The sequence below is a fragment of the Dermochelys coriacea genome, chromosome 22, assembly GCF_009764565.3.
Source record: "Dermochelys coriacea isolate rDerCor1 chromosome 22, rDerCor1.pri.v4, whole genome shotgun sequence".
NCBI classification, from domain to species: Eukaryota; Metazoa; Chordata; order Testudines; family Dermochelyidae; genus Dermochelys; species Dermochelys coriacea.
Genome location: NC_050089.1, coordinates 8,710,251 through 8,954,043, shown reverse-complemented (window position 1 = coordinate 8,954,043; position 243,793 = coordinate 8,710,251). Strand labels below are relative to the sequence as shown.

The 243,793-nt window shown below is 49.9% G+C and overlaps 2 protein-coding genes and 1 long non-coding RNA gene across 4 annotated transcripts; all 3 read left to right on the top strand.

The window, feature by feature from the left end:
- Positions 1-611: 611 nt before the first annotated feature.
- LOC119846700 lies at positions 612-82,019 on the top strand. Its single transcript, XR_005289951.2, has 4 exons — positions 612-627; positions 19,602-19,611; positions 25,215-25,723; positions 80,458-82,019. It is a non-coding gene; the product is annotated as an uncharacterized LOC119846700 (long non-coding RNA).
- Positions 82,020-87,689: 5,670 nt separating this feature from the next.
- On the top strand, positions 87,690-183,738 carry IGSF9B (immunoglobulin superfamily member 9B). 2 transcript variants are annotated; one of them, XM_038380656.2, is made up of 20 exons: positions 87,690-87,992; positions 113,883-114,080; positions 117,471-117,617; positions 126,618-126,769; positions 130,185-130,302; positions 134,281-134,422; positions 134,775-134,920; positions 140,041-140,183; positions 144,410-144,550; positions 145,918-146,034; positions 148,934-149,084; positions 150,586-150,697; positions 161,446-161,621; positions 162,597-162,823; positions 163,159-163,243; positions 164,954-165,115; positions 166,442-166,487; positions 168,653-170,278; positions 180,572-180,693; positions 181,523-183,738. In XM_038380656.2, exons 1-20 carry the CDS (start codon positions 87,914-87,916, stop codon positions 181,744-181,746), a joined length of 4,314 nt encoding a protein of 1,437 aa, XP_038236584.1. In that variant the 5' UTR covers positions 87,690-87,913; the 3' UTR covers positions 181,747-183,738. The 2 variants fall into 2 exon arrangements, with proteins under 2 accessions (XP_038236584.1, XP_043356904.1); XM_043500969.1 differs by having other exon boundaries at positions 150,586-150,709; positions 181,523-182,004.
- Positions 183,739-203,343: 19,605 nt separating this feature from the next.
- SPATA19 (spermatogenesis associated 19) lies at positions 203,344-210,822 on the top strand. The gene is given in 9 exon segments (XM_038380408.2): positions 203,344-203,358; positions 203,360-203,447; positions 203,450-203,535; positions 203,655-203,711; positions 204,690-204,794; positions 206,094-206,185; positions 206,740-206,817; positions 208,478-208,562; positions 210,695-210,822. Coding segments are annotated over 8 exon segments (597 nt in total). The 3' UTR covers positions 208,554-208,562; positions 210,695-210,822.
- Positions 210,823-243,793: the final 32,971 nt, after the last annotated feature.

Sequence of the window (243,793 nt, the reverse complement as noted above, 5' to 3'; positions counted from 1 at the left end):
AGAAAATGCTACAGTGGGTCTACGCTGCAAATGGAGATGTGATTGTAGCATGGGCAGACATGCCTGTGCTGGCTTTCATCTAGCTAGCACTGGTAACAACAGTAGCAAAGATGTGGAAGCACCGACTTCGCCAGGGTTAGGTGCCCAGTACAAACCTGACCAGGATCCTGGGTACATACGTGGGGTTGCCAGCCCTGCCAGTGTCCAGGCTGACCTGTCTTTGCTAGCATTAAAGCTATGCCTACTTTGTTACAGTCCCACTTTCATTTGCTGTGTAGACGTACAGTAAATGACAACCTGCACCCTCCATAACCTTCTTTTTACCGTGGCCTCCAAATGCTGCATCAGCTCTGTGCTGCCAACACCGTGACAGAAAGCTGGATGGCACCAATGCCTCGTCCGTGACCCTCCCTTGTCCCAGCGTCACTTTTAAGGTGGTGGGGGTGGGGGGAGAGAGTCAGCCTGTATTCTCTGTGGGGCTGTGAACAGGAAGATGAAGCGCTGCTGGCTCTGATTGCTAGTGATCACACAGCTCTGCCAGTGCTTTTCATTCCTGACCCACACTACCTGTGCAGGGACCACACACATCACTGGCTCGACCAATGCACCTTAGTTCAGACTTGTGCTGTGCCCTGTCACCCTGCTCTTTGCCAGAGCCTCTTGCAAATATGCCATGTCTGTTTCTGGTGGGAGGCGACTAGCCTGAGTGTATTTCTGGCTGTGCTGTAGCAGCCTTGCTTCCCTAGCCTTTATTAATCTCCAAGGTGCACTCACACTCTCCTGGACAAGCTGCACAGCATGGAAAATGGGCTCTTTACATGCAGAAACAAATCACTCTCTGCAGACAGCTGTTCCCTGAGGAACAGAGCCTGGCTGGTTTAGGAAGTCTTTTCTGGAGCTCTCAAAGTCTGTGACAACTTCAGGCTCTGGGTGGCTTTGGCATAGGAGAAGCAGTTCTCTGGGGGCAGCTGGACCACCTTGATTCAGGTGGAGCTGGAAGGAGTACTCCTCTGAAAGTCAATCCCAGGCAAAAGCAACTGAGAGCAATACCCCCTCCGTCCTGATATTAGCATGTTTTTTCTTGGGGATTCCCTTTCGTCTGTGATCTGAGGATCTCCAAGCATTTTAGAAACATGAGGCTTCACAACCTGCTCGGCAGGTAGGCGAGTATTCGCTCCATCTTACGGCTGGGGAAAAGGGATAAGAGGTTCAGTTGTTGTATTATTTATATATATTGTCATAGCACTTAGGAGCCCCAGCCATGGACTGGGACCCCACTGTGTGCGGTGCTGAACAAACAGAACAAAAAGATGGTCTCTGCCCCGAAGAGCTTATAATATAGGTTGACAGACGACAGATAGCTTCAGGCAGCTGAGGCAGCATAAGGAAACAAGTGGGTGACTGGTTAAGGAGAGATAGGGACCCAGAAGACTTGGTTTCTCTCACTGACTCACTATGTGGCCTCCTGTGCCTCAGTTTCCCCATCTGTATAATGATATATACCTGCATGTGGAGCTCTGTGTTTGACTTAATGTCACATGGTGAGTCAGTGGCAGAGCTGGCGATAGAACCTGGCACTCCTGATCCTTGGCATTGCCTCTTGTTGGGCCAAACTTTGCTCGCAGCTGTGGCTCTCTTCCTGTCGGCGGGGCTGCGATCAGGTGAGTGAAAGCCTAATGTTATTCTGCCCCTTTCAGAAGGGAAAAAGGAAGGGTTGGCAGATTTGATGGGCATTAGTAACACCTATAGCTAGCTGGCAGACTGAGGCAAGTGATCAGAGGCCATGTATCCATGTTTTAGCTGATCAGCTGCTATAGGCATCAGGAAGGACTCTTGCACCCCATATCCTACCTCCCGCCACTCCTGGAAAAGCCTTGCCCTATGGGTTTGGTGCATTACTGGCTATTTCCTTTAAAACATCGGGTATTGATGGCTCTGGAAAGTAGGATACAGGGCTTGATGGACCAACAGTCTGATCCGATCTGACAAATCCTGCATTCCTCCATCCGTGGCCGCATCTCAGGGTAATGGAAGTGGCGGGGGGTGGGATGGGACACAAACAACCCAACCTCTAGCCCTAATCCGTCTATCAGCTTCCTGAGGAACCAAGAGAGAGACAACAACCTGCTGGCAGAGAGAGGGGCAGCTGTCAAAGTGGAGAGGCTGCCAGGGTGGGGATCCATTAAACAGTGAGCTGCTCTCTCCCTAAGAATAACTTGTTGCCCTGGCTGCCTCTTGCTCACTGGAGCTTCCCCTTGGCTGTGCTATCGCCCTGTAACCAAGCCATTAAGTGTCATGTTTCTGGCCTGCCTCAGCCACCATGGCAACCCAACAAGCCACGCTGGGGCTTTGGGGCAAACCTGTCCCATTTCTGTGCCTGGGGTAGCTGAGCAGGAGCCAGTGCACCAGGGATAAAGCACTGGGGAGGAAGAGCCCTAAATAAACATAGGCTCCCAAGCCATATGCCAGGGGCCACATGCCTCCTCTGGGGCACCATGCCAAGGGGGATCTGCTGGGCTCTGAGCCCATGGGAGTTCTCCTAGAGGTGTGCCAGGGGGATTGATCTGAGGAGAATCTCTTAGTCTCTGTGTGAAGGGGGATCACCTGGGCCAGGTGCCAAGAGGAATCTCCTGGGCTGTTTGCCTAGCTGAGTCCCTTGGAATGTGTGCTCAGCGGGGTCTCAAGGTAATGGGGGCCAGTCTCAGCCATATCACCATAGCCCCATGCTCGGGAGGGGATCTCTCTCAGGCTATTTGCCTACCCGCATTCGCCTGGGTTGTGTGCCAGGAGGAATCTCATGAGCAGTGTGCAAAGGGGTGGGAGCAGAGGTTGGGTCGCTCAGGCCAGAAGCTAAGGCTGCCCTGGTTTGGGGGGGAGAGGGGTGCATTTTTTAACATGGTGCTGCCACCTCGCTCTGCCTGTCTGTCCCAACCTCTGTGCTCCTCACTCGTGTCAGTCATTGGCCATCCACAGTCCACGCACTCTACCCTCATGGACACAGGATCCACCCCACGGTCCTCTCCAGCCTTCCCAGCCAGAACATGCTTCCTCCTGCCTGCCTTCGCCCTGGGTAAGTGCTGCTCCAAACCTCGGACAGGCCTTGGAATTAGAGACCACCTGACCTGCTTGGAGCCGACAGAAGCTCCAGCCCCACCAGAACTGTGAGTGAACCCTTGCCCTGAGCCCCATGCCTCCCACTGGGGCTGGAAAACGCCTTGAGGAAATCTGGCTGCTAGTTTTGGTGCTTAAATGGGGGCTGATCCCTTTTGAAAACTTGGCCCATTATACTTCGCTTCCAGACTGGGATGCGGGGGAGGGGGGAGTTGTGATGCTAAATTCATTCATGGCTTTAAAGAGCTGTGAGAGCATCTGATGGAAGGTTCAAGAGACATACAAAGTGTTTTGTGTGCGCTGTGCCAGACTCTCATGCAGTAGAAGGCAATAAATGAATACACTGGCTTTTATGAATAATAATCGCCAGAAGAAGTGTGGCGGGGAGGAAAGTAGGGCATGAAATGCAGGGGAGTGAGACCAGTGCCTGCAGTGACACCATTGAGGATATACACTATAGTGGCTTTCAGCCCTCAGGCTTCAGGGCATGAACTGAATCCCAGCTGGGGTCAGGAAAAAACTCTCCCGTCGCCTGAATTGATCTGCACAGTGAGTTGCATTATTAGGGGGTTAATGCCTTCTTTAGATGCATCCTGCACTGGCTGCTCTGAGATGGGGTCTGGGTCTAGACACACCAGGGGATTCCTACGTCCTTAGGCACTTGGGCCAAGCAGAGTTCTGTATACAATAATACCCCTTGCAGGGGGAAAGGAAGCAAGGCTGGTGCTTGGATGTAGAGGAGAGAGACGCTCTCTGCTGTCCTAGCTGGGGTCCCGTTAAGAATTATTTGGGTTAATTTAGCTTGCTAGCAGAGCATTGGATGGCCTTGGCCCTAGAGAAGGGGAGCTCTCTCAGGTCTGCACAGAACTGGGCCAGGGAGCTGATGGAAGTGCTAGGTGCTTGGCCTTTTCTCCAGCCCGGGGGCTTCCTGACAGCCTTTCCCCAGATTTACCACCCTTTGGGATGAGTTAATCTGAAGTCGTCGTCATTCGTTACATATGTTGTAGCTGCATAAACCGGGCTGGCCTCTGTGGATGCCCGCATGGCTCCCTGGTGGGCGAAGCTCTGGAGCGCTAATTGCAGGGACTAAATGGGGAGCTCTGGGTACGTGCATGCTGTGTGTGCATTCAGGTTGGTGTATGTACACTTCCATAGGCAGGTTTGACACTCTACTCCCAAGACCGACTCTTCTTCCTGACCCCGTCACCTCCCAGGATGGGCTCTTGTCCTGAGTCCTTCAAGGTCCTCCCTGCCCTCTCTTCCTCCTTGCTTGTTGCTTTGTGTCGTTGCTAAGGATCCAGCCGCCGTTCACGCTTTACATGTGTGGTGTCTGACGTGTAGGCGTGATCAGGCCGGGAGGTGTCACTCATTGAGCCTGGGAGTGGTGAGTCTCTGGGGACCACGTGCCAGGATCACTGGCCCGCACGCGTGTAGCTGGATAGGGAATAACAACATGGGTGTGTCTGAGGACAGGGTTCTGGTGGTGCCTTTACACCCCACTCCGATTCTTCGCAATCTGCTCCACTTTTTTCATCCTCTTTCTCCCCAGCGCTGCCAGTTCCCAGGATGTTAATGTTGTTCGCTGTAATTGATCATCTCGTATGCTACAGCTATATGTGTACTGGCAATGCTGTGGTCCCACTCTGCCAGCTGCAGAACGGGGCGCAAAGGGCAGTGTGAGACCTGGCTTTTCAGATGGTTGTTTCTGTGCCTGTGCTGACAGGTAGCGTCCTTGCATCGATGTTCCTGGAAAGGCTAGCACAGTCTCTCCTTCAAGGGGCAGCTGGTATTTGAGGCAGGGGGCAGCTACCATGCTAAGTTACTCCTTGATTAAAGATCGCAATCTCCAGGTCTCCCAACATAGAGGCAACCCGGCCCTGCCCAACCCTAGGTCACTACCAGCTTTTTCCTTTCCTTTCCTTGGGTTCTATGTGCCACTAGCTCACAGACCCATGACGATGGAATAAGCAGCGGGTTAATGAGCTGCCACTGCTGCTTCTTGAGAATTAGGTTGAAACCCTGATAGGACACAAATGACATGAGTCTAGCCCAGTCTCAGCCTTGCTCGTGTTTTTGCACATCTCAAAAAGCACCCATGATTGGCAGTTTCTGTTCAGGAGGGGCCCAGGAATGGAGGCAGGAGGGGAGGCTGCAGGGCAGGAGCATGATGCAGTCATCGAGCTGGGGGGTGCAGATCGGAACTGGGCTATGCCGACAGGGCTGCATGTGGGAGCCCAGAACTGCAATCTCTGGGGGCGCTGCAGGCTAGCATTGAAATGCACTGGTAGAGCTGTGTGCGGGTGCCCTGGAAGGGGATAGCAGGAGGCGCTGTGGGTCAGGAGGATTAAGCAGCCTTGGCACAGCCATGTACACCAAGTGGCTATAAGCCTCTGCAATGCTCTGTTGAGGAGCTGGTAGCATCTCAATAGGTGTCAATAGACACACACCAGCTCTATTTATAACTCTGACAACAGGCCAGAGCTACTTGGCTGGGGGAGCTAATCCCTTACACTGCTCGTCTTTGTCTCCTTCTCCCCGGCTGCTTCCTCCTGGCGGATGCACACGCTTCCCATTCTAGTGCAGCAACTGGAGGCAGTACCCCAGCACAGAGGGCACTTGCGGGGCAATAGCTGGGTTTGTCAGCCAAATGGTTACTACTGGGCCATGCACAGGGCAAGCTCTCCCCTTTCCCTAGTGTCCTACCCCGGACATAGTGACCTGTGAGGCTGCCTAGACAGTAAAACCGTATGGCACTAAAGGTGCAGGAGAAGGATGGCTTGGTGGTTGGAGTGCATGCTGGGGATGTGGGAGACCAGAGTTCTACCACAGCCGCCTTGTGTGACTTTGGGCAAATTACTTAACCTCTCTCTGCCTCCGTTCCTTATCTGTACGATGGGGATAATAGCACTACCCTGCTTCTTAGGGGTGTTGTGAGGCTACAGACATTAGACTGGAAGGGGCTCAGATACTGCAATGATGGAGACTAGATAAGTACCATAGATGGATGTGTTGCACATACATACAAGGGGGTAAGTGGACAGGCATTTGCACGGCTAGTCTAGGGTTCAAGAGCCAGCATGCCCCCCTCCCCTCAGTGGGTCTGAGAGCCAATCGCTCCCCTCTGCTTCAGTGCTTAATTTGTAATGAAAGAGGTGCCGGGGCTCAAGCAAGATTTTTACATTCATAACTGATACAGCAAGCCCAGAGAGACTGGGGCTGTGAACTGCCAAGCCAAGAACTGCCAGGGCTCAGCCCTGGCACAAAGTGAGCACTGCTGTGCTCCCTGGAGGCTGTGGATAAATCTGAACCCTGACACGAGGCTGGTGATTTGGAAGGAGGGAACGGAAGCCCATAGGAAGTGTCCATGCTCTGCTCCTCGGGACAGGATTGGGCCCTGCGTCTGTCTGTCTCCCCCCGGGAGCCATCCCGCCTGTGCAGAAACACAGGTTGATCCTGGCAACCGTTAGGAATGTGTTCGCTTCTGGCCGGGGAGAGATGCTGCCATTGAAGAGGCATTGATTTGTGAAATGGAGCAGCTGCCTTCCCTGCCCAGAGCTGGGGAACAAGGAGACGGGTGTGAGGCCCCCGCTGCCTCTGGAAGGCAGCCAGGGGTCAGGAATACATGCTTCTGGGGCAGGGTGGGTCTTCCAGGGGTGCGCTAGGTGACTTTGCTGATTTAACAGCCTCCGGGCAATTAATCTGGGTCATGACATTCGGCGAGCGAATGGGAGAGCCGGGGTCTCGTTAGAACCAGGGCTAACGCCGCCAGGGAAATGCACAGTGCAGTTCCCTGCTTCCCGCCTGCTTATTATTCCGGGCAAGTAGAGCACAGAGCACAAGTTATGAACACTGCGGCACTGGAAAGTTCCCCTTTGAACGCAGCCCCCTCAACAGCCCCGCGCCCAGCAGCTCTGCCGGCTTGGGGCACATTCGTGGGCGGGGGGGGGGACTGGGAGGGTGTGTGTGGGGAGACAACAGAAAGTTTGCGGGATGGATACACGGGTGGCCAGGCAACCTAAGGTTAGGTACACAGGTGGGAGTGCAGTTGAACTATGGTGGGCTCGCAGCCTAGCTGGTTGGGATTGGGGGTGTAGGTGGGGGGAGACCCTGTGGGCTCCATGCCCAGCTGGTGGGGAGCTTAGGGCTGGTGTGTGTGTGGGGCGGGGAAGGAGAGGACCTGGAGTTAGGGGAGGGGACCTGGTGGCCTCAGAGCCCTTGGCTAGGGTTCAAGGTAGCTGGTGGCCGAGTGCCCAGCTGGCAGAGCACTGAGTGGCTGCTCGTGTCCCACCCCACCGGAGCAGAATAGCTCTGATTTAAACACCATATTCAAAAGACCCCCCCCACACACACACACAACGCACACCCTGGCGTGATTTGGAAACAGTACCCAGTTCCTGTGCTCTTATTTGGTTCCAAGCCCACGTCAGAGGCACCAGCTGGGCTGGGGAACAGGACTGGAGAGGCAAGGCAGGTGTGAAATCAAGAAAGGATGGTGTCAGCGCTTGCATCCCATCCACCAGCTAATCTCTCTCTCTCCCCCCGCTTCAGCCAGTCTTAGGGATGACATCACAGCTACAAGGGGCTCGGAACTGGATTTTTCTAATTAGCCGGGAAGCGCTGCATTGCATGATTCAAGGACTTTTGAGGGTCTCAGCCACTCTTGATTTTTTTTTCCTCTTCCCTTTTGCATCAGCTTCCTGAGTCCTCGGTGATGACCTATATCTGTAGCCAGCCCTGTCACACAAGGCACCTGGATAATAACTTTTCTTTTCTATTCAAGGATCTACAAACACTCTTAACACATGCTAATTACTAAGTCTTGAATCTCCACAGCAGGCAAAAACTAACTGAGGCACAGGGAGTGAAGTGACTTGCCCACGGTAGCACAGTGAGCCTAGGACTCCTGATTCCCGTTTCCCTGCTCTAACTACTAAAGAATGCTCCCTCCTTGAGCTGAGAATCCATCCCAGCAGTCCTGGCTCTCCTCTCTGTTCTAACCACTAGAAGTCACTCACTCCAAGAGCCACAGACTCTGGTTTCCTAACACCCAGGCCCCTACTCTAACCACAATCAAGTCCTCCCCTCTTGGAGACGAGAACAGAGCCTTGGTCTGGATTTCCAGTCCCTGGCGCTCTCTGCTTCACCGCACTTCACTTCCTCCCTCCCTGCATGCCGCTGAGGAACATGGAGGATAGAACTGGGTGGCTTTGTGCTGCAGGGTTTCCAAGCCACCCTCTAGATCCAAGCTGGGTTAATTTTGCACCCCCAGAGTTTTGGACTGGAACAAGGTTCATTTAAACCCCAGTGGGATCCACATGGTTTCACAGTGAAGCTCCAAGCTGGGTCAGCTTTGCCCAAGGAGCCAAGGCCATGACTCAGCCATGGGGTGAGGGTGGAGTCTGGGACAAAACCCTCAACCAGGCAAATAGCTGATGCTTTATACCCCACTTTCTTTGGGATGCCACCCCCCTGCCCCGAGTGAAGTTGATGCTGCCAAAGTGGGCTCTGCAGGCCAGGCTTGGCCCAGGTTCCAGGAACCATGGGAGGGACCCAGTGGCTCCTGCCCATTTTAAAAGCAGACTATGGGCTTCCTCCCAACTCAGTGGGTCAGGGTTCCCCTCTGCAGTGGAGGTAGACATGGTGATGGAGCAGCCAGCAGCGGGGAACCTCCTTGTGCTTGGCTTTATGTACAGGAGCATATGTGCGCCTATCTGCTCCATGCCTGCTGTTTACCCACTTCCTTCCAGTTAACGTATGTTTCCATTGCTGTCCATCTGTCTCGCGTACTCTCTCCGTCTCTTACTTTCTCTTTGCTTTGCTCTCTTCCATGCACTGGCAGGAATTTCTGGGCCTGATTCCACAGCTGCCGCTGCAGCCAATGGCAGTCACTAGCGCCCCGAGGCAGCAGAATTGGGCTCCCCTGGCTTGCTGTAATTGGATCAAGCTGCTCAGCCGGTGATGGCCTTCAATCGCTCTGGGAAGGATACTGCTGGCCTTCCCCACGCAGACTCTGGCAAAGGGCAGGTGCTGAGAGCCCACAGCCCAGAGAGGAAGAGAACTCGGATGAATGGGGATGTCAGACATGTGGGTTTGGGCGGGGAGAGCGGGGGAGCTTAAAAGCTATTTTTTCTTCTGCTGAATGTTGATGGGTTTCTCATGTTACTCTGAGGTGCCCTGGTCCCCTGTCCCCGGTGCGGCTCGTGCCCCACCACTGCCTTCTTGTTTTTGTGGTGTCTGTCCCCCTTGGCCTGCAGTGTCCCACCCACAATTTTGGAGCATAGATTCCGAGCTCACAAGCAAAGATCCCAAGTCTCTGGCTGAGATTGGGGTGAAGACCTGGGAGCAGAGATCCAAGTTTGGGATGTGGGGTCTGCCTCTGGGGTGAGTGGTTTGGATTAGAGCTGAAAGGCTTGATTTTGGGGGTCTGGGATTGACTTCATTTTTGGGGAGTGGAGTGGGGAAAGGTTTGATTTTTGGCCTTCAGCTTTGAGGCAAGGGTCTTGGATGCAGGGTTTGCTTTTGGGCCCAGGTGAAAGGATGAGGGCCTGAGTTTTTGGGGTGGGGCTTTGGTTCTGAATTTGGGGTGACTGTTTGGGTTGCCTTTATCTAAACCAGCTCAACCCTCCTTAAGAACTAACTCCAAAGCGCCGTTCCCTCTCTGCTTGCTCTGGGCACAGCTGCTGTCTGCCCTCTCCTGGCCAGGCTGCAGTGAGGAGGCATCTCCGGGCCCTTCCCCACTCCAGACCTGTGGGCTTGGCTTTCCTTTCACCAATCAGACTTCTAGGCTTCATGGAGGGTTTTGCCATCCCCTCTCAAATGCAGATGCTGCCTTAGTGGTGTTCTCTGCTGCTAGCAGCTTTAGACTGGCGAGAGTTATAGCCTGAACCAGGAGAAGCAACACATCCGTGAGGAAGCTGCTGACACAGAGGCAGATGGGGTAATGCTTTCCCAACCAGGATCCTGCTTTTTTTCTTTTTTTCTCTTCACCCTTGACAGAGACTCATCAACTCGGGCTAATAATGAGAAAATATTGTTGCATTTGTACTGCCTGGGAACAGGGAACGTCTGGGAGGGAGCCGGCTGGAGTGGGGAAGCGAATGATTTAAGAAGCCAGGCGTGAGAAGCACAAATTACAGTGGCAGAGACCCAGAGCCATGGGCTGTGAGGGAAAAGCCAACCCTGAATTGTTCTATTCTGGTTCTCGTGCCACACCCATCACCGTGGAATCTGGACACCCGTTACAGAAAAGCAGCACGGGCTACTTAAATGAGCACTCAGCACTGGTGGGGTCTATTCTCAGCTCTGCCCTGATGTGCAGCATGGCTTCGCTTCTCCGTGCCCTAGCCTTGCCCTCTGTAAAACGGGGATCATTGAAACCTCTCTACCAAGGAGGGGACTTGCGGGGAGCAGTTAGTTAACGTTTGTGTGAGGCTAAGCTGAGCTGTTGTTGCTTTGCATATTGCAGGTGGTGGGAGCGGAGAGAAGCCAGGCAGACCTTGGCTGCGCGTTCCTCCTGGGTCCATTCACGTCCCAAGGTTCTTCAGGACGATCGTAACATGGTGTGCACTGATGTCATGCCTTCTGTCCCATGGGATTCCAAAGATAGGCTGCAATAGGTTATAAGTCACAATGGCATTTAGCTTTCTCTGTGTACATCAATATATAGGTATAAATAATCTGCCAGATATATCAGCTTCTTGCCCATTATTGAAATGCAACTACTTCTGGGCTGGAAGGGAGCAGCCATTTCCCAGCGCACAGCAATGCCGCACAGGAGTTTAGGACAGCAAAGTCAAGACAAATTCTGTACTCATTTGAAACTTCCAAGTTTTTAGCTTATCCGAATGCTGTTACTCAGGCAGGAATTTGCCTCCTGTTAAAAGTGCCATGGGGCCATTAATGATCTCAGATGGTCAAGACATCATTTTTATGTCTCTTCTGCAAGGCCTGATCGAGCAGTGCCTCCTAGCCGGGGGGAAGATGGGAAGTGGGCAGCTGCCAGTCACTCCTGTGTTCAGATAGGTGGCTCACAGGGCCTCAGCAAGAATGACTGATGGGGGTGGGGAAGAGTGCTGGTTCCCACTAACACAGGTGGGCAAACTTTTTGGCCTGAGGGCCACATCTGGGCATGGAAATTGTATGGCGGGCCATGAATGCTCATGAAATTGGGGGTTGGGGTGCGGGAGGGGGTGAGGGCTCCAGCTGGGGATGCGGGCTCTGGGGTGGGGCTGAGGACGATGGGTTTGGGGTGCAGGCGGGTGCTACGGGCTGGGACCGAGGGGTTCAGAGGGTGGGAGGGGGCTCAGGGCTGGGGCAGGGGTTGAGGTGCGAGAGAAGGTCAGGGATGCAGGCTCCGGGTGACGCTTACCTCAAATAGTTCCCAGAAGCAGTGGCAGCATGTGGAACCCCCTGGCTGCCCCTATGCGTAGGAGCCGGATGGGGGACATGCTGCTACTTCCGGGAGCCGCAGTGCGTGTGGAGCAGGGCAAGTCCAGGACCTCACTCCCTGGCAGGAGCTTGAGGGCCAGATTAAAAGGTCTCCTGCAAGATGCATCAGGATGGAAAACACCCAGCTGACGGGTGGGTTATTCCCTGTTTGGATCTCTAGAGTCTGGTGTTCGGCTCCTCAACAAACAGGGCTCTGTGCTCCTGCTTCCATCAGCTGAGAATCCTGTGCAGACATCTGCTCCACAAACATAAGTTCCCCGCACCCACATAGCTAGCACCACCCCAATGTGTGAGTGACTCTTTGCACGCCTGTCCCTTCATCTGTCCATCTCCTGGCCTTTCTCTGCTCTTCCTCCATTGCTCTATTTTCTCCATTCTCGTTCACCCTCCCCCCATCCATGCGGAGCTCTCTTTCTCATCCATATTCAGAAACACGGTGAGACCTGCCTTGATTTTATCTGCTGTAGGAATACATTGATTCGAGGGCTATAAACCATGGTGTGCAGCCAGCAAACACAAGTGCCTGTAGTACAGCATGCAGCAAAAGGGCTTCCAGGGGGATGTCCCTTCTCCATCCCTGCCAGCAACTTTGGAGCACAACCGACGCCCAGCTTGGAGCTCCTGAGAGCTAAGGCCTCAATGGCCCACGCTTTGGGAGTAAGTTTTCCCCCCTCCCCCATGTACTGCGCTCTTCCCTTGAGCTGCAGTGCATGGTGGGAATGATGGAGATCATGTGGGTGAAATTCTGGCCTGGTTCATGTCAATGGGCCCAGGATTCCACCACATGAATCCTTGCATGGATGGGGGTTGGCTCCCTTCCAGGTCCCCGCCCCAGCTCTGTCACCCTCCTACCTGTCTCACCCAGGGGAGGGGGCATGGGGAGACCCCACCTCTTCCAAAACTGGAAAAAAGGGAGAGTGGAAGGATTCAGCCCACCAGCTCCATCGAGCAGGATGTGATCCCTGGGTGCAGCATACGCTGGCTCTCCCCTGGCTAACATGGGGATGGGATGAGTTCCGATGGTGGAAAGAGATGGTTAGAATCCCACGTGCCCTAGACTTCTGTGCAAATCCCTGCTTGACTCTAAAATGCTTCTTGCTCATCGAACCCTCCGGGCTGCCGTGAGCCCAACCACAGGCCCACCCTACCTCTGTGTGGAGAGCGTGCCTTGCCGCCTTCCTCATCCTGTAGGGCTCAGATACTCCACCGCTGTCACTGGGGTGCCTTAGAGAAGATGCCCTGCATCTATCCACGGAAACAGCATGGGGAATAGCAGGGCACGTCTCCCCTCACCACAGTCCCTCCAGCGGGCATCAGCTCAGAGCAGGATGGTCCGCCTGGAGTGACAGCGATGGAGGTCAGGCTCCAGGATCCACTCTGTCCATGGCATCTCTGCTGAGCCTGTCCACAGGGTGGCTAATCGTTGCCAGCCGAGCTGGTGTGGTTTTTGTGATGCGAATGCCTGTCCACCGGGAATGCAACCGGGACCCTGTGAATAATTGCACATAAGCGTCTGGAGAGGCAGTGGGCATGGGGGCGGGGGGGTTAGATGATGGCGTGAGCGAGATATAAGGAGGAGCTAGGAGCATGGTTTGAGAGGAACGATCCACAGGATGGGGAGCAGTAGGTGTGAGTCAGTGCAGCAGAAGAGAGGGAGGTGTGATTGGAGGAGCCGGGAGAGGGGTAGGCCTGGGGCAGCTGGTATGTAGCTCGAAAGATGGTTGCATCGGTTAACATGGTCATGGGGGAGGAGAGGCGGGTATGGGGCATATATGACATGATCGAGGCTAGCCACAGGCTTGCAGAGCATGAGATGTGGTCAGGATGCTGACAATGGGGCACCTCATCTCCAGCCCCCTTGCAAAGCAAATACCACCTCTGTGAGCTCTGGCTGTGGCACAATAGCCCAATCCCTGAGCACTGAAGCAGGACCTAGGGAAGGAAGAAGATGCCTTTGGCAGGCCATGGAGAGACAGCAGCCAGGCTATGGGCCCATTCTGCGCTGGTGGGCCTGCGATACGGGTGGCGGGGAGAGGTGGATTCAAATGCAAGGCTGTTTCTGGGTGGCTGGTGGTTGGGTACCGGATTGGGCCAGTGTGGGTAATGCTAGGTTGATGGTTCCACTAGCCCAGGAGCTAGGTTGCCTCTGGGCGACAGAGACTGTTGTAAGTCTCTTGGCATGTGTAAGAACAGCTTTCCCCGCATCCCCATCAATTACACGGCAGCACCTCAGCAAGTGGCTTCATTGCCAGGGGAGAGGAGTTCCCCAGCAGCCTCACTTAAGCGGAGCGATTACTGCCTCTCCACGCTGTCCCTTCCTCCATCTGTGACTTCTTTTGTTCCCCCTCTCTCTGCCTCTCCTCCATCCCTCCATCTAATTTGTCGTCTTCTGCTTCCCTTTGTGTCTCCTCCACTTTCTCCTCTCCAAAAAGAAAAGGAGTACTTGTGGCACCTTAGAGACTAACAAATTTATTAGAGCATAAGCTTTCGTGAGCTACAGCTCACTTCATCGGATGCATTCGCTCCTCCATTCTGTCCCTTTCCTTGCTGAGATAGGAGGCTGCAGCCCACTCTTGGATCAGCCCAAGGTTGCTGGTCTAATTCCCTCCCGGTGTGGGGCTGGCTGCTTGTTTCAGAGGCAAGTGCACAATTCCTCTGACTCTCTGTTCTAATTGTGCTGACTGGAAAGGGCTGTGTCTGTCAGTGCTGCAGGGACGGGGTCACCCGGCTCTTGGCTACAGGGCAGAGCTGGCCCCTTGCTGTAGATAGCACTGACAACGTCCCATTCCTTAGACCCAGCTCCTCACTCAGCCTGGCCCTTGAGTCTGCTCCCTGAACTTTAATCCAGCCATTTAACTCATTTGCTTCTGGTCTTCAGTGCATCTGCTGTGCTGCCAGCACCCATTAGCCAAGCAGCAAGGACCTGGGGAAATCAGAACACGCTCAGCTGCGCAGCGGGGTCGTTCTCCTGGCTGATTCCAGTACTTAGAGTGCAAGCTCCTTCGGGCAGGGACCATGTTTTTTTTCTGTTTGTACAGCACCTGGCACACTGGAGTTCTAGATGCTTTTGTAATACTACTCATGATAATGCAGCCAGCCGCACAGTATGGGCCTTTCCCCTGCCGCACCTTGGATGATCAGCAGCAGCCCAGAGGAGAAGGAAAACCTGCCACAGGGAAGAGGACCTCACATCTATCCCCTGCTCTCCTGTCAGATGTCTGGGGCTTTGTCCATCTGCTTGGCTAGCAAAAAACCCAGAAAAGCCTCCTTGAGAGAGTGATGCCAGTGTCTAGCTCTGTTGGAACCCACCAGGGTGACTGACTGGACCAAACACCCCCATCTGGGTTGGCTGGAATGTCCCACGTTATACACCGAGGTGCTGAATTCACTCACTGAGCCCTCCGGATTCTCTTTGGCTCCCTGTCCCCACGTCCTGCTGCTGCACCGAGTTAATATTGATATTTTCCAGTCCTTACGTTTGCTCCAGCCTGATGGGTTTGTTAAATATCTCAGGAGCCCCTGAGCCCTCTCTCTCCCTCCTCCTTTTGTTCTCTTGATGTTGTCACTCTCCTGTCTCTTCCACCCAGTATTTGCTTTCAGGATTTATTTGATCTGTAACAATCAAAGTGGGGAAAAAATACCCAGTCCCCCCGCAGGTCCTCCACCACTCCACCCTGAGCGCAGCACTGAGGGATGCCCTGACTTCTCTGTGAGATACAAAGGCTCCAAATGCCTTATCCAAAAGGCACCTGCTTTTCTTGCAGGCTCACAATGCCCTTTGTGGCTGCCGCCTCCTACTTGTCAAGGTTTTATTTATAGTCTGTCTTGCTCTTGCTTTCTCTCCGGCACAGCTGAGCTGCTGAACTCTTAATATCTTGGAAATGCTTCTTTGTCAGTTCAGCTATGCTCAGGCATTGGAAAGGTAGCAGCTAAAAGGGGAAAAAAAATCACCTCAGGAACTGCCAAGGGTCCTCACTAGCACCGCTGATTGTTTCAGCTGTCTGCCCAATGCTCGTGGGAGCTGGCACGGGGGAGTCTCAGCCCTGCTACTTTCTCATCGCTGGTCACCTCCCTGATCCAGGGCAAGTCTGAGCTGATTCCACTAGAGCTGCATGCATCTAGGCTGAGCTCAGGAGTGGCGTCATTGGTGTCACAGGGATGGGAACTGATTCTCCTCAGGAGACTGGCTCAGATCCTCCACACTAACTAGGTGCCTAATTCCCATTGATGTCAGTGGGAGGTAGGTGCCTCGGTACCTTTGAGGATTGGGCCAGTGTGGGTGATGCTAGGTTGATGGTTCCACTGGCCCCGAGTTGGATGATGCAGAAGAGCAAGTCCACTTCTCACGTGGGAGAAGTTGAGCCCTTATGGGTTGAGGGGGGGGGAGGGAAATTGGAGCCTGAATCTCCTTCTCAGCCATTACTGTGAGTTTTCCAGGCAAAGGACAGGAGCTGGGCTGCATTGCAGAAGAGGATCCATCTCTCCCTCAGCACTGGGTGCTTCTGCCTCCTTATTACCCTCCTGTAGGTTTATACGGTGCCCCTAAAGCCCCCTGTGCAGTCAGCAGTCTCAGCGGTGAGGGCAGAGGGCAGAATCCAGCCCAAGCCTCCCACAGTGGAGATGCGAGGCAGTACAGGCTGTACTGTTTGGCTGGCCAGTCAGAGAGAACCTCTGGGTCTGGCTGTGTCCAGCAGCCTCATTAAAAAATGTATTAGCTGATCCCCCTCTTCTCTAGCCCAAGCGTGAGTGCAGGGTCTGGATGGCCTACCCTGAGGCTGGTATGTAACTCCCCATGCTTCCTCCCATGAAATTGATTCCTCAGAGGTGCTACTCATTCCTCCTGCCTGGAGAGGACTGAATGTTCCTTCCCCAATAAATCTGGGCTAGTCCATCCCTTGCTGGTGGAAGGGAGGAGCCACTGGAGGGAAACAGCAATAGGTGCGCAAGGCTTGCCCTTGCCAAACCAGAAGGAGGTGAGGCTGGGGCAGGGGAGAAAGGGAAAGCGGGGGGCAGGGAATCTGACAGGGACTTTGTGGAAGGAGCAAATCAGAGCTATAGCAGCAGAAGGGGTGAAATATGCAAGCGGGGGAATGGGATGAACTGAATGGCAGAAGGGAATGGGATACAATTGCACCTGGAGAAATGACCCCCTCTAGGCAGTGTGGTGAGTAAATCGGTTAGAATTGAATAACATCACCTAGTTCTTATCCATAGATCTCAAAGCACTTCACAAAGGAGGCCAGTATAATTATCCCCATGTTACAGATGGGAAAGCTGAGACACAGGCAAGTGAAAGACTTTCCCAAGGTCACCTAGCGAACCAGTGGCAGAGCCAGGAATTGAATCCAACGCTCCAGGGTCCCAGTTCAGTGATCTATCCAGTAGGCCACACTGCCTCCCTTTGGTACAAATGCTTTGTGGTCCTGAGCACTAATGGCTCATGGGAATATGTGTGTTGAGCATTAATTCCCCCTTTTCCGGAAGACGTGATAGCTAGCAGCTGCAGGAGCACCACTTTGGGATCGACATAGACACTCAGCCACTGTGTCTCAGAAAACATGGAAGGCTTGGACACTGCAGCTCAACTGACTTTCCTTGGCTTCCTTTCAAGCATATTAATGACTTCTTTAGGCTCTGTCATAGAAATTCCTGTGTGCCTATTGCCCACCTAGTATTTAAGAAGCCTCAGTATTCACTGTTGCCTAGGTCCCTTGGTATTTCTCACCTTGCTGGTCGGTTTCCTTGTGCTGCAGTGAAGTCAAAGCTGAACAAAACTATATCTGGGCTGGCCCTAATCTTCACACACAGCCGGCGGCCACAGGCTGAAGCTGGGATCTCAGTTTGTTTGTAATCTTTAAAGGTGTAAGTCAGCCCTGTGGAAAGAGCCAGCACAAAAGCCAGGCCCTACTCAAGTCCTATTTCAACCCGATTGTCAGGATTGAAGTGAGTATAGGCCATGTTCTGGTCCCACTGCAGGGGGGCATTTCACCCCATAAGGGAATGGCACAGTGCGAGAGGATGAGGGCTTGACAGCCCTGCAGGCTGAAGCCCTCTGTTTTCCCACAGAAGAGGGACAGTAGGAGCAGTGGCCATACAAGCACCCCACTGTCCCCTTTGCCCCATCTACTCTACTAGTGCACCCCACCCTTGACCTAGAAAGACCACCTTTAAGGTGGAGAGGGGCGATCAGACTGTGCTTCAATGTTATGATGACTGGTGCTACAATACAGAAATACAGTTATACCTTAGAGAGAAGGATGGATAGCTAGGTGGACAGCTGTCATGCATGCTGGTTGGCAGGTAGATAGAGTGATGGCATGCATGGTGAAAGGTAGGTAGATAGACAGCTGGCATGCATGGAGATTGGTTGGTTGATAGGCAGATAGCTGGCATGCAGGGTGAAAGGTCATCAGTCATTCCTTGGTCTCCAACTGGCACTAACCCCGGTGAAGCCAATCAATACCGGTTGGTTGTGTGATGTCATCTGTCCATGGGGAATTTGACTGAGCCTCCCCCACCCCCCCGCCCCGCAAGCTCATGGGCCTAAACAGCCCTCAGGCGGTGCTGGATTTCAGTCACTCTCCTCCTGGGTTCTGAGCTGTGTCACAGGACGGCTGGGAGTGACACTCCACGGTGAGGTAGTTTGTGAGAAATAAATGGCCTAGATTGTTTTACCCTTTGGAGCCCCATTAACCAATGTGGTAGGTTAAGCACATGGAGGTGCTGCAGCTCCTTTGTGACTTTTTCCCCCCATCTAGTGCACCCAGAGCAGGAAAACAACCTGAACTTACAGCTGCTTGGCTTGCTTGCCCCAGGGCTCCAGTGCTGAGAGAGGTCACTGGAGGAGGCATTGAACTGTCCCCCCTCTTGTCGTCTCCAGCCTGCCAGCAGATCTGCCTGTGAATTTAGACTGGAGACAGGAGACCTGAGCCAAGGAAACGAATGTCCCAGGATTGAGTAGCAGAGTATAGGGCTATTGGTGGAGCAATGTGTGGGGAGCCCAGGGATCAGCGTGGGGACTATGGTGTCTTTCAGCTCACAGTCCAGGGACTGCAGTCCTCTTGGAGCAGGTGTCCCTTCATGGCAGGGTTGGTGGAGTGTGCATGCAGAGCAAACAACAAGGCATGGCCAGTATTTCCCAAAGGGGACCACTGATGGTGGGGTGTGTGTGTGGGGGGGGGAGTGCAGTTTTGAGAGCCCAAATTGAAGCACCTCAAAGGATTTTCAGAAACAGCTGAGCTCCTGTTGGCTTTCATTAGTGTTGTGGGCAATCAGGCCCTGTGGAGGTGTCCCAAGTTGCCCCCCCTCCCCAAACGAAGATGCCCAAATCAATGAAAAATCGAGGATAAGGACTAAGAGGGGAGCACCCTCCCTGTTCCTTTGTTGCAGCGGGAGTCGAGAGGACACAGCATCTCACGGCCCCATTTTGACGTAGGTGGGGGTGGCTGCTGTGGTACAGGTTTGGGGCTGAGGGGGAGAGAGATGACCGGCCATTGTCTCCTCCCCTTTCTGTGCTGCCAGGCTGAATTCCCGCCCCAGCTGGTCCAATCACAACAATGTCCTCCTCTCGCCGGAGCCTAGGGGAGGGAAATTAATAAAAATAACCACCAAAAAATAAACACGATCACCCGGCGAGAGGCTGCCATCTGCTGTGTGGGCGTGGGAGCACGAGACGCGCTGCTGGCGCCCGGCGAGGCAGCTTGGCTAGTGGCGATGCCAAGTGACTTAGTGTAAGGGCAGGGATACACCACGTTCCCCTGGGATTCCTCAGCTCCCTTCAGTTCCCGTTCCTTCACTGTCCCACTGCAGCGTGATGGGGCCGAAATATGGCGCTGCACCCTTCCCTCCTCTCTCCCCATAGGACTCTGGGGGTGGTGGTTGCTGGGCAGCAGGGGGCCGTGTTGCAGACTGCTGAGGGGTCAACAGGTAGGACGGTAGGTATGGACAGGCAGCCCAGATGGGGTGAGCTCTGACTGTGCTGAGGGAGAAATGAAGAAGTGAGCACATGCAGCTCCAAGTGGAGTCAAGAGGAGCTTCAGGAGTTTCAGATCTGTGCCTGTCTCAGTACCCTGCCCATGGCTCCCTGTCCCTTGCCGTCCCCTGCCATGTATTTCATTTACTCTCCCCCTCTCTCTGTCACTTGCGCACACTTTGATCCAGCAAAGATCTTCCTTTTCCTCCTCAAAACACAAAGCAAACCCCAGGATGTCCCTGTCCAGGCAGCTCTGGTGCCCATCGCAAATACCCAGCCTCCCCTGCTTCTCCGCCAGCTGGCTCACAGGGAATACATTCTGGCTGGTGTCAACCCCTTCACTCCTCAATTAGTTGCTTTAAAAAAAAAGTGTTTTGAATATTTTCGAAGGAATGGTGTTTCCATGGTACCCAGTCAGGAGGTGTGTTTCTGTAGGTTTGCTGCTTCACAGGGATCAGTGAGCACCAGAGATTGGCCTGAATTGACTCTCTCCCTGCTCTACCACTCACTGACACACACACGAATGCACACAGGTGTTCACATGCACACCTGCAGAGACACACGCAAGCAATCACACACACGTGTGCATGCATGCTCATATACACATATGTACTAATACACAAACGTGTACATACTTGCACACTCATGGCCACTCATGCTCTGTCCCCCACCTCTTGACAAAAAAAGTTCCCTTTAATAATTCAATGGTGGTGGTGGTGGTGTAATTGATCCTCATTTAATTAAGAACCTAGGAGAAGGGGAATTTGACAGTCTTGCTCTTGTCCAAGGAGGAATAAAGCAATGGGTACAGGAGCAGCAAATGAGTGCATCCCAGCGATTATGGCACAGAGCCACAGGATGCTGGTGAAAGGTGCCCACCCAGCACTCAGGAAGGACCAGGAGTTTGCCAGCCCGGTGGCTCAGTGGCAATCGTGCTGGACACCCAGTCTGAGAAGCAGCCAAGGTCTGTTATAACTGGACACTTCTCCATGAGAGTCAAGGAAGTTGCACCTGCTTTTGCCCCTAGTGACTTTGGCCTATAATGATTGCAATTTGAGAACCTCTAGCCTAGTGATTAGAGCTGGGTGGCAGGACTCCTGGGCTCTGTTCCTGACTCTGCCACTGGCTCACTGTGTGCCCTTGAGTAAGTCACTTCACCTAGTGCTTACAGCACTGGATTAGGACTCAGGAGATCTGGATTCAGTTCCTGAGATCTACTGCAGGGTGAACACGGTCAAGTCCCTTCCCTGCCCAGTGCCTCAGTTTCCCCATCTGTAAAATGGAGGTGATTCTTTCCTCCTTTGCAAAATGCGGTGAGATCTATGAATGAAAATTTGTTATGTATGAGCTAAGGGTTATTACAAGGGGCTGGGAATATTAGGCTGACCTATGCTTGGGGTCCTATTGTGCTCTGGTCCCCTCTCCCACCTTAATGCTTCCACTGCTCAGGGCAGGATTTTGTCCTCAACCTCGAAAGATGCTGCTGCTTCTTGGCCCCTCCCAGTGGAAATTCCCTGTTCGTTCTGTGAGCAGAGTGGAGGGGCTTCTACTGGAGTTCAAAAACCAGATTTGCAGGGAACAGGACCCTCCTTTCATGCACACACTATCCGCCCCAGCAGCAGTGTTCTCCAAAGGGAAGAAAATCTGTGGCCTACTCAGCTGGGCCGTAGAGTTGGCAGCACCATGCAAAGCTCCAAGGAGGGGACAGGTAAAGGAGTTTATTCCCCTTGGCCAGGAGCAGAAGGGGCAGCTACTCCAGGGACACCTTGCTTGCTGTGCAGAAGTGCTGGCACAGAGCGAGCGATGCATCATCTGGAATCTCGCCCTCCATGACCGTTGTCCTTCTTAACCCCGAGAGTCAGAGCCAGCGTGAGCCTGACCTCAAAGGCATCGCGTTCTCCTGCAGAAGGCAGTGCCAGCAACCCCTCTCCACTGAGGGAAACAAAAGCTCTGCTACTCACTGCTGGAGGGGAACAGAACAGCATGTCACTCAATGGCCTCAGCAAGAGGTGTCTGTTCTTCTCTGTGCATCAACATGAGGAAATGAGATTTTTTGATTGCTGACAGCCCACTTACCCCATCCTTCTTCTCCCCTCCCCTCCCTGAGCCCCGGTACATGTGACAAAGAGCTCTGCTGCTCTGAGCAGATGGGGAGAAAGGAGGCTGAGCTGAGTGATGAGTGTTCCCGAGCCCACGGGCAAGGTAAGGTGGCCCTGAGTCACAGCGCTGGGATGGTGCAAACACCTGGCTCACGGGAAGAGGGCAGGGCTGTGGGAAGGGGGGGGGACGAGTGCGTCAGAAAGAGAACTGCAGATGGGGGTGGGAGGAGCGAGGGATGGACAATAGGAGAGAGGATTTGTACACACTCACTAGAGGCGCTAATTGGAGGTGATTAAGCTGAGGAGGAGATTCTGTAGTCAGCACTGACACACATGTAAGGCAGTGCCATGTCCTTGCAATGTGGCTCTGGCTCATTCTCACGTCACCCTGATCTGCTCCTCTGCAAAACTTTCTCTGCTGTGGGCTGAGTTCTAGGGAGAAATGATGCATATGGGTGGGGAGGTGGCGGGGGGGAGAAGAAGGCAGGACACAGCACTGGGCACTGCGATGCATGGCACAGGCCTCCTGCACTTCAGCATGTGTTAAACTTTAAGCCCTATTGACTTCAATGGGATGGGAGAACCTGCTTAACTTTCAGCCTGCACAGAAGTGCTTTGCTGGGTAGGGATGGACTCAAACACATTTCAGTGGTTTGCTGAATTAGGGCCCCTGAGGAAAGGGAGAGGGCGGGTAGGGTGACCAGATGTCCTGATTTTATAGGGACAGTCCCAATTTTGGGGTCTTTTTCTTATTTAGGCTCCTATTACCCCCCACCCCCATCCTGATTTTTCACATTTCCTGTCTGGTCACCCTAAGGGTGGGGTCCACAGGGCCTGCCTGGGACATGAATTTGTCTCAGAGCCTCACATAGTAAGCTGACTGGGGATCCTGGTTTACTGACCCCAGGAGGATGCAGGGCTCTGGGGCTGGAATTTGGCAGTGCAGGGAGGGAAGAGAGCTACTTGTGGCCTGATGCTTAGGCCACCAAGCCATCCCCTCTTGGGAATGAGCCGTCCCCTGAAGCTCTGCAGGTTTGGATGCACTTCTCTGCCTCTCTCCTCTTCTGTGGGCTTCCTCTCTTCCTCACTTGGTTTCCCAGCTGAATTTGGCTGCACTGTGGCTGCAGTCTTGATTGTTCCAAGCGCCTCTCTCTCCAGTCCCTGCACCTGCCTCCCGGGGCCCCTCGGAGGCCAGAGACATGTTGTGTTGGAGGTGACTCTACGGCAGCAGCAGCACCAGGAGCCTCTGAATCTGCCTGGCTCTGCTCAGTCGTCAGCTCGGCAAGCTCCAGGTGCTGGGAGCTGTCAGGTGGAACTAATGCGGGGGCTCCGAGGCCAAGGCCAGGGACGCGGGGAGGAGATCCCCATCAAAGCCAACATGGAACGTGCCTGCCAGCCAGCGGGAGCCCAGAGAGCCGGAATGTGGGCCCGACGGCTGACTCTGCAGCCTGGGAGGCTGTCCCAGAGCACGCATGATTGGAGAGAGGACTCCTGAGCACAGGAGGAGGTGGTGTGAACAATAACACTGCACCAGCCTGAGCCCCTGGGGTTAAAGCCACAGTGACACTGGGGTTAAGTATTCAGATTAAGCGCTAAGCAGTGAACTGAAACCAATGTAGTTAATCTGGTGCAACCCCTGCCCCCCATGTGGACGCTCTGGTTTCAGTATAAGAGGGGTTTATCTCAGTTAAGCTTGAATCAGTTGGGAACCAGAATCAGAGTGTCCTCACCGGGCTTTGCATTGGATTAACCTCACTGTTTGCGGAGTGGATTCAAGTTAAGCCAGTGCAAGGTTCCCACATTGACAAGGCCCATCGTTCTCCTGCTTCCCGAGGGCACTGTGCCGGGACTCAGCCGCGGCTCCCTTCTGCTGACCACTGGGCCCAACCCGAGCACCGGGTGGGGACCTAGACACCTCCCTGTCAAGACTCCATCCTCTGATCAGAAGAAGCATTAGGCTGCATGGTACTTATCAGAGAGTAAATGGCAGTTTTCCTTTTATAATCACCTGGGGCAGGGAGACCACTGGACTCCTGCGGCCATTAAAATGCAGTAAAACAGAAGCACTTAGGTGACACCATACTACCTAAGGATTATTTTAAGGAGGAAGAATGTAGGACACCTCCATAGTCCCTCAGATTTTTAAAGCCCAACTTTGCTGGCCTGCTGGGATTCTCTGAGTCAACAGTTCCCCTCCCCTGCTCTGGGTTTAAAGGTTTCTTCAACAAACTCCTTGTGAGCCTAATACATGGAGGTGAATCAACATATAGATTGAAGAGCTAATAGAACAGAGCTAGAGATGATGGGAACAGCTTCCAGAGTGAAACCTGCTTATGAATGGAGTGAAACGATGAGCAGACAGTCAAACTGGGGAAGGGAAGCTGGCCCTTGAAAGGGGAAGTCTCTCCTTTGTTACTAAGGAGGACCTACAGGGAGATGGTGCTCAGTGTGTAGAGTATGAATGGCGAAGGCATTTCCAGGGTTGCCACTGTCCTGGCTGGAGGGAGCTGTGGTAGGAGGGGGAACATGGCAGAGGGATCCAGGAGGGGCCAAAACTCATTTATTCTTCTAAGCGTTTGCTCTTCTACCAGTTTGTCACACTATGTCTTTTATCAGCTGGGGAGTGTTGGTGAAAAATGAGGTGGACCCATGTGTGGCTGTTTATCCACAGAGCAGGAGTAAACTCTCCCCGCTACCCCACAACTAACACACTCCACCCCCTGACCCAAAGGGCCATTGTTCCTCATGGTGGCTGGCCAGGCCTTGGCCTCAGCTGAGTCTGAAACCAAGGAGGCTGTTTGGGATGGTGGTTTCCATGCTGGGGATACTCATCCACCAGGAACAGGACAGAGACCCCACAGCTCATTTCACATAAGCCACTGGCCAGCTGTCAAGTGGCTGGAGCTGGTTTAGACTCAAACTGGTGGCCTAGAGGCCAGGCTCTGTCCCTTATCCCCAGTTATTTTTCTAAGGAGGCCTCCCTGAACAAAGAGCTGCTGCTCAAAGGGGATGCAGAGATTACTGTCAGGGATGTATTCTGATGACGTAGGGGCTGCCTGTGAGTCAAGTCTGTTGCTCAGACTTGCCATCCATGTGAACCTTGTTACTAAGTAACAAGGTAATGGGACATCACACTATGAAGTTGCAACACCATCTCATTGTAACACTGTAAGGTTATGCTCCAAATAAACACAGACTTCCTCCATTGTTCCAGGGCCCATGGGGCACAAGAGATACTTCAACACAGAGGGACCTGTAAGGTGGTGGCACCAAAGAAGTGCCAGGAGTAATTGATATCATCCCAACAACACAGGGCCAAACTCCCTGCTGCAGTGACTCCATGAGCTTCAGGGGTGTTGTCCCGCAAGAGGATATAGCCCCAGATTTTTATTGTGGAAACAAGACATCAAAGGGGACAATGTGATGGGGTGTTTGGAGGGTTTAATGGAGGCCAGCTGGCCCAATTATTCTAGTAGGCTGAAGGCTGAGAGGAAAGCCCTAATTAGGGGAAGCTCCCCTGTGTGGGAACAGGCAGGGCTTCTATAAAGCCAGGAAGTGGCGCACAGCCAAGGGGCTGTAGGGAGGTAAACTGCAGCCATTTCTTGGGGAAAGGGAGGGGTGTTTGGGGGCTGTAGTGCTAAGTAGCCCCAGTTACTCATGGGGAGGAGGAAATAGAGTGGTTGGCAAACCCTAGAGAGGAGGAAGTGCTGGGGAGTAGGCAACAAGTTTGGGGACTGAGTAGACAACTGCATGTTATAGGGTCCCTGGGTTAGAACCTGGCATAGAAAGCAGGTCTGGGTTTCTCTCCTTGCCACTGGGGAAGTGATACTGGTGGGGCAGTGAACTGGAAGCCTGTCTGGGTTGTTGTGGGAGTAACAGAGACTGTGAAGGACTATACCTGGGCTGGGAGGGGGCACCCTGAGTGACCTGGCCAGAGGACTGAGATCTTAGGAGGCTGCTGTGGTTCCTGGAGTGAGAGAAAGGCAGACGACCAGTGACAGAAGGATGGCGTGACAGCGTGCCCACTGCGGAACAGGGCGTTGACCTCGAAAGCTAATCACCAGAGCGATCATGAGACCGCATCAGACAAGCGGTAAGTGGATCACTGTGTCACAGAAACAGAGAGGCAGACTTGCCTCATAAAGCAAGCCCTATACCAGTGGTGTTCAACCAGAGTACCCTGGGGATACACAGAGGCCTTCCAGGGGGTGTGTTAACTCCTCTAGATATTTGCCTAGTTTTACAACAGGCTACATAGAAAGCAGTAACCAAGTTGTAGCAAACTTAACAAGTCATACAGACCATGACTTGTTTATATGGCTCTATCCTTTACACAGAAATGCAAGAATTTATATTCCAATTGATTTATTTTCTTTTTATATGGTAAAAATGAGAAAATCGGCAATTTTTCAGTAATAGTGTGCTGTGACACTTCTGTATTATGTCTGATTTTTGTAAGCAAGCAGTTTTTAAGTGAGGTCAAATCTAGGGGTATGCAAGACAAATCAGACTCCTGAAAGGGGTACAGTTGTCTGGGAAGGTTGAGAGCCACTGCTGGGGGACACTTCCTATGCAGAGCACTGGCCTTCACACATGTAGGAACTCAATCCCCTAGCTGTTTCCTCTTTGCCTGCCTCCCCTATCCTCAGCTCTGACTTCACTTTCTTGTAGGAACCCCTCCCAATATGCTCTTGTGCTGGTTGGCCCTTTAAATGGGAGAAGGATAGCAACAGCCACCCTAAGTGAGTGTCTTGCATCTGATTGCTGTGGGTTGCATCTTTCCTGCCCATTTAGCTTGTGAGTATTTTTTTACTCCATATAGTTCTCTCTGTCTAGGGTTTACATGCCTGGGCTGTGATCCTGCTGAATCTCATGTGCTAAGTAAGGTTGTATCTAGCCAGCCCTTGCCGTGGAGACAGGCAATAAATGTGCAGGAGGTGGTTTAGGCAGGCTCTCTCAGAACTGACTCTGTCTGTATGGTGCTCTCTAAATGTATTCGCAAAAAGAAAAGGAGTACTTGTGGCACCTTAGAGACTAACAAATTTATTAGAGCATAAGCTTTCGTGAGCTACAGTTCACTTCATCGGATGCATTTGGTGGAAAAAACAGAGGGGAGATTTATATACACACGCACAGAGAACATGAAACAATGGGTTTATCATACACACTGTAAGGAGAGTGATCACTTAAGATAAGCCATCACCAGCAGCGGGGAGGGGGGAGGAGGAAAACCTTTCATGGTGACAAGCAAGGTAGGCTAATTCCAGCAGTTAACAAGAATATCAGAGGAACAGTGGGGGGGGGGGAGAAATACCATGGGGAAATAGTTTTACTTTGTGTAATGACTCATCCATTCCCAGACAAAGTAAAACTATTTCCCTATGATGACAGGTTTCAGAGTAGCAGCCGTGTTAGTCTGTATTTGCAAAAAGAAAAGGAGTACTTGTTGCACCTTAGAGACTAACAAATTTAAGCTTATGCTCTAATAAATTTGTTAGTCTCTAAGGTGCCACAAGTACTCCTTTTCTATTTCCCCATGGTTTTTCCCCCCCCCCCCCCGTTCCTCTGATATTCTTGTTAACTGCTGGAATTAGCCTACCTTGCTTGTCACCATGAAAGGTTTTCCTCCTTTCCCCCCCCTGCTGCTGGTGATGGCTTATCTTAAGTGATCACTCTCCTTACAGTGTGTATGATAAACCCATTGTTTCATGTTCTCTGTGTGTGTGTGTGTGTGTGTGTGTGTGTGTGTGTGTGTGTGTATAAATCTCTCCTCTGTTTTTTCCACCAAATGCATCCGATGAAGTGAGCTGCAGCTCACGAAAGCTTATGCTCCAATAAATTTGTTAGTCTCTAAGGTGCCACAAGTCCTGGTAAAGGCTCCCTCAGCTCTCGTTTACTTCAGAGCTGCTTTCTGATCCAGCCATATAACCTGGGTCTGGATTGGGGTAGCTAGCACCCCAAAGCTTGGCAGCATTTGGCTTTATCTCTAACTCTGGCTCCAAAGTAAAATTACTAAGGGGACATTTACCATGCTGCTATAGTGAACAGCTGGTTCTCCATGGGCTTCGCATTGGCTCTTCACGGGGGTTATGGCCAATGGACTCTGCCTCAGCCTTTCAGGGTGTCGGAGATGGTTCCTATGCAATGGTGCTGAGTCACGCTATGGTATTCAGATGTGGCTCTAGATTGGAGCTTTCCCAAAGGCTGAGGAATTCTGGGCTGGCATGTCAGTTCTGGCTAATCTTTGACATTTATATATTCATGCCCCATGATCTGTAGCTCTCTAATGATTTACAAACATTAATGAAAAGCCATAGCAGCCTCTTCCGAGAAGATAGGGAAGTCTGATCTTCCCCCCCCCCCCCATTTTACAGGCAGGACAACTGAGGCAATGGACAGGAAAAGTGAATGGCCTAAAGCCGATGTGACTTGTGGGGGTTCCTCCAGACCTGTGGGGCTCACTGCCTGCCCTGTAAGCCTGGGTGCCTCTGTGATGTGCAGCTTTGGCTCAGAGGCCTGACCCAGCAGTCTGCTCCCAGCACAGTGGTCTCACCCTGGCTTCCATCAATCCAGTTACTTCTTGCAAGGTGTCCCCAGCAACGCTTCCAGTCCAGAATCTCTCCAAAACTCTCTCCCCTGCACTGTGCAGTCCATCTTACTGCACATTCAGTTTGCTGCCTCCGAAGAGCCAGTGAACCCAACATCTTATTAGCTCAGCTGGAGTGAAACACCTCACCTTAATACACAGCACTGAGACGGTTGGTAGGAAAAATAGGAAGGTTATTAACCAAGACCTGTAGATTAAAGTAGTTTCAAGCAAGAGTGAAGGATAGGAAAGGGTTACCAGCAAAACACAAAGAACAGGGTTTAGTGTCTAAAAGCAAATTCTAGCAAGATGCACCTTTCCTACCATAGTTTTACACTGTCAGCATTCTCCAGCCTGTTTAGCAAGATGACTTATCTTTCACTGATCTAAAGGGCTGATAAATCCCCCAACATTTACCTTTGTCTTCAAATTCAGCAAGCCCTCCTGGAGGACGGGGTGTGGGTGTGTGTGTGGGGGGGGAGTCAGCCAATGCCATGTTAACTTTGCAGTCTTCTGTGATTCACAATGCGCATGATTTTCCTGCAACTTTGGATGCAAATGAATAGCTCACTGTCCCTGTTCTTGGTTGCAATTGAGCCTGAGGTGTTGGCCTCTATCTGGAAGGAAAAAACCTGTTTTGCCTCCTTTGTTTACAGGCTCCAAAACCTAACACCAGAGCAGTCCATAATTTCGCATACAGCATCCTGATGCATTTCAGTGATATTAATGGCTTGTAATAGATCATTTGGAAACCACTACCACACTAGTCTCCATTCCACAGCATATATTACAAGACACCTTTCAAATGAATATCATGACAACAGTGCATGAGGGGTATTGAGCTGGCCAGCTGAGCTTTACTGTTACGTAGCAGGGAGCCTTTTGCCACCTGGCACTGGGGAGCTGGCAGGATCACAGCCAAACAGTGAGCTATTGGCAGGGACAGGAATAAAACCCAGAAGTCCTGACTATAGTTCTCGTGGTGACCACTAGGCAGTCTTCCCTCCTAGCATTAGGAGTGAATTCAGGAGGCCTGACTCCTCACCTATTATCACTAGACTATACTCGCTCCTGCAACCAGCTGTAGAACCCAGGAATTCTGACTCCGAATTCCTTGTTTGCCTGTAACACTTAACAGTCCCCTCCCACACAATCCCCTCCCCTGCCACCAGAGCAATTAAAAAACAAATTATCCATAAAAATACAATGGACCATGTAATGCTGAACTTTTACCAATAAGCATGTTGCGGACTGGCACAAGCAGACGAACCTCATCCATTCTCTAAGCCAATCGGAGTGGAGGGTGAGGTATCCTTTTAAATGGTTGCCTAAGCAACTGTCACTCTTGAGGCAGCATCCATCACGCTGAGCATCTCTGAGCCATAGTGCGTATATGAGCCATTATCATTCCTTCAGTATAGCGAAGCTGCAGTAGGCAGCATTCATTTAGGTGCCTTTAGGGATAAATGTGACTTGCATCACCTTGCAATTTATCTAGCAGTGGGCATAAATACCCCATGGCATAAGTATAATCGCACTGACATAATCTCCTCACCTAGCAGAGCTAGCAGTGAAACAAATGACCCATTCAGAGACCCATGTCCAAGGAAGATTTCAGTGGAAAACAAATTAGTTTTAGAAACCAATGAGTTCTGCTAATTGAGTTTATCCTTCTAAATGAATAAAGTGTGATCTTGTTTTACTGTGAATGCATGTGTGAATTTAGTTCGGGTCTATTTAAATTCTGGGGTGATAGGCAGACCAAAGCAATGGAAGACCCCAGCCCCTCAAATGAGGGAGGGACCCCAGAAGGTAGAGCTTAGCTGATTATAGGGGTTGAAGAATGTAAAAAAGCAGATTGCAGGTGACACCAAGCACAGAACCCCAGACAGCGTCCACCCTCCTAGGAAGGAGTTCAGGGAGTCAGTGAAAGCCCCCCAGATGAATTCTGTCAGGATGAAAAGAACTGCCCAAAGGAAAAAAACTGCCCAGTTGAACTTGCTGCTTCCATCCCCCTGTCCAGCTTCTTCCTCCTGGACTTATGGTCTATTTGAACTCCTGGAAGGGTGGGCAGAGGCCCACCAGGTTAAAAAGTCCACCTCAAATAGGGGAGGGGCCACAGAGCCAGGAATCCTCTATGCCTAGAGGATAACAAGTGCTAAGACAAGTGGGAGTGTGGTTGAAGGTGTAAAACAAGGGAGCTGAATGCGGGCACCAAGCAGAGAATCCAGACAATGCCCATAACTCTGTGAAGGCATCCCAGGAGTCAATGGATGTTGCTCAGAGATAGGGGCAATGTCCAGAGAATGGAAATAGGTCCCCCAGTCATACAGCTCGTCCCTGCTAAGTTTTGTCTTCCTGGGCTGATGGATGGACTGCTATGGAGACTGAAATCCTCTGTCTATCCACAGAGCATAGCTGCAATGCAGGCATCAGCTGGATGAGCTTCCCTCCCCACAGCTGTCCCCTGCCAATGTGCTTCCTTTTTTCCTGGAGGGACTGTTCCCAAGTATCCTGCACCACCACTTGTTCAGACCATGGCTTCTGAGTGTGCCACAAGGTCACCAGTGAGTGCATAGTATAGTGACGCCTGACCATGGCACATGCCAGGAAGAGCTGGGCTTTGAGCACTGAACTCATTCCCACAGTTCACTGAAAAAAAGAGTTGTGCCAATTTTTGGTTACTAAGCACGTGCTCAGCAGCTTGGTAGTGAAAGGTTCTACTGCCTGCTACGTCATCCTTTGGGCTAAGCAACCCCACTGGGTTATTCTCTCAAGTGCTACTTCCAAGTGCCCATGAGGCTGTACCCTTCTGGAACAAAACATGGGACTTGTCTACACGGGGATGCTCGGGAAAGCTAATCCAGATTAACCAAAACTGTGAATTTAAAGCAAGTTAGTTAAGCTTCATTAAACCCCTGCATGGGCACTCATTCAGAATTCATGTGGCTTTAATTTAGTTTATCTTGATTCTCTTCCAAAGTGACTAAAGCCAATGAGACTGTGGCAGTTTACACTAGCAGAAAGTTCAATCCCCCATGTGACCTTCAGAGCTAACAGTCCAGTGGGAGTTGGCCTGTGAGGATAAATTCATAACACCTAGATAGTCCTGATTCTTTGGTCTCCTGCACTTTCTACACCAGTGCAAAACATTCTCCAATCCAACTGGGGTGCATTGCCTCCATTTGGCACTCTGCTCTCAATGCCCAGGCAAGGTGCAGGGGTGTGGAATGAGACACTATTTTAGTAGCATGGATAGGGTGCTCAGCACTGTACCGACTGACATGGCGAACAATAGTTCTGTCATTAATACAACAGCAAGGGAATAACACCTAATACAATATCCTTGTCAAATACCCACATCTCGTGTGTGTGTGTGTAAAAATACACACAGTGCAACAGAGGGGCTGGCAGGGAAGGTGATAAATAGAGGGACAGCTTGTGCTGTTCCAAAAGCAGGCTGGAGAGAGGGGTGTGAGGTGGTGGTGGTGGTGGTTTTAAGGGGGAGGGACGGATTGGAGGAGGGGGAGTTCCATGCTGCAGGGCCCACCATAATAAAAGGGCATTTTCTGGTTGACATCAGAGGCGGTGGGTAGAGTGAGTGCATGGGCTAGTGCAGGATAAGACTAAAGGAGTGGAACTTGGCCTGCCTCAAGCAGCTTGCAGACTAGATATGGGCTCAAACCAAGAATACAGAACCACATCCCTTCTCTGAAATTTGGGAAGACTCCAGGCTATATTCATGGCTGGGCAGCATCTCTGGAATCCAGTAAACCCAAACTTCCATGTATTTATTATTTATATTATGGTAGCACCCAGAGGTCCCAAATTCAATGGGAGGCCCCACTGTACTAGATGCTGTACAAACAAAAGTACCCTGCCCCAAAACGTGGGAGGGGAATTGAGGCACAGAGGTGAAGTGACCTTCCCAGGGTCCGTGGTAGAACCAGGAAAAGATGCCAGGTCTCCTTACCCGAGGCTAGTCCCTGAACCACTCTGCTGTGTTGCTCCCTGACCACATGGGCAGGTTGGCTCTGGGCTTGTCTTGCCCTTCTCTTATCTCAATGTAAGCAGGGGAATAGTCCCGCTATTGTGGGGAACTTTCCTGGCTTCTGCACTACCCCGGTGAAGGGGCTAGCGAAAGGATCAAAGTCCTTGCTCCCACTTCCTTTACCCAGTGGCCTCCCTGCCCTTGAGGACTCCCCTTCCACTCCTGTCTGGCAGAGTCCTCGTAACCCCAACAAGCCTGGGCCCAAGATTCCTGGGGGGCTCAACCCCCAACCCTGCTGTGGTCACCTAGGACAGGGGCTAGGGTGTCCCCACTCCAGGGTACTCTCTCTGCACTGGACACTTCTCTGACCCACTGACCATTACATACAAGTTAAAGCAAATGCAAGTTATTTAATCAACAATCAATTTTAAAAAGAAGGAAAAATGGGAAAGGTTAAAGGAAACACATCACCCCGCTCTGTGGCAGGGAACATCACAAACAGTGTCTCTGGAATGTCCAGGCAGTTCAGTCTGTTCCTTGCAAGTCCCTGGCCGCCTTCTCTGGCCCTGGCTGTGCTGCAGGGATGCTGTGGGTTGGACACTCGCTCTGGGGGCGGCCACATGCTCTCAGGCTCTAAGTGGTAGGACCCTTCTTCCCAGTGTCGCCCCCGCCCTGTCAGGGTTATGATCCAAGCCTGGCCTGCAAAGCCTCTTGGCTGAGGCATCTTCCTGTGTTGGGCCAACTGCCCAGGGTCCCCAGCTGCTCCCCGCACCCAGCTCCGAACTGCTCCAGCCCCAGCTCCACCACTCTATCTGCACTGCTGCTGATGCTCTGCCTCCAGCTCCCTGGGCTGCTTCTCTGGCCCCTCTGGCTCTGGTTGCTGCAGCTCTGCTCCCAGGGCAAGTCTGCTCTCTCCGGGCTGTGCCTCTAGCTTTGGGGCTGCAGCTCTGCTCCCAGGACAGGGTCTGCTCTCTAGGTTGCTTTTCTGGCCCTTCTGGCTCTGGCACAGCTCTGCTCCCCAGCTTAGCTTGGGCCCCTGTTTTCTCCTTAGCTCAGCCCCACTCTGTCTGACCCAGGCAAATCCAGCTCACATGGAGGACAGGGCCTCCTTGGCCTCCTGACTCCCTGATTAGCCTGCTCACCCTGTCATTTAGGCTGAACTGGACCATTGGCCTCTTCCCATTGTGCCTGGGGACTATCAGTCTCAGGGTCCTGGTTTCCCATAGACCCTTCCCCTTTTAGTACTGGGAACTAGCCAACCAAAACACCCCCACTGAATGTTAGTAAGGGGGCAACAATCCCCTTACATCAAGTTGCTTTGAGCACCTACTGTTGTCCTCTGCTGTAAGTTGGTCTTGCATTCATCACCCCCCAAGGAACTGTTGTAAGGAGGATCTGACTCTGACAGGTCCAAGTCGAATGAGCAGCTCCCTTCTCTGTGACCACTTACAGGGAGTCAGTCCAAGGCCCTACCCCTACATCTGGCTCCCAGGCCAGGCCATGCACTGCAGTTGTGCTGCTTTCTCCTAATGGCTCAAACCCTCAGGTCCAAAGCTGCAAGTGTCGCAGCTTCACTGGTTCGTCTGGCCCCGTCTCACAATGTTGCGTCTTGCACTGGCAATTAACCTGCATCTTCTGTTGCTGCTGAGCACTGTGGGAGAGATGCTGTGGGGTCCCAGAATGCCCTGGGGCAGCTGTGGCTACAAGGCACCTAAGAATCAAGGGCCCTGCGATAGCTTCCTCCTGGTTCTCTACCTGATGTGTTGAGTGTCTACAGCTTCCAGTGGAGCCAATGGCAGCTGCAGGAGCTCAGCCCCTTTTAGGATCAGACCCTTACTGTAGACAACGGGGCAGATCCTGGTCTCCTTGAAGTCCATGGGAATCTTGCTATCTCATGCAAGAGAGATGCTCTCAGGGATTGGATTCCTCCATCCCACCCCTTCCTCCTCTACTGCTGGGTTCTCTGAATATTTCATTTCAAAGACAGCCAGGGAGGTCTCTGCAGATAGCTGGCAGGAGCATGGTGAGAGACTCATTGTCACCGGTTGGCTGGCCCTTTAAAGGGAGCTGGGCCCCACCTGACCTGTGACTGATCAGCAAGAGGACACTGTTGGGATGGGGAGCTATAGGAAGTAGGTTGGCTCCAGTGGCAGGCCTGGCACTCATGTGAGTGGCTGGTAGAGAGGACCCTGCAGGGAACAGGTAGGCCCAAGCAGAAGGCCCAGGCTTGGGCAATGAATGGGTTTATAACTGGAACGGATGCTGAATTGTTATATTGTGAAGTCATAAAGGTGAAGCCCTGAGAAAGAGAAGGAGCTGGAGCAGACTCTGGGCGTGGTGTCAGTCCTTTCTGGGCTGGGAAGCCAGGCCAGTAGCTTATGCTCACTCAGTGCATCTAGCAGGAAGTGGGGTCACACTGGGCAAGAATAGGGTGTATTGTGCCAATGGGATCAATGCACAAAGCAATAGCTCCTGCATTGCCCGGAGCACCAGCAGGTTCTTCTCCAGTGTCTATAAGGTAGTGATACCATATCTCCCTTTGGTTGCCACAAGAACAAGGGCATTTCATAAGGGGGCAGAGATATGAATTGCCAACCCAATGTGGTGTAATTCTCATAGTGCAGCTGGAAAAGGCTCGTCCCTGCTGGTGTTCAGGAGCTAACTGTAGTGCAGCCACTGCTGCTTGGAGCGGAGAGACTGCAGGCCAGTTGGGGGCAGAGGGAGAGAGGAAGATGAAATGTCAGCAGTGTGTGGGGCTCGTGGGGTCAGCTCTGGAAGTACCATGGTGAATGTTTAAAAAGCACTTAAGAGGAGCCTCCGTAACCCTCTAAATGTTCTGGTGAGTAGCACAATGCTGCGGAGCCAATAGCTTAACTCCCCAGCCTCAGATGAGTGAGAGGCAGCATGAGGAGGCAGGAGCAGGGGCTGATTGGGGTTTTTTATATTATCTTAAGTTGGTTGGTTTGAATTTTTTTTCATGGCTTTAAAAATAACTGGGTGTCTCCCTGAAGTCTGCTAATGCACTAATTGCACAGCTGTATTGTAGGTGCCTGTTGCACCTTAGGGTGCCTGGCTGTCTGGTCCTGATGACAGGATAGTCCTGGGCTAGCTGGGATTCTTTCGCTGTCTTGGCTTAGGAAAGGACCATCTTCCTGGCTTGCGGTGCCCTAGATTAGAATGCTCTCCTTTGCTGTATAACAACCATGCAGGCTGGAACCTTGATTTGACACTTCAGCCCAAAGACATTGTCATGCTGAGATGCTGGTTCGGTACTAATGCAGAGAAAAGGTGACGCCTCCAGCATCTTCTTTGCAAGGTCTCCCATCAGACTACCTTGCTTCCCTTATGAACTGTAGCAAGGTCGTATCTTACCAAGGTTGACAACATAATGATACTGGGTCAACTCTTTATTCCAGCAGATCTCCCATGGGCTTCAGTGGGAGGTTTGGCTGAGTAAGAACTGCAGGATGGTTCCCCTGTTTTTAGAAATCATTGGCCAAGCCCATACTGCTGCTCTAAAGGATGCGAGTGAGGTCCCATGTGTCTTTTGCCAAATGATTTTTGCTTTGTATGCTGTTATCTTCTGCATTCATTGGATGGATGGATGCAGCAGTGTGTGGGCAGCTGGGCTGTTTGAATAATAGGTGTTTTGCAGTAACCATTTAATTTCTTAAAAAAAAAAATCTTGCACATTGTGGCTGGTTGGAATATAACTAGAATCTACTGTGAACAACTCCTAGTCAAGCCGGAGTCAAAGGTTGCACTGTCTGACCTCTGAAAGGTGATATTCTCCCCCAGATTTGCAGTAAGATCTTGGATCTCACCTATCGCCTAGCAAGCTGCTAAGATACTGTGGAGATGAGTGAGGACTAATGTCAGGATGGTGGATGCATGGAAGGAAAGGGAGATAGTTGTGGGGCATTGATTGTTTCCATACTGTTGATTTCCATACACTTTTTTTTAGTTTCCATGGATGTGCCCAATTCATTGTTACTCTGCAGCCTGTTTGTGCAAAGGAAGGAGCCTTAAATCTGCCTTAAATCCCCTATAAGGAACACCTTTGGCAGGGGGAGCCCTGCACTACTGCCCTGGGAATCATTCCAGGGCTGAGGTAGGGCGCTGGCAGACTGGAGGAGAGATGGGTGGGAGGGGGCAGGGTCAAGGCAGATCTATGCCCTGGTGATTCTGCATCCCTGCAAAGTCCTATAGGGATCGCTGAAGCCGGGGCACGAATTGGGGCAGCTCTGGCCTAAACCAACAGTGAACTGAGTCCCGCAGTCTGTGCAGTGCAGGGATGACTGTCTCATAGCCATTACAATGGGCCAGCTCCGAAGCTGTTACCCTGTGCGTACTGAAGTAAGTCTCATGGAAATGGGTGGGAGTTGGGATTGAAGTGCATGTGAGGACCTGCAGATTGGGCCCAGTGCTATTCTTTTACCAGAATGGACTTGGCAGAAGTCACTAATTCCTAGTCTCTCTCTTTTTCGGCCACAGGTGTGAGATAGAGGCAAGGGCCATCAATGCTGTGCATTTCCAGCTGAGGGTACCTCTGATGTAAAGATCCTGGGAAGCCCCGAAACAAGAGGGCGAGAGTAAGGAGTTCAACTCAGCTGTTTGAGGGTTTCATCCACCTGGTTTGGCATTAGGCAGAGTTGCCAGGGGACTGTTTGACCCCTGCCTGTTGTGCACTGTGAGGCTGCAGCAATAGCAATAGGTCACATGACCCTTGCTGAGCAGAGGGAACCCTCTAACACAGCTGAAGCAGACAGGCTATGCCCAGAGGGCTGGGGAGAGAAAGCAGCTGGTGCTGGGGCAGTGCTTGGGCTGGGAGAAGACAGGCCAGCTGGCATCATGGCCTTGTAAGATTGAAGGCCAGGTCTCAAGGCTGGATTGAGGGTGTATAGAGACCTTGAAATGAGCAGCAAAGCATGGCTGTACTGGGACACTAATGTCCCAGAGCCATGAGCCCAAAGCCCAGTGACACAACAGTGTACCCTTGCACCGTGGTATGACACGGCTGTGGAAAGGCATTGCACGTTAGTGGCACTGGCACGGGCTTGCAGTGCTGTGTAACCATTTAGCCTGATATTTATTGGGGACATTATGACTCGATATTAAGTCCTGCTATCAGAAGGCTGCTGTCCCCAAGCTCTCACCTCCATCTACCTTGCATTTACCTCAGCCTGGCTTCGTTGTAAATATGGCTGTTTCTCTTAATATCCGATCGAACGGTGCTGCTCAGCTATGGCAGTTCAACCTGCCCTGGTGATCCTGTATGACTGGGTTTGTTTTTGCAGCAGCAACCTCTCAAGCCTTTTCTTAAATCATGCTTGTACTTGAATAAGGTAGTGAGGGACCTGCTTTCAGGAGCATAAATCTGGGCCTGTTTTGTTTTATTTATTTTATTTTGCACAGCATTAATGGGCATTGTTTACAAGGTGCTCTACAAGTTTTCCTCCTTCTCATGAAATATTTGCATATTCAAATACCCTTTTCTGCCAGGGCTCAAAGGCATGGCTTGGCTTGTTTCAATTTAAACCATTTCCTATGAGCTTCATGGTAATGAGGGGTGGAGCGGAGTCCATCTGGCAAAAGCGAATGGAAATGTGTTAGAACAGGCAGGGCTGACAGCCCTGGAGACAGAAACCCAGCAGGGTCACTGCTGTGTCTCAACCCTTCCTTGGAAAATGGACCCTTCTATTGGTAAGAAAGGAGCCCACTAGCCTGTTCAGTCCTTGGCCTGTCTACTGAAGTGGCCAGCAACGGGGGCCAATGAGTCTCAGTTGTGGTCGTGTTGAGTTTGTGATGCTGGCACCTATGTCAGCGGGGAGCTGGAGATGCTGCTATTAGGACAGCTGCTACGGTCTTCAGCTCAGGTCTGGGCCCCATTGTGCTCGGTGCTGTACATCATGTAGTAAAAGACAAGCCTTGCCCTGATGAGCTTGCTGCCTGACAAGACCAAGAGTTGGAGCAAAGAAAGCCATTGTCCCAATTTTAAATATGAACTGAGGCCTGGAGATGTGACTTGCCTGTGGTCACACAAGGAGTCTATGGCAGAGCTGGGAATGAACCCAGATTACCAGAATCCCAGTGCCGTATGCACCAAAACATCCTTCCTTCAATTCCTTCCCTATCCTGGCCATGATCACTGAACTGTCCTGCACCGGCATCCTAGAGCTGAGGCCTTTGCTAAAACTCCCTGCTATCCAGTGCTTTTTCAGGCTGTCCTGGAACCTGTTCCCAGAGCCTGGGCCTTTGCTGTAGTCCTTCAGCGTTGAGCAATGCACCTTCTGTAAGTGTTGGGCAGGAAGAGAGATGGTAGAGAGGGGATCATGGCTCAAGTCTGATGGAAGCTACAGCAGCAATAAAACAATATTTGTTTTTGCTTCAACAGCTTTCTAACAGATTCTTTTGGCGAGCTGACTGCAAACTGCAATCTTAAACTGTAGGACAGCTCCTGTTTCCAGCCTTTGGAATGTGAGAGACAAATTGTGTGGGTTGCAAAAATAAAATGTGTTGCTTTTCATGTTTTTGTAATATACATAGCTCTTCATGCCAATTTTTTTAGGGATGAATTTCTAATCCACTTTGCAGATGCTTTTTAATAACTCCTTGTGTAGCTAATTGCTAGGGTGCATTTCAAAGTGCTGAGTATGGGGCTCCTGCTTACATGACCCCCCCCACTGACTTTCACATGTCTCTCCGATACAATCAAACACAATAAGAAATCTAGGGTGGATATGTCCCAATATAGGAACAGAGGGGTTGCAACATTGATCCAACCAGTCCAGTATTCTGTCTCTGATAGTAGCTAATACCAGTTACTTCAGAGGAAGATGCAAGGAACCCCATAATCAGAATTATGGAATAACCTGCAGGCTTTTCTTCCTAGCCAGTTAGTCTTGTGCCCTGGATGCACAAGGTTTTTATACCCTTTATATATTTATCTAATGTAACCGTTTTCATTATTCATATAATTCATACTTTAGGGTTTAACCCAGGCCAGTAAGGGATTGTTACTGCCTGCCCTGCAACCCTGGATGTCTCTGCACTATGCAGCCTTGCTTCAGAGCTCACAGCATATTGGCCTCACCCTGGCTTCCACGGGCCTAGTTACTCTTTGCAGAGTGACCAACACTCTCCCAGTCCCAAATTTCCCCAGTACCCACTGCCCTGTAGTGTCCAGCCCTCTTACTGAACACATGCAGAGTTAAGTTTGCTGTTCCCTTAAAGGGACAGTACCCAGCAGCTTTTTCCTTTAACTGGGATTAAAACACTCTTTTAATCAAAGCACTGACTAAACTGGTTTAAATAAAAGTAAAACCAGGTTGATTAAATAAAAATACATAGGCTTAAGTATTACCAAGTATAAGGAATAAAGGTAGAAAGGGTTACAAGCAAACAAAAGTAACAATACACTTCTAAGGCCAACACCTGATTTAACGAACTAGTTGGTTCAAAGGAGTGTTCTCACCAAGTCTCTTTCCCAGCAAGGCTGACCAGACTCTCTGGCCAGGATCCTTCAGAGAGCTCAAAGTATATGGTTCTTTTATCTCTTCAGTTCAAGGATAACTTAAGGTTTCTCTCCCCTTCTAGTCATAGTCCATGAAGTCCTTGAAATGTATTCTTCTGAAGGGTGTCCACAGAGAGAATCCCTTCCCCTGCTGGCTGTAGACACCAGACTGGTTCCTTCACCACTGGTGACTTTTACAATGTGAATGATCTTTTCCTGCAACCTGGGATACAAATGAATAGTCCTGAATTTGGCCACACCTGGTTTAAGGTGTTGGCCTCTTTCCTTCGTCTGGAGAAAACCCGTTGATCTACCCCTCACATGCCTGGTGAACACCTATTTTAGTCACATATTTCCAGCACTTCTGCACAGTTCTCTGGGGATTAACATGTCAAAGTGTATCATCCTCAGGGCAGACTGTGAAGCAGCAGGGCACAAACTCCAAACTGGTTGTGAGCTCCAGACTTAGATTTCATCAACTGAGTGTAAACTCCAAGCACTGAGACAGCCTTGGCATGGAGTCACAGTTGCCTTGGGTTCTCTGATCTATCTTGCCACCCAAAGCTTGCCTTCATGATGGATGGTCCTGTACACCAAAAGTTGCAACAATATTCAGGTTAGTCCCAGTCCTGAAAGATCAGTCACTTACCCCAAGTCCATTGCGCCTGCAATCCTATATCGGGGACAATGCTTGTAGCCAATCCTATAATAAATTAACACAAGACTTATCAACTTCAAAAAAAGTTATTTATAAGGTTAAAGCAAGTAAACGCGCGTGCGCACACACATGAGGTTTCAAAAGGTGATGGAAGCTGCTGCAATACAAAAGCTCCATGTCCTTAGGGGCTAACCCAGGTTAAGCAGCTGGAGATCCATTGTTTACGCTTAGAAATCTTTGCCCTTGAGCATGCAAAGGTTATGGAACAAGTTCACCTGCATGTCTACTCTTCATGGGTGTGGGGTTGTGCTTCTTAGAAGCATAACCTAAAAAAGATCCCAGGTGCTTCTTATAAGCATAGCTGGGAGAGCAATTAAGTCTTTTGTCTTCTGATTTCCACAATGGTTTGTCTAGTGTCTATGGGCTTACTTTTGCTGGGCAGGAGAGGACACCTCTTGTGAGGAAACTAGTATTTTACACTTGGTAATACTACTTCTCTCCTGACTTTGGGGGTGTGGGGGGGCACATGGGGAGGAAGGTTTAACTGTTTCAGAGCAAACGCATAAATACTACCTTATAACATGGGGTACAGATATTGCAGTTGAGATTAACGCATGCAGCGACTCACAAGAATTTCATAAAGGTAAACACTTATAAATTTAATACCTTTTATACAATACTAACACATAGGTGAGCCAGACTGGTTTCTAGTTATGCATTTGTCAGTGTTCAGTGAGGCTAAAAACCCTGGCATGAGCTGGCACCTGGTATGCCAGCATCACAATTCATATATAGGTAATGCAAGAATATCAATGATCAGTGAAAAGGAGTACTTGTGGCACCTTAGAGACTAACAAATTTATTAGAGCATAAGCTTTCGTGAGCTACAGCTCACTTCATCGGATGCATTTGGTGGAAAAAACAGAGGAGAGATTTATATACACACACACACACACACAGAGAACATGAAACAATGGGTTTATCATACACACTGTAAGGAGAGTGATCACTTAAGATAAGCCATCACCAACAGCAGGGGGGGGAAGGAGGAAAACCTTTCATGGTGACAAGCAGGTAGGCTAATTCCAGCAGTTAACAAGAATATCAGAGGAACAGTGGGGGGTGGGGTGGGAGGGAGAAATACCATGGGGAAATAGAAAAGGAGTACTTGTGGCACCTTAGAGACTAACAAATTTATTAGAGCATAAGCTTTCGTGAGCTACAGCTCACTTCATCGGATGCCTTGCTTGTCACCATGAAAGGTTTTCCTCCTTTCCCCCCCCTGCTGCTGGTGATGGCTTATCTTAAGTGATCACTCTCCTTACAGTGTGTATGATAAACCCATTGTTTCATGTTCTCTGTGTGTGTGTATATAAATCTCTCCTCTGTTTTTTCCACCAAATGCATCCGATGAAGTGAGCTGTAGCTCACGAAAGCTTATGCTCTAATAAATTTGTTAGTCTCTAAGGTGCCACAAGTACTCCTTTTCTTTTTGCGAATACAGACTAACACGGCTGCTACTCTGAAACCCATGGGGAAATAGTTTTACTTTGTGTAATGACTCATCCATTCCCAGTCTCTATTCAAGCCTAAGTTAATTGTATCCAGTTTGCAAATTAATTCCAATTCAGCAGTCTCTCGTTGGAGTCTGGTTTTTGAAGCTTTTTTGTTGAAGTATAGCCACTCTTAGGTCTGTGATCGAGTGACCAGAGAGATTGAAGTGTTCTCCAACTGGTTTTTGAATGTTATAATTCTTGACGTCTGATTTGTGTCCATTCATTCTTTTACGTAGAGACTGTCCAGTTTGGCCAATGTACATGGCAGAGGGGCATTGCTGGCACATGATGGCATATATCACATTGGTAGATGCGCAGGTGAAGGAGCCTCTGATAGTGTGGCTGATGTGATTAGGCCCTATGATGGTATCCCCTGAATAGATATGTGGACAGAGTTGGCAACGGGCTTTGTTGCAAGGATAGGTTCCTGGGTTAGTGGTTCTGTTGTGTGGTGTGTGGTTGCTGGTGAGTATTTGCTTCAGATTGGGGGGCTGTCTGTAAGCAAGGACTGGTCTGTCTCCCAAGATCTGAGAGAGCGATGGCTCGTCCTTCAGGATAGGTTGTAGATCCTTGATGATGCGTTGGAGGGGTTTTAGTTGGGGGCTGAAGGTGATGGCTAGTGGCGTTCTGTTGTTTTCTTTGTTGGGCCTGTCCTGTAGTAGGTGACTTCTGGGTACTCTTCTGGCTCTGTCAATCTGTTTCTTCACTTCAGCAGGTGGGTACTGTAGTTGTAGGAATGCATGATAGAGATCTTGTAGGTGTTTGTCTCTGTCTGAGGGGTTGGAGCAAATGCGGTTATATCGTAGCGCTTGGCTGTAGACAATGGATCGAGTGGTATGATCTGGATGAAAGCTAGAGGCATGTAGGTAGGAATAGCGGTCAGTAGGTTTCCGATATAGGGTGGTGTTTATGTGACCATCGCTTATTAGCACCGTAGTGTCCAGGAAGTGGATCTCTTGTGTGGACTGGTCCAGGCTGAGGTTGATGGTGGGATGGAAATTGTTGAAATCATGGTGGAATTCCTCAAGAGCTTCTTTTCCATGGGTCCAGATGATGAAGATGTCATCAAAGCTTCAAAAACAGACTCCAAGGAGAGACTGCTGAATTGGAATTAATTTGCAAACTGGATACAATTAACTTAGGCTTGAATAGAGACTGGGAATGGATGAGTCATTACACAAAGTAAAACTATTTCCCCATGGTATTTCTCCCTCCCACCCCACCCCCCACTGTTCCTCTGATATTCTTGTTAACTGCTGGAATTAGCCTACCTGCTTGTCACCATGAAAGGTTTTCCTCCTTCCCCCCCCCCCCCTGCTGTTGGTGATGGCTTATCTTAAGTGATCACTCTCCTTACAGTGTGTATGATAAACCCATTGTTTCATGTTCTCTGTGTGTGTGTATATAAATCTCTCCTCTGTTTTTTCCACCAAATGCATCCGATGAAGTGAGCTGTAGCTCACGAAAGCTTATGCTCTAATAAATTTGTTAGTCTCTAAGGTGCCACAAGTACTCCTTTTCTTTTTGAGAATACAGACTAACACGGCTGCTACTCTGAAACCAATGATCAGTGAGTTATTTTCCATTGATATATTACATGCCAACATTTGGGTAAATATCATGCCAATAGTTTGCTGGCTGGCAGTGGGTGGGGTGCTCTTAACATGACAATGTCTTGTATTTTATTGAATCCTGCTATATTCTTTGTCTAAATGCTATCTTGTGTCAGAGAGTTCCACGGGACTCATGGTTACAGGGTTAGCTGCACCTCTGTCCCTTCTCTAATCTCTCCAAAGGTTTCAGGCCTCAGGCCTGAGGTGGAATCTTACAATTCTCCCACTCTTAGCCTGGGACCTAGACTACTGCATCCTGTATGTCAACTGTGCTTTCCCAGAATGTCAGACTTGGTTCAGGTATCTTCCCTTTGTGAATCTGTAGCCAGCAGCAAATAATACAATGACCCGAAAGAGCCTTGTTAAACCAAATATTGTTTAATCTCAAGAGTAGGAACGAAGTTTGAGAAAATGATTTTTAAAACGACAAAAGGTCTACACACACCTGTCTCTCCCAGAGTCCTAGGCAGGTCTATCTTACCCCAAACTCAATCTGTGGGATTCTGGGACTCGGTCTGTCCTTTCACACCCTCTCTGCCTCTGCCCTCAAGACCTGTCTTTTTAAATCCACCTGCAAAGTTTTTTGTTCTCTCAGCTCTCATGCTTGAACCTGCTATCGGAAACCAGCTTGTGGAGCTCTGCTGGGAATCCAAACCAGAGCTGCCAAAGCAAATGGCTCTTGAGCTGTGTGTTGGTATTTGCTGGGAAGCGAGTATCTGGTTCTAGCTCCCAGTACTTTTCCTGGGTACATTTCCTGACAATCCTGCTCTGCACAATAACCACATAGAAGTCATAAATTATTATGGGCAATTTTGAATCTGTTCCAACAGACTAAGTATGCGCTGTTTCAAATCCAGAGGTTTTCTTTGATCCATTTAAAATGTCTTGTCTTCCTCTTCCATGGAAGGTCCCTTTGCTCTCTTGAGGGAGTGTCTGTTTCCCATCTCTCTTCTGTTCGTTATTCTGTATACCTTTCTCACATCTCTTTTCATCTCCTTGCTCAATGGTCCTTGTGTTCGTCGTCTTCCCCCAGGCTTTGGAGCTCCTTCTCTAGCACATCTCGGAGCCCTTTCTATTTCTGCTCTTGGTTTTTCGGAAATGAGGTGATCCGAATGGAACTCGGCATGTTTTGGGCCGCATGTTTGTCCGAGCTGGCATCAGCCACGCTTTACATAAAGAAAAATGCCCACAGACTAATTTAAAAAAACCTGGTTCGTAATTAAAGTTCTCCTGTTAGAGAAGTACCAAAGAACCTGAGAAAGCTGACTATTCTATATTTTCTTCCATTGCTTGTTTTCCTCAGTGACTGGAGTTCCAATTAAAACAACCTCCTTATTAAACAGTCAGCTCTCGAATAAAAGCAGGAGCTAAAAATACAGCAACCCAAACTTTTTCCCCCCTTCTCCTACGCCTATGGCTCTGTATCTGAGTCCTGATCGGTGGGATAACTGTCTGCTTTTCTGTCTCCTTTGCTCTAGCTCAGCCTCCAATGTGTAACTTCTGTTGAGCGGCATCAATATTTGCCACTCTTGGAGTTGCTGCTTGTGGTCCCTATGTAAGCCTGGCAGTCAGGACTCCTGAGATCTATCCTCATCACTGTGCATGATGTAGGGAAAGTCACTTACTCAGCACTTTCCATCCAGATGTGTCCTAAAGCACATTGCAGATTGCAGGTGAAATCCTGGCTCTGTTGAAGCCAATGGCAAAACTCCCCTTAACCACCATAGGACCAGGATTTCTCCCTGCATACACAAGGAATGCTTCACTTCCTGATAATGTGCAGCCACTTCTGGGGTGGAACTGCAGCGGCTGGTGTACATCACGCAGCAGTTGGGGATGGGAAGTGAAGAACTGGAATAATTTTGCCCATTGAAGTTGCTGGGAATTGGGAGTGGAATTAATGGAGGAAGAATGTAGTTATCCAGACTAGAAGTTGTCCAGGACACCGGACTTAACGCTATTCTTAGAAGCGCTATGATATAATAGCCACAGATGGTCAGGATCTCCATTTTTACATCTCCTCTGACAGGCAGATCAAATCTCACTAAAGATCAAGCCAGTGCATGTGCAAGCAGCTGTCTCTAAATTACATGACAAGTTCTTTGGTGATTTTTTTTCAACACTCCTTCCCCCCTTGTTACACTGAAACACACTGTCATACTTAATGAAGGACACCCCCCCCCAGTTGCAAAATAAGACATGGAATCCTTTAGTGAGAGAGATGAGGAATGACTTGCTTTCATTACAGCACAATACACTCAATGATTCGTCCTCTCTTGCCATTAATCTGCCTGTAACATTAAAATGCAGCAGTTCTCAGCTGATCCTGGGAGTTGTTGTTGAACTTGCCCCTCTAACCATATGTCTAGAGACGCAGCAGGTAAATAGCCATTAACTAATAACCAGTCAAGCTCACGTGGCAAAGCAAAAAATGTGAATGCCGTTGAACAGGCAATTGAAAGACAATGAAAACAGCTTAAATTTACAGCCAGAGAAATTCAGTTGGACCCTTCAGTCCTGTTTGGCATTACCTAAATCTTGCAAATAAAATAAAGCCCATGGAATTGTATACAGAGAACCAGCTTTGCCTTTGTAATTGAGGCACAGGGTGGCCTGCCCAGAAAAGTGGCTCAGAGCAGCTTAATAACAATGATTGTATACTTGTGCATAGTGCCTGTATCCTGCAGGATCCCAAAGAGGCTGTCTCAGCTTGCCGTGGCTCAAAATGAGAGACTGCAGACGGGGAAATGGAAATAGAGAGGGTGTGATTCCTGTGGGGCCCTGCAGGGATAGGTTCCTGGCCCTACAATTAATTTTTTTTATCAATGACTGGAAAGAAAACATAACATCTCTGAAGTTTGCAGGTGACCCAAATTGGGAGAGTGGTAAATAATGAAGAGGACAGGTCACTGATGCCAAACAATGCAGATTGCTCTGTAATCAGAGTGCAGTCAAACTATGCATTTTAATATGGCAAAATGTAAATGTATACATCTTGGAGCAAAGAACATAGGCTGTTCTTACAGGATGGGCGGGGGGTCCCTGTCCTGGGACGCAGGGACTGAAAAATTGGGGGGCTGTGGCTGATGACTAGCTGAACATGAACTCCCAGTGCAATGCTGGAGCCAAAAAAGGCTAATGGGATCTTGGTTGCATGAACAGGGGAATCTCGAGCTGGAGTAGAGAAGTTATTTTACCTCTCTTTGGCACTGGTCTGACCAATGCCAGAATCCTGTGTCCAGTTCTGGTGCCCACAGTTCAAGAGGGCTGCTGATAAATTTGGGTTCAGAGAAGAGCCACGAGAATGATTAAAGGATTAGAAAATATGCCTTAGTGGTAGACTCAGAGCTCCGTCTATTTAGCCTAACAAATAGAAGGCTACAGGGTGACTTGATTAGTGTGTAGGTGTCTACATGGGGAACAAATATTTGACAGGATTTTCAGTCAAGCAGAGAAAGGTATACGATCCAATGGCTAGAAACCGAAGCTAGACAAATTCAGACTGGCCAATAAGTACTTTTTAATAGGCAGGGTAATTAATCATTGGAACAATTTACCAAGGGTTGTGGTGGATTCTCCATCACCAGCAATTTTAAGCCCCAGACTGGATGCTTTTCTAAACTGTATGTTTTGGAATTATTTTGGGGACAGTCTCTGGCCTGCGTTACACAGGAGGTCAGACTAGATGATTGCAATGGTCCCTTCTGCCCTTGGAATCTAGAAATCTGTGACCCTTCTAGGTGCTACTGTAATGCTGCTAATAGCATGCTCATCTTCAAGGTATCAGGTATTATAAATGGCCTAGCTCTCATAGCATTCTTCAAGAGCAGATCTCAAAGCACTTTACAAAGGAAGTCAGTATCATTAGCCCATTTTACAGATGGGGGAAATTGAGGCACAGAGCAGTGAAGTGACTAGCCCAAGCTCACCCAGTGGCAGAGGCAGGAATCAGAGTAGCAGCCATGTTAGTCTGTATTCGCAAAAAGAAAAGGAGGACTTGTGGCCCCTTAAAGACTAACAAATTTATTTGAGCATAAGCTTTTGTGAGCTACAGCTCACTTCATCGGATGCATTTGAGGTGCACCAAGTGCGCTGTTCTCTAGGTCTCTGGGTACTCTTATTGCCAAGAGGTGGGACATGGAATTTCACAGAGCAAAGACACTATTATAAGCAATGAGGTAAGAGCACAGCTTCGTGGGACTGAATCTTACCAATGTAAATGAGCTGCAAGGGAAGAAAATTGTAGCACAAAATCATGTTTTATCCTCGATGGCTGGTTTTTGAGCAGGGCCAGCTTTGTAGGGTAACTGTCTATTCTCGGCCCTTCTGGTTTACTTGAGTTGCAGATCCATAATCTCTTCCTTAATGGTATTGCCGTTGGCACAAGAATCCGTTCGGGACTGATAGTGCCCTTTCAGATCTAGCCCTTTTCTTATGGTCGCTAAATGCTCTTTGCCTTTTAAATCTCAAGATCATTGTTTCACGTCTTATACTCCGGGTAAATCTAACAACCACACCTAAGACATCATTTAAAAAACCCTCCTGAGCTAACTCAATACAGCTAGCAGTGCTCTCAGCATGACTTAGGAGGGAACCATTCCCAGCAGTAAGCGACTGAAAGGAATCTAAGTGTAGTGCCATTTCTAGTAACTAGGCCCAAGCTCGATACCCCTCCCACGGGGGTCAAAGTATGCTTGGTGTTAAGTCAGAGAGCCACCCACCAATCAGGCTGCGTTTGGGGTGTCAGTGGAGCTGGGACTGTAAGGGTTTGTCTACACTGCATTGTAACCCCAGGTCTGTGGGACCTGGGCTTGTGGACTTTGTGTATATATCTACATTGCAAAGAAAAGCAAATAGAACCGAGTCTCGGACCTTAAACCCTGGATTAATTGACTCAGGCTTGCAGGGCCAGGGCTGCAGGGGCTACAAAGAGCGGTGTAGGTGTGCCCACTCGGGCTGGAGCCCAGGCTCTGAGACAGTCTCCCTTTCTGGGGAGAGCCTCCAGCCCAAGCAGGCAGGGCCACAAATGCTATTTTTAGCCTTGCAACCCAAGCTCTGTGAACCAGTTAATTGGCGCTGGCTGTGAAATTTGGTACCATGGGTTTGTCTTTGCAGTGTAGACATACCCGGTGCTTCTAAGTCTGCACTTGAGCATCTACACTGCATTGTAAACCTGGGCTTACAATCAACAGACTTGGGTGTCTCAGCCACGCTAACACCTCTGTATTGCACTGTGCAGGGACCCAATTCAGAGTGGGACTTGGGCTCTGAGCCACTCCCCAGCAGGGTCCTGGTCCCAGGCCCTGAGCACTTGTTGACCCGAGTCAGACTGATTTGAGTGTTGCCCAAAGGGGGGCTTGGGTTCAAAGCTGATTCAGAGCCTGGGCTTATTCTGCAGCATAGACATGCCTGTCTGTACCTTGGGATTTGGGGTGAGGCTGGCTTAGTAGTCAGCATTGCTGAGCACCTACAATGCCAACTCAAGTGTATAGAGAAGAGCAGGTACTTGGCACCTCTGACAGTCAAGCCCTAGAGGGCAGCTGCCTTCATTGGAGAGGGGATGCCTGCTTATTACTATTATATTACTGTAGAAACTAGTGGCTGGCTGTATTAACTTAGATGGAATGAATGGTCCCAAAAGAGCTAAAGATGTTAACATGACTCTGACACTGTCTCACGTTAAACGGTTTTAAACAAGGTTTGGAGCTTGGTATACAGAAACCTCAGTCTGCTTGGTCCCCTGGCAAGCATGTTACAAATCTCCAGCTCTTTATTCAAGTGACCAGGGAAAAAAGGGCAAACAGTTTAAAGCATTTGACATGTTAAGTGTTAAATAAGGCTGTATTTTAAACAACATCCTTCTTTCCCTTTCTCGTTAGATAGGGAGAGTCTTCAGAAGGACCCCCTCCCTGCCCCAAATCTGGCAATCTTTTAGATGGTGGTAACTATCCTTTTTTTTTTTTTTTTTTTTTTTTTTTTTTTTTTTTTTTTTGGGAGAAAAGTTCAGATGAGCTGGAGCTGATGTTGCTTTTATTGTCAAAGTACAATCCTGTTTCCTAGCAGACTGAACCAGACACACACATGCCACAGGGGAGAGAAGAACAGCAATGATGCAAAGAAAACATAGCTGCTGCCTCTGGTGTGGACTTGCTTGCAACCTCCCAGTTGGAGAAACAGATCCAGCCCATGGTCTGATCCACCACTCCTAGACCTGGCTAACTTGTACCAGCATCAGGCTGGTTGGGGCATTGAGTCTTTCTGGTCAGAGGCTTCTAGCGGTGTTCAAAACTGATAGCGGTGGCTGGCTAAGCCACTCTTCTGAGACAAAGAAAAAGGTTATAAAGAGGAAATAAGATGGGAAAGGATGCACAAAGAGTGGTGTGACACAGCCTCCCATCCCAGGTGGTTAGGATTTAGCTGGAGGTGGCAATGTCATTTGGGTCCCTCTCTAGTGCACTTTGGCCAGGACATCTTTCAGAATCAGGATGAGGAAAGTCCAGGGTCCCAGGAGACGGTGGGAGTGGGCAGGCATGATTCATATACTAAGGTCAGAAGGGATCATTCTGATCATCTAGTCCGACCTCCTGCACAACACAGGCCACAGAATTTCACCCACCCACTCCTGTGGAAAAACCTCACCTATGTCTGAGCTACTGAAGTCCTCAATGGTGAAGCTAGTTCCTTCCACTTCTTTGTCAGTCAGTGTTGCAATAGACAGCTTTTCCCAAGTCCTTTAATTTAAGGACCCCAAAGGGGCATGATGGGCAGAACAGCCCATCCCCTTGTTACATTATCAATCAATTAGACCTACTTTTCGACACGTCAATTTTGTTTCATGAATTTCTGGTCTCTGTTTACCAAGCATGATCTTAAAGTAGTTCTTGAGTTACATCCGTCAGCCTTTTTGTTTTGACCAATTCAGTGTTTGTCTTGCTTTTGAACCTTCTCCCGTCAGCATTCGTTCCTAGGTCATTGTGATATTTTATGAACTTTTTTCAGAGTTGAACTCACAATTAAGGTCAATTTTATAGGCCCAATTATGACAAGTGTCCATGTCTAGGCTCAGGGCCCCATTGAGCTAGGTGCTGTACAAATACATAGTATGAGACCAGCCCTGCTCTGAAGAACTTGCAAGAGAAACTGAGGCCCAGGGACTTGACTGACTTGAGGTTACCCAGAGACTAGTGGCAAAGCTGTGATTTAGAATTCAGGACTCTGCTGAGGACAGCTGCAGCCACTCCACTACCTTTCTTGATCACTAAGGTACCTTTGGAAGAGTGACACCAGGGACATTTGATTGCTGTTGCTGTGAACTGGATTGGGAGCAATGACTTGGCTGCATCTCTCCCATCCACTTTTCTGAGCTATCCTGTGCTGCTTTTGTGGTTTCATTTGTAGGCTCACTGCAGAGCTAGTGCTGGACAGGTGCCCAGCTCACACCAAGGAGAAGCCACTTACTACCTCAGCAGCCTGTGCCCACCCATTAAGGTTGCCACCGCAGAGGTATAAAAACGGGGACATCTGGGACATTCCTGAGCCTATCAAACCAGACAGCTGGCAATGCGTAGTGAGCACTGTTGCAGCTTTCCTGGGACAGTTTCCTCAAAAAGGGCTGATCCTGGGCAAACCTGAACAGGTGGCAATCCTAGCACATGCATGCGCACCCACTGCTGTCTTTGTCCAAATGTGCCGTTAGCCTCTGACAAGAAGTTAAGTGCGATGATCCCAGTCGTGAGGGAAAGTGACAGGCCTGGGGAGAGAGAAATCCATCACTGTCATGCCCAGAGCTACTGGGAGATGCTTCTTCGTGTCGCCCAGGCCCAACTCTGCAGCCGCTGGGGCTGGTGAGAAACAAGGTAGTGGGAAAATAAACCGGGAAAGTTACTATTGCCTGTGTGGTGTTCCTTGTTGCTCAGGATTTGAATGCTAACGATGTAGCGGGTCACTTTCACTTAGGTTGAGAATTCCCCCCTTACGCATGTACACGCCGCTCTTCTCCCTGATGAGCCATTTGTTCCTCTGCCATTCTTTCGTGATATCTTTCTCCCTTTCCCCATTTCTCATCAGTGGATTTGATCTTGCCTTCTGTCTCCAGGGTTACACAAGCTGCCAGATGCTGGGAGAGCCTCTTACTGAATCCGAAGCAGGGGAGACATCATTGGTTTCATAGACACTCATGCTTGCTGAGCTGGGTGGGAGGGAAGGCGGGGTCTGCAGATCAGGCCATGGGTGTGTTGGCAGGGCTGGATGGGGCAGGAATTGGCTGCAGGTCAGGACTGTGGTGCATCATCAGAACTGGATGGGGGGAGGGAAACAGGGTGCTGCAGGGTAGGGTTGAAGCCCCACACCACAGCACAGGCCCCAAACTCATTGACAGGCACTGCAAGCCCAGCCTGGGACAACTTTCCTGGGGGAGCTTAAATCCACAAATGGATGCCCCCTGTTCTGTTCTCATCCAGGGGGACAAGGGAATGCCTGGGGTGGCCTATTTGTAAAGGAAGCAAAAAGTCAGTGTCTAACTTGGCTGAGCCACTCCCTGCTTCTGTCGCATGGCCCAATGATCTGTAGGTCTCAGTGCAAATGTGGGAGCTAGGAATGCCCGAATGCTAATCCTAGCTGTGTGACTGACCTGCTGGATGACAGCTGCCCTCTCTGGGCCTTGACTTCCTCAGCTGTACAATGGGAATATCTGCTTCCCTATCTTCTAGGGGGAGTGGGACAATTAATTGCTTGGAAGATAAGTACTAGGTCATGTCCATGGTGCAGCTGACTTCATTAGGAGTATTTCTCCTTAACTTCTCCTCACCCCTGTGCTGAGCAGACCTGGGAGCTTTAACCCACTCAGCTGTGACACAAGCTCTGCAAGCCAGGTTTTTGAAGGTACTTGGGTGTCTAAAGATGCATAGGGGCCTCGCAGGATTTCCAAAAGCACTGACTGGGAGTTAGGCACCTAACAGGGTTAACAAAGTGCCTGTCTGCATCTTTAAGCCTTTCGTTCACATGCCCCTGCACTAAATCCAGATGACCAGTTAAGTGCGTGCCAAGTTTGGGGAAGTGAAGAGCCTCTCTCCACTTCCAGCCAAGAGAGCAAAAGCTAAAAACAAAACCTCCCACCCATGGCCTGACAGCTCTAATCTCAATGCACTTTGTGTCCCTTTCTCATGCTTCTCATCTCCTCCCCAACCTGTGCAACCTTTCGTAGAAATTGAGTCACTCCAAAGGCCTCTGCAGAGCAACTAGGATTCCAGTACCCCTCTTCTCCACACCTGGCTGTTGGTTTGGCTTATTTGTACCAAATGCTCTAGATCAGAGTTTCTCTGCCACATGAACACCCAGCGAGGTAGGTCTGAGCCCCTTCCATCTAAAGCTAGTGGGAATTTTGCCAGGCACTTTGCTGAAGGCAGGATTGGGCCATTAGCACTCCTGTGTTTCATGTCTTGCTTGTAGTTCAGGCCCAACTCCCAGACAGTGCCTGTTGAGATCAGATTATCCCTGCCTGCCCTGGGTTTAGTTCAAGCACTAGTTTAATTGTGTTGGTTTTCCAAACAGCTCACAAGGCTGATAATTTTGCCCCCACCCTTTCCTTTCTCTGTGATGGAGAGAAGCAATTTTTGGGTGCGGGGGTGTGTATGTGCTCATAGCGAGCCTGGTGGATGCACAGAGTAATATTCATGAGGAGAGGGGCTCTGCTCTTCCATTTCATATAGAGCACTGCAAGAGGCAATTCAGCCAGCAACCAGACCCGAGAAGGTGCGTGCAGCCCTACTGCTAGTGTGGTGGTGACACATGGGTGTGTGTGTGTGGTGGTTGTATTGTAGGGACAAGACTAGGATGATGCCATATGTATTGTGCTAAGTCTGGATAGTGAAATACCAGTCGCTTGTACAAAGGGAGATGACGCGTGGCTAATCTGTTATGATTCTTTGCATTCAAATGGTGAGGACCTCAGTTCTTTGCCAACATGCATTAATCCGCGTCACAGCTCCCACCAAGGGATCCCCATTTTATAGATGAGGAAACAGAGGGGAAATAAGTGGCTTTTCCCAAGCCGTCATGGTAGAACAGGAATAGAACCCAGGAGTCCTGACCCCTAATCTTTGCCCTACCCAGTAGCTTGCCCCTGTCTTCCAATTGTTGCTTTCCCCCATGATACTAGCTTGGCGAACGGGAAGGTGCCAGATGTACTTGTTAGATTGCTGTGATTACGGCACATGCTGAAGTCTGAGGTCTCCCTAAAATCCAGCGATTTCCAATTAACTTCCGCTTAATTAACTTTGTGAATATTCAGAAGCCTCTCGCCTTCTCACCAGCTCCTTGTGTGGCTGCACTCTCCCCTGGACTCTCTCCATTAGATTCCATTAGCCAGGCCCTGCCTGATGGGGAGGGATTGTAAGACTTGCATTGTCCCGCTGCCAAAGACCCAGTCGAAGATGGCTGCAATTTGCCACCTCGGTGAGCATGGCCTCCTGCTGGGATGCTAGGGGCTTGTGGGTGTTCGGAGGAAGTGGTGTAACCGCATGTGGGAGACGAAAGGCTTTTCTACATGGAATGCTAGTGCACAGAAGCACCTCGGAGCACACGACAGGACTTCCAGTGTGCTGTAGTAGGGGCCGCATGGGACCTTACTGTGCAGCCTGCTAGTGTGCTCTAGATCCACGCCCTGGCTTGCTGCACAGAAGTGTCCAGAGTAGACAAGCTATAAGGAATCCAGGGGCCTTCACTTTGCATCTGAGTGATGGTTAGAACAGGCAGAGCTGCCTGATACTGTGTGTAACATGTGCTTTTAGTTGTGTTTTCTGTGTATGAATCAGTGCTGCTGAGGTGCCAGATTCAGCACAGGGGAAAGGTACTTGGGGGCTTGTGACCTCGATCAGTCCACAGAGCAGGTACAAGACAGACCATTGCACCACAGGCCTGGTCTCCATCTTGTCTCTGCCAGAGTGGCCCAGCCCTGCCCTGCCAGACCTGCTAGCACTAAGAGGAGAGTGCAAGCTCCATTTGGCCTTTGGCTTCACCATTGAGGCTGCCAAGTTTTCCAGCCAGTGCCAGCAGTTTGTTGTGCTCTGGATTCCTCTAGGAGCTTGGCTGAAACTCGCCCAACCTCATTTCACCTTGGTCGCTGAACACACACAACTTTCTCTTACCACCAGTCTGATGTGCATTTCGACCCCATGACTTTGGCATTGTTTGTAGCTGGTGTTCTGCTCTCAAGGGCATTGAATTAGCTCTGGTGTGGCTAAGTGTAGACAAGGTGGATGTGGATTTTTGTAATCAGTTTAGTGCTGATTGAAAATGGAGTCAGCTCAACCAGCACAAATCATGGCTTACCTTGTCCGGACACACTGTGCCACACTTAGACTCCATCTGAGACCGGTGTCCCCTTGTAACTGGTGCTCTACAAACATTGAGAAACAGTGCTTTCCAGGAAGACTCACCAGAAGTGAACTTGTATCAGAGGGGTAGCCGTGCTAGTCTGTACCCACAAACGAGTCTGGTGGCACCTTAAAAACTAACAGATTTATTTCGGCATAAGCTTTCATGGGTAAAAAACCCACTTCAGGTGAATGGAAGAACTGAACTTGGGTCTCTTGTGTTGCAGTCCAGCCTCTTACTCACAAGACGCTTCCTGTAGACAAGCCCCTCCCCCCAGCAAATGGCTGAGGATCCCCTTCCTAGTTCCCTGAGCCATCCTGCCGCACGCCTAGCACTGAGGCATTGAGCCTGAATTCCCAGATCCCACTCTGTGTTGAAATGCAGGCTCCCAATTCTGCCCGGAGAGCCTCCCATTTCTGCCCCAGCGTGGCGTCCCTGCCCTCGAAGGTGACAGACTTAGACTGTCTCTTGCCTCCGAGGCATTTAATTTGCTGCGATCTGTTTTAACTGGGAGGTAATTTCCCAGAGGTGCCTGTGGTTGCCTTAATGTGAACTGTCAAAATGATGCAAAATTGCACAGTGCAGGCTGCACCGCTCCCTTTATTCTGATACATCTAATGTGACAATTTTGTCAAAGCTTGTTTTAAAAAGCTGTTTTGACTGAGTGCTAATGGCTTCTTCCTAATCAGCCGCGTTGATTTCCTCCAGCTCAGCAGTTGGGAAGTGATTTTTATGAGGGAGTAAGCGCTCCCGCCCTGGGGACAGCACTGGGCTGAGTGCAGGTATTCCGATGGCCCCACTCATGCCATGTGAGCCTTCCTGATGCCTGAAAATGTGTTGTGAAGGCCGGGCACTTCTACTGGCGCACTTAGTGTGCTGGATGCTGTGAACTCCTGCACCGGGGTGTCTCTGCATCCTGCAGCTCAGGTTCTGAGGAATGTGGGGAAAAGCCAGGGAGGGTCAAGCAGTGAGTTAATGCACCAGCCTCTCCTCTCTGGAGGCCGGAATGTAAATGAATGGCTTGCAGATAATCAGCCTCCTCAATGCAGGACAGAGCTGGTTACATGATATACCACTGGAAAGGAGCAGGGGCCTCAGACCAGGTGTGCAGAAGGTGCTGCAGGTCAGGACGCAGGTTCACTGCCAAAGGCTTGGATGGGGGTATTGGGGGTGCGCTCGGGACTAAAACAGCAGCAGGTCTTGTAGGACAGGATGAAGGTGCATCGGCGGAGCTGCATGGATGCATCCGGGGGTCAAATCCCAGGCATTGCTGTGGGTCAGGACTGAGGTGCATTGAGGGTGCAGTGCAAGGCTGGGATGCAGGGCATACTGCAGGTTTGGGACTGAGGTGTGTTGGGAGAGGGCAGGCAAGGGTGGACCAGGACTGGAACAGCAGGGGGTGCTGCAGGTTAGGCTCAGGATGCATTGACCAGGGGAGCTTAGAGAATAGCCAGGGCGCAGAAAAGTCCAGGCTGAGATGTATTGGCAGGGCCCCGTGTCAGCTTGTACAGTTCCTGATTACATTAAGCTGTAGTGTCAGGCTCTCCACTTATTTAGAGAACAGGCAGTGACGTGAGCCCAGCTGGGGTGGCAGAGTCTCCTCCTTTCACCAATGATAGAATGGTCTCTCCTGCTGTGCAGAGGGCCTGAGGAAGAGCCCAGCGAGGGTGGATTCATCCCACTGGGGGATTGATGGAACTCTCCTAGAGAGAGCCTGCCACCCTGGCATGTCATGTGCAACAGGCACATCCTTCCCTGCGCCCTGGGGCGTGAGTGTGGGGTTAAAGGGAGGGATGCAGGGAAGGTCTCTAGGGGACCAATCCAGGGTGGAGCTCAGACATGCTCTTCCAGGAGGGAGCGAAGGGCAAGAGAACAAGATTGGGGCAGCTGTAGAGATGGGTGGTTGGGAAATGGATCTGGAGCAAAGTAGGGGCTGGGCAGGAGGTGTGCAAAGGAAGCTGGGTGGGGAAGGGGATAGGGCCTGACCTGCCTTCCCAATGGTGGCACTGTCATGCAGTTGTGTAAGAACTGGGAGAATGCTACTTTCGGGAAGTACTTGGTTGGGAGAGATGGGCACATACGGAGGCAGGAATAAAGCCTGAATGTTGCATTGTCTCAACTCCCTTATGCTTAAACATTGCACAGTCCTGACCTTGGCGGCTCCCAGTGAAGCTGGTGCTTGGTATTTCTCAGGGTCTGACCCAAAGGGCAGGCTATGTCGCAGGCCTGTGTGACAGCTGCTGTCTTGGCCAATGCCAGGGCCCTTCAGTGTTAAAAGCCGGAGTCTCTACTATCTGATCGAAAGAGCCAGGCTGAGAGCTGTAACGCACCCACATTGACTGGGCAGCAGCACTCACATGGGCCAGTGGGCTCTATTCTGTCAGCTCCCGTGAGGGCCATAGAGGCTCAGCATGACTGAGTGTGGGCAGGCCACCTGAACCCAACCTACCTGAACCACTGTGAGACTAGAAGGGCCACCAGATGGCCCAAGGGCCCCAAGAATGAAGCTGCTGCCTGCGTTCTCCTTAACGAGTGTTAAAAATAAAAATCAATAAATGTCAGATTACCAAGATGGGATTAATAATATAACATTTAAAAAAAAATCCAGCTAATGGGATTTGGAAGCTACATAATCAAGGCAGAGGATTAGAGATCAAAATAAATTCCAAATGATGGACATTTCCAGTGTATCTCCATGAAACGCCTCTCAGCCAAGCTGAACCTGGCTGTCAAGGTGGGTTTGCGAGCACCACATGGGGCCCTCTGCAAATGCCAGGTTGCCTGGGCTGTAGGGGGTAGATGATGTGGTAACTGTGGGTGGGAATTCTCACCTGTACAGCAGCTGCACTGTTTGCACTAGGCGCTGTACAAGAGCACATAAGGTGTGGCTGTAATCACACAAGCAAGTGGCTGCCTTTCTGCAAGTGTGAGAGCTGCATGGTGTAGTCAGCTGAAAGATCTGACAATGGCTTCCATGGCATGGCAGTAATTGACATGCAGGGCTGTCTGGGGGCAGTGGTTTCCGATGGACGCCAAACAGGAATGCCATTTGATACTGAACTGGCCCGTTGCTACTGAGTGGCTATTTGAGAGGCTGGGTGCGGGGGACCTGTTCACACTGATCAGGATGTTTCGTTGCGTGAGAGTGAGATGAAAGGCTGTCTACGTGCCTTTCTATTTATGAACTGGTGGCAGTTGGTGGGGATAGGACACTCCTATTTCTGCAAGGTGAAGGAAAATTTCCATTGAATGGCGCATCCTCTCTTGGCTTCAGACCCAGCTGGGCATTTCCTTCTTGTAAACTTTTTCCCATAATCTCCTTGTTGTTCCCCCAACTCAGCACACACTGGCATACAGATCTCCTTCCTCCCCCCCAAAGTGGCCACTATCTGCATGTAACCCTAACAGTCTCCTGGGAATTCTCCATGCAGCACCCCCTGTACAGATGACAGCAGACAACATTGCTGCTAGACCCATCCCAGACCCACACGGAAAATTGGGATTAGAACCCTCATCCTTCTCCAGAAATGCAAGCCATGGTCATGTGAGCCAAAGAACAGTAGCACCAGGTGGTGGTAGTAGGTCTTGTACTCACTGCCTCTAGACAGAGACATCCCCTAGATGCACACACCTCCTCATTCTCCTCTTGCATTGCAGCCCATGGCTACCTGTAGCCACATTCTCCATGTCATACCTCTTGGCTCCTAAAACATCTCTTCCTTTCCAGTTTCTGGCTTAATACCTTTGTGCGTATTTTAATGGCTCTGCATCACTAAGACCTTCTGTTCCCAGAAGCCAAATGCTCCTTGTGGAATTAGTACGTCTCCTCTGTGGATTAGACATCATGGCTGCAAAAGTGGAGGGTGAATCTCCTGGAGATTTATCAGGAGCAGGTTGGGTGTGAGGGGGAGGATCTGTGCACATTTCCCATCTGCAATCGGCTGGGAATGAGGTTTAGCAAACAATCCCTGATAGTTACTGATTCAATTATTCCCCGCTGCAGATTCGTTTGTGGTTACCCAGGAAAATAACCCCGGGACCTGATGCAATTTCCCACCTGCCATATCATCAGTTCCCCAGGGAATGGGAAGAACAGATGTAAGGCTGGGCTCTGCAAAGGCAGGCCTTGGATCCCAGCAGGGGCTCCCTCACTGCACAGCGAAAGAAACTTGAGCAAGATCTGCCCTGGGCTTGGGGAGGCAGGCTCAGGACCCCCTATCATGCCATTGCCAGGGTCCCAGGAAGAACATCCTGGCTAGGGGATGCTGAGGGCATCTGGCTGGTTTGGGGCTTTGTGTGCTTTCTCCTCTGCGTCTCCTGCTGGAGGTGGTGGTTGATTGCAGCAGAGCCCTGACGCAGCAGGGGCATTGGGACCCCACTGGGCTCTGCGGGTGCAGACTGAGTGATCTTGCAACCTAGATTCTAGGGGACTGTCGTCTCTTGTGGTGGGCCCCAGAGTGGTTTTCCTCCCTTACTCTCAGCAGCTGAGATCTCTGTGCTCTTGAGTAGATGAACCTGCATTTGGCCCATGACATGGGGATGCTCTGTGTAGTGGCCCTCGGCCATGAGCCTCCCCAGGAGCTAGACAGAGAATCCCATGGTCAGTCTGTGTCCAGCAGCCTGGGTCAAGAATCCCCTTTGTGTTAGCCACAGCCGGGTCTTGGCTCTTCACTACCCCGAGGGATGCAGCACAGCCCATTCCTCAAAGCTCAAAGGCGGATCCAACTTTCCCCCAGCTCGCTGGTGTTTGGATCTGGGATCTGGCTTGGGCCATCCTTCCTCGCTGCACAGACCTGAAGGCTGATGCTGCTTCTGCTTTAAATCCCACTTCCCCCACCAAGCAGTAACTACCAGTCTCCCTGTTCCTCTGGCAGCTGTTCTCCCTCAGGCCTCACTCCAATGTCCTCCTCGGGAGCAGCAGGGCCTATGGAGAGCAGAGAGGAAAGCTCTCCAGAGAATGGCATTTCTCCCTTCAAGGCTGGGCTCTCATTCTAATCCCTTGCCATGGGGAAATAGTCAGTGTGTGTTCTCAGGTCAGTTATCTCCAGTATTGATTCCAGCAGGAGATTCCTTTGGGCATTGGTGTGTTCAATTAATTACTTGAGGAGAGGGGCTGGCTGTGTCCTTGGCAGGCTGAAGATCTAGGGAAAGCTCATCCTTTCTCCAGGTGGGAGCTGAAAGGCTCCTGGGTGCCCTGACCCTGGAAAGGGGTTTTACACTTCCAGCAGGTCTTGTTCCTCCATGGAGGGTGATGGGATGCGGCATAATCCGACTGCCTGGTCAGGTGGGTGACCCTCCAACCTGATGCACTGGGATTCCTCAGGAAGATACTTGGCACTTGTTGATGGAGAACGGGCCCTGGGTTAAGGCAGAGGGATTGCTGGGCAGGCTGAGGTGCCATCCTTCTCTGAAAGGGGACTTGGGATAAGCCTTCCCTATCTAGTCTCTCTGTTCCAGATCTATCTGGCCTGCTTTACCACTTAAGAGCTGTCTTTTTTTCCCCTGTCTGCCTGCACTGCACAAACCAAGCACAGCTGGGCTCTTTCTGGCTGATGTAGCTTCACCAGTAATAAATGTTCATCTGGACAAATGCCCTGTGACGTGGGCAGCCACTTATGCCCGGGACAATGGGTACAAAACACTATCATGTTGGAACATTGGGGTAAATGACCATGCAGGGCAATGGGGAATCAGGCTCCCAGCATTTGCTGAAAGGTGGGGGAGGTGCAAGTGAGAGGAAGGATGGCTCAGTGGTGGGGGTGCTAGCTTGGGATGCTTGGGTTCAAGATCGTGCTCTGCTACAGACTCCGTGTGTAACCCTGAGGAAGTGACCTAGACTCTCTGCTTGAAAAAGGTTGTTTGGTAGAGGTGAAGCTCAGAAAAGACCATTAGGTTCACATAGCCTGTTCTCCTGCCTAACCCAGGTTATGAAAATGCACCAAGTCGCTTCGACACACTTATTTTGTCAGTGGGCAAGAGACCCCTTGTTAGGAAGTTCCCATTTCCTCCTTCTGGTGCAATAAAGTGTCCGGTCTTTGCGGGGGTGGGGGGGCGCTCTGGCTGAAACAAAATGCTTATATTTTGGTTATTGGGGGGGCAGGGGAATGAAAACTCTTAACTAAATGAAAAAACAGTAATTTCTTCTGGCTTCTCTTCATGCAATATATTTTTCTTTTTGACCAGCTCCAGTAGAGAATTCACTTTCAACACAATCTCCTTGGTCTGGGCTGCAGTTTGAAGACTTTTAACATATTGTCTGGCTCTTACCATCCTGGTGGCTGTTTCACCCTCTCTGGGTCTGTCTTAATTCCCACCTTGCTCCTCTGTCTAGCAGAACTGTCATCCTGGTTAATCAGTTGCCCTTGCTATTAAGTATCATTAAGGCTTAATTCAATTCCCTTGGAAGTGTCTTGATTATTAAGTGGAATTGCTGATTAAGCAGGTTTGGAGTAAGGGCAAAATCCTTCCTTTACTGATGGGAGCAGAGGCACTAGGTAGTGGGCCGGGGCAGGCATGAAAGCACTGAGCTCCATGGGCGCTGGGGGGTTTCAGAGGGACGTTGTGCTCCATGGTGAGGAATCCTGGCCCCAGTCATGTCCTGGGGAGTTTGGCCATTGACTTTAATTGAGGCAGGACTCCAACCCAGAGTGCAGAATGTGTACATGCAGCATGCCACATCTGGATGATCATCTAATGCCCCCCCTTCTCTTCTACTTACCATGGCCCTGGCCTCCCTGGGACTTGCAGTTCCGTGCCTGGCTGGCGAGCCTCCTCATTGCCCTGCCCAGCTCTAGGTCTCCCAGGCCGGCAGCAGGAGAGCTAATGAGCTAAGCAGTGCCACAGACCATGCTGAAGCTTGACAATGCATTTCCTAACCTTGTAGATTTACTCGATATTTGCCCTATAAATAAAACCCAATTAGGTTGTTGGCTTGTACAGTAAATAATGGGCCAGTGACCTAGGAATTGGCCATTCATCTTGGCCAGTGACAGCTGGCAGGCACTGTCATGGGACAGTATGTGGCCAGAGGACAGGCCAGCCTGCTAACAGAGAGCTGGATTAATGTCATGCCTCTGCGGCACCTGAGCTGGGCTGCTTTCTGCCTCCACGTAATGGCAGCAGCTGTCGGACTCCTGGTGAGGATCACCCTCTCCTTTGGGGGCCCATTGAATGAGGAGTGGCCAGTCTGCTTCCTCAACCCCATTCACAGCCAAGAGCAGCATGTGCCCATGACTAGGCACGGGACTGGGACCCAGGAGACCTGATTCTGTTCCCGCTGTGTGATTTTTTTTTTTTGGGTGAGCTTGTTTGCTTTTCCTCCCATACCTGCCATCATAATGGTCCCTTTGCTACCCAGTTCAGGATTCCAGCTCAGTCTGTACCAGGAGAACGTAGCAGCTAGACCAGGTCTTGAGTGCCTCCAGCTGCTGGGGCAGCAGGGAACTCTCCCCTTGGGAACCTTGTTCCTGCAACTCGGCCATTTGGAAATGCCTACGGCTGGGTCTAAGCTGGACCTGCCTCCCATCTCTGTCTTGACTTTGTCCAGGGCACTGCATGAACCACTGGAAGAACCTCAAAGCTTAACGTGTGTTGGTGTGGTGTTGGCGTGTATCTGTGTGGGTGTTTGAAGGAGGGGTTGAAGTATGGAGGGCTGAGATATATTGAAGTGGGCGGGGGTGGATATGTCCACAGGTGTTCTTGCGTGCGTGTCCCCATATGTGTTGAGCTGATGTGTTCGCAGTGGGGTGAGGCTTTCTTCTGGGGAAGACAAGTGAGTCTCTTGTTCATTACGTTGTGTTAGGCTGAGGTCAGTGCAGCTGGGGTGAGTGGAGCCCCCTTTATAATAATTCAGTTTGGAAGCCCCCTCCCTGCAAAGGAAGTGTGTGCCCTGCTGCCAGGCCCGGGCAGAGGGTTGCAGTAGGGCAGGCTGTTTAGGGGAGGGCTAGGATTTCACTGGGAGGATGCTGTGGGTGTCGGAAGGGTGTTGCTGCTTACAGGTGCTTACAGCACAATGGGGGCAAGTCTTGTTTTTCCCCAGGCTGCTGTGGGGAAGGCACGGGCGGTGTTTTGAGGAGGTGACGTTGGACAGAACAGGAGTTGTATTTGGGGAGGAGGCACTGGGTAAGGGGGGGAAGATCTCTTGCTGGGAGGTAGCATGGGAGTGGGGCACCCTGTTGCCAGGAGATGGCACAAGAGGAGAGAGTCCCCTCTCTTTCTGGCTGGGTAAGGGCTGGAGCCAGAAGTTGAGATCCAGATCCAGAGTCCCAAAAGGTTTTGATATGAGCCTGGGGCACAACACCCCCACCTCTTCCCATCACACCACTGCAGGCCCAGCTTCCTGCTCTGAGCTCTCTACCTGTGATGAGGTCCTGACCTCCAGGCAGGGCTGACACCCACAGCATCCTGTGCCAGCCAGCAGTCCCTTGCAATTGCTTTGCTGTCCTGCTGCAAGAGCCCTGATCAGCAGCCTCAGGGCTGTCCCCACATCCCTACCCAACACAAGTAAAGGCATGGATCTCTGCTGACACAGGTGGATTTGCTATCACAGGAGTAGGTTGTTAGCAAGCAGCAGCTGTTTCTGAACACAAAGGCAGAAATGTCTTCACACCTCCAGCTGCTGGGGGCTGTGATCCAGCACTCGCTAGTGTGCAGCACTTTCAATGCATTGGAGGGGACTGGGTGTGCTCAAGTGGTGGGTGAAATGGGGAAAAGGAGGTTTTCATTTGTTGCGGGATTGCACTGGGGGGTCCTGATTACTAGCAAGAGGAGCTGCCCCAGGGGAGGCGGCATGTGGCCCTTGTTTGTTTGAGGGGTGGGGAAGGTCTATTTGTTTCCACAGTGCCCTAAGTGTGTCATCCCCCCTGCAAGAGCTGATGGCAGAGCTGACACCTAAGGCAGTGTAAAGGTTGCTGGAACACTGCTGTGCAATCTGTTATGGGTGGAGAAACAGAAGGAAAGACAAGGGAGTAAGGAGGAAGAGATGGAGGCTGAGGGAAGGGACTCTAGGTGTGTCTTTGCAGATAAAGCACTGAGGAGGCCGTGTTGCTTAGTTGTTAGTGGACACAACCGAGAGACAGGACTCCTCCTGGGTTCTGTTCCTGTTCTGCCCATGTCTTTCACAGAGTCACTTTTCCCATCTGTAAAATGGGGCCAATAAAACTTGCCTTCCCTGTGAGTTAGTTAAATGATGTTACAACAAGGCTTTGATGTCTGCCTAATGTTTTGAGCAGCTCCGATAAAAGGGGCTAGAGGAAGGTAAAGTATAAATTCAACACTCTTTAATATTCAACAGCTCCTGGCTGTTACTTCGCCCATTATCTGCTTGCATGCTACTGCCCTGAATGGATCTGGACTCCTACTTCACTAGCACAGCTGTGTGAAACACACGGGGTTGGCTGGGGAAGCTGCTTGGGTGGGCATCTGCTGCACCGGGTGTCCTGAAGGAGCCGAGACTGCCGGCTCTTTAAAGAGGTGTGGGCTCGGATTTGCCTTTCTGATGTGCTGGTCAATGCCATCGATTGGCTAGGAGTGAGGAATCAATTTATAATTTGGTTGAAGGACCCACAGCAGGAGCACGAGAGGAGTAATTACAACACCAGAGACCGTGTGTGCTGAGGCCTCCATGAGACATGGGCATCGGGCTGCTTAATGAAGTCTGCAGCCAATTGGATAGTTGAGGTGAAGATGGGGTGTTGTCTGGGTGCATGGGTGGGTGTTGGGGGCAGGACAGATCCCAGCCTCTTCCCTTCCCCTTTCCAATACTCTCACACACTCGGATCTCCTGCCTTGCAGGCTGGCTAGCCACAATGCAGGATCTTGGGGGGGGGGCAGTAGGATTGTGATGGGCTGTGCAAAGGGATTAAGAAAAGATGGGAAAGGGTGAGGAGGATCAAGGGCCAAATTCTTAGTTGGAGTAAAGGGGGCTGATTTACACCAGGGGAGACCCTGGGAAATGCAAGAACTAAGTATTTTTTTTAATGTGTTTCGCTGTCCTAGCATGTGCAATGAGCAGGTCTCAAAGCACTTCAGAAACATCCGTGACCTACATCTCCCCTCCCTCTCCAGGTAGGGAACTGGCATTTGCAAGAGATGAGGAAACAGAGGTAGTGAGCTGGGATGTTACTTGCCCAGTCACCCAGTGATTCAGCAGCAGGGCTGAGAATAGAACCCAGGAATCCTACCCCCCAGTTCTGCGCCTTGATCACATCCTTCCTCCCCCAACCAATGCCATCTTTCTACCCCCTTCGTACACCCTAACCCCCCCCCAAAGAAGTGTACATATTGCCAAATAAAACCACTATTGAAATGACAGCAAAATCCCAGAATTCCAGTGGCACTTAACTCTTGGCAGCATGTGGGTGGGGTGAAGGGGGGAAGACCTTTCATTGAAGCACTAAGATAAAGTGAAAGAAACCAACCTGTGTGTTTAAAATCCCATTTCCCCTGCCCTGCCCACAACTGCCTGACAAGTTCCTCCCACGCAGTGAAAGGGGGCAGATTCCCAGAGCTCTGACTTTATAGGCGCTCCGATGAAAAGGCCTTTCTAATGCTCCCCAGCAAGAATTACAGACCATCTGGAATTTGAAAGAGCAGGGAGGCAGACCAGTTAATTGTAAGTGCCTTCTCAATATAAGAAGCCCTTCCTCCCAAGGGAGAGCTTCTCTTGGGGGGGGGGGGGGGAGGGGACACTAGTGAGTGTAGTGGTTGGGCTTCAGGGTTTGGTGGGTTGTTGGGGAGGGGCCCTCTGGAGCTGTGTGTGTAAGGGAGGAAAAGGGAGTATGTGAGCTTGGGGAAAGGTCATGGAGGCTATAAATGGGATTCAGGGAAGGAAATGTCATCATGAAGCATGAGTAACACAATGCCTGGGATAGAAAGGGAGAGGAGGCGGCCCACTGGGATGTGCGGGGAGAATTGGGGGGTTTATGGGCCAAAATCTGTGATGCACACCAAGGTTGGGGGAAGCAAACCTCCTGCTTTAGGGCATAGGCTGATAGCCACAGCTCCCAGGCAGGTGTCTCCACTCCCCCCAGCCAGCCCAAGATGGACAGAGCTGCAGAACCGGCCCCAGCTGCCTTCCCTCAGAGCATCTGGAACTGGCCAGGCCGGGAGGATGGATACCAGAGCCAAAAGCCCAGTGGTCTGATCCATGTGTTGCATGAAACCAGGGATGGAGGGTCCTGTGGGATCCAGGCTGTAGCCCCTTGTCAGGACCGATGGCTCCTCTCAGTGACCTTCCTCAGCAAAGGAGGGTGAGGGAAGGGGAACAAAGATGGATAGGTGGGAGAGGAGAGAAGTAAGGGGAGGACTGTCTTTCTAGGAGAGCTAATAAAGACAGATGAGTACCATTCTTGATTAAAGATAAGTATCCAGTCTGCTGTTGCATGGTGAGTGTGGTGGACAAGAAGGTGAGGGGCTTGCCAGTCAAGAGCTACCTCGAGCCCTCCTCTCTGGTTAGGGACTGGAGCCATGCTCCTGGAAACTCAGCCAGCAGGTGGCACGTTTTACGTAATGTCACTCCCTAGGTGTTCTCTCTCATGGCTGATACGGGAGTGACCTGTGCTGCCCCTCATGGTGACCCTGTTACTTTGGGAGAAGCAGGTCAGGGAGTCTTTTTCCCCCTGTGCTGTTTGGGATCTAACTGCCAGCCACGACCTTTGTACTTGCGGCTTGTGGGTTTGGCCCCTGGTTGACTTAAACAGCTCTTGGAAGCTTAAACTAATGTTCTCAGCAGCTTCTTGATCTGTCAGAGCGTCTCTCAGTGCCGGAGTGAATGGTCCCACAGCAGTGTCGCTGGCAGACCTGTGGGGGTGGATGAGACCATGAAGGGCCCAGCTGTGCTCTGAGTTTGCCAGGCTCTGCAGCTCGCTTGCCTGTATTTCTGTGGCACCTGGCTTCTTGGTCACATGAGCTGGGGGCACAGGGGGAGGAGATGGAAAGAGGCAAATGACAGAGCTGCTCCTAGGGCATGTCAGAGAATTTCTCTGGTGCTCAGTATCTAGGTGGTGAATCAGGCAGGCCAAAGCCTGAGCACCGGGTCCTGAGCGCTTTTCTGGGGCTGTGGTGTGGGTGCAACAGCTCCATGCACAGGAACGGAAGGAAGACTGCAACCTGCAGCCTGGTGAAGAAATGGCCTGGCCCATGGCAGTGAGCTGGGAAAGGCTGCCCAGGCCTTCTCTGGACCAGTGGACAGGCTGCTAGAATGGGGAGCCCTGTGTCTATTCCTGGCTCGGCCACTGGCCTGCTGTGATCTCGTGTACCTCATGTTACCCCTCGGTTTCTCCCCCTCCCCCCATGCTTTCTGCCTACTTAGATTGAAAGGTTTTGGCGGCAGAGACCACTTCTCACTGTGGGTGTGTACAGCACCCAGCACAACAAGGAGCTGTGCAAAGAGAGCTCTCGGTGCCACTAACAAACCCAACAATTTGTCCATGCAGGATTGGCCATTATATGAATATTTATTATGCTCTCCTACAACACCATTTACCTGAGGGTCTCAAAGCACTTGAAAAAGAATAATTCCTTCAGCTTTGCAGTCCCATCAAGGGGGTGTCATTAGCCTCCATTTACAGATAGGGAAATTGAGGCATAAAGAGAGAGCTTGCCCTTGATTGCACAGCAGGCCAGTGGCAGATCCTGGACCAGAACCCTTCTCTAACTGCTAATACATGTTGCCTTCCCAGCACTTTGGGCTGGACATGCTTTGGGATTGAGGGACCAATCCAACAGGATGCTGGGTGCCCTCAGTTCCCAGTGAACTCAGTAGGAATGGGGACACTCTAAGTGCCCAGGAGGTGCTCGGCAGTTGGCAGGATTGAAAGCTGCTGTGTTTAAGCGATAGCCAGAATCTGGAGTGGGTTCAGCCCTCAGCTGGGCCGTGCTTACAGGGAGGCTGGACTCTGGGCCGGCATGTGTCCTGTAGACGGTGGCAGATGAGAACAGAACCGCTGCTATGGCAGAGAATGGATAGATCCAGAACCCAGGGGCACCATTCTCCTTGGGAGAGGGGCAGACAGCAGTTCCAGGTGGCAAGGAAGAAGGAACCCACCTCCTGGCTCAGCAGCTTGCATGGCTGAATGGGCAGGAGCTGGCCTAACCCGGCCTCCTGTGGAAGTTGCTCTGGGCAGATCTCTTTTGGGGATAATACTCTGTAGAGGCAGGGCCCTAGCTGATGCACTGTGAACTGTCCGTGGTCCTGCTGCTCCCAGAGCAAGGAGTGGAGCGGGTGGTTTGGGTTGATCAGGATCAGGTAGTGGAAAAGGTATAAATAATACACTTGGGCATGGCTGTGTGGTGAGGAGGGGTGGATCAACTGCTTCTTCTTCCTAAATCCCTCCTCCACCTGCCTTGTAAAGGGTCCCTTCCCCAGGCTTTCCAGAGAAGGGTCTGGACCTCAGTGGCTGAAGAGGATTAGAGGCATGCAGAGAGTCCTCATTGCTCACTGGGGTAGAGCGTCACCAGGTTCAGGTTTAAGATGGAGATTTTTTTTTTCCCCATGTGGGCAGGGACTGGGGGGCTTAATGCTCCTTCTGGAGCACTGAAAGGGGACTGGCCAGGTGGGGATATCCCACAGGCTCAATACTAATCCATCCCATTTTCCACTTCTCCGACGTGCACAATTCCAGCCCTGCAAGGAGAAACTGCAGCTATTGCAATGTTCTTCCTCCTTCCCCCATGCCAAGATGTACAACCACCCTCCCTTCCTGGTATCTTTCCTTTTGTGGGCTGGAGGGGAACCAGAGAACAGATCAGTAGAGCGTCTCCCTCCAGGTTCTGGCCTTCTCCTGTGGCCGCTGCCCTGAGCTAGAGATGCAGCCATAGCCTGGAGTGCCTCAGCATAACAGCCCACTCCGTCCTTGGCCTCTGCTGTCCTAGTGAAAGTCTGGGCTCTGGCCACCTGGGCTGAGATCCACCCAACTCCTCTCTCTCCCCAGAGCCAGCTCATTTTCCTGCTGAACGTCGCCCAAATGGTCTGTTACTTGGCGGCATTTGCAGGGTGACTTTGCCAACCTTTATTTCTCTTTATATTAAGAGCATCAGGTCCCACCAGCTGAGCAAGCCCAAGGGAGGTGGGGGTGGGCACGGTATGGCACAGAGTGGGAGACGGCCAGGAAAAGCTAGACTGGAAGGTGAAAGAAAACAAATCTTTGGGCAGTGAGACAACTGTCCCTACCTTCCCTAGGCCCTTCGCTTCCTACCCTCCCCCATTCATGTGTCTTGCAGCATCTGGCAGGCGATGGATAAGCAAAGACTCACGTTCAGCTGTGCACATCTAGACCCGGGGAAACGATGCTCTGAGACCAGCTATTTTCCTCTTGAAGGGGGCAGCCCCCCTCCCCGCATCCTCCTTTCTCTGTTTTTCATTTGACTTTTTTCCGGAGTTACTGAGCCCTTTGGCTCTGAAGACAAGGCCACGCCCCACACAGGGGGGCTCCCCTGTGGGCCGGACAAAACCACCCCCGTGCCTGACACGGACTAGCTGGGCCAGCAGGAGTGCCAAGACCGAACAGCTCCCCACAGCCCTTCTGGTGCGTCCCCTGCAATATAGAACAGTGGCTCTCAACCTTCCCAGACGACGGTACCCCTTTCAGGAGTCTGATTTGTCTTGTGTACCCCCAAGTTTCACCTTACTTAAAAACCACTTGCTTATAAAATCAGACCTAAAAAGACAAAAGTGTCACAACACGCTATTACTGAAAAATTGCTGACTTTCTCATCTTTACCCTAGAATTACAAAATAAATCAACTGGAATATAAATATTGTACTTACATTTCAGTGTATAGTATACCATGCAGTATAAAAGTCATTCTGTATGAAATTTCAGTTTGTACTGACTTTGCTAGAGCTTTTTATGTAGCCTGTTCTAAAATTAGGCAAATATCTAGATGAGTTGATGTACCACCTGGAACATGTCTGCAGCCCCCAGGGTACACATAACCACTGGTGCTGGAGCAGTTTTCAGAGTGGGGGTGCTGAGCTCTGCCCCCCTTACCCCTGTCTGTGCCCCTCACTGACCCTTAGAGCTGGGTCCAGGAGCAGGGCCGTGGCTCCAGAAGGGAGGAACGCAGACAGGGGTAAGATGGCTGAGCCCGGGTGCAGAGCCCCTAGGCACGGGGCTGGCAGTAGAGCCCCCGGGCATGGTGCTGGCAGCCAGAGCCCTGCACAAAACCTGGTGGCGCTGCAGCATCTCGCACACTTGTAGTTTCTGTACCTATGCTCGTACCCCTGGCTGAGAACCACTGACGCAGAAGAGGGGATGTTGGGGCCAGGAACCAGGTCCTGTCTGGTTTCCCATCCAGAGGGGAAGGTGGGATGCGCGCTCCCAGACGGAAGAAGTCTGGCTCTGTGCTCTTTGTTACAGTATCCCCTTCCTTGCCCAAGCTGGGATGCCTCTGTGCAGGCACTAAGCCGAGGGAGATCTACAGGGGTCACCTCTCTGCCCTGCAGAGCCATCTCTGTCCTTGGACTCCAGGGCTTTTCATCTCCCCATGTGAACACATGCTTCTCCTGCTGTGGACACCTGCAGAGGGAACAAACCCCTTGTTTAGTCCTACCAACCCAAGGCTGTGTGGCCTAGAGCAGGCCTGCCCCATCCCCTTCCCCGTCACTCCGTCTGCAGAAGCCAGCCTGGTTGAATCGATCCAGAACCTATGGCTTCAGTCCCCTTCCCCACCAGTTGCATTGCTCCTGGCATGAGGGGTTTGTGCTTCAGTTAACTCCCTCCTTGATCCTCTTTGCCAAGGGTCCCAGCCTGCCCATGGTCCTTGTGTCCCAGAAATGCATCCTGGCTGAGTGATGATGGGTGCATGGCCTGGCTGCTTGAGAAATGCAACCACAGGATGATCCTGAAGTGGGAGGGGTGGATAAAGGCCAGTGCCACAGAATCCCTGTGCATGATTTATGGATTTGTTTTTATCATTATTGAAGCTATTAGCTAGATATGATTCCCACTGGCGCCACCTGCTGGCCACTGACCTTTGGTGCCGGCAAAGTGCTACACGAGTCCCTGGTGAAAACAAGTGGAAGTCCATAGACTACGCAGCCAGGGTGACTTTGGGCCAAGATGCTGGGTAAAAGTTTGGCATTAAGAAAACCAAGATCTTGAAGGAACATTAAGCACCTGTTGAGTCCCTTAGCAGTATAACAATCCTGGAAGATTGGGCTGTCTAATTTTCCATCTAGACCCCCAACACACAGTCTACACTCTATCTGCACGTTTTGATGTAGACTATAATTTTTTAAAAACGTTCATTGTATAAAGAAAATGACTCAGCTAATTAGAGATGTGGCGTCTTCTGGAGATGCCGCATGGCAGGTACATTTGGGGGTTTGAAGACAAACATGTGGCCAATGACACTTTAAAACATGGATTTTAGAGAGCAGAAAATGTGATTTCAGTGGCTGGTGCATCTAACTGCTGCTGGGAGTTCTATTTCCCACTCTGCCACAGGTTTGCTGGGGAATACCTTACTCTGTGTCCCTCAGTTTCCCCATCTGTGAAATGAGGATAAGCATACGGTTAGGATTCAGTGTTTGCAAAGAACTTTGAAGATCAGGGCTGACCATTATTTCATTTGTAGGGGGCAAGGTGAATATAATCTAAATGCTCCCCATTTTAAGAAGATTAGGAAAAACAACTATTATTCTTCCATGAGCGGATTTTTTTCTTTCTTGGGAGCTCTGTTAGCTGATTCGATTTTAAGTATTGTACTGCCCCACTTGTTGTGGCATCTGAGCATCATCTGTGATCAAGAATAGACTATTGTCTGTCACTTGAGGTTTCCTCTCCGTTCACCATCACCCCCAAAGAGGGAGATGTTCTGTGGTTCCCCCCCACCTCTTTTTGGTGCAAGTCTATCTTCTCTCTCTCTCTCTCTCTCATGGCTAATAGGCTCAGGCTCTGGTAGTGCAGACAGCTTGGGCATGCTGTGTACTCGGAATAATCCTGTTACAGGTGGATTTCCCGATCGTCAGATGATCATTTAAAAGGGTGAGGATATTGTAATGGAACGTTGCAGTGGAGAGCTGGTTAGCATGTCTCGGTATTGCATCTCCGGGGACGGGGTTGAGCAGAGAAGGGACAGTGGGCAAGTGAGGGTCTTTGAAGAGCCCTTTTCTTTAAAAGAAAGAAATTGGTGAGGTTGGGTGCATGATGCTGGTGAAAGGCCCTTAGAGGCTGATGTCCTGTTTGCCTACAGCCTAGGTTCAGTGCGGGGAAAGGGCACACGGCAAGCTGTCCCATCGAGGGGCCTCAGCCCTGTCCTAGGTGATCAGTTCCAGCAGTAACAAGGGAGATCAGGCACGACTTGGCTTCTCTACCACAGCGGCCACAGAGTTAGTACCCGCCGCACTGGAGATTTGTGAAACTTCATATCATGAGACTGAGACCCAGCAAACTCAGCCCACCCAGCCTCTCAGCAGCCATGCTGGAGACTAGGCTGAGATCCAGCAAACTCAGCCCATACAGCAGCTACGTTGGACTGTTTTCCCATGCTGACCCGAGTGCAATCTGCAGGCACAGCCCAGAGGGGGAGGGCTATTCTAGCATCCAGTGTGGATGGGGAGGGGCATGAATAGTGCCCCTGGGCCCTCATCAGCAGCTGTCCCTGAACACCTTAACAAAGGCTGCTCTGAGCTTCCCGAAGTCTCTTGGCCAGTTTCCAGAAGGCCCTTCTGTGTGGCAGCATGAGCCAGCACAGTCTGCCCGCTCGAGCAGACCAAAGAACTGGTTTGTTGGTTTGGTAGCTGACCCCAACATCCCCCAGTAAAATCTGGGTCCCTTGGAACCAAAACACAGCTTTTGGGGAGTTGCTTACCAAAACAACACGCATCCAACCATGGTGTTTTGGGCTGAAATGAACAGTGATCCCAGCCCCTCCCTGGGGAATGTCTTGAACCATCCCTGTCCCCTGAGTAACCTTGGGTGCAGGCCAGGAAAAGGAGGTGGGGGGGGCTGTTCCCAGCCAGACCATCCCCCGCTCTGCTGGCTCCCTCCCCTACTTCTGCTGCCACAGGCTGGCCTTCCTGAACTTCAGTGTTTTGCTCTCTGAAGCTTCTGTCGGGGACCCCAGAAATCGTTACATCGTGGGCGGTGCCTGGCCCAGGCCAAATGGGACACCTCGTTTGATGGGCATTGGTACCAGCAGCCGTGAACAGCTTGTCCCTGCTTGCCTGCCCGCCCTGTCTCTTCCTCTTTTCTCTCAGCTCCCCCATGAGCAGAGGGTACCTCAGGTTCCCAAACACGCCCTGGAATTTGCAGGGATGCTCGGTGCAAAGGCTTCAGGGTGCAGCAGAGAGACTGTGGCACCCACTGCATAGCAGGGTGGGTGCAGGCTGGGCTGCCCAGTTGGCTAACTGTCAGGAGGGAACCAATGGGGAACACCTCCCCCCTTCCAGCGGATTTATCATTAGCCCCATTTAACAGAGAGGGAGAGTGACCTGCAGTTGGGAAGTTACTTGCCCAAGGTCCCAGAGCCAGGAGTAGGGCCCAGGAGTCCTGGCTCCCAGCCCCGTCCCCTGCACTAACCACTAGGATGCACTTCCTTTGTATGTGCTTTATAGTCCCTGGAAAGGCCTAACGGCTGCCAAAAGAAGGAAAGATGAAGGAAGAGTGAGGCAAAAATGTGGATGCATTGATTCAGAGCCTGCTGTTTATCCCGTTCCCCCTCCATCCCTCAAACCAGGGTGATCCCATCTGTCTGGCATCCGTCCCCCTGGACTCGTCATCTGCCCCATTTCCTGCCCTCAGGGAGGTGCCCTGAGAGTTATTCAAGGGCCTCCCCAGCCTATCAGCTTGGCTGCCTATTTGTCATTCAATGACACCCTTGTGCTCCTTGTCTGCAGGATGGAGCTGGAGATGTCAAGCGGAGGGTGAACTGGAGGCCAAGCATGGGCCATAAATAACCCCTTCTGCAGCCAGCCCATCTCCAATAGCGGAGCCCTGGCCTTGTGCGTGGGCTCCTCCCAGCTCCATCACACTGAGAGGGGTCTGGATGGAGATGCATGTACGCTCTCCCTGCTTGCTTGCCTCGTCTCCATTCCCTCACCTCACTTCCCCTCCCTTCTCCTTGTCTCTCTCCCTCCATCTCTTCCTCTGTTTTCCCCATATCTTCTGCCGCTTCACACTTCCCCTGGGCTTCTTTCTCCTTCTCAGTCTTTCTCCCTTGTCTTTTTAACTCCCTCCCCACCCCTTTCTCTTCACTCCATTCACCTGCTCCAACCCATGTGTTTTGTTCCTTTAAACCCTTTGATGGCATCCTCCCTGATGTCATTGGGAATGCAAGAGACAGAGGGTAGGGAGGGTTAGATACACCAGCTCTCACTTCCCCACGGGAATGCCTGGGACACCAGCACCACTAGAAGGGCTCTTTGAGCAATGCTCTGCTTCTCTCCTCCCTGCAGCTGGGGCATCTGGGCATCAGCTGGAGAGCATATGAGGTCCTTAGGCCGTTTCCCTGCAGTCAGTCTGTTGGCCTCAGAGTGACACAGCAGTGGGAGCTGTGCCTTTTGCTTCCTCCGAGCTGAACTCTCTCTTTAATGAAGCCGCCTGGCCTCATGGAAGGGGCGTTGAATCTGGGAGAGACAGCTGTCAAGGGGATCTGCGTCAGGTGCCATCCGTTCCTCCAGCCCATGCATTGTGAAGGCCAGGGAGGGAAGCAGCTGTGTTTAAAGCTCAGCTGGGCTTCTTTGGTCAGCAGAGGAGAGAGATGATTGCAGAGTGAATCCTAGCCTGTTTTCCCTGAATCTGACGTGGAGGGGAGAAGAGAACCAGCCAAGGAGATATCAAGGAGCCAGCCTCCAGGAAAATGGACATGAATGAAAGGAAGAGAAGTTGGCTCGTGGCCTTTCGCTCCCCTGGATTTATCAGCTCAAGATGCAGGTGAAAGCTCCATCCTGCATTTGAGTGCCCATGAGTGGGATTATGGCTCAGTCCATTTGACTCAGTTCGCGGGGCTCGGGCTGCTAGGTTAAAAATTGCCATGCAGACCTTTGGGTTTGGGCTGGGGCTTGGGCTCTGAGACCCACCTCCCACGAAGGGTGTCAGAGCCCGAATGTCTACATTCAATATCTAGTCCCACAGCCAGAGCCCAGGTCAGCCAACCTGGGCCAGCTGCAGCTGTGATGCAGGTCTTTCATTGCAGTGTAGATGTTCCCTTAAGGCCCCACTCACGCTTGGGATGATGCTGGCTGCTCCCTAGGCCTGAAATGCCTGCTTTCTCTCCCTAAGCATGGTGACTTGCAAAGAGTCCAAATTCTGTGTCTGGGCCTGCTTGTCTCTCATGCTGCCATGCCTGGGCTGCCCTTACATGGCTCTGGGGGATGGGGGAGAATTGCCTGAAGGAGTGGAGAGGGTTAATTGAGTCCCTCCCGTGTCTCTTGTTAGATGGAATAAATGGGCCCAGAGAGTCAAAGGTGTTACAGGATCCACCTGACACTGTCATTCTCCAGCATTAAACAGCTTTAAACAAGGTTCGGGGTTGGTATACAGGAGCTGAGCGTGCTCTGTCCCATGGCAAACACCACTAACGATCCTTTCAACCTTTTATTAAAGATACCAGAAAGAAAAAGTAGTTAAAGCATCTGAAATGTAACGCATTAAAGAAGCCTTTCTTTTTAACCATTTCCCTTTAGCGGGAGCGAGTTTTTTAGAAGGGAAACCCCCCTTGTTTCTTAGATGGTGGTAACTGTCAGTTTTGGGGGTGGGAAAGTTAACTTGAAATGGGCTGTTCAAGTCTGATCCCGTTTCCTAGCAGGCAAAGCCAGACAAACGCCCGCAAAAGCAGGAGAGAAACAAACAGAAGAGAGAAAATGCAGGCTCTGTCTTTGAGGTTGCCTTTGACTTGTAACCTCACTGCTGGAAAACACAGGTCCAGCACGTGGTCTTGTCAGCCGCGCTTGAGACCTGGCACACTTGTACTAGCATTGAGGTGTTTGGGACACTGCATTTAGCTGCCTCTTTCTGGTCACAGGCTTAGAGCAGTGTTGAGAAATATACACTCTTGGCCAGCTAAACCAGACTCTTTAGACAGAAGACAAAAGGAGAGAGGTAAGAAATAGAAGGGAAAGGACACGGGGCAGGTGTGTGCAGGGAAGTCTCCCCGCTGGTGGTTGGGATTAGCTGGAGCCAGTAGAGGTGGCGATGTTATCTGGCTCCCTCCCTCTGGTCTGGTCAAGACCTCTCTGGATTAGGATGAAGGAGACTTAGGGTCCCAGGAGGCAGTGGGAGTGGCAGCTGTGATGTTGAAGCTAGTTCTTTCCACTTCCTCTCGTCAGCCAGTGTAGCATAGCCGCTGTCTGGTGATCCATATTTTCCTCCCAAATCTTATTTTTAACAAACCCAAAAGGGAGTGATGGGGAAAGAGACCCCTCCTCTTGTTGTTTGTCTACCATTAAGCCTAATTTCCAAGGCACCAATTTTGGTTCATTGATTTTTCAGTCTCACACTGTTTACCAGGCATGATCTTAGCACAGTCCTTGAATCAGTTGGCCTTTTTGTTTGGACTAATTCAGTCTGTCTCTCTTGCTCATTTTCCCACCAACAGGTTATTGTGATGTCTTAGCAACTTACCTTGATTGTGAGCACGAGTGTATGTCTGTAGGTCCAATTATCATAAGACTCTTCAACTGGACCCCACTGCTCCCAGCTTTGTCCACAGTGACCATAGAGTTCACACCCATGGAGATCAGCTCTGCTCAGCGCGTAGCTTTCATTTTCTGCCAAAGGGGGGTGCACTTGCAACCTCAGTGGGTGGTCACTTCAGCTGGCTTTTTCCTTGTTCAGATGGCAGGGAAGAGCTAGCTAGGTAATCTAGATTGAGGCTAGGTAATCAATCAGAACTAATCTATATAGGAGCGGGTCTCACTCACTTTCCTCTGCTTTGGGGATTGAACGCAGACTGTCCGGGTGTTCTGCTAATTGGGGACTGAACCCACGGCCCTAGTTATTCTCCAGATGTTCTGCTAGCTGGAGATTGAACCTTCAGGAGCTGTTGGCCATGGTGCAGGAATGTTTTGTTTTCCAGGAGTTTCTTGGTCTCTCTCACTCTAGCAGCTGGAATTACAGAGCCCACGCGAGTTGGGGAGCAAGACTCACCATTTGTGTATCCTGCACATCACTGTAGCTCAGGCCCAGAGCCCTGGTGATTCATAGGCAGCAGCTCCAAAAGGCAACAGGGGTCTCCCCCTCTGGGCTCATCTGTTAGAAGTGTGTCTCAGCTGGAAGCCTGCCACTCACAGTGGGGCTGGTCTCTTCACCTGCAGGCGTTGTGCATGCCTGTGAGGATGGGCTGTGCAGGGAGCAGTCAAAGGGTGGAGGACTTTTGGTGCTAGAGATCCAGGTCTCGTGATTCAGGAACAGCAGTAGTTTGTGTTGTGGTTGCTATTTTCTGTGTTAAGGGATCAGGAAAGGAAGCAGGGTCTAGAGATGAGAATGGGGAGCTGGGCATCTGGCTCTGAGGCCTACTCCCCGTTCAGCCACTGACTCCCTGGATGACTTGGACAAGTCACTTGCTCTCTCTGGATAAGATTTTCTAAAATACTCAGGGCCAGGTTTTCAAGTGCTCAGCACACAAAATTGGGGTTGGATTCTCCAACCAGCTCAGCTCCCACTATGCTAAGCGCTATGGGAAATGTGGCCGTTTTATTTTGGTGCCTAAATGGGATCTGAGCACTTTTGAAAATCTGGACCTCTGCCTCAGTTTCCCCATGTGAAAAAAACAGGAATAATGCTACTTACCTGACAGCCAGGGCTGTTGAGGAGTGATTCGTATGTCTTTTAAAATGTCTTTGAGATCCTCTAATGAGAAGTGCTGGAGATGCACTAAGTATTGTCATCGTCACAATGAATGAAGTCAACCGAGTCTCAGTGCGGTCTCTAAGCTGTCTAAGAGCACTGTACTCACCCTGTGGCTCCCGTGTTTGATTACGTATTGTCCCAACGAGTAATTACGTAGGTGGCAAATGTAGCTGTGCTGGGGTTGCTGTATGAGCCCATGATCTAGATAATACACCACAGTTGTATCTGAGATGAAAGCAGTTACAGTGCAATTAATGTCAGTGAACAAAACACACTTCAGCTCCACCCCTCTGGTTTCAGTGGAGCCCCTGGGTTTACTCATCCAATCAGAGATGCTGTACGCGTGGGTTAGAAACTTTCCCGGTATGAGTGTGCTGTTGCAAGCTGTAGAGGAAGGGGAGTAGCTGTGCGACCAGATCCTCAGCTGCTGTAGGTGTAGCCACATTGCGCCTGATTCTCCATGGCCCTCAGCTTTGTGTAATCACTCTACACCAGTGCGAGTTGGCATGGCAGAGCGTTGCACTGGTGCAGGCAGCCACCCAAAATGAAGGGTAATGGAGAAAGTGGCCCACCGACTTCAACAGAGCGATGCCAATTTACACCCAGGGCTGTGCCGAGAATGTAGGATCCACGTGCGCTCCAGAATCTCTCACCTCCCCATTTCCTTCTGCTCCGAGGTTGAGCTCTGTGCTGCTTTTATGAAAGGGACATTGGGTGGAGACAAATCGGGGCACCTGATTCTCTACCCTGTGAGCCCAGGGCCAACGAGTCACTTCCGTGAAGAAAGGTGAGCTAGAGCAGTGCAAAGTGCTCGAAGTGACAGTCAGGCTCTGTATGGGATATCTTGTTCAACATGTTGCTGCTGAAATCCTACGGGGCAAATTCTAGTTTCCCCGAAGGTATATGCTGTGTGGGCCAGGGGGAGAGCCATACAAAGGGTCTAACATCCTAGTGCACTTGTGCACAATGCAGCTGATGGCATGGGCTGAATGCAAGTGCGGCGGCTGCTGCATGGATTAGTGCTGCACCCCCAAAGAGTGTACTGAGGGCATCAGCTAGTGGTGGGACTGCAGCGCTGTGGGAAGGGCATGTTCCCTCTTGGCTACTAGTGCAGCAAGTGCCAATGTTTGTGCACTGTTCCTGGTGCCCTGTTCAGACAGTCCCCCTCGACCACTGCTGCAATGCTCCCCCGGCTCAGCCTTTCCCTGCCCCTGATGTCTGAGAATTGTGACTCAGCCCTAAGTTATTAACATGGCAAGGATATTAAAGCTGAATTCCTCTTTCCCCATAGAGGCTGTTTGTCTTCTTTCTAGCCCTTCCCTTAGCTCAGTTAGGGAGCAATTCATTCCTGGCCTGCACAGGGGTGAATCTCAGCCTAGTGATGCTAAACCAGTCTGCTTCATTTCCTGGCAAGGCTGTTGGGTTTGAGCTTCCTTCCCAGAAGAAGGAAGGTTAATGACTCTTTTTTGATGTTTAAGTTGAAGGGGGAAGAAACCAGCCAAAAGGAACAGAGATTACAAGAGTTTAAAAAAAAAAATAAAAAAGCCCTTTGAGTAAAGGACCCGAGGCTGTATTCTAACTATGGCTGAAACCGAACGAAGCGCTTAGGCGTGGTTACCCGCATCGAGAGGCATTAAGCATATGCGTCAAGTCAAACACATGCTCAAGTGCTTTGCTCGTTCAGGGCCAGTCTTCTAGGCCCCAATCCTGCATTTGAGTCCTTGTTGCACCGTTAACCCCACAGATGTCAATGGGTCTCTGGGTGGGTCCTGCAGTCCACTTGCGTTGGGGCAGTGAAGGCAAGTCTGGGATTAGACCTGGGGAAGGATCTGACAGTAATTTATTTTCTGTAATGTTCTGATATTTTCTCTGACAATGAGAGGTTTGGATGACCTCTAAAGAAATACAACTGTAAGGTCTGACCCTCCCAGTCGTCTCCGTTGGTAATGCAGCCTGTGACCCAAGTGCCAGCTGAGTTGGAAAATTTATGGCCTGATCTTGCATCTTCAGTTTCTTTTGAAGTCAGTGGAGCTGAGCATACTCAGCACCCCATAATCAGGGCTCAGCACCCAGCAGGAACAAACCCATTTTTGTATGACTTCAATGGGCTTTGGATCAGGCCTGTGATAATTATTGCACAATGGGCCGAATCCTGCACCCACTGCAGTTAATAGGAGTTTTGCTATTGACTTCGGCGCAGTGAGATCAGGTTAAATGAGTCCAAGCTTACACCCTTTACTCACCTGAGGAGAAGTCCCACTGAAGTGAAATGTGAGGAAGGCAGTAAGGATTTATCCTAATGGAACTTTTTGCATGAGTAAATATCATGCACGTGAACAAAGCTTGCAGGATTGGGCCTAATGACTGCTTGAATCTTGCTTTTCCTTCTTCCTGAAGTGTTAGGAATTTGCTTCCATCAGAAGGCATTCTCTCCACTTCTCTTGGGCCAGGTGGAAATGCAGAGGAGAGGGGAGATTAAGAGATGGTTTTGTTACAATTTGTTACAAAACTGACAAGATAAGACTGTGGGTTTATATTACCAAAGCTGAATCCTTAGATGAGGTTAATAAGACATGACACGATTCCTACAGCCTGATACGGTGACTGTTGTGCAAGTCAGTCTGCTGGTGGGATTGATGACTAACACCATACGTTGGAAACTGGCTGATGAGAGGGAGAGTTGCAAATCTGATTCAGTTGACCCTCCCTGCATGAATTACCACGTCTCTCTTTAAATACCACAGGTGGATTGTTCTGAGACTTGGTGCCAGAGGAGGAGCGCAACGTCGGAAGAGTCGCCTGTGTGAGCCAGCTGCTACTATGAGCCAGGAATGAACAGCTGATCACCCAGGGAAAGCGAAAGGAGAAATGCACTTAATAGAAAAGACCCAGTGCAAGCCACATGCAAACTTGAGCCCATTTGTCCTTCAAAAGCTCAGTCAAGGGGCTATTTTGTTTTTCAGATCACAGCTTCATTATATTCACAGCGACACTTAGGGCTGGCTCAGCATCTCCATTTTAAGTTCTCATTTTCAGGGGGCTTGTGTGTGCTGGGGAAAAGAAAAAGCACTCTGCCCTGACCCCATCGCTCTCAGGGTTGCAGCATGGACAGGGAGGCTCCCTGCTCTGAGAACTGGGGTGCGGGGGGCAGAGGTGAGATGATCAGATCTGATGCATGGGATACAGAACCCCTGAAATGTGGGATGTTATGGGATGCTGTGCCCCTCCCTCAAACATAGGACACAGATTCCTGACGTGGGATACAGATCTCCTTGTGGATCAAGCCTTAAGAGATTCACATCCTGATCTTGCAAACACTTAAACGTATGAGTAATTTTATGCAAATACAGTGAAATCTCCCCGTTGGCACAGGGCCAGCACATTAAGCCCCTGTTGAAGGCTTAAGTGACATACTGACCTCACGCAGGCCCTCTGTGTGGGGGTGGATTTCACCCATTGAGTTGTCCCACTATTTCTGTGCCTTAGTGTTTGCAGGATCAGGGCCTCAGCTTATTCTTTTGTGATGGAGGCCTGGGGTCCTGCCGGTCCACCATTACCAGGGGAGTGGCCCTTTGGCACGTGCAAGGCCCAGTGTGCCTCTTCCAGAGCCCACGAAAGCAGTGATTTGGGGGATTCCAGATGGAATACATGACTGCCTCTGTGGCTTGCATGAGGCAGAGTTCTGAGCGCCCTCTGGAAGATGTCCGGTGTGGTGGGGGTTTTAGACAGACAGCCCTCAGGAGCAGGCTTGTGTAGAGTGGAACTTTGTCTGTTAATAAACCAAACCCCAGAAGGGAAAATATAATTTGGAAGCCCGAGCTAGGTACTGTTTGACTTACAGAAAGGAAACCGAGGCCTGGCCAGACCAATGATGGGGAAGGGAGTAAGCTGACCCTGTGGCATCTCTCTCAACATGTGAGAGCTCAGAATCTGAGCCCAGGTGTTGTCTAAGGATCCTGGCCAGTCATCCTCTACTCTGTAATGCAGAGGAGCATCTCATGAGCTAGCGTAATCAGTGCAGCTCGATTGGTGCACATTCAGCTACGTGCGCTTGCACCAGCTGAGTCTGCTGCTGAATCTATTCTAAGTGTTTTAGTTGTAATCTTTTATATTTTAAAAAAAAGTGAGGATTTTTTTCTCGTTATTTAAAGATGGTTTAAATTTAACAGTGGCCAGTTGTCAACTGACTCATCCATAATTAGCATGACATGGTTGTGGTGTATTTTTGGTTGTGGGATAGAAGCAGCAGAGGCCAAGTTATTGAAGTTTCAATCCTGATGTTTGGTAACTTTTTTTTTTATTTTCTCCCAATGAATTGGAAAATATGGATTTTACGGCTCCTCAGAGGCAGCCGGCACAACAAATGAGCGGGTAGTGGTTCCGGAGAAGACGGGCTCCACAGGTCAGTGAGGGGAAAAGGAGAGGGAGATGTATGAGGGCTGGGGATGTCCTCATTTTGCTGCTGAAAGTTCAGTTCTTTAAAAAGTGCCTTGATGGAGATTTACACCCGAGTTGCCCTAGCTCACTGGGCAGGGACATCAGGAATGAGTGCATCCCCTCCATCAAAGCCATGATACCTTTTTGTCTGTTCCAACTGGTCGTCTCCAGAGGGGATGGGGGTTGAAGGTCCCATCTTGTGGGACCAGCTGATGGAGCTACCTTGCAGGGGGTGGAGTTAAAGCATGTGGCATGGGTGGGTTTTGGCAGTCTTGGTGTGGTGGCTGCTGTGGCGTGGGGGTGCCTGGGTCACAGGGCTAGCATCCTAGACTACTTGCTCCTGTGATGGGAGGGAGGTGGACGGACGAGGACGCGCGCGCGCGCGCGCACACACACGAGCTTTGATCAAAATTAAGGGCTTAGCTAAGCACCAAAGCCCCCCAGCTGGCTCTAGTGATGTTATCACAGGCTTCAGTAGTAACTGCGTCAGTCTGTGACCCAACCTGCTATGTGCCTGAAAATTCAGAGTTAAGCCTGAAACTCCATTTGCAATGGGTGGGTTTCAACCCTATGCTGAGGATTCGCACAAGGCACCATTGTATGGTCTTTAGCAAAAGAGCATTTTGATGTGTGTGTGTGTGTACAATGCCTAGCATGATGAGGGGGCCTGGTCCATGGGCTACGGTAATATAAATGTATGCACCACTGAAGCCCTAGGGAATAGAAATCAGGTCTCTTGATTCCTAGTCTGAGCCCTATGGGATGTAATTGGTGTGAAAGCCAAATGCTGGCCTTCTGGACAGGCAAGAATGCCCCCAGCCCCAGTGAAGTAGGTTTGTGCCATCCTCAGGTGGCAAACACTTGTATCTCCCATTGACTTCAGTGACAGCTGCAAGTGCTCCTCAGCTGGTCTCTGGAATGTGCGTGTGAATTACTTCCAGTCCAGTTAACCATTGGACTGGCTCTTCGACCTAGATCAGGGGCTCATGGCTATCATGCCCTTCTTGTATGGCTAAATGGGAGGGGTCTCCTGGCTCGATCCCAGCAGGTTGTGCAGGAGCTCTGAGGGGTCCTGGTATAGTCCAGATTGAGAACCACTTGCCTAAAACCACTTGCCCTATTGTCCTCATTTCATCGTAGCTTGGTCCCAAAATGACACACAGTGAAGGGACTCTCCCATCTCTATTGAAACAAATACAGCTACAAATAGAAATGAAGTGTGAAAACAGCAGGGAAAGCATCTTATATAATTAACAAATTAGACTGGAAAAACAAGGGTGTGAACCGACCCCCGTTCTCCAAACTGACTAACATATTTTCAGTCTCTCGATGAATGATGATGGCTCCTTCTTTCTGCTGTTCATCTCTGAAAGCCATGTACCAGGAGCAAGGTCGGTCTGGCTCCATCTGTCACAGGCTAACAATACTTCTGATGCCTCCCAGGGCTAGCTTCGTTAGTATATGTGTAATTGGTGTTTTTTTTTTTTTTTCTTAGAAGGCGGGCAAAAACCCAGCTGAAAACGCCAGGAGTAGCTGTCTCTGGGCAGAAAGAATTTTTTCATTGCTTAAATCTGGAACCTACTATGTTGACTCTAAAAACGTAAGAACAGCTATACTGGGTCAGACCAAAGGTCCATCCAGCCCAGTATCCTGTCTTCCGACAGTGGCCAATGCCAGGTGCCCCAGAGGGAGTGAACCGAACAGGTAATGATCAAGTGATCTCTTTCTTGCCATCCATCTCCACTCTCTGACCAACAGAGGCTAAGGACACCATTCCTTACCCATCCTGGCTAATAGCCATTAATGGACTTAACCTCCATGAATTTATCTAGTTCTTTTAAACCCTGTATAGTCCTAGCCTTCACAACCTCCTCAGGCAAGGAGTTCCACAGGTTGACTGTGCGCTATGTGAACAACGTGTGTAAGTATAAATAAAGCACCTAAACTCCTTTTCTCCCTTCCTGCTCTTTGCTGTTGCTTTTCCCTTTGGAAGTGTTTCTTTTAACTCTATAGCGGGACTGGCTACAAGTTGGTACGAAAGATGCTTGATAAGATAAAGTTATGTCCTATTTGCTGTTGTAATGTGTGATCCTGTCCAGTGTTCTGTGTATGTAACTGAAGATCCATGTGCATTCTGGACTCTGCTCTGGTGTCTAGAGGGATAATTGGGGCTGTAGGTATTCTGCCTTAGGAAAAGGAGGCTCTTGGCTTACAAAGTGCAGAGCATTCACATTGCTGAGTGACTATCACTTGCACTGCTTGAAAATCAGGACATGCTTCCATGTTTGCTGGGTGCACTGTGCCCAAGAGCAGTTACTGCTCCTGTAAAGCAGGGGTACCAGCCAGTCCTGCCCCCACAGCCACCGAGTTGACATTAACAGAGGTGGGAGTTAGGAAAAGACAAGGAAACTGGTTGAGGGAGAGTCACGTGAGGTTTGATCCAAAGCCTGTTGAAGTCCATGCAAAGAGTTCCATTTATCTCACTAGGTTTAGGATCAGTCCCTTGATACCAGAGGCAAATGTATTGCAAGCTTTCAATTCCTACCTCAGGATGAAGAGCTGAGTCAGACTTTTATAAGGTCTCGGGTTTTGCTGGCAAAGCAAGCTGCTTCCAACTTGGGCTAGGGTTGGTGGGAACCTCTGCAAGGTCTCTGCTGGCCTCGGGGTTCCTCTCCATCAGGCCCTCTAAAAGCCTGATCCTTAATGAGCATAATTAAGGAAGCTGAAATGGTGTGGTTTTTTTTTAATATTCCCTAGTCTTGCCCTATCCCCCGTGGCTCTCAAACTGCAGTAATAATCTGCTTCAAGGAACTTTTCTGTCTATTTTCAGGAACCACGAGAGAGGGAAAATTTTAAGCTGAAAGGAAGAACATAAGGAATGCAAAACCACATCTCCATGTTGCACACAACCAACATGGCCATTGCAAACACAGCTGTGGTGGGAAGCCAGGTCTCTGGTTCAGTTTGTAGATGTAGTCACACAGTCACATGCTTCTCCCAAATCATGCCTGGACGCTCCACTCCCAACCAAGGCCCAGATCCTCTGTCTCCTCACAGCACTCTGCTCCCAGGACCCCCAAACTGCCCCCTCGCTGGGGTTGTCTTCTAGCTAGGAAGCTGGGTGGTCTGCTTAACCCTGTGATGTGTTTTTGGGATAGGGGAGTGAGTCTCTTCAGGAGGGGGCAGGGGGCAAGTGTATCTTCCCCCATGGGGCATCTTCAGGGACAAAGGGGGGGTGTTTTTCCTCACTGTCTCAAAGTCCCTCCCATCTACCCATTAAGATCCCCTCCTCCACCCACCCCCTCCTCTGCTGCTCCCTTTATGTCCAGGGAGTGATTTCCTGATGTTATGGTAGTGCTTGGAGGGCCCCCTGTGCTAGGGGCCGTGCACATCAATAGTGAGAGATGGTTGCTGCCTGGCACATCCTACAATCTAAATAGACAGGGCCCATGAAGGGTAGGAGAAAGAAAGGATGGTTGTCTTCCTTTTCTAGATAGGTTTGTGAAGGGTCAGATTTTCCAAAGGTCTCAGCTCTCTTCTATGAGTCAAAGTGAGTGGCCAGCTGTTCCTAAGAGCTCAGCGCATTGGGTGCTATGGAGCCCTACTGGGAGCTGCTCTGCGGTGAGCACTCCTTTAAACCTGGCTGTAGTGCACCCAAGGTCAAGCAGGAAGTCTGTGGCAGAGATAGAAACTGAAGCCCTAAGTCTCAGTCCAGTACCTTAGGTACAAAACTTCCTCCCTCTCGAATCGGTCTGCCCTCTCCTCCCGCAGCCCGGCTTTAGTCTCTTCTCCAAAGATATTTCTGCCACCTCTCTAGCTACCCCTAAAGTGGCAGAAATACCCCCACCACATCCCTACTGCAGAGGCTCTCCTCACTTACTACAGCCCACGTATTACGAGCAGGGAGGTCTGTAATAGCAGGTAGCTCTCCCCAGACCTGGCTGCTCTAGAAGGCCCACTAGAACTGGATCCTGCCAGCCAGGGAGGAGTTGTCTCAATATTTCCCTATGGGTCTGAGAGGGCTGGGGGTGGGATGGGCCTCCTCCCTTTCCCTCCCACAAGAGCAGATGGGATGCAGGCTCCATGGTTACACCATAGGGGTGTGTGTGTCTGAATGTTAGTCAGCCATGCCCCGCCCTTATCTGTAAGAGCACAGGAGAGGGGACCATCTCCGAATGACATGGAGGAAGCTGTGGGCTGATGAGGGAGGAGTGGGGGTCCAATAGAGATGATGATGTTGGGGCATGTGACAGTGTGGTCAGGTTGTCTCCTCTGTTCTCCAGGCCTGGGCCTGATGTGGGGTGGGCAGCCAAGTTGAGATCCACCTGTCCCATTGGTTCCTTGGGCAGGGCACATTTATTATGGGGAGAAGCTTCCCTTGGGGAGTGATTGGGTCCCTGGGAAAAGGTTTTTAGGGAGAGCACAGATTGCCAGAGGAAGGGTTTACCCCAAGGGTGGGGGTGTGGGCTGGGGGACAGAGGTTTCCCCTTGGTGGGAAGAGCAAGGAGAGGGGGTGGCCACATGCCCCTCTTTGGAGGCAGATGAGGAGAGGGAGGGGACACCAAGAGGTGATGCACAAAGCAAAGAGGACAGGGCACCGCCGCCTCATGCAGAGTGGGGGAGGCAGATGGTGAGGGGTGCAGACAGATAAGAGTGCAGGGCTGGGGGTGGCACAGGGGGCTGGAGGGGAGCAGGTGGCATGCAGGGGAAAGGGTGGCCCAGGGGGCCAGGCTAGCAGGGTGGGGGTGCAGGGGAAAGGGTGGCCCAGGGGGCCAGGCTAGCAGGGTGGGGGTGCAGGGGAGAGGGTGGCACAGGGGGACAGGCTCCTGGGGTGGGGGTGCAGGGGAGAGGACGGCACAGGGGGCTGAGGCACGGGGGGAGGCAGTGGGGCTGCAGGGGAGAGGGTGGCACAGGGGGACAGGCTCCTGGGGTGGGGGTGCAGGGGAGAGGACGGCACAGGGGGCTGAGGCACGGGGGGAGGCAGTGGGGCTGCAGGGGAGAGGGTGGCACAGGGGGACAGGCTCCTGGGGTGGGGGTGCAGGGGAGAGGACGGCACAGGGGGATGAGCGGGGGAGCCGGGTCGGGGTACCGGGGTGGGGGTGACAGTGGGGCTGCAGGGGAGGGTGGCCCCAGGAGGAGCGGTGCAGGCTGGGGGTGGCCCTTCCCCGCCCAGGAGAAGCAGCAAGCCGGGGAGCAGCGGGCGAAGGTGCCGGGTCAGTGAGAGGCCCTGCCCGCCCCTCTGCAGCTCTGCGCGGGTGGCAGCCCGGGAGCCCCCTCCTGCCCTGCCATGCAGTGTGAGCAGGCGGGGGGGAGGCGATCCCGCCGCCTTCTCCCTGGCAATGCGCATGATTCTGCGGCTCTGTGCACTGCGCGCTCCAACCCACCTTGAAACGGGGCCTGCCTCCCTCCCTCGGCCCACCGCCCCGGCACTGGCAGCGCCCCAAGCCAATCAACGCCCACTCTCTCTCCCTCCGGCCAATAGACGCCAGGCGGGGGCGGAGCAGAGGAGCTAAAGAGCCCAGGCTAGGCTACGCCCTGAGACTTTGCCTGAGCTGTGCCTTAGCTACTAGTGCAGGTGCATGTCAGGAGAGAGGGGGCTGCAATAGGGAAGGAGGGATGGGGAGAGTGGAGGGGAGGCAGCAAGATCCAGGGATGAGGGCATGAAAAGGGCACCAGGAGGATCCTTTGCACCAGCCAGGGGCTCTGCAATGAATGGGCTCCAGCAAGAAGGGCACTTTTGAGATAGGATGATGCTCCTTATTGATGGTCGGTAGTACTATGATTTGGTATGTGGCCACTTTGATAGCAAGTGTAATCACCACCAGAGGACTTGCAGCTCAAGGTGAGTTGAAGTGCAGCATCTCGCTGCTGTTCCCACCCTCCCCGTCTCCCAGTCCTTCTGCCTCTAGCAAATAGCTTCTCAATCTGCCTTTTCCCCCAGCCTCTTTATTTTATTTTTATTTTTTGCCCGCACCCCCTGAGTTGCGAGCATCTGAGCCTTTTTGTTGTTGTTGCAAGTTTCACTCCGGGAAGGAGGAACTGTCGGGGGGGATTGTATAAACTTGCAAATCTAAAGCAGCTGATTTGGGTGCCGGGAAGCTAGTTGTCTGAGTATTTCAAGAGGCTGCCTGCAGGGAACCCTTTTGGTCTGACCAGTAGAAGATGTTTAGAAGAGAGAGCAGGCTAGAGAGAGAGAGAATTTTTCTTTCTCAGACTTTTCTGAAGCATCAGAAGAAGCATGAGTTGGTATTTTATTTGTAGCTTGTCGTACCCTTTGCTACAAGAGCATCTTGAGCCTTTAAGAGCAGTGGTTTCTTTCTTTTTTCATTTTGAAGATGTGGGGAAAGCTTTCAGAGACTGTAGAGAAATTCCAGGTAGACAAATGTAGAGTTGGCCAATACATTTTTTTTTTATTAAAACGTTCTCCTATTAGCCAACAATTTTTTTAAGTGAACGCTCAATTAATGTTGCTATTTTAATAATGCTACTAGGGAGCCCTTGAGGGGCTATTAACTTTTTTTTTTATCCTGAACAAAAATATCAAAGAAGTTGGGGGGGGGGGGGGGCGGACACCCAGTTTAGCAGAGAAGGAATTTTTCTGCTAGTCAACAGTTAACAGCTCACCTTTTGTCTTGGGAAAGAAGTGACTTTAGAGACCTCTTTTGAAGCCCTAGAATTAATAGGGGAAAAATCCAGAGTCCTTTTTCATGTATTTTTTTAACTAAAAGCTGAGCAAACTTAATTACGTGGCAAATGCCAGGTAGGAAACATTTTTTCCGATCTGTTGTGGACTTGTAGGTGCTTGTGATCAAATGACAAGTTCAAACTTCTAATAGAAGGTGTTGAAATCGATTCAGTGGGCTTGTTTGGGAGGTGGTGGAGAGGTGCGGGGAATGTGAAATCTTCTTCAGAAATGTGACTTCAGAGCAAATGTCCTTGCCTTTAGCAACACGCTTGTAAAATCGGCTGGCTGTTCTGCTATACGACTACCAGTTACAGCATGAGATGCGACTCGTTTAATGTGCATTGCTTATGTATGATGGTTAAGTACTTTAAATGATTCCTAATAGTGCCTGGCAAAACGGGTTTTTATTCCTTTTAAGGAAATTTGCAGAAAAAGAGCTGAAGCGCCCTGAGCATCTTATGAAAATGCTAATCATTTTAAAATGACCTCCCTGAGGGCAGTCAACCAAAGCTCATGAAGTTTATGAAACATTAGCTTGCACACAGCACTGTGCATTGTGTTCTCGGGATTGGAGTCATTTGAATGCTGCAGAAATACTCTCGGGGGGGCTTTGGAATTTTCTCTTTCAAGAAGTGAACCACATGAGCTGTGGCTGGGAAGGCAAGGAGGCTGTGAGTGACTGATCCCTGTGTGAGGGAAGGAGGGGAAACCGGGATATCTCTTGCCCACGCCAACAGGAGGCATGCTTCCTATAGGTTTCTTTCTTCAGCTGCTTTTCACTGGGCCAAAGTAGTCCTCACCACACCTGCCACTCAAGGTGGATGGAGCAGAATGAAGTTTCTCCCGATTAAAAGCCCTGCCCTGCTTTAGTGAAGGTGCAAAAGGATATGCTCAATGCAAAGTGTGTTCTGTATGTATATATGTAAGCATATCTCATCCCCTCTTTTTCTCCAGGCATAGGGGCTTTGGATCAGTGTCAGCCCTGCTGGTTGTTAATGGCATTTCTCCAGTGGCTTTCATGCTTGGATCCCCAGGAGCATTACACTTACTAAATAAGCCTTACCTGCTCCCTTTGTGAGGTGGGTGGTATCCTCTCCATTTTACAGATCGGTAAACTGAGATGGAGATTTGATCAAGATCACTAAGGCAGAGCTGAGACTAGAACCCTGGAGTCCTGATTTCCCACCTCCAGCTTCAGCCACTTAATAGTGCTCCTTCCCATCAGTTGCATTGCCTCATTCATTTGGCTGTCACCTGCAAACCCTTTCAGCTTCAGTGTGAGTTACTCTCTTAACTCCAACAACTGTGGATCCAGAGGTGTCTTTAGCCAGCTGACCCTATTATGCCTTCCAACCAGTGGCGACCAATAGGTCTCTAAGGTCCTATAGAGCTGAAGGGTCAGATGAAAAAAAGAAAAGGAGTACTTGTGGCACCTGCATCCGATGAAGTGAGCTGTAGCTCACGGAAGCTTATGCTCAGATAAATTTGTTAGTCTCTAAGGTGCCACAAGTACTCCTTTTCTTTTTTGCGAATACAGACTAACACGGCTGCTACTCTGAAAAGGGTCAGATGACTAATTCGGTTCCTGCAAATGCCTTAATCCAAGGAGCCCAATGGAAAACTAAATTCTTGACTTCTTGGTGAGCACTTCATGCTTGGAAGTGAGATTGGCATCTCCATGAACGAAGTATAGCAGTCCAGTGAGCTACTGAAAGGACATCTATAGTAGCCGTTTTTCACCAGCCCTCCATATAATTTTCCAATTGCCAGTATGCTTGCTGGTTAGAAAGGGCGTTTATCAAGAGTAGTAACTGACCAGGTTTCCCCTCTCCACTGCCTGATCTCAAAGCTGTAGCCCTGCACACAGTGGTTACCATTAAAAGTGACCCTTTCCTAACAGCCACCACTTTTATTTTCTCCCCTAAGTATAGGGGAAAGCTGGCTTCTCAGTCCAATATTACTGTTTGTTTTGGGTACTGTGGTAGTGCCTAAGAGTCCCAGTCAAGGACCATGGTGCGATGTGCGGCACAAACACAGAACAAAAGACCAGACGGTACCTGCCCCAAGGAGCTTACAATCTAAGACAAAACCAAGTGGAGACAGGTAGACAGAGGGGGTGCCCAATGAAGAATGGTAGCCTCTGTTAGGCCAATATAGTCTGAGGCCAAATACTGTAATGGACCTCAGATACAACCGGTTGCTTGTCAGGGGGACTCTACTCTCCAAGTTCTCCATCGTTGCAGGGTCTGTTGCGCCCTAGCCTGACGGCAGGTGTTTGCCGAGTTAGGGATGTAATGTGATGTCCTCCTCCGTGGTTGCTCCCTGTACGTTGGTGTTTCTCTCTTGCTGGTGATGGGCTGCGCTTGGCATCTGTAGCTGGCTCTGAGTTGGCCAAGCCCTTTCCACCAGCTGAAATGCTGGGGTCTGCTGAGCAGGAGGATAATTTGCAGGGGAGAATCCAGAATGGCCCTCTGTCTCACGAAGAGGGGAAGTTCTTGTTGCTTAGAAATACCATGAATAGAATCTCTTCTTTGCTGTAGGGTCAGGGGTGGGGGGGCACTCTACCCTCTTCCTGAGCAGAAAGGGATGCTTAACTCTGAGTGCTGTAGGGAGACTGAGAGCTCCTGGCTGGGGCAGCTCCTGCATGTTAGACATGGGGAAACAGGAATTCTGGGGCAGAGCATGTGCATTGATGGGTCAAGGGACTTGGTATCATGCGTGTGTGCAGGTATGTGCACACGTGTGCTTTGGGTGTGTGTGTGATTGAGTAGAGTAGACGTGCTGAGTGAGTGTACTATGAATAATGCGTGGGAGCAGACTGAGTAGACTGCGTGGGGTGGGCGAGCTGTGTGTAGTGAGTCTGCATGTCGATGAGGCGGGAGTGCCATTGTGTGTATCATCAGGGAGTCTGTTGTGGATGGTGGGGAGTGTGTGCGTGTGCCGTGTATAGTGAGCCAGTGTGATGTGTGAGTGCATAGTATGTGTCCTGTGTGGTGTCGGTCAGCTTGTGTGTGTGCTTTCCATCTGCTGTCCCAGCTTTGTGCAGGTAGCTGACCAGGTAGACCTTGATATTACTACAAACAGTTAAGGCAAGATACCTCGGTATTATAAACTAAAACAAAACTGGAATAAACAATTTACGTCCCACCTTACATATTTTATAACGTTTGTTTATCTTTTTTGTTTCTACAGTTTTGAACAACACATCCCTATTTATTTCCTTAAACCATCTTCTCTTGTACTAAATTAAAATGCATTTGTACCAGCTGAAATATATTTACATAAATATTTAGGGCCTCGTATGCTAGCAAGGGCTTTGCCAAGTTTGTGTACTGATCAGTGAACTTGTCAGCATTTGCTTTTAATATATGGCCTAACTTTTTGGTTTTCAGCCCTCTGCTTCAGACCTCAAATCTTGCATCAGACCCAGTGCTCCAAGCTTTCTCTCTACATCATGTACAGTGATGGCTGTGGGGGTGTGCCCCCTGTGCAGAATTGTCCTGTGCGCAAAGGGGGGCCGCGAGTGTGTGTTGTGCGTCATGAGTGAGCATGTCAGTGCATTGTGCTTTGTGTTGCCTATGCACAGCAAGGGCCCTGAGTAATGTGTACTATGCGGTGTATGGAGGGGTAATGTGAGCACAGGAGGTGTGTAAAGATTTTCCCCTTGGGCTCCTGGGCAGGGCAGGCTAATGGGGAGGGCTGCTCTGTGTGATTCCTTAGAGCAGTGGTTTTCAAACTGTGATCCGCAGACCTCTGGGGGTCCACAGACTATGTCTAAGATTTCCAAACAGGTCCACACCTCCACTGGAAAATGTTTAGGGGTCTGCAAATGAAAAATGGTTGAAAACCACTGTCTTAGAGGGATGACTAGCCTGGCCTCAGAGTCCTGGCTCTGGAGAGCTGTTCTGTATCCCCTTGGGATTCCTCCATATGCATCATCTCTGCTTGTGCAGCTCAGCAAGGTCTTACCCTTAACCTGTGGGTCTGAGGCAGGACAGAGCTGGGCAGCTTTCTGCATGAGTCTGACATGCAATTTTGCGTTTCTGCAGCAAATAAATGAATGGCGAGGAGTCTTCTAGTGTCATAGAATTTGGAAACCAGAAGTTGTCCCCACCCGGCTGGTAATGGGTGGGAGGAGACGGCTCAAGGTTCTCCTCTGTCCTTTTGCTGCAGCCACACGCACCAAAAAACCTTCAGCGCACGAGACAAGCTGGCCAAAGCCAAGGAATTCCGAGCGAAGGCTGTAACGCCGTATCGCCTGCGAGTGACCGTGGGGGAAGCTATAGGCAGTGGCAGCCTTGGCTCCCAATGACTTGGCTTTGCTAAGTTAGTGCTGAAATCTACAGTGTTGGTTCTAGCCTCTGCGTGCTCTAGGGCTGGCACTGCACCAGGGTGGGTGGTCTGTCAGAACCCCCCCCCCGTGTTCTACCACTGTGCTCTACAGCACCCCTGCTGGGAAAAGTGGGCGCGACAGCTGTGCGTGCTGGAAGAGTTCTTTCACTGGTCCCTGTAGTAGTTCCAGCGTGGAGATGCTGGTATTGCAGCAACTGCGGGTCTGCTTGCAGCTAGCACCCTGTTCCCTGCAGCCCCTCCTGTCCAGTGAAGCTGGGATCGGAAAAATGGTGAGCTGTTCCATAGCCACAACCTCGCGTTATTCCTTGCAGTGCTGCTGGAACTATGGGCACGTGCGCGCACTCCTTGTTGCTAAACGCTCAAACGTTGCTTGCTGCTGACGCCTCATCACGGCATGCAGTGGACACTGTTCTGGAGTCCCCTTCGCGTCCCCTTTGATAAGTGTCAGTCTTAAGTCGCTGATTGGAGTTCTTAAGGGCGGCCCTACGTCAGCTTGGCTGCTGTCTTTGCCTCTTCTCTTCCTGCTTCTGGCCGCTGCAGCCCTCCCCAGGGTCTTGAGGGGTGGCCAGCTGTCAATGACTTGATCCAACGCAGTCTCAGCCTTCTGCTCGCCCCTCCATGTCCTAGATGAGGAAACGGGCGCCGAGGAGTCACGTGGTGACGGCAGGATGCTGTGCTGTGACTGCCTTGGCTCAGTGGTCCTGCCCTTGGCCCGGTCTCTGGTGAGTGCTAGCTGGGAGTCTTCGCTTTGATGACTTGGGGCATCTGTCCGTCTGTCTTGCTGCAGGGCGGAGGTGGGTGTGTGTGGAGTCTCCCTTGTGTTCTGTCGTCTCTGCCCACAGGCAGAAGGAGAGAATCAGGCTAAAGGAGACAGGGATGTTGGGCTGGGCTCTCCGAAGCCTAACGGCTAATTGCACTTTTGCCTGTTACAGTGCCATCTGTCTGAGGCTCTCAAAGACCCGACTAGCATGCATGAGGAGAGAAAGCATTGTTATCCCCTTGTTTCAGCTGGGGAAACTGAGGCAAGGAGTGGGGACGTGCCTTTCATGAAGTCATGTTGTGAGCCAGTTGCAGAGCTGGGATCAGCACTGACTGACCCTGACTCCTGATCCTGTGCCTTAGTTAATTACAAGATTCGGTAATTATCCCTGCTCTGTAAGGTGACCCTCCCCCACCTTCCTAGGGAATCCCGTCCCTTATCCCCAGCTCAACAAGGAGTAGCGGAGGACCTGGGGCAGTTGTGGCATGGCCCTGAGGCAGACGGTCACTTCATCCCTGTGGGACGCACTCAGGAGCTCCCTCCGGCTGGAGAAGTGGCCCCTTGCAGTGCAATCTCTCAAGACCTGGGCTGGTAACACTGGGTGATAAGACTCCGAGTTGCTCCCCTCCCAGCATGGAGCCCCATGACTTGGCGTAGCAGATCTCTACCTGAGAGCTCTCCATCTCCCGTGCAGGATCAGAAACTCTAATTGCAGGGCTTAGCCAGCAGGGACTGGAAGGATCATTTAAGGCCTTTGTTAAACGCTGTGGGTTCCTGCCTCCTTCCCCACTGAAAGTGGCTCCTAGTGTCACGCTGCTCCTTCTTTCCTACAACTTGGGGACTCCAGGGGAAGGGAGGGCAGCAAGGCCCTCTCTGGCCTGGTGACCCTACCAACCCAGCCCAGCTTTCAGAGATGGCTAGGAGGCCCACACCATTGCTTTAGTAACAGGGTGGACCCCCCCAGAATGGGAGAAGGAATAATACAAGGAGTGGTGAGCTCTGTAGGCCTCTGATCTCTCACCAGTTTCACAGAGGTGAGATTCTGCAGGGTTCAGTGGTGTTCCTGTAGCTGTCATTGGAATAAGGCCAAATATGTCAGGGACAGGCAAGTGGAGGGCATCTGTAAGGATAATGTTGGGGTGGCTTCTTCATCCTTGAGGATTTGGAGTGAAACACCGATGTTTCTCTAAACAGTCTGCGGGAGCTACTCTGGCTTTGTCCCTAGGTTGCTCCTCTTATGCTTCAGGGGTCATCGCTGGTGGGACTGCTTAACTCAACCGAAAGAGGCTGCAGAAGGTGATGCTGAACTCTGAGCTCCGGCGTCTCTGAAGGTCCTGGCTGCCCCTGCTGGAGCAGCATTTCTCACCTTGCCTTGCATGAGTTGAAGTCCAGAGGGCTTGGAAATGGCATGCCAAGGACTCCATGTTCTTCCATGCCTTGGATATCAACACCCTGCTGAGTGTTCATGGGAGCATTGGGACGGGGACCCGTATGCCGGGATTGGGCATCTGGGCCCATGCACCTGGCAGGGTGTTGAGTGGGAGGGCTTGGCAATGGGATTTGCAATGAATATAAATGGAGGGTATGCTTTATGGACATGGCTTTCTCCCTTCCCCTAATGTGTCCCCAGGATCTGGAGGCTCTGAAAGAGAGGGAGGCATGTGGGTGGCTGTCCGACTGGGAATAAGGGCAGATTGTGGCGGTGGTGATTTGGCTTAGATGCCTGTTGTAGAAAAACGCATCCTGTGAGGTCTGGGTCCTGGGAAACCCCTGCTCCTCTTCTGTGCTGCAGCCATGAAGGGGAAACCTCTGGATGGAACTTGGGGTTTGGGGGAGCTGGGGCAGGCTAGGCTATTTTCCCACCTATCTTTTAATCTTTGCTCAGTGGCTGAGACTTGGGGGATCTTTTCCTGCCTCCACCCTTCTGATGTCTAGCACAGGGAGAGTAGGAACCAGTAATTCCCCGACGGTGGGGGGGAGGGGAGCAAAGACTAATCTGATTTATCTTGATTACTTCCCAGCCTCTAATCAAAGAGCAAAGTAATCGCCCAACTCCCGTGTCTCTACTGGAGTCCCAGCCTGGTAGCATCTCGCTGATTGGGGAGGGGCAGCTTGTGCCTCTTGCTGGCTCTGTCATGCCCCTTGTGATCCTCAGTCAAAGAGCTATCACGGAAAGGAAGGCCCCATCTCCCTCCATGGCCCCAGCGCTCAGTTCTGCGCCTGGGGGCGTCCCTCTGGGGAGAGACCAGAGGAGGCAGGGCTCTGACAACTCCAGGGATTGAGGAGGCGGGTGCGTGGCTGGGTATGCTGCTCAGCCTGGAGTGCCCATGCTGGCAGAGGTTGGGAACTGAAGCGGGGGCCGCCGGCAGGTGTCTAAGCTGGCAGAGTAGAAAGTGTTTGTGTCAGTTATTAGTTTTGGGGTTGTAAAATTGCTGTGTCTGGAATGGCTGTAAACATGAGCTGGTTTCGTATGTACTAGCAATGGAAGCCACCAGCATCTGGTTACTGGCATTTGCAGGATGCAGATGGGCTGTGGCTTGGCAATAGGTTTCATCGCACCCCACTTGCACCCGCTGTGCTGGACCTGCTCGTGCCCGCTCCTCTGTTTCCCTAGGGGTTCTGGGGGTTCATTTCCCTAGGATCCTGCTGCGCTGGATGCTAGGGCGACCCCCCTCCCCTGCAGAGCTGTGGGGTGGGGCCTGCTCTGAGTGGGGAGAAGGGTTTGTGTGAGTGCAGCATGCAGACAGCTGGATTCGCTGGGGATGGCTGGGTCTGAAGCAGGTCTCTGACCCCGGGGGTTGTTTCCACTTGACTTTCCTGCCGCAGCTGATCAGTGCTGAGTTTAGGGGTGGGGGCAGCTGGTGGATGAGCCTGTGTGAGCGACTCTAGGGGCAGCCACCTAGGCAAACATGCGCGTGCTTCCTTTGTGTTCCACTGCCCTGGAGGCGAATCCCAGGGGATGCTTTTTTTGTACATGTTTCTCTTTCATGGGTGTCTCCTGCTCTGTGTGCATGCCAGGTTTGATTACTGGACTCCAGCAATCCCTTGGCACTCCTGATTGTAGGGCTGACCTGCAAGCACCCAACTAACTGCTTGGCAGCTGGCACCGTCTCACCAGCAGGGCTGAGGGCTGTCTCCCTTAAAGGCACCATGCCCCTATTCAGAGGGAAGAATGATCATCTCATGTGTGCGTGCTGGAATGTCAGCGCTGCGAGAGGACTGGGACTGATGCTTCAGAACAGGCAGCTTTGTGCCGTTGTGTTGTGCTATTGTAGCAGGTGGGAGTGTGCTGTAACTTGCGTCAGACAGGAGAGGTCCAGGGTGTGGGTAGCCTGTGGCAGAATAAGAACGTGCTTGTCTGCTGCCCTGGTGAGGGGCACCGATACGTGGGGATGGACCTTTGCCATGTGCATCTTGAACTAGGAGAGCGCTGCCACGGGTTATGGTTGGTGCCAAGTTATGTCCTAAGGGGAGAGTTGCATCTGGGACTAATGTATGAGATGGGGGCTAGCGTTCTGGGTTCTACTTCGGCTCTGCCACTGACCTGCTTTGTGGCCTAGAGCAAGTCACCTCCCTTCTCTGTGCCTCAGTTTCCCCGTCTGTGATGTGTGGATAATGCCAACCTCACCAGGTTGCTGTGGCTTAATTCCCAGCTGCAAAGTACTTGAGGACCCTAGCACAAACCAACCCTCAAAGCTAATCCATCTATATCAGCGCAGTGTCTTTGTGAGCACGCTCCCTTTCTGTGTGTTTGAAGGGGAAAGGAAGTCCCCCCGCACACCTCCCCATGGAATAGGCAGAGCAGCCCCACACTAAGCAGTGGGTCTCTGACCACATTCTCTGGGCCAGAAGGTGTGGGGCATGAATCCTGCAGCGGGGCTTGCTGAGGATGTGGAGTCTGTGTTTTGGAGGTATGATGGAGTGCCCACCCCACACAGGACTGACAGGTGTTAAGGTGGTCAGGTAGGCCAATTAACTCTGCAGGCTGCACCTGGAGGAGGAGCCAGGGAGCTGATTGAAACCAGGCTCAGCTGTGCAGGAGAAGGTGGGGACCATGAAGTCAGGTAACAGACAAGGGCTGCTGCTGGGAAAGGGCAGTTGCCCTCTGATAGGAGGGTTTGGAGCTGGCTCACCCAGAGAGAGAGAAGGGGAACCAGAGTGGAGGGAAGGCGCTGTGAGGGCTGGGAGAGGAAAGCATGGAAATGCTGGGTTGAGAGTCCCTAGATTGGAACCCAGAGCAGAGGGAGTGAATGGGAAGACTACCTAGGACTTCTGATGGAAGGACTTTGATATGCCCAGAAGGGGGGAACGCTGAGTGACCGGGCCGGAGGGCTGAGTCATAAAGATGACGCTGCGGTTCCTGGAGTGAGAGAGGGGCTGCAGAGCAGGGAGAGACAGTTGGAGCAATGGCATGCAAACCACAGAAGGGGGCATTGGCCTCGAGAGGTAATCCTCAAAGTGACAGGAGGAGGTGCCAGCTCAGTGGTGAGTGGAGCATCCCATGGCAGGAGGGGGGCGGTTGGAAGCTTTGTCCTTCAGGTGCTAGGTAACCATGGTCTGTTCTTTGGAGGCTGCACCAGGAAGAACCAAGATACCATGGCTGCTGCTTGAAATAAGGAAAGGAGATGAACCCCGGTGTCCTGATGAGCATTGTGTCCAGTGGCTTCTGATCACAAGGCTGTGTGTGTATTTAGCTATTGGTGAACACCTTAAAAACTCCAGCATTTGGCCACGTGGTTTCTGGGGGAATTTTATTTTTAAAAACTTCCGCATTTAACTCAGCAGAGGCAGCATAGTCTAGTGGGCAGGGCACTACTAGGACTCAGGAGACCTGGGGTCTGGCTCTGCTACTGACCAGCTGTGTAGCCTTGGGTAAGTCTTCTCTCATTCCACCCTTTGTCTTGCATACCTAGATTGCAAGTTTTTGGGGGCAGGGGCTCTCTTAGTGTGTGTTTGTGTATAATACACACCACACCTAGTGCAAAGGGTTCCTGATTTCAGCTGGCACCTCTCTCCTACTGCAATGACTCCCACTTCCCCAGAATTGATGGTTACAAGCTCAGCTACAGTTTACCTAAGTTAGTTATTTCTTTAGGAATGGTCTTGATTTTATAGTCCCCTTCTCTCATTCATGCGGCCTGGAGGATGGTGGTGGAGACTCACAAAATGGCATTTTGGAAAGAGATGGTGGGTGGAGGATGAATGCTGTCTAGCGCACTGGATGGGAAGGCCTAAGGACACTTCCAGGATCTTGTAGTCTCCGATGGTGCTAGGGGAACTTAAATGCAACCATAGAGGAGACATGATCTATCTTAGAGGATCACCAGTGAAAGCTAAGTCCCCTCTGCTATATGGTTCTCTGCTTCTGAAGGAGGAAAGGGGGGTTGGAACCTGAAGCTTCAGGGAGCCTGGTTACTCTGAACCCGATGCATAGACCATTAAGCTGTCCCCTCTGGTTACTCCAGGTCTTCCCCTCCCTCCTTCTCCCTCTTCTGCTGTGTGACCTTGAGGCAAGTCACTTGACCTGTGTGTCTCAGCGCCAATCCATCTGGAAAATCGGGTTTAAAAAGCAGGAATCTTGCTGCCAACCCAGATGCTGCTGCTGCTGAGCTGAGGTGGAGGAGGGAGGGGGAAGGTCCATGATTATGGGACTAGTGGGGCTGTTATCCAGGGTGATGGATTCAGACAGAGGGGTGGGTCAGGGAGGGCAGGTCCCCTCAGAGCGACACAGATACCCCACCAGCAGTACAGACAGCCAGCGTTCAGGAGGGGCAGGCAGCCTGCAGAGTCAGACCGGCTTCCTCAGTAGTTCTTTAGATGACTGAGCAGCTAATTGCAGCTTTCTGTCATGTGCAGTTTCTAACTGGCTGAGCAAACCCCCACAGCTCAAGCTGGGCCACTTGCTCCTGTCATGTTCCGCTAGTGATGTGATCTGGGAGGGAGGCAGATGGACTCCAGCTTTCTGCCACCCTCCTGGTTAGCAAGGGTGGGGTCCTTGCCATCTTAGTTTCTCCCTGGAGCAAATCCTCCTGCTTCCCTCCCTGCATTCTTGTGCCTCCCCCTGATGAAATGCCAGTGGCTTGTCTTCCCCGATCCCTGCAACATTCTGCTTTCGATGCTGTGAATGGGATCTGTCAAAGCAGATTTCATCTCTGCGCCGTGGATTTTCACACTGCTCTGTGGGGTGAGAAAAGGCCTCTTTGTTACTGGTCTCTGAAAGCTTTGGGTTGGGCTGATCTTGCCACCGCGGGGTGTGTGTCTGGTGGATACATCATCACTGCCTTGGGGATGGGTAGCCGGGCACAGCTGGGCTCTGTGGCTTGTGCATCTTTCCTCTCTACTCTCCAGAAACTGGGCTACGATTGGTTGTGGGAGGAAGGGAGGGTCGGGTCCAAATGGGACAGCGGTACCTCTATGCTAATTGGTGGAGGTGCATGTAGGGTCAAGGCTTCCAGGCCTCTGATTGGTGGTGGAATGGGGGGGCGGGAGACAACACATCTGTCGCTGATCTCTTGGCCCCTGATTGGCAGGGAGGCACATCTCTCAGACTTGTTGTCCAAGTCCCAGCTGGCCCTGCGGAGTGGCAGAGTTGGTCATTGAGCTTGTTAATTACTCGTTGATGTCAGGGGGCCCTGTGCCCATCAGGTTCTGGTGGGATGGTGCTTTCGCGTCCTCTGAGCTTTCCCGTGACCTAAAGTGAACCTTGCAATTGTGCTGGCTGAGCACGGAGAGATTGCTCCAGCCCACTGAGTGCTCCGGGAGCCTCCTGCTGCACGGCATCCCGGGGCACCAGCGGAGCATTAAGGGCATAGGCAGCTCTGCGGGCACTGGCACTGGGGGATGGAGGGAAGGCTCATGTCGCCATTCAGGCAGAACTGACTAGGGTCGGATGTTTGTCTGCTGCTCCTCTCTGGCTTCCCTGGACTGGTGTCTCATCCATTATCTGCCATAGGGGGCTTTCAGGGAGAAAGCTTGGCTGCCCTGGGAGATGCGTGCGTGATGAGTGTACCAGTTGCCTGGTATGGATGTGAAGAGTCTCCCAGCCAAGCCCCTCTGGCCGCTTGAGAATCCCTCGGCCTTGCCTTCTCCCTGGGAGGTTGGGGTTATCCCTGTTTTCATGAGGGACGTTGAGCACAAAGAGGGGGCAGGTCCGAGATCTCTGCACTCGGACCCAGGAATGAGACTTGGAGGTCTAGACTCTGACCCCACCCTGCCCTGCCGGAGTCAGGCACAGAACCCAGGTGCCCTGACTCCCAGCCCGCCTCCGCTAAATGTCGAACCCCACTCCTCTGCCAACCTTGCACTCTTGCAGAGGCTCAGAAGGTGCATTCATATGGGATTAGTAGTGAGAGGATGGCAGGGTTAAAAACAGCACCATGCCCACTGAGCTGCCCTTCCTTTTCTTTCCCCCCACAAGCGGGAGTCCCATGTGCTGCAGTCAGAATCTGGCACCCTAGAAAGATCTGGGGGTTGGAGAATCTGTTGGAAATGTCCATTGAACTGCTGCTATTGCCCCTTGGTGAAGCGGGAGGGAGCCACGATGGCTCTGACCCATTGGGATAGCCCTGGGAGCGAGATGGCAGAGTGGAGCAGTGGAACCCAGCTCTGAATATATGAGGCCTTCAGGCATCCAGATGAGCTGACAGGGCTGTCTTCTACTTGTCATGAGCTGGGTGGCTCTGCTGGGAAAGGCAGAGCAGCTTGGAGTGCACACCCCTTCCCTTCTGTCAGCTGAAGGGAGTTTAGGGGGAGGTGGAGGGACTGCAGGAGCTTTCAATGCTCAACATGTCTCTACTGGATCAGGGTGACCGGAGATGTGCCTATATGCTAGGGAGCCTATGGAAATATGGCAGTAGGCAGTCTCCTCTCTGATCTTGCTGGTGAAGCCTTGCTCACGGACTCTTATTTGTGAGGCAGGTGTTGCCTCCGCTTTAGAGATAGGGGAAACTGAGGCACAGAAGTTGGGTGTGTTGGCCAAAGGAGCAGAATGAGCCTGTGGCAGAGCTAGAAATGGAACCCAGGAGTCCTGACTCCCAGTTCCCCCTCACCCATAACCGCAAAACAATGTTTCCCCTCGGAGCTTGAAGTAGCTCCCAAGAATCCTGATGCCCGGGTTCTCCAGGAAGGAGCTTTCAGTAGAATCCAAGGGACTGACTACTTGGGCTACATGCTGCATCTGTACTCTCTGGACTCAAAGGCACTGCCACAACTGCATGTGCATGGTTTTATTGTATTCTAAAGTTTGTTAGAAGGACTAGACAGAGCATGGGAGGGCCACTCCTTACACATGGACTGAAATAACCCTATGAAACGTTCAGAGACCCTAGTTCTACCTTTCCCTGTCATCACTGATTGATGGACCCAGCCACAAATGCAGTGCCTGTCACCTCACATTTGCTCTGCTCCACTATTCCATCTGTCGTGTCCCAGCTCAGGGTTTGACACAATGCAGTCCACAGCTATGGTTCTGTGTTGATCCAGACTGTTGGACATCCCTGCTGGCCGTTCTGTGTGATGTGGGGGGGGGCGTGTTTGGAGGGCTCATGACGGGGCAGCAGAGCCATGAAGATGTGTCCACGAGGATGGTGGGGTCCAAGCTGTCAGAGTTGTAACAAACAAGAGGCCCTTTCTCTCCCTTCCATGCCCCACAGAAGTGAGAGAATCCATAGTGCAGGGGTGAAATGAGCTAAGGGAGCGATCAGAACACCTCTGACACGTGAATGGATCCTACAACAGACAGTGTCTGCTTAGAAAGATACTGCCTCATATGTGATGTGCTTGCTTCCTGCTGCTGGCTTGTATTTCAATCAAATGGGGTGCAGAGGACACGCTCATCCTTTGACTGGTAGGCTTGCAAAATGGAAACGAGATGCAGTGAAAGGTGTGGAGGGAGAATGGAATATGTCGGGGGGAAGAGAAAGAGGAGTGGAGTTATTTCTATTGCGTATACGCTGACCTGCCCAGGAGCAGCTGGGCCTGTTTGTGCGTGGAAGTTCCATCAGGGCCATGTTTTGAAATGTGATTACTCATGCCCTGCATACGTGCCAGCCCTTCATTTCTCTGCCCCCCCCATGCAAAGTGGCACTTGCAGAGTGGTACTTGTGCATGCGATTCACTGAGTTGCGTGGGCTTTTTAGTACTGATATCTCTTCTGTATCTCATCTCATTATGGCCAATTGCAAGCATTCAAAAATCACATGTCGGACCACAGAAATTATGAAATGTTTAAATAATACCTTTTGGGGTTCTTTTCATTTGCCCTCCTGCTTTTTAATCTTTAGGTCCCACATGGGTCATGCTCTCAAGCTTTTCTTCACAAACACGAGGGCCGGAAACCTGCTTTGTAAATGAAAGCTGAAATTCTCACCTGATTGCATGCCTTCAAGAGCTGGGGCTCTTAAGAACACCCAATATTGTGAAACTTGTAAAACTCTGGGAGCTGGTGACGCTGATCTCTCCAGCACCAGTCACTCTAGTATCTATAGCGCTGTGGTGTAAATGGCAAGTTTTTGGAGTGCACCATGGGTGTGCGTGCATATTTTGTAGACTCAACAGGTACCTATAAAATGTGACCCCACCCTGATCTGTCAGAGTTACTGAAGAACCCTCTGCATTTGTGGATGTTGTCCCATTTCCATGATCTCTTTTGCCAGATCACAGATGCAGTTAAATGCCTGAACGTATCCTAAATGTGTGTAACTGAATGGGACTGTCCCCAAATGTACCCCTTGGGTTGGAGGTGCAGTTAGCTTTCCCCTTGTCCCTCTTCCCTGCTGCACAGGTATGGGATGCTGGCATCTTTTGCGAGATTTTGAACCCTGTGCTCCTCGCCCTTCCTCGGAGAGGGGAAGTTAGTAGACTGGAAGGGTAATTCTGGGCCGAGGCCACTAATGTGCAGGCAGAGTGAAACTTGCTAGAGAGATGAGGGCATCTAGCCAGGTATGCGAACCGAGCAAGAGAGGGACTCCAGAGCGAAGAGCAGGGCTGGGGGGGTGAGAGTGGGGATCCGCACAAGAACTGGGTGCTTGTAATTGTAATGGATGGCAGACAGCTTTCCTCACGTGGAGGTGAAGCCTAGCCATGCATGTGGTTACCCCACTGGCTTTTCGATTAGATGCTGGCACTGCAAGCTGCCAGAAACTGACCTATTTTCCTTCACTTGCATCTCAGCACTTCCATTCCAGAGGCTACTGCAAGGCATGTGCATGCTGCCCACTTCCTCTGTGCCAAGCCTCTTTAGGTGGTAGTGGGCATGAAGCACTTGGCAACCCGTGAGGGTAAAGTTGCAGGTGTGTGTTGTGGATCCTGCTGATCCATGGGCCCTGGAGGTGGGAGAGGACCAGGCCCATCAGGGTGTGCAGGCAGCTCCGACCTCCCGGGACTTTCCTCTCCTGTCTTGGAAAGAGGGAGAGGGATTTCAAACCCAGCTCGTGATTCATTCGGTTCCAAATGGTCTTAGCCCAGGAAACGGCTTAGAGCTGGGCCCCTTGTCATTTGGTCCTGGCTCGGTTTGAAATGGAGATGTTTTTGAAATACCCGTGTGCACCCATGCACGCCTTTCTCTTGCTCAGGCTCCCTTGTGCATTCCTTTCCTTGTTCATTTGTTCTCTCTCCCCACACTCATCTGTTCTTTCCCACTCTTTCCTTCCTTCTTTCTCTTTCTTTCCATTTGCCCTGTTGGTTCTCCCATTCCTGTGTGTTCACTCATCCATTCTCTGCTTCGCATTTTGTTGCAGATTCTCCGTTCACATACACACTCCCATTCCCCTCTTGTTAAGGAGCTGCTTCTGGGAGCTGAAGTTAACCCCCTCTGCTGCCTGTGGGTGGGCTGTGAATCTTTGTCCAGCTGACATTGGCTTCTCCCCAGCTCTCTCCTGATTGGTCCCTTGCTTTGGCCATGCTGCCCGGAAAGGGCTTATTGCCAGGCCAATTCGAAGGGAGGGAGGAAAACGGAGCCTTTACCTCTGCATGGGACAGTTCTTGTCTGTTCTGCTCATCTTTCCACACAGAAAAGGGGATGGTGCAGTCTGTCCCCCCCAACTTAGCTGATGCCGCCTCATGGAAGAATTCCAGGTCCCAGAGTCTTCTGCAGGGATTTGTTCCATCACTTCTTAGCAGTCCGCCTGCCTTATGTGGATGACTTTGATTATACCCCTTGGTCTTAGCCCCCTCATGGCCTCATTTCCAGAAAGCCTGAGCACCTGCAGCTCCTGGTGAAGCTGTGTTTCTTCAGGAACTTGGAAAATCAGGTTGTGAGCCTTTGCCTGGGGCTGAAGGAGGGGACGGTGATCTTCAGAGATGGATTGCCGTGTGGAGGTGGACGGCAAGGACTTCTGTCGAAGAGAACTCTTCAATCACCTTAGCTTCTGGGCACAGGGTAATGGCTGATGCTCATGAATCCCCTTTCCCCTGTTGATTTTCCACCAACGCTTTCTAAATCCCATCGCTGATCAATACAGTGCCCTGGCTCTGCCTAGCCTGTCAGAGAGACCAAGACGCGTGTCCTGCCTCTGAGTTTGCAGGCTAAGGCAGTGTGAGATGATGAAGATGGGCCAAGCAAGGGGTTCAAGCAGTGCAGCGTAACAAATGGCATCTTACGGAGAGGCTGAAGCCTATTGAATGCTGGTGGTTTTGAGAAGGGACTGAGGCAGGAGGGGGAATCCAAGGGGTGGGATGAAGTGCTGGGGGAGGGCTTCGGAGGAGTTGCGTGAGAAAGACGCCTCCCTCCAGGCGCAGGGAGGTGAGAATGGGAGGGAGGGAGGTGAGGCGCATTGGGGGCTGGGCTCAAACCCCTCATCTTCACTTTGTTCTCAGTGACAGGGAGCCAGTGGAGAGACTTGAGGAGTGGGGGACAGGGGACATTGTCAGAGCAGTGGAGGAGGAACCCTACATTACTTGCTGGATGCTGGGTCTAGAGAGAGAGCTTGAAGTTGCCATGCCATCTAGCCCCTGGCATCGGGCCATGAGACGCACGTTGGCTCTGGGAGTGGGGGGGGGGTGGGTGTGCTAGGAAGGAAGGGGAGGATCCTGCCTGTGATGGGCGAGGAAAGGGAGGGGTCCCAGACAGCCATGAGCCTGGGAGGATCGTGGTGGTGGCAGGGGAAGGGGTGAGGTGGGCAGAGGGGACCTGCATTTGCTGTGCATGGTTTGAGGAAGCAGCGGGGCACCCCCGAGGAGACGTTGGGGAGATGCCACAAGCTGGAGAGGGAGCTACGAGCGTTGCCACCAACAGCCAGAGCATGGGAGGTCACTGGCACAAGTGTAGAGAGAAGGGGTTGATGAGGGAAGCGTGCGAACAGCTGGCTCGCCAGCACCCTGGGTCTTCCCTAGAGGGCCAGGTGTCCCTTCCTGAGCTGAGTACTATGTTCCCTTGCTTCCTTCTACTCCCCTCCCCGCATCTGCTCAGAGACCTGCGTGCTGCGATGTGCTAGGGAGGGTGGTGTTAAACTGGTGAGGGCTTTTGTTCTCCTGGCCATCTTTGGTGCAAAGAAGGGGTTCCTGCAGGGCCGGGGGCTTAATGGCTTCCTTCCAGAAGTCATTGGGCCGTTTGTATCGGACCTCAAAGATAACACGCCCTGTGCTATTTTTGTGTCTCTTCTGTAAAAGCCTCTTTGAAGCTGTCTTGGAGAATGGGCTGTCCTGTGCCAGCGATTCAGCAAGCCCTGAATGCAAAGATTTGATGCGTCGGGGCTGGCGTTATCCTGAACACGAGGCTGTGCATGCTAGCGTAGAGATCTTCCTGCTCCTGCAGCCCCAAACTCACTCAGCAGAAGGCACTGTAAGGAATAGTGTTAAGGATCACGTAGCTGCTCCAGCCTGTGGCCCCCGTCCTCTCTTGACCGATACCCTAGGCAGGGCAGTGGGGAAAAGGTGGTACCGTGCTGTCGGGGACCCATCCTGTGGATAGCTGTTGCCTGTTCTTTCCTCTCCACCAGGCCGGGCAGGAGCTGCTGCTGCTACTATTTTTTTCCCTTTTGTGCTGAGAAGCTTGAAGATTGAATTACCGACTTCCTGGGAGGAAGGGCTGTGAAATACAATCCAGTCGAGAAGAAATTAAAGTTGCTAATCGTGCCCAGAAACCCGGAGGCTGGCTGTGAATGGCCACGGTGGGGATCAGTCAGCTGTCTGGCCTGACATGGCACTGGGGGTCTGCTTCCAGTCGAGACTCGCTCATTCCCAGCTGGAGCAAAGTGGTGGGCTGGGAGCTCCTCCCTTCTCTGCCTTTGGTCCCTTGCCATCAGAGTAGCGTAGGCTGTGCTTTCATCAGATCTCAGCTAAGCAGCATCAGGCCTGGATAGTAGTCAGATGGGAGCCCACTGACTGCGGCAGGAAGTAGCAGAGGTCATCCTGTATGTGGTGGTCTTCCCTCGAGTCAGCACTGAACCCAGTATCCTAGCGCTATGTGGGTGGCGGTGGGTTGGGTGCTGTGCTCTGGCAGGAGCATAAGTAGCTGACACAATGCACTCTGGTCTGCGCTGACCACAAAGTGGGCTTTGTTGGCTAGTTCAGTTCTTCACAGCCGCATTCAAACGTGACTGAATCCGCTGAGAGAGACCCTCCGGGTCTGGATGGGTGGAGCAGCATGCCTCAGGGTGGACGAAGCTTCTGTTGCTGCTGAATGAAGGACGAGGACTTCAGCCAGCGGAGGGCCTTGTCAGAAGGGGTCTGAGGGCATGTCAGCCGAGCAAAAGCTGCCCATGGGCTTGCCTGTTTGAGCGAGCTTGAATCCAGCGAGAGCAGGTAACAGTAGTGGTGAAGACAGTGCAGCGTGGGTCTCAGAGGGAGCTAGTGCACCAAGCACCTTCCCAGGGTCCGTGCTGGGCTTGCGTCCCCCATGCTGAAGCCTGTGCACTGTTTGCTGTGTGGACGTACCCTCGGGTGGGGAGGATGGGAGCATGGGTCCTGCTGTAGCTTATGACTGAGGTTGCGGCTATTCTTGGGATCCGCTAACCCTGTGGCTGTCCATGTGAGCTCCGTAGCTGGTGCCTTCCTTTCATTCCCTTGAGCGCTGTCGCCCTGTTGGGCAGGGTGTGGACCGCATCTGCTGGCATGGGGTAAGGTACAGTTTGCATCTGGCTGGTGTTGGTCCCTTGCCCTGCAGCTGGCCAAAGTGCACTGACACCATAGGTGTGTGAGCTGGTTGGAATCTGGCTCTGAAACAGGTTCAGCAGCCATGGGGGGAGACTCGTTTTCAATGGGGCCTGCGCACGTGCACCCCGATCCCGAAAAGTGGGAGCAGAATCTTCAGACCTGGAGTGTAGCTGGCGACGCTGTGCTGTGCTACCAAGGGGCTTGCTCTACAGCCAAGCTGGGAGCATTTGCTCAGTAGGGCTCTCCTGGCCCACACCCAGTGCCACACAGCCCCCTGGACTGGTGATGCCAGTGGCCAAGCTCCCTAGGATGAGCACAGTCATTGGGTCTGCCTGGCCTTTGCTGAGGAAGGACTATGCTACTCTGCAAGGCTGCCTCTCTAACTGCACTGCTCTTCCTCCCGCACCACCATGCCTTTCCTGGTGTCCCTTCCAGGCCAGGCTGGGCCAGTCCGGCTCCTGCCTCTTGCTGGTGGGGTTCAAGGCACTTCCTAGTCTCACAGCCTTCCCCCCCCCCCATCGCTTCGTTTCCTCTTGCTCTGGGAGCAGCACTCCAGTGTCCCCAGGCTGGGTTGGGAGCAGGTGTCTGCTGTTGGCGAAGCCCCGCGAGCCGGGTTTCGCTTCCCCGGGCGTGAGCTACTGGAGGCAGGAGCTGAGAACAGTCACTGCTCCCTGCACACGGCGTCCCTGGCTGAGGAGACTGTTTGCTTGACTGTGTGTGTGGGGGCAGAAAACGAGCGTTATTGGACCAGACGGAGATTAAAATTCAGGGCGAGAAGCCGGAGCTGGCGGAGGAAGCTGCTGGAATGGGGGGAGAAGGAAGCTGGTGCTGCGTCCGTACCAAGAGCCACTACTGCTGGGTTTCTGGGGCACTTGTTGTGCTTTCTCCCTCCAGTGAGGCAGCCTCTGGGTCTCCTGGCCCGATCCTGTGAGGTGCTGAGCACCATCCACTCACACGGACTGCAGGGGGCTCTTGCACTGAGGCCACGTCTGAGGCGTGTAAGGCAAATATCAAAGCCCTCTTTGGTTGGTCTGTCTTTCACGCTGCCCAGACCCTTTGGGATGGCATGGCTGAGGCCTGGCACACTCATCCCACCAGTGCTCCTGGGTTGGATGGCATAGGCAGCAGTACGGGACCCACTGACGCTGCCAGTGCATATGGTGGTGTGTCGTTCCCTCTTCAGCCAGCCAGCCCCTCCCCTTGCCCTTCCACTGCTCTTGTTGGCCATGTGGAAATCTGAATGCTGCTCAGGTGAATGGAGGACCTGGTGCTGACTGGAGATAAGAGCTGGGGACTGTGCCAAGGTGCATTAAGTCCTACATGCACTGGCAGGGCTCCAGCTGTGTGTTAGGGAGACACTGCAGCTGCTGTGTAGTGGCGAAGACTTGGATGGGCTCCGAGCTTCTGCACTGCACAAGCTGCTAGCCAGGGAACACTGGGCTGGCGAGGATGTGGGAACCTGCTTGCTCCCTGTTAGGCGGGGGGGCTGGATGGATGCAAGTCCTCGGTACCCTGAGACTTGGGGGGCATGGTAAAGAGGTCTTGCAGATCTTCCTGTGGGGCAGAAGGGTTAACACCCTCTGTCTCCAGACTTGGGTGGCTGTGAAGTCATCCAAATGCTGCAGCCCTTGCTCAGCCAGTCATGCTCCTGCTTCTTTTCCCCCCTCCCCCCCCTGGATTTAAAGGAGATTAGCAGGAGTGCAAGATTGGACCCTCATCCAGGAGGGCTGCTGTGACTAGCTGGGGAGCCTGCCCCTCCTTCCTTAGTCCCAACTCAGGCTCACACAAGACACCTTCATCAGCATTGGTTTGAATCTGGTAGCTGCGGTCACATTTTGATGGGTGGGGAGATGGTCATACTGTGGAGCCAGGCAGGTGGTTGGCGGATCTCCGGGCAAACCCCATGATTTCTCCTGCTGGCTCGGATCAGGCTCCTGGGCAGTTGGATCTCAGATGCTGGCTGAGGCCCGAGGAACGGTTTGGCCTTCAAATGCCCTGTGCAGACCCCAGCCCCTCCCTCTTGCTGCTGCAGCGGCTGTGCTGTATCTCCGCTACGCTGTGCGGAGCCTGCTGTGGCATCTGAAAGCAGGAGCCACTCCAGAGCTATGGGGATGCATCTGGAGCCAGCCAGTGGCTAGCACACCATGGCTTTGGTTCCCTGCAGCATGAGGTGGTTGCATTGTGGGAGAGGATAGTAGCACACAAGGAAATGGCCCCAGGGCACTGGAGTGGGAGAGGATGGATGCCAGTCCCAGGACCCCCACAAAGCATTGCAGATTTCAGGGGTGGGGTGGCAGCTGAAGTCACCCCATCAGCTGATGAGGTGCGAAAGCCTTGGCCTCATTAGAAATGCAGCGATAATGAGGCCCAGCAAGGTGCAAACAAATGCTGTACAGGTGGTGTGAAGGCCGGGGGTGGGATGGTGGTGGTGAAGGCTGCAGCTCCTTGCTTCGTGACTCCCCTCTGCTTTTAGACATGCCCCTGCTTCCTGGTGGGGTGTGCGTGCATGCATGACCCAAGTGATCAGTTACACTCCCAGGCGAGAGAGATGGCCCCTCCATGCCCACATGCCAGGCGCCCTGTCTACTGCTCTGCGCATGCGAACACACGCAGCATAAACTCTTCTATTGTCCCCACGTCCATCCTAATACACCTGCACCCCACCCACCCCTCTGCCACGCTTCTCCCTATCATACGTCACCCCAGGCACACTCCTCCTCCGGCTCCAGACACCATAGCCTTCGCCTATTCCTGTACCCGGGCCGGGGTGCTACACTCATGGCTGGTGGCCCTGTGTTATCAGACTGGTGCATGTTTTCCCCTGCACTGGTGCAGCTTGCGGAGGAGCGAGTCTTTGGCTGCTGCTTACGCTATCCCAGTGAGCGGCGGCTTGCCGCGGTGCCAAAGGCACCTGGCTCCTGTGCCCCCAAAGGGACTTTGATTATCGGCCTGCCCAGGGGTGCCGTTTGCTGGCTTACGTTTGTGTCTGAGCCAAAAATAACCAGTGATCTTACTCTCCTGTTGTGGAAAAACAGTGATGTCACTATTGGCCAATCAAAACTGGCCCTGAAGAGCGGAGCGAAGGATCTGGGAACGTGCCTCCCCGAAGAATGAAGATTCTTCACTGGTGGAGGCAGCAGCAGCTTGAGCAGCTTCCTGGCTGCATGCGGAAAGGAGCCTTTTCACACTATGAAAGCTCCGGTACCCGAAGCCGCAGTCCCACGGAGCCGCTTCCCTGGTTCCCCAGGCTCTGGCTTCTGCAGGATCCAGGCAGGAGCTGACTGAAAGGAGCTTTTAAAAACCGCTGCTCCCCTGCCCCTGGGAGAATGGCGAGGGCTACAGGGGAGTGCACAGCAACTCCAGCCCCAGCCTCTTCCAGCAAGCAACCGTGCAGGGAATGGGGCAGGCCGCTGGTGGTGATGTGGCTGACGGCTTTTTAAGCTCCAGCCTTGCTTTGCCGACATCTTTTATAGGAGCGCTAGTTTTGGGGGAGCTCGCAGCATTTCCCTGTAACAAATGCTTTGGCCGCCGCAAGGTGCTCAGAGGAACAGCAAAGCTAGCCGCTCCCAGCAGGGGGTGCAATGGGGCATGGTGTAGGAGCGGCAGGGGGCTGCTAACAGCTGCTCCGGCCCTGACTTGGTAAGATTGTGCGGAGGCTGGTGGGGTGAAGGTTGTGGGATTTCTGGGTTGCCAAGGGTTTAACTCTCTCTCTCTCTCTCTCTCCTTGCCTTTGTCATGCTGAGCTGGGCTGGCTGGCAGCAGAGGCTGGCCCTGTGTGCCATGAGTATGATACCCACAGGCCTTACGGCACAGCTCCTGCTGTGGAGAGACCCTTTGAATGGGTCTGAGCAGGGTGGGACTGCGTGGGCTCTCTCCCAGCCCTTGTAGGAGAACAGCTGGTTCACCTCTTCTCTGAAGCTGGCTCAAAGGATGGAGAAGGGGAGGAGCGGGTGTGCCACAGCAAGCTGCTGTGAGCCCTGCACTTTTCTCGCAAACCCTGTACCGGCTAATAGCTTGCCATATATACCCCAAGGGGAACCACAAACCACTGCGCTACCCCTGTGATTGTGCAAAGCCCGGTGGAGCCATGTAGGGGAGGCAGTGTGGCCTAGTGGATAAAGTGCTGGACTTGGACTCTGGAGATGTGGCTTCTGTTTCGGGCTCTGCCACTGGCCTGCTGGATGACCGTGAGGAAGTCCCTGTGTCGTTCTGTGCCTCAGTTTCCCCATCTGGAAATTGGCGCGAAGGATGCTGACCTTTGTAACACACTTTGAGCTCTATGGATGGAGAGTGCCAGGGCTTGCTTTTACCTGGCCTTGAAATATAACCTGCCCTGGGGTGAACGTAGCTGTTCAACATTGAAATTGCAGAGGGGTTAGTTACCCCGGTAGAAGTTGGCCAGAACCTCGGTGGCACAACGGGCCTTTGGTTGTAGGATTTATCCGAGAGTGTGCATGGTCGGCAAACTAGCACCCCCTAGGCTCAGCCCTGGGGCTTTTGGGTCAGAGCTGACTCAAAGGCAAGTGCACCACCTGCTGCGGCTGCAGGACCATTCTCTGCAGCCCGTGGGTCTTTCTCTCCTGCAGTGATCTGACCTGACCCAATCCTGCTAACCCTAGGGAGAGTCCTGTGTTCGCAAGGGGAAATGGGCTAGCTGCAGGCTTCCGATAGCATGTGGGGAAGGGGCTGGCAGCACGCTTGGCGGGGAGATGGAAAATGCCCGTTTGGACTGTGGGGGGCTAGCTCTGGTCTTTGGGAGGGGTGATACGGGTGGTGTGGGTTAGTGGGGTATGGACATGGGAGCGGGATAAGGAGATATGGGATAGGTGTCCTGTTCTGGGGAGATGCCTGTGGCAGGTGGGGTGGCCAGAGGCTCGGGGTGAAGGGCAGGGCAGGGCTGGCCGGGGGTCTGGGGCTGGATGTGTCAGGCATCCAGTTAATTGAGTGGCTGTTTTAATGACGCTGTCACCGCCCGCTGGGCTGAGCCTGGGTGGTGTCGGCTCTTTTCCCTTTCGAAAGGCCCGTTCCAGGAGTTTGTAGCGCCTTGCGGTAACTGGCTGGCGGGGCGAATCAATGTCTCCCCTGCCGAAGGGAGGAGAGGCATCCCTGAAGAGATTATTCAGCAATGCAGAGCTGATCGAAGAGCTGTGCATTTCCTGCCTGCATCTCCCCCTCCTCTTCCTCCTCCAGAACGGGGAGGCAGGAGCACCCGCATGGGGGAGCGTGAGCGGCACGTCACCTTGGAGGGAGCCTCCACGTGCTGAGGGGACCTGAGCTGTGCGTCGGTTGCGGTAGCTGCTGTTTCCCAGCAGGGTGGAGGAGCTTACTGGGAACATGTTGCCCTTTGGATGCTGTGACTCTCTAGGTTTGGACTCAAACTGCTGACGGGAAGGTTAGCACGATCCATCCCCGGCGCCATGGTGAGCCGCAACAGAGGCCCGTGGAGTGGGATATCCTTCTTAGTCTGCTGGCTTTCCTCCACATGGTTCTGCTGCCCTGGTCTGCTCCTAGCCTTCGGCTAACATCAGGGGGCACTGTGCTGCCAGCTTGCTGCCCTTCAGAGCCTGGCCGTGCGCCCTTCGTTAGCATGGCGCTGTGGGCGACTTGCTGCACGGTCGGGGCACGCTCCTTTTCTCAACACCCCAGCGTGGTGATAGGGAGCTCAGCTGCTAGAGGGAGTGTCTGTTTCCTAACCAGGCCCAGCTACTGGTACCCAAGCTCTAGTGTGCCCTGTGAAAGAGTCGGCATGTGTACCTGCAGGAATGAGGAGGGGGGCTGCTTGCAATAAAAGCCACTGACTTTGCCCATCTCATTTTTTGGTTTTTGTTTTGTTTTTCTCCCAGCTGCCCACGGCTCAAGGGAGGAACCCGAGTTTGTGACAGCTCGTGCTGGCGAGAGCGTGATCCTGGGATGCGACGTGATCCATCCGCTGACCGGGCAGCCCCCTCCCTATGTGGTGGAGTGGTTCAAATTCGGAGTCCCCATTCCCATCTTCATCAAGTTTGGGTTTTACCCTCCCCATGTGGACCCAGAGTATGCAGGTGAGTCTCCAAGCTGTGGGCTCTTGTGCTGAGAGGGGATGGGGCATCTGTGGCCCTTCCGCTGGGCTTGGTGCTTCAGCATCTTCACCCAGAGCGGCCGTAGCACATCCTCCGCCCCCCCGCCATCCAGGGAGGGGGGCATTCCTATGCACTGTTCCCCAGCATCCTGACTGTGTGTGAGGAGCGCACTGCGAGCTGGCGGCTCGGCACAGGGCCATCTCCCGTCTGCCCCCTTCCAGGAAAGACACTCTCCCCCTCTCCCTTTCATTCCATTCTTTCCAGGCGTCCGGCTTTAATTAAGCGGCAGCATTGGGAAGCCAACTGGGCTGTGTGGGATGGAAGGAGCCAAGGCAGCAAAACCAAGGGCAGGTGCTGCTGCCCCCTGGGAACAGCAGAGAGCCGGGTTGCTGCTTTTGGGGACAGGAGCCTTGCTTGGTGCCCTCACTGGAGGAAGCTGCTGCCACCCATTTCTTTTCTGCAGAAAGGGGAACTAGTCCTTCTGCTGCGTCTTGCCCTGTCCCATTGGTTGGTCGGTTTCAGGGGACATCCCTCGGGGCGGAGGGGGGAAATGAGAAAGAATTGGGTGAGTGGAATGGGACCGAGTCAGGAGGTGCTGGATCCAGAGGTCCCCAGGGTGTAAGCCCAGCTTCCAAACTGTTGAGAGATCCCGAGGTTCTCAGACACTAGGCTGCTTCCACTGTGGTCATTGGGGCGTTTGCTGGGGTATCTGGGGGACTGGGGGAGCTCAGCACCCCTGTAAAGCGAGCGGGCGGGCGGGGAAGAAACTGAGTAAGCAAGGAGACCGGCCTGATCCCGTGGAGTGACTTCATAGAATATCAGGGTTGGAAGGGACCTCAGGAGATCCTCTAGTCCAATCCCCTGCTCAAAGCAGGACCAATCCACAATTCTTTTTTTTTTGCCCCAGATCCATAAATGGCCCCCTCAAGGATTGAACTCACAACCCTGGATTTAGCAGGCCCATGCTGAAACCACTGAGCTATCCCTTCCTGAGACTTGCCTGAGGGGAAGGGGAAAGGGAGAGCGGGCAGGGAGCTGTCCCCGTGGGTGGTTCCCTAGGCCTGCTTCCCCTGGGGACCCCTGCCCTGCGCAGCCCTGTTTGCCCATCACTGGCTTCCTAGGGGCTTGTGCTGCCTCCCTTCGCTGTCTCATAGTCCTCTGTGGCTTCTGGGACCGAAGGAGGGTTGGGATCACACAAGGCAGATCAGGGCGGGGAAATGTGTTGGAGAGGTAGCAGCAGCTGGCCATCCTAGTGGGGGGAGGGTCCGAGGCGCAGAAGGAGTCTTCCCTGGCCTCCGGTGACTGTAGCAGGTGTGCAAAGCCCTGGGGTGAGAAGCTATTAAGTCTCCTTAAATGCCCTACCAGTCCCCTCCGGCTGCTGCCAATTGGCCCCTGGAAGCAGCAGGGAGCTGGAGGTGCAGTGTGTGTTTCTTGTATGTGGTGCACGGAGCTGCCCGGCGGTGGTAGGGGAGGAGGGATCACTGGGGACGGAGAATTGATGCCGCGCAATCCATGTCCTGAAGCATCAGATGGGGAGTGGGAGGAGGCAGGGAGCCTATTACCATGTAGGCTTTGATCCCAGGCTTGGGTGGACCCTAAACTGAAACCATGGAGATGTGCAGCTGCCCCTGAATGATCTCCCGGTGAGATGGAGGGAGTAACAGGACCCGGGAGAGCAGTCACTTGGCCAGGAGGCACCCGACAGCTGTATGGTTGGCTGGTGCATGGGACTTGGCAGACAATAGAGGGGCTACTGCCAAGTTGGTATTGATGGGGGGGGGAGGGGGGCGGGGCGAGGCGAGGGAAGGGGATGGTTTCCTCCTGCAGGTAGGTACATCCTTCCCTGCTGTGCTCTCCAGGAAGGGGAGGAGGGATAAGGGGTGGGTGTGTGCGCACACCCTAGGAACAAGGGAGAGTCTTGAATACCCCAGCCCTGCTTCTGCTTCCAGCCAGTGCCATCACTCCCAGGTGGGAGTTGGCCAGGAGCCCTGATTCCCAGCAGGCAGTGTGGTTGGGGAGCTGGCAGTCCCTGGAGAGCGTCCAGCAGGGAAACGAGCTGGCGACTTGCTGTGTGGTTCTCTGGCCAGGAAGAAAATGATTTGCATGAGTGGCTGGGGTTTTCGTCCTCTCGCTCTGGCCTGCGATTGTGCCCTGGCCTGCCCTATTCCACCTCCCCACCAGCCCTGCGCATCGGCCGCAGGTCGCCCCTGGTTTGCCCTTGGCTCTGCTGCGAGTCACTTTTCAATGTCGGGTCTCCTTGACTCATGCCTCAAGGCTGCCTTGTAGCCATCACCTCGAGGGGAGTTGGCTCTCTGTGCTCTAGCCCGTCCTTGGTCAGCAGGGAGGCAGGTTAGAGCCAGTGGGGCTGGTGGTTTCTGTGGTGGGAGCACTTAAGACTGGAAGCTGGGTTGTGGGGCTCCTCTGGCATGCCGGCTGCCCCACAGCTGCATGGGGTAGCTCTGAGTCACTGCGCACGTGGAACAGACTGACCTAGAGGTGAAGGGTGCCTATCTTGTGGCCTGTCCCCTGGGTGCAGTGATGTGTGCTAGCCCAGAACGGGGTCATGTTGGAGCGTCCTCCTGCAGGAGGGCTGGGCTGCCTTTCAGAGGGAGCAATTCTGTGGCAGCAGTGGCCGGTGAAAGGGCCAGGACGCATCTTGGCTTGAACACGGTGCTGGAGCCAATCTGACATGTGTCTGTGCAGGGCCCCTTTGCTGGCAGCAGAGCGGGTGCTCTTAATCCTGGGCACACTTCCTCATTGCAGCAGGTTGTCTTCCCTTCTGAGACATGAGATGAAGCCCTGTGTCCCAGATGAGCTCCGAATCCATGGGGCCCTGATCTCCTGCTCTCTCATGGTCTGTTGGCCCTACCTGTGTCCCTGTAGCATAGATCTCAGATTTGCAGTGTGCATCGCCCCCCACCTTTTTTAGCATGGGGCTGATTGTCAGCGGGGATATCCTGGCTGACTGGATGGGCAAGCGAGAACTTTCTAAAGCAGCTTCTAATTCTGGAGGCCTCAGTTCTTGGGTGCCCAGCCTGAGACCCCTGGGGGAGGTGAGTGTCCGCAGCTGTCTTTAAAGTCAGCAGCCTTGCGGTGCCGGGAAAATTAGACCTGCGGTGCATTTTATAGTGTTGAGCCCCCAAAAAGAGAGAAATCAGTGGCCCCTTTTGAAAAAGCCCAGCCTCAATGTCCAGTGGCAGAGAGCCAGCCTCGGCTGGGAGCTGGGTGGACTCTCTGCAGCCTCTGTAAGGGCCATTTGAGAGGCTGGGTGTCAAGTGGTGGGTTGAGGGGTGAGGCTGATGCTGCATTGCGGCTTCAGGGCCCCCTTTCCCTGCTGAGAGCAGAGTCCCTCTACCCCTGTGTCTTTTCCAGGCCGTGCCAGCCTTCATGACAAGGCATCCCTGCGCATCGAGCAGATTCGCTCCGAGGACCAGGGCTGGTACGAGTGCAAAGTGCTTATGCTGGATCAGCAGTATGACACCTTTCACAATGGCAGCTGGGTGCACCTCACGGTCAATGGTGAGTAGGAGGTGAGGGGGCTTCCCCTCCGCATGCGTCTCTCTGGGCAAACCTGCTGCTAGCATGTGACTGACCAGAACCCCAAGACACCAAGTCCCAGAGCTCAGCTGCCCTCTTGTCTGGTCTGTGCTGTCCACTAATGAAGCCCTTTCCCTTCTCCCAGGCATCTCCCTTCTCCTTTGTATCTCTGTTGAAACTGCCAGCGAGGGCCTTCCATCATCTCCGGCTTCCCCTGTCCTGTGTTACAGGGAGAGCAGCCATCTGTCAGGAACTGGCCTCAAGGCCCCATCTGCTGCCATTTCTCACACTGTGCTCGCAGCAACCAATGCGGCAGTGCCAGGGATCCGGGGATATCCTAGATGGAGACTTCAGGATGGGGAGAGGAGTAGATGAGAGGGAGGAGGGAAGATGGTGGGAGAGAAGGGATGGAGGAGTAATACCTGGAGGGTCTCTAATCAATCAGTGAAGGGCTTTGAAGCCTCACAGACACCTGTGGAATAGATGAAGGATATAAAATGAAAGAATCCCTATATGCAGCAATGAAATGCAGCCCCGTCTGGAGTGGAACATGGCAGCTGTTTAACAGTAATAATTATACAACTATTTGGGAAGCGAGGTAGTTTTATACCCCCATCAAAACTGCAGTGGGTGTTGGAATAATGGGATGTAATTCCGTTGGGACACAAATGCCAACATCCCTACAGCTCTCCAAATTTAGCAGAGCTCTTTAATGACCACAGCTGGTTAGGACCTAACTTCTACATGGCCAGCAGTGCTGGCATCAATACAAGGGAATAGCCCCTCTTAGAGTCAGCAGTACCACTTCCCATGTGTCCTTCCATGTAGCTATTCCTTGGAGGGCTCCCATCCAAGTTGTGGCCCAGCCCATCTCTGATCAGCTCGATACAGGTTGTTACCAGTCTGTTTTGCTGCCCTTCGTCTAGTTTCTGTTTCAGGGCTGTTCCTCCAGGTTTCCTTCGCAGCACTTTCCAGAGTGTCCCGTGCTCGTTGTGTGATGCCTGTGAATCTCTCTGGGAGGGAGAAGGGCCCAGAGCTTCCCCTCCTTCTCCTCATGAGAGGCGACGCGGAGAGAGATGGACACATAGTACAGTCTATTTATCGTGCTTACCTAGCCCCCACCACTATAGTATCTGAGAACCAGTCTTCAATATCTTCACAACCCCCCAGTGAGGTAAGGGAGCACAATGCTCCCCACTTGACAGTTGGGGAATGGAGGCCCAGAAGACTAAGTGACTTGACCAGGATTACCTAGGATGTCTGGTGCTGCAGAAATTGAACCCAGGCTTGTGCTCTATTCACTGGACCATCTCTCATGGGTCATTGTGAGGTAGATGGCAGGTGAGGTGCGCTGGGACAGAGGTAGGCAGCTTCTCAGACAGCAGCTAGAATAGGGTAAATCTAGGGAAATTTTAGCTGGTCCCCGACGGCTCACTAATCAGCCAAGTCTGGGAATAACCCAGCTGGGGGCAGGTCTAGCCTTTTGGGCAGGACCCAGGATTCCGCATTAGCCTGAGGAATGTGGTTCAGGGCTTACTGTCATTTGGTACCCCTGAAAGATGCAGGGCAGACTAGGATTGCAGGAGGCTCTGTAGGCGTGGGTGGGATGGGAGAGCGGGAATGTATCATATATATGCTCTGTATTAGCAAGAGGAAAACCAATGAAGGTAAGAAACACTGGTACATGGCAGCTCCCCTCTCTTCCTTTGTCACCTTTCTTTATAGCGTTCCCTTGGCTGAAACTGCCTGAAATGTGTCTTGGGTGGGTTTGCTTTGTCCTCACAGAGCAGCTGGGGGACCCATGGGCTGGTCATCTGCGTTCTGCTAGTGAGTTTATTTTTTTGTCACTGCTTTTTAACAAGTTGATTAGATGAGCAGGTGGCAATGTCTCAACGAGACTGAATCCCACCCTGGATTCCTGGCTCCTGACCCTGCAAGCACTCTGCCGGCAGTACTCCTGACGGGTTCTGTGGGAATATTGCTCGTGGAATATTGCAAGATTGAGCCCCAGGAGTCAGTCCAGGGGAAGGAGAGAGGAACTGCCTGCTGGGAGATTGTACTTGGACCTGGCCAACATGCAAGTGGTACCACTTGTATTAAAATCAGTTGAGTTGCACCTGTGCCAACCTGTGTGTGGGTGCACATAAAGCTGTTCACGCTGGTTAATATTGGCGTAGCTTACTTTGATCTGTTGCAGAGAGTTAAGTGTGTCCACGCAGGAGTTGCACCTATGTAACTGAAGTTAACTTAATTGATATTTTTTTGTTTAACTGGACCCATTTTTGTAAAGTTGCTCTGAACCTGACAATGGACTACACTTAAATTTCGAGTTTGAAAAGCTTTCTCTTTGGGGCACGTATGGGTGCTTGGTTTGTTTTGCAGAGAGCAGCACTGGTAGCCTACAAGTTTGAGCGCACGACACGTATTGCATAGGTCCTCCCTTGGGCTTCATGCTTTCAACTGGAATAATAAGCCAACCGTCGAGACTGAGAATCTGATTGAGAAGAGAAGAATTTGATAAGGAATGCGCTTCCATTCATTATTGTATTTAAGGGTGCTTGGGGAAAGAGGTAAAGAGAAGTGGGACGATGGGGGGATTACAGATTTTGATCCTTGTACTTATGCCGGATAGCACTTACTCTGTGAGTAGTCTCATTAGCTTTCACGTTACTTTGGAAGGAGTAAAATTCAGCGTGTCAGAGGATCAGAATCTGGCCCTTTTTTGCCTTGGCTTATGTATTCATTCTTATAGTTCCTATTTAAAGATCTATCTCTTTGTGGTCTCTGAGCTCGTGGGTAATGCTGTGAGCAGGATTTTTGAGAACAAAATGTGCCTCCTGATGATGCAAGTGGAGATGGCTCCACCAGACTGTATTCTAGCCTGATGCACCGGCACAGACTGCTGCTGTGCACCCTTGCGTGTGGATTTCAGGTTGGGTTAAGTAACAAATATAAATGAAACCCATCTCGAGCCGGCAGCTTTTGCCCCAGGCTGCTGCAGGTCGGGTCTAGCAGAGCTGTATGTGGAGGAGCCCCATCCTGGAATAGTGGGGACAGGATCAAGGTATATTCCAAGCCCTGTGTGGGAGGCCTGGGACTAGAATAGCAGGGAATTGTGTGGGTCAGGATTTACAGGTATGAGCCAATCTGGTGATAGGAGAGGGATAATAGCTAGGGATGCTGCCGATCAGGATAGCTGTGTACCAGCAGGTGCAAATGACAAGCTTACGGATCATCTGCCTATTCAGTGACTCTTTTTTTGTCCTTCTGTAGTGCTTCCCATCTGAGAATTGCAAATGCTTTATACATGTTAACTAGTTAAGCTTTGCAACACCTTTGTGAGTTGGCCAGCGGCTGTGTGAGGATTGCTTTTCCTACCTCTGGAGTAGAGCAGGGCAGCTGTTTGAGTGCACAGTGGCACTGTGCAACAATATGAAAGGCAGGAAATAGATGTCTGAGATCAGTTGAAACTGCAGGTTGTCAAGATGCTATTAGCTAGCAAGGGCTTGCGTTAACCCCTCCCCTTACACACAATGTCCCCAAGGATCTGAAAGGGACACATGTAGTGGGGATTTCAGTTTTACATTTCATCTAGAAGCTGGCACTTCCAGCAGCAATGGGTAGGGAAAAAATGCTTGCCTGTGTCTTGCAAAGTTCTTGACTTTGGTTAAAAGTCCCAGGTGCGAACACCTATGGCAAGTGACCTCTTCCCATTCAATATCTGGGTGTGTGCTTCTTCGAATGGGAAGAAATGTGCTCTGTTCCTGCCAAAGGGCCCCTGAGCAAGGCCCAGTGGAACCCTTCTCTTTACTCACTGCGGTTCAGGAAGAATAAATAGCTTCTAGCCGGGGACTGCTGTAGCCAGTGCTTAAGGTGCATTGGCCAAGCTTCATGGAGAAGAGCCCAGGGCTGGAATAGCCTGTCATCGTGTGGTGGTTTTTTTTTTTGTTTTTTTTTGTTTTTTTTTTCCCAATGGAGGTAAACTTTTCTAGACAAAGAATCAAGGGAAGGAGAGCAGATGTATCCAGCGACTTGCTGCAGTGATAAGTGTAGTATAACTTCTCTTTAATTTCACACAACGCACAGTCAGCTTGTGGCACTTGTTGGCAGGGCATATTGCGAAGGGCAAAACTAAGACGGGATTCCAAAAAATTCGTTAAGTTCATGGAGATTAGGTCCATCAATGGCTAATAGCCAAGATGTCAGGGATGCAACTTCATGCCCTGGGTGTCCCTAGCTGCTGCCTGCCAGACGCTGGGAGCGGACGACAGGGAGTGGATCACTCAATGATTGTTGTTTTTGATTCCCTCTGAAGCAACTGGCACTGGCCACTAGGATGCTGGGTGAGCTGGACCATTGGTCTGACCCAGGATGGCCGATCCTGTTTACTTTTTGATGGATGCTGTGCTTCAATTTATGTCTTCATCACTTGAAGGAAAAAAGAGTCCAGACTTATTTTAAGTAAGAACATTACTTAAAAAAGGGACAAACTTGTATTTGTAATTACATGGTTTAATTATGTGGAGCTTTTAAGATAAATTACATTTTGAAATATTCTTGGGAAAATCAATTTTTTTTTGTAAATTGGAAAAATCAAATCTTTCTTTGAAACTCACATTTTCTTTCAAATTACCTTTTTATTAGTGATAAATAACACAGTAACTAGTAATTTGTCATATTAGGATATGTTGTTTTTAGCTTAGAATAAGTAACATTGGGATTGTTTGTTTCTGTCTATGTAAAAGCAGGACATCACGATTTAATGATTAGCGCAAAGGACTGGGAGTCAGGACTGCTGGATTCTGTTCTTGTCTCTGTAACTGACTTGCCCCATAACATTGAGCAAATGACTCAACCTCCCCAGCTGTAAAATGGGGCTAATAATATTTCCTTACCTTCCAAGGCAAGGCTGAATTTCTTGATCGGTTGTAAAGAGCTTTCAGATCTTAGAATGGACAGTTCTGGAGAAAGGCAAAGCAGTAGCTTCAATCAACTAAAAGACGCACAGGAAAGTCAGTGGCCTCTTTAAATAGCTCTTGTCACCCAAGTTAGACATAGGGAGAAGGCATGAGGAGAGTTGTAAGAGGGAGTGCAACTTGCCCTAGTTTGTTAATAAGCCCTTTGCACTTGTATAACACCTTTCATCCAAATGCCTTAAAATAGTTTGCTCAGACAGAGTCAGATTGTGCTCCCAGAGGCACCTATGCAACCCTTTGGACATGAAGTCCATTGGGTTGCATGGGCATAGTGGAGGGTTGCATCTGACTGTAATTAATTAAGCTTCTCAAGATCCCTAGGAAAAAGGCACCATTCTTCTTCCCCTTTTACAGACCAGGAGACTGAGGCAAGGAGAAGTTAAAGTTAGCATTTCCCAACATGGTCTCGGATTTTCTGATGGCTCAAGTTTTGGGTGCACAACTTGAGAAGACTAGGACTTGCACTTGATTTTCAGAGCCAGTGTGAGACCGCCCCAGCTGAAGTCAATGAGAACTGTTGGTGCTCAGGTGTCACCTAAAAATGGAGGCAGCCAAAGTCAGACGTCACTCTTTTGTAAAATTCTGGGCAGTGTGACTTGTCCAGGATCATACAAGTGAGTTAATGGCAGACTCGGGAATAGATCCCTTTGGCCTGGACTCCGTCTGCTGCACCTTAATCACAACATCATTTGTGTCCATTCATTTGAAAGCTAATATTTTTACCTAATTGCCTTTGTTCTCTTCCATTCCGGTGTATTAGAACTTGAGAGTTGCTGGTAGGAAGTGGCAATCTGATTACAGGGATGTTGGCAGCTTTGTGGAGATCCCAGTCTAAAGTTTGTGGGGTTTTTAAATAACAGCACACGTGTTTTCATGCCTTTCAGTGAGAAGAGATTTCAGAGTAGCAGCCGTGTTAGTCTGTATTCGCAAAAAGAAAAGGAGTACTTGTGGCACCTTAGAGACTAACAAATTTATTAGAGCATAAGCTTTCGTGAGCTACAGCTCACTTCATCGGATGCATTTGGTAGCTCCTCTGTTTTTTCCACCAAATGCATCCGATGAAGTGAGCTGTAGCTCGTGAAAGCTTATGCTCTAATAAATTTGTTAGTCTCTAAGGTGCCACAAGTACTCCTTTTCTTAGTGAGAAGAGAATTTGTTTCATTGAACACGCCCCTACATTGTTCACAGCTTAAACGCTGCAGCTTTGTGACTGGTTCACTGCAGCACTGTGGCCAGAGAACCAGGAAGTGAAACCAATCAGTCTAGTTTAATTGGCTGAATTTAAGGAAATGCAAAAAGTAAACTAACTTGTGGGCTGGCTCACTCGCCCCAGGGGGTTGGGATTCAGCCTTGTCATATTCAAGAACTAATGAAATAAGGCATTAGCTTGGCTGAGTGCAGATCCAAGAGCATGGATGTAAGGTCCTTTTGCTCAACTCAGGATGTTCGGACTATGGCTGGAGTTTTCCTATTTCCCTTACGCCCCCAGTCTAATTTGCCTGTACCTTGGCAAAGAGTAATGCCTCCCCCCACATCAGGGTTATATGCCCTGTGTGTGTGTGTGTAAGTGCCCCCGACTGAGCATCGAGAACGGTTTCCCCCCCTTTCGTCAGGAGGGCTGGGAGGTCCCTTTGGATCTCGGCTAGTCACTGGCACACTGTGTAGACGAGATTATCCTGTCCTGGGCTGATGCAGGATCGCTCCCTCCAATCCATTCTCTAGTGCTTTGTCCAATCTGCTTCCCTTCAGGAGTCTGATCCACAGCCTGATCGATCAGGAAGATCCAATGATACTTAAGCTTACATTTTCCTTTGAGTTATTCCTCCCTTCCCACCCCTGTGTCTTGTGGAGCAGCTCTCCTCCCTCTGCACATCTGTAGGTCGACTGCTTGGGTCGGGTCAGGACACGGGGCGAGTTTTGGAGATAGGCAGGGATGTGTGCCGGGCCTAATTAGGGAGCAACCCAGGCTCCTAGCGGGTTTGAGATTGACTCTGTTATTAATTCAAACAAGTCAGAGTGAGTCACCGGGAAGCAGATGATCCAAACAGGATGGATTTTTAATTAAAACAGTTTCCTCCCTCCCCTGCCCGCAATACTTAATAATCAGGAGAGTCTTTGGACGGGCCCATGAGGAGCGGAAGTTGAAAAGTGTATGTGTCAATGGTAGGGGAGTGGAGCAGAGCCTGGTGCTCTTTCCCCTGTGTGTAGGAGGCCCTGCAGTGGTTGTGGCTGTAGCCTTTGGGGAGGGAAGGGGGTTTACTTTCTGCACCCTCCCTGTTTTAGAGACTCTTCCTCTCCCTGCCCCCCATGCCCTACTGGAGGGCTAGGTGGGGGAGTGGAACACAGGTGGTGTGTGTATTGGGGCGGGAGTATGTCTTTGGATGCTGCTGTACCTGTGTGGGACAGGGCAGGTGGTATGTGCCTCCCTGAAGGCTTTTGTGTGTACCCATATGTGCTGGGACAGGTGGAGGATGCACCTGAGTGGGGCCCATACTTTGCCTCGGCTGCGAATAGCTCTTGGAAGCTGCATAGACGGGAGAAGGTGCTGCGGTACCTTCTCACAGCACCTGCCCCAGGGCCAGCGCAGCAGCTGCTTCCTCTTCCTTGTGACAGGTGCTGATGGTGGCCTGGCATGGAGTGGAGGCTGGTTGCCAGGAATACCTGCCCCTTTCTCATGGCACGGGCTAATTCTTTCTTTCCCCTGGTATGGCTAGTTCCCACGGTACCCTCTCCCTCCCCATTCAGGGGTGAAGTGTGGTGAGCCCTGGAAGGCGACCCATTCCTCTCCCTTGCTGTCTGTTTGTTTCCAAGAGATCCTTTGGCCATTATTCCCACAGGCTTTCCTCAAAGATAGCCTGTCCGAGTGCCCCATACCCTTGTGTTGGCTGCATGCGCCCTGTCCCACGGAACGTGTGTTGCTCTGTATTTTATACAATGCTGAGCACGCAGGGTTTAATAACAGAAATAATCATCTTAATCCTCTAGGCCAAGCCATACAGTATAAGCAGAATTGCTTTTAGAGGGAGGGCTTTAGCGCTTCTGGAGCGCATTAGCTCACTTAGTTTTCTTAGGAAAAAATAATCATTTGGGGGGAAACCACATATACTTCTTTTCAGCATAGATTAAATTGCCAACATGTCTCCCTAGAAAGTGGGATTTAACTGTGCTTGATAATTAGGGGTGTGCTGTAATTCTGCCAGCCTCTTGAATCGGAAGGAGACTCTTTCTCTGCAGTGCAGTGTTTTCACGTGTTGTGACAATAACAAGTTAATGCATAATTGGGGGGAAAGGAACTTGGAACTGTAAATGGGGAAGCGGCTGGAATGGGAGGAGGGAGCTGGGGCTCTGGCAATAGCCACGACTGTGGGACCTGGAGCCGTTCGCGTTACCTCGCTGTGCCTCAGTTGTCTACTTCACAGGAGGGGTTGTGAGGCTTAATCGATTAGGCCAGCGCTTTCAAGAGTGGCCTCAGTTTCTGGGTGTTCAGTGTCCAGTGTCTGGGTGATGCCCAGAAGGTTGTTCTCTTCCCCCCCCCCCCCCCCATCCATCCAGCAGGAGGGAGCTGCAGGTCCTCAGCACCTTTGAACACCAGCCCTAACTAAAAACAGAGGCCCCTGAAATCGGTGGCCATTTTTAAAATTTAAGCGTTGGCCTTGCTGTTTGCGATTTGTGCTGATCACCTCTGAGGAGGGACCTGCAAAGGGTGGCTCTTGTTTAATGAGGTCAGGCGACTCACGGTTGGCTTTTGGCTTTTATTCTGAATTTACTTCAGCTGGGGTAAATGACTAAAGACAGCTCATGCAACTGTATTGCTTACTGCTCTCTTCCGCTTCAGTCAAATGACTTGTTCCAAGTGTTCGGTAGGTACATGGCTGTTGGTCACTGCAGGAAGGGTGCATGCAGGTAGAACGTCCCCTGCGGCCCTGCGTGTAGCATGCAGCCAGGATGGATTGATGGTGTGTTTTTCTGCTGAATGCAGCATTGACTCTCCGTGTCTCCCCTGCAGCTCCCCCCACCTTCACGGAAACGCCCCCCCAGTACGTAGAAGCGAAGGAGGGCAGCAGTATCACCCTGACCTGCATGGCTTTCGGGAACCCCAAACCTATTGTCACCTGGCTGAGAGAAGGGGACCACTTAGGTGCCAGTGGGAAATACCAGGTAAGTGCTTAGCCTGGTCAGCTGCTGTAAATGCTTAACCCTGACCCCTCTGGTGGGCAAGCCTGGTGTGTCACCACTGTAGTGAGTTGCAGGGTCTCAGCCTTGATGCAGAGGATGCTCCTTCATTTATATCAGATTACTGGCTAGTATCAAACAATAGCCCCTGGGGCTGAGGGAGCAGCTGCCCCTGCTCTCAAGAGAGGTGCTCTCAAGTTTGGATTGGGCTCCAGGTGTACAGAAGACCACAGGAGGTGGCATAATCTAGGTTTCTTAAGGAGGGGTATGGATGTTGCTGAAGCAGCTGGTCTCTTAGGAGTTATTCCTGCTGCCTCAGCACTCCCCCTCCCTCCTCAGTCTGTTTCCTGGCTGCCTTTAGAGATTCAGTTTCTCCTGTTTCTGAACTGCAGGGAGCATCAACAAGCAAGAGTTTCCCCCTTGCTGTGACCTTCCTCCCTCCGGCCTGCCACGGCCATGAAGGTCGGGGAGCAGCAGTTGTGCCCGGAGCCTGCTAGGCCTGGTTGCCATACTGGCAACTGCTTTTCTGGTCTCGTTTTCCTACCCCCCTGCCTCATCCCCATTCTATTCCAGCTTCCTTCTGGCTGCACTTGACCCATGCGAAGGGGCCAGGCCCCCAGAGAGCTTCCCTGTGCCTCTCTGAGAAGAAGGTTTTCTCTGCTGATGAGGTGCCTTCCTGCATGCAGCCTGTGGGAGCTGCTTGGGTTTCCTTCCCCCAGGGTGGGATCACAGGAGGTTCTGAGAAGCGGCTTTGGAAGCCCTCAGTCGCTAGAGACTCCTCATTCTTCACTTGCTTTCCTCTGATGTGAATCAGGAGTAACTCCCTGGAATTGCAGTCTGGTAGGGGAGGGAGGTGGGCCAAGCCCTTTGCCCTTACTTTACCTGGAATGGAGGAGCTGGCTGGGACCAGGCAAATGCTTGATCCAGCCATCTATTTGTGCATCTCCACATATCCATCTGTTCAGTTTCCTCAGTCTCCTCCCCGCCCCTTTTTGTCTTCCAGTAGTCTATAAAATGTGGGTTTGAAATCCAGAGTGTTTGGAAATGTAGAGTAACAGTCAATGAGTCCTCAGCTCGCCTCCCCCTGCTCATCCGCCCCATGCTGGGGGCACTATTCCTGCCCCGCAGTCTTGACTATGTTGCTTCATCTTGTCCCCTCTCTGTACCCATTGGTGCTGCTTGGTGACTTTTCCTTCCTGGGCTTGGATTGTCCCTACCTACTTGTAGGGATGCAAGGGCCTTGCTGGCAGGAGCTGCAGGTCCCAACCGAACCTGCCCCGAGGGAAGGGACGGGCCGTCCTGAACTGCAGCTGTGGACACCACAGCTCCTATCTGAAACCCAGGCTGTGAGGCGCTGCTAGGCCTTTCCCAGCCCTGGACACTGTTGCTGTCTTATGATCATGGAGAGAGGCATGGTCCAAGCCCATTGGGTTCAGAGGGAGCAGATCTGGCTCATATAGTCTGTGGATTCTGCATGAGATTTCTTACTCTCATTGCCAGTGCTGGAAATGGTTCCATTAGGGAAGGGTGTGTGTGTGTGGGGGGGGGGTGTTGTGGGGAGGGGAGTGCCGGTGGGTGCATTCAATTGAGGATTGCTGCACTGGGGTTCCCTTGACTGAACAGGGTCAACTAGGAAAATGTTTCCTCCTGTGTCAGTCCCAGCCCCTAAGAGATCCTCCGGGCGTCCTTGGACGCCTCTGATCCTCAGCTCAGCCAGGGATTCCATACAGCTGTAATTGGCAAATCAAGCATTGGAATCAGTGCAGGCACTAATGAGTCATTAGGAATAATTGGTTACTAATTGAAATAGAAGGATGAGGCAGAGTGAGTGTTGGGGATGGGGGGCAGATGGCAGTGGGGTGAGGCTCTTGCTGTGGGGCGGGGGGGGGTGCATTACCTCTGGGTTGCTTCCCTCCCATCCTTCTGCATAGCAGAAGCTATATCCTTCCTCGGCTGCTTGCCCAGTACCTGGAGTGAGGAGCTGTGCCCTTCCTCCATCTCTCCAGCCCTTGCTGCCATCAGAGGCAAGAGCCCAGCCATGCTAAGCAGATGATGGGGAAATTGAGCAGGTTTGATAATGGCTCTGTACAACACTGTCAATTGCACCACAGCCCCTGTGGGACAGGTTTCTGCTAATGTGCCTGCCTAGAGGAAGAAGGGAGGGGGGAAGCTGAAATGGGGATGGTAGGGGATGACCATTACACATCTGCTCCCCTGCTGAGTGCAGGCAGATCCTCGCTAGGCAATCTCTCACCTGCCAGTGGTAATGGACGTGAATCGCTGCAGGGATTGAGCAGTCCCCACTGCCGACATGGAGGTGAGGAGGAGGGAGGGAAGCTGCTGCACAAACCGGGGAGAATAGAGTTGTTGGTGGTGAGCGCCAAGCAGCAGCCGCAGACGACGATGTCTCGGTCTCGTGTCTCAGCCCTGCCAGGGAAGGAGTCTGTGACTTTTACACAGGGACTCAAGTTGCTGTAAGTCAAAGGCGTGGACTTGTTGGGTCAGATTCTCTGCAGTGGAGTCAGTGGAGTTACACCTGCGGAGAACTTGGACCCTTAAGGACTAGTGAAAAGTACCACGTTGATGGCCCTGGAGACAGATGTCCTGTTAATCCTTGGGGGCAGGACTAGGCAGGCTTTTCCTCAGTACCGCCCTGCCAATTCACCCAAGCCTTGCCTTAAGGAGATCACTTCTGGGAATGAGTGAGAGGCCACCCTTCCTGGGAGACAGTATGGCCCCCTGGTTGGGGAAGGGGGCTGGGAGTCAGGCCATGTTCCCAGTTCAGTCTGCATCACTGTGTGACCTTGAGCAAGTCACTGGGCCTCAGTTTGCCTAGCAGTGCCACGGGGGTAATGAGTAGCCCCCTTTGTGAAGTGCTTTCTGGGTATCTGGATGGGAAGGCCAACGGAAGCGTTCTAGCTGACTAAGTCCCTTAGCCAGGGGCACCACTGCAGCGGCAGGCCTCTAACTCGTCACTGCAACAGCATGATGTTGGCTTGGCAGAGGGGAAGGACTCAGTGCCCTGGGGTCAGAAAACCTGCTCTGAACATGTGCAAGGCAATGGTGAGATCAGCTCTTCTAATGGCCAAGGGAGAGGGGAGCCTGCCATGCAGATACCTTTGGTCCCTCCATAATGATCTATCAATGGACCTTAGCCCAGAACTTACTCAGTCCTGGCCTCCCGCAACCTCTCCTCACCTGTGCATTGCTGAAGGCAGGGAAATTCAAGAGAGAGAAAATTCTGAACAGATAACAGTGAGTGTATGCAGGGGCGTGGGTGACCATGTAGATTAGTGTACCGTTATGAGGCTCTAGGATGGGGGTGTGAGGTGGATGCTGTGAGTGGGCATTAGCATGAGTGCTCATGTGGGCTGACGTGTCTCCCTTGTTCTTGGTCCAGGTGAGCGATGGGAGTCTGACTGTTGTGTCTGTCAGTCGGGAAGACAGAGGCGCGTACACCTGCCGGGCTTACAGCATCCAAGGGGAGGCTGTGCATACCACTCGCCTGCTCGTACAAGGTAATCCCTCTCATGGGAAGCTCCTTGTGGGATTCCTAGCACTGAGCTACAACCACACTTAGCTTTGCAATGAGGGCATCTCTGGGCAGAGAATGGAGAGCCCTTAGAATTGGCACTGGAGAGCCTTGTCAGTTATTGACTGGCTCCAGGAATGATGGGAGTTTAAACCAACCAGTCATACGCTGCCAGGAAAAGCCCATCCATCAGCATGCTCGTATATGCTGTGGGGGAAATGATTGCGTTCAGCTGCCTGTTGCTGATACAGAGAGATTCTGGTGTCAGCACATGACTTTTTTTTTTTTCCCCTCGATCCTGAAGAGAAATATAGCACCCAGTAGGAAAGCAGAGTTTTGTTCTTGGCTTTGCATCAGTTTTTTAGGAGTATTCCATGTGATCCAATGTACAGCAGCATAAGCTAGTGGTTAGAGCAGGGGATTGGGAGTCAGGATTTCTGGGTTTTATTCCAGGTTCTGTTGCTGACTCACTAACAAGTGCGAGTCGTGCTCTCTCTCAGCTTTGCTATCTATGAAACGTGGGGTTTTTCCCTCTCACTGGGGTTGTGAAGCTTAATGTTTGTAAAGCGCTTAGCGATCCTAAGCTTAAAACTCCATGGAAATGCCAAATGTTTTGAGCTCTATTGGGGAAAAGTGCTATATAAGAGCTTAGGTATTATAATTAATCATCATCATCATCCTGTGCAGTCCACTATATTATTAAGCACTTGTATTCCTCAGACAGCTTGGGCCTCATTGGGCTAGGTGCGGTACATACACGTGATAAATGATAGCCCCTTCTCTGCTGTCTAGGCCTGTGTAAAATAAGGCATGTGTCATACAGCCTGGTATACTCGGGGAGTAGCGTATGCAGTATCTTCTGCTCAAGGGCTGTGAGGGGAGTATGCAGCTCTGGTGTAGGGACTGACTTGGCCCGTTGTCCAGCCCGTGCAGCCTCTTGCAAGAGAGAAGTGGCCTCCTCCCAACCGTCCATTAAAAATGCCATCAATAAATAAACAAGGAAATTAAGCCCAAACCCCAGATGTTTAAATAACATTACAGGCTGCCAGTTCTACTGACCAAAGCAAGGAATGCGACGTGAGGGCTGACGCACCATCCTACAATATACGCAGGAGTCTAGTGGCAGCAGGACTGTCCTGGGCCTCGAGGGACATATCTCATGCTGATTGTCTGAGGTTGCATATACCCATGTCTTCCCTCTCTTTGCTCAGCAGACGTCCTCTGAACTATACTGTGCTTAGAGAGGGCGGTTTCGTGGCAGAGCGTGATATTGCATCTGCCCCAAACCCTTTTGGGAGGTGGTGTGTTGAAGTGCATAAGATGTCAGGCTGAGCACCAGGAGACTGTGGTTCTGGTTCTTTTACTGACACCCTGTGTGATCTTGGGAAAGTCACAGCCCCTCCCTGTGCCTCAGTTTCCCTGCTTAGAAAATGGGGATAACGATACTTGCCTGCTTTTCTAAACTGCTTTCAGGCCTATGGCTGAGAAATGCAATGTGGTGGAGGAGGAGATGATGATAGAAATGTCCTAAGAATCGTAGTCAGCATGATCCAAAACTGACTCTACCAGGTTTGATGGTGTCCAAGTCAGGACTCTCCCACAAACATTCGTTTGGTTGGCAACCTGTCCAGAGATTGCATGACACACCTGCGGCTCTTCATCTGTCATTTGGCTTTATTTAAAGGGGGGAGTTGTTTTTTTTGATGGGGAATGTGAAATAGCTCTAATTGTACCATAAAGCATCTAAAACCCCATCATTTAGGGGGGAGCAAGCAGTGCCCCCCACTTTCCCTTTAAACCTTTGTGTAACATGCAGAGCCTTGTTATGTTAGGTCAGTTAGGCTTCCAAATGTGACAGTGGATTCATGCTGCTGTCTGGATTAGCTCTCTGATAGTTTGGTCTATGGAACACTTGCTGGGGCTTTGTGATGTGCCATGTGACCAGCTGGCTCTGGCTTCTCATTCGCAGCTGTTAAAATTGCATTAGAAGAAGCTAAAGATACATAAATACTTGGTTTCCAGAAGCAATTGCCACAGGGATCTCACGTGATCACCAGGGAGCGAGATGAGCCACTCCCACGTAGAGTCACGGCTCAGACATCCACTAGACAATCTCCCTTAAGATGTGATCCACAGGATGAAAATGTTTGCAAGCCCCCCCCCTTCCCCGTTTCAGTCTGCAAATCCCTGGTCTGTGGGGGATGTGGCATTGTGGGACTCCATAGTAATTACTTCTCTGATGGGTCCACACCCCTTTTTATTAATAAACAGGGTCAGGCTGTTACCTCAGGGGAGCCCAGAGTCCCTTTCAGACTGTGTGTGTGTGTGTGTGTGTGTGTGTGAGAGAGAGAGAGAGAGAGAGAGAGAGAGAGAGAGAGAGAATGAATAAATATGCAGGGCATACATCTGCTGTGTTAGCACCTAATGGTTCTGCATCCCATGTATACTACAGCAAAATCCACTTAATTGGGGCACCCCAGTGAATGGCCTGTCTCTTGGATTAAGCAGCTGTCCCGATTTAACAGAGAGGCTCTGATTTTTTTAAGAAGTGTGGGAAGACTTGCAAAACACCAGAAAATGCTGTACAGAATAAAGATGACACCTGCTGGGTCTCGTCCTCCTTGCAGCCCTGCTTCCTCTCCCCGTATAAATGTTTTATTTGGTCAATTTCTGCCGCAAGATAAGGGAGCTTAGCATTTCACACCTATTGAAGCACTTAATAATGCTCTGCACTTGTACGCTCTTTCCCATCTTCAAAGCACTTTGCAGACATTAACTAACTAATCCACATAGCGTTCCTGGCAGGTTGCTCCTGCCCTGCTGTTTGTTTTTTTTTTTTAACCCATGGGCCATGTCTACGCTGGGCAAATGCCTCCTGTTAGGAAATGTTAGCTGCCATAGACAGGGACAAGTTTGTGTATCTGTTTTGTTTCCTTCCAGCATAGACAGGGGTGGAGGAAGGAATCTGAGATCAAGTGACTTGCCCAAGGTCAACTAGGAAGCAAGTGGCAAAGCTGGAAATGAACCTAGGAAACTTGACTCCCAGTCTTCCTTGCTTTACCCTCTAGATAGCACATGCTACCATAGCTGCGAATAAAACCCAGGAGCCCCGATTCCTGGACCTCACTACTGAGTAACAGTCTCTCACCACAGATGGTGTTAAACCACTGTGCTGATTCTTGGAAAGAGGGTGAAGGAGAGGAGATGGCTCCGGGGTGAGCTCAGTGACTGGAGAGGTTAACGGAGGGTGCCGTGTGTGTTGTGTTAGTGTGGTTGGCCTGGCGACAGCAGCAGGATGGGTGCCAGCCTGGATGACATTGGCAGAGGGTGCTTTGTTAAGCTGTCTGTATTCCCTGCTGCCCCCCCATCCCCTCTCCTTTCTTCCGTTCCTTCCCCTCTCCCCTGCCAAGGGGGATCTCGGAGACTGAATATTGAGCATCTGTTGCATGCGCTGAGCTCTCCCTGCGGGACTGATTAAAACTGCTCTGGGGGGGGGAAGGGGGAGGAGGAGTTTGCGGGGAGGACACCGGAGACTAGCTAGCTGGAAGCTCTGTCTTCCCATCTAGACCAAGGTCGGAGCTTATGCTGCTCTGGAGTCTAACCCTGTTCTGGTCCCCACTACCCCCCTTTTTGCTGCGCCTGCATGATCCTCTTACAGCACTCCCTGCGTGCCTTAAAGGGACAGAGCCCTCTCCTAGGGCAGTGCTGGGCACCCATTAATCCCTCTCTCCCAGAGGGTCTTATCAGAATTGCCCCAGTGTGAAGAGCTAGTTGTGTTTTGGCAGAGGCTCTGGGTTGAAGGCCAGTCTTGTGGGAGCCAGGCCAGTTGAATGCATAGAGATGCTTGCAGGTGTCTGTACCTTGTGTGCTAGGGGGAAGAGATACTCCCTCTTTCCTGAGAGGCTGTTCATGGCCGGAGCTTTTCGGTGGCTGAGGTAACTGGTTTTCTCGTGCTCTCCTTCAGGACCTCCCTTCATCGTTTCCCCTCCAGAGAACATCACCGTCAACATCTCCCAGGATGCCCTGTTCACCTGCCAGGCCGAGGCATATCCAGGGAACATGACCTACACCTGGTACTGGGAGGAGGAGAACGTCTACTTCAAGAAGTAAGCTTGGCTCTCGGGCCCCCTGGTCCATGCTGGGAGGAGTGCCTCTCGTCGCAGAGCCGTTCTCTCTGTCTCTCAGTAAAGGAAGAGTTCTGCTGTTCCAGAGATCCCCTCAGTCCCACAGGGAATCGGGATACTCTCCCAGCATTGCGCCTCTGGCCCCCACCCTGGGTCAGTGCACCCATCCAGGCATTGCTCTGCTGCCCTTGGGGTTGCCCTGACAGCTCCCTGTGGCCAGCTCCGAGAGCCGCTCCCTTCCCTGGAAGAGGGGAACTCTGTGCTAACTCCTCATTCCAGTTCTCTCCCCGCCCTTTTACCCATCTTTTCCCTTCTGTTCTCTCTCCCCCTGCAGTGACCTGAAACTGAGGGTCCGCATCCTGATTGACGGGACGCTGATCATCTTCCGTGTCAAACCAGACGATGCTGGGAAATACACTTGCATTCCTAGCAACAGCCTTGGCCGCTCACCATCGGCCTCCGCCTACCTGACGGTGCAGTGTGAGTGGAGATGGTGGGGCAGGGAGGCCTGCAGGATCTAAGGACCATACCTGCCAAGGGAAGAAGATGGCTTAGATAATGTTATGGTCCCAATCGTTCCTAAAGGCCCAGTGTAACCTTTAGGGTTACTGTGACATGACAGCAACATATGGAGTGAGGTGTAGGGGAATAAAATCTCACTAGATGTTTGGGTCTGATGAGACTAGGTTGGCTGGCGTAGTGTGTGGGTTCATTACTTTGTTTAATGCAACGGTAACCTGGCATTTGCCATAATGAATAAGACAGCTGATGCATCAAATACAGTATGTTGTCAGTAGCCGATATTTCAGAGGAAGATGAATACCCTGCTCCCAGCTAACAGCTTGATGCCATGCAGGGTGGGTAGGACTCTTTCCTTGCCTAGGTGCCCATTGCCTGTTGGCATCCACAATGTGTAAGAAGTTTTCCAAACACCCTGTCCCGGCCTGCCCTGAAGCATAACATTTGACCCATCTTTATTCCAGAGTTTTCGCACCCTAACCAAAGGCAAGGAAATGCTAGCATACGCTCACATACAAAATACCCCAAACCTTCCATGCAGGGTCCTCGGACCCTGATTCACCACAGCCCTGCCTCTTGTCCCGGCACTTACCGCACTGCAAAGTGCGGGTAAAATAGTACTAGATCAGGAAGTTAGAGATTGCACCCACTCTGTGCTGGCATAAATGATTGCACCTTGTGCAGTCTAGCTGTGATCTGTGATGTTGCTATCTGTGGATGGGGGGATGGAGAAAGGGAGAGTGTGTGTGGAACCACTGCGAATGTCTGTCCTGGGCAATGCTGTGTAGATCTAACTTACTGGGGTCAGATATGATGGTGATGGGCCTTACTGAAATGCCTAAGACTGATGGATGGGATTGTGCTCCTTTTTAATGTGTCTAGGTGCAAAGATTACTATTGGTCCCAAACTCTCCAGCCTTTCAAATGCAAGCCAGAGTATCGGACTAGACTGCTGATGGCTGTGAACGCTAATAATAGTGTGTCTTGATTATCAGTTGTATTCCATCTTGTTCTGTGTGGGAAGTAGGGCCGTGCCACTGTGCGTGCGTGCGTGCTTATATTTGTATGCATAATTGTAAAAACCTGGTAATGCTGCCTGGTCTTCCGGCTGTGTTGGCATCCTGAAAACATTTAAATACAAAGCAGTAACTGATCTAAATAAATCGGAGAGACGGACTCTGAAAGGAATGTTGTTCCCAGTGTCTTCACATTTAGCATGCCTCCCCTCCTACAGCTTTCTGTGGTAAGGGCCCAAATGACTGTTGCTTACAAAAGTGATGTTGGAGGCAGTGCGGTCTAGTGGATGGAGCACTGGCCTGGCACTCAGGAGACCTGCGTGCTATTCCCAGTTTGGCCCTGGGAGGCTCGGTGATCTTGAGCAAGTCAGTTCACTGCTCTGTGCCTCGGTTTCCCCATTAGTAAAATGGGGCTAGTGATACTGACCTCTTGTGTGAACTGTTTTTTCAGATGCACTGATGAAAAGCGCTATAGAAGAACTAGGTTCTGTTGTGTTGATTTGGCCTGTTTCTATAGAAGACTATAGCATTTGATTTTATAAGGGGAGGCAAAAGTCTGAACAAACCAATGGGCCTTAGGCTTTCTCTTGAAGACCAGTAGACTCAGGCTATGGATAGATCATTAAGGAGCTGGGAGACCTAAGAAGCCAGTTCCTTCTCTTTTATGAAATCACAGAGAAGCAAAGTCCAGAGCCAGGGAACTGTCCCCAGGAAGTATCCTGTTCAAAAGGATGCAAGTTTAGGGACTGCTTACAGAGACATCTGGGTGGACCTCAGCTTTTGGGAGGGTATATTGCTTCACACCATCAAATCTGTCCTGCCACTGATCCTCACTGCAAGGCTCCTAACCATCAGAAACCTCCCTGGAGAGCAGGCATACGAAGATGGGGTTTGCACTACCATTTTCTTTCACCTGGGTCCTGGAGATGCGGAGAGGGCGTCTTATACTTTGTCATTTAAAGCTACAAGGCGTGCTTAGTGTCCCTTGGCAATAATCCAGTTCCTTGTTTTGAATAAACACCTCTGCTTTTATCCTTGTTCTGGTATCTTTGCTAATGCTCTGTGAGCTAGAATGCCTCATTTTCACACGGGTTAACTTTCTTCCATTAAAAGAGAACTATTTTTTTTAAAGTAAATTTAGCACTGGTGAAAGGTGCAAGGTTGGTGGCCTTGGAGAATGCAGTCTTTTCTCCCTCCTTACCTAGCAGTTCTGGGGCAGTGTCAGCACAAACTTCCCATATGCTGTTCAGTCAGGGAGCTTCATTTCTCATCTGGAAGGATCAACTTTAAGATTGGCGGGGAGAGTAGGTGGGGAATTGGATCTCCAGGGCCCATTAAGTCCTTAGCCTCCCTGCTAAGATTCCTCAACAAGAGGCGTGGGTGGGCAATTATCGTGGTGGTCACTTCTCTGTTAGATTCTGGACTGAAACCACCAACTTGTTTCACGCAAGCCACCATTGCAGCGGTTTGATGGGAACAGCTTTTGGTTGTTACTGAACCAGGCTGGATTTCAGCCAGTGACCTAGAAGTGAAAGGCTCTGTAGGCCATTACTGATCCCCTGGAGCTGTCCAGTCTTGTTGATTACATTTCCTAAGACATGTTGTTAAACTAGGTGGGGATAAAGCAAGTTGCATACGATAAACTACTTTCTAATCTGGGTTACAATGCTGCTACCACAGTCACGTGACCTTGGTAACTCCTAGCTGGATATTAGCAGTTTGGAGGGAGTGATTGGGTTTAAAAATGTCAGACAGTGAGCCTGTGGGGAAAAAACACCTTCAGCAGCCCCATATTCCCCTGCTTCACATATGTGCACCTGCAAATATCAATACCGAATGGCTCCAGGACACAGCCAAAAAGCAATAATGTAAGATTCTTATATGGATTTTAATAATTCACTTTCCAGCCTTTAATATCTCCGCAGTTATCTTGTTTTTGTTTTTCCCCTCTGGCCGGCCGTCAAATCTGGAGATGGGGAAGGAAGGAAACTAACAAACCCTGCCCCAAAACCCAACTAGCAAGGATTAATTCTTTCCCATTGACTTGTTCCCATCAGTCTTAGAATGAAGCTTTCCTGCCTTCCCCTGGTCCCTGACAATGGCAGGGTCGTCCCCTGCTTTGTGCTTGTCTTGGGAAATTACTGACACCTTCTAAGACTTTTTTCCTCTCTGTGTAATGTTTGGGGGGTGGGGGAGGAACTGGAAATTAAGCAGGTGATTGGGTTGCTAGACCAGCAAAAGGAGAAGGGGGGGAGAAACTATATTCCCTCTTTTTGTATGCAGATACTGTGGGTGGGAGTTGTATATAGCTAAGTAGCACAAATACATTTGTAAGTCTCTGAGGTTCCACAAGTACTCCTTTTCTTTTTTGCGAATACAGACTAACACGGCTGCTACTCTGAAACCTGGGGATTGTAATTTGACATTGGGAAACCGTGTTTGTGCCCTTCGCTATATCACCTTTTCAAGTGGAATGCCTTTTCCTTCCAGTGCTTTCAGTTTAGGAGCTCTCCCATCTCGCCCCTCTTTTTACCCCCTCAAATAGGGGCCTCCTGGCTATTGCCCTTTTTTTCTCTTCCTTCCCCAGTAGTTCACAGCAACGGGCTCTTTACTCTCTCTTTCAACCCTTGTGTATTTTCTTCACGAGCTATTTCCAAGTTGCATGGGTTTTGTGGATCTGTGGAATGAAAGGTGTAAATTTCTTCAGTATTGTGGGCAGAAACAGGGGTTTGACAACCTGTGGCTCCCAACTTGCCTCACCACATCTTTAAAATATTGGAGTCACTAGCTAGCCATTGGCTTTGAATTAATAGTTGCTGTGATTTGACACGCTGAAGCAAAACAGGACATAACCCATAACCTTTGCTTTGTGGTGTTGCCTTTGCATGCCACCTCTAGCTGGATTCCCATGCTGCTACTACGCTCTGTGTGTGTTTACCTCCCTGTGTTCTCCGGGGAGTACCCTTGATGCTAGGGCTTGCTCCGCTTCCTCTATCCAACAGTGTACTGAGTTGCAGAGCCTGAGGGGTTGAGGTTGAGTGAGAGGGAGTGTTGTAATGGTGCCGTGATTATGTAATTATGTTGCATGTGTATTTTTTCTTTTAACGATAATTGTACATGGGCCTGCAGCTTAGGGTAGGGAGGTTGAAGTGAAATGCTTTGAGTAGGTAAAGCTCGATAGAAATTCTAAATATTTTTAATGGATTCGGAGAGGATAATGGGACTATAAGGATAATGGTCTTCCACGGCCAGGGAGTAATGAATGCTGCAGAGTTAGCATTTAGGCTTGGAACTAGTTATAACAAAGACGTTGACCCTTCCAAACCAAGGTACAGTGATGAGCATATAGTGGGGTGCCCAAAATTATTGATCCTCTGAGCCCCATATGACAGTCTTCAAAAGTTCAAGAACCGGGGTGTGCCTGCTGGGGCTTGGGGTTTCAACCCTGTGGGAGGTGCGCCCTGTGGGGTTGAAGCCCCGAGACCACCTTCTCTGCTGGGCAGAAGCCAGAGATGATGTGTGGTGGAAGGAAGGAATGCCACTCCAGATTTTTGCTGTGGTTTGCTGGCCCTGCTTGGTTACATGGTACCGCTGGGTCCCTTCCCTGCATGTCAGCTGCTGGGAGCTGCGGCCATGGGGAGAAGCAGTGGTCAACAGCTGGGAGCTTCAGGGAGAGCTGCTGCGTTAGTTGCTCCGTCTCCCTGCAGAGCTAAAGCAGCAACCCCTCCGAGCTGTTTGCTGCTGCCTCTCCATGGGGAGCGAACACCTGGGAGCTGCAAGGAGGGGCCGCATGACTCAAGCCATTGGGGTGGGCCAAACCTTTAAATTGTGCGCCCCACCCCCAGCAGGCACTAGTCCTCTCTGGCAGAAGCCCTTAGGCCCACCACCCTGTTGCAGGGCAGAAGCCCTGTGGTCATTCCCACCCCCCAGTCTGGTAGGCAGAGAATGGGGGGCTCTGTGAGCTTCACTTGAACTGTAAAAGAGCTGCATGCAGCTCTTGAGCAGTGGTTAGGTGGGAAAAGAAGGGTAAGATTATTCAAAATAACTTCCTACTCCTCCACCCAGATCCTGCCCGTGTGGTGAACATGCCACCCATCCTGTATGTTCCCATTGGGATACATGGCTACATCCGCTGTCCGGTGGAGGCGGAACCGCCGGTCACCTTCGTCAAGTGGAACAAAGACGGACGCCCCCTGCGAGTCGAAAAGGTAGAGTTGCACCTGGGCAAAGACAAACAGGGCTATTTTGGAAAGAGAAATGGGGGACGCATCAAGTGGTGACACCATAGGGCTCTACGGGGAAGGGTCCGGAGGCATGCGGCCGTTGGTCTGGAGTCAATGGGGCAGGCAGGCATGTCACTGGGAGCTGTGCGGGAAGGTTCCGCCATCATAGTAGGGGAGATAAGTCCCCAGTTCGGTCTCTGCTCACCAACTTGACTAGTCTGCTTGAGGACAGGCAAAATTATAAGTCTGTCAGTCCACGAGATGCTCCCTCTGCTGCTGCCAGCCTCCCCTTGTACCCTTCGCTACCCCCGCGGCTCACACATACATGGGATCAGCCATTCTCTCTCCTTTCCCTTCCTCCTCCTCCCCCAAGCTGCTGCCACGGTTGCCTCTGCTGTGCTGTAGGGGCAGGAGACCAGAGACTGCTTCTTCCACCTGCCTCTGCAGGGGGCTTTGAAGGCTGCCCGTGGCTGCACCAAGCAACCCCTCTCAGCAGCGTGTTCCCCATGCTGAGAGAGCACAGGAAGGAGGAAAGCACCAGGGGAACTAGAGAGGGCTGAGGGGGACACAACCTGGGCTGGCCTTCAACCTTGTTCCCTTTCTCCAACCTGTGTGCGGTGGTTGGTTGGCAGACAGGGAGCTGGTCAGGCCAGGGTAACCACAGGGACCCAGTGGGAGAGGTGGTGGCAGCTGGTTCAGAGTGGGCCAGTCAGGTGGGGGTGTTGTTGGGATCAGGGGCCAAGGTGTCAAAAGCATGTGGTAGTGGAGGAGCTGCCTGTTTCCTTGCCCCAGGTGGCCTGAGATAAGGACAGTCATACACACGTTCTTAGAGTACGACTGTGTTGCCAAAAAAAAAACAACCCAAAACCAAAACCCATGGCAGCGAGTCTTGGGGTCTAGGTCAACTGGCTTAGGTTTGCGGGGCTCGTGCTATGGAGCTAAAAATAGCAGCGTTGACATTTTTCCTTGGCCTGCAGCTCGGGCTCTGTAACGTGTGGAGGCGGGTGGGGTCTTGGAGCCAGAGTTCCCGCCTGAGCGGGAGCATCTACACTGCTATCTTTAGCCCTGTAGGTGAGCCTAACTCATTTAACCCAGGCTCTGGGATTTGCTGCCCTTGCAGGTATTTTTTTGCAGTGTAGAGATACCCTTTGTGAGTCCTTAACAACATTATGGATTCCTGTGGTGGAAAACTTTCTGTTGAGTTGGAAATGCCCAGATTGCCTATTCCCCTTGTTTGTGGCTATTTTAAACATCAAGTTGGGTATGAAGGGCTCAATCCAGAAAAGCTCTTAAGCACCTGCTTCACTGAGCTGCTCATGGGGCTTAAAGGTAAGCAGGTGCTCAAGTGCTTTGCTGGATTGTGGCCACAGTGCTCAGCACCTTTCAGGATTGAGCCCTGAGCTGCTGGTATTTAGCACCTCCCAGAGCCCACTTCTTTGTAGATGTCCCAACCTCCTCCCACTGTTTTATTCCCTTCTCAGTTAAACAGAAGGAGCCTCCTGCCCCAGAACAAATCTCAATGTTATGCACTGCAAAAGGCAGGCACGTGCTATTTTTAACAGAGAACCTGAAGGAAAACTCTGCCATTTGTGCTGAGTGCCAGGGCTCACAACTCTCCGACACGTACAGGGTGATGCCCACAGAGTCATTCTGCCACTTGGCCTCCTTCACCTGGAGGATGATCAGAGCCCATGTTTCCTAGAGCCTCCATCCCTAGAAGACTGGATGTAGTGTAGAGTAGGAGGGAGAAGTGCGGATGGTATCAGCCTCCCATGGCATGGGTATCTCAGATGTGATTTCCATAAGATGGCTGCTGTCAGCTGGAGGAAATTCAGAAATTCCAGTTATGAATATAAACTTTTGCCCCTTTTATTCTTCGGGGAAAGGTCTCCTTTCAATTTGTTTGGCTGAGTTATCTAGACCATATCTATCTCATACTTTGTCCTGCCATGAGTGCAGGGGACTGGACTAGATGACCTCTTGTGGTCCCTTCCAGTCCTATGATAACTTTTTCACCCTCCTTGCCCCCTTTAGCCTGGTCACTGCATGCATTTCAAGACCAGAAAAAAGGGGTGGTGGGAGGTGCTGGATCAGTAGCTCTGGAGATAGGCATCCATTGTCTGCACCACAGGAACTTCCTGTGCCAGGTGCCGATACCCACCTCCCCCATATTGCCTCAACTCTGCCCTGTTGGGTCCACGGCTAGGTTTCAGAGAGGAGTTCAGTTTCTCTGGCACATTGAGTCCTTGATCTCTCCAAGGAGAATAAAAAAGGCCTAGTTGTGCTGATGACTCTCTTCCCTAATGGGGATACAAAAGAGAATGGACTGGGACCCCCACCAATTCATCTGCTGATAGTAATGACTTCTGAACACTACTGATCTGGTAATGTATTTGAATTAGTGCCCACGGCTAAGTATTCCATACCCCATTACCACGGCCCTGTTCCAACGACTTTCCCTATAGCAATAGATTTATACCGTTCAGATAGATCCATTATAACTAGCCATCACAGCTGGTAGCCTCAAAGCGATTACAAACATTTTTAAAGCTGTATTTAAAATCCACTGTGTTCAGAAGACTTTTTTTGTTTATGAAATCACAAGGAAAGTAACCCTTGTTTGTGTGTGATTCTAAGTGTCTCTTTAGATTGTAAATTCCTAGAGGTAATGACATTGCCACTTTTTTTTTCTTTTAAAACTGTTTCAGATATCTCATGTTTGTACAACACTTGAGATGCTATGTTACTTTAGGAGATTTTTTGGGGGGTGGGATTTAGACACATTATCTTAAATATAATGGAAGGTGTGTATCAAAATCTCAGCCATAGCCTGTACACAGCAAATAGGCAAAAGCAAAATGATGGGATTAACCATTTCAGTGCCACTCGACACCAAGCACCTGGCGTAAACCTGGTTATATTCCAGAGAAATGTTAGCTTAGTAAAAAACACATCTGCTTTTGGCTGCCACACTGTTGACTAAACTGGTTTCAGCAGCTGTCATGTTAAGTTCAAACTCTGTTTCTCTCCCCACTGCTGAGGAGCTGAATCAGAATTATGTGGAGCGTTGGAAGAATTTCAGAGAAGAAGCAGCATGACTTCTCTCAAGAAGGATTAAAAGAATTTGCTCAAATGACGTCTTGAGTGGGTTTCGTGACGTGGTACAAATCTTTAAATGGCAGAAATGTTGTTTAGGGTGGTCTAGGAGGAAGGACCGGGAGTAATGGAATGAAACTGAGCAAAAGAAAACTCAAAGCTGAACATCAGGAGGAAGTAACTTCCGGAGATCAAGATTGGTTAGGGTTTGGAGTGCTCTTCCCGAAAGAAGTGCTGGCCCTTTTATTGCTTGGAACAATAGCAACTAGATTGGATAAAATCTATTCACCAGCGAATTAGTCAGCAATCCCTCATTGGTGCCTGGGATGATGGCCTTGGTGGGCCTGATACAGTACAGGTATTTTTCCATCTCTGAAGAGAGGATGTCACACTGCAAATAAAATTAAACGTCTTAATGAGACCATTTTTGCCTCTGCTTCGTGGAGGTAGGAAGCTATAGAGGTTAAGGAGCTCTGGAATGCTTTGAAGAACAGTGTGCACCGTCTGGATGTTCCATTGCTGCGTATTGGCTCCTAAAGGTGGTTTTTATGCTCGGAGCAGCCTTGCTTTGTGGCAGACTCGAAGGAATGTGTTGATGCATACTTTTTTTTTTGAAGCCCAGAAGGGAGACCATTATACTAATCTAGTCTGAATAGGCCAGAAGAAACTGTTCTAATTATCTGGTTGACATCATCTTGGGTTTTTCATAATCTAGAGAGATTCAAGGAATTGAAAGAGAAAAATTTTGGGGTTTATGGAGTTAAAACTCTTCAACCAGGGAACGGAGGTTCTAACTCCTGACCATGAAAGTCCCATTTGTCTGGCCTGCAAAGGGGATCCCATCTGTGATATGGAGCTATTGTTCGCAGCTGTGCTGTATTTGAAGGTGTTGCAAGGTGACAGCAGAAAAGGGAATAAAGGGTCTCAGACAATACACAGGATCTCCAGCCCAGAAATTACAGTGACTCGTTATTACAAATAAACATGAGACTGGATTAAGATTTGGATATCTCGCAGAAGCATTGAAGACAACATTCAGGGCATGTTTTGGGATCATGGATAAGCGATAACTACTCTTGGTCTTGTGGTAACTCCCATCTTTCTTGGCCTTCCAGTATTCTGGCTGGAACCTGCTGGAAGACGGGTCAATCCGAATAGAGGAGGTAACAGAGGAAGCTCTCGGCACTTATACCTGCGTGCCTTATAACGCCCTGGGTACGATGGGCCAGTCCCCTGCTGCCCGACTGGTACTGAAGGTAACATACCCATTTGATTCCTTGCTATCAGAAAACTTTCAATAGTTTCTTTTAATGATGGCATTATCATGCTAAAGAAGAATTCTCTGGGGCGGTGTTGGGGATTGGAGCACGTGCATGTATTTAATAAAAATCAGGATGGATAAACTTTTTTTTTTTTAAAAATCAGGAATTTTTTATATGGAAATGATTATTTTAAAAGTACATGTCACTAGTTCTTTCCATTGTACAGTCTTTAATTGCTGCAATGGATGGGTTGTACTTGTTTCTTTAGCTAGCTTTCGAATACTTAGTAGAGTTTCAGATTTTTACATAGCCTTTTTTCTACGAGGAAGTTTCATACTTCAAGTGCTCACGTGTGCTGAAAGAAGTAAGTGCGGGCCCTCAGTATTGGTCATACTGTGTGAAAAACACAAGCTCAAACGCAAAAATGATTAGCAAATAACCTGTGCTAGATTTGTGACCAACACTACCTTTCTATATATTGAACTTTTGCAAGTTAAGAAAGCTGGAGTGTTTGAAGTGGGTTATACATCTCAATCAGGGTTTATAGTTTAAAGTCAATGGGATTTGTGCTCCCAAATCACTTAGATGCTTTTGAAAATCCCATGTTTAGGTGCATAAATATGGGCGTAGGCTCCTATTTTTGAAAAAATTGGTTTGTGATTTAAAAAAAAAACCCACAAGAACTTTGCTAAGGTATTGAGTCAAAATTTACTATTGAAGCAAAAATTTTTGCCACTAAAAGATTTTATAAAAAATAAACAATTTTAGCCCTTGATGCTGCAAACACTTAAGCATGTGCTTAACTTGAAGCCCATTAGTACTTCCAATGAAGTCCACGAGACTGTTCTTGTGAGTAAAGTTCCCGCGTCGTCTTTTTTTAAACAAAGACAAGTTGAGTGTTGTAATGGTTAACATTTTATTTTGATGTTTACATGGCAATGATTTGTAAACCTGCTACATCTTTCAACATAAAGAAAAAAGTTACTTGCATAGCTGCTGAAGTGCTTGCAAATTCAGGGCCTTAATTACCAATAGTTTTGGTTCTCCCATCCTCCACATTTAGTTATGTACAAGTCAGAGATGACACCCTAATGGAGTGGTCCTCTAGAAATTTTCCCAGCATTTATAACTTGCCGTAAGCTTAAATTGCTGCAGCCCACATTTTCAATTTATTTTACAAAGCCCCAACCTGATTTTAAATCAATGAATTAAAAAAAAATCAGGTGATTTTAAATCATTCTGCCCTGATGAGAACCCACTAGTTCTTTACTTGATTTGTGAGTAGATCTTCAAGGAGCGATTGTGTGTGTACACATGCCAATTGTCTGGTGACAGTTACTTGAGTTTTCCCTCGGCTGCAGGACCCACCCTATTTCACGGTGCTACCAGGCTGGGAGTACAGACAAGAGGCAGGGAGGGAGCTGTTGATCCCTTGTGCTGCTGCAGGAGACCCCTTTCCTGTCATCGCCTGGAGAAAGGTACCCGGCCTGCCAGACAAATCTGCAGTGCCTTTGGCTTTTGATGAATATTGCAGACAGAGAAGCCACACTCTCTGTCCCGGTAAGAACAAACTGCAGGTACAGCTGCTTCGCTTCGGGCTGCACCACTGCCGTCCTGTCCCACAGGTGGGTGGGGGAAACCCAGCTCCTGAGAACCAAGTGTTTAATACCATGAAACCTTCACAGCAGCATCTGCAAAGCTCAGCACGGCCCCCGCCCCCTCTTCCTCTGGCTGCTCCACACTGGTATCATCTTCAGGAACGCCCACCGACGCTTCCCCACCCTTTTTGCTGTGGTCACCACCTGCAGGATGGAATAACCCTCCTGGGGTGCTAGATTGGGACGATGCAGCGTTGGCTGCATCAGCAGGTGAAGCATTGGCAATGGTAGAGCAGGGGTTCCCTGTGACAGTCTGCAGATGAACTTTTGAAAGTATCCCTCTCTCGGTAGAAGCTACCAGGCTTTTTTAGTGCAGTCCTGCAGCTGCTTTGGTCCCCTCTTGGAATGTATATTCTGCAGCCTGGGGCATTTGCCCACACATGGGTTCTTTGTAAAGAACTGGCCTGTTACTTTAATACCTCTGGAGGGCACATAGAATGGAATTGGAAAGAAATATTTTTATTTTTGTCTCAGTTGTGTCTCCAAGCGCCCCTGTGATGCAGCCTGCATTGGCATGATGATGACGTCCCGATATCCTGCTTTAATTCCAGGCCCTTGAACTGGCAAGTCATGGGATAGCTTTATGACAATGGCTACTATAGCCCGGTGGATTTTGGCCTGAAGGGGAGCCTTTTTCCCCCTTCTTCTATACAGTCTGGCAGCTAGGGATGGAGAATTCCGTCCTTTGGACTGGGTCTTCTGCCCAGATACACAAGCTTCTTGTTTTCCAGTAGCACCAATAGTCATTCCTCAGCGACCAACGTAGTCGCTCACTGTGGGCTTCCCAAGTCTCCGCATGCTAGCCAGTGGTGCCCTCCTCTCAAGTCTCCGTTCTCCATATAGAAAAGCAGTCAAACCAGTGGGACCTGCTTAGCCCTTTGTCCCTACTGCAGGACCTTCTTCCCGGGCCTTTCATCCTTTTACTGCTTTCTTCTTTATTTGCTGCTGTTTTGTGGCGCTCTCCAGCCCTGAATATATGATGCACGGGGCCGGGATTTCCCAAGTAGGCCATATCTAGCTTAGGGGAGAGAGCGGGAGATGAAAAGGCTCCCACCAGGACAAACAAGTAGTTACGTTGGTGCAGTCAGTGCAAGGGTATGCCAGCTCACTGTGGAAGACCATGCACAGCTGGCGTTGCCCTTGATTTTTCTGGGTTCGAGGCAGAAGATAATAAAGTAGCCCAAGTGCAAACCTCCATGGACGTGGGTAAGAAAATGAGAAATTGAAGTGATTTTCTCACTCCTCTAAAACACTTGCATCTTTCTGTCCATCTTATTTCCTTTATCCTTCATTTCTTTTAATCCTTTTCTTTATTTTTCCTGCTTTTCAACATCTTTCCTTCTGCCCCATGGTTTTTTCTGTTTCTTCTGCCTTGATTATCCCTGGGCATGTCATCCTCCAATGTTTTCAGTCAGGACTAGTTTGGACTTACCTGGGTTCCAACAGAAAACATAAAATCAAAGGCCCTCACACAGTCTACAGGCTCACGAAAGCTACGGCCACCTCAAACCTGGCTTCTGTGGTGAGGCCACTGAAGGCCTTGGATTCAGCACCGGTAGCCACTTGGGGTGGTTGATCGCAGTGCTCCCCCACAAAAAAAATAATCTAGCCATGTACAGGTGTTGAAAGATAACATTGCAGAGAAGGCCAGTAAATCCCAACAAAGCTATGCACAAGAAATCCACAGAAAAGCTATGCACACATTGTGGGGAATGAGGACTTTGTAGCGATTTAGGATTTGTACAACTTCAGTTCATGGGTGTGAATGTCACTGGCTATGGAACCCAGCATCTCAGCCATCAAAAGAGACGGTCACCTTTTTTCCCCCTTCCCCCCCCCCCCCCCATTAAAACAAAACAGAGCACCTAGGCTTTTCTTCCTGAATGGTTCCAGCCTTGGTAGCCCTGTCTGTGAAATATGTCCTTTTGAACCTTTACTGAGGAACATTATGGTGTGGATACAGTTTACTTAGAGTAAATCAGAGTATTATTTAAAGTATTCGTTTACAGGCATATTCTGTACTCAGTTATACCATTGCCACTGAGACAAATTTGACCTCTGGTCTGGAAACTTAGAACCAGGTAAAAGGTAGAGATCACATTTTTAAAATGGGGCAGGTTTGTTCTTAATGGTGCATTTGCAGGCTCCAGTGGACACTAAGTGGTTACTCATTTTAGGTTCTGAAAGTGTGAACTGGAGCAATCAAAGATCCATATCACTCACCCTAACTGACATAAAACTCTGGCTTAGTGCGTGTGATCATATCTCCTTCTAGTGGCTGGCACCAGAGACTACAATAGCCTGCTACTTGCAGTTAAAGGAGTTCTCTTTTATCTCAAGTGCTAGAGAAACTTGTGCTTTGGATGCTGAACGTCCCAGGTTGAATCTCCTCAGAGGTCCGTGGTGTCCGTATGTCTGTGTGTTTATGCTTACGTAGCCAAGTTGTAAACATGGCTCTGTTCTGCATGCGTTATGTCTAATTATCCTGCCATTTTAATTGGCATGGTTAACTGAAAATCCATAAAGGTGCTGCCATCTGCCGATCTTTGTAGCCAGCCCCAAGTGCTGGAGAGCCTGGAGCTTCTTGACCCCCGGCTGGTATTTTGTGGGTCTCGCACGTAGAGCCTTGCTAACAGTGTGACCTCATGCCGCTGCTTTGCAATGTGCTTCTGAGTTGTTGTTGTTTTTCTTCCCCTTTGCTCTCTCTTCTTTGCTCAAGGTAGGGAAGCCCAGTAGAAGCAAGCACAACACCCTTCCAGGTGGCACCCTGCAGTTCCGATCCCTCAGCAAGGACGATCATGGGGAGTGGGAGTGTGTCGCTACCAACGTGGTCGCAAGCATTACTGCCAGCACTCATCTCACAGTCATAGGTATGAGAAGGCCAAGGGCTGGTCAGCCAGAGGGAGGGGGCTTGGGAGGGCACGGCGAGAGGGGATAACTGAAGGGGAATAGGAAAGGGTGGAGGAGGGGGAAATGGAAGGGAAGGAGTGGGTGTGGTCAAGAAGGTGGGAGAGCAAAGGCTGTGCAAGGGGATAAGCAGACCAAGAGATCACTGGGAGGAAAGCACTGAGCTGGAATAAAGGAGGCTGGTGATGGAGGGGGGAAAAAGAGGAGCAGCTGAGGGGTGGGAAAAGGTGCTGAGTGGGAGGGATGAGGTTAGGGAGAGAGACCACACTAGTCTCTTCAGGTGCCCTCCACATAGAACATTAGCCCATAAATCTGTGTGTGGGGACGGAGGGTGGGGAAAAAGTCTTTGGATTCCCCTCCCAACCTTCCCTACCCTCCTTTGTATTCTGAATTAATCTGAGCTCTGCATCTCCAGCAGCTGGGTATGCAGATGCTGCAATTGAAGGTGTAATTGTAGCGTGGGTAGGCATACCGGCGCTAGCTTTCATCTAGCTACTGCAGGTAACAACGTGACTGAAGCTGCAGCAGCCCGGACTTGAGTGCGGGTTAGTAACCCAAGCGCCCACCCAGGGTCCCTGACGGGCTACCATCACACCTTAATATGTAGTGTAGACCTACCCTTTGTTTGCTCCTGGAGTCGATTACCTGGGCTTTCAGCTTGTGAATGGATTGGCTGTTGGATAATTTTGGAGGCGGGGGTGCGCTTCTCTGTGTCAGGAGAGGTTCATGTTTCCTGTCTGATTGTGTCAAGCTGTGTGTCTGAAAGGTATTACTCAGGGGCGCTTCTCATGAAAAGAAGAGCAACGTTTTCCTTTAATTTCACACTCCAGTGGTGCTGTCTTTAAATCTCTGTCCTTTTTATTATGGCCACGTCCTGAGGCAGATTGAAGGGCTCCCTTCCTCGCTGGCCAAGTGTGTCCTCCCCTGCCACAGCACAGTTAGAAGACAATTCGGTTAAATCTTGAGGGTTTCTTAATCCTGTGAACTCCCAGATACTAAAGTACGTTCCTCTGTGCTTCCTCTAATTAATGGACTTGCTTGCTGAGAAGGCTAGGTGTGCAGTAGTTCTGTGTGCCCAGCACACCTGATGTTTCCCAGTAATGCTTTTTGCTGGGAGAAGCTGGTGCTTAGAATGGGCCCCTTCTCTGAATTATCAGACCACCAGTACAGACAGAGGTGGTCGGCACCACTGACGTATCTGGATGCATTCTCCAATGGGACAGATCTTGCCTCCCGAAAGTAAAGTTTTAAGTCTTCTCTGAGTGCACAGAGGCAGAGGAATAGGTCCTTCCACTCCTAAGAAGAAGCTCCCATTCCTCTAGGCTCCTGTTGTCTTTAAACAACCATAAATTCCACGGTCCAAGGGCTTCCATTCTTCTGGGTGCTCTGGTGACTGGCCCCATGTATGTGTGTATGTATTTCTCTCTGTTTTGCCTCTTACACTGAGTTTCTCTCTACCTTCAGGCACAAGCCCTCATGCCCCATGTAGTGTGCATGTTGTGGTCTCCATGACCTCTGCCAACATCTCCTGGGAGCCTGGCTATGACGGTGGATACGAGCAGACATTCTCAGTTTGGTATGGCCCTCTGTGAGTCATTCCAGCATGCTTTGCTCTCTGCTTCGTTACCTTTCTCCTCAGCCAGAACTTGGAGCCAAGCATAGGCACTGCCATTTCTAAGCTGGGATGGGTGAGGCGGTGAGGGGAACTTCCCATGGGCAGGACGGCTGTGAAAAGCATGGGTCAGATTCCAAGCCAGTGTAAATCAGTATAGCTCCATTGACTTGAATGGGGCTACAATCACTTGCATCCTCTGTGATATTTTTTGCTCTGTTGAGCCCTGGTGCCCCAGAACAGTTGAAGTGTGGGGAACTGCGAGGGGTTCTGATGATTTTTTTGCTGAATGTTCTACTGCTGCTTCGTTGAGGGTTCGTTTTAGTGGACTGTCTCTCTCTTCCCCCTCTTTCTATCCCTGCTGCCAGTGGATCTGAGAGACAGACGTACAAGTCTACGTGTACAGTTGTCAATCCCTTGCCCTTGCATGTGTTTCTGTTGTAGAAGGCTCTAGGTCCGCCATGCTTTCACTGGTCCTTTTGTCAGCCCTGAAAACTTACTCTGCTTATGTTAGAGAGGAAATACATTTTTTTCATTAATTCCCACCTGCATGTTTATTCCCACCTATACCTAGTTAAAGATGAACTGAAAATCCTGTTTTGAATGCTTAACAGCCAAATCACTGACAGAAAATATAGAGACTTTAAAGTATACTCTCAAGAAACGTGACTACGTCAAAAGGCCACTTCTTTACTCCACAACTGCCTGTGGGTATTCAGAGTCCTAGAACAAAAGAGCGGCCATACTGGGTCAGACCAAAGGCCCATCTAGCCCAGTGTCCAGTCTTCTGACAGTGGCCAATGCCAGGTGCTTCAGAGGGAGTGAACAGAACAGGTAATCACCAAGCGATCCATCCCCTGTTGCGCATTCCCAGCTTTCTAATAATACCACTCAGGACTTGCACAGAATGTCTCCGATTTGCTGACTTCAATGAGACAAGTGAGTTTTTGTTACATTTTTAGTCCTCTTAGCCCTGCTGAGCCACCACAGCTGTAAGAAAGCAGGCTGCATCCCACTCCCACTGGCACATCCACAACATACGATCCTGCTCCCATTGATGTCAAAGGTGGAATTCTAGCTGACCTCAATGGAGCAGGATCAGACCCTACATGCTGAGATGGAAAGCACTTCTGCCTGTTGAGATGCCCTAAGGGCAAAGGCCATTTCCTGCTCCCACTGACTCTGCGAAGAATCGAAGACCTCTAAGGAAGACGACAGTTGCTTAATGGAAACAAATGATCCAGCAAAAGGGAATCCTATTTTCTACCTATTTTGTCAGTGTTCTTCGGTTTTACAGTAATGATTGGCCAAAACCGTTGACAGTTGCTAGATTTAAAAAGCTGTTTAACACCTGTCCAGAGTAAATACCCAATTCTGATAGCTTTTGAGGGTTTCTGGATCCACATGTTAAACAGTCGTGCCAAGATTCATACACCCAGCCTCCCAGCGCAACGAGGCCAACAGCACAGGGATTAGTACCAACGTTCAATCTACAGCTTCCCAGCGTGGAACGACCTGCATGATTGCACCAGGATTCGTGCACCTGTCTGCCAGAGGTGGTGTGACTCACGCGTAAGTGCCAGAGATTCGCACTCCCAACCTGTGACTGAAATGGCTCCCTTCCCCCCCCCCCCCCCACGTAGCGCTGCTCTTTAAGCCAGCCGTCCTTTTCCCCCCACGGGTAGTGGACTGTGGAAATGCTTCTGCACCTTAACCCTTGTCATGAGAATCGTGGTGGGCTGCAGCAGAGAGCAGTGTCTCATTTGGATGCTGAGCTTATTTGCATTCTGTTCCTTCAGAGTAGCAGCCGTGTTAGTCTGTATTCGCAAAAAGAAAAGGAGTACTTGTGGCACCTTAGAGACTAACAAATTTATTTGAGCATAAGCTTTCGTGAGCTACAGCTCACTTCTTTTCTTGTTCCTTCTCAGGATCTCTGTCCACTGAAATCTGAAACGTAAAGGTGATGACTACCTTCTGTGTTTCAGCCGTGGTTTTCTTCTTCCCCTTCCTTCCCCCCCCCCCCCCACACCAGTTGATTCGTTCGTTCTTTCTTTTCTTAATGTGGCCAGATGGAGTGTTCAGATAGAGTGGAGATTGGATACATACTTCCCCTGATAAATTCTGCTCTGCTTGAGACAGAGCATTGTAGCAGAGCTCGGAAAGTGGGGGCTAGGCAGTAGCATGGGGAGACAAGAGGGGATAGAAAGAGGGAGAAAATGAGAGAGAGGAGGGAGGAAAAGAGCTATGAACAAGTAAGAGAATGAACTTAGAGCGCAGAATTCACACAACTGCCTCTGATTAAAACGTCCTTGAGAAGGAATAATTAAACCTCCTTCCTTTTGAAACACATCTCACCTTGGAGGAGGATGTCAGCTGCTGCTATTTGCTGCCAGCTTCCTTTACTGATTCTTTGTCTACTTCCTGAGAAGCCAGGATCTCCCATCTACTTTGAGATACCAAACAAAATGAGACTAAAGTAAAAAAACAGTGGAAGGGGAATGGGTAGATGGGGGAATATTAGCTCAAACCTTGAGTAAGGGCTGTACAGTGGTGTTGGACGATAGGTCCAGTGTGGTGTGGGAACCACTTCTGGGTAGAGGAGGAGGAGACCACTTTGCTTGTAGAAAGTCATCCCTCTGAGTATTAGCTGCTCATGGGAAGTGTCAGCGAGGGAGACCCTGTGGGATATGGTGCCAGATGGATTGGAGAGAGAAAGCCAAAGCAGGCTTGTCTGCTGCAGAGCTACTGCTCATTATTCATGTCCACTTATCAATGTCAGCCCTCCTCTCCTTCACAGACTGGAAATCCGGGCAAAGGTTATGCATTCTTCTCCCTGCTGTATTTATATGACCCTCCTCAAAGAGACCTTTCCTGCAGGTCACGCCCTTTGGACTCTGCTCTTTCTCGCCTTTGTCCTTATTGGCAGCTGCTGTTATCCTTCTAACTTAATGTTTTTTCTCCTGCTTTGCTGAGCATCCCATGTTGACAGTGTTATTCCGTATCCCACCCTTTTGGCTGTGCTGGGAGGCTTTGATTTATAAATTTCACCCACTCTGTCAAAAATGGCACTTTCTCTTCAAACAAGAATAAAGCTCCGGGGAGCTGAAAAATTAATTCCATCCTGCCAAGTGTGCCGTGTTCAGAACTATGTTTCAGTGAGACTGTGGTCTGTTGTGCCATTTTAGGATAGTTTTATGTGGGTCTGAACAGCACCTTCTATTGGAGTGAGACCTGGCCTGGGGCTTTTGGCTTTTATAGGCTAATGCAGAAGCCAAGAATTCACATGTAGTCGTGGATGTTACAATCTACATGGGTAAGAGGAGGATGGGCCATGACTCTGAGGCTGCTCTTTTTTTTTTATAAAAAGATTTAAGCGTTGTTTACTTCTGCCTTTATTCACTGTCCAGGTGGGTCTGAGAAAGGAGAATGGCATTTATAAAAAAAAAGCACCATTTATTAATAACTTTCCTTCCGTCATATAGCCTGCATTTCATCCAAGGACCTTAAAGTGCTTGTAAATATATCAGCACCTTCAGAATGTATCTCTAGTAGGGGGATCACATGCTTGGGGGGACCAACAAGTCCCATGTGTAGCCCAGACTCCGTTTCAGCTCTTCCCCCTTCTTCTCTAGTTGTTAGTGAGTGCTGTGAATACAAGTCCAGCTCCACAGAGACATATGGAGAGAGTCCATGGGACAGCAGCTAGGTAGCTCAAGCATGCTGCTTGTGTCTGTGCAGTATCTTTAGGGAAGAGCTTTCCCCATACTTTGATGGTGATCAGTGCTGGATTTATAACCAACACCCCTCCTGTGTCATGCTGTTCCAGTTACTTAGCTGCCTTACTGAGATTGACAGCTTAGAGGCCTGGGCCAGGCATCAATAAGGAACCAGTGGGAGGGAACACTTGAAGGCAGCAGCGTTAAATACTGCAGGGAGACCTGAATCAGAAAAACACTTTTGAGGGCAGCTTCTTTCCAGACCTCATACCAACTGCTGGTGTGACAGAGGATTCTGGGAGCTGTAGTTTTTTTAAGGTAGTTTTGTTAAACCGAAAAGACTTCCTATCCACTCTTTCTCCGCAGGACTCTTTGCTTCTGGTGTATGCAGAGTTCCTCTGTGCATATGGCTTTGTTCCCTCCTTGGCCACTTCCATAGCTTCATGCTTCCTTTCTCCCTCCATTGTGGCATTATCTGTCTTCTCCCCATCCCTCATCTCCTGCTTTGTAGGCTTGCCCAGATGAATAGCTAATGGCTTTATATGTGTTGTGTATGCCATAATTCTTTAATATACATACTACTGCAATCCCTTGTAAATACTCTACTGACACTATTATAAACTGCAGCTTGTGGAGATTACTGCAGTATATATTTCTAATAGGGGATTAGAGTTCATAGCTATTGTTTGTTTTTCCATCCCATTGCAAGTCAGGGATGCCACTTTGAGGCATTTAAGTGACATTATTTGCCATGACTTCACATTGCCATGACTTGGAGATGTAATCTCACAAGGTCATGAATCTTGAGGAGTACACCTGGGAACCTTTGGTCCCCCTGTTCACACTGGGTTTGTGGAATGGATTAATAAAAAGACCTGAGGCTATCCTATCTGAAAGGTTCCCTTCCCTTCCTATTCTGGTCCTGAATTCTCTGCCAATAGTTCTGGTAGATGATTCCTTTTGTGTGATTGTGTATGTATACGTTCCACTATAGGTGTGCACCTAATGCACTCAAGCCAGAGACTTGCCATACCCATTGGTGGCGCAGGCATCCTGCTGTCTTCATGTGCCAAGTGATGGCATAAAAGGGGCTTGGGCACTGCCTCCCTCCGTTCCTTCTCACCACCCCGGCAAGATTTGGAGCACCCTGTTGTTCTCTGAGCTTCAGTTAGCCAGCCATAAAGCAAAAAAAAAATTTGTGTGTGTAGTTGTAGCTTACTGTTAGTTTTAGTGTAGTTAGAATTTAGTGGGTTTAATACGCTGAAATCCCCAGGTTTTGAACCATTTGTCACATTCAGGGCTGTGATTTCTATTAATGACAGACAAAAGCCTTGCTGAAACTGCTTAGGTGAGGGGCATGTGGAGACAAGTGTCCTATTTGTATCTCTTTCCCAATGAGAATAAAAAAGCAGAGGGATTTCTGCCTCAAAGTACATCTTCTTGAGAAGGTGACGGGTCACCATTCAGCACCCAACCCCAAGGCAATGGAGTGTTCATCCACGAGGAGGGCCATTCCAGCTGCCCCAGTTTCTAAGCCCAAGACAGGTGAGAAACATCATTCATCTTTGTCTCCAGGGGACTCCTCAAAGTGCTCAAAACCCTTCTCGGTCTCTGAGATGGAAAAATGTTAAGTCTCATTCTTCCCCTCACAAAAAGGCTCTGAAAAGTCCTCCAAGGCCAAGTCAAGAGCTGGTTGGAAGCATCGACACTCAGTTACCATCAGAGGTGACACCATTATCTCCAGCACCAGAGGAGCTGTTGAGACTGGTGCCTTCACCCCTACCCACGAGACAGCTGTCTCAGACATTACCAGCTTTAGCAGCCGAGCACTTAGTTCTGCTATTGGTGCCTTCGCTGCCGCAGGCATTCTTCACAGTAAAAGACCTTTGGTGTGTCCCTCTCCTGGGCTCTCCTTTGTTGCATCATCCAGTCCCAATCTCAGTGGCCTCTACTTCAGCGGCACTACTGGCACCATTGTCTACAGTTGCCATGGTACTGCCAATTTCGTCCACTTCATTGGTGTATGTACTGCATCAGCTCTGCAGAAACTGTCAGTGTTCACTCGTTTATCTGCATTCTGACCACCTCGTCCACCAGCACTGTCAGATACGTCATCAACATCAGTTCTTCTAGGATAACGCCAGGTGCCCAGACTTGCTCCAACACCTCCTGGGACTGCTGTTCCTTTTACTGAGGAGAGGTACATCTCCCCTTCTTTAGACTTTGAACATGATAGACAGTCACCTGGACCCATATCTCTGTCAGGATGGTTCAGGTCTCCAGATTGTCAGTGTTCTAAAGATTTCCCAAACTCTAGAGCAAGATCTTTATTATAAGGCTGCTCCAGTTTGGTGTTCCTCCATTGTGGGCTGTTAAAAGACTGGATTGTCCACCCTGGCTTTCTTGGGCCCCTTGGCCTGCTCCTAAAATATCTAGACACCTTGTTGGCTACTCAATCCAGAAGAATGTCACCTTCTCCTGTTCCTATAATGCCTAGGGTTGACACTTCTCTAAGCCTACAACTTCTCTTTTATGGAACCCACAGAAGAAGAGGAGACTGGGAAGGAGTTTTTAGCTGTCCCCTATCTATATCTCTTCCTCTTCTCCAGATGAGGCCATCACACCAAAGTCAGTATCACCTTCTCCTGAGGACTTTAAAGTTTTTCAAGATCTAGTTAGGAGAGTGGCTGTGTCTTTGGGAACAGAAGCAGAGCTTGTGCAAGACGAACCTCACACGCTATTAGATGTTTTGCAAACTCCCACTCCTGAAAGGGTTAACCTTTCCAATAATGAAGCTTTACTGGAACCTACGAAGACCCTTTGGCAGATACCTCTCTGTCCCATCCCCTGAGAAATGGGCAGACAGATACGCCTAGGTTCCTCAGCAAGAATTTGATTATTTCTTTACCCATTCCATTCTAGACTCATTAGTGCTCACAGTGGTTAATGAGCATTCCAGGCAGCCTCACACTAAGGCTACCTTGAAGATTATAAAAGGTTGGATCTGTGTGGTAGAAAGGCATATACCATTGTGAACCTTCAGGTAAGGGTCTCAAATTATCTGGCATTGTTGTCCAAATATACTTTTAGTAACTGGCCAGCAATTTCCAAATTCATGGACAAACTGCCTGAGGAATACAGGGATCTGTTCTTGGCCATTTGTTTTTGAAGGGCATGTCGCTGCTCATACTTCCCTCTAAGCACCAATCGACGTGTCGGATACTGCCTTAAGCTGATGGCTGCAGCAGGCTTCTAGCATTCTAAGAGAGAGGCAAAATAAACAGAAGTTCTACCATTTGAAGGTGCTTAACTGTTCTCTCAGAAGGCCGGTGACGTAACATTTATGTTAAGACACTCTTGTGTGAGCCTTAGTTTGTTGTGTGCCTACACCTCAGTTACAAAAGAGGAAGCCGGTAAAGCCCCAAACAAAGTACAGGCCCTAACAGCAGCAGAGACCTGTAGAAGGAGGCCTAAGACTTCTAGGCATCGCCCACCAACATCATCTGTAACAGGCCCTTCTCACCAGATTTAAGTGACTTTGAAACTGACGTTTTGATACACCTGTCTAGGACAATGTACCAACTGTGTGTCATCTCATGCATTCAGACCCCCATTTGGGAGGACCCATCTCTCGTGTGTTTTTGTTTTTTGTTTTTACAGTGAAGAGACCAAGATCACATTGGACAAGTGGGTGCTCGGCCTTGTAAAGTAGGGATGTTACCCAATTTACCACCCTCCCCTTCCCCCAACTCATCCTCTGTGCTCTTGTTCAAACTTATGAGATTGTTTTTAGACTGAGAAGTACATTGATTAACACTGGAAACAATACAGGAAGCTCCTTATCACTGAGGGAAAGGTTTCTATTCTTGCTACTTCCTAATTCCCTAGAAAGAGAGGCAGTCTTTGGCCATTTTGGACTTAAGAAAGCCAAACAGATGTATCAAGAAAACTAAGTTCTTCCCAAAGCTTCATTCTTCCAAAACTAAAGAAAAGCTCCATTTCTTGCCTATTGTGGCATTTTACCTGGACCACACATTCTTTCGGCTCCTCTCGCAGACTATTTGTAGTCTACGCTGAGATGATGAAAGAGCAATCGGTTACAGCCCAGCGTATTTCACGCTGGATTTCACACTGTATGAAGCGTTGCTATGATCTGGCAAAAGTCTCCTCTCAAATTTGAGGATAACAGCCCACTCCACTAGGGCTCATTCCACTTTGTCAGCCTTCTTGAGCTACACCCCTATAGAGGGCATTTGTAAAGCTGGAATGTGGTCATCTGTGTGTGCCTTCTCCAGGCACTCAGCTATTACTCAGGCTTCTCTGGATGGCGCCAGATTCGACAAGTCGATGTTGCAGGTTCTCTTCAAGTAGTCTGACAGGTTTCAGAGTAGCAACTGTGTTAGTCTGTATTCGCAAAAAGAAAAGGAGGACTTGTGGCACCTTAGAGACTAACGCATTTATTTGAGCATAAGCTTTTGCATCCGATGAAGTGAGCTGTAGCTCACAAAAGCTTATGCTCAAATAAATTTGTTAGTCTCTTTAAGGTGCCACAAGTTCTCCTTTTCTTTTTTCAAGTAGTCTGAAGTTCTTCTACCTGTGTAGGAATTGATGGTGAGTCTCCTACTGGGAAATGTATATGTACATAATCACTCAAAGGACAAAAAACTGTTACTTACCCAGTAACTATTGCTCTTCGAAAGGTGTTGCGCACATATACTCCACAACCCTCCCATATTCCCTGCTACTTTTGTTTTTCAGCTTACTGGTAGTATGAAGAAACCGAAAGGGAGGCAGAAACCGCACCCCTTTTATGCCCTTGGCTTGGTGCAAGGGGTGAACGGGGTGCATCTGCCACCTATGGCTACGGCTGGCAAAAGCCTCTGAGTCAAATGCATTGGTTGTACATACACCTACACTGGAACGTATATGTGGACAGTACATCTAAAGGAACAATAGTTGCTGTACAAGTAAGTTCTCCTTTTTTCTGGATGGTACCATCCACTAGCAGAAGCTTTCCTTTGTGGAGACATGCTAGGATGCCTGCTACCAGTTAGCTGTGAGGAAAGAGGAGATGGAGGAGTAGTGGTTGGAAGAGGCAGGTGCAGGCTGAGAAACAAGAGGCACCTATCTTCCCAGACTGAATGAATGAGCTTTGTCATTCTTGCCATCTCCCTAGATGCATTAAAATCACCCCTTTTTCTTCGTTCTTCTTGCTGGATTCCTGGATCCTATATTGTGTGGGTATGGCAGTCGGGTGTTCACAGTTTGAAAAGCCAAGTGTTTGGAGTCAGAGGAAGTCTCTGTGAGGACTGTAACTGCAATCTCTGCCTTCTGAGTGGCCAGGGTAGCCACCATCAGAAGGCAAAAAAGGAGATCAAGGGAAAGAAATATGGAACATAGAGACCTTTGCCCAAATCCTTTGCTGATGCAACTCCATTTACTTCAGAGAATTTGTCCTCTATGTTCTTAAAGTGCAGCTATTCTTATTAAATGACGTGGCACTGAAAGTGTGCTGTTCTGTCTGAAAAATGACTCTTAATTGTATCCAGGAGTTCCTTATTTGTCTCAAACACGTTTACTCAGCTTCCAAGTGAAAAGATGTAGGGTTTTGTTTTTATTTTTGCAGGGGAGAGTGAAGGGTTCCCACTAACTACCATTGCTAGCCCTGTAATCCTGGGATCAGATCTCAACTTGACTGATTTTTTTCCCCCCACCCCAATCTGACATGTGCTTAATCACGAGTTATGAAGATTATCGAGGACTGTTTCTGTCCTCGTAATGCCTGCGTAAACCCATTAGGATGGATTATAATTTGTGCTAAGGCTCCTTTACGCTGCTCAGAAATGTAAATAAAATTCACTCTCCCTTTTAAACCCTTTTACATTGCCCCGGGCCTTGGTTTAAGTGAGAATCTGGCCAATTGTCTTTAAAATTCTGCTCTTCTTCGCCCCAGCATAAATCCAGAGTCACACCATTGGTTTCATTGGAGTGACTTCTAGTTTGCTCATATGTACTGGTTATTGGGATCTGAGTTACCCAGGAAAGAATTTTCTGTAGTATCTGGCTGGTGAATCTTGCCCATATGCTCAGGGTTTAGCTGATTGCCGTATTTGGGGTCGGGAAGGAATTTTCCTCCAGGGCAGATTGGAAAGGCCCTGGAGGTTTTTCGCCTTCCTCTGTAGCATGAGGCATGGTTGACTTGAGGGAGGCTTCTCTGCTCCTTGAAGTCTTTAAACCATGATTTAAGGACTTCAATAGTTCAGACATAGGTGAGGTTTTTCATAGGAGTGGGTGGGTGAGATTCTGTGACCTACACTGTGCAGGAGGTCGGACTAGATGATCAGAATGGTCCCTTCTGACCTTTAGTATCTATGAATCTATCTATGAATCTATTACAATTTGGTTCCATGTCTCCAGTGGGGTTGCACTGGGAGGGCGGGGGGGGAATTGCTCTGTATTGGGAACTTAGTTAATTTTGCTGATGAAGTGTGAGGCAGAATAGACTCCGCCTCTCTGCCATAGCTTCGGCAGTGACAATAGGAATAAAAAGTAACAATGACCTTTTGTCATGATCAGTAATCAGGATCTGCCTTTGAATACCCACTAAGAGCAGGGAGAGAAGTTTGTGGCCGTCTTCAGACTTAAAGGGCTTTTTGTTAAGGGCCTGGTGTAATGAGGGAGGGCTGGCAGGAGTGTTCCTGTAAATCAAGGTGCGTTTCTGAGTGGGTGTACCGTGGGACTGAGTAGAGAGCCCTTTGGCCCAGCAAACATCTTTAGTCTCGGTCTCTTTCCTCTGACCCAGTTTCAAGGCAACTCACTTATGTAGGTGGCAGAATTTCAGCACTTTGTCCTCGCATATTGCTGGTATATGAAACCCAGTCGTTCAGGGTAGTTCCATTATTGCTTAAGGGATTGGCTCTCTGTCTGTCCTCTCATTCATTCATGCTTTCTCTCAAAAGCACCTCCACTTGAGTTGTTTGTCTCCTCTCTTGCCAGGACGAAGAGAGCACAGTTTGGACCCCATGACTGGCTGTCTCTTCCGGTACCAATTGGTCCTAGTTGGCTGCTGGTGGACACCCTGGAACCAGAGACCGCCTACCAGTTCAGTGTCTTGGCTCAAAACAAACTGGGTACGAGCGCCTTCAGTGAGGTGGTCACTGTGAACACGCTCGGTGAGTTGGGACATCGTGGAGATAGTAAAAGAATTCAGAGAGTCCCTGGATATGAAGAGAATAGAGATGAGTGGTGAGATGAGGCAGAGTACTTTGGTCACATTCAGTAGGCCCGCTCTCGTGTTAATGACATTGCCCATGCAAGTACCAATATGCCCCATGGCTTAGTCATCAAGCACCACAGGATTCACCAGATTGCAGAGAGAAATGTTGAAATCTTGTCTTGTCTTGAGTGGAGACTTGTTGGCTCAGGAGTTCCATACCCCAATACCATTCACCTCCAGGTCTCTCTTTCACAGGCAGCCCAGGTTGGTAGTAACCAAAACTCATTAGCCCTAACCGGTTGTAACGTACACCCTATCTCAGTCCAGGTCACCGCACCGAACCATTCCTGCTGGTTCTCTTGTGGGTGGTCTCAGAAAGATCCAGGAATGAGTGGACTTTCTGAGACCGTATCCCTCTTTCTTCTTCACCTCCTTGTATCTGTGGCTGTTCCTTTTTCTCATAAAGACTTCTTGGCATCTTTCAGAGAAGAGACCCTGTTGATGCTACCTGTGTGGCTGCATGTCTTAAACCTACAGTTTCAGAGCAGTGGGAACTGCCATAGTGGATCAGACCAGAGTCCCTCTAGTCCGTTATCCAATCTCAGATAGCAGCCAATGGCCAATGCTTCTGAGAAAGTAATACGCTGCCTTTAGTGCTCCTCCATTGTATAGTCCTTTCCTGTGAATCTTGCAGCTGGTTGGTGTATGCCTTGAGACCTGTGGAGTCGCAGCTCTTGAGGCTTAAATCCTAACCAGCACAGCTGCAGGTGGTGGTGGATCTGCAGAGGAAGGATGACAGAAGAGAAGGGAGCATGTGCACGTTGAAAGGAAGTGGAGAAAGTAGCCAGTTGTAGAGCATACTGCTCTTTTTTTCTTGACTCCGCTAAAAGCGTGTTCTGCCTCATCCCCTCCCTGTCATGTGTGTCTTCAGCATTCCCTGTAACAACTCCAGAACCCCTGGTGCTGGTTACCCCACCGAGGTGCCTAACAGCCAATCGGACGCAGCAAGGAGTCCTGTTGTCGTGGCTTCCTCCAGCCAATCACAGCTTTCCAATTGACCATTACATCATGGAGTTCCGCGTAGGGGAGAGGTGGGAGATCTTGGACGATGCTATCTTGGGGAGTGACAGTGACTTTTTTGCCAAGGATTTGTCTCAGGTAAGAGGTGGTCTGAGTGCCCTTTGGTTTTTATAATGGATTGGCCCTTTGCCTGGGTTACTGATTGTGCCCCATCTGTATTGTAGCACTGGGAGAGCATTCGGGGAATACTTTCAGGATGTCGGTTGCTTATTTCCACAGTAGGGGCTAATTTGGTGTCCCGAAGTGTAGACCCCGTGAAGAACAAATTCCCTTATCCCAGGGGAAAAAGGGCAGTCCCTCTAGAACAATGTTGAGGATTCCCATTATCTAGTCTGGAGAAGGCATTCTGGTGTGCTAAATTCTTGAAGGAAGCTTCTGACTAGTGGCTCATGTTGTTGTGTTTGGTGCTGTAGGACACCTGGTATGAGTTCCGAGTTCTGGCTGTCATGCAGGACCTCATCAGTGAGCCTAGTAACATTGCAGGTGTCTCCAGTACAGGTAAGTGTCCTTCCAGCCCAAACAATTTAAGCACAGAGTCCATCATGGAAAGACAGTATTGCAGTGTGGTGAGATGCAGGGTCTGATCCTGCCAGATACTTTGGGAATTGAGAGCCCTCTGACTTCACTAGAAATTGAGTATTCTGCAACTCCCATGATTACGTCCACAAAGAACTGCTGGGCTATGCAGAATGGCACAGCTTGGAATCAGAAAGAACAAATCGGCGCAACACAGTAGCACAATAGGCCAATAGCAAAACATGGTGTTCTATACTGTAACAGAGTACAATATGGAACCAAATAAAGGAGCATAGCCCAAACCAGGGAGTCGCAGTGCATCACAGTTCTGCCACGTGCACTGAGAACAGTGCCCCAACCCAGGGAATACGCAGCATTGACATGAAAATGAAAGCTGCATGAAGGGCAGTGCGATACTGCACCATGGAATAAAAACACAAACATGGTAGCTCCACAAAAGGGACTGTAACACACAGCAGCACAAGAAAGCACAGTGCAGCCCTGCATACACCATAGCGCACAGGAATATTTCACGGTCTGCAGGAGAACCCACCATATCAAAAATAGCAAGTTGTGATGGAAGGCAATATAATCCAGGGAAGGAGAGCTGGAAATAAGAACTATGGGAACCTAAATTATACCAGCTCACAATTTGAGACCAGTGATGTCTCAATTATGCTGTGTACAGGACAGATCCAGTCCGGCACTGCCCTCAAGTGGTGTTATGCAGAAGCACTTTGCTGGATGCAAGTTGCACACTTGACTTTTGTGTTTTTAAGATTAGATTCCTCTATTGTAGTTTGTCTGCCTGAATTTGCTAGCTCTTGGGTGTGTAGCTGACCTCGGCTTATGGCCAGGTGTAATTACACAATATCAATTACTACTGTCTCAGCCCAAAAAGTTCTACAAGCTGGTGCTAGTGACAGGTTTCCAGGGACAACTAAGTGGATAGATTAAGTAGTTAGCACAAACCATGTAAAATCACTTCCCAGTAATTGTGTACACTCACTTATAAATAAGCTAATGTCAAATTTGCTGATTCAAATCCTGCCAGATGAGTGAACACTGAAAGTTGTTGGATAACTGTTCAGTGGCCTGTGAGTACTGATAGTGTGCATCTCAGTGCATATCCAGTAGGCAGGTGTCCACATTAACTCTGGGTCGTTTGCATACCACAGTGATAGGCATGATATAAGAACATAGGAAAAAAAAAAACAAAACTACCAGCACATTTGGTCTCCCTGTTGGTAGTCTCTTCAGAAAGACAAAAGACTGAATGGGGACACGGTGGCTGAATTCCCCTTTCACTCCTAGAGGTGACCCCTGCAAAGCTTCCACTACTACTGCCAGTGCTGACTGCTCTCCAGTTAAGTGGATTGCCAATAGTGATGATGCTTTTTTGTCATGTGGATCTGTCTTTGTTAGGCTCTGGGCTGAGTCCCAAAAGTATCTCATAGTCCACTTCTCAGGCATCTGAGAGTAACAACGTTGACTCACTACCACTCTGGGCTGGATTTAAACCAGTAACCTAGTTGGGAAAGGCTCTGAACCTGAGCACCAATCTCCTGAACCGTCCAATTCTGCTACTCATTTACATGCCCTGTGCAAACCTCACTTTCCAAACAATGATCAGGACCCTGTTTGTGGAGAACTGAGTTCTAAAAGAAACTGAGGATTTCCCTTTTTCTGCAGACATCTTCCCCCCGCCCGACCTGACGGACGATGGTTTGGCCCGACCCGTGCTGGCGGGCATTGTTGCCACCATCTGCTTTCTGGCTGCTGCCATCCTCTTCAGCACACTAACTGCCTGCTTTGTCAACAAACAACGCAAACGCAAGCTCAAGCGCAAGAAAGGTGAGCCCTGCTACTTTGTATTTTACTCCTGTGGCATTTTGTGGTCATCTTCCCTGTCGGTCTCTCTCCTGAGTGTCTTTATGTGAAGCTTGCCCTAACTTTATCCATCAGCTGTGACTGTTTGGATTTTGGCCCTTCCTCCCCCACATTCCTCAACTCTAATCTGAACAGATGGGTAAAAAAATTAACAAGTGGTAGAAATGTGTGCTGAGGTCTGGAGGCTCGCTTTAAGAAAATCCCAACATCTCACTGTTGCGAGAGGAGAAGAGGTTGGTTATGTGCTAGAGCAGCAAAAGGGAAGAGATGCGTTCTGGCTATACTAGAACCTTTGCTGCGGCCTGAAACGTCTTGTGATCAGAAATGGTAGAGGCAAGGTGGGGATGAAGATGAAATTGAGAGAGGTACCTAGGCTGACATGGCAGGGGAACCTTCCTAATGGTGATATTGGTTAGGCCTAATGGTGATATCGAGTTTTAGGTTTGGGAATTTTTCATTCTTGGGGAGAGAACCTCCTTGCAGACTCTTTCCCTTCCCATGGCTCTCCAGTGGTTGGTTCTAAAGTAATTTCCTTCTGAGGGCCACCAAGAACAGTTGCTCATATCACTGGTGTTTCATGGATCATATAGCGTGAGAACTGTTGCATTTTAGAACAGGCGTGACCAAGTCATGGCTCTTTTACAGTTAAAGTGCAGCTCACAAGCTCCCCATGTCCCCGCCCCCCTGCATTCTCCACTGACCAGACTGGGGAAGAGAGCTCAGGGCTTCCACCCTTGTGCAGGGTGGTGGGGCCAGGGGCTTCTGTCCTGCAGGGAGGGGTGGTCTCATGGCTTTAGCCCCCATGGGGGGAGAGGTGCCAAGGCTCAGGGCTTCAGGCAGGTGCCACTCCACAGGGCAGGTTGAGAGTGTTTTTGCGGCTCTCAAACTTCTGAAGATTTATTGTATGTGCTCCAAGGGTCAGTAAGTTTGGCCACCCCTGCTATAGAGAATCACCCAGAGAACATGGTGGAAGCCCCATCACTAAGTTATATAAACTTAGGAATAGGATAGGAATGCCCTGCAGGGAAATTCACATGAGCTGGGGATGCGGAGGGTGGACTCTCTCTTTTAAATCTCTAGTGTGTATGATTTGGTGACAATAGGATTGATAGGAAACTGTCTGGAGTTGTTTCTTTTGTCTGCAACTATTAAAGCACAAATCAACCAAAATTTGGCCTCTTGTCGAGCCCTTTTTTTTTTCTTGCTGTTGTTTGTAAGATTTTTGATGCCTTTTTCTGCCTAGTTGTGCCTCTTTAGAGTTCTCTCTTCACTCCCCCTTTTCTTTTCCAGACCCTCCTCTCTCGATAACCCACTGCAGGAAGAGTCTGGAGTCTCCGTAAGTATCTCTGCCACAAAGAGGTGCCGGGTATCTCTGAGGTGCCACTCAGGCTGGGTTCTATCTGGTGGTTTTGGAGACGCCCCTTTGTAGGGATGCTGCTCACAGGAAATGGAAATATCTAATGTTGAGTGCATCAAATCTGCTGATCATGGGATCTGATACCTTTGGTGTTCCCTAAGTCTTTGGAACAAAATAGCCTGCAAGAGACTGCCTGGCTTTAGAGCAGAAGCAGAGAAAGTAGTTACCAATGAAGCCTGTTGTAGGAGATTGCCCAAGGGAGTAGTGCTGGACTTTTTATTTTGAGGTGGAATTCATAGAAGACTAGAGTGGGAAGAGACCTCAGGAGGTCATCTAGTCCAATCCCCTGCTCAAAGTAGGACCAACACCAACTAAATCATCCCAGCTAGGGCTTTGTCAAGCCAGGCCTTAAAAAGGATGGAGATTCCACCACCACCCCAGGTAACCCATTCCAGTGCTTCATCACCCTCCTAGTGAAATAGTGTTTCCTAATATCCTACCTAGACCTCCCCCCACTGCAACTTGAGACCATTGCTCCTTATTCTGTCATCTGCCACCACTGAGAACAGCCGCGCTCCATCCTCTTTGGAACCCCCCTTCAGATAGTTGAAGGCTGCTATCAAATCCCCCCCCCCTTCTCTTCTGCAAACTAAATAACCCCAGTTCCCACAGCCTCTCCTGATAAGTCATGTGCCCCAGCCCCCTGATCATTTTCGTTGCCCTCTGCTGGATTCTTTCCAATTTGTCCACATCCATTCTGTAATAGGAAGCCCAAAACTGGACGCAATACTCCAAATGTGGCCTGACCAATGCAAAATAGAGGGGAATGATCACTTCCCTCGATCTGCAGGCAATGCTCCTACTAATGCAGCCCAATATACCGTTTGCCTTATACTAGCAATTTTTAAGTGGCTGCTTTAAAAGAAGTGGTGGATCCTTAATGCAAGTTTCTCTGTATCTAAGAATATTTCACTTTTGTTTTTTCTTTAACTGGGAAATCTCTAGAATTCTACGAGCAACTCTTTTTGCCTTGAAGATTTTCCCCCATTTTATCTTCCTCCCCACACTCCTTTAAAGACCTTGGATCATTGTATCCCACTGGTCTCAACTCCTTCCAGAGCCCATCAGCAGTACTCAGTGCATCCACCAGCAAGGGTAGATAGAGACAGAGGGTGTCTTTGGTGTGAGAGTAATAGTCTGGCCTCTGATCACCTCATGTGGTAGCTTCAGGAGCATCATGCAAGAGACCTGTGCTGACCCTGACACTTGGTATTTTTTATCTTGTTCTGCTGATGTCATCCCCCCTCCCCCCCCCGTGGGCTCTTCCATTCAACTGAGAAGACCACACTTTTAAATTTCCTTGCCCCCATTGTTTCAGTTGGATCTGCTGAGTCTGTGTCTCTAATCCCAAGACTTTTGTGTGTGGTCGGGGGCGGAGGAGGGACTCTTCTGAACAGCTGCCCCCTTCTTCCCTTTTCAAGCCTTAATCCTTACACTCCAGTCTTGGAGGAAAATCATAAGTATTTTTTCTTCTCATTTTGTGAGCTGGGATCAGAAGTTGCCAAATACTGCAAGAGGGGATGTTCTTGTGCTGTTCTTCCCCAACGGCAATCTGAAGCATGAGAAATGAAATCACATGAGGGAGAACATCTTATGGAGAGGTTTCCCAGCCTAGTTTTGCAAGAGGCTCAGATAATACAAATGAACATACAAACCTTTGGGTACTTAGCCAAACTGAAGCCAAGCCCTGGATCTGTTTTCATTCAGTCTTATGGGTCTGTGGAGCTAATTTCAAGAAATTGCAGTGGATTGCCTGCTTGAGTGGGGGAGGAAAGAATATGGAACATTTCTCTGTTTGGCAGTCAAGGGGAGAGAAGTAGTGGTCACCTGTTTTGTCTTCTGTCTTACACGTGCCCCTGCCCAGCACACTGCTGGAGCCTATGTTATAACCACATGAGCTTCTGCCGTCTTAATAATGCCCACCCTAAATTCTTCCAGGCCTCCCTCTTCTGGGACCAATTAAGGCTTTTTCTTTTTGTGCCCGACTGGCCTGTGATCCCGCTGCGCAAGCCCCAGATTTGTCTCCTTTCCCTGTGACCATCCCCCGCCCTTTTTTCTTTTGGTTTCTCTCCTCTGTGGTCCAGGTTGTCTTCCGGTAAAGTGAGTCCCGAGAGCATCCGCACGCTCCGCCCCCCCTCGGAGTCCTCTGATGACCAAGGCCAGCAGGGCAAGCGTATGCTGAGCCCCAGCAAGGAGAAGGAGTTGTCCCTTTACAAGAAGACCAAGAGGGCCATTAGCAGCAAGAAGTACAGTGTCTCCAAGGCTGAGGCTGAAGCTGAGGCTACTACCCCCATTGAGCTCATCAGCCGTGGGCCTGATGGCCGCTTTGTCATGGACCCCTCAGAGATGGAGCCCTCACTCAAGACCCGCCGGATAGAGGGCTTCCCCTTTGTGGAGGAGACAGACATGTACCCTGAGTTTCGCCAGTCGGACGAAGAGAATGACGACCCCATTGTGCCCTCCTCTGTGGCAGCCCTCAAATCTCAGCTGACCCCTCTCTCTTCCAGCCAGGAATCCTACCTTCAGCCACCAGCATACAGCCCCAGATTCCACAGGGGCTTAGAGGGAACAGGTGCTCTGGAGAGCCGCCTGCAGGCCACCGGTCAGGCCAGACCGCCAGCTCCAAGGCCTTTCCACCACAGCCAATTTTATGGTTACCTCAGCAGCAGCAGTCCTGGAGAGATGGACCCTCCACCCTTCTACATGCCAGAGGTCAGCCCTCTCAGCTCTGTCATGTCCTCCCCTCCTCTGCACCCTGAGGGGCCCTTTGGACACCCTACCATCCCCGAGGAGAATGGAGAAAATGCTTCCAACAGCACGTTGCCCCTGACCCAGACGCCAACGGGGGGCCGGTCTCCTGAGCCATGGGGCAGGGCTGAGTTCCCTTTCAGCAGCCTGGAGGCTTCTCCCATGATATTTCCTCAACAGCTCCACCAGTGTGAGGTGGCAGAGTGTGTGCAGCTGACGGCCTGTCTTCCTAGGGGCCCGCCCCCTTCCTCCCTCCAGGTCCCTGCATCCTACCCTGGCATTCTGCCCCTGGAGGCACCAAAGAGTTGGACTGGCAAGCCACCTGGCAGAAGCCAACCCTCTGTGCCCACCACCACCAAATGGGAGGACAAACCTATGCAACCTATGGCGAGTCAAGGGCAGCTAAGACATACCAGTCAAGGTATGGGCATACCCGTGTTGCCTTACCATGAACCGTCCGAGTCAGTCAGCCACAGTGGCACAAGCACATTTGGCCTGGACACCAGGTGGTATGAGCCCCAACCCAGACCTCGGCAAGTCAGGAGGGCTGAGCCCAGTTTACATCAGGTGGTGCTACAACCTTCGAGGCTTTCCCCTCTGACCCAAAGCCCCCTCAGCTCCTGCAACAGCTCCCCGGAGCTGACTGCACGTGCCAGACCGCGACCGGGTCTCATCCAGCAAGCGGAGATGTCGGAGATCACCCTGCAGCCCCCCGCGGCAGTCAGCTTCTCCTGCAAGTCCACCCCGTCGACCGGCTCCCCGGCTCAAAGCAGCAGGGGAGAAAGCCCCAGCTACCGACCTGCCGTGGCCTTCACCTCTTTGGCCACTGGCTACCCCTCCTCTCAGTGCCCCTCCCTTCCCGGGGACAGTATGGATGTTTTTGGACAAATTCCCTCTCCGAGGAGGGCTGGCGAGGAGATTCTCAGACCTGAGCCAACACCGACAACGTTATCCACTTCGGGGTAAGTGTGTATGAATCCTTTAGCTGCCCTTTTTCTGCCTTTCCTTCCCCACCACCTCACCCACTGCCCCCAACTCCCTCTTCTTCCCCCCCCCCATCATCATCACCATCTGAAATCATAGGGGTTGTTTGGACACGCTGCAGCATCCCTTTTGGAGGTGACTTCCAGTTGGCATTGGTAGGACCCTGCTCTGAAGAGGCTCTCGCTACTGGCACCGTTAGGACACGGCTCATGATAGTGGGTTAAATAGGCAGAGGAACGGTCATTCATGGTGTGTTATCTCCAACAGCTGCTCTTCCCCTCGCCAGTCTCTTGGGGATTGGGAGTGTCTGTGTCTTCGGATGTGTGGAGAAGGGCCTGGCCCTGTAAGGAACTAGATTAGGGGTCTCGTTACCTGTGCTTGTTGGGTAAGTGACCAAAGGTCACCGGCAGATTCCTTTCTTGTTTCCTGGCTCTTGACTTTCCTGGAACAATAGTGTGTGCCTGGCTCCCTGGCTTCTTTCTGCCCTTTCCCACAAAGTCTAGTGACCATAACGAACGACAGAGGTGGCCGCAAAGGTCACCTTGCCGCTCCATTTCCAAAAGCGATGCTGCAGCCCCAAGACTCGGGCGGGGAGCGGGTGCAAGAATTTAGTCCCATGAACAGCATGTCAGGAGAAGAAATTCACCCGAGCGGAAATCAGGAAGCTGCCGGTATTCTCAGATCCTGCCCCAAAGAGCGAGGCTGCTGCACTAAACTCCAGCGGCTGGTTTTCCAGGTACCAGGGTTGCGCCAGGCAAAGCGTCTTTCTGTTTTTCTTCTCCGCCTGTTTTTCTTCTTTCCCTCGTCTTTTTCGCAGCACCTTAGATCCTGTAGATGTTCTTTCCTTCCATCCTCTGTCTTTTGGTTTAAATTCTATTTTTTTCAAGTAATGGGGTTTAATCTCTTGATCCCTCAAATTGTGGAGCTTGGGGAATTAATGGTTTGAAGTAAACTATAAGCTCAGTGCAGTTAAACTCGGTGGAGAGAGGATCTTGGGGCAGGCAAGGAGGAAGGGCGATGTTCAAGCTTGCGTAGCCAGCATTGGCTGAGGTGTAGGAGGTTAGTGTCACGTCAGGAAAAAGCATGGTTTGCGGGTGGGAGCCTGGCTTTTCACCCTGTGGTGCCCCTTGCATTTCATTTACTCTCTCTGGTACCTGGAAGCTTTAAATCCTTTGAAACCCAATTAGCCCATTCAGCACTGTTGTTGGTTGCTGGCTTCTGGAGACTGGATGAATGGGTCAGAGAGGGGTGCTTATGTTGGGGGGGGTCTGTAGTAACAAAATCAACCCCAAATCAATTCTGTTGTGGCTTTTAAAAAAATATATGTATATATCTCATGTGAAAATATTATATATATATATATATATGTGTGTGTGTGTGTCTCCAACCAATCTAATATAGCCAGGACACCTTGATGAGGTATAGGGAAGTCACAGGACAATTCTGTGTTAGAGCACTGTTGTCTGCGCTTTTATGCAGTGTTTTTTCATCTGCTTTGTTTTTTCTTTTGTTTCTTCCCCCTTTCGTTTCCAGCCTCGTTTGGTTTTGGGTTTTTTGTTTGTTTCTTTCCCCACTTCTTCTCCTTGGCATTTTTGACGTGCTGATGTGTTGCGGAGCTCGGCTCCTTGCGGGTGTTGTTAACTGCTTTGTTTTTGATTAATCTCAGCTATCTGGGCAGTGTTGTCGAGACAAGCTTCTCCTCAGCTCAATAGGTAAGGGTGATCCATGTCCGAAAGGATGGCTTGGGGGCTGTCGGAGGGTGGCGGGGAGCGGGGCGTGGAAGGGGCTTTTCCAATCCCATCTCTTCCTTTAAAGGGGAATAAGGAATTGTAAAATACTAGGACAAAACCTTTGCACTCATGGTCTCTGTGGCTTTTGGGTTTCCCCACTCACCAATGCCTCAGGGCTCTCATGGGTTCAGAGAGGCCTACCTATGGTCGGGATACAGGTAGAAAGACTTGGTATGGCTGTGACTTTTGTGGGGGCAAGCCTGGTGAGGAGGGAAGACGGCTCCTTATTCTGTATTGTGTAGGGAGGTGCATGGTCTAGTGGATTGAATGGGGTTGGGAGCCAGGGACATGTAGGTTCTAATCGCAGCTCTGCCACTGACTCGCATGACCTTGGGCAAGTCGCTTCACCTGTCTATGCCTCCACTTTCTTCCTCTGGCAGTGGGGATAGTAATATCTACCTGGATGAGTGGCGAGAAATGGTCTGTGAAAGTGTTATATAAATGTTCAGTGCTATTTGAAAATTAAATCTTAAAATACTGGATTTATCATACGGATACAAATGAGGAACTAAGAATCAAAACGGGCACATGCTCAGCAGCACCTAAGAGTAGCTCTCTGTTTGACATCAGCTAGCAAACAGTTAGTTAGTTATTTGGGACCGTGATCTCATTCCATGAATTCAGTAAAGGGAAGCCAATTTCAAAATACTTCTCCAATTTTATTTTAATAGCTGAGGGTTCCCTTGATTCCCAAAATTCCTAAATTGTATTAAACTGGAGGCATTCTGGGGGTTTTTCTTTTGTAGATTGCCACAGTACGCCACATAGCTTCAGCTCATCAGTGTTAAAGCTTTGTTTTGATCTGTAGTAATTCAATTGCAATAGAAGTCTCACCTCTCTGAAATTTTCCTCAATGAAACCTTGCAAGTTGGCTTCAAACCTAACAATGATTACAGTGACTTAAGCAAATCTTGCAAGATTTTGCCAGGAAAATACCTCTTGGAGACTTTCTGGGGGCAGTTTCACAGATATAGCAAGGTCCTGGAACAGAAACAGAAGAGAGAAATAGGAACTTGTTTCCAGACTCCTTTGTAGTGGTTGAGCTTCCTCCTCGTCTTCCGTCCACTGAGTCCTTTAGTGCGCTAAGCTTGATTTTTATCAATTTACTGACTCTGAAGACCAGAAGTGAAGGTCAACTGAAGTGACACGCAGGCCAGTACCAACTGTGTTGGCTACCAGGGATGTAGTGTCCCAGGTCTACTTTTATTTCCACTATCGGAGAGCCTGCACGCACCCACAGAGCAGCAGATTCCCAGAAGCTCACAGCCGCTGGGCCTCGGCTGCTGATCAAAGGGTGAGATCCAGCTCCTAGCCCAAGCATGGGCCTGTGTGACTGGATAAGAGACCTGCTGAGTGTTGCGACACAGCTTGGTGAAAGCGGCAAGTTATACCCGAAGGGATACCATTCTCCTAGCTCTCGCCGAGAAGTGTGATGAGGGAGACAGATGGGGATGTCGGGAGGGTGTGTTGCGGGGGGAGGGGAGGGCTATACAGAGTTGGACATTCAACCAGGGGAGAGAGTGAGGTGTCAGAAGGTGGGTCTATCGCACTCAGGCCCATCTGGGTACCGGGGAGTGCCGAATGCGACTGATAGAGGGAGCAGTGACGTCTTTACTACAGTGTCCTTTTTGGAGCATTGCCCTCACAGCTGCCAACTAGACCACTTCAGTCCTTTCCGCAGAGCTTCAGAAGCCACTGAGAGAGAGGCCCTCCTTTCGGGGTATTCTGTTTAGCCCTGGCAGCCTTGGAAACTTTCTGCCCCAGACCCCATGCCCCACTCCAGGTACCCATGGCAGCCCTGAAGCCTTCTCAATCCTCTTCTCGCGCCGATTCCAGGCTGAGATATTCATGCATGTCTATAAAAGTTTTCCGCAGCAGCCAAGCCACAAAAATGTCCACTTGCAAAGGCCAGGGACCAAAATGCATCTTACTCTGGGACTTGGGTGCAGAACCCATTGTAATAGAACCTGGGTTCGCTGTCAGGCTCTCTCTCAGCTAGAGGAGGGAGAGAGCCATTATCTCGAATGAGGAAGGCAGAGGGATAATAAATCCTGCACGCTAATAAGAAAGAAATCCCATAAACAGCACAGCCAAGTAATTTCCTTCTGATTTAGGGTTGTAAAATTGTCAGTGGATTGAGGCACTGGAGTTTTATACCAGACTAGCCAGGTTTTATGCTGCAGTAATAAAAGCGGGGAGGGGAGATGTGGTTTACAAGCTCTGTGGTGGCTTACTCATCAGCAGCAGGGCACTGCTAGCAGGTGAATGGGATCTCCTCTGTGAGATGCATGCAGATCAGGCTGGATGGGACTGGCGGATGGGGGCAAATAGAGGGATACAAGTGTCTCTCTGCATGCGGTGTTCATTTATATTCTCCTGGCATGGCTGGAGTGGAAAGGGCTTTTGCAATATCTCTTGCTGTGTGAAGGGCAGGCAGGTTTTATTTAAGGGTGTGGGTAATTTATGCCATGATCAAATTAACTTTCCCCTTTCTTTTAATTGAATCCAATGTGCTGTGAACGTCTCCGAACTGGGAAGAGTTGGTTCTGTCCTCTCACTGCGGTAGGAAACCCAAAAACCACAGGGAAGGCAGGAACCTCAGCATCCCAGGCTGTCCAGTGCTGGCAACCCCAGCTCCTCTTCTCCCTTTGGACAGCACAGTCAGTACCTGGTATGCAAAGCCTCTGGTGCCTCCTAGGTGCAAGCGGCAAAGCCATGTCCATTCCATGCGTGAGGAAGCTGCCCCACCCCCAGTGCGGGGAGGATGCCGCCGCCTCGCGTTGAGTTGGAAACGAGTAGGTTCCCCTTTAAAGACTGTCCATGTGCTGATCCTCTGCATGCGTTTCATAGCCACTCTTGCTTGGAGAAGTTGAGTCCTCTTGTCCGAGTGGTTTTCTTTTTTCTTCTTTGTTTGTTGGTTTTATTTTCTCACTCCTGATTTCATTTATCTTTTTTTCCCCCCCCCCTCTGTGGTCTTTTTTTCTTCCTGTCCTCTCCCCTCCCACCCCTCTTTTCCTCTCCTTTCTCCCTTGTTCCTCTCCTGTCAGCATGGTGAAGTCCGTTGCGTAGATGAGTTGTGTTGTCTGCAGACCTGTAGACGGGATGCCCGCTGTTATCCGCTCCTTTTTATCTCATTGCGGTGGGGGTGGCTTGGTAGCAGCTCTGTGGAAAGGGAGTGACTTCTGTTTTTCTAGCATCTTTGATTTTTTTTTTTTGAAGGATCCTAAGCTGATCCCAAGTGATATACCCACAGCATCCTCTGGGTTGGAGGCAGCAATCAATCCCGCACTGGACTGGCGGGGAAGAGGAAACTCCTACTCCTAAGAAAAGTCTCATGGGATCTTTAGCGTCCATGCAGCACACAATGGATCTTAGCTTGTAATATTTCCTTGCATGAAAGAACTCATGTATATCAATGGAATTTATAATCTTGGAAGGGTGAAGGATGGAGTAAACCTGGCCAGGATTTGAACCTGTGGGATATAGGCTGTCTAGATGGTTTCAGACCGGACCTTTAGTTGCCAAGCAGTAGCCTAAATTCTCTGCCCGTTTGTTCAAGGGAAGAGAGGCAGGGAAGATGTGTGTGAGGAGAGAAAACTTTTAAATTGCACCCTGGGGTCTTCCTGCCTCTTCTTTTGACTTGGCTTTCAATTCTGGTGGAGATGGGTTGCAGTTCTGCCCTAGGCTTTGTCTGCTACTCTTCTAACCTCCTACGTGTAAAGGTATTTGAAGAAGAGCAACAGAGATTCTTTGCTGGGTTGGACTAGTGGAGCTGCTCTCTTAGCCTAGGGATAAAGCCCTTCTTGCTATGGATACCGGAGACTCTTGTTTCAGCTCCGCTGAGGAGAAGTGACGCGTGCTAGCTTTGTAACTCACTCTTCTAGATATTGCCCTTCATACACTCAGGAACTGGCTGCTTTGTGCACTTCCTAAAGGTGAGGCACCTTCAGTAACTTTCTGTCCATATGGTTCTGACTCATGCTCATCAGGAAGTGTGGTAAATTGAAGACCAGGAGAACGTCTCTATTAGTTCTTCTGACCCAAACCTAATGCTTTGGAGAGTCTGGGATCTGAGTTCACTTCGGAACCTCGTAGAAAGTACCTGCTGCATTTTTAAAGCTACCTTCAGTGCTCCAGAGTGAATGAGTGCAGGGACAGGTTCCTTTGCATCATACATGGTGTATTCTGGATGGTCTTTTTGCATAGGCTGCTGCCCAAAACACTACAGAAGAGGCAGGAGGAGTGAGAGGCCTTTTGCCAGTCTTGGAAACAATCACAACAGGAGAGTTGGAGTTGACTGCAGAAATAAAGGGTGGTAGAGAGGCTCTAAATTTGTTGGCGAGTAGCTGTCCTTTCCTCTGCTATTGTCCACTCTTTACATCTACGACACCTGAGGTCAAACTCTATTTATGGTGAAACATGGGTTTAGTGTGCTTGCGATGTGTGGCTGGAAATGGGGGAGTGGGGAGTCCTATTTTAGAGAACAAATGGAAATGAGTTTGATGGAGTTTCATGCTAATGTCTAGTGGGCATTTTTCTAGCATCATAAATGTCACAATTGCTAATATCTTCTTAGAAGAGGCACGTGGAGAAATGGCAGGGGCTGCTACAGGTCAAGGCTGAGCGGTATCGCTATAGTTATGTGGCAGTGGGGACCAGCAGCAGAATAGGTGCTGCAGGTTAGAACTGCTTCTCAGTTCAGGACTTAAAGCGCAGGAGCTGTTTCACCTTGTGATGGAAGACCAGGACTAGAATAATTGGGGTCAGGACTGAGTTACATTGTCAGAACCATTTGGAGAAGTTGACTCAGTACCTGCCTGCATATAGCAGCCACACGCTTGTATCCCATTGATCTAAAACTGAAAACTCAGTAAAATCAGGCATGGAGTAATGTGTGTGCAAGCTGGGTGCAGCGGAGGGCAACTGCTAGCGTTGTCGGTACCAGTTGTTGTTCAGCAGCACAACATAATGTGCAGCTCATCAGAGAATACCAAATAGAGAAATGTTACAGGAGCACTAGCTTCTAAAATTAAGCTATAACCCTGCGTTCACCATTGGAGGCAAACCTTGGCTAACAGAGGAATTTAACTGTCGTCCCTTCGCTCTTACACATCCTAATTCTAGCCCATCCAAGGAGGGTGAAATTCTCACTTGGCTCCAACAGGAGGGAATTGTGGCTTGTCTAAAAAAGGTGTTTTGTCCTCTGCGGAAGTTAATGCCGCCTGCTTTGTGGGGAGGTCCAGCTATTCCATCAGAGATGGTCCTGAGGATCTGTCTCTTGGCACATTAGTCAAATCTTGATATCTATGCTTGAGCGGTGAATATGAAAGGGGCTGTTTTATACCCTAAATCTTATGGCTTTAGTTGCATCTGCTGGTCCCCAGCTGCTCAGTCAAATTGCTCGTTATGTTCCATATGCTTCTCAGTGCTGTTAGCAAAATCAAGAAACTTTGCCAGTCATATCAGTGTCTTTAAAAACCTTGGAAGTCACCAGCCTGCAGTATTCTAGCAAAGCACCTACTGCTACAAAAGTCCCTTCCCACGTCCGCTCGTCTTGTCCCAGCGTAAAGTCTCGCCATGCCACTGTGGCCTTAACACCAAAATGCAATGAGGGACGTAGCATCGAGTAATGGGAAGCCCGGTTCTGTATATATTAAACACTCAGGGAGTTTCCTCCTAGAACAAATGTCGACTACAATGAGATGCTACCAGCTGGACAAGATGAAAATAAAGAATAATCTCCACATCCAGATTTTTCACAGCTAAATGGATGGAATGCCCTGAATTTGGCCCACAGACACCCAACTCCTCTGTGATGTCTTTTATCATGGCATATTGCAATACTTTAAGCCTCACAAAACCCCATGTGTGGTGGGTATTATCTTTATTTTGCAGATGGGGAAATGGAGACTCATTGAGGGACAAGTTACTTGGCCAAGCTCTTGCAGTGACTGAGCAGAGAACAGAATCCAAGCATCTACTCCAACCCTCCCTTCTTTCAGTGCTCCCCAGACCCATTCAGCACCAGACTGATCTGATTGTAACCAGGGATTGGGTTTCATGTGTCTTGCAAGTTCGTGTTTTGCAAGGTCTAAGCCTTAACCTAACTGAGAGTGTTTTTGTAGTTTGCTTTTCTCGTGAGCATTGAAAAGAAGGACAAATCCTCCTCTTCCTGACCTGCTGTTGGGTCAGAGGCTGGTTTCTTGATTAATACTCCACATTGTACAGAAAGAGCCTTCTATGTATTGGATTTATCTCTGGGAAGGCTCCAAATGACCAGATGGCCGCTAGAGTAGAGCTCACACTGGCATCTGACAGTGAAAGAGAGCTGCTTTGGTTTATGGCCATTAACAGTGCAGATTCCCCACAGACAGTCAGGCAAACCTGAGTGGCTTTAGGCCCTTTCATATTTTCTCCATAGATGGCACTTTAATTTGTGGGAAAAGCACTGGCTAATGTAATCATTGTCTTTGTCCAAATCTTCTGCTGCTCCAGCCTGTCCTATTGGCTCTCTCCATCTCTTTGTATGGGAAAACTAGAATTCTCCCACTTCGTTACCTTAGGCTGCCCTGTAGCAGGCATGTAAATGCGAGTTTTGCCTCTCTGAACACGTCTTCCATCGACCCCACACTTATTGGTTCCATCTGTTTCTTCTGCTGCCTTGAAGATGAGCACAGGGGAGTCGATGGGAGCGAATGAGAATCCCAGTGCGCTGGACTACTCTTGGTTAAACTCAAATGCAGTGAAGTGTGAACAGAAGACCAGCTCCCATTTGGGTTCAGATTAACCCTTTCAGGGGAGTGTTACTGAAATGTATGTGAGCTGACACATTAGACACCCCATTCTTGCTCCCATTGCCCTGTCTCTCTTTGAACCCTCGAGTTGATGGGTGAAAGGTGTAAGTGCAGTATTCCTTGCTGGTGCTAACTCTTTGAAACTGCCACCCGGGAAAGAATTGTTGCCTTTATTTTCCTCTTTCTCTCAGGAAATGTTACGAGCTACCCCTCTTAGCAGGTGTTTTGAGACGGTTTGATCAGTGGTCTCCAGTGAGTGAGTAATGATACCAAAAGAATGTCTCCTCCGACTTGGAAAGGTGTGACAGAGGGAGGGGGAATGTACTGGAGGCTCGATGGATTAAATCTCTGTCCTTTCATCTCAGGAGAGCTGGGTTTGAGTATTGGCTTGGTCTCACAGTGAAAACTACTTTGTGGACCTGGCCTACTCACTTATGTGAAAACTTGAGAATATATAGTTGGACAGACTTCATCCAGAGGGAAGGGTTTTCCTATACTCACCTGGCCCCAGTGTCCTGTCTTCCAATATCTAGTCAGGGAAGGACTAGCAGCCTGGAAAGAAATGCACAAATAAACCTTATGCTAAGAGCCTGTTTCCCATGCACCAAACTCTAGAGAAAACATTGACCTTGCAACAGGCTTTGGTGGAAGAATAAATCAGACAGAGAATAAATCAGTGAAAAGGGGTGGGGAAACTCGCGCTACTGAACCCCTGAATGAAAATCCCGTTGTAGGAAGTAGAGATCTGCTCCTGCCCCCATCCCCACAGTAATAAAATCTTGTAAATACTTTAATTTCAAAGTCATGGTATGTCTTATCCTACTGGGGAAGAAAATCAGAAGCCTGGCATCTATCATCAGTTCTTATTTTATGGTGTGTGGTGTGGCCCAGAGCTGTGATCCTGGAAGGGGATACCAACTTGCCAGCCCCAGAAATGCTGGCTTGTAAACTCTTTGTGTTTTTGTCATTTGGTCCCTGTTTTTGCTGTGGGGTTGGGGAAGGGAAGTGTCACTGCTTGCAGTCTGTCTGGGCCACTCTTGCCGTAGCTGGCTGTGTGCATAGCGGTAACATGGGTGCCGCTGTCCTGTTACCGTACACCTTTTGCTTTCTCTTTCTTTAAAGGGGTTTGACGCGGGTTCCCAGAAGTGCCTTGCCGGACATAGCATCTGCCCATCGCTACCTACGTTAATGGTTTTGAAATTACAGAAACAAATGCATTTTTAAGACGTGAGCCTCGGTACCGGTTGTCTTGCAGCATGGCTCTTCCAATTCCTCCACAGCGTAGCCATCAGCAGGCATTTGATTCTGTCCACAGGAACAATCAGGGTTGGAGCCTAACACCTCTCTCTAAACTTTGCCTGTTTCTGCCTGACCTACACTCATCCATGGTATGAGAGGGAGGGAAACAGTGGACAGGGAAGTGTGTGTGTGTGTGTGTGTGTGTGTGTGTGTGTGTGTGTCGGGTGGGGAACTACAGCTGTCCCAAAGGCAGTGAGTAGATGGTGCCATGTTTCCACCAGCATCGTATTTAGCTCCAGTGCAGCTGGCTGACCTTATTCCATCGGCCCAGGGTTTCTCATTTTCCTTTCCATGGCAGAGGATGACCGGTCCCTCCCCACCCGAGATCTCTTCTGACTGGAGTGTGACAGGGGACCACTGATGGCACGTGTCTGCTTTTCCTTTCTAGAGAACGTCCATCTCCATCCCGGAACGCTGCTGCACCTGAGAGGCTCGAAGCTCTGAAATACCAGCGGATAAAGAAGCCCAAAAAGTCATCCAAGGGCTCCTCAAAATCCAGAAAACAATCCAGTGAGTGTGAGGATCACAAGACTCCCCACTAGTCTCCCTGTCCATCCTCTGTTTGAGGCCTGATGCAATGCTCGTTAAACTCTCCGACTCTAATGGGAGTTGATTCAGGCCCGTGGACTGTAGGTCTTTGTTTGAGCTACTATAAAACCTATGTGTTATTCTCTTGCTCAACAATTCCTTATAAAGGAAGCAGACTCTTATTCCACGAGGCCACAAGGGCTTCCCAGCTCCTTTCAGCTGTAAAAAGGAAGGCCTCATCTCCTGTGTTTTTTTGTTTTTATTTTCCTTGGGATGTTACTCCAGACCTCAGTCCAGAAGAGGAAGGGGATAACTTTCCTTTGTAGTCCCAAAACAAGCTGGAGAGCCCTAGAATGACCCTTCTTCCAATGCCTTTAGAGGCTCTCTATCCATTTAAATTCAAGATCCTCTTACATCTCTCCACCTACATCTCTGCTGTCATTTCCTCCTGCTCCTTCTCCAGCCCCCTATCTTCTCCTCAGGTCCTCCTTCCCTTTGTCTCCTACTCCCCCGCCAAGCTATGTGCCTTCCCTCACACTGTCCCCTACACTTAGAACAACCTTCCTCTTCCTATCCTACATCAAATCCCTCCAAAAATCCTCCTCAGTCAGCTGAGCATTCTGTGTTAACCTTCTTCCCAGCCAAACCACTGAGGCTGGTACATTATCCTGACTTAGACTGTGAGCTTCTCAGGGCCGGGCTCAGGCATTTGTTTTACGCGCTCTGTAAAGCACCACATCGGCTCGTGGCATTGTTATAGGTAACTAATCCTCTTTATCTCTTGTCCTTCTCCTTCTCTCTCCCTCCTCAGATGGTTCTGCCTCCCAGGTTCAGCAACTTCCCAACTCTCAGGTACTGTGGCCTGACGAAGCGGTCTCCCTCCGCAAGAAGAAGAGACACTCTCGTCAGGATCCCTTCGCTCGCCTCTCCGCATTGAAGGATGATCTTTGCCACCGGCAGCTCCCTGAGGATCAGACAGCTATTCTCAACAGCGTGGACCATGATGATTCTGGCGGGCATGCCACCTTACTTTAGCGTAGCGCCAGCCAGAGAAGGTTCAAAGGGAGGGGGGAGGAGGGAGAGGAGATCTCATGAGCTACAGACACATGTGGGGAGAGATGGGGTGTGAGCTTCAGCCTGGATTCTCATACCAACAAGCTGAATGTGCAAAAGCGATCGTATTGCACTGGGTGCACACAGTCTGTTTGGTATCACATCCAGGAAACCCAGCATCCAGTCTTTGCCCACTGGGAGAGGCTCTCCCTTTCATAGGACACCTTCCATTTAGTGTGGATCATGCGATGGGGTGGGAGGGAGAAATATCCTAAATTAGAGGGATGGAGGGAAAAATACCCTAGCCTCACCCACCCTCTGCCATTTGGAACAGAAAAAGGGGAGGTTGGGGCTTGCAGGGCTCAGAATGAGAGGGATTCAAACTTAGTGTTGTCATAAGAGTCTGTTGTTCCTCGAATCCCCCCCTCTCTGCTATGGCTTCAGTTTTATGAGTGCTGGAAGAGGGATGAGATTTTACATCTTGGTTTCCAAAAGTTATGTATAGATTTTAAAAAAAATCATAGATGCAGTTTGCAATGTATATTTATACAGTGTGTATTTAGGTAGGAACATGGAAGTAAGCAAATGGCCTGAATTCACAGGAATCATTTGGATTCCACAGAAAACAATGAAATGACACACAACAATCCAGATTGGAACTGATGACCCAGTTAATCTGATTATTTTAGAATAATGCATTACAAAATTATCCCAGCAAACTTTACCAGTGCAAAATCTCATTGCCTCTCCAACTTTTGGCCCAAGGATGATGGATAACAAAAACACAAATTATATTTTACTTCTGTCCAAAACCCTCCCCCAAAACTCTAGGATAAGTAGATGTGTGAAATCTTGCAAGGTCACACACGTGCACTCTCTCAAAACTTGTTAATTTTAAGGTAACATCTCTTTGCAAACCTGCAAGGATGGGGGTGGAGGGCGGAATTTAAATCCAAGGATCTTCTGTCTCAAACTATACTTTGTCAATTTTGAGGAGGGGGTTTAGATTGTCAATTTATTATTATTATTAGTAATGTTCTGTAGTTCACTTTGTAAAATTAATGAAGTCTTCGAATACAAGATCTCACTACAGGAGTGTTTACATTCTTTAAGCTTTGCTGCAAATTGAGGAGAGAGAACTGATTTTTTTTTTTTCTGTGTAGAATGTGAATGGAAATGGTTCCACTGGTGTACCCCACCAAAAAGTGTGAACTTCAGTCTGCATCTTCCAATCCATTGCCCCACTGATTAATATAAACCAGGCAAACACAATGCCTGAGAAAAGGCTTTTGGAAGGTAACTTGGTCCCCAGAGCTGAATAATAGCTTCTAGCTGCAAGCAGTAGAAACAAATTCCGTCACCTTGCATCAGTTCTAAATATGTTGCTGTTATGTCCCCTTCCCTGTTCCACCTCCGCCCCAGTTTTAGAATGAATGTGATGCATTGGGTTTTAACACTCCCAGGATTCAGTCTGGGGAGTTACGTTGTCCTCCTTTTACCAATGCCATTCCAATTCTTCACCAGAGTGTATTTTCTATTCAGATTAGTTTAAGACCGATTCACATGTCCATCAGTTTCTCTCTGGATTGCATAGGCCTATATACGAGCGGCAACTCTGGTGTAGTGAATGGAATGTGAGCCTAGGCGTCAGGACCACTCTGTTCTCTTCCTGGTTCTGCTACTGACTCATTGTGTGGCCTTGGGCAAGTCACTTAACCACTCTGTGCCTCAGGTTCCTCATCTGTAAAATGGAGATAATGCTACTTAGCTCCTTTCTAAAGCACCTAGAAGTCTACAGGTGAAGAGTGCTATATAAATGCTAAGTATTATTATATTCCTATATTGAAAAATATTTAGATACTTTCTAAGTGGCAAGATCAAACCGTGCATCCAGGTCTTTGTGTATTTCTTCCCTTGTGCTGGAGTGCGAAGATGGTAGCCTGCCTGGGAATAAAACAGTTATGCTTTTTATAGCATTTCATGTGGGTGTTTTTTTGCTTTAAGTGAATTCAGGATGTAGAACAAGTCTCAGGTGAATCCTGGGAGGACCTAGGTACTTCTTTGCACCGAAACTCCACGGCCGAGGCTTTTCACTTGCGTACTTTGCAAGGTGGGTGTGTGTGTGTGGTTTTTTGTTTGTTTTTTTTTTTTAAAGTGGGATGGCCACAACACTTTCACCAGTCTCGCTGTGGTTAACATGTTCTTTGACTATTATATTTGCTTATGGTTGAACCTCAAAGGGCTCAGTGGTTGGAAGAAGCATCCAAGAGTTTCAGATGCTTTGTAAAATGAACAGTTTTAGATCAAGCAATATCAGTGAGTCAAGCTGTTGGGTGAAATTTAAAAATTTCACCGAGAAGTATCCCAAGAAGACTTTTTTATTAAGGTTTTTGTTTCCAGTTGCATAAGATGTTCAGAAACCAATAATAATAATAATAAAAATGACTGAACACTTTCAAACCTCAAAATCCTGATTAGGTTAAAACACATCAGAGAGAACTCTGTGATAAAGAGTGGTATTTTTTTTCCAACTTAAAAAATTCCATCCAACAGGAGACAGATTTGCTCACAAGGGAGAGGAGGATACTCTGCATAAAATCTGAATCTCAAGCAGGGATTGGGGCATTTTGGCAAGCATACATTTGGTGGCCCTGGCTAGGTGAGTAACCAATTTTGCCTGTGGCCTGAATGGGTATTTTTCCTTACTTTTAAGGATTGCCCTAGACTCCACTAGGACCTGGATTGGATTTCATGTCACTTGCACACTAGGTGTAAAAACTGAGTCCATATGACTTCAGCTCACAGACATTAGTGCCAGAGAGAAAAACAGAAACTAATTTCTAGCCCTGGTCCAACAGGCCAGCTGTGTGTTTTTTTTTTTTTTTTAAATGAAAAGCTTTTTTGTCAATGGGGAAGGAAGCAGTTAGCAGTAGGTACCATCTCAAAATTTTCCAGGAACCCTTGCCTTCGAGGTTCCCAATCTGTGGGTGTGTACCCACGTACGCTAATGTCACAAGACTCTGGACCCCCTCCAGTTGGTGGCACTGCACAGAGGTAGCTTGTTTTACTACTGCTTCCAATCTATAGGTGAAATTGGTCCCTATGCAGAGGGAGTAGCACAATGTCCATGCACCACTTAAGTCTCTCTGAAGCTCTATTTTTGATGAGTTGCATAGGCCTTCTGCTGACTCTCTGTACAGGGCAAACTTCACTTCACTTGCAAAGACCCTTCTTTCTTCTGCTCTTGCTTTGTAACCGTCCATGCAGGATGTTTACTTTTTGAGCATTTTCGGGGCTATTCGTGGTAGCTCTTCATATTAACAGGGCAGTATCTAGGGTCTCTTGGGATGACGGTCTCCTCAAGGCCCTCTCGCTGTCCTGACGTACGTAGCCCTAGAGGACTTGGATGCAGGGACTATTGGCAGAATATGCCAGCTCACTTGGTCCATCTTCTACGGGTTTGTTTCTTTTGCAGACACTTTTTGAGCAGAGAGCCCCCTGCTTTCCAGGGCCTTCAACCGCTAGCGACTGGAGCTGCTGCCCTCTCTGTCTCTTTCGGCTCTGTGAGTCATATAGAACCCTGGAAAGGGAAATCCAGTCAGTGAGCCTCATAGAAGCATCTTTCCTTTTTCAAACTATTCTTCAGCCTTTACAGCTGCCTCCTCCCCATCTCCTTGACCTTAGTTACTATTGTGGTTCATGTATGGGGAACAGGGAGATGGCAGGCACGAAGGGAGAAAATATTGGCTCCCTTCAACCATAGCTAATGTTGCTTGTGCTACAGCAAACGGCCTCTCCCCTCATTGTGGAAACTGCTTTCACAACGTCTGGCTTTGATGGCCTTCACAAGGGGTTTTCTTTTCCCCTTGGCAACCTGGGACATTTGAGCTGTGCCAAAGGATGCCAAGCCTTCTCCCGTTTCCACCGTGTTGAAAACCTTTTGCCTTTTTCTTGGTCAGCTGCAAACACAGCTGGTTTTTTTTGGGTATTTTTTTTTTTAACATGGAGGAAAAATTCCTGGGCCGAATCCCCTTTTTGTAAAGCTGTCCTGGCTGGAAATTTTTGCTGTTTCATCAGGAAAATTATGGTCACTCCCCATGGAAATGCAGCCCTTTTTATTGGTTTCCCTGAAAATCCCAGGCAACACTCAAAACACCCACTTCCTCAGGACCTGTGAGGCACCACCAACAGCAGGAATGGTTCTCATCTGGCTCTACCGAGCGCTCCTGCTTTGTCAAGCATGTAAATATCACAAGATCATAACATCAAATCCATAGATTCTTGCACCTTTTTTGGAAATTGGTTTTCCTGCTGTGTAGAATATTTCTGTCTAAGAATTCTCCCCATCGCAATCCTTCAGCTCCTTTTCCACATAATCTCAGTTGCCAGATGTTTTTACAAGACAACTTTTCCTATTGCAGCTCGGTGTGGTGATTTGAGGACATGGGCAGCAATGTGTGGGGGATGGGAGGTGTAGGCGCATTGCTATCACTTCTGCAAACCAACAGTGAAGTGGTACTGCAGACGTATACCGTGAGTGTCAGCTGTGTAAGTACAGAACCAACTGACGGAAGCAGAAAAAGTTTGATTGACTTTAATAGTAGTATTTAAATCTGACTATACCCTAGACTTCCTTTTAAAACTGAGGGAGGGAGGAGTCAAGCAGGACTTCCTCCCTCACTGTATTTTGTTAAGCAAATGTATATTGTCTTCCAGGATTGTCCCTGAATGCCCTGATGTAAAAGTTTTCTCTGCAAAGAGCTAGTTGTTGCACTCTGAGAAAAGAGAACTGACTCAACTGCACTGTAAAAGTTTGGGGGGTTCCCTTGACCTCATGAGAGTGTAGACTTTGTACGGCATTCCAGCTAGCCCTGCAGATTTGTTTTGAAAAAATTAGGCCCAACTATTTGAAACTCGGATTTGCCTTGCAAATCTATTTTGTTCAGAAGGTCTTATGTTTATATGCAACGTGTACTGGTGTGAGTAGGGAGACTTGGTAAGTGGATTTGGGAGTTGATACCTGCATGTAAAGTAGGCACTTGGAGAAAAATGATTTTGCAATTAAGGTACCGGACTGGAATTCGAGAGACCTGGCTTCTGTCCCCAGCTCTGCCATCGACTGTGAGAGCTTGAGTGAGTGACTTAATGTCTTGGTGCCTCAGTTTCCCTGTCTGTAAAATAAAGTAGGATTGTTATCCCAATTTCAAGGAGGAGCTATGAGGCTTAGTTATTAAAGTTTGTTTTATGATTTGAGGCTATGACCTGTATGGTCATATTATGTATAGATACCATGGTATCTGGAGACTATTATAAATTCACAGGATAGGAGTGCGGTGTATTTCTTCTCAGGTGTCTAAATATCCTTTGTGAGTGCTGACCTATATCAGTCAGATGCTGCCCCCAGATGCAGAACTGAGCACCTTGTCTTGAACTCCCAGATTTCTTGGCTCTTCTTTTCACTAATCCAGGAAGTCCTGGTGATGGAAATCCAAGATAACTTTTCCAGTGTATGGAGTTTGCTACCTGAACAGCAACTGGAATACCTCCTTGGTCACTTACTTCCATTCTCCTGTTGTGAGTTTTGGAGGCTGTTCTCAGTATGTTGAAGGCGCTATGTCTGTTTGTGGTGTCTCAGTTTATCTCCATGGCACTGGATTGTGATTCAGCCATGCTTTCAGGGAGAATTGGAGACGACGATTCTTGTTGGGTGTGGAGGAAAAGCTGAGTCAGACATGCATGCAAATCGCAGGGAATTGTGTGGTGATAGCTACTGAACTGCATATGTAATGTAAAAAGAAAAGGAGTACTTGTGGCACCTTAGAGACTAACAAGTTTATTTGAGCATAAGCTTTCGTGAGAGCTGTAGCTCACGAAAGCTTATGCTCAAATAAACTTGTTAGTCTCTAAGGTGCCACAAGTCCTCCTTTTCTTTTTGCGAATACAGACTAACACGGCTGCTACTCTGAAACCTGTCAATATGTAATGTAGGCTTGGTAAGTGAAGTTATCCCTTATTAAATGGAACTGAAAGGCCTGGTTTGAGCATGCAACTGGGTGCCAGGAGTTCTATTCCCATCTCTGCCACTGGCTCAGTCTGTGGCCTTGGGCAGGTCACTTCACTTCTCTGCTTCAGTTTCTCCATCTGTAAAATGGGGACAATAATATTAATTTACCTACCTCACAGGAACGTCCGTGAGGATTCATTAGTTACTATTAGTAAATCCCTTTGAGGATAAGATGCACTAAAAATGCATATTTAATGGGGCTGGCCAGGGAGGGCTGAAGGACAGAGCTCCTAAGTCTGCCAGAGGGTCATTCTCTCCTCCTCCTTCTTCTGTTCCAGCCGCTATCAGCTTGGCAGAGAAGCCAAACTGTAGTCCCAAATGCAGACTTCCTCCAAACACTTGGTCCAAACCTGCTTCTTAGTGGTTAATATCATTTGTGATGGGGACCGCATTTCCAATATCTTACTACTTTAATCCTCTTTTTTTTTTTAAAAACAAGCAGTTTCACTCATGGGTTTTAGGTGAAAAGCTATACGTTTGGATGGATATTGAAATATTCCAGGTTTAATCAGATTTATTGTTTTGGAACAATTAGCTAGGCCTTGTCTATACGAGAGAGTTGGCACAGCTATAACTTGAGTTGGATTTTAAAATGATATAGTTGAAATAGTGCAAAAGTTGGACACTCGTATTTTGGGTTAAGAGTGGCTTATTTTCATTTAGTTAAACCCGCTGCTAACTGTTTGTTTTAAACAAAACTAAAAAAAGTTTCCAGTTTAACTAGAGCACTTTAAATTCTCACCTAAAATTATACCAATGTAACTTTCTCAAAGTAAACAAAGCTTTAAGGCGCTCTTAAACTGAAATAAGTGTGTTCACACAAGGGGAGTTGCATCCATTTAACTGAATAGGTTGGTACAAGTTTCTTGTGTAAGTATGGCCCTAGATTTATTTGTGCATTTTTAGCTCTCCTGTTCCTTTGTATTACAGAGGTGGAGCAGGATTTTTCCAACTTAGTACAACATATCAAGAAGGTGCAAGATTCTCTGGGCAATAAGCAAAAATCATGGCATTTGTTCAGGGACACTCGTGTGGATGCAAAATTCTTGAAGAAATTGGATTTCAGAGGCCCTAAAGGGTGAGATTCTGGTCCCTGATGCACTGGTGTAAATTTGGAGTCCCTCCATTAACTTCAGTAAACAATCTAACTAAAAACAAACTTATCCTAAAAAAGGTACATTTGGGAAACCATCCCTGTTTATTGAGGTCTAATGACAGTCTCAGAAAAGCAGAAGCTGGATTTTAATAAATAGTGCCAAAGAGTTAATTGATATCTAATGAATATGTAGTGCACAGCTTAATGTCTTGTCTGAGCTGTCCTGAGCTGCACCACTGTAGCGGCTGTGGGGTTACAGTGTGAGGGATTAGTGAACCCGCCTACACGGGGATGTAGCATCTCCTAAAGAGGTTTACATTATTCCCCTCGGTGAATATATGTGGGCACATCCATCTCTTCTGTAAATCCGCTGCAGTCAGTGCTGTTACCCCAGAGGTAAATATGGCCTGTTCTCCAGACTTGGGTATATTTTATGCCTGGTGACTTTGCTTTCATTCTGAACTTGATCTTTATTTGAGACAAACCATTTTTAGAATTGCTGCTTATTGTTGAGGAAGGAGGAGAGAGAAAAGTCCTCCCTAGGCTTTAAGGGGTCAGAAAGACTAAGGAGGGGGATGGATGGAGAGAGCACGGACGTGGTCAGTTTTCTCCAGCACAGGTTTGTCCTTGTCCACTGGCTTCTGGACAAGATGACTTCATTTGAGTCCAATGCTGCTGCTGTTTTAAAATCCCGCCTTGGACAGCAGCCGCCTGAGTGGATTGTTTGGGGTTTTAGAAAACTAATTTTTGTTACAATTGTTAGAATTCTTATTTCTTCAACTTTTTTGTCCTATGTCCCCACGAGGTAGCTGAGATCCCCCTTGGATCATCCTCGCTGGTTGTCCCAACATTCAGGGACAGGACCTCCAGTGGCAGGGCTTAGTCTTCCCTCCTCATGAATGGTTATTGGAGTCCCTCCATAATGAGTTTTCAGACATTACTATATTAGCTGTGTCAGTTTTTTGGTGATAGTTTCATTTGTTTTTCCATTTGCCCTTTCGTTTGGGTGGTGGAAGCTTTCACTGAGCAATGTAGGGCCAGGAGCCAGGCTGGTTATCCCAATTTAGGATGATTTTAATTTCGGAATTAATTTTTCCTGGTGATCACTAGTGCAGAAATCCAACTCTTCTGGCCTGACAGTCCAGATAGGAGAGGCAAAAACTAGTAAAACTTTCTGGCTCGTTTTTAGCAGATGCTGTCTGTAGCAGGTTGGGTGGCTCCCTCTATCGGCCCTTTTATCTAAATGGTGAAGGCTCATAAGCACTACAGTGATATAAATAATAATAAGCTCTTTGATTTGGCAGCTGCTGTTGGTGCAGTGGATTTTAATGGTCAATGTTAGCTGCTGGGAAACGTAACTAACCCCAGCCCAGATCAATGGCTGTCCATTGCTTTTGGATAGGAGTCATCAGCAAAATGAGGCAGTATCACCCTCTCTGCAGTAGAGAGTCTGCCGGTACACAATGCACAGCCTAAGGATGAAGGTGCACATAGGTGGCTTATCCCTTTTTGTTTTAGTGGTGGGCTAGATCTAAACACGTCTGAACTTTGAGAAGTTTAGATCCAAGTCCAAACTCGATGGCTCGGGCCTGTCTCTACTTGGATTTGGAGGCTGCAGAAGTAGTTTTCCGGTGAGGATGGACCAATCAACTCCAACTTCCTCTATTTCCTCATTTTCTGTGAACCTCTTGGGGTTCACCAGTCACTCCAGCCCAGAGCTGGCAGCTGATCCTTCTGTAGAAAGGAACGTTTTTGAAGAACTGAAAGATGTACATAAGCGCTGTATAAATAGGTAGAGAAACATAGGAGAAGAGGTAGATGTAGATGCACAGGATTCTGATATATTTGCATGTAAAGGGGATGTTGAGGGTGATGGGTATGAGGTGGGGTTGGGGAGAAGGTGAGGGAGGGAGAGAAGGGGATAGAAGCAATCAGACTCTGGGCAGGGTATACGAACAGAGACTGGCATGGAGCACCCTTCCCAACTACTCCCCATTACGTGGGCCAGACCTTCATTTTGTTCCTCTCTCCCCACATCAGGACTTGCTGCTTTTTTCTCTCTAACCATTGCAAATAATTTAAATCACCGAATCATGAAACCAAGATGGCAGCAATGGGATGCATTCAAGCTAGCCAGCTCAAGGAGCGGAGAGGGGAGCTGCTTGAAAAAGGTGGTTAGCCCAGGCCTTGTCTGGACTGGGAAGGAAGCGAGGCTAAGCAGAGAGGAGCAGCCTCTTGTACTGGAACTAAAAGTCAGTGGGCCCTGGGCCCCATGAGGCACCAGATTCTATGGGGTCCACAGAGACCTATATCTTCACTCGCTGTTTTGGGCCTTGGCCTTGTGTATGGACTCAGTCAGGGGGAGAGGGCCACTGAACAGTGAGATGGGGAGTGAGCAGGACAAGTCGGAGGCTGCTCAGGCAGTGTCTGTTTTCTCACAGACGTGATAGTTTTGAGGCACATTAAGTGATCCCAGCAGGATAGAGTCCCAGGGACACTGGGCAGAGATGTGAGCTGAAAGGGTTCTCGCTTGTTTGCTACCTAGCATCTGAACTGAGGGTGATCTGAAGCATGGAACACCTACAGCATTTACTGTGCAATCCTCAGAGACCTCATAACTACATCTCGGCGTGACCAGGAACAATATGTGCAAGAAACTGATTACTTGTGCCACCAGTCTCTCCGTGTGGCTGTGCTGGACAGTCGACTGTCAGCGTGGTTTCTCACTTGGCAATACAAAATGGCAGCTTATTTCAGGAGTTGGGTTGGCTTTGCTTCCTGTAGGCCGGCAAGAGCTATGCTCTTCCAGCAGGGCTGTGAATTGGGCCAAGCCAATGCCCCAGGAGGCCTCAGGATACTTTGAAAGCAGCCTGTCCTGCTTTTTGATGGATGCATGCATGCAGATGCACACGTTGCACACCGTCAGGATCCCTGTGTGTGTGTGCGTGAAAATGGATGCATGTCTGTATGACTAACCCCAGTGTGTGCATGCGTGGGGGTGATGTTTGAGGTGTTAATATACTTATACAGTACAAGGAGAACTGAGACTATCTTGCTGCCAGCCACACACTAAGATCTGAGTTTGCTCCCTGTGATGTGCATTGGAGTCATTTGTCAGGAAGTGTGGTTGTGGTGGGGGAGGGGTAATGAATAATAGTGCTGTTGTCACTGTTTTGATGTCCATTTAACGGAGAAGAGCCGAATTCTGATCTCGGTCTGCGTTTACACTAGTGAACTCCATTGACTTGACTGGAGTTAATCCAGGCTTATACCAGTCTGTGAGAGAACAGGTTTCCAGGGGTTCAGTAACCAGGTGCAACTCCCATGACTTCAGTGAACTTACACTTGCTTATACCTGTCTGTATTTCCACATCTCTGCTTATGTGGTCTCCTGACTATCTTACATCCTTGGGTAGAGGGCCTGCATCTGAGCATCTCTCAAACTGGACTGCCAAAATTGCTCGGCACAGGGAGTACTGTAGATGGGAAGCATGTAGATGCCTGGGGAGGATTAGGAAAGGCATGTATATAAAAATCCTCTCTACAACAAATGCTTTGCTATGTAGTATTTAATGGCACCTCATTTGTTCTCTGACTTTGTTTTTAAAAATAAACACACAAAAGCCCTCTCTTTTCGGAAACACTTGCTTCCGAGGAGACCGATAAAAACCTATTTCTTTTATTCCTCGATTTGAGAAATGTAGCATTTTCCATGCCAGATTGCACCACTGGTCAATTGAAACTAGTTCCCTCCCATAGTCATTTATGCAAAAACTTCAGGGAAAGATGAAAACCCCTATAAAATGCCCTGTTGTCAAGGGTTCTTATTTGGGGTGGTGTGGAGAGAGGGAAGTTTGTGTGGTTTTGGATTAAAAGGCTCGTTACAGCTGAGAAAGCAGTGATGGCATTGGTGTGTAGGGCAATGTGCCCTTCAAACTAAACTGTGGTTTGGCAAGATTTACACACGCAAGAGATTTGTGTAAATTGGAGAGTTAAATTTAATTTGCACTAGTTTATATACACACACTATTTCACTTTTGTGGTAGGAAAACAGATCACTGTATGGAATTACTAGTGTCAACCAGGGAATGCTCATAAAGCCTTATTCTGCTCTCCGAGAAAGGGGCTTGAGGCAGTTTGATTTGGATGAGAGCTGGGAAAGCTCGGAAGTGAGTTCAGTTCTTCCCTGCCCTCTCCACAGGATACACTCCATGCGGAGAATGTTCTTTGGCAGTTTGTTGTTCTGTCCCTATCAGCTATCCTTTGAGATGGGGTTCCCCCCCCCCACCCTCTTGTGTGTTAACCTAATAGACTCCTCAATGCCTGAGTGACTGTTCCTTGTCTTTTTTTGTATGGCAATATGTATCTCACCCAGTTTTGCTGGGTAACTTCAGGACACGTGCAATCGAGAGGTCATGCCCAACCCAAATGCTAAGGGCTCTGGGAGTTTGATAAATGCATGGCTTAGGACTTTTAAGTAGGGAGAGGGAGGTGGGTTGGCCTGGGTCTTGAGGATTCAGATGTTGCAAGCATGCTTTTTGGTGATATGTAAGAATTTTTAAATTTAAAAAAAAAAGGGAGGGGAGTGTTCTTGTAACTCCCAAGTAATGAGGGGTGGTTCTGCTAGCTTCTTTGCTTCAGGACCGAGTGTAAGAGCTGATGAACACCAGCAACCTCTTCTGAGGTCAGGTGGCCTTCAGCTCTCAGGATCTGGTCCATTAGCTGCCAGTGCATTGCGCAATGCAGTGAAATACCTCCCGAATGGCTGGAAGCTCTGGGGAGGTATGGAATGAGGGACAGGATGTCACATAGCTACCACTGTGTATAGGCAAGCCTGTTTGTGAAGGAGCTGGGAAGCCAGGCCCCTTTCGCTTGCTGGTGGAGCCCTCCTTGATCCTCCTTTCATTGCAGAAAGAGCAAGATTTGGAACTAAAATCTGCTTTCCCAATGCCCTCATGCAACCCAATTTACCTCTGGATGTAACCAAGGGGAGGAGAGTTTGGCCCAAAGTTTTGAGTGACCAAAACCAATATCTCTCTCAACAAAGCAGGAGGGCTTCTTTTTCATTCCTCTTGTGGGTACAGGATTAATCTCCCTTGAGGAGTCAACAGATCTGTAGGGGCTATACATCTCCCTTGGAAAAGTTGATCCTGGGGCTTGAAGCTGCAAGTACGTCCCCTGTTTCGGAAACACCAGACGACAATGAAACTGACTTGACGGGTCACAGTGTCTGTATGACCCCATAAATACTTGATCTTTGTGTATTGAAAATGGCATTGTATATACAACTATATAAATATATATTTACTTTCTATTTTAAAGGGGGAAGGGAAATAAATAAGTATTTAAAAGAAAGTACTTTATTAATATGCATCCAAAATGTCCAGGAGGCTAAAGAGAGAGGCTGTCAGAAGTGGAGAGAATCTAACAGCAGGAGCAGAGGTAGTATTTTTGAATTGTGTTGCATTTAGAGTCCTCCACTTCTTTATCCATATATAAATATAGACAAATGTATATAGTAAATCACATAGTTTGCTTTATTTTTTGTACCCATGCTTAGCTCCATTTTGAGCAACATGGTATCTTAAGGTGATCGTGGGCTTTGTGATGCAACAGATCTTCTGCGTGGCCCAAACCAAAATGTCCCAGCTGAAGGTGTCCTCTGGATCAGGTCGGTCCATTAGGAATTCATGTGATCTTTTACCCTGGCTGAAAGCACAGGGGGTGTTGGGCAACACAGCCGGTTTGGATGGCTTCCTGTATGATCTTCAAATCGGTCTGTTCCACATTAGTTCTTGCCATTTGTTCCTGTGGTGCAGCGTATCTGTTCTGTGAAGTGCATTTAAGTTGTTGCTATAGTATACTATTACTTTGGAATAAAAGGAAAAATAACAGGGGGTTGGGGGGCTGTTTAAAAAACATAAACCAGAGGAGGTGGAATGGCTGATGCAAAGACGCACCAGGCCACTATAAGCTGGGTGCGCAGACCTTTTGGAGTATTACAGCATTTGTTTTTGCCATGTACGCCTTTTGAATGGATATGCAGGCTTATGGAGGCCTATTCTAGGAGGCATCTTGTGAGAGGAAAGGGAATCTGCTGCTAATGTGAATTAGGACCGACTGCAATGAGGAGAAGGTGCTTGTAGCTGTATTTCCGCTTTAGGCAGCGTTTGGCATTTCTTTTTCAGAGAAGGGAATTTGTACTTTATTTTTAAAGCTGTTTGTTGGAAAACAAATGAGCCTTTATGATTTTAAGAAATCCAAGTCCTTAACACCTCCTGCAATTGCCATCAGAGTGGGATGGCTGTGTTTTCACCTCCCAGCCGGGCAGCCTCTGCATTGGATGAGCTGGCTCTGGAATGATCTGAGAGGGAAGGTTTGATTTGGCAAAGTCGAAGATGATACTATTCCACGGATCTGTTCTGGGCCTCTTCTGAGCTTCTCCAGATGTAGTAGGTCTTAGAAAGGGTGTGCCATTACCTCGTGATGGTTTCCATTGGTTACCAAGCCTCTGTCTTCTAAGAATGTTGGTTGCCTTTCCAAAACCTGCAGAGAACTGAGCATCTAATAACGGGGAGGATTGGGGCTGGGGGTGGCTGTAGCTGACATTTTAAAGAGCTATTTTGTTCAGCACATTGGAATGGAGCAGCTCTCAGCAGCTACAGACTTTGTCCACTGGAGGCCTCCAGCTTTCAGGAGATCCTCAGTGGAAGCAAGGCTTTAAGTGGATTTAATTTTTGTAAGCTTGGGAATGCCATGGAGACTTCTGATGTTTGCTGGGAGTCCCTCATGTGACCTCTAGACAGACTCGGTTGGGGGCATATTGTCTGTAGGTTTCACCCGTATCATGGAATTCAGTTGCATACTGTAGCAGGGCATTATCTCTCTAGGTACTTTATATACCTGTTCTAAAAGAATCATAGACTTTGAAGCCTCAGTAGGTATCCTCTGGGACTGTCGTTTCCTGTCCCTCTCACCAGGCTGTCCAAAGCCAAGGTGTCCTGTCTGTGGTACAAGCAGAGATCATTTTAGAGGTGTAGTTTTTAGCTCACCACAATTCCTCTTGGCCAGCAGGGTGAGTTCCGTGAAATAACACGCAGTTCCTGAATGAAAACAAAACCGCACTCCCTTCCTACTGGAGTTTTAAAGGGGCAGGACTGATAACTGCACTGCAGGTGCAATAGAGTCTACTGCTGAAGTTCTTTTCAATTTTTCTTCAAAGCAATATTGAACCAAACAAAAACATGACTCAGAATTTGGGTGAGAGAGAAGGCATATCAAGGCTGAAGGCAATTTCTGAATGCCGTGAAAGACTGTTTTTAAACTTAAGGCAAGGATCCTTACTCTGAGTTTCCATTGCATGTTCCCACTGCTGCCTCTCCCCCGTGGCATGCACATAGATTCCAAGGCAGAAAAGAGTAGAAGATGGAACTGAGATCTACAGTGCAGTTCAGAAAGACGAGTTTTCACAATGCCGAGGGATTATCTGTTTGACAGGTGAGCCAAACAAACTGTGGCTCCATTGAGGCTAGCAGCAACACTGTCTCTTGTGATCTTCTCTAAGACCAAGGATTGGCTCCAGACCTTGAGAAATGTGTGGCCTGCAGGAATGAGCAGTAGGAAGTCCTGAGTTCCAATCCTGACTCTGACACTAATTTCCCAGAGAGCCTTTGGGCTTGTATGGTGGGAACCAACCTTGCCTGCTTACCTTATAAGGTTGAGGATTAATGAGTTAATGTTTGTGCAGAGCTTTGGAGCTGGAATCTTGGCTTTGAGTAAGTTCTAAGTATTATTATTGTGGACTTGAGGCTTCCAGCTTTTCGCTCATTCTACCTCTTATTCTCTCCCTCTCTTTTGGGGTCTGACTCTGCACCACTGGAGTCAGTGGGAGTTTTGCCTTTGACTTCAGTGGGAGCAGGCCCTAGATGAATAATGGGGAGACATTTGCTACTGTTCCCATTAAGCTCTGAGGTCGGAGGCTTGGTCAGAACCCCCAACAGGTCTAGTCTGCGTTTTCTTTGGAATTGTCTGATTTTGATAAAGGGAGGCTGAGCTGGTGGCCAGATACTGGGCAAAGGGCCTTGCCCTTCACTTGGAACAAGCAGAAATGTGGCTCCGAGAAGTGGAAGCATGGACAGGAATTCTGGGCCTACCTCGCATGGGCTCTGGTTGTGCTCCTCCCATCATTGGCCCCGTAGCCTGACTCACTCACTCACTGGAAGGTGTTCTGACTCCCTTTGATGTGGCCATGTAATTCCCACAGCTGAGTCCAAGTAGAACTGTAAATGTTTGGTCTCTTTCTATGGGATTTTGGTCAAAGTGTGTGTTCTTTGTGGGTGACTTTCTCCCCACTCTGCAGAGAAACCAGGCCGGCCATGAGTTCACAAGCGTGATCTAAAACCTGAAAGAGGCTGTGTAAACTCCCATCCTCTCTCAGGCTGGGTCGCTTCACAGAAACGGTTGTGCTAGGGCAGCCGGTGGGACAGGTGAGATGCCTAGAGCAGTGGAATTTGTATGTATTCTTTGGTGATCACGTGTGGCTATGAGGGGCATGCAAGCACCAGATATCGCACTAATCCATGCTCGTGCAGGGTAGGAAGCCTGTTCTGCCCACACTTCTTCAGTTACTTGTCATGGGGCATTCTGGGCTCCAGCTTTGAGAGCCCAGCCAGCAATAGTCTGGCTGACCTGAAAAGCAATGGATTGTGGTCAGAGAAGCTTTTTGTGTCCTCCCCGACCCCAGATCATGCTTGGCTTCAGAGGAACTGCTTCTGTTGGTGGGGCAGGGAGGGATGCATGCTTGAGGGAAACGTAATCACCCTTCTCCTCCATACTAAAAACTGCTCGCAGTCTTCTCTTTTATGTATGGCTTCCCAGCTAAGGGAAGGCACCAATCAGGAGGAAAGAGCAATGGTGTAAACTGCAAAATATACCTCAAATCTCTTCCATCTCCTTCCTTACCCCAAAGGGGCTGTACGTCAAGCAAGTAGGTAACCGAGCAAATGGTAAGAAACCCACTGGAGGTGGCCTAAGGGCAATCTCCATATAGAGCAGGCTCCAGTCCCTTTCTCAAGATCTTAACTTGGGAAATGTCTTTAGTCCCCAAGAAGGCACTGCGGCATGGTGGGGCGGTATTGTGAACCAGCCCAGTAAGCTATACTGCGCTATCATCACCGACTTGTCCAAAATGCACCCAGCACACCAAGCTCTGTGCCAGGGTGACCCCAACCGGCGAAAGCATGAATGTAACCTGTTCAGGAGGGATAGGGACACTAGGAATTCAAGCCCTTCAAAATGGTGCAATTTCTTCAGTGTCACCTGTTAGGTTTCTTGATCTTTTATTCTTTTTTTTTTTTAATAAGGGAGTGTTTCCAATTATAAGCCAAGATTTGTTCAGCACCAATTGCTAAAAGAGCAAAGAAAAGCATGTTAGATGGCACTAATAGGTTGCATTGATTAGCAGAAAATATGTGAAAGACTAACCAGTAAGAAGGACAAGGACTTCCCCAGTCACCTTGTTCTCAGGCTGGGTGGCTTACCATGCACTTTGAGTGTGGGACACTCAAATTGTGTTGGTTTTTGTTGGGGTCAAGGGTGTTAGCAGCTTTCTTGTTCCCCCCCCCCATCCCCCTCTACCCCAGAAATCACTTACAGAAAAAAAGAGAAAAAATAATGGCTATGACATTTACAAAGCACACTTTCTACAGTAATATTATTAACCCTCTTGATGCCAAATGCAGACCAATGGCGCCTCGTTTCCAACCTGATGCGCTAGGGTTCAGGGAGTAATCTCGGAGACAAGCGTCTGTCTGCTTTCTTTTTTACACACAAGCCCCGGTGTCCATCTGTCGTACCCACTTCAGACGTCGTGCACGTTTTTGTTGTGCTTCTTGCAGCATGAAGCATTTGGGGGATTTGTTTTAAATGGATGTTCTGGGAACTTGAGGATTTTTTAAAACCTTAAAAGGATAAGTAAGAGGGAAGGGGAGCAAACACAGTCAAAAAGGTGTTTCAGTAAGGGCCCCGCTTCTGGTGCCCACAGTGAGCCTACATGCAAGTCCCCTATAGGATCAGAAATAAGGGAGGGTGAGTTTACAGCTTTTCCTGAGCTCTCCTTTGGCTTCCATCTACCATGTGGCTGCTTGTTTGGAGTGCTCCATCCATCCTCCTGCCCAGAGGCACTTAAAGGGCCAACCTTACTTTCCAGGTCCTAGTCCCACTCCTGCTTCTGCCCAGTGTTTTTCACAAAGGCCAGTGCAAGGCATGAGGGCTGCTGACTGCAGAATGGATCTGGATGGGCTAATGATCTTGTGAATGCCTTTTTCCCCTTCAGTTTGTTCCCTCTATGAGCTTCACATACACATCCTCCCTTCTTCCCCATGGTAAATAACTACATAGGCTTCTTTTTAGAATGATCCTGCTCTGGGGCAAGGATGGAGTGCTTAGCACTCTTAGTCTCAAAATTTAAAAATAGCCAACTTAGGACTTTCTGTATAACTGTGGACTTTCTGTTTGGATTTCTCTTGAGGGAAAGCCCTACAGAATTTTAATAACAAATGATCACCTTTCTATTGGTCTCTTGAGTCATCGTATGGAGTTGAATAGAAAATTATATCCCTATAGAATTCTGTAGGATAGTTTGAAACTCCTATATAAAGCTTATCATTTTTCTATTCAATGTGATAAGTTTTTAGTGTTTGTGGAACCCTTTTAAATTTCCATAGGCCCCTATTGGTTTAATTCCCTGTTAAACCATTGAGATTTTCTTTAGAACGCCAAGTGATCTTCTGTTGTATAGGGTCTTTATTTCCTTTTTTTTAAAAAAAAAAACTTGCCTATATTTACAAATGACTTTAACCCTTGAAGAGACCATTCAACCTAGTTTCCATTTCTTGAATGTCGAGTATTACAATGTATAACACACATTAGGGTGCTCTTTGGTGCTGTTTAAATGGTAGCCAGTGGAACTGACTTTTTTAATAACAATAGTAATAAAAGAAACATTAGTCCCACTGGTTCCTTAATGTTTGTTGTTGTGGTTTTCTTTCTTTTTTAATAACGGTTAGTGATCTGAAATGAACTTCTGTGATATTGGTTACTGACATGTGCACGTCAAACTCTTAGCCGCTCTGTCGGTGTAGTGACAGTGCTGGCGGCTATTGCAAGTTGGGGTGGCTGTGTAATAATTTAACAATCGTTTGACTTTTTGTTTTCCTTGTGTTTTTAAATTGCACAGATGCACACAGCAAAAATATTCGACCTGAGCCCGAATGGCAACTAGAGGGTTAATTTTTAACTTCAGGTATGATTTTCAAGAGAATAAAATTAAAAAAAAACAAAAACAAAAAAAATACAAAAAAAAAACAAAAAAAACCAGAACACTATTTTTTCAGTAAGCTTTTTTTTTTCTGTAAACGATTTAGAAATAAATCCAAGACATGATGGTGCTGTACCAAAGCCTTATACAAAACATATTCTGCGCTCTATATAATCTCTCTATTGCTGTATAGTTGCTCTCGGCCTCTGTTTTTGTGAAGGTCTGTAAAATACCAGCAGGGAGCAGTAAAGACTGGGACTTGGCCCTGGAAGTTTAGCCAGTGATGGTGCTTTGTCACTTGGGAGCCCAGGGCAGGGGGCCTCATTTCTGCTGTGGGAGGAGATTGGTCAAATTTTATTCAGTCCCAGACTTTGTAATGAGGGGAGGAAATGGGGATGCTTTCCCCAACTGGGTGCTAATCTGTTCTTGGCAGATAAATGTAATCTCCTGGGGGATCCGGACGACAACTCTTCTCCCCCCCCCCCACCCCAGGAAGCTGACTATGCAGAGAACCCCCAGGAAGCTGAGTGTTTCCCTTTAAGAGTCTTTAGGGCCCAATTCATTTCTCTCAAATTGATGCACCCTGCTTTTGATGTCAGTGGATGTGCCCAGGTGTTACGGAGAAGGGAATTTGGCACTAGTGGGAATACAACCAGCTGGTACTGAGAAATCTTGCAACTCGGCCATTCTGGCACTATACCTCATTTGGCCAAAGCAAACACAGACCTTCCCTGTCAAACAATGTCTAGCCCCCCAACACTTCCTTTCTTACCCTATCCCAAATGAAGAGCCAACCTGTTTGGCATTCACTGGAGGCAACTCCTAGTTGCTTCTAGTTTGGTGGCTCTAAGCAATAAACCCACTCTGTCTGCCAAGGATGTTGGCCCCTTAGGTACCTGGACTACTGCCAATTTAAAAACATAGTCTAATAAATATTGGAGGAAAATTAATTTGAAGCCCTGCCTTAATGTGACTGGCGTGTCCCTACACCTTCACTTGCTGGTATTTTAAGGCCTGCTGAGTACTAAACAACTCATCACCAGTAACATTGCATGTCCATAGATGGATTTTTTTTTTAAATATACCCAGTTAAGAAATTATGGCAGTGTTGCAATGTTAAATAAAACTAGCCATTCTGTAGGAGAATGATGGATTTTGGAATTGATAAAGTTTAACATTTAATTGCTCCTCATGTAACATTACTTTGCTTCAGAAATGTTTTGTATTTTGATATAAATAAATATTTGCTTAAAAAATGCTGGCATGTGGGGTCGTGCTCTTGTGAAATCCCTTCCATCCTCTAGTGACATCTCCTTAGTCCATGTTCCAGCTGATGAGACTTTGGGAATATTCCATCAGTGTCCTGTAGGTAATGTTGAGTGAATCTTCCCTGGTTCATGTGTTGTTGCTACCCTTGGGGTAAGTGACTGGAGAATTCTGATTTGGCAGCATCTTAGAGTCATGTTACCCTCATGTGGCAAAAGTGTAAATGATGAGACAGGGCTCAAGAGAAGAAACTGAACTGAAGTTCTGTGCCTGCTGTCCCCTCCCTCTCCTTTGCTCCAGCTACCTCTCCACAGCCTTAAACAAAGAGAGAAGGTTCTTGGTGTCCTCAGGTGTTGACATAGCTGGGACACTGCTGGCTATTACCAAGTGCTGCCAGTTCAGTCATGGCAGCAGTCTGACCTTTCAGAGGAGCCCTGGGAAGTCTATGGGAATGGACACCTGGAACTGAGCTAAACTATTGGTTCCAACCTTCCTTTTCTTGGAATCGCCCTTCCGATAGACTGGTGGGCGTACCCACCTTCTGCGTCTCTTCAGGTAATGCCCTGGTACAGTAACCATGTCCCCATGTCTTTTTTTTGCCATCAACCACACAATAGTTCGCTCTAATGAGTTAATGGCAGCTTGATCACCTACCTTCCAACCATGCCGTTAAAAGCAGGGTTTCACTTTTGTTCTTGCTCCAATATGAAACCCCAACATTTTGAACAGAGTTGAGCCGTTTTTCCTGTACAAGTACCTCTCCATCAAGCCATGTCAAAAGAAAACACAAGCCCTTTTCTATTGCTCCCAGAGCTTAGGGAGCAAGGCCCTGTACTAAATAGCAATTATTTAGCAACTTTCAACCTGAGAAATCCCTATGTTCTCTCCAAAACCTGTACTGGAACCACTTTCCCCACTGCTGAAATGTAGACCCCTCTAGTGTGGGATAAAATGGCTGTTTCCACAGCGTCGTGACACAACTGTTTGGGGCAGGAAGTGAAGAATCCTGGAGAAACTGCTGCAAGGATTTATGGGGGTAGACTGCAATCCTGAACAATAGCTAGCTAGAAACTCGAATGTCCTCAGGGGAATGGGGTTAATGCCTCATCTTTTTTATGAAAAGTACCCTGGGATCTTTAATGGCCAGTGCCTCAGTTTTATGTATCTTGTGGAAAAGATGGCACCTCCAGTAGCACCTAGTGCCTCTGAGCACTATGCTGGGACATTTGCTCAATGATGAGTCAGTGGAAAGTGGATCACCACACCTTCCTGGAGCACTGGGGGTTCCTTGATACCTTCCACTAGGAGTAAAATACCTTCCAGTAAACACACTTGCCACAGAAAGCAATAGACGGCCCCAGGGCTCTGGCCTGGGATTTGTAAGACCTGAGTTCAATTACCAGCTCAGCAGCGAACACCATGTGTGACCCCGGGCAATCACCTTGGGCTTCAGTTTCCCCATCTGTAAAATGGAGAGAGCACTTCCCTCCCTGATAGGGGGCTGGGAGGATAAAGCCTGGGGGCTGAAAGGACTTGGGTGATCAAATGCCACTGAAATTCAGTTAGGCACCTAATGCCTCCCTTAGGTGCTTTTGGAAACTGGTGCAGTGCTTCAGTACCCCTGGTGAGGGGGGCCTACATACCACATTGGGGAGGAGCCCAGTAACTTCCAAGGAAGGGCTTAGAGGCTTCAGAAGGGAGAATCCCTGCTTAGAAAACACAGGAGCCTCCTCGCCGCTTTTATGAACAGTGTGGGGGGCTGCACAGGGAGGCACTTTGCTGCTGTCCCCTACCATTGTTACAGCACCGGTGGTTGCTGTGTCACGGAGCCTGGTGATGCAACAATGCTGCCCCCTCAGCCAGGAGTCTGACTGCAGAGGCCAGCTCCTGCGGAAGAGGGGAACTGAGGCTGAGGGAGGGCTCGCCTCCCAGGGGAGACAGTCCCCTAGGATGATTATTTCCATGTGGGCTGTGTATATCTTGATCTGTAAATCGATTGGCCGTCGGTTCCCACCCAGCAGCGCTCAGGTAAGGGGGCAATGGGGTTATTCTCTGGCTTAGCTGTGAGCTCCTCATTGTGTGTGTGTGGGGGGGGGCGAGAAACGCACAGGGTTCATGCCAGCCTCACCCTGTCTGATTCCTTGCAGGACATTAAAGTCGTGGAGACAGAGATGCTGTCCGTGCTAGAGCACTGGCTGAGGAAGGTGAGGATGAGAGCCAGAGAGTAGCAGCATGCCCAAGTTAGTGAAATCCTAGCCAATAAGACACTAGCAAGGACGGTAATCAGGGAGCGGGTTACTGTGTTAACACTCAGATGGTAAAGGGGGGTACTAAGCCCCAATTAAATCAATTCAATGCCTGGACACTGAATCGGGGAGGATTTTAATACTTAGCTACCTTGCTAAGCCTAGAGGTGGGGGGGGGGCAGGATCAGTTCCTGGATCTGGTGCATCAATACATTGCTGCTAAGTGGGGGCATCCTGGATTTTAATGCCTGGTTACCTGGATGCAAACTACGAGGTAACCACATTGAATGCCCAGTTGTCTGGATGGGTACAAACTAGGGGGCATGGTTTTAGTGCCTGGGTACTTGGATGATAACCAGGATGGAGGGGAAAAATGTGATTTTCATGACCATCTGGCTCAACATCAGGGCTGTAACCACCCTTGTTATGAAAAAGAAAATCTTGGTGAGGAGACTGTCCCACAACACCAGTGGAAGAGCTTGCATTTTTTGATCCTCGGCTGTTAAATGTCCCTGATGGTAATCTGGGGACTTTGGTTCAACTCTGCTTGGAGAGTACTTTAAGCCAAAGGCTCTGAGATAATTACTTGCCTAAACAGACATTAACAGTGGATCTTCATATTTGATACACACCCAGCTAGAAGATGACATTCTAGCCTTCTAAGAGGACTGGTGTGGCAGGTTCCACTCTTCCACCCCTCTGTGTTCCGAAGAGGGGATGGTACCTGCTGGGAAGCAAGGGGTCCAAGTGTTTTCCCTAAATGGATAATTGCTTTGTTATTAGCCCTCAGTTATAAAGAAGTATAAAGTAAAACCCCAAGTGCCTAGGAGCCATTGAGGTCTGATACCTGCACAGTTCATTCTAGTCACTGCTCTCCCTCAGGAGTTGCAGGCAAAGCTGCCTAGGAAAGATATTGCTATTTTGCTTCTCTTTCAGATTGAAGAAGAAGCTTCCAAGATCTTTAAGCAGAAACTGGAAAACAAGGCAGAAACCAAAGCGACCCTTTCTGCTGGCCAAGATTCAGGAATGATAAAGTCACAGGTATCTCCTGGGGACAGTGTCCAGGGGGCGGTGTGTGGAGTGAGAGGTGGATGCGTCCTATGACGCTGTACAGGAGAAGGTGGACGAAGCAGAGTCCGTGTGGCATATCCCTAGTTTTAACACACTTCTCTCATGGTGCTATGGGTAGGATGGGCCAGCATGTCCAGTGAGGTTACACCAGGGAGGTATTAGGTGCTCCAACACCTTAACAGTGGGTGAGGTCTGAGAACCTCAACAGAATAGGAAATGATACTTGGTTTTCCTTCTGCTGTTGATACCAAGCTTGGCTTTGCCAGTGAAACCATAGCAGCTACAGATGGCTGGACTGTCTGTCATCCCCTGGAACTTGGTTTAAAACATTCCTTGTATACACCAAACCCCTTAGGCAGCTGGGCCAGATTCCCAAGGGCTCATCGCTCCCATTCAGGGCCAGATTTTCAAGAGTTTTCCTCCCTTTTTCGCATCCTCCAAACAAGGGCTACATTTTCAAAAGTGCTCAGCAGCCGGCTCCTCCCGGCCTGCCACTTATGTACCGAGCTCTTTTGAAACTCTGGCCCTTGCTGCTTAGAATGGAGTCCTTCTCCCTAGAGGACAAACTTCCCAAGCAGTAATTCCCATCTTCATTTTGGTTTGGCTCACTGTTTCCTCCTCCTTCTGTAGTTTAAGGAGCTAATCAAATATCAGCTACAAAAGTTCAAGGTGATCTGATAATGTGAGGAAGGCTTATCCTCCTGTGTAGACGGCATTATATACAGATGGGTAATTGTGTTATGGTTTTCCTCATCTTCCTCTGAAGCATCAATTGACCTCTGCCAGAAGCAAGATTTAGTGACTGGTCCAATGTGCATTGAAATCAACTGAAAGACTCCCATTTGACGTCCACGGGCTTTAGATTAGACTCTTGGAGCGTATAAGGCAAGGGACAGTGTGTGTGGTTGAGTTTTTTCGCCATGCACACCAGTGGTTTCCTATGAGGCATAATGATGCCAGTATACAGACTTGCTTCAGCAGTGGTTTGATCCGGTATGGCAAATCCTGCTCTCCCCCTATGTTCCACATGAACTTGAAAAGCAACCTTTCCACACAACTGAAATGTCACTGCATTGCATTCAGGGGTAATAGGCACTGCTCAGCTGCATTTGGCATTAGCCGCTATGATCTCATTAATGCTGATACAAAGTAGATAGTAAAGGGCTTTTTGTTTTTTCCTGGTTAAGACTCTGAGCTGTTTCATCCTATTTCCCTCATGCCAAGATTTTGCTGCTGTGAATAATATCTGCTCTCCCCTGTTTTTCCTAGACTGTTCAAGTCTCTAGCACGAAACTGCCAGTGTCATCGTCTAGCCACAGTCTTCTGGAGGAGAGGACAAAGATCCAGTTCATAAGATGGAGGTAGAGTCCCTTGTACCTATCCCCTGGGAAGAGGCAAAGGGTCTGATTCTGCAAGGTACTGAGCTCATGTAAGAAAGCGGAAGCCCCGCTGAAGTGGGGGCAGAGGAGGGGAAGAGAAGGCAATGAGCATCAGTGGGAGTCAGGATGCTCTGGACTGGACCAAAATACCAATCTTCAGCTGGTGTACATCACTGCGGTGAACTCAATGGAGCTGTGCTGGTTTACGCCAGCTGAGGATCTGGCCCAAAGTGGGCAGCGTTTGGTCATGGAGCTGTGGAGTTTATATGCAACTAAATTGCAATGTATTAAAAAAAATCGCAACCTTTTACAGCATCACGCTTACATGTCAGCAATTTTGATCTCTTGGGTTCTACTAGAACTAACGAGGAGCACTTTTATCTTGGAGGATACAGTCCTCCCATTGGGTACACTGGGATAACACAAAGACTGGGGACTTCCGCAGAGCTGGGCTTGGGTGGCATGCTGGATGACTTTTATTGGTGACCAGGCAAGCATCATAAAACCACCTGAATGGACTTGTGTGGTTCTTGCAGTCACACCCGGGTCTATCGAGTATCAAGTGGCATCAGGAATGAAGCCATGCAGGAGAGGCTGGAACAAGTGCGAAACAGGTGAGATCCTCTTGGCAAGTCCTTTGAACACCTGCCAGCCCGTACTCTGATCACGCCCAAAAGGCACCAGGTTTTGCCCCCATCCACTGTAAGACACAGTCCCTGCCTCAGAGCTCACATTCTCAGTGCTGAGCACTCTGGATTGTGTGCAGTGGGAGTAGGTAGATGCTGGAGTAGGGCCAGTGTGCTGGAGCCCTAGGGTGGTAATGTCAGGATCCTGGGAGAAGGTAGGCAGTACTAGGGGTAGGCGCTTGGAATCCCAGAGCCAGTATCGGGGTCAAGAGTCAAGCTGAGGTTCGAGTCAAAATAAGGATCCGAGCTGGACACAGAGTTAGGCTGAGGGGCAATACCAGGTAATGGGGTCGGGATCCAAGGGGTCATTCAGGAATCAGAGCCGAGATCAGTACCGGGAGCTCAGGAAACAGAGAAGCAAGCCGGTCGTGGAAGCTAGCTTTGTTGTCTGGACACATCCTGGTATGCCTTGTCGGCTCCTTTGACAAAGAGGCGTACCAGGACTGCTAAGACCACACTTTCAGATCACTTGAGGGCGAACTTCCTGTAGTGTTGAGCCTCTGTAGGTTGTGGGTTGCCGGGAGTGTCCAGGTTACAGTTGCTGCTGCATGGCACTGTGGGGATGTTGGTTGCCTAGTAGCCCTGCAGGCCTGGGTTCAAGTTGTGCTGATCCTTAAAAATATGGATATGTAGCCAGATATTCGGAGTGGGCCCCTGGTGAAAACTTTGCCAGGCCTCCATAATAGGGAGAGAATTCAGACATGTTTGCAGCCGTTCAGATTTGTCACCCCTTGGAAATCCAACAAAAGTCCTCTAAACCAGGTCTTCTTCCAGAAGAAGAGTCCAAGTTCCTTGGCTATCCAGAGTCTTTATTGGCTAGAGAGATCAAGCCAATGGTCACCATGCTACTACAGCTGTTCTTCTAGCTGGAAATTAACCCCTTGTCTCCTTTCGCACAATAGAAGAACAAGGGGACTTTCAATTAAATTGCAAGGTGGAAAATTCAACTCTGATAAGAAATACTATTTTCTCTCAATATGTGATTAGATTGTGGAACACATTGCCACAGGATGCCATTGAGCCTAAAGAATTAGAGGGCCAAACATTTCTCTGGATAAGAAAAATATTCAGTGTTATAGTTAATGCAAAAAGAAAAGAATTTCGGAAGGGATAACTCCTCCCTGCTTTAGGGTTTAAGCCAGGCTCCAGTGATTTGGGAATGGGGTGAGGCCTTTGTGGGGGCAGATTATCCTACATCAGCCTATTGGAGGGCTCTTGCACCTTCCTCTGAGGCATCTGGTGCTGGCTACTTTTAGAGACAGGATTCTGGATTAGATGGACCGTGGGTCTGATCCAGTCTGGGGGTAGACATCAAATTCTAGCTTCTCCCTCTGCAGACTCAATTGCAACATCTGCTTTCTCGATGCTTTTACCAGGTGGACATTGAAATATAGATTTCCCCCTAAATGCCATCCAGGTGCAGGAGTCCCAATTCTTCAGTTAGGTAGCGGCATATTTTGGGTTTTGGCCTGCACTCAGATTTTTGCAGCGATGGGCACCTGTGCAAAACCGTGAAATGGATGGATAGAAGTTCTCCCCAGTGCATTGCTGGGGTCTGACACCTCCCTATAATTTCTTGTTTCTTCAGCGTGTCCCAGGTCATGCTTCAAGCAATGCAGAACAACAGGTCGAACACTGATATCCGAGCCACGCTTTCAAGCTAAATACAGCAGGTAAGGCGTGTAGGCCAGGTAGAACATTGGAGAGGAGTCTCAACTCATTCCTTGATTCAGTGCTCTGAGCTTCCTCAAACCTGCCACCTCCATAGACCTGACCCTACAGAGTGAACCCTCTGTTCCTGAGGTTAGAAAGGAGCTCGCTCTCCATTTTAATCCAGGCCTGAGTTTCTTCCTATCACTGCTTCACCAACTGGCTTCCCCTACCTACTTCCTGGGCTGAAAGTAAACTTAGGCCCATGATGAAGGGCTAACATTTGGACTGAGACATGTAGGTCCAAATAAGCGAGCATCAGGATAACAAATAAAAGCAATTTTCCCCAGAGTGAATTATGCCAAGATTCCCTCCTGGCCTCTATTGCTGGTGCTGCAGACCTGGGGCAAGACAAGTTGTGCCTCGTGTCACATCTGGCCTAGGCATCCCATGGCATCTGAAAGTTGAACCCTCCTGGTGGCTCAGTGGAACCTCGCTGGCTTTATCTCTCCTATGGGGAACCTCAGGGCACGTGGTCCCATGCCATCCTGGCTGGCCAGTTTGGGATCGTGTCAATTGACATTCTAAGCCACCCAGGGGGCTGAGAGTCAGCCCACCTAAATCAAGTTCTACCTGGAGCTGCTTCCTGTCAAAACCTGACAGTGGCCAGGGAAGCCATCCCGGCCAGCAGTTCGTGGCCATGTCCATCTGTGTGGGCAGGGCCAGAGGGAAGACACCAAGGTTCTCTTCTGCTGTCTAGGGCGTACTTGGCTGGGCCTTGCACACTACTTTGCCCTGGCTGATAAGTGGTGATTCTGTCCCACTTTACTTTCTGTTCTCAATGGGCCCCGATGCCTGTTCACCAAGAATTCAGTGGGGGAGGGGGGAAATTCCTATGGTTCTGGGGTCTCTTTGTAATTTGACCCCCAAAGTCAAGCGCCGGGTTCTGGCCTTGGCTCTGGTGGTACATAGGGGAGGAGAAGGAGCTGCCATGGCCCCATGGCAAATCCCCACCTGCAGAGAAACACAATAGATTCTGGCGTACGCTCCAAGGCTGGTTTAGCTTATGCTCAGGCTTGTACTGCCCTCTGGAGCAACCAGGAGACACAGAGGTGGTTCAAAGCCACCTTTGTCGTCCTCCTCCTCGGCTGCCTCTCCTGAGAGGCTCAGCGCAGAATCTAGCCCAAAGCCTGATCCCTTCGGTAAGATATTGGGCCCTGCCATGGCCTGAGCCAAGCTGACTAGCTAAGCAGCTCTGAAACTCAGGACCCTTTAAGGTGAGCCGAGCTGGGCAGCCACATGCTGAGGCCCCTCGGTGGCCATGTTTGAAGATATTGGCCTTGACATTCCCGTGCCAGTGCGACACAGGACAAGAATCCTCGTCTTCCCTATGGGGCAAGGGGGGTTAGAATCATTAGAATATCAGGGTTGGAAGGGACCTCAGGAGATCATCTGGTCCAATCCCTGCTCAAAGCAGGCCCAATCCCCAATTTTTGCCCCAGATCTCTAAATGGTCCCCTCAAGGACTGAACTCTCAACCCTGGATTTAGCAGGCCATTGCTCAAACCACTGAGTATTCTTCCCCCCACTATGTAAGACATAGGTGCTGGAACTAGGATGCTGGGGGTGCTGTGGCACCCCCTGGCTTGAAGTGGATTCCATCATAGACCGGGTTTACAGTTTGGTTCAATGGCTCTCAGCACCCCCCACTACACAAATTGTTCCAGCACCCTTGTTGTGAGAGTTCATTAGTGAATGGGATGCTGAGGTCAGACAGGCTCCACTCTTGGGGAGGGTCCCTCGCTGTGGAATGCGCTTTCCCTGGACATCCAGCAGAGACTGATTCCTCTGACCTGTAGGGTACGGTTCCAGGTCTCACCTCCTGATGAAGCATTCATTGGCCTGTAGATCATTGCAGACCCATGTACTAAGGCTGGCGAGGACTGTTTGCAATGCCTGTCCTGGAGAGATGCTGTTGATTTTTTTCATGTGCCCCCAGGCCATGGTGATTGGGGCATAAAACGCATTAAATAACGGAAGTGCTTTGCGATCCCTGGTGCAAGGCGCTAATCCCATTTACCTCCTTAGGGTCCTGTCCCATTGGCCCATCTGATGCTGTAGCTCTTACTCGCCTCTCTTGCCTTTTCTTTTGCAGCGTTTTGTCCAGCCTGGGGCTCCTGCTGCAGAGATGGGCTGCATTTGAAGTTTTTCCTCCAACCATTTCAGAGCAAATCTGGCGAACGTGGTGTTAGGACAACGGTATTAACTCCTGTTTCATAAACCTGAGCTGGTCATAAAGATACTTGTTATGTAGAATGTACCCTGGTCTGCTGCTATGCTTCTGTCTACCCTGCTCTAAGGAGAAGCGGTATTCTAGTAGGTTTCAGAGTAGCAGCCGTGTTCGCAAAAAGAAAAGGAGTACTTGTGGCACCTTAGAGACTAACAAATTTATTAGAGCATAAGCTTTCGTGAGCTACAGCATCCGATGAAGTGAGCTGTAGCTCACGAAAGCTTATTCTAGTAGGGCGTATGTGAGGCTCTGGCCTGCTTAGCAATGACATTCCACAAGATGGGGATGTTTACTTGCAAGATGGCAATGCAGAGAGAGAGGGAGGGGGAGAGGGGAAGGCAAGGGAGGACGTGAGGGAAGCTGAAAGACAAATAAGGGAATATGCACATCTGTAAAAGACCAGAGGTTTCCCTCCTCTGCCATGTTCTGCCTGCCTGCCCCCCTCTCTCTTCTGTTTGTCTGGTAGTCGGTGCCCCAGGTGCTTTCCACCTATGTAAGAAGGGACAGACCCTGCCCCAGATGCTGACATTTTAAGGCTGGACCGAGGTTAGGGAAAGAGGAAATCATGGTTCTTTATCAGCGTCAGTGGGAACTGTTTTTGAGGGACTGAAGTGGGAAGGGGCCTGGGAAACTAACTCCTGGATCAAATGGATGGTGTCTAGCCTGAAATGGCCAGGTGCGGGTGCTCTCACCCCGGAAGTGCAGCAGATGCAAACCAATCCCTGAGGTTTCCCTGCAGTCCTCCTTGCTCTGCACACCATGTAGCTAGAGCAGTGCTGGTAGGACTGTACAAAAGCCTTGCTGTAGAAAAGTCCCCTGATGCTCTTCATAATTATTATTCTTTTATTATTTGTGTCATTGTAGCACCTAGGAGACCGTTGATCCAGGACCCCAGGGTGCTAGGTGGTGTACAATCACAGAACAAAAAAGGCTGGTTGCAAAGTCTTTGGAGTAGGGATTATGTATGAGACAAAAGGCACCAGTTGATATGGACAGATGGGCATGGAGATCATGAGGCCATATTGGTCAGCATGATTAGCAAACAGCAGTCTAATGTCCCTCATCAGCTGCCTTGTCCAGTAATTGCCTTCCCCACCCCTATAACCACCATCTTCCCCTCCATCCCCCTGCTTCCTTCTCTGGGACCCTGAACCTGTTGATGAGTCCCTCTGCTTTCATCCCTCCCATCAGACCCCACAAGGAGCATTGCAAAACGCCCGGACTCGCCTGTCGCCCATCCTTGCTCCCTCACTAGCTGCTCCTCTTGCTTGTTTGGCAGCAACAATAAGCCCTGCGCAAGGGAGAGGAAGAGGGCAAAGCCATTATTATTGCTATTACAAGCCCAGCTTCTCTGGGCCTCTGGCAGGAGTGAACTCATTAAGTGGCTCAAATGGAGCTTTGTTCCATGCATGATTGAGCCCCGGGGGCAACCAGTGCCCTGCTGCACCTGTGTTACGGGGGCACTGATTCATGCTGGATTATAGGGAAATGAATGGCAAATGAGAGGTCATTCAGCCATGACCAAGGCATTAGTGTAGCTAAATGGTGCTGATGAAGCTAATCAAGGAGTTTATTGGGTCATGGATTTCGCAGGTGCAGGGGGCTGTGTGTGGCTGCGGCAGGAATGCTGAAGGGCCCATGGTCTGAAAACTCATGCTTGGCATGGTCTATGTGCTGGGCCAATGCGGAAGTCCTAAAGCAGGCCCGGGTCATTCCGCAGATGGGGCCAGGTTGCCGGCCTGGGGCTAGAAGTGGAACCACGGCGGGAGGCTGGAATGCCTCCTCAGAGTGAGCACTCTCTCAGGCATTGCTTGGAAAGACCAGTTGGTCATCACTCGGGCACAGCGGGAGGCCTGGGAGTTCCTCAGGACAACTGACTTCTCTGTAGAGACCTTGACTGACAAGCAAGTATTTTAGACCTCCTTGCATCAGGGCTCAGAATGTGCCTCTCCCTGGATGGAAGAGACCGAATGGTGAATGGCTCTGGGTGGGGGAGCGAGGGTTTGGGCAGCAGGCTGAGTAGGCAGTTAAAAACATGCTTTTGTGATAGATTCAAGGAGCCAACAAAATCAAGGTTAAGAGGTGACTTGATTGCCGTCTGTAGATACCTACCTGGGGAACAAATATTTGATGATGGGTTTGTGTAGCAGAGAATGGTCAAACACAATACAATGGCCAAAAGTTGAAGCTAGAGAAATTCAGACCGGAAATAAGGCCTACGTTTTTAACTGTGCGGGTAATTAACTATTGGTAGTTAATTATGGTCGGTTGTGATTGGTTCTCCATCATGGGCAACTTGTAAATCAAGATTGAATTGTTTTTGTAAAAGCTCTAGGAATTATTTCAGGCAGGTCTCTGGCCTGTGTTTCACAGAAGGAAAGACACGATGATCGCAAAGGTTCCTTTGGGCTTGGGATCTATGAATCTGTGAATTCGGAAGGGCCCCCTGTGACAGTAGTGGTAATTTCCTGCAGTATTGTTGGGAATCCTTATTGTATTACCTTTAAATATGAGGTGTATTGTATTCAATGAGCAGTTTGTCAAAGTATGGGCCAGGACTCTATGGAATCCCTTGAGAGACAGATGTGACAAATGTGAGACTTGAGAGTTCAGAAGACTCTCCTGAACAAGGGGCCAGACAAGAATGGTCTTTTGGAACAATAAGGGTGAAGCAGTTTTCCTGGGGAATATCTAGGGGGAGGTGAATCCACTCTGGTTATGCAAAACTCCACCCCTTTGAAGCCACATGCTGAAGAGTGGGCCATTGTCTGCTTATTGCCTGTTACATGAGGCCAAGGTAAAAGGCCCACACTCTATAAAGAAAATTTGAACTATTCGTGGTGGTTCTGGTTCTGGTTCTGAATCCGAGATGGTTCTGAAATTGTAACCATGGGGAAAACCCAGTTTAGGATTTTGACTCCTACCGGAACTCATAGCTGGAGTCAGGAGGGATGATATCTGGAAAACTTTTTAGCATAGTTTTAGGTTCTGTTATAGTTTTTAATAAGTTTTCTCTGTGATGCTTTCACCTTACGAATACATGTGCTTGCTTGGAAAGAGCTGTGTGGCGACTAGTAACTGTGGGCCATTATGCTGTTGGTAACCTCTGGAGAGAAAGCAGAGTGCAGCCGCTGGCTGTTTAGGCAGGCTGGCTTGCTGGGAATGTCACAGTGTAGGCAGGGAACTGTGCAGCCTGGAAAAACCCTGGCCAGTCGGGAGAATCTCGGGTCATTACTCACGAGAGGTGATGGCTGAGGAGCCAGGATCCTAGAGCGGGGATACAGGTGCAGTTGCCTTGAACTGTGACACCCCCATTATGGTTATTTGGGGGGGTACCCTCTTCAGTCTCTTCCTTCCCCTCATCACCCTTCTGCTCTGCCTAAAATAGCACAGCCAGGTAAAGCCTTGCTCAAATTACTTAGCAACAAACCTCACCGTCGTCCTCCAGTCAGGGCTCCGCTTACCTTTGACAGGGTTCAGGCACTCAAGTGTCTTTGAGCCGAGCCAAGCCACAGTAAGGGCTGAATGTTGAGTCCCAGGGGCTTGTAGGAAGGTGTTTATTGGCTCTGTTGCTTCTTCCCAGGTGAGCCATCAGGTGGGTGAGAGGCTGCAGTGGGTAGCTCAGCTGCGGTTTGTATTGCTGTGCCTGGCACCTGAGGCTGAGGGTGGGGGGAGTGTTTCTAAGGGAAGCCCCAGTTGCCTGCCCCAGGCAGACACCATGGCTTGAGGCACAGTTGCAACACATCAGTGAATGATTGATCGGTGTTAACGCTACCGTTCTGACAACACCATTACTAGCTTCGACTTCATGTTTAAATCATTACTCCAACAGCTCTGAAACATGCCATCTTTTATTTAATATGTGCTCAACGGCTCTTTCTGAGCCTGTCTCCTTCTTTATTCTCCATGCTGTTGCTCGGGCCTGTGGGGAAGGTGGGCAACAAAACCAAGTGCTACTGGGATGAGGCAGATGGAGGGATGGGGGCTATGGGCGAGCAGATGGAGAATGCAGGCAGTCATGGGGCTGGCTAGGGGTTTAAGTTGGATGATGCGGTCAGGTGGAAGGTGGGCACCAGGTTCTTGGCGGGGCAGATAATAGTTTGGGTTGTGGATTTTGTTCTCATTTGAATGACTTAGGGCAGCAGGTTTGGGATGTGGATCACAGTTGGTGTTGAGGGTCACCGTCCAGCGAAGGGGTCTTGGGGCTGGTAGGTGAGCCAAGGTGGTGCTGGCAGGTGGAGGGGGTTGGGGTACCAGATTTAGGGATATGCAGAGCAGCACAGGGTTCATGCTACTGGCGAAAAGAGATGCCGTCTTCACCGAGTGAGAGGGAGCTGTTTGCATCTTCGGGCTGCGGGAAAGGCAGCAACCAGTGCCGGGGCTGGAGAGAGACTTTGCAAAGATAGAGCTGCCGTGGTGCATTCTTATTTGTCAAGGCAAAGTCATGGCTGCGTGAAACTGGAGCCCAACATAAGATTGTGTGGCACTGAGCTGATTAACCAGCAGGTGGGAGTAGGCCAGGCAGAACTGATCTGTCACAGACAGGAAAGGAGAAAGGAGCTGAGAGAGTTGCAAAATATTTGTTCAGCCCTGTTTTCCATTATGTGGCAGGCTCCCAGTGTCAAACCCCCTCCCACCCATCCCTCAAAAGCAATCCAGACAGAAGCTGTTCTTTCAAAGTTTTGGTAACTTCCTTCAGGGGCAGACAGAAGTGAGCAGGCACAGGGCAAGATGGCAGAAAGCAGCTTTGAATTAATGATGGGGCGCTCTCTTCCTCACCTCCATCCTTCCTCCTTCATTTACTCAGGGAACAGGGGGAGGCTGAGAACTGATGGGGTTGCAGATGTATATTTAACCCCTTTGCTGCTGACTGATAACAGACATGTCTTGGAGTTGACATCCCATGGAACAGCAGGATAGGGGCTCTACATCCAGCCAACTTCGTCCTGCCAAGGACCTGGATGGACCCACCATGTTTTTGTATCCCCTCCTCCACGCCCACCCCGAAGGAGCTGGAAAAGGTCTGGCGTGTCTACGAGCTGGCCATTGTGGAGCACCAGAAAGGGGCTCCGGAAGGAGTCTCCTGGAGCAGCAGCAGCTCCATGGGATCTAAATGTTTCCCTGCTCCTGGGCAGCCAGAGAACCACAGAGATGGAAGAGATATGGGTGCCCCAAAATGGGGCCTTCAGGGGTACCAATAGTGCAAGCTCCTACAATGCTGCCCTGGGATGAACCTCTCCCAGTGAGTTGGAGAGAGACGCACACCCCAAGGCGGCAGGGGAAGCTGTCTCCATCTCCCATTCAATGAGATGGATGCCTGTCCACTAGGCAATGAACAGAAACCACTAGTGTAAGTCCCTGAGCAGCTTTGCCTTGGCCACCACAGGCCAGGCCTGGCCTGAAGCCTGTCACTTGGTGGGGAAAGGTTCAATATCTCATGCCTAGGCCCATGGAGCCATCCAGTGCCCATCAACCCTCCCCCTCCTTTGTTGCTAGTGTCTGTGCGGTATCCAGTACTCTGTGGTCAGCCTGCCATAGGACAAGAGAGCAAAGAGAAACTTGCTCCTGCATCTACTAGCACTGACTGTGAGGCGCTCAGAGACCCAGCAAATTGATTGCATACCTTGGAAGAAAGCCACTAGTGTATTTTCCTTCCTGGATATTGGCTGGTAGCATGGTGTAGTGGATAGGTGCCCTGGATGATGAATGAGGACAGCTGGGTTCTCTTCCTGGCTGTGCAACTCACCTGCTGCATGCTAGATGTCCTTGGGCAAGTCCCTGTGCCTCAGTTCCCCTAGCTGCACAATGGGGATAACGATCCCATAAGAGCTCTGGCTATAAAGCACTAAAGAGCAGCACTAGTATATTGCTTGCACTTCCAGGTGCTTGGCATGGGAAGCCAGGGCAGGCATTCTAGACAGCTTCTTACCCACACAGCAGTATCTGAGCACCTACCCGTCTCGTGTCCTCCCTCACACCCTCTCCAGGGTGTGCGCGTGGAGTATTTGTATTTGTTTTTTCAGTACGTCAGCGCTGCTCTGGGTCTGTGTTGGTGCAGGCTGGTCGGAGTGCACCTGCCCTTGGAGAGGAAGGTTTGCAGTGGACGGAGTTCAGCTTTAACCTTGTGCTCGACAGCTCTGCGGTTGCTGAGGCACGGAGCTGTCCACTGCAGTGGCACCCTGGAGCATTCGCCTCCTTAGCAAGGCTTGGCCAGACCCTGGAGCACTGTGAAGATAAGGACCAAGCCCTTGAACCTGACACTCTACGTTGCCTTCCCAGAGAAGAGTGGACTGGCCACAGCAGCCCGGGTTGCTGTGTTCTGTACTAGTCGGAGTTTCCTAAGGGTGGATGGCTTCATGCCCAGACTTGCCTGACTTCCCTTCTGCGGCCAGATGGCGCTGCTGGCCCAGTTCTGAAGGCTCTGTCTGAGTTGTGGGCTGTCGGTACCAACCCCCAGGATTGCCCCGCTGCCAGCACTGTCCCGCTAGCATCTGCACAAACAATCGCGGAACAGCTCTGTGGCAATGGATGAGGTGCACTCCTGCGCTGGGCCCTGAACCAAAGGAGCAAGAAGGGGAGGGTTTGCCGGGTGGGGGGCAGGTACCCAGGTATGGATGGGATGGGTGGGGGCTCGTGCACTGTTGCATTTTCCAGCTAGCTGTTCTGTGTGTGTAAGTTCTCCTGCCCCTGCCAGCGGACGCTGACCCTTGAGCTGCGTGGTCAGGGAAAGTAACTACAACCTCACATCTGGGCTGCGTTTCAGCCCCTTGCCGGACCTGGTGCACAGAGGCCGTAAAGCAGCAGATCTTACCCATGGGGGCGGTGTTTCCCCAGCACGATGGCCCTGCGTGGCCCTCCCCCATGCATGGACATGCCCAGAGTCGGAGGGGATGTGACCAGGGCACTTTGTGCTCTGGCCTTGCTCAGCTGCTGGATGGCTTCCTGGGGCCTGTTGTAGCCCGAGGTGCCAGTCAGAGCAGCCCCGGGACTGCTTGCGCTCATGCTGGGGGCTTAACTGTCTCCTAGTGGCTCCAGCACCCTGGAGGCCCAGCGTCAGCATTTTACACTCTTGGCCTCCGGACCGGGGCAGCCTAGAACTGGGGCGGGTGGGTTCTATCCTCCTCCAACACGTACAGGCGCTGGTCAACCCCTGTGCTTTGTGTGACCTTACAGGTCCTTTTGCCCCCTCCACTCCTTATTCATACATGGCTGCAGCAGCTGAGATAGGCAGTTGGAGGAGGCAGAGGCCTTACACCCCTCTTGAAGGCAGCACTACCCAGTGGACAGGATCCAGGAGCCCCATGTTCGATCCCCAGCTCTGTCACTGACTCTGTGCCTTGCTTTCCTTTGCTGGGATATGGGGATAACTATGCCCACCTCCCAGGAGCAATGCAAGGCTTGTGCATCCAGTACCCTAGAGCTGCAGAGGGCTCTGCTTCTCCCAGGCACATCTGCGCGCTACCCCTCCTTGCTGCTAGTCCCTCGCAGCCCACAGAGAGCTGTGTTGTCTCCTTGCATCTGGAGTGGGCTTTGCCTCGCCCCTCCTCTGCTAACACAAAAGGGATCTTTCCCCACTTGCATCGCTGAAGGCAACAGACACGAATCACAGAATATGCCAAGTGTAATTACAGTCCCTGCAACAGAGTGCCCCCTGCCTCCAGCCCCAGCCAGGACGGTGGAGCCAGGTAACCCCTCCCTCAATGCATGCAGCCCCCAGGAAGCAAACTGTCAGCAGAATCACTCCGTGCTCTCACTCCGAGGGAGAGAATAAACTTTCATCTTTCACGCTCAGGATCAGATGTAAGATGAAAGACGGGGCGGGGGGGAGGCAAACGCACGCTCACCTGGTAAAGCAGCAGCTGCAGAGGTTATGGTGACCTCACTGTCTCGCTTACTCCACTGAACTCCTCTGGTAGCCCCAGCCCACCCAGGGTCTCCCTGCTGCATATGGCTCTTACCCCGTCTCCCTGCCATCCCTCACCCTACATCTGGCACTCTCCCATCTCCACCTTGCATAGGATGATCCCCCTTTCTCCCCACACCTATCCCGGCACTGAGCCTTTGGCACTAACCCTACTTGTGCCCCTCCTGCCTCCATCACAGAGTCAGTCTAGTGCAGTATCTCTTTGGAAGCAAGGCCCAGGCTGCCCCTCCCCTTCCTCCTCCCTCCCCCCCCCCCCCCCCGCTGGATTACCATCCTATAGTGATTGCCAGCTCTGGGGTCATTCCTCAGGGATTGCTGTTGATCCTTAATACCCAGCACAAAAGGCCTTTTCTAGAGAGTGGGGGGGGGAGATGAGAACACACAGCTGCTCTCCGCTGGCTCCTCTGGGCCAGCCTCTCTTCTCCCAGTCATGTGCTGTCTCTTCACCAGTCCTGTTACCAAAGCTGCAACCTGTTACCACTGGGCAGCTGCTTCTCTGACCTCCCCTTTCTGGGGCTGGGAGCGAACACCGGCAATCAGACCCGCTGCCGAAGCGCCCATGGGTGAGCGTTGTCAGCTAGGAGAGACCCTCTGCCGGAGCTCCGGCCCTCGCCATCAGCCTGCCTGGCCCGCTGTGCTGCTCGGAGCTGCCCTCGGGGGAGCAGGCTGTACGCCTTACACCCCCAGAGCAATAAGGGCAAAGGGTTTAGCCTCGCTCCCCGCACAAAGCATGCATCCCACCAAGTGTGCCTGGGGGCTGCCATTCAGAAGCGGCTCAGGGGGGTAGAGCAATGGCAGAGCTGGGCGGGGGGTGAAACTGGATGAGCAGGGAGTGCTGAAATCAGGAGTGAGGGGCAGGGGCAGAGCTGGGCGAGAGGTCCAAGCAGCAAGGCAAGGGCTGTTTGACTTCAGGCCTGAGGGGTGTCTGCAGAACTGGACTGAACTAGCAGGGGTTGCTGCACCTCGGCCTTGAAGCATATCAGCACAGCTGGATGGGAGCAGAGGCCAGGAAAAATGCAAGGTGCTGCAGGTAAGATGGGACTGCTAGGGTGGGGCTTTCATTTTTAGGAGCAACCCTACTCCTCTCCTCATAGTTTCCGCCCTAGAAACAGGACTGCACTTGCCTACGCATAGGAGAGCAGGGCCAGGGAAGGGAGACCGACAGCAAACTAGGAACCTTCTGCTGGGGATTCTGGAGCCACCCACACATCTATGGGCACGCTGGTAGCATGCACAGGCTAGTTCAAGACTGTTGGGGTGATGGAATAGGCCCTTCTGTGCCACGTCCCTCTGAACTGCAGCTATCTGCGCACGGCTGTGCGGGGGTTTCTCTGTCCCATTAGGAGATTTCAAGGTCATTTTCAGGCCTTGGCAACATACTCCTGTTGGGAAGGGCCTGGAGCGGTCTGTGCCCACTGGCATCTTGACAGCGCATGCTGCTCCGAAAGGGCATGTGTCAGGAACACACACCCAGGTGCATGGCAGAGTGTAGCCCAGGGCAGGGCCGTGCATTCCTGCGTTGGCTGCTGTTGATACGGTCTCTATTGCATTTTTATCAGTATCCAATATCCCCTGGCTGCTTTGTCTTTGCTTTGCATTTTATCAATATTACTGTCTGATCCCCTTGCTTGGGTTTATTAATATTGCCCTTTGATCTGTGGGTAGCAGCCGTTCTTTATATTCCAGCCCCATCCCTAGCTCCTCCAAACCCAGATGCCATGTTTAATTAGATTTTCTCCTTCATTTCGCCAAACGCAAACTGAACACCCGGTCTCTCTCTCATGTGCTAGAGTTAGAGCCTGCGTTCCCTGGTATTAATATTCCAGCACCATCGCGGGCCTGTGTTCATCTCGGGGCTAAAAAGTCCAGAGAGATCTCTCATCATGAGCTTCTCTTTGGATGAACAGTGGGGAACTGGCTTTTAACCCCTCCTCTGCTTTTGTACAGTATTATGACACCTGGAGTGATGCGAAAACGCATGGAAATACAATGCCCACCATGGGGAGTCAGGACGCCTGGCTTCAGGATGTGCGTACATCCAAATGATTGGAGATGGAGCACATGATGCAGGATTCCTGGTTCTGTTCCCAGCTCAGGGGGCTAATGTGTCTGGGGATTAGAGCAGGGGATCTGGAAGTCAGGACTCCTTGGTGGAGCGGTTCAAATAATAATCGCCACATGCTCTGTTCAGCTAAGGTTGCTGTTGTGTTGTTTATATAATTTATTGAATGAATCATTTGTTTTGCTAGTAATTGAGCAGCTCTGCTCTTAGAATCCATCCTTGGCTGTGGGAGGGAGTGTGTCTACAACACAAGACTGAGAGTCAGACCCCCTGGGCCCTATTACTGGCTTGTTTGACCCTGAACAAGCTATTTAAGGACCTGCTCCTGACCCATCTTCATGCAAGTAGTACGGTTGACTGCAAAGGGAGTGATTGTGGGAGGTAGGCTTGTGGGGCAAGCCCTGTAAACTCTGTCTCGCTTTGCTCTGCAGCTCTCCCGCGGGAAGCGAGAGGAATGGATTTTGGTGAATTCGCTGGGTGAAACATGCGGTACAACTGGCAAGCGTCATTAACGAAGCAGGGGCCAGGTGTGGAGCTGGAAGTCAGTGCTGGAAGCCTCCTGCTGCTCGTCGGGAGCTTTTCCAGATCAGAGGGAAGGAAGATTGGTTATGCAAAGTTGGTCAGCTCCTTCAGGCATGAAGGAAGCTAATGATTGTTTTCCGTGTATCTCAATTCTTTTGCCAATTTTGAAGTTGAAAACTCTTCCTGCATGGTGTGGAAATGTCTGATGCCCTTTTCACCAGTAAGACATGTCTATTTCCATCTCCGCCTCCCGCCAGCTTCATCAGGCTCTTGGGTTTTCCTGGGTCTCTCTTCCTTTCCCTTTCCCTGTGGTCTTGGGCTACTCTTGTTTCTCTAGGTCCTAGGGAATCGGGCCATGGTTTGCAAAAGGGACTCATGATTCCCCAAAATCGAGGCACCCAAATCAGAGGTTGCTTCTGAAAATGTGCCTCGCCTGCCATCCACGTCACAATGCTCTCAGGCCTCTCCGGACAAGGATGCTCCTCCGTGGAGGGCCCATGCTCTGAGGACAAGAAAGCTCCTAGGTTCCTGGCTCCTCAACTGTCTCCATCCCCACCAGGACACCCCCTTGTGCCCTGTCCCAGCCTCGCTGCCTTCCTCTCCCTCACCCCTGCCTACAGCACCCCACTGAAAAGCCTGAGACTGGCTCCCGCCCCCTCCTGGCATTCTCTTCCTCCTCCTGCAGCACCACGTACAGTGCTGGCCATGGCTGGAGGCAGGATAATGGGCCCCCAGGACCGATAATGCCATAGGATCTGGGTTGTTCCGGTGCCTGGGAGGATGGTCCTTGCCAGGGCTCTGTACCCTCTGGTTTTGTGTCTTGCTGCCTATGCCTGCTGGGGTCGCTCAAAGAGGTTTTGCGGCCAGCCGCTGTGTGGCCCTGTGGGAACTGGGCTGGAAGACCTGTTGCTGATTTGAGAATTGCAGGCTCACCTTTTCAATGGAGATGGAGTGATCTGGCATCATGCAACTTCCTCCAGCCCCCTGCCCAGTTCCTCTCCTCTGCTTGTACCCCTCACAGGGGCCTGGGGAGAAGCACTGGGCTGCTGGTTGCAGTCCCTCCTGACCTGCTCTCCTTCCCTTCCGCTCCCCCAAGGTGCTCCCTGACTGCAGGAGCAGCTATTGGCACCCAGAGGGCATAGATGGACCTTGCTTCGCTGGGGCTCTCTGCATCTCCCCTCTCTCCCCCTCATCATCACAAAGCAGTTGCCAGAGAAGCATATTTCCCTGAGTCAATAGAAACCTATATAAGCTATTTATCTGGGAGAAGCAGCCAGTCTGGGTCAGCGCTGGGATCAGCAGGAAGAAGCACAACTGGTGTAATGGAGCAAAGGCAGGGCCTGTGTTTGCACACATTGAAGACAGAAAGCAGCTCATGAGGGGAGAAATCCTCACCCCATAGGGAAGAAAGGGAGAAAGCCCCCGGTGCTCCCTTGGCAATGAGGTAGGGTAAAAGGAAGACCAGCCAGCTTGTGATCCAATTCAGCATCCCCAGCGGTGCTGAACATTACTTCAGAATAAGAGAGAAGCCAGCACTATGACTGAGAGGCCGGATCTTGCTCCTGTTGATTTCAAAAGGAGCAGGAGCAGAGGTTGACCGATCAGCAAAGACAGCTGGCATGCAAGAGAGTTCCTATCTCCCCTTGATTTTCAGTGGAATCTGGGCCCCTCGCTGCTTTAAGCCCCTTTTAAAAATGCCAGGCTGTATTCCTCGAGGCCCAGCTGATCCAGAGGGCCTTCAACTGCCCACTGAAACACGGGGAGCTGGGGCACTTGAGCAGCCTGCTGGATCAGACCCAAGGCAAGTGTGGAGAGGGGTCGTGTTTAGCATTGTCACCACCCCCATTTTACAGAGGGGAAACTGAAGCAGAGAGTCGGACAGGAAGAGAGTGGCAGAGCCAGTAGCAGAATCTAGTTCTCTGTTCTGTCCCAGCCCCGTGTGTTAGATCATGCTGCTGCCCAGTAGCCCTTAAAGGAGTTGCGGAGGAGGAAGGGGTGGGTGTGTGTGTCACGATGATGGGTGCAGCCGGATGACAGCAGCAATAACACAGCACAGGGTTTTCCTAAATGCACATGCTGGAAGCAGCCTTCTAACCTGCAGTCTCTGCTTCCTGCAGCATAACCTGCCTCTCTCCAGCCTCAGCAAGACCTGAAGAACTTGTTTCAGGCCATTTTGCACAGCTGGTCCTGCTAACTGCTGATTGTCACACCTAACAGCCTTTAAATGAGACCCAGCTGGGCTGGCAGGAGCCTAAGGGCCTTGGTCTCAGGGAGTAGCTCAGTGCCCCAGAGGGCCAGCCGTTCTCTGCATCAGAAGGGGCTCTCTCTGCTATCCACAAGCCAAGCAGAGGGACTGGCTGCTTTGTTCCTGCTTAAAGAATTGCCCCCTCGATAAGACTAAGTGGGAGAGCAGTCTCTGCTGCATTGGGAAGAGCAGAAGGCAGCTGATTTGGGGATGAGAGAAGCAGGGGAGGTAAGTCTAATTCACCCATTGCTCCCCATACACATGCTCCAGGAGTCGGGAAAAGTTTCTGTCCTGGGACAGTCTGGTATTAGCAGCGTCATCTGTATCATGGTGTGGGGGTGCCAACTAGAGCCATTGACCCAAACTGTAAATCCTGTGTCTGATGGAACCCAAGGCAGGGGGTGCAGCAGCACCTCTAATTCCAGCAACCATGCCACAGTAGCATCTAGAGCCCACCATCAAGATGGGCACCATTGGGCTAGGTCCTGTAAGACCCATTTCTAGACCCAAAAGCGGGTGGAATCTCAGACCAGGAGTAGGTTGACACTGAAAAACACACCTTATTCTTAGCTTGGGTTTAAAACAGCAGTGAAGACACACAAACTGGGTGTGTAATTGGGCTTGGTAGTTCAGGGTCAACCCCAGGCTTTACGGTGAGCTGCGGACCTGAAGTGCCCTGTCTTCGCTGCTGTTTTTACTGGAGTTAAGCAATGCACCTTTTTTGTTACAGAGCAGCCCTCCTCAAAGTGGGGGGGGGAGGGCTGTTAGCCCTGTCGAATGGATGGGGGACTGAGGCCCAGAGTGACGAAGGGGCTTGCCCAGGTCACCCGGGGATTCTGCCAGAGCTGGGACTTCAACTCAGACCTCCTGGGTCCTAGTCCACTGCATCCCCTACACAAACAGTCAGGCTCGTCTACGCTTAAAAGGCCGCAGCGGTGCCCCTGTGGCATTTCAGTGTAGGCGCTAGCTCGGGCAGTGGAAGAATTTTCAAGTGCCGTCTACACGGGGACTTAGGTCAGTGTAACTGTGTTGCTCGGGGGGTGGGGTGGATTTATCACACCCCTAAGTGACTCAGCTGGGTCGATCTTAGTGGAGAGCAGCCCTTCCTTGCTAAATTGGCTGGGGTTATCCTTGGGAGGGAGCAGGATGGGAGGGTAATCTTCCAGTTTGAAGCACTATTCCAGGAGACCCCAACTAGATCAAGCAAGGAAATGGCAAGAAACCACATTCTCTACCTTACAAAATTCCCTGGGAGCCCCTATTCCTCCCTCCCCTGCTTTCCAAGTAGACGAGTCAGAAGAAAACCTTGTCATTCTCCTGACAAGCTTGTCCCAGCTCCTGTGACTCCCTTCGGTTTGGTTTCCTACCTCCTGCGTGTTAAAATCCAACCTTGCTGCTGAGCCTCTCATCAGGAACAGCCTCAGTGTTCCACCCAGAAAATGATACACCACCTTCGCTGGGATCCCTAAGATTGCATCTGGCTTTGGTTCCGGGCTGGGAGAAGAGAGCTCACGCCTCAGAGCTCATGACTGTAAACATGGCACCTTCTTACTCATGATGTTCACCTTCCTCCATGTGAGTCATTCTCTGCCCCAAATAAGTTGCTGCACAAGTAATAAAATACTTTCCTGAGTGAAAAAAGTTTGTATTAATATTAGTCACACTAGGGACTGAAACTACGATCTGGAGCCTTTTGTGCTAGGAGCAGTACAAACGTAGTCAGGGGAAGTCTCTGCCCCAGATTGCTTGCCATCTAAATAGAGAAGGGGTAGGTGAAAGGAAAGAGTACTATCCTCTTTTTACATGTGGGAAACTGAGGCACAGAGATGAAGTGACTTGCCCAAGGTCATGCAGGAAGTCTGCGGCAGAGATGGGCATAGAACAAAGCTCTCCCGAATCCTGGTTCAGAAGACCATTCTTTTTGCTATGATTAGCATTGGAGAGCCAATACAGCTATAGTAAAGCAAGCTGCATTTCAGTCTGGCTTGTGCATTGCCAACAGAAACGTGAGCTAACCTTTGGTGCAGAATCTTTTATAAGATGCCGATGTGTGAGAGAGAGAGAGAGAGAGAGAGAGAGAGAGAGAGCACCCAGCTTGACTTTTAGATCCTAGGCGGAGCTGGCACGCTTGGCAATGAGAAGAGCCCCTTCTCTCTCTTTCTTTGATCCAACGAGGTCTTTTTACTTGATGTGATACTTGAGGCAGTAAATGTCGAACCCCAAAGGGTCTTGGTGGTCAAGTCCTTTGAAAGGGCGGAGAGATGTGTGCTAAGAAAGAGTGTGAGTACGTGTGAAGGGGGGATTTTGAAATAAGCCTTGATTGAGTCTCTTGTGTATTCCATGGATATGATACTCATGGACCAGAAAGAAATCACCTCCATCTAACCCATCTTCCTAAAAACTGAGTTGGGGACTCAGAATAATATAGGAAGCAGCAGCCAGATGTAACGGCAATGACTGGTCTTGCTTTTTTCTTTGTTCTTCCAGGACTTCACATCTCCAGCAAGTGCAGTCTGCTTTGGTGGCTTCTGTATACTCTAGAGTCTGTGATGGGGTGGCCTGTCCTCTTAAGGGAAGTAGGGTCTAGGCACCATTCCTCCCTGTTCTACAATGTGACCCCTTTCAGGTGTACCCAGGTCTGGGGAAATGACACAGTCAGATATGGGGAGAGAGGAAGGGGTCATGGGTTCTATTCCTTTAAAGGCCTGGGACTGAGGGCTTTGTAGAGAGGGTGAGGGCAAAGGTGGGTGGGGGTTGGTTGTCTCTTAACTAACTGGAATTAGCTCTGGGCTGTAAATATGCTGTCTCTTCCCTCCAAACAGGGAGATGCCAGGGGTGGAAGGTGGCTGGTTAGCAGCCTTGCATGAAATATATTATTAAAACGATTATCAGTGTTCATGCTTCGGGGCGTATTGCTAGTCACCTGCTGGGATCAGCAAGATCTTGTGGAAGTTACAGAATTGCACAGCTGGCCCGGTGCAATGTTTTCCCTGTGAAATGTCCAGCATGGGCCAATGCCAGGTCAAACAAACCATTGGCCTGTTTCTGTAGCATTAGCTAAAGTTAATGGCTATACGCACCAGTTAGTACGCTCTCCCAGAGAAGCTTCCAGACCTTGGCTTTTAGGCCCTAAACCTGCAGAGACTTATGCAAGTGCTTAACTTTCAGCATGACTGGTCCCATTGTCAGCTCCTCAGAGCGGGGCGGTGTTGTTCATGTGTGAGTTCAGCACCAATGTTTGGCACGGAACATTTATTATACGTCATGCACCCCATTTTCCACTAGGGGGCAGCTTTCGGCATGCCAACCCTCCCCACGAAGGGCTTGTCTCCATGAGAAAACTGTACCACTTAACTACACTGGTATAGTGCAAGAGATCCAATTATTTGCACTCTGGGGTGGGGGTTTCTATCAATAGATAGGTGTTTCCCTGTCTCGCAAGGGGAATAAGCTATACTATATAAGGCACCTTTACCCCAGTATAACGGTGTCCACGCTAGGGGTTGCACTGGTATAAAATTACACCCCGACCTGCGACAGTACAAAGATGAGCATACACCAGGCCTATGAGCCGTGTTTCTCTGTCTCCCGTGGCTACGAACTCGGCTCTGCTTGACGTATGTTGTGCTTTCCTAAAAGGCCCCCTGCTCTCCACTCCCTGGGCAGCTTTTCCGTACAGTTTGAAAGACACTGCCTCTTTAACTAAGCAGCCTGCTCTCTCACTTTTAAATTGACTTTTCTTCTCTAAGCCCTGGGAGGCTTTTCCAAGGTGCAAAGTCTATTCTTGGGGGCTTTAATAAGCCTTGAGTGGCTTAAGACGAAACTAAGTTTGCCCTAATCTCTCATAAAAACATACCGCTTTTTGCCCTTCTATTCCCGCAAGGACTTAACCAGAGGTTTTCCCTTCTCTGTAGTGTTTGTCTCTCAGATTGAAAGGAAATGCCTTGAAAATCCTCCTTTTAAAAATCCTCAGTTAAAAATTGAGTGGGTGGGGCCGGCGGGAGAGGCTTCTCTCGCTGGGACACCTGCCTGCCCTGACCCACACACGTTGCGAGCAAAAAAGCCAGAGTGCAACGTACTTACCTGCATCCTAGCTCTAAGGGCCGTTGGCATCTGGTTTGTCATTGTTTGTTTATATTGAAGCAGAGTCTAGAAGCCATAATCAGAAGGGGAGCCCCATTGTGCTAGGCGCTGTACAAGGCTATGACAGACCATCCCTACTCAAAACATCTTACAGGCTAAACACGGGGGGAAGGGGAGCAACCAACCAACAAAGTGATCAGACGATGGGGGCAGGTGGGGGGTATCTTGGAGAGGAAAAGAGAAGCTAAGAGGGATATTGGGGGGTGGAGGGAGGTTGGGACATGGAGGGCGGGGGAATGAGGCTGAAGTAGGATTGAGAGGAAGCTGGAGTGAACAACCAAGCACAGTCCATGCAGGGCTGGCTGACCCCATGGCCTGAAATCCCCACTGCATGTCCCAGCAGAGGTCCCCGAGGCCCAGGGCTTTATGGGCAGGGCACTCAGTGAACACCTGTTGCAGAAGCATTTACGAAGTCTCTCAGTTAGAAACGGCGCCGCTAAAGCATCTCTATGCCCCAGCTACAGCATTGCTTGAGGGCTGCTGGTAGCCGTATGGGGCCATCCCACCCAAAGGAATGAGATTGGTGGCCGTCTTAAAGCAATGAAGAATGTCACTTGGACTTCAATTCAGCAGAGCTCTGAAGCATGTCAAATCCCTTTGACTTCACTTAAAAGTTAAGCACCTTCATAGTTGCTTGGGTCGGGCCCAGTGGTTTTATCATTGATTGATTGATCTAAAGTGATTGCACAGCTTCCTTTAATAGATCTGTCTTGTATGGGGGTAAGAGCATCTCACTAACTAGCTCTTTAGGAGCTATGTGTGAGGATCCACTTTGGCCAGGTCTGAAATGTAGCCTCCTCTGGGGTGGAACTGATCAGTGGCAACGTTGCCCAACTGTTTAAAATCGCATGTGCAGTTCTGCTGTAGCATTCCGGTTCAGAAGAAGTTAATGGTGCAAGTAACTCACCAGTCCTGCAACTTTCACGCTTGCCGGTAACTGAGTCCAGGCTAGGAAAGGTGGAAGGTGCCCAGGAACTGAAGCAAGTTTTAGTAATGAGGGATGGGGCTGCAGACGAGATTCTAATGATAGTAGATCATGACTGTTCTGATAATGCTAATAGTCTGTTGTGCTTTGTAAGTGGTAACCGTGGATTCTGCTGATGGGTGCAGGGGGGATGGTGTGGATCTGAGGAGGTCCCTACAGGTTGTCTAGAACTGAAAGCAGTTGTTATAATTATCAGTCATTCATGTAGCTGCTGTGAAGGTACCTCTGTGCTTTGTAGACTGACACAGTCCCAGCCCCCAAGAGCTTGCTGCCGAATCCATCTGTACGTTAGAGATGGGCACTTTTATGGGGCTCATCGCTGCAGTAGTGGAGTCCTTGCCAAGCTTCAATGCCATAAAATCCCCAGCCCCTCTCTGAAAAGGGGAGCATCCCACATCCCCCAGACGGGGACACGGAAGCACACCGAGGGGAAGTGACTGTTCTGGAGTCAAATCGGTCGCTTTCAGCAGAGCCTCAGATTAGAAGCCGGCATTACTGGCTCCCAGGCCTGTGCCTTGACTACATGACCATCCTCTGACCTGTCTTCTGTGTAAGGTGCTCAACTGCTATCCTGAACCTGCTCCTCTCTGAGGGCACACAGCCTCCGCCAGCCATAAGGGAACAGTACTGAAAAAACACCCCACCAACAAGCCTGGCCAGGTTGTATTGAAGATACCTGCCCTTCCCCTGTGTGCCATGATTCAGTGGCTTGAACTGTGCCCTGAGGGCTGGCTGGTTTGTTTTTCTTTCTTTCCAGCGGGCAGCCTCTTTGCTCCACTTGGCTAGAGCCACTGACCTTATTGAAATATAACCCCCCAACGGGATGTAATCCAAGCTAATGCTTGTGTGTTAAGTGCCAGTGAAATGCACGTTGCGGTTTCCTTACTTTAACACATGCCACGGTGAACAGGCTACTGGGTTAGCTGAGGGAAAAGAGGGGAGGTGAGACCCAGGGCTGTATCTATACAGAAGCAGATTGCAAACGAAGACTCCGATCATGCAGTGAGCTTTGTGCAAGTAGATGTCTGAGCCTGTGTAAAGCCTCTGATTAACTGGGGCTCTGCTCACCAGGATCTGCTCGTGTGAAGTCATTTGCAGGATTGAGTCCTATGTCCATAAGCTCTTTGAGGGACTGTCTCTGATGGTGTATTTGTGTAGCACCTAGCCCCATGGGGCCCTCATCCTGACCAAGGTTTTTAGATGCTACCCCTATAAAATAAGGAATGAAGTAGGCAAAGGTTCTGAGCTGGGTGCTTTAGAGCCTTTAGATGTGTAGGTAGCTGTTAATTCTGTTGGTCTATGACCTGAGAGTGGAGTTGGAGAGACAAGGTCACACAGCATTAAGCCCCATGTGCTGGTGTTGGCCAGTAGCTTTACAAATGCTCTTCTAACTGTGGACATAGACTCATAGGACTGGAAGGGACCTCGAGAGGTCATCTAGTCCAGTCCCCTGCGCTCAAGGCAGGACTAAGTATTATCTGGACCATCTCTGATGGGTGTTTGTCTAACCTGCTCTTAAAAACCTCCAGTGACAGAGATTTGTGGGCAATTTGTGATTATTTTAAAGCACCAGTGAAAATAGCTTTTGAGGGCAGGGGAGCTCTGAAGATCTCTAAAGGAGTCAATAGGTCTGTGTGATCAGGCCATGGCCATAGAATTGGGGCACCAGATACAAAACTGAAGAGCCAACCGTGAAGGACGGTGCTTTTCATCGCTGGAAGGTTTAGCCATTTTGACATGGGTTTCATCCATTCCTCACGGTTGCTGTGGGTTGTGGCTTTTGTGATGCCCCGGATCGGTCTGGCTTGTGATCTGTTAGGACTGCCCAAGGGACCAAGTTCTGCAGTTGGGGGAACACATCATGGGCAATCACCAGCTTCTCAGAGCATGAGCCTCGGCTCTGCCACACCTACCATTCCTGGCAAGTCATGGAGAGAGGGAAGCCTTTCGTAAATTGGTCAGGCCCAATCCACTAGGGGCTTTAGAGAATATAACCAGGGCCCTGAATAGTAGCAGGGAGACAGAATAGTGGGCAGCGCCCTGGTATGAGGGACTCTAAGCAGGTTTTCTTGCTGAAGAAGCCAGGACTGCTTCGTGTTGTTCAAGCTTGACCTGGCTGCGTATGCTTCCCCTTCAGCCCCAGGTGAAGTGAATTACAGTTGTCCAGATTGCAGGTAAGGAAGTGTGTGAGAGGGCTGGAAACAGCTATGAAATTGACCATCACCAGTACTATCCAGTGCAGAGCAGAGTCCCGGGTTCTGCTACACACCGTTCCTGGGACCTCAGGCAAGTCACTTAACCCGCCTCTCTGTGCCTCGGTTTCCCTGTATTCGTAAAGTGCCTTGAAATCACCATATTAAAAAAGTGCCAAGTATTTGTTCTGTTTACTTAAGACAATTCAAATGAAATAGATGTGGTGAAAATAAATCAAATTTAAAATTATGTGGATGGGCAAGTCATGGTGGTGCTAGTGATGGAAGAATTCAGTGTTAGGTTGACAACAGTATGCCTTTTTATCTGTAGCTTGGGCAGTCGGTGCACTGGTTGCCATAAAGCACAGATTTCCTATTGTTTCTAGACTTGCAGGAGACTAAGATTTGCGTGTGTGTGTATGTTGGAGGAGGGTAAGGTTGAAAGTGGTGCAGGGGAGGTTGAATCTAATATTGGAGGGTGGGGGCATGCAGCTAAGCAGGAAGCTATGGTTCAAAGCTACCAGAGCAGAACATATAAACAAGTTAATTGCCCACTCATCATGCCTCCTGTGTAATTCATGAGGGGGGCTTTGCGTAATTCACAATTAAGGCTCAGCCAACTAGTTTATTTCCTGTTGTAAGCTCTCAACTTCGTGGGTTCCGAGCGAGGAGAGACAGGCCTGCCTAGGACAGCCTGTTGGGAGCTGCACTATTTGCATATTACTAGAGAGCTGATGAATTATGTAGCCGCTGTGGCAGGGCCAAGAGGAATTGTCTGCAGCCAAGCAGCTCTGAAAAGCATATTTATCTTTGTGTTTGTATTGACTTTTTCTCTTCCCTCATCCCCTTTAAAACACACACCGGCAAGGGAGAAAACAACCCTCAGACTTTGCAGACTTCTTGAGTCTGATGTCCCTCCAAGCCCAAAACAACTAATCCCGTAGGATTTCTCATCCTTCTCATGTGTAATCTCAAGCAGCTGGAAGTCACTTTAAAAGGACCAGTGAATATTTGACACTTGTACTGACGGAGTGGGACCGGAGGGGGCTTTACCAGGAAGACCAGGGATTCAAGCTTCTACGTGGCAGGAAGAGGTTTATAACGTAGGACATGATGGTGGGGGAAATATGGTTGGGTTGTCTCTCATGTATAATGTGTGGGGGTGAGGCTGATCAGTGTCAGATCTTTCCCAGGCCGATGTACTTGAAGGAACATCAAGCTAGCTTTTCTTTCATCTGCCTCGCCATTCATTGCTGTTAGTTTATATTGTGGTCACAGACCAGAATCCTATTGGTGCTGGACAGACACAGAAAACAGAGGGACCCTGCCCCAAAGAGCTTGAACTCAATGTTATCTGTCTAGTCAGATGCATCTTTCTATTTATATACCTGCCCCATCACTTCTGTCTGTAGTTGGTATTTCTGGGGTCTATGGACTTATTCGGCTAGGCCTGATCCAAAGCCCATTAAAATCAATGGGAGCCTTTCCACTGGCTTCAGCAGGCTTTGGAGCAGGCATCTTGTTGCCAGGCTCTGCCAATAGCTCCCTGAATTAGGCCTGAGGCAAGCCCCTGTGCTGCATCTGCTCCTGAAAGATACTGTGAATCCGTGGGCTGCCTTTTGGGAGGCAGGTCATCCTATTTCACAGCCCTGTTCAATGGGTCCTTGTGCTTCAGACAAAAGTTACAATTCTTTGCAGAGCCGGGACTGGAACCCTCGTCTCTTGGCTCCAAAGCACAGGTCTCTAGCACTTGAACTGAAGGAGATCTCTCTTAGTTGGCTGCAAGAGCCAGGTTCAGGGGGCAAGGGTGGGCAGTAACCTTGGTGCTGACTTCCAGGGGTGCTGGACTGCTGTGCTACTTGGGGGTTATTTTGGTTTGGTTTTGTGCTGATTGGCTCGGGGCGGGGGTGTCCTCATCCTTCATGTCTTCTGGTCTATCCATCTCTCCTTTCCATTCATTAATTTCAACCATCTACTTTTTCATGTATCTACTCTTCCAGTCACTAAATTATCTCTTGTCTCTGTGAATGGTCTCCCTCCTCCCCCATCCTCTCAACAGCCCCTTGCAAACTTCTGTCTTACACATTGAGATGCAGACTGGCTGCCATGTTCTCAACCTGTCAGGTTGTCAAGTTCATGGCAAACACACAGAGAAGTTAGTTGAAAAAACCCCTAGAATTGTCTTGCTGGAAGGTTTCAATGTAACCCTACTTTATTTCTTAAAATCCAGAAACTTAACAACACAGGAGCCAAAAACAGAGAGAGAAAGCAGGCTGCTCCTTAAAGCAGAGAGGCACAACTTACTCCATCTTACTGTAAACAGGCTGTCAGCAAACTGACTGCTGCTAGGCCCCCAGATCACATGTGTAGGCCCCTCTCCTGCATGCAGGATCAGGAACCCCACTCAAACATTTAAAGTGCCAGATTACTATTTCAATAGCTTTCAATATACCACAAAGATGTGCTCCTATCTTGGGCTGCTTGATTAAACCTTCCCATTTGTGGTCCGCTCCTGCCCCACGCTCAATTTCATTTACATGTGATGACCCAACAGAACGGAGGCTTCCTGCTATGTGAAAGGGAGACTCCCATGCAAAATGTTGTATTAAATAGCCCATTGCTTCTCCTCCAATGTACAGCCTGTCTAGCTGAGCTGTGGGCTGGGAGAACCACCTGGTACTAGCAAGCGGCAATGATCCTTCCCATGCCAGCAGCCCTTCTGCAGCATGCATGTACCACCTGGAGGCACACCGAGCCCCTTGTGCATACCCCATTCTTCGGGGTATGTTTCGCCTCCCTCTCTGTGCTGACCCACAGAAAACACGGATCTGCTCTGGTTCACAGCTTTGGGACTTGGTCCTTTCACCCGTGCTGCAGCTCTGGATCTTCCAGGCTTAGTATCTGGTGATGAGCTAGCTGCCGATTCATGAGACTTGCTGAGCAGCGCGTAGTGACCCCATGCCCATGGGGGTTCCTATTATGTTGCCTCTCCTTCCTGTCCACCAGTGCTTTCCAAGTGCACAGGAGATGGGGATGGGGAAGTGTGAGCAGCGTCTGGCCCCGAAGCACAAATGTGGTTTGAAAATTGTCTCACTCTAAACATTGACCTTGAAAGGTTTGTCTCCTCCTTTCGTCCCTCCAAAGCACCCAGAACAAACCTGCTCAGCTGACAAAGCAACAGATAAGCTTCCGCGATGCCAGCCCTAAAAATTTGACTTGGGATCTGGAAATTCAGCTGTGTTCCTTCCATCTCTCTCATTCTACATTATGATGATGGGCCTGGATGGGATCTCCTGGCTCTCTCTCCCATGGTTTTGTGCAACTGATGGGCATCAAGGCAAGTGCTGTGACATGCAGGCATCCCATGGCTTGCAGAGGGAGAGCTTTAAAATTCAGTCACATACCTGTGATGTGTGTACAGACTTCCACCCTGGAGGTGCTATTCTCTGTGGCCAGAATAGTAACACATACATACAAAGTGGGTCGCTCATTTGGATGCCTGGGCCCCTGGCTGCAACCAAGGGTCTTATTCTGGTTTTCTCTTTGTCACCAGATGTTTCTTTGGGTTCTTTTTCAAGGGGTTTGGTGCTTGCTGCACAGCTCAGTAGCAAGTGTGTTCACTGTGGGCTGCAGTGTCTAAAGTGGAGTTTGCTTAGAAGCGGGGGAGTTTGCACTATGGGTCAACTGTTCTCGGGTTAGATCCAGGCCATCCCCTGGGAGGCTCATGAGTGAGCTGTGGCTGATTTCTGTGTAGCTATAAAAACTCCCTATGCTCTTTCCTGTTTTTAAAAGGGATGATGTCCAGGGTAACAGAACAGGCCCTATAAGTAAGAAAATCCCTCTCTGCCTTTCTCTGGGTTGCTGGTCTTGCTTGAGCCATGCATGCAAAATTCATACTGCACTTGGTCAGTCCTGCAGGACCACCACAGGGACTTAAAACAACTGTTGCTCTGTGGACCCTCCATTCCCTGAGGATTGCACCACCACCAGTGACGGGGTGCCTTTGGTAAAAAGGAGAGACAAAAACAAAAGCATGATCCAAGACACCCACTGCGTGGACACATTCTACCACCCAGGAGGCTGAACTCCAGGAAGAGCTTTGCTCTGAAAATCGCTTTCTTCCAAATACCCTGACAGCCACAGAGTTATAAAGTGGGGGGGAAATGCCAATGATCTTGAAGAATGTGGCTGCTTCAGAACAGCTTCCCCCCCGCCGCGCTGACCAAGAACGGTAACACTGGTGCACCCAAAATTGAGTGAGAGCAGGGGTGGCAAAGGCTGGAGACCCAGATGTGAATGTGGAGAGTCTAGGGAAGCCCTTGACCTCTGTGTGATGCACTGCCACCATCAACAGCCTGGCCTCCCAAGGAACTATTCAAAAAGTGCCAACACCAGGACTTGGCTACAGGTTTGGGGTGACAAGCTGTGGGGATAGTCTGGGCTGGACCAAGCTGGGAGGTGTAAGTTTCTGAGCTGAGAGGGAACAAGTCATTCTTTTCCTCTTTAGTGCTTGAGCGATTATAGTGCTAGTAAAGGCTTCAGTCACCAGGGTTATCACGCGTGTTCTGGTGCCACACTGCCTCCATCCTGACCTGGAGGGATACCCTGTAGTGGTGGTGAGGTCCCATTCAGGCCTGGGTCTCCACTGAGATGGCCCACCCTTGTCGCATGGCTGGGGGTCTGCCCGGAACCGCACTAAAGCCACTGGGTTTTCTTCACATTGGTCACCAAACAGCGACTTTCAGCTGCTACCAAGCCCAGGCTAGATCTGAGTCCATGACTCAGAGGTAAGAGGCTCTGTTGCTTGTCAGCAATGCCCAGTGCTTGGAAGCCAGTGGTGGTGATAGACCTGCTGGACAAGCTATGGACAGCCTCTATTTCACGTCTGGAAGGGACCTTCAAAGCCCTGCATCCTCTGCCCCTCCCTGGCTTTGCTACCAGCATCCTCTTGACCCAACCTTTGTCCGGGAAGACATGCTCCCAGAACTCACCCTGCACTGTCCCACGTTCCACACCTTGTCCTCTCCCTTCATCTCCCCATGCTGTGTGCCTTCCCCTCCCATGTCTGCACACTCTCTCCCATTCCCACATTTCCCCTCCCCCTCCCAATGGGAAGGCTGAGGTGGGGGATGGCGCGTCCATCCCACCCAATTTCTTCCTATCCCCTGGTGGTCTCGTTGCAGCTGGGGGGCTCAGGTGTTCTCGTGCCCCATGGCTGCCCTTTGGTTACATGGTTGCCGTGTTCTCCCAGCTGTAGAGGATAGCTTTGCTTTCCCATTACTGTCCCGCTTCCTAGCTGCTGAAGGGAGCTGGGATCATCTGGAAAAAGCCTCAGGAGTACTGACTACCTTCCTGCCTGCCTTCAGCTTGAACTGCAGGAACATTTCAGCTGGGAGGTCTAATTCTCCAGCTGTCCACTTCACTGCCTGCCCCCTGCCATCTTCTGTCCTTTGTCTGCCCTACATTGAGTGGAGCTGGGGTCAGCGTGGTATGCTTGTTCCTCCCCTCATGCTACGGCACACCAAGCCTGGCATCTCTCTCCTGCCTGCACCTGTTCCTTCCTCCACGGGGTGTCTGTGTTGCTAATGAAAGTGACAACCCAGCTAGGAACAGCAGCTGGACAATTCCACCCTAGGTGCCCGTGCAGTGTCTGGGAACTGTCTGGCTCGTTACTATATCTTCAAAATAACAAGCGTGTATAGTGACGATCCTGTGCTCACCTAGCACTTCAAAGGCTGTCACACCTTCACAGTGACAGCAGGGGTAGCATCCAGATCTTCCTCCTCCTCCTATGGCCCCTGTGACTTGAGCTAAAGGACAGTCTCTCTCAGCTGTTAGCAGTAGAGGGCCTGTAGCACACAGCTGAGCAGTTTTGATTCCATCCAGCAGAAGGCAGGGTGCACACATCACAGAATGGTGGAGCATCTTTGCCTCTCTTGTAGCCCTGAAATATGCTCTTTTAAGAAACAACCCATTCTGTATCAGCTCCAAGGGGCTGCCGTCTGGCAGGGAGCTCTACCCTTCTTGCTTATCCAGCTTGTATTTTGCTCTATATAAGACTTTTCCAAGGATCTGCAATCAGACCAAGCAGACCCCAGGCTGGGTTCTTGGGAAGGGGCTCTCCCACCCTTGCATTACCATACACAGTGGCTTCCCAATTTTCTTGCTTCTCTTTCTTCCCTTGCCCCCTCCTCCTTTCTCCAAAGATCTCTTCTCAAAAATACCACCCCACGCCCCACAGCCTAAAATTCAGCTCCAGCTCTTTGGAAAGGCTCATGCATCTCAGATGCTCATGATCTTCCCTGCGGATGGCTCTAGGAGCCAGGGAAGGAAATGAGAACCTGTTTGTTCCTAGGTTTCAGAGTAGCAGCCGTGTTAGTCTGTATTCGCAAAAAGAAAAGGAGTACTTGTGGCACCTTAGAGACTAACAAATTTATTAGAGCATAAGCTTTCGTGAGCTACAAAATGCATCCGATGAAGTGAGCTGTAGCTCACGAAAGCTTATGCTCTAATAAATTTGTTAGTCTCTAAGGTGCCACAAGTACTCCTTTTCTTTTTGTTTGTTCCTAGACTGCAATATGGGGAACTCTAGATGCAGCAAACATCTGAACTTCACCTGCCTTCCAGTTCTCCACGGGCCTGGTTCTTGGCACCCTCCTCCCCTCCTGTCTTAACTTTCTCCCAGTAGAAGAAAAGGTTAGCTGAGATCACACAGCCAACCGGATGCTCAGATTCAAACTCCCTGGGGCTAATTATGGAACAAGCATTAGATAAAAGTCAACATATGTTGTAAAAGGCACTATGCATCACCTCCTGACAGTTCTTAACAGTGTGCTCATGTAACAGCTGTCAAACTGCAATGCTCGAAAATGAGTAATAGGTTGATTTATGTATATCAGATCTGCCCTTGCATTCAGCCACAGCAATGCAAGATGCTCGTGCTGCAGCAGCCTTGCAGGGCAGTGGGGGGAATCAAGGAATTTGGTGCTTCAGGAGACAGAATGGAGAACCTGAGTCCAGCTTGGGAGAGGTTTTCAGTAGGTCCTTGAGAGCTAAAACTAGCCTGACATCAGCGCAAATCTAGAGTGGCTGCACTGAAGTAAATGGACTTACCCTGAGCTTGTCTGGGATTTGCGGAGGTCTGAATTTGGCCTGCTGAGTTGGGAGCAATAGTGGCAAAGGCATGGACTCTGTTCTTGTATCTGTGCACTGCTTTCACAGTTACTCCTGATCACTGAGCTGAGTAAGAGCCAAGGGACCTGCTCTCACCCCCGTTAAAGTCAAAAGCAAAACACCCCTCGGCGTCAATGAGAGCAGGCTGGGCCCTAACTGAAATGCCTGTGGCTGATCGTACCTTGGGGACTGCATTCTTTCTACCAGCCTCTGTAAGGTAATGTTACCTTCACGCTGCAGAATTCACACTGCCGAATGACAGCTCAGTGGCTAATACCCTCGTCACCAGAGGAGGCCCCCAACTTTGCACATGGATGTTGCAAGGCTGTTATAACCTCAGCTGTCTCCTGCAAGGGGCCCTGTGTCAGCAGAGAGTGGGCAGAGAAGCTGGCGTGTCCTCGCCAGGCGGATGAAGGTCAGTATCTCCGGTTGCTCCGGCCCGCCCCTGGTGATTTCTGTTTTGGTGCATGGAGCTTGGCTGCGTGCTGGGACTTAGACAGCCTGGTTGTGAGCATCACCCTTGCCATGGCCAATTACCCCCTCCTGCTGAAAGCTAAGGACTCGCCTGGACCCTCGTTGGGGAGCTATTTTCCTGGCTGCCCCATGCTGTTAATGGATCTGATTGGGCTTTGGGCAGCTTGGAGGAAGAATCCTCTTCAGTCAGAGGCCCTGCTTGGGCATTATGAACATTTTTAAATCTCTGCTCCAGATGATAAATTCTCCCTCCTTTCACCCATTTTGATGGTGCCATCTTGGAATTCAGATGTGCTGCAGCAGCAGCAGTGGGAAGGAAGGGGTTGGGGTGTCATGGGAGAGGTGAGAGAAGAAATCCAGCTTCAGCAGGCTGGAGGGGGAGAGCCTTATTGTCAGCAGGTCTCTCTCTCTCTCTCTCTCTCTCTCTGAACTGTATGAGAACTGAATCTTTGCTGTTGCAGGATTTCCCCTGTGTTCCAAAAAAACCCCATTCCATTCCACAATGGAATGAAAAATTTTGAAATTCCCCAAGAAACAAAATTCCACTGCCCCCCCCGACCCCCTGAACATTATGGGTGATAGACATGTTCAGTGTGGATAAAATTGACCGGTTTCATTCTAATTTTGACTTTATTTTATATTATAGAATATATTTTTTAAAAAAACCCTGAAACCCAGGTTGTTTAGAAACCAAAAATCAAAATATTCCATTTACGCTCTCCCCCCTCTCAGAATGCCCCATTCTGATTTTGTTTTTGTTTTTCTAAATGAAATTTCCTCAAAATTGACACCTTCCTGCAAAATGTTTTGCTTCTGACCAACTGGTACTTTCTGATGGAAGATTGATCCATTGGAAAACTTCCTACCAGCTCTACTCTGTGCCCAAGGGGGGTTCAAAGCAGTTAGGAGACTGATCTGCTGCAGCAGCCATTCAGGCTGGGATTATAAAAGGAATCTAAGGGAGTTAGGAGCCAAAATTCCATTAGGAGCTTAACTCCTCAATGCCGGTCTGTCTAAGCAGATGTCCAGCAAATTGGCTATAACTGGCTGTTGGGAGCTTCTCAGCCCTGATTACACTAGCAGCCAAACCGGTGTGAACCCCAGCTGGGAATGGAGCAGCTGGGGATTTCTTGACACTAGTTAGCAGCAGTGGTTTGACATTCCTTACCTGAGCATCCCTTTGCATTGGTACCTGCCTGTTTCTGTTCCTTCCAGCTCGGTTGTCAGGACGGTTTAAGTAAGCCATGCTGTAGTCCTGCCCTGATGTTCTTGAGTTTCATTCACTCTCTCCACTGGAGCTTGACAGGTCTTTCAAAATATTTGGAGCTGAGATTGCACCAGGCTGGCTTGGCTAGGCTGAGCAGAGATCAGAGAATCATAGAATATCAGGCTTGGAAGGGACCTCAGGAGGTCATCTAGTCCAACCCCCTGCTCAAAGCAGGACCAATCCCCCACTAAATCATCCCAGCCAGGGCTTTGTCAAGCCTGACCTTAACCTCTAAGGAAGGAGATTCCACCACCTCCCTAGGTAACTCATTCCAGTGTTTCACCACCCTCCTAGTGAAAAAGTTTTTCCTAATATCCAACCTAAACCTCCCCCACTGCAACTTGAGACCATTACTCCTTGTTCTGTCACCTGGTTCCACTGAGAACAGCCGAGCTCCATCCTCTTTGGAACCCCCCTTCAGGTAGTTGAAGGCTGCTATTAAATCCCCCCTCACTCTTCTCTTCTGCAGATTAAATAATCCCAGTTCCCTCAGCCTCTCCTCATAAATCATGTGTTCCAGCTCCCATCATGTGCTCCAGCTTCAGATCATACATGCAGCCAGACAACACCCTATTTCAGAAGCTTGGGAAAACCTCAACAGTGTTGCAGCTTCTTGGAAATTGCCTTGGGTTTAGGAGCATAAGCAGGGGGGTTCCTAGCCCTTTCTCTGACTGTGGCCAGCACCAAATTCTTCAGATTAAGGTTCAAGAAACCCAGTAGGTGGCAGTTGTGGCAAAACTGGCCCACAGGGAAAGTTTCCTTCTGACTCTCATTAGTCAGAGGTTGGCTTATGCCCTGAATCATCAGGATTTTTTGTATATATAATCCTTGCCATTGGAACTCTGGGTGCTTTCATTTTCTGTACTAAGCAATGAGAGTCATTGGCAGGCAGATAACCCTTTCTGCACTCCTTGTACCCGATGGCAAACTGATGTGTTTGGACCAAGCATTTCTTCCTTCCTTTCACAATATTGCCAACCCCAACTGTTTTTAAAAAAAAATCACAAGTCGGGTCTCAAAAAATGACAAGATGGGTTTAAAAACATGAGTTTTTGTAAAGGTGGGAGTTTTCTTTGCATTCGTATTTTTGAGCCTTTTAAGGCTCTCTTGTGTCACATTTTCTACCATTTCTCCTCCGCTACAAGGGTAGAAACTTACTTTAAAAAAAAAAGACTCTTGACTTTCTGAGAGACAAGTCAGGTGAGATATCTTTTACTGGACCAACTTCTGTTAGTGGAAGGCACAAGTTTTCAAGCTACACACAGCTCTTTTTCAGGTCTGGGGAAGGAAGCAGAGTGTTTGAGCTTAAAAAAAAAATCTCTCATGTTAACATGACTCCAGGAGCTGGGGCTTTAAGAAAAACACTAAATGTCTCGAGACTTGTGGAAAAATGGCAAGAAATGGCAATACTGCATTTATGATGCAACATGATCTGTGAGTTTGTGTTTTAAATGGAACAGTGCTTACATTGTGGTTGGTATGCAGATGGAAAACCAGTGTTCTCAGTTTTTCTGTATTCCAAACTTAAGATAGTTGTGTCTTTTTATTTTCTTCAAAAGAGAGACTATTTTTAGCAACTGTCCTCTTCTATACTGTGAGCACCTCCTTAACTTCATTAAAATGCACCCAAAAGATTTTTTTGGTTGACTTTTAATCATTTTGTGCTGCTTTTTCAACTTTTTTGATACTTCATTGGCATTTGGAAAATCAAAATAGGCCGCTTTAGTTTCACTTCCTGTTTCCTTTCTTGGGCCATAGTTTGGGTTTCATGTGCTGAAGGGGAATGCAGAAATCCAGATGCAAGTGTTTCTCTCAGTGCGATTCAAATGTAACCAAATTATTTGTAGCACTAAATAAAATAAATTAAAAAAATACTTGTGTACCTAATCTGCTAGTCAGTCCCCTTAGTCTACTGAACAATTGTGACAGCCGCTGAGCTGAACTGATCAGTGGTTTTGAGCGGGTGCATTCAGAAAGCCTCACGTAAAACTAAATAAACCAAGGCTCCACTGCAATTTGCTCTTTATAGACCTTGGTTTGTACTCTACTTTCAGAGTTAATATATTTTATTTTTCTAATTCATATTCATTATTTACTAACTTCTTTCCACACTGAGTTTTCATCTTCTTCATCTGATTTCTGTTGGGGATTTTTTTCATGTGTAGAGAGAGTGAGTGTGTGTTTGCTAGGCGATTTGCTCTTTGGGGAGGTTGTATTAGCTGGGATCATTACCCTTTGGGCACAGTCATGCATTGGGTGTTCTCCTCCCAGTCACTCTTGCTATGTCCACTCCAGCTGGGCAGAGGAATCTAATTCAGATTTTTCTATTCTCAAGGGCTGTAGCTTGAAGTCTGTTGGTTAACCGCCAACATGCAGCGTTCTGGTTCTTTATGTCCTGTGGAATAATTGAGCCAGGAACCTTTTCCTTATCTCTCAAACTCCATTATTTAGCAATGAGACAGTCTTAGGTAAATCCTTCACTTGATTTCCAACACACCATACTGTGACGATAAGGGACCAGGGGAGAATGGAAGGTCTGAAAATAAGCGGAAGAAACAACTGATTGTGTACAATATTACTGTGTATAAAAATATGCCAAGTGAGGCCTTTTAGGAGGGCTTACAATGTTCGAAATTCTGTGGTCATGGATGGATTGATTGATTGATTGATTGATATATATATATAATATATATATATGACTCTCATTATGAATTTATGTATTCATGTATATAGAAACCTGTGCTCTGAAATTGTAGTGCAGTCAGTCAGGGAGGGACTGCCTCTCCAACCACCTAGCATTGTACAACCCAGGAAAAGACAAGTGATGGGCCATTAGAATTACTGGGGAGACACTGAGACATCCCAGCTACAATTTTCCCACTCTGAAGAACCGCTCATCACTGTGCCAGGAGAGACAGGTTGGGGAAGGGAAAGGAAGGGGAAAAAGCCCATTTATAAATCACAGTTTGAAACGGAGGTCTTCATCCTGAAACTGAGGGACCATGACTAGCGAGTGCTGCCCGGGAAACACTGGCTCCCTGCTGGGAACCTGTTCAGAGGCAATAGGTAACTTGTATTAGAAAAGGGAGTGGATCTAATTTGAAAGGGTAAAAGCTGAGGTTGCAACATTCTTTATTTTCCATGTAACTTATCTATGTTTGCTCCTGCTCGCTGTGTCATCTTTGGATTGGTGGTGTTCTCATTAACTAAGCCTTTTGTTTGTTTTTACTCCAAGCAGGTGTCTGTTGTACAACCTCTGTGGAGTGTGTGCACCAAAGTAAGCTGGTAGCTGGAGGTGGGGGTGGGATGGGGGGTGGGAAGGCTGGAATGGCAAACCAGCAGAGAAAAGTCTGAGTGTCTGGGAGATAAGAACTCGGGGAAAGTGGATTTGGGCTGACTCGGGTGTGACTTTGCAAGGAGTAAGTAGGCTGGTGGAAGCCAGAGTGAGACTGTGTGCTTGTGGGCAGGCGACTGGTGTCAGCGGTCTGACACAGCAGCTCAGCATTTAGGCACTCCAGGTTACAGGGCAGGTGGTGACAGCATCATTTACTGCTCTGGGTTATCCCCAGAATATCTGTCTTGGCAAAGCTAAGCTCTGTGTCTCACAGCAAACATGCAGCTAGAAATTAAGATGCAAATGCAGCTCAGTACCTAGTTCCAGCTCATGTGGTCCCAGCCTGTCCACAAAGGGACAGATGGTGTTGTTTGGGATGTGTACAGTTGGCAACTGGGGGCTGAGCCCACCAGCTCATTTCACACAGCCTGAACTCTGGTGGCCAGCACTGGTGGCCTCAAGATGCAAGGTTCCCTATCCCGTTCTCAGCCTCCTGTCCTGTCCTTCCTCTGGCCTTCTGCTCTCCCTGCGGAGAGTTTTGTGGGGTGGAGCAAGTCTCCATCCCATAACACTTATTCCCCTCCCTGACTTACTGTTAATGGGAGCCCCCCCAACCCCGAACTCTGTTGTGGTGCAGTTAAAT

Bases quoted from the DNA above. Each gene is read 5' to 3' on its own strand.
- IGSF9B (XM_043500969.1), top strand. From the start codon at position 87,914: ATGGTCGGTAGTACTATGATTTGGTATGTGGCCACTTTGATAGCAAGT. The intron at 114,081-117,470 runs GTGAGTCTCCAA...TGTCTTTTCCAG, and splicing joins TGTGGACCCAGAGTATGCAG to GCCGTGCCAGCCTTCATGAC. The intron at 163,244-164,953 runs GTAAGTGTCCTT...CTTTTTCTGCAG, and splicing joins TGCAGGTGTCTCCAGTACAG to ACATCTTCCCCCCGCCCGAC.